This window comes from Loxodonta africana, chromosome 3, assembly GCF_030014295.1.
Source record: "Loxodonta africana isolate mLoxAfr1 chromosome 3, mLoxAfr1.hap2, whole genome shotgun sequence".
In the NCBI taxonomy this organism is placed as follows: Eukaryota; Metazoa; Chordata; class Mammalia; order Proboscidea; family Elephantidae; genus Loxodonta; species Loxodonta africana.
The window spans coordinates 12,582,869-12,865,406 of record NC_087344.1 but is presented as its reverse complement, the minus strand read 5'-3'; the positions used below and the strand labels follow the sequence as shown (position 1 = coordinate 12,865,406).

The following is a 282,538-nucleotide window of genomic DNA, read 5'->3' as shown; positions in this document are numbered from 1 at the left end:
ATCACATAACCTTGTGAAGATACTAAAAACCGTTGACTTTTATGCTTTCAAAACCCAAAAAGCCCACTGCTGTCGAGTCGATTCTGACTCATAGTGACCCTATAGGACAGAGTAAAACTGCCTGTAGAGTTTCCAAGGAGCGCCTGGCAAATTTGAACTGCTGACCTTTTGGTTAACAGCTGTAGCACTTAACCACTACTCCACCAGGGTTTCCTTTATGCTTCAGAGGGGATATTTTATGGTATGTGAACTGCAATACAATACAGTACAAAGTACTGCATTAAAGTATACTTTGCCTTAATTGCTGAGTTTGTGTGTGTGTGTGGGTATGTGTGTTCGTGCCCTTAAATTTTGTGCCCAGGGGGAGTGCCTCACCCTCCTCACCCTAATTCTAGCCCTGTGGACACAGACACCAGGTGAGCCTTCTTGAAGGACTTCCAGCAGGTGGGGGGTGGTGAGAAGCTGAGCCTGTCAGGAGCTTGCGTGCGACTGGCCCAGGAAGGAGAGACCGGAAGGGCAGGCTTCCCCGAGACCACGGCCAAGGGGCTTGTGAAGAGGCAAAGCCACAGAGCCTGCTTCCCACGGAAACCAGGAAATCACTCTCCAACGCCACCCTCACCCACAAGTGGGGGCACCTGCAGCTCCCAGGTCTACCCAGGCCACTGCTCCCAAGGGCGGAAAGCAGGGGTGTTAGCAGCTCAGTGGCAGAATTCTCGCCTTCCGTGCAGGAGACCCGGGTTCGATTCCCAGCCAATGCATCTCGTGTGCAGCCACCACCCGTCTGTCAGTGGAGGTTTGAATGTTGCTAGGATGCTGAACAGGTTTCAGGAGAGCTTCCAGTCTAAGAGGGACTACGAAGAAAGGCCTGGCAATCAACGTCCAAAAATCAGTCCATGTAAACCCTGTGGGTCATAATGGTCCAGCCTGCAACTGATCATGGGGACGGTGCAAGAATGAGCAGTGCTTCATTATGTTGTGCGTGGGGTCACCATGAGTCGGGGCTGACTTGACGGCAGCTGACAACAAAATAAACCAAACCCATTGCCGTCCAGTCGATTCCGACTGACAGTGACCTTATAGGAGAGGGTAGAACTTCCCAGTAGGGTTTCCAAGGCTGTAAAGCTTCATAGAAGCAGACTGCCACATCTTTCTCTCAGGGAGCAGCTAGTGTGTTTGAACCACCGACCTTCCAGTTAGTAGCCAAGCATTTTAACCAATGCACCACCAGGGCTCCTAGATAACAACAACAAGGAGAAAAAGTTTAATCCCGACAGGGAATTCTGATTTTAGCAGGCATCATTCAAGTGTGACACACACACACACACACACACACCTGAACCCACACACCTGAACATTTACCACCCTGGCCCCCAGCCCGCAACCCACAGCTGTGCACCTGCCTTCCTGGAACTTGCAGGGTCTGATGTGGTGAAGGAGAGGTAGGGAGGGCTAGCCTGGGTGACAAAGTTCAGGATCTGGGGATAACTGATTTCCCCAGAGCCCCACTGATGACTGACCAGGCCCCTGGTGAGGTCCGGCCAGACAGGCAGTGGGTTGAAGCCGGACCCTGTCCGCCTGGTTGGCAGTTGACCCTCAGGGATTTGGTTTTATCTCCTGCACCTCCACCCTCTTCTCCCCAGCCCCACACCTCCCCCAGCCCAGGCTGCCACCCCCTCTCCGCCAGAGGGACCCACATCAGCCCCTTCTGCCCCCTCCAGTCTGCCTTCCACTAGGAACCCCTGAAGCTTTTCCACAAGAAGCAAACTGACCATGTCCCTCTCCTGCTCAATGCCTTTCGATGTCTCCCCATGGCCCTAAGGACAAGGACTCAGCTCTTACAGTGACCTCAAAGCGCTGCTGAGCCACCTGTGCAGTCTCGCTCCCCCCTCCAAGCTCCCTGTTGCCCTTTGCACACCAGCTGCCCACACCTCCTCCATTCCCTCAAGCTCAACACTTCCCCTCCTACCTCAGGGCTCTCACACAAGCTATTTGCTCCGCCCGAAATACTCTTTCCTTCCCTGCCACAGATCTTATTTCAGGGAAGCCCACTGTGACTGCCCGGCCAGGTCAGGCCCACCTGGCACCAGGTATGAGTCCAGCCTAGCGTGTCTCAGGATCATGTTTTGTATACGTGTGTTTGATCTGATTAATATTGGCCTCCCTTAGCTGACTGTGGCTTCCAGGAGGGCAGGGACTGTGGGTGCCTTGTTCACCACTATATCCAACAACTGGCACATAGTAGGGCTTCAACCAACGCTTGTTGATCACAGAGCTTTCTGCTCAGTGGAAGTAAACAGACAATAAGAAATAAATGGAAAGAAATAAGAATTTCGGGTGACAATAAGTGCCCTAAAGAAAATAGTTAGGAGAATGAAACAAGCCACAGCCTGGGAGAAAATATTTGCAAATCACATATGTAATAAAGGACTTTTAAAGACTTGTCTCCAAAATATAAAGAGCCCTGCTGGCGCAGTGGTTAAGAGCTTGGCTGCCAACCAAAAGGTCAGCAGTTTGAATCTACCAGCTGCTCCTTGGAAACCCTATGGGCAATTCTACTCTGTCCTATAGGGTCATTATGAGTTGGAATTGACTCGATGGCAACAGGTTTGGGGTTTTTTTTGGGTGGTGCAATGGTTAAGTGCTTGGCTGCTAACCAAAAGATCGGCAGTTCAAACCTATCCAGAGATTCTGTGGGAGAAAGTCTTGGTGATCTTCTCCCACCAAGATTGTAGCCTGGAAAACGCTATGGGGCCTTTCTGCTCTGTCCTATAGGGTCACTATGAGTAGGAATCGACTCAACGACACGCAACGACAACAACATCCAAAATATACAAAAAACTCTTAAAACTCAATACTAAGAAAACAACCAACTTAAAAAAAAAAAAAAAAAACAGGCAAAACATCTGAACAGATACCTCACCAAAGAAGAATGAAAAAACACTCAACATCATTTGTCATTAGGGACTTGAAAGTTAAGACAATGAGATACCACTACACACCTCTTAAAAAAAAAAAAAAAAGCATAGCTAAAATCCGAAACACCGACAACACCAAACGATGGTGAGGATGTGGAGCAACAGGAACGCCATTCACTGCTGGTGGGAATGCAAAATGGTACAGCTAGTTTGGAAGGCAGTTTGGCAGTTTCTTACAAAGCCAAATAGAGTCTTACCATGTTATTGTTGTTGCTAAATGCCGTTCAGTTGGTCCCAACTCATAGCAACCCTATGTACAACAGAATGAAACACTGCTCGGTCCTGTGCCACCCTCAAAATTATTGTTATGCTTGAGGCCGTTGTTGCAGCCACCGTGTCAATCCATCTCATTGAGAGTCTTCCTCTTTTTTACTGACCCTCTACTTTACCAAACATGATGTCCTTCTCTAGGGACTGATCCTTCCTGATAACATGTCAAAAGTATGTGAGACTTAGTCTTGCCATCCTTGCTTCTAAGGAGCATTCTGGCTGTACTTCTTCTAAGTTGGATTTGTTCGTTCTTTTGGTAGTCCGTGGTATCTTCAATATTCTTTGCCAACACCACAATACAAAGATGTCAATTCTTCTTCAGTCTTCCTTATTCATTGTCCAGCTTTATCGTGCATATGAGGTGATTGAAAACACCATGGCTTGGTTCAGGCGCACCTTAGTCTTCAAAGTGACATCTTTGCTTTTTAACACTTTTAAGAGGTCTTTTGAAGCAGATTTGCCCAATGCAATGCGTCTTTTGATTTCTTGACTGCTGCTTCCATGGCTGTTGATTGTAGAGCCATACAATTCAGCAGTGCACTCTTAGGTATTTACTCAAATGAGTTCAAAACTTACGTACACACAAGCACCCACACACAAACGTTTATAGCAGTCTTATTCGTAATTGCCAAAACTTGGAAGCAACCAAAATATCCTTCAATAATTGAATGGATAAACACATTGTGGTCCATTCATACTCAGCACCAAAAAGAAATGAGATATTAAGCTACAAAAAGATGGGAAGGAACCTTTAAATACAGGTTGCAAAGTGAAAGAAGCCAGTCCGAGAAGGCTACATACAGTATGATTCCAACCATGTATGACATCCTGAAGAAGGCAAAACTATAGAGGTAGTAAAAAGATCAGCGGTTGCCAGGGACTGGAGAAGGGAGGCATGAGCAGGTGGAGCACTTGGCATTTTTAGAGCAGTGAAAGTATTTTGCATGATACTGTCATGGTAGACACATGAAGTTACACATTTGTCAAAAGCCATAGAACTGTATGGCACAAAGAGTGAACCCAAACGTGAACTCTGGACTTCAGTTAATAATGGAGTCCCTGGGTGATGCAAACAGTGAAGCACTTGGCTACTGTTATGGATTGAATTGTGTCCCCCCAAAATATGTGTCAACTTGGCTAAGCCGTGATTCCCAGTATTGAGTGATCGCCCACCATTTTGTCATCTGATGTGATTTTCCTATATGTTGTGAATCCTACCACTATGATGTTAATGAGGCAGTATTTAAGGCAGTTATGTTAATGAGGCAGGACTCAATCTACAAGATTAGGTTGTGTCTTAAGCCAATCTCTTTTGAGATATAAAAGAGAGAAGGGAGCAGAGAGACATGGTAGACCTCATATCATCAGAAAACAAACGCCAGGATAATAGTGCATCCTTTGGGCCCAGGGTCCCTGTGCTGAGAAGCTCCTAGACTGGGGGAAGACTGATGACAAGGATCATCCCCCAGAGCGACAGAAAGAGAAAACTTTCCCCTGGAGCTGGCACCCTGAATTCGGACTTCTAACATACTGGACTCTGAGACAATAAACTTCTGTTAAAGCCATCCACTTGTGGTATTTCTGCTATTGCAGCACTGAATAATCAAGACAGCTACTAACTGAAAAGTTGGCTGTTCGAATCCACCCAGAGGCACCTCAGAAGAAAGGCCTGGCAACCTACTTCCAAAAAAAAGTCAGCCACTGAAAACTCTTTGGAGCACAGTTCTACTGTGACACACATGAGGTCACCAGGAGTTTGAATAAGTTCTACAACAAGTGGTTTGATTTGGTTTGCGTTAATAATAATGTACCACTATTGGCACGACAATTTGAATAAATGCACCACGTCAATGCAAGATGTCGGTGACGGAGGAAACTGTGGGGTGGGGGAGAGGGAGTACCTGGGAACTCTCTGTACTTTCTGCACAATTTTTCTGCCAACCTAAAACTGCCCTAAAAAAAAAGTCTATTAATTGTGGTGTTGGTGAAGAATATTGAATATACCATGAACTGCCAAAAGAATGAACAACTCTATCTTGGAAGAAGCACAGCTGGACGCTCTTTGGAATCAAGGGTGGTGAGACTGCATCTCACATACTTTGGACAAGTTATCAGGAGGGACCAGTCCCTGGAGGAAGACATCATGCTTGATAAGGTACAGAGTCAGCGAAAAAGAAGATCTTCAACGAGATGGACTGACACAGTGGTTACAACAATGGGCTCAAACATAACACGGATTATGAAGATGGCGCAAGACTGGGCAGTGTTTCCTTCTGTTATATATAGGGTCACTATGAGTCAGAACCGACTTGATGGCACTCAACAACAACAACACTAATTAATTAAAAATAAATAAATAAACAGTGTGATGTAACAGGTGACCAGAGAGGACCTGAGAAAATGAGGAGCAAAAGCATTCCAGATGGAGGAAACAGCCAGTGTAAAGGCCCTGAGGCAAGCCCAGCTTGGCCTGTTGGAGGCACAGGAAAGGGGCTGATGTGACTGGAGCAGAGTGTGCCCAGTGTGGAAGTGTGGAGGTGGTAGGGGGCTGGGGGTAGTAGGTTGTGCAGGGCCTTATGGGCCGCAGATGGGACTTTGGTTTTTTTTTTTTCTAAGAGTAACAGGGAGCCATGCAAGGGTTTCGAGCAAGAAAGTAGCATGGCACAGGGCGACCAAGTAGGTTTGGGGAAACCATGAGGAGGCGAGACATGGCGGCAGAGCTGGGAAGCCCGCAGATTCAAGCTGCATTTTGAAGGGGAGTGTGCAGAGGACGTGGGAGTTCAAGGCAGCTCTCCGGAGGTTCCTAAACCTCCCACTGAAAAAACCCACTGCTGTCGATTCAGACTCATAGCAACCCTATTAGACAGGGTAGAACTGCCCCATAGGATTTCCAAAGCTGTCAATCTTTATGGAAGCAGACTGCCACATCTTTCTTCCAGGAAGCGAACCTTTTGGTTAGCAGCCAAGAGCTTTAACCTCTGCGCCATCAAGGCCCTTTTCCGAAACCTGAGGCCAATAAATCCCAAGAGTTTGGGGGTTTCTTGCAAGAACAGCTACAGTCTAGGAAGGTGGCTCGGCCTCAGGTGGGGCAGAGCTTGTGGGGTGAGAGATCAGACCCCAGCTGGGGAAACTGAGGCACAGAGTGAGGCAGTAACTGACCATGGTCAGGCAGCTCAGTAGTGGCTGAGCTGGGATTCAAACCCAGGCTTCTTGCCTCCCAGATCTGACTCATCCCACTGTGCTCCCCCGGGAATTGAGATGATTCCTGAGTTTGAACCCGCAGAAAAAGCTGCAGGCATCCTGGGTGGCAGAACAGAGGGGATAAAGGTACAGAGGTTGGAGTGGAGGAGGGTGAGCTGCAGGAAGCGAATGATAAGTACCTGCCAGAGGCTGCTTTAAACACCACAGCTGTTACTACGGTTACACTTCCCGCAGGCCCTGAGGTGAGAGCAATCATTATCCCCATTCTACAAATGAAGAAACTGAGGCCCAAAGAGAGGAAGTGAAGGCCTCAGCAGCAGGGAGGGGCCCGATCCCCTCTGTCTAGGGACCTGGTTTGGGAGACAGGCTCTCTCCTTCTCCTGGCCCCCCAAGGCCCCAGGAAAGACAGGAAGGCAGTGGCCAGGGCAGCGGTGCTGGAGGCGGGAGGGCGGGGAGGGGCCAGGCTCAACCACCAGCGGAATTTCTCAGAATTTACAGTAGGAGTGGGGGTGGGGAGGCCTGGGCTGCCCCTGGGTCTTTTGCCAAGGGGAGGAAATCGGGGGACCCTGCTCAGGCCTCGGCCCCACACTCGGACCTTGTAGTGGGGAGGGCTCTGCTCTCTGCCTCTCCACACCTGGAGCCGTTAGCTCCCACAACAGGGCAGACGGCCACATGTGGGATACTGGAGGGGGCCCTGCACTCCAGGGCTCAAGTGTACACGGGGGTCCTGTCTCCACTCAAGCACCTGTCATGCCCACACCTGTGCGCCCTGATCTGAGCACACAGGTGTACATGTGTGTCATGCCCACACCTGCATACCCTGATGTGAGCACATGTGTGTACATACATGTAATGCCCAGATGAGAACACATGTATGTATATGCATGTCATGTCCATACCTGATGCCCAGGTCAGAGCACATGGACATGCATGTGTCATGTCACATGTGCACAGACAGGCCAGCATGTGTGCATGTGTGTACATGCATCGTGTCCCTATACAGGCAGATCCAGACACTGCTGACTACGTGGGCACATTTTACCCTGGTCACCCATCCACAACCACAAAGCTGGGGTGGCAGAGTTCCCTGCCGCCCTCCCCTGAGGGCCATGCGTCCAGGCTGGGACCACCACGGTGCTCTCTCCTTCCACACATCCTTCCCTCTCTGATCCCTGTTCCCCAAGGCTTCTAGAAGTTCCCTTTGCCTCTCAGATGCCCATCCCTGCTCTGTGCACAGTGGGCTCAATTGTGGTTTTTTGTTAACTGAGGAAAATTCACGTAATGTAAATGAACCATGTTTAAGTCTACAATTCAATGGCATTTAATACATTCACACCTCTACCTAGTTTCAAGATGTTGTCATCACCCCAAAAGGAAACCCCATATTGACAAGAAGTGGCTCCCCATCCTCCCCTCCTTCCAGCCCAGTGGCTTTCTGTCTCCGTAGATTTCCTTATTCTGGGTATTTAATGTCAAAGGAGTTGTTGTGAATTGCATCGTGTTCCCCAAAAAGATATCCTGACGTCTGGGGTCTTAAATGCTAACAAGCCGCCATCTAAGATGCATCAATTGGTCTCAACCCACCTGGAGCAAAGGAGAATGAAGAACGCCAAGGTCACACGACAACTAAGAGCCCAAGAGACAGAAAGGGCCACATGAACCAGAGACCTACATCATCCTGAGACCAGAAGAACTAGTTTGTGCCCGGCCACAATCGATGACTGCCCTGACAGAGAGCACAACAGAGAACCCCTGAGGGAGCAGGAGATCAGTGGAATGAAGACCCCAAATTCTCATAAAAAGACCAGACTTAATGGTCTGACTGAGACTAGAGGAATCCCGGCGGTCATGGTCCCCAAACCTTCTGTTGGCCCAGGACAGGAACCATCCCCGAAGACAACTCATCAGCCATGAAAGGGACTGGACAGTGGGTGGGAGAGAGATACTGATGAAGAGCGAGCTAATTATATCAGGTGGACACTCGAGATTGTGTTGGCATCTCCAGTCTGGAGGGGGGATGGGAGGATAGAGAGAGTTGGAAACTGGCAAAATTGTCACGAAAGGAGAGACTGGAAGGGCTGACTCATTAGGGGCAGAGCAAGTGGGAGTATGGAGTAAGATGTATGTAAACTTATGTGTGACAGACTGACTTGATTTGTAAACGTTCACTTGAAGCTCAATAAAAGTTAATAAAAAAAAAAAAAAGATATCCTGATACCTGTGAACATGACCTTGCTTGGAAATAGGTTTTTGAAGATGCTAACAGTTAACAAACAGGTCCATGAGTGGCACTAACATTTTGTGCTCAGCTGATAACTGAAAGATTGGTGGTTCAAACCTACCCAGTGGCACCACGAAAGAAAGGCCTGGTGATCTGCTTCCATAAAGATTATAACAAGAAAACCCTATGGAGAACTTGTACTCTATAATAAATGGGGCCACCATGAGTAGGAATTGACCCCAAGAGTCATAATCAGTAAGAAAACAAGACAACAGTTAACATGAGGTCATACTGGAGTAGGGTGAGTCCTAACCCAAGTTAAGTGGTATCCTTATAAAAAGAGGAGAAGAGACACAGACACACAGGAAGATGGCCAGGTGAAAACAGAGACAGAAACTGGAATGACGTGTCTACAAGCCAAGAAATGACAAAGTTCACCAGGAACCACCAGAAGCTGGAAAAGGCAAGAAAAAATTCTCCCCAAGAGTCTTTTGAGAGGGCACAGCCCTGCTAATACTCTGAATTTACTTCTAGCCTCCAAAACAGTGGAACAATACATTTCTGGGTTTTGGAGGGTTGTTTCATTTTGTTTTGTTGTGGTAAAAAAAAAATATATACACTGTCTTAGGCTGGGTTCTGTAGAGAAGCAAAACCAGTCAAGTGTATAAAAATATGTAGAGAGAGATTTATACCACGGAAATGGTTCACGCAGTTGTAGAGGCTGGAACATCCCAAGTCCGTGGGGCAGGATAGGGGCTTCTCATAATTCACGTAGCTGCAGGGACTGGTGAACCCAAGACTGGCAGGTCAGAGAGCAGAGCTCTTGCTCACAGCCCTGGAAGATCAACAAATCCCAAGATCGGCAGGCAAGACCGCAGGTAAGCTGCTAGCTCAAGTCCTAAGAACCTGAGGTCAGATAAACAGGAGCCAGCTGCCAGATCCAGAGCAAGCAAAAGCCCACGAGCCTTGCCGGAATGTCCACTTATAGTCAATGCAGGCCACACACCCAAGGAAACTCCCTTTCAACTGATTGGCTACTCACAGCAGATCCCATCATGAAGGTGATCACATTATACCAAACCTCATCATGGAAGTGATCACAACTGTCAAACCACTGAGAACCATGGCCCCACCAAGTTGACACACAACCTTAACCATCTCAGTCCACCCCTTGTCAACTTGGCGCCTGTAACACAACATCTTAAACCATACATAATCTCTGAATAAAGGCAACCGTAAAGTCATACTTGCACCTAACATGATATAACGAACACACACACAACCGAAAATGCACTAGCCCTGTTTATATCTTATATTTTATAAGTGAAGAAAACAAAAATATTTGATGCACACATACAAAGCAGAAATACTCATAACAATTACAGTCCTCGCTTCTCCAAGTCGTCATAACTGGTATTTAGAACTACCTTCTTCCACCACCCATTTAGCATTCCATTTGCCCTCAGCAAGCACCTAAGCTGGCCATGGTTCTTTACCTGGTGGAGTGACCCAAATCTTCATTTCCGAAGGGTCTGGGCCTTTAGTAGCCATGTCGAAATTGAGTTGCTATAGTTGTCCATTGACTTTAATCATTAGACATAGTAGTACTAAGAGATGCACTGAGGGGTATTTTGCATTCCAGACATACTCTTCTTTACCTCCATATGTAATGTCAGTTCGATTTTTCTCTTGGTAATCAGGATCAACCACACCAGCCAGTATGGTAACTCCCTTCAGAAGCCAGAGAGAGTGGCCAACACCCTGTCAGGAGGGCAGAGCCATCGCCTAAATGGTCTCAGAGAACAGAGGATTATTTTCACACCTTGAGAGTTAATGTAATGTGTTCTGTTGACTTACTTGGTGCCTGTTATCCCTTCTTTCCCTCCAGTTTCTCCCATTTGTAATGAAATTGTCTAGCTTCTGCCTGCCTGTTCCACCATTCTACTTTGAAAGCACGTAACTTGTATTCTAGATTTCACAGATGAGGAATTTTTGGATTTTGGACTTGGAGCTGATTTAAGACTTTTGCTACTATATGACGGGGTGAATGTGTTTTACATATGGCAAGGACATGAATTTGGGGGGGTCAAAGGATGAAATGTTATGGATTGAATTAAATTGTGTCTCCCAAAAATGTGTGTCAACTTGGCTAGGCCATGATTTCCAGTATCGTAATTGTCCATTATTTTGTCATCTGATGCGATTTCCATATGTGTTGTAAATCCCACCTCTATGATGTTAACGAAGCAGGATTAGAGGCAGTTGTGTTAATGAGGCAGGACTCAATCTACAAGATTAGGTTGCATCTTAAATTAATCTCTTCTGAGATATAAAGGAGAGAAGTGAGCAGAGAGACATGGGACTTATACCACCAAGAAAGTAGTATCAGGAGCACAGTGTGTCCTTTGGACCCAGGGTGCCTGCACTGAGAAGCTCCTAGGCCAGGGGAAGACTGATGATAAGGACCTCCCTCCAGAGAGAGAAAGCCTTCCCCCGGAGCTGGTGTGCTGAGTTCGGACTTCTAGCCTACCAGACTGTGAGAGAATAAACTTTTGTTATAGCAGCACTAGGTAACTAAGACACACACCGAGACTTTTCCCAGCACAACTTCCACATTTACAATTCAGCAACACTGATTACATTTTTCATGTGTGCCACCATTTTTACTACCCTTTTCCAAAATATGCCACCACCTTTAACATAAACTCAATGCCCCCAAGCAAATACTCTCTCTTTCCTCCTCCTTCCCACCCCTAGTAATCGCTAATAACCTTTGGTTTCTATATATTTGCTTATTTATTATAAGGGAGATCATGCAGTATCTGTTCTTCTGTGACTGACTTATTTTACCCAGCACGATGTTCCCAAGGTTCATGCATGTTTTGGCACGCATCAAAACTTCCTTTCTCTTTACGGCTAATATTCCATTGTGTGTATAGACCACACTGTGTTTATCCATTCATCTGCTGATGGCCATTTTAGTTGTTTCCACCTTTTGTTTACTGTGAAAAGTACATCAATGAATCATTCTGTTGTGTCCCTCAGATTGTGGGATTTTGTTACGGCGCCTCTTAGGAAAGAGGAGTCATATATTATATGACCTTTTGTGTCTGGCTTCCTTCACCTACTCGTGTTTTCCAGGTCTCAGTTCAAATGTCACCAACCCAGAGGGAACTTCCATGATGTACCCAGCCCCTACACACCCCAGCCTTCTGCTCCCTGACTCACAGCCCCTCAGCAGCATCTGACATAATCCTGAGTGTCTACTTGTCCACTCAAATGCTGTCCATCTCCTGCTCAAAACCACAGACTCCGCTTAAAAGCATGTGAGCAGCCATCCAAGATACAACAATTGGTCTGTAATCACGTGGAGCAACAGAGGAAGAAAGAGATCCAGGTATCAGAGAAGGAACTGGACTGCAGGTCTAATTTCCTCCATGAATAACTGCCTCCTTTTTTTTTTTTTTTTTGCCATGAAACCAGAAGAACTGGATGGTGCCTGACTACCATTACTGAACTTTCTGGTCAAGCACTCGATAGATGAACCTCAATCAAAAGGAGGAAAATTGAGAAATGGAACTTGAAATTCTTACTGGGAATCCAACTTACTGGACACAATTAGACTGGAAGGACCTCTAATCAACTGCCTGGAAACAACTTTTGAAACTTGAGCCGAAACTAACCCCATAAAGTCATCTTAAAACAAAGCAGTAAGTTAGCTCAATGAATAAAGAATGTCTTAAGCATTGCAGCCTATTGAAGAATTACCCACGTGAAATTGAAATGACAACAGTAACTCTAAAGCACAGATGAGAACTTTAAGAAGAGAGTCTAAGGTAACAGTGCTGAAACAATAGTGGCAGAGAGAGGGAGAAGGGTGACACAATGTGAACTGAACATGTAAAAATTGTTGAACTGGGGTGGGTTTTGTTGTGCATATTTTCACACACAAAAAAAGAAAGACAGAAACCACAGGCCCCAAAGAGCAAGGAATCGCCTTTTGCTTCCCCTGGAAAGTTGCTGATGAACGAGTGAATGAGTGGGGAATGAATGAAGGACCTGTTTCACATCCCTTCTTCTCCCTCATCTCCCTCTGTCTCACACGTGGCTCCTGCTTCCTTTAATTCACTTCTACAATATTTGCTGTGTGCCTGCTGTGCAACAGGTCCTGCCCCAAATACTGGGTCTCCTGCAAAAAGCATGGCAGACAGGCTCCTCATCTCCACAGCACCTTCATCCTCAAGGTGAGGATGGTAAAATCTAGTGAAACAGGATTTGACTACATTTGAGGTTGTTGCAGGAGTCTCTGAGTTGCACAGTTAAGTATTCCACTATTAACTGAAAGGTTGGTGGTTCAAACCCACCCAGAGGAGCCTTGGAAAAAAGACCCAGCAATTTGCTTCTAAAAAATCAGCCATTGAAAACACTATGGAGCAGTTTTACTCTGACCCACATGGAGTTGCCATAAGTCAGAATTGACCACACGGTAACGGGTTTGGTTGTTTTATTTTTGTTTGTTTGTTTTAGTTTTTGAGATTGTTGCTAAGAGGTAATCTTTTCCTAGTCGATGCATTTATATGTTCAACAAATATTTAAGCACCTACCATCTGTAACTTGTTCTTGAAGGTAGAGTAGCTAAAGTGAAAGGAAGAAATGATGAAGCGAAAGATGAACAGAAGATTTCAAAGGTAGGCTCAAGTAGGAAAGTAAAGTATTAATGTGTAAAGACCTCGAGTTAGACAACCAGAAGAACACATTCTGCATTTCTCAAACTGAAAGAACTGAAGAAAAAATTCAAGCCACAAGTGGCAATATCAAAGGATTCTACGGGCAAAATATTGAACGACACAGGAAGCATCAAAAGAAGATGGAAGGAATACACAGAGTCACTGTACCAAAAACAGTTGGTTGACGTTCAACCATTTCAGGAGGTAGCATATGATCAAGAACCGATGGTACTAAAGGAAGAAGTCTAAGCTGCACTGAAAACATTGGCAAAAAGCAAGGCTCCTCTCATAAAAAGACCAAACTTAATGGTCTGACTGAGACTAGAGGAATCCCGGTGGCCATGCTCCCCAGACCTTCTGTTGGCACAGGACAGGAACCATCCCCGAAGACAACTCATCAGACATGAAAGGGACTGGTCAGCGGGTGGGAGAGTGACGCTGATGAAGAGTGAGCTAATTATATCAGGTGGACACTTGAGATTGTGTTGGCAACTCTTGTCTGGAGGGGGGATGGGAGGATAGAGAGAGAGGGAAGCCGGCAAAATTGTCAAGAAAGGAGAGACTGAAAGGGCTGACTCAAGAGGAGGAGAGCAAGTGGGAGTAGGGAGTGAGATGTATGTAAACTTATATGTGACAGACTGATTGGATTTGTAAACGTTCACTTGAAGCTTAATAAAAGTTATTAAAAAAAAAAAAAAGCAAGGCTCCAGGAATTGATGGAATACCAGTTGAGACATTTCAACAAATGATTGCAGCACTGGAAGCACTCACTTATTTGTGCCAAGAAATTTGGAAGACAGCAAACTGACCAACAGACTGGACGAGGTCCATATTTGTACCCATTCCAAAGATGGGAGACAGAATGAAATGAAGAAATTATCCAACAATATCATTAATATGGCACACAAGTAAAATTTTGCTGAAGATCATTCAAAAGAGGCTGCAGCAGTACGTTATTAGGGAACTGCCAGAAATTCAAGCCAGATTCAGAAGAGGACATGGAACAAGGGATATCATTGTTGATATTAGGTGGATCTTGGCTGAAAGCAAAGAATACTAGAAAGATGTTTACCTGTGTTTTATTAACTACGCAAAGACATTCGACTGTGTGGATCATAACAAATTATAGATAACATTTCGAAGGATGGAAATTCCAGAACTCTTAATTGTGTTCATGAGGAGCCTGTACGTAGACCAAAAGGCAGTCATTCGAAAAGACAAAGAGATACTGTGTGGTTTAAAGTCAGGAAATGTATTCATCAGGGTTATATCCTTTCACTATACTTATTCGACCTGTATGCTGAGGAAATAATCCAAGAAACTGGACTATATGAAGAACATGGAATCAGGATCGGAATGCAGATAACACAACCTTGCTTGCTGAAAGTGAAGACTTGAAGCAGTTACTGATGAAGATCAAAGACTATAGCCTTCAGTATGGATCGCATCTCAAAACAAAAATCCTCACAAATGGATGAATAAGCAGCATGACGATAAATAGAAAAGATTGAAGTGGTCAAGAATTTCATTTTACTTGGATTCACAATCAACACCCATGGAAGCAGCACTCAAGAAGTCAGGTGATGCGTTGCATTGGGTAAATCTACTGCAAAAGATCCTTTAAAGTGTTAAAAAAACAAAGATGTCACTTTGAGGACTGAAGTGCTCCTGACCCAAGCCATGATATTTTCAATTACCTCATACGCATGCGAAAGCTGGACAATGAATAAGGAAGACTGAAGAATTGATGGCTTTTGATCATGGTGTTGGCAAACTCTAAACTCAGTGCCGTCAAGTCAATTCCGGCTCATAGTGACCCTATAGGACAGAGTAGAAGTGCCCCACAGAGTTTCCAAGGAGCGCCTGGCGGATTTGAGCTGCCGACCCTTTGGTTAGCAGCTGTAGCACTTAACCACTACACCACCAGGGTGTTGGCAAAGAACATTGAATATCCCATGGACTGCCAGAAGGAGGAACAAATCTGTCTTAGAAGAAGTACAGCCAGAATGCTCCTTAGAAGTGAGGATAGCAAGACTTCACATGTATTTCGGACATGGTATCAGGAGGGACCAGTCCCTGGAGAAAGACATCATGATTGGTGTCATGGATTGAATTATGCCCCCCAAAAAATGTGTATATCAAATTGGTTGGGTCATAATTTCCAATATTGTATGGTTGTCCTCCATTTTGTGATTACAATTTTATGTTGAAAGGATTAGGGTGGGATTGTAACACTACCCTCACTCAGGTCACCTCCCTGATCCAAGGTAAAGGGAGTTTCCCTGGGGTGTGGCCTGCACCACCTTTTATCTCTCAAGACATAAAAGGAAAGGCAAGCAAGCAGAGAGTTGGGGACCTCATACCACCAAGAAAGAAGTGGAGGGGTCCCTGAACCTGAGAAACTCCTCAACCATGGGCAGATTGAGGACAAAGACCTTCCTTCAGCGCAGACAAAGAAAGCCTCCCCCTGGAGTCAACACCATGAATTTGGACTTGTAACCTATTAGACTGTGATAAAATAAATTTCTCTTTGTTAAAGCTATCCACTTATGGTATTTCTGTTATAAAAAAAAAAAAAAAATTCTGTTATAGCAGCACTAAATGACGAAGACACTTGGTAAAGTAGAGAGTCCTCGAAATAGAGAAAGACCCTCAATGAGATGGATTGACACAGTGGTTACAATGACGGGCTCAAGCATAACAGTGATTGTGAGGATGGCGCAGGACCTGGCAGTGCTTCATCGTGTTGTACATAGGGTCGCTACGAGTCAGAACCAACTGGACGGCACATAACAACAACAACAATGGGTAGGGTACCAACACCCATTTGTCAGTTTGTCTTTCTGTGGCTGCTTGTATGTTGCTGTGGTGCTGGAAGCTATCCACCAGTATTTCAAGTACAAGCAAAGTCACCCATGGTGGACAGGTTTCAGCAGAGCTTCCAGACTAAGACAGACTAGGAAGAAAAGCCTAGCAATCTACTTCCAAAAATGAGGCAGTGAAAACCCTATGAGTTACCACAGACCATTGTCCGATGTAGTGCTGGAAAATTAGCCCCCTAGGTTGAAAGGCACTCCGTCTTAGTTATCTAGTGCTGCTATAACGGGAACATCACCAGTGGATGGCTTTAACAAACAGAAGTTTACTCTCTCACAGTCTAGGAGGCTAGAAGTCCGAATTTAGGGTGCCAGCTCCAGGGGAAAGCTTTTTGTCTCTGTCAGCTCTGGGGGAAGGTCCTTGTCATCAATCTTCCCCTGGTTGAAGAGCTTCTCAGTGCAGGAACCCTGAGTCCAAAGGATACTCTGTTCTCCTGGCTCTTGTTTCTTGGTGGTAGGAGGTCTCCATGTCTCTCTGCTCACTTCTCTCTTTTATATCTCAAAACAGATTGGTTTAAGAGACAATCTAATCTTGTAGATTGAGTCCTATCTCATCAACGTAACTGCTGCTAATCCCACCTCATTAACATCATAGAGATAGGGTTTACAGCATACATAGGAAATTCACATCTGATGACAAAATGGTGGACAATCACACAATACTGGGAATCAAGGACTAGTCAAGTTTTGGGGGGAACTCAATCCAATCCATGACACATTCAAAATACACAGTGGCCTCAACCGTGTTTTTGGGTGCTGTTGAGTCGTTTTCAACTCGAAACCACCCCATGTGACAGAGTAGAACTGCCCCATAGGGTTTTCTAAACTGTAATCTTTACAGAAACAGATCACTAGGTCTTTCTCCCATGGAGCTGCTGGGTGGGTTTAAACTGTCAGCCTTTCAGTTAGCAGCTGAGCACTTCTCAAGCATACCAATGACGGTGAGGTGATGCAGGACCAGGCAACGTTTCATTCTGTTGCACGTGGGATTGCTATGAGTCGGAGACAGCTCGACAGCAACTGACAACAACTTACTGCAGGGTCACTGTAAATAACTGGGGCTACTTGAGAGTGGGGGGCATTAATGGTTCAGTAGTAGAATTCACACCTTCAATGCGAAAGACCAGGGTTCGATTCCCAGCCAATACGCTTCATGGGCAGCTACTACCCATCTGTCAGTGGAGGCTTTCATGTTGCTATGATGCTGAACAGGCTTCAGCACAGTTTCCAGACTAAGATGATCTAGAAAGCGAGGCCTGGCGAACTACTTCCGAAAATTAGCCAGTGAAAACCCTCTGGATTACAACGGTCCAATCTACAACCTATCATGGGGATAGTGAAGGACCAGGCATAAATTCATAAGCTCCATAGTCATGAATATTGTCTAGGAGTTCAGTGTGGCCAATGCAACAAATAATCGAAAGCAGTAGAGGAGTAGGGAGTGCCATGGAAGGGACAGCTGGTGTCGAAATTGGTGAAAAGGTTGGAGAGAGAAGGTACGTCTGACCTTCGCTTCATAGGAATCAGCTTTGGGCTGATGCTGATGGTGATTCTTTCTCTCCTTGTGAAGTCAGACGAAGAGATCAGACAATGAAGCTGCCACCACACCATTTTTTCACAGACCTTTCGGCCTTCCATGGGAGATGAGTCACGGTGATATTGTGGTCAGTCAAACCCCCCTCTTCCTTTCTCAGGCAAACCAGCTCTACCCCACTGATGCAGTGGGTTTATTTATTTTCATCTGGCCTTACACACCACAGGATGGGGGTGGGGGAACAGTTACAGCAGAAACACTCAGAAACTCCCTCCCGCAGCCCCCCCAACTCACTCAGAGAGAACGCTAAAGTCCTCACCACAGCCCCCAAGGCCCTGCATGACCTGTCCTGCCCCCTCCCTGCCTCCCCTCTTCCTCTCACCCCTTACTCACTCTGTTCCAGCCACACGGGCCTCCTCACTGTTCTTCTGACACACCAGGCATGGTCCTGCCTCAGGGCCTTTGCACTGGCAGTTTCCATCGCGTAGAATGCTCTTCCCCCATATATGTGCATGCCTTTTTCCTTCCCCCCTCAGGTCTCTGCTCAAATGTCTCCTTATTTCAATTATTATAAGCCACCCACCCCTACCTCTCCCACGCTCGCCTTCCTACTTCTTTTTTCGCTGTAGCCCTTGTCACCATTGGATCTATTATATGTTTTTCTTTCTTACGTTGCTATGAGTCGGAATTGACTCAACGGCAACAGGTATGGATTTTTTGGTATGTTTTTATCACACTATGAACACTGTGGAGGCAGAAACCACGTCTGTTTGGGTCACTGCTCTTTTCCCAGTGCTTGGAGCATGGTATGTGCAAATAAATATTTGCTGAGTGAGTGAATGAATAAAAAACTGAACGAATGAATATACAGTTACTATGAACGAGCCTTAAGTTTAGCCCTGAGGTCCATGGTGGCCAAAGCAAAAAGAGAAACACGATTAGTTACATTCTTGTTAAGGAGAAAACCATCCCCAGGGAAGGCCTTGTGCCAAACAACCTATGTGCATCTTCTCAGATATTGGATATCCTGGAAATAAAGTTTGTTTTTTTTTAATTGTACTATAGATAAAGGTTTACAGAGCAAACTACTTTCTCATTAAACAATTAATATCTATATATATATTGTTTTGTGACATTGGTTGCCAAACCACAACACATCAACACTGTCCCTTTCTCAACCTTGGGTTCCCCATTACCAGCTTTCCTGTTCCCTCCTACTTTCTCGTCCTTATCCCTGGGATGGTATGCCCATTTCGTCTAGTTTTGTTTCATGGGCCTGTCTAATCTTTGGCTGAAGGGTGAACCTCAGGAGTGACTTCATTACTGTGCTATAAGAATGTCCAGGGTCCATACTCTCTGGATTTCTCTAGTCTCTTTGTCAGACCAGTAAGTCTGGTCTTTTTTGTGTGTGTGTGAGTTAGAATTTTGTTCTACATTTTCCTCCAGCTCTGTCCGAGACCCTCTATTGTGAACACTGTCAAAGCAGTCAGGGGTGGTAACTGGGCACCATCTAGTTGTACTGCACTCAGTCTGGTGGAGGCTGTGCTGGTTGTGGTCCATTAGTCCTTTGGACTAATCTTTCCCTCATGTCTTTGGTTTTCCTCATTCTCCCTTGCTCCAGATGGAGTGAGACCAGTGGAGTATCTTAGATGGCTGCTCACAAGCTTTTAAGACCCCAGACACTACTCACCAAAATAGAATGTAGAACATTTTCTTTACAAACTATGTTATGCCAGTTGAGCTAGTTGTTCCCTGAAACCATGGTTCCCCACAGTCCTCAGCCCAGTAATTTGGTCCCTCGAGGTTGGAAATAAAGTTTTATCAGAACACAGTCACATCCACTGGTTTACCTACGATCTCTATACGTAGGCTCTGGGGGATGATCACATTTATAATCCTGATTTATAGATCAGGAAAGGCGGATCAGAGAGGCTCAGTAACATGAGGAAGCTCACCCAGCTGGGACGGGATGCTGAGCCCATCAACTCCCGGACCTAACTGCTGAAAACTAAGCCAGCTTTCCCAAACTGGTCTCATCACAAGGATCACCTGGATACTAGTGAAAATTACCGACTTCCATAAAAGTCTGATTTTGTAGGCCCGTAACTTAATAAGGTAGTCCCTGCGTGGTACAAATAGTTAATGCGCTCAGCTGATAACCGAAAGGTTGACAGTTCAAACAAAGCACCTCAGAAGAAGGGCCTGGCAATCTACTTCTGAAAAAATCAGCCTTTGATGACCCTATAGATCACAACAGTCCAACTGACTACTAGTCACAGGAATGGTGCAGGCACAGGTAGCGTTTCATTCCATTGTGCATGGGATCGTCATGAGGTGGAGGCTGGCTCCATGGCATCTAACGACAACAATAACAGAGACTTCTTTCATGCTATAATGACAGAGTTGCACAGTTGTGGCAAACACCATCTGGCCCTTCCTGCTGAAAATATTTACAAGCTGTCCCTGTACAGGAAAAGTTTGCCAACAACCTGCTCTAACTGAATGCTTCTCAAACTTGAATGTGTATGTGGGTCATCTGGCATCTTGTTAAAATGCAGATTCTGATTCAGCAGTTCTGGCAGAGGTCTGAGGCACTGCATTTTTAGCAAGCTTCCAGGTAATGCTGATGCTGTCGGACGACGCAGATGCAGATATCTACAGAGTTCAGCCTGGACGTGTCTGTGAATCCTTGTCAACAAAACAGAGAAATGTGGTCGTACCAGCATCTTCACCTCATTTCATCAGAGCTCCTGGCAATCCCACCAACCAAAGGCAGATTCTTTCATTGAGCATCTATTGGCCTTCTACGTGAGCCAAGCACCCCCAAAGTAGGAGGGGAATTTCACATGTTCTTACCCAAAAACATCTCACCAGCCTTGAAAAATGGGTGGAAGAATTACTACACATTTTGATCAAAGAGTCTATAGGCAAATCCTGATCAAAAGTGGGAAAAACACGGAACAGAATTTCAAATTTTCATGAAATCCAGACTTTCTGGAGCCATAGAGGCTGGATGAACCCCTGAAACTATTTCCCTGAGATAATCTTTAAACCCGAAACCAAAAATATCCCCTGCAATAGTTTAGCCTAATTAGTAAAGAATGTCTGCCTTGAGCATTGTGTTCTTTTAAAATCTATCTGTACGCGATCGAATTGACAGCAGCAACTCGAAAGTTTAGACAGGAAACGTGGGGCAGTGAGTTTATGTTAATTGGGGAGGAACAACTTGGAAAAGGTGGGTGGGAATGGTTGCGCAACTTGAAGAACGGAATCGACGTCATTGAATTGTACATGTAGAAACCGTTGAATTGGTGTGTGTTCTATTGTGTATATCCTCACCACCAATGACAAAAAACGTTTAAAAAACTTTATTAAATACAAAAAAATGGACAGAAAAAAAGGCTTACATGAAGTTGCATAATGTCCTAAAATCCAGTCCCCAAGCATCATGACATAACCAGAGAGACACACGGACTCCCAGGTGAGAAGTGGCATCAGGCAGCCATGTGGAAGGTTGCCAACTGCTGGAAGGAGAGTAATCAACATGTGAGTCTTCTATGCATTTGTGCAAACTTCCTCTTTCTGCAAACCCCTCAGTCTGGAACATGTTTTCTCTCATCCAGTTGCTTCTTGACACATAGTAGGAGCTCAGAAAAAGTTTGTCGAGTGAATAAATGATTCCTATTCTGTTCCAGGAGCCATCTATATAAATAACATTGGGAAAAAAAAAAAACAAGCCAGTGATAAGGGAAGAATTTTGAAGAATGAGGGGGTATTTCTCCTAAAGAGAGCACTAGTCTGGGGTTAGGGACATGAAAGCTCTCTAAAAGGAAAGGAAGAGAGGGGAGTTAACATTTATTGAGTGCTTACTATGTGCCGGGCTCTGTGTGAAGTGCTACAGGCAGACTGATGAAATTTAATATCCTCAGACCCTCTGAGTTAGGTGTGATGGTCTCCACTTTAAAGAGGGGAACCTGAGGCTCCTCCCACCACACCAGCTACCTCCAAGTAGAGAGAGAAGAGGGAGGCAGAGGTCTGAGTGGTCCCCTGTGGCAAGAACAGGGCCAGAGGATTAAGTTTGCAAGAAGCAGGTTTTGGCTCAAGAGAAGGAATAGTAGGGTGGTTGTGGAGGAAGTGAGTTCCCCATCATTAGGGGTTTTCAAGCAGAGTCTGCAGGGCTACTTGTCAATGGAATCTGGGGGCCCTTCTGATGTGGAAATGCTATGATTGCTTAAGACAGATCCTCCTCTGGGCTTTCCCAACTGAAGCAGGAAGGAATTGAGCTGGAAGGTGGAAAGGGTCTGAGGGACAAGCCCGAGGAGAGAAGGGTCCTTCATGAGCTCTGGGGCTCCAGGGTCCCTGGGAGACCCTCCCCTGCAGAATGGTCCTTTCTCCTGTCCAGCTGGGAGTGTGTGTACCTAAGTCTAGAAGGCCCTCAGAAGCAGGGATCATGGGGAGAGAGAGAAGACACAGAGCCCCTCCCAGATACTGCTGACCCTTTTAGTGAATCAAGGGTCCAACTCAAGACACAGAGGGAGCCATCTGGACTGGGGAAGTCTGAGCCTCAAAATGAGTGGTAAACAAACCCTCAAGGGAATCCCAAGAGATGAGGATTCAAACACCTGGAGAAATCACCTCCTCCTTCAGCATGGCCCTCAGTATGTCTACCTCTAAGCCCCTGCTCCCCACAGAACAGGAACCTCTCTATATTTGGTACAAAGCTGGGCACAGAGGGAGGGTCCAAAGATCATGGGTGAGTGAATTGTAAATAAATGAATAAGTGGGAGAATGAATGAATGAATGATGAACAAATGAGTTCGTGAATGTGTGATTAAATAAATAAGCAAATGAAAGAACAGATGGTTGGACGGATGGATGGAGGTATGGATGCATGGATGGATGGATGGGTGGGTGGGTGGGTGAATGGATAGGTGGTTAGGCGGGTTGATGGGTAGATGCATGTGTGGATGAATTGGTGGGTGGGTGGATGAATGCAGGGAGGGAAGGAGAGAAGAAATAAAAAGAAACTCCCCGAAGCACAGACTTCAGCGCTGTCTGGGAGCCCTGGTAGGGTCCAAGGTAGAATCCCACCCCACAGAAGCCTGGGCAGGAACTGGGAAGTAGACTTTTCTAGCCAGGGTACCCCTTGATCCCTACAGGCCTGGTTCTGCTCAGGGGGAGTCCTCAGAGGGGGCCCCGGCCACCTTCCCAGCCTCGAGGTGCCCTGGCTGAGGCTCGGGACTTGATGCGCAGTTTATGGGGCAAAGAGGGCTGTCCCAGACCCTCAGGACTAGGGCAGGTCACCCGGGGGGACAGCCCCATGGGATCAGCAGCAGGGGTCAGCAGCACATTTGAGGACTCTGAACCCCGGCATACAGTGGGCACGGGTGCCCACAACCCCCAGAAGGGCCTGAGGTCTGGCCTGGACCCCACATGCTCACCCAGAAGGCGATAGCTGAGGAGAGCAGCTGGAAGGGCAGCCTGCAGGGCCAGGTCAATTCCATTGGGGGGATGGGGTACAGGTTCCTGGGGAGGCCTGGGGGGAGTGGCTAGGCCCATCCACCTGTGAGCTACCAGGCAGCCCCGGCACCCTGGAGCCCCAGCGTCCAGGGAACACGGCCTCAAAAGGCAGCCGTGTGACCCAGGCAGGGGTGGGAGCTGCTCAGCCCCAGGATGGGGGTCCCCAGTCCAGGGGGACTCCCACAGCAGGGCCGGCAGGGGCAGAGTCTGGGGGCCCCTAATGGGGGGCAGGAGACCGAAATGAAGTTTGAGCGCCCGCAGCTCGGCCCTGAGCAGTGTGTTCTCCTCCAGCAGGGCTGCCAGCCTGCCCTCGATGGCCGCGTCGTTGAGACGGCGCTTCTCCCGGGATCGCTTGGCCGCCTCATTGTTCTTCCGCCTCTTCTCCCAGTAAATGGTGTCCTTCTTCTCTTCTGGCATGAACTCTCGCTGCCGACGCACGGTGGGGCCCCTGCCCCGAGCCCCCCGTAATGTCTTGCTGCGGCCCTGCAGGATGTCCGCCAGGTCCAAGGGACCCATGTCCATGGCTGCCGTTCTGGAACTGAAGGAAAGGAAGGAGGTCTTGGAATGGAGGCAGGAGGCTGACCCAGGGGGTGCCTTCCTCTAATTCATCCTGTGTCTCTGCCATCACTAAAAATAGTGGGGCTGTTGGGATTGAGGGCAGGGATAGTGGGAGTGAAGCTGGAGAGGATGGTGGAGACAGAGAGTAAGGTAGGCAGCTCCAGGGGACTGGGACAGATTGATGCCCGCTGAAGTGGGCAAGTCCACCAGAGGCCATATGGTGGGAGAAGCTTAAGAGTGGCCCATCTCCACCTGGAGAGCTGGTCGAAGGCTATATCCTCAGGTGGACACGGGCTCTTTCCAGGGGAGGTCTCCTTACCGCTGAGAAGGTCGGCAGGCACGTCAGGAGTCAGTTCAACTTGAGCTCCAAGGTGAGAGTCTTGGGTGATCCAGAAGGAGATAGAAGGAAGGGAAGCTGAACCTAGATAGAGAGAATGCATGCATAGAGTTAAACTGGGCCATGCTGGTGTCAGAAAGTGAGCTGCTACTCATTCAAATGATGCCCAGGTAGTACCCCTAAATCTCCTCAGTTGGGGGCCAGAGTTTTGTCCTTTCGCATCCATCCACCCACCTACCCATACATTTATCAGGCCCTTCATTCACCCATCCATTCGCTCAACTGTCCATCTGTCCATGCATTTATCTACCCACTCACTCGTCCTGCCACCCCCTCTACCTACCCACCCAATCAACTCCCTATCCACCCATTTATCCATTCATCTCCCCACCCAGCCTTTTATTTATCCATCTGTCCACTCAAACATCCATCCACTCACTCATCTGATTCTACAATCACGCATCCAACACCCACTCACCCACCCATCCATCCAACAGCCCGCTCATCCACTGATGTTGTCATTGGTAGCCACCGTTGTGTCAGCCCCTGACTCAGGCTGACCCTGTGTACAACAGGATGAAATGCTGGCCACCTCAGTCCCCAGCATACCACCTGGATCTGGCAGAGAGGACAGGGCTGGCAGACAATTCCAGAGATGATTGGCCCAGATACCTGCTGGGCTGGACAGGGAGGGAAACACAGCCCCAGGGCTCCTTGAAGCCCCGGCCCGAATTAGCAGAGGCCCAAGGAAGAGGGCCATGCATGGACTGGTGGTCAGATGGAGGAGGAACTGGTAGAACAGCTCTCACACCAAGCCCGTGATGGAGAGGAGAGCGCTGCGGGCTCTAGCACTCCCTGCCTGAGTCTCTCCTCACTGTGGTTTGCCCTGAGGCCCCCCAGCCACCACCCCCACACCTCCACAGGAACCCGAGGGAGATGGGGCAGCAGATAGCTGTCCTGCCTGAGTTTATTTAGAGAAGACACAGTGAGGGCTGGGCTGGGCCTTCCTGTGGTCACAGAGGAAGCGCTAATGGAGGGTGGAGAAGCAGCGGCACTCCTTGTGAGGTGGTGGCCGGAGGTGAGGACACAAGAAAAGAGTCTCCCTCAGAGATGGCCCAGGCCAACTCCACCCCTGCCCCATCAGTCTCCATAGTCTCCCAACGGTGGGAATCAAGTCTCTGCTTGGACCCCTTGAGTGAAGGGGAGCTCATTCTCTCCCAAGTAGCCCCTGTCAGGCTGGATGATCTCATATGGTCACGAAAGTTTCCTTCCAAAGGATTTAAATCCACCTTCCTGGACCTTCTCTGTTAGAATTCAATCTCTCTCTGCATCCATGGAAAACCTCCCCTCCCTCTGGTCCATGAAATCCTCTGGGGATTTGAGTTATTGGCACTCACACTCCCTGACCCAGTCTGCTTTCCCCCAAGGAAGGAAGAGGAGTTTATTGAGCACCTACTATAGGGGCAGTAGTGGTGGTTCAGTGTTAGAATTCTCATCCTCCATGCGGGAGACCCAGGTTCAATTCCTGGCCAACGCACTTCATGCCCCTCACTTATTTGTCAGCAAAGCCTTGCATGTTATTATGCTGAACAGGTTTCAGTGGAGCTTCCAGACTAAGACAGACTAGGAAGAAAGACCTGGTAATCTACCTCTAAAAACTAGACCATGAAAACCCTATGGATCACAACAGTCCAATCTGCAACTCATCATGGGGATGGCACAGGACCAGGCATTTTTTTGTTCCCTTGTACATGGGGTCACCACGAGTTAGGGCCAACTTGACAGCAGCTAACAACAACTATGTGCCAAGCACATGCAATTTCTTACTCGGCACTCACCATGACCTGGACAGTTAAATATACTTGGAGAGGTGAGTACACCTGGACAGGTGAGTACACCTGGACAGGTAAGTACACCTGGAGAAGTAAGAACACTGAGAGGCAAGTACACCTGGAGAGGTAAGTACACCTGGAGCAGTAAGTATGGTTATTATCACCCTTATTTAACAGATGAGAAAACTGAGGCTAAAGTGACCATCCTGAGGTCACACAGCCAGAACCCAGGCTGGACAAGGCCCTGAATTCACACCTTTTCCGGTACACCGACTTTCTTGACTTCTACTGAGGATGGAGTTTCAAGCTCGTTAGCACACCTGAAGGGTAGAGGTCCGTCTCCCCAGCCCACAGAGGACAACAGTGTCCAAAACTGCACAGCTAACAATACGGTGGGGCCAAGATTAGCACCCAGGCCACCAGGATGCAGTGCAGGGCACCGGGTAAAGAGCAGCTGGGTCAGCCAGGTTCAAATTCTCCCTCCTAACTGAGTATGCTCGGGCAAGTCGGGTCACCTCTCTGAGCTTCCAATGCCTCAAGTACCAAATGAGGACAATAACTGCACCTAACTCCTTGGTTATGTACGGAATAAATGTGGTATTATGAATAACAACTAGGAGTCCCTGGATGGTGCAGATAGTTAAGTCCATGGCTATCAATCGGAAGGTTGCTGGTTCGAGTCTACTCAGGGCACTTTGGAAGAAAGGTCTGGTGATCTGCTTCTGAAAAATCAAAGCCTTGAAAGCTCTGTGGAGTGCAGTTCTACTCTGACACACACGTGGTCGCCATGAGTCAGAATCGACTTGATGGCAACTGATTTATTTGGTTTGGATAACAATAGAATATTATCCAATATAAACGCTAGAAGATGAGCCCCCTAGGCTGAAAGGCACTCAAAATATAAAGAGGCCACAACAGTGGACTCGAGCATACCAACGATCATGACGTGATGCAGGACTGGACAATGTTTAGTTCTGTTATACATGAGGTCTCCAGGTGTCAAAGCCATCTCGGTGGCAGCTAACAACAACATAATAATAATTGTAAATGATTAACAATGGCGATTTTTTATTTCCACCACCTGCCAGTCAGTTTATCATACTGTGGTGGCTTACATGCTGCTATGATGATGGAAATCATGCCACCAATATTTCGAATACCAGCAGGTGGACAGGTTTCGGTGGAGTTTCCAGACCAAGATAGACTAGGAAGAAAGGCCTGACAATCTACGTCCAAACTAGCCAATGAAAACCCTACAGAACATTGCCGATACAGTGCATTCTAGGTTGGGGGCACTCAAAATACACAGTGGCCACAACAATGGACTCAAGCACACCAAAGATTGTGAAGATGACACAGGACTGGGCAATATTTCATTCTATTGTACATGGAATCGCCATGAGCTGGAGCCAACTGACAGCAACTAACAATAACAATATTTTTTATTTGTTATTATTATTGTTATAGCAAGAAGCCCCTCCAATCAAGCTCCATCTGGTGCCAGACCCCTATGGTTACCTTTGTTGAAAATATCTGTGAGGTCCCTTGGAGATCATCACCCAACACAACTGCATCAGTTTACAGATGATGAAATTGGACTTCCATTGAAGATGGCAGACCAAGTACACACAGAAACCTTCCCATTCCTCTCCAAGTGCTTAGAAATGATAGAAAAATGCTAACTTGAACCAGAGACCAGAGCAAAGGTGCCCAGTGACAAAGCTGGGACACAGCTGGGACCAGTTCAGGGCCCCCTAATATATGGGGGTCAGATGAGGGTGCCCATCACAGAAATAATCCTGAAGAAATGATGAATTCACAGCCACCTCAGGAAGTTCCCAGAAACTGCCTGACTGGAAGAATTTACATCTGAGGAAATAGAGAATAACAGTGCAATCTTAAAAGACCTTTGCAATGAATGTGTTAAACGACTCAAAAAAGATAAAGGAGGGAATAAGCCAAAAAAAAAAAAAAAAATACCCCATTGCTGTCAAGTTGATTCTGACTCATGGTGATCCCACGTTTACAGAGTAGAGCGTGCTCCATAGGGTTTTCTTGGCTATAGCCTTTACGGAGGGAGCCCTGATGGTGCAGTGATTAAGCACTCAGCTGCTAACCAATAGGTCAGCGGTTTGAACAGACCAGCCACTTCACGGGAGAAAGATGTAGCAGTCTGCTTCCATAAAGATTCCAGCCTTGGAAGCCCTATGGGGCAGTCTACTTTATCCAGTAGTGTCACTATGAGTTGGAATCAACTCAATGCCAATGGGTTTTGTTTGTTTGTTTTTGTTGTTTTTAATCTTTATAGAAGCAGATCACCAGAACTTTCTCTGAGGTACCACTGGCGGGGGGGGGGGGGCGTGGTTTCAAACCACCAATCTTTAGGTTAGTAGTCATAATCTTTTTGTGCCACCCAGGCACCATAAAGGAGGGAATATTGTTGTTGTTAGGTGCCATTGAGTTGATTCCAACTCATAGAGAGCCCATATGACAGAGCAGAACTGCCCCACAGGCTTTTCTATGCTGTAATCTTTATGGGAGCAAATCGCCAGTCTTTACCCCGAGGAGCCACTGCGTGAGTTTGAAACACCAACCTCTAGGTTAGCAGCTGAATGCTTAACTGTCATGCCACCAAGGCTCCTTAAAGGAGAGTGTAACAACCATGAAACAAGAACAGGAGATTATGAAGCAAAAACAGGCAGATATAAAAGGAACTCAGAGCTCAGGTATGAAAAATATGGTTGTTAGAATAAAAACTCAAGAGATGGACCTACTAGTAGAAGGGGAAACTGAGATCTAGAACTGAAAGGGGACTTACCAAAGTCACATGGGATTTTAATTGCAGGGATGGAGTGAAAACCAGTAGCCCAGATATTAGCAATCCAGAACCAAGGCCCAACTCAAGAGCTGGGCCTTGAGGCCAGTTATGGCTCTCCAAAGATGTTCTGTGGTTCCCACTCCCTCTTTCCTGTTTTTCTTTCCTTTCCCTGCATTGTAAGGTTGGTGTTGAGCTGGACTCCACCATCCCTACTCAATTAGAATGGGGCTTCTATTTTCTAACTGGGCAGGTGAGACAATAGGTATGGAGAACCAGCAAGACCTCTTCTCCCAAATTAAAATTAAATTAAACAGCACCTTAATGTCAGAAGAGAAGTTGGTTGAGTGAAGCCAAGAGGAACAGCCAATACTGGCCACGGGATGCTGGGTTTGTGACTTAACTTCTCTGAGCCTTAGATTTCTCATCTATAAAATGAGCTCAAGGGTTTCCGTCATATGCAGATGTTTCAAAAAATTAAATGGCAAGTTGTGTGTGTAAGACTTCTGCATATCAGGTTGGTCTCATACAGAAAGCCTTCCATGGGAGCTTGGCAACCCTCTTCGACACCAAAGACACCGCAGATGAGGACAAAGCTACAGTCACTTAGGGACGCATCCTCCGACAGATAAGAAATTTAAAAACTGTAAGAGGACAAAAAAAAAAGGAGAGAAAAAAAGATGAATCAAAGGAAAAAGACTGCCTCACAAATTCCCCACCCACATGGCCAGAGGGTAGCCCACAAGTTTTCCTTTCCTCCATGCAAAGGAGGGGGCTAGAGATGACCGAAAACTCTCCAGTGGGTGTGAGACCTAGTAACACTCACAGGCAAAAGGCGGCATTTGTGTGGCCAATACACATCTGAAAAAATAGTTCAAGCTCCGCCTTTACAAGAGAGATGCTAATTTGCTTTAACTTACACAATAGATACATTTTTTTTTCTTGTTCTAAAATTGCCAAAGATTTAAAAAACGATAAAACTCCGAACTGTCAAGGATACGGTGAGATGGGCATTTGTGTACTTAGAAGGTAGAGGTGTAAATTGCTTCCTGGTAAAGCAATTAGGAAATACGAAACAAAGTTAGACTCATAACTTGCTTGAGGAATGAGAGGGTCATTTCCCTTCCCCTGGGGTCATTCGCTATGCGAAGCTTCTCCTTATCCCTTTTCTGGCCTCAGCAGCCCCCATATGCCTCCTCCAGCACACCGTTCCAGCCACTTAAAACCTCTTTCTTTTCCTGAGAGAAAGTTCTCTCACCCCAACATGCTGTTCCTTCTGCTTGGAACACACTTCCCTCGCCTCCTCCCCAGCTAAATCTTACTCATCCTACGTGGCTCAGCTTAGGTGTCATCTCCTACAGGAAGCCTGCCGGACTGACCTCTCTCAGCTTGGTCAGGGGCCTCTTCTGGGCTCCCAGGGCCCTGTGGGCTTCCACCATCACCACGGTCATCATCTGGGCCTGGGCACCCCATGACACGCATCTTCAGAATAGGCATACAATAAGTATAAAATAAAATCTAAAAAAAGACAGTTGCAATCGATTCCAACTCATGGAGACCCCATGTATGTCAGTGTAAAACTGTGTCCATAAAAGAATGAAGAAAACCAAAAACAAAAGGGAAAGATTAGTCCAAAGGACTAATAGACCACAACCAGAACAGCCTCCACCAGACTGAGTCCAGTACAACTAAATGGTACCTGGCTACCACCACTGACTGCTCTGACAGGGATCACAACAGAGGGTTCCGGACAGAGCTGAAGAAAAATTTAAAACAAAATTCTAACTCACAAAAAAAAAGTCACCAGACTTACGGGCCTGACGGTATGGCTCCGGGCCCCTTTATAGCACAGTAATGAAGTCACTCCTGAGGTTCACCCTTCAGGCAAAGATTAGAGAGGCCCATAAAACAAAACTAGACTAAATGGGCACACCAGCCCAGGGGCAAGGACAAGAAGGCAGGAGGGGACAGGCAAGCTGATAATGGGGAACCCAAGGTCAAGAAGGAGAGAGTGTTGACATGTTATGGGGTTGGCAACCAATGTCACAAAACAGTTATGTGTACTAACTGTTTAATGAGAAGCTAGTTTGTTCTGTAAACCTTCATCTAAAGTACAATTTAAAAAAAAAAAAGGATTTCCTTTTTTTTTAACCCAGCAGGGGCTGCCTTAAGAAGTAATGAGCTGCCTGTCAGGGGAGGTATGCAAACAAAGCCCAAAACAACTCTTGACCTCTCTCGGATGTCTCCACCACATCTCCCTGCCCCAACTCAGGGGCCGTGCCCTCCTCCCCAACCTGTTCCACAAGCTCTGATCCTCTCCTCTGACTCAGAAGGCTGCCCAGGCAAGATGCAGGACCCCAGCGGTTGCTCCCACAGCCCTGGGCAGCCCAGCTTCTTCCTCAGAAGGGCCCCAGCACCCTGCACTCTCACTCTGAGCAGGCCCCCAGCTCATGAAAGCCCCGGCAAAACCAATCTTTAAAATCGAGAACCCTCTGCGGGAGCACAGATTTCAAGGGGAAAACGCAAAGCCCTCTGGGGCTGCGGCCGGCCCTTCCCCTCCCAACCCCACCCCCTGCCCCCTCTGGGGCCCAGCGGAGAGGCCGGAAGCCGTTGGCCCCTCCTGTGCCCAGCCCACAGGCCCAGCTGGAGTCCCGGGCCCTAGGAGCGGGCAGGAAGCAGGGGAGTGGGGTTGTCTGGAGCCACGAAGCCCGGGTCCCATCCCTGCTCTACCAATGACATGCTGTGTGACCCTGGGCAAGTGGCCACTCATCTCTGAGCCTCAGTTTTCTCAACTGTCAAGTGGGCACAGCGCCCGTGAGGCCCAGAGCATAGTGGGTGTTCCGTTATTGAATTGCAGGAGCTCCAGGGAGGCGCCGAGGGCTCACGGGATCTGATCAGGATAGGGCCATACGTGAGCACCAGCTCCATGGAAATTCTGCCCCCCTTGAAACTCACACCAAACAAAATTCATCTCCAGGCCTTAAGCACCTGGTGCCCGGGCCGGATGTGTCCCTGGGGCTCCACCTCCCCCTCTCTCCAGCCAAATCTGGAACAAACCCCTAAAACAAGAGAAGTCTCAGACCACCCCCACCTCCCTGTGGAGCAGGCTGAAACACTCAGAAGGATCTTTGCTAAACTCCAGCCAAGGTCCAGAGGCACCTGGCGAGCCCTGAGAGCTGTCACCAGGGAGAAACAAGGGCAATTGTCTACAGTCACCACACGACCCCAAAGGGAAGAAGCTCAGAGGTATCCCGTGTCCAGCCAAGGACCAGGAGGGACCCAGCCAGCCTCTGCTCCCACTCATGCCATGGCTGGTGGGTTTCCTCCAGCTGGCAGGGAGCCAGGCCCACAGACCCCACACACACACACACACACACACACACCCTCATTAATCCTACACCGAGGCTAGGCCTCTCCCCAGAACCTGCTCAGCCCTAGCAATCACCTGTGCCCCCTTGACAGTTGAGAAAACTGAGGCTTAGAGATGAGCAGACACTTATCCAAGGCCACACTCAGGTCTCGCTGGACATTTGTCTCCTCCATGTCCCCACCTGAGGTCTTATGGGAGTGCCACACTCCACACAGGAAAAACCCAGTGTCTCGTCTTCCCTCCAACCAGCTCAGCCATCCTTCCAGCAGTTCAGTCCAAAACCCTCAAGCTAGCCCTGGTGCTTCTCTTGGGCCCACATCAGGAAACTGTCGGCTTTGCCTTCAAAATCCAGCTGAAGTCCATCCACCTCCTACTCTTCCTCGGTCCCAGCCCAGTCCAGCCCCACCCCCCACCCCTGGACCAGTGCAGTTGCTGCCTCCCTGGTCTCCCTGTTCCTGCCCTTGCTCACTCTGTTCCAGCCACATGGGCCTCCTCGCTGTTCCCCCAACATGCTAGGCATAGTCCTGCCTCAGGGCCTTTGCACCGGCTATTCCCTCTGCCTGGAATGCTTCCCCCAGAGACAATATGGCTCCTCCCTCACCTCCTTGAGGTCTTTGCTGATATGTTACCTCCTCAGCAAGGACTCCTCTGGCCCGGAGGGCTAAATAGTGTCACCACCATCTCCACAAACATTCATTCTGTCTCCTTACTCTGCCACCTGCTTATTCGGGGCATTTATCACTACCTTGGAGTCAGTGGGTGTTGCAAACAGTGAACAAGCTTGGCGGCTAACCAAAAGGTGATCGTTCAAAGCCACCCAGAGGTGCCTTGGAAGAAAGGCCTGGCAATCTGCTTCTGAAAAATCAGCCATTGAAAGCTCTACGGTTTTCTGACATACGTGGGGTCTCCATGAGTCAGAGCTGACTTGACGGCAGCTGGTTTTATTACTATGCCTTTTTTTTTTCTTTCATAGTTTATTTTTATTGTTGTTGAAAGTATACCCAGCAAAACATATGCCAATTCAGCCATTTCTACATGTAAGATTCAGACATTGATTACATTCTTCGAATTGTGCAGCCACTCTCACCCTCCTTTTCTCAGTTGTTCCTCCCCCATTAACATAAACTCACTGCCCCCTAAGTTTTCTGTCTAATCTTTTGAGTTGCTATTGTCAATTTGATCCCGTATAGGTAAACTGTAAAAGACCACAATGCTCAAGGCAGGCACTCTTTACTAATTAAGCTAAACTATTGTTTGGTTTGAAAAAGACTTCAGGGGATATTTTTTGGTTTAAGGTTTAAAGGTTATTTCTGGGCAATAGTTTCAGGTGTTCATCCAGCCTCGATGGCTCCAGGAAGTCTGGATTTCATGAGAATTTGAAATTCTGTTCTTTGCTTTCCCCCCTTTGATTAGGATTCCTGTATAGAATCTTTGATCAAAACATTCAGTAATGCCACTCTCTCACTTCCTTTTACTTACACATTGATCTTGGTAATGTTTACGTCTTGGTCATTATAACGCACCCCTTGAGGGCAAGGATATCTCCCCACAGTGTCGCCAGTGCCTAGAACAGCACCCAGCACACAACAGGTGCTTAATAAATATTTGTCAAATGAATGAATGCAAGCAATGTTGTTTAATCCTCACAACACCTTGGGAGGCAGGTTCTCCCTTTTCTCCGAGGAGGAAACAGAGGTTCAGAGAGGTGCAGCGCCTTGCCCAGGGTCACACACCTGGTCATGGGTGGGTTTGGAACCTGGCCAGCTGGACCCCAGGGCCTACCCTCTTGAGCCTTGAGACAGAGTCCAGAGCTGTGAGCCAGTCCCCAAGGTACCTTTGAAGCCAGGACACAGCTCCTCTGGTACCCCCCATGGCAGAGCATGTGGCCAGCAGTGTGGCACAGGACCAAATGTCCGTGGCGCTCCCCAGGGCTTCAGTCTCTTCTGGCTTCTGGCTCTCGGAGCCCTGCCCCAGTCCAGGAGTGGCTTCCCTTCCCCATCTCTGAAGCTGAGCTCAAAGCAGGGACAACCCACTCCGAACCCCCACCCCAAGCCTGGAAGCCTCCAATTCCTGGAGCCAGGCCAGAGTTGCAGTCCCAGCACCTCAGGGGACAGGGACCGGACCCAGTGACCTCCTGGGTCCTCAGAACACCCACTGGCATCATCCGAGCCCTTTGGGAGTGCCCAGCACTGCCTAAGCTAAGTGCTCCACAGGCACTATCTGCCCCAGGGATCTTTTCACCATGCAAATCAGATCATGCCACTTTCCTGCTTAAAACCCTGCGTAGATCAAAATCTCACTCCCTCGCCCCACCCACAAGGCCTGCAAGTCCAGCCTGAGCTCATCCCTCCAGCCTCCACTCAAGCTCCAACCATGCTGACCTTCCTATTGCTCAGATTTGCCACAGGGCCTTTGCACATGCAAGCCCTGCTACCTGGAATGCTCTTCTTCTCCTCCCCTAAAAAAAAAAAAAAAAAAAACTTCTTTTAAGAACTACCTATATGGGATCAAAGTGACAATAGCAACTCGATTATATAGGAAATCTAGAGGGCAGTGAGTTTATGTTAGCGGGGGAGGAACAACTCAGAAAAGGAGGGTGAAAATGGTTGCACAACTCAAAGAATGTAATCAATGTCACTGAATTCCACAGGTAGAAATTGTTGAATTGGCGTGTGTTCTGCTGTGTATATCCTCCACCACAAAAATAAAACAAAATAAATTTAAATAAAAAACCAACGCAAGTCAATTCTGACTCATGGGAACCCCATGCGTTAGAGTAGAATTGCTCCATAGTGTTTTCTTGGCTGCAATCTTTACAGAAGCTGGTCACCAGGCCCTTCTTCTGCAGTGCTGCAGGGTGAGCTCGAACTGCCAAACTTTCGGTTAGCAGCCCAGCATTTAACTCTTGTGCCACCAGGGACTTTCCCCTCACCTAGATTCCTCGTTTTCCTCCTTCAATCCCAGCTCAAGCACCACTTCCTCTGAGAGGCCATCTGTCATAGATTGAACAGTGTCCCCCCAAAATATGTGCCAACTCGGTTAGGCCATGATTCCCAGTGTGCAGTTGTCCTCCATTTTGTGATTGATAGAATTTTCCTATACATTGTAAATCCTAATCTCTGCCTGTGGTTAATGAGAGTTATGTTGACGAGGATTAAGGTGGGATATAACACCCTTGCTCAGGTCACAACCCTGATCCAACATAAAGGGAGTTTCCATGGGGTGTGGCCTGCACTACCTTTTATCTTACAAGAGATGAAAGGAAAGGGAAGGTAGCAGACAGTCGGGGATCTCACACCACCAAGAAAGAAGTACCAGGAGCAGAGCACGTCCTCTGGACCCACAGCTCCTGCTCAGAGAAGCTCCTAGTCCAGGGCAAGATTGATGAGAGGGACCTTTCTCCAGAGCCGACAGAGAGAGAAAGCCTTCCCCTAGACCTGAAGCCCTGAATTTGGACTTCTAGCCTATTAGACTGTGAGAGAACAAATTTTTCTTTGTTAAAGCCATCCACCTGTGGTATTTCTGTTATAGCAGCACTAGACGAGCAAGACACCATCCCTGACCTCCCAGGACAGGCCAGGTGGTCCTGCTCCTCAATGACACAGCACCACGTGTTTCTGCTGCTTAGCATTGGTGATTATCATCATCTTACATGTATCTGTGTAATTCTTTGATGAACATCTTCCCTCTTCAATGAGGCCAGGGCTTGTGTCTCTTCTTCCCAGTACGCCCTACTCACTGTGCCTGGCACATAGTAGGTGCTTGATAAAAACTTGTAGAGCGGATGAGTGACCGCACTGAACACTCACATTGCCCCCAGTTTCCCATTCTACAGGTGAGAAGACTGAGGCTTGCTCGCCTGAGATGGTACCAAGGTTCCTGACTCCTCTCCCTGCAGACCCTGCCACCTAGGCAGCCTCCCCCGCAACCCAACCCTCGAGGTTTAGGTCAGTGGTTCGCAACTGGGGGCATCTTTGCCCCCCCCAAGGGATATTTGACATAATCTGCATTTTTGATTGTCAAGATCGGGGCAGGGGATGTGGTTAGCATCAAGTGGGTGGAGGCCAGGGATGCTGCCCAGCAACCTACAGTGCACAGGATCCCCCCGACCCCTCACGACAAAAAGATTTATCGTTGTTGTGTACCGTCGATTCCAACAAGTTGCAATCCCATGTGACTGAGTAAAACTGCTCCATAGGGTTTTCTCTGCTGTAATCTTTACATGCAGATGACACAACCTTGCTTGCTGAAAGTGAAGAGGACTTGAAGCACTTACTAATGAAGATCAAAGACTACAGCCTTCAGTATGGATTACACCTCAGCATAAAGAAAACACAAATCCTCATAACTGGACCAATGAGCAACATCATGATAAACAAAGAAAAGATTAATGTTGTGAAGGATTTCATTTTACTTGGATCCACAATCAACGCCCATGGAAGCAGCAGCCAAGAAATCAAAGGACACACTGCATTGGGCAAATCTGCTGCAAACGATCTCTTTAAAGTGTTAAAAAGCAAAGATATCACTTTGAGGACTAAGGTGCACCTGACCCAAACCATGGTATTTTCATCACCTCATGTACATGTGAAAGCTGGACAACAACTAAGGAAAACCAAAGAAAAACTGACATCTTTGAATTATGGTGTTGGCGAAGAATATTGAATATACCATGGACTGCCAAAAGAACAAACTAATCTGTCTTGGAAGAAGTACAACCAGGATGCTCCTTAGAAGCAAGGATGGCAGGACTTCCTCTCATGTTTTTGGACATGTAAGCAGGAGAGACGAGACCCTGGAGAAAGACAACATGCTTGCTAAAGTAGAGGGTCAGCAAAAAAGAGTAAGACCCTTCCAAGATGGACTGACACAGTGGCTGCGACGATGGGCTCAAGCATAGCAACAATTGTGAGGATGGCGCAGGACTGGGCAGTGTTTCATTCTGTTGTACATACGGTTGCTACGAGTTGGAACCTAAAAACAACAAAAATCTTTACAGGAGCAGATTGCCAGGCCTTTCTCCCACAGAGCTACTGGTGGGTTTGAACCACTGACTTTTCAGTTAGCAGCCACGTGTTTAACCATTGTTCCATTAGAGCAATGACGACGGATTATCTGGCCCCAAATGTCAATAGTAGGTGGTGGAGAAATCCTGCTTTGCCGGAAGTGCCCACATTCGACCCCAAGTTACAAAGATGTGCACCCCAGGTAGGCTTGAGCCCAGCAGCAGCTTCCCAGAAATGGTGGCGGCTTTTTTTATAACATTGGACCCCCATTATGTACCCCACTGGGCCCAGCTGCCACCATGTTAGCCAAAAAATGGGGCACCACACAAGTGGTATGTTCAGGGCAGGGGCTAGGGTGCCCACGGGGCCCCACACATGTCCACCTCACTTGGGGTAAAAGCCCAGGCCCTCCCCAGCCCACGAGACCGTACTCACCTACCCTGTCCCTCCCTGCCCTTCCCTCCTCTTCTGTCCCCCTAGCTCACTCAGCTCCAGCCACACAGGCCTCCTTGCTGTTCCACCAACTCACCAGGCATGGTCCTGTCCCAGGGCCTTTGCATGGGCTGTTTGCTTTGTCTGAAATGTCCCTCCCCCCAGATATCTGTATGGCTGGTCCCTTCTCTTTATGTCCACAACCCTCTTGGTCCCCCAGAGGAGAGTCCCAGTGCCCCTCCCCCAAGACCTATGACTGAGGTTTCCCAAACCTTCCAAGACCCTCAGCCTCAGCTCTGAAGTTGAGGGACAAAGTCTGGCCAGGGAGATGGCCCCTGAGACACAAACATCCAACTCTCTTGCTCCAGGCAAACCAGCGATTTCCACCCCTAGTGCCAGCCACCAGGTCGGGGGACACCTCTTTTCCCATCCTAACAAGGCCCAGAGCCCTCCAGGCACCGGCTGCAACCAGAGCTGGACACACAGTAATTGCTCAACGATGTTGGAATGGACGTGTGGTACGGAGGGAAAGAAAAAGAGGGGCAGATGAGAGACAGACAGAGAGAGAAGCCAAGAGACAGATGGACAGACAGCAAGATACAGAGAAGGCATGAAGGCAGGGAGGAAAAAAGAGGAGGAGGCAACAGAGATGGAGAGAGAGATATAGACAGAGAAAGAGACAATGAGAGAGAGAGCTGATTTCCACCAGCCCACGAACCATGACCTCGCACACACACAACAACCAGGCTCCAGCATGCAACAACCAGAGGTCTGTAACCCCAAATTGCCTAGCACAAATGCTCCCTCCCATCCTCCAGGGCCACTGGAACCTCACAGCTGTCACCCAAGATCCCCACCATCCACGCTGGGACACCAGGAACCCCATAACTGCCAGGCACCCCAACAGCCACCTGCAGACGAGAGTTATCACCAGAGCCGGGAGCAACAAACTGCCCCACCCACCTCCATCAGTGTTTAAAAACCAGTTGCCATCAACTCCCACTCCTGGTGACACCACATGTGTCAGAGTAGAACCATGCTCCGTAAGGCTTTCAATGGCTGGTTTCTTCAGAAGCAGGTTGCCAGGCCTTTCTTCCAAGGCTCCTCCAGGTGGACTTTGGGTTAGCAGCCAAGCATGTTCACCATGTGCACCACCCAGGAACTTCTCCCAGTAGCTAGATCCCCACAAATCACTCCAGAGAGGCACAGCCACCAGACCATTGCAACAGCTGGGCACGCACAATAACAACCACCAAGACTTTAGTCAGACCCCCACAGCAGACAGACCCTGAGAGCAAACACCCCCGAGATCTGCACAACAGCTGGACTCACCAAACCACCAGACCCTCAGAACAAAACCACCTCCCCTACAGCCAGACCCCAAGAATAACAACCCCTAGGACCACCACCCATCTGTCATTTTGTCATTCTGTGGTTGGTTTGCATGTTGCTGTGATGCTGGAAGCTATGCCACCAGCATTTCAAATACCAGCAGGGTCATCCATGGTGAACAGATTTCAGCAAAGCTCCCAGGCTAAGACAGACTAGGAAGAAAGGCCTGCTAATCTACCTCCAAAAATCAGCTGATGACAACCCTGTGGATCACAACAGGCTGAAAGGCACTCAAAATGCACACCAACGATCAGGAAGATGGCACAGGACAAGCACTTTTGTTCTGTTGTGCATGGGGTCGCCATGGGTCAGAGCCATCTTGACCAAAACTAGCAACAACAAAGAGCCACCCACTAGCCAGACCCTCCCTGGTCTCTAGAGCGCTCTCTTCCGAGACCGCAAGAGCGCCCTACCTGCCCCCCACCACAAATTGTTGTAGTCAGCCATAAAGACAACAATATAGGTTCCTTTTGGAGCTGCAAGTAGCCTATGCTCGTTCATGCAGTTAGCGTTAAGAAGGTGTCAGCAGGTGCACCACATGGGGAACAGGGGTGTGAGGAGGACACCCACAGAAGATGCAGAGAGACAGGAGAGGAGGTTGGAGCCTGGTGATGAGAAAGGGTGGTGGGGAGAAGTTGAGCTTGGGGCAGAAGGTGGCTGTGAAGAGAAGTTGGGCTGTGTGGGAGAAAGCAGGCTGTGAGGAGAAGGTGGGCTAGGAGAGAGAAGGTGGGCTAGGAGGAAAAGGTGGGCTATGAGAGAGAAGGTGGGCTCCAGGGGAGAAGGCAGGCTAGAGGAGAGAAGGTGGGCTGTGAGGTGAAGGGGGGCTGCAGGGGAGAGAAGGTGGGCTGCAGGGGAGAGAAGGTGGGCTGCAGGGAGAAAGCAGGCTTTGGGGAGAAGGCAGGATGCAGGAGAGAAGGTGGGCTGTGAGGCAAAGGTGAGCTATGGGGAGGTGAGCCTCAGGGACAAGGTGGGCTGAGAGGAGAAGGTGGGCTGTGGGGAGAAGGTGGGCTGTGAGGAGAACACGGGCTTCAGAGAGACGGTGGCTATGAAGAGAAGGTGGGCTGCGGGGGAGAAAGCAGGCTGCAGGAGACAAGATGGGCTTCGAGGAGCTGAGCTGCAGGGAGAAGGTGGGCTGTGGAAGGGTCCTCTCAAAATGGAGGTCAGCATTGGGCCTGATGCCTGCTCCCCCCACCTCCCAGCTCCATGGGGAGGCCATGCTCAGCTCTCCCACCCTGGCCAGCCCCCTCCCCAGGGCAGCACCTTCATCCTTCCTCCCAGTGCCCCAGGGTCAGAGGACAAGAGAACCCAAGAGAGGAAGGGAGAGCAGGGGGCCCTCCATGGGGGTGAGAAGCCTGGAGGGGACCACAGAGACAGCAGCACAGGAGCGAGAAGGGGGCAGGGAAAGAGCAAGAGAGACACAAAGAAAAGCCCAGAGAAAGACAGAGACCCAGAAAAAGATAGAGACAGAGGGGAGAAAGCTGTGAGAGAGTGAAAAAGACCCTGACAGCCAAGAGACAGAGCCAGGAGAGAAACAGAGAGAGGCAGGGGGAGGCAGTGCTGGGTGCAGGGACCCCCTAGAGCCCCCCAGCCCCCTCAATGTTAGCCAGCCCAGCTGGACCTGTACCTAGAGGAGAGCTTCCCTCCTGGCCACTGTTCCCCAGTGCCTCCTGTGTGAGCCACATCAGCCGCCCAGGGCCTCCATACTCCTCCGCAGTGGAGGGAGTCACCAGCGCTTCCGTGAAGGTGACACCCGGGCCCCAGCCTGCAGCTTCCCCTCCACAACTGTTCCCCCACCGGGTGTCTGCCCAGGGTCCAGGTGCTGTGGGTTGACCCCAGCTCAGGAAGATCACTGGGGAGCAAACAGCCCCACCAGGAGGGTACACAGGCTGGGGTCCTCTCTGGGCACCCCCCTAAAGAGGGAGTCTGGTGTGGTCAAAGCTACAGCCTCCCTTTACTACCCTCTTAATGCCCTTATAGAAAGAGGAAGGGGCCACTTTTCTTATATCCCAGAACACTCCCCTGCTCGAACACCCTCTATGGCTCCCCACTGCCTTCAAGATTTTCCAATTCGTTGGAATTACCCTGGACACACCCTCTCTTTCCAGCCTACCCATCAGAGGAAACTGAGGCACACAGCGATTAAGTAGCTTGCTCCCAGGGGTTAAGTGTTTAAATACGATAAGAGATTTCCCTAATGGACACCAGTAAGCTGGGATAGATGGCGTTCCGGGCAGAGTGAACACCATATGCAAAGGCCCAGCGATCAGAGTCAGCAAGAACACATTTGGGGTACCTTGGGAACCGGTTGGAAACCCTAGTGGCGTAGTGATTAAGAGCTATGGCTGCTAACCAAAAAGCTTGGCAGTTCAAATCCACCAGGTGCTCCTTGGAAACTCTGTGGGGCAGTTCTACTTTGTCCTACGGGGTTGCTATGAGTAGGACTAGACCGCAAAAGCGTTTTTTTTGGCGGCGGGGGGGCGAGAGAGCAGGCTGGAGGGACGTGGTCAGAACTTCTTGCAAGAAAGATCCCGCAAGTGACCCCGGGGTGAACGATTGCAGAGGACAGAGCTGGGGTCCGGGAGATGAGGAAGGAACCTGGACCGCGCTCCTTACAGAAAAGGAAACGTCTTGAAGGGAGACCGGATTTGAAGATTTAACCCGCGGCTGGTCTTGACTTGGGAACAGCGGCGCCTGGTGGTCACTGTTTGGAACTGCACCCTCCTACTTTGGTTCCTTCAACATTTATTGGGCTTTGATGCTGCTGGTGTATTTGACAACCAGCTGGGATCATTTTTCAATATTCCTCTTGAAGGTTCGATTCCACTCTGGGCACTGCAGAAGAAAGACCTGGCGGTCCACGTCAGTAAGATTACAGCCATTGAAAACCCTATGGAGTGCAGTTCCACTCTGACACACATGGTGTTACCATGAGTCAGAATCGACCCCATCGCTACGGGTTCGGGTTTTTTTGGTTCTATATAAAATAAAATTATTTTTCGGCAAAAGCCATGAAAGGAAACAGATACTAATAATGACCATAAAAAAAAATTCAGGCAGTGAAATTATGGTTACTGTCTGAGGTAATATTTTATGCAAATAATTGTCAGGTAACTAATAAGTGAATTTTAATAAAACTGAAAGGAGCCCCTGAGTGGCGCAAATGGTTAAGCGCTCAACTACTAGCCGAAAGTTTGACGGTTTGAACCTATCCAGAAGCACCTTGAAAGAAAAGACCGGGGGATTTGCTTCCAAACGGTCACAACCTTGAAAACGCCGCAGAGCACTTCTACTCTGCACACATGAGGTCCGCAAGAGTAGGAATCAAGTCGACGGCAGCCAAAAACAATAAAGGTGAAATATCTCCAAACGGCATAATTTGGGTAACCACTAAATAGGACCACTGATACATTCTTCAGTGTTAAAACAATGAACAGTTTACAAAGAATAAGTTTTCATTTTAAGATATTCAAATTCAGTACTAGAGTTCATATATGAACTAAACTTTACACTTGCCAACAAAAATTATTATATCTCATGGTTTGCAATGTTTCACTGTTTTAACACAACTAAAACTCCCAGTGGTCACAGCAAAGGACAGAATGAAGAAATTCTAGTTCTGTGTCTTCGCTTTACATCCTTGTATCTTTTTTTTTTCACTTTTTCTTTTTTGTCACCTTTTTTTATCGTCGTGAAACATACACAACCAAAAAAAAAAAAACAAAACACTAAAACCCCTTGCTGTCGAGTGGATTCTGACTCATACAAAACGCGCACCATTTCAACAATGTTCACATGTACAGTTCAGTGACATTGATTACGTTCTTCAAGTACTTCCCCTTCCCCCCTCCCATCCCTGGTAATCACTAGTAATCTTTGGTTTCTATATATTTGCTTATCTCATATAAGTGAGATCATACAATGTTTGTCCCTTTGCGACAGACTTATTTCACTTAACATAATTTTTTCAAGGTTTATCCACATTGTGACATGCATCAGGACTTCATTTCCCTTTATGGCTGAGCAGTATTCCATTGTGTGTAGAGACCACGTTTTGTTTATCCAGTCATGTGTTGAGGGGCACTTCAGTTGTTTCCACCTGTTGGCTATTGTGAAAAGTCCTGCAATGAACTTCGGTGTTCACGTTTCTGTTTGGATTCTTACCTTCACTTCTTCTGTGTATACACCTAGGATTAGGATTGCTGGGTCATAGGGTAATTCTACATTCAACTTTTAAAGGAACCGCCAAACTGCTTTCCATAGCAGCTGTGCCATTTTACATTCCCACCAACATTGGATGAGGGTTCCTGTTTCTCTACCACCTTGCCAACACCTATTGTTTTCCTTTTTTTGTTTTGTTTGGTTTGGTTTGGTCATTGCCATTCTACCGGAGGTGAGATGGTATCTTTCTCATTGTGGTTTTGATTTGTATATCCCTATTGGTCGACACTCCGAACCCACCAGTAGCTCCAAGGGAGAAAAGACCTTGTGATCTATTCTGGAAAAGATTTACAACCTAGGAAACCCAGTATGGCCATTCTACCCTGTCCTATAGGGTTGTTATGAGTAGGAATCAACTCAAGCACACAACAACAAATGGCTAATGATGTTGAGCACATCTTTATATCTTTGCAATCTTCATAATCACCGTGCTCTCATTATTTATTTCTAATCTAAATGCAGAAGACGTAGTATGCAGACACTCAAATAATCCCAAATCATAGAACTGTGTGGGTTAGTCCATGTGTGTCAGGGGCTATCCGTATAACCGGGGGTTTTCTGAATTAATTTCCAAGCAGAATGCAAAGTTCATTACAGGATAAATAATTAAAATGAGCTACTTTGAAGTTAAGGTCCCTGGGTGGCGCAGTTTTCACTCAGCTGCTAACCTAAAGGTTGGCAGTTTGAACCTACCTCGCAGTACCTTGGAAGAAAGTCCTGGCAATCTGCATTCATTAAAACTACAGCCAAGGAAACCCCATGGAGCAATTCTACTCTGTAACACCTGGGGTCTCCATGAGTCAGAATCTACTTCAACAGCAACTAACAACAACAATTTGAAGTTGATATAAAATATCAAAACTCAACAGTAACTGGGGAAATCCAAATAGGGTCTGTCCCTGGGTTAACGGCATTGTACCAACATGAGTGTCCTGGTTTTGACAATGGAATAGGGTTAGATAAGACATCGTCCTTGGGGAAAGCTGGGTGAACGGTGCACGGAAACTCTGTGCTACTTTTGCAATTTCTTGTGAGTCTTAAACTATTTCAAAACAAAAAGTTATCAAAACAAACACACAGCAACAAAAACTCAAGAGTAACCACGCCATTTTTTAGAACTAAGACCGATAAAGGTTTTTTTCTGGATAAGCGTTTGTCTTAGGTTGGGTTTTCTAGAGATGCAAAACCAGTAAAAGCATACAAATGTATATATATATAACTGGGACTGCTTTTATATATATATTATAGATAGATAGATTTATATTAAGGAAATGGCTCAAATGGTTGTAGAAGCTGGAACTTGGATCAGGCTGGTGGCTTCTCCTGATTCATGAAGCTGCAGGGTCTGGCAAGCCCAAGGTCAGCAAGTCAGACAGCAGGGCTCTGGCTCACAGGCTTCAAAGACCGATGAATCGTAAGATTGGCAGGCAAGATGGCAGGTAAGCTGCTAGCTCAAGTCCCAAGAACCAGAGGTCAAATGAACAAGTGCCAGCTACGGGATCCAGTACCAGCAAAAGCCCTGGAGCCTTGCCAGAAAGCCCTCTTATATTTGATACAGGCCACACCTCCCTTTCAACTGATTGGCTAATCACAGCAGATCCCATCATGGAGGTGATTACATTATATCAAATCTCATCATGGAAGTGATCACATCATCATACGACTGCCAAACTACATCATAACTGCCAAACCACTGAGAATCATGGCCCAGTCAAGTTAACCAAAAAAAAAAAAAACCAAACCCACTGCTGTCAAGTCGATTCCAACTCATAGCAACCCTACAGGACAGAGTACAACTGCCCCATAGAGCTTCCAAGGAGCGCCCGGCAGGTTCTGACTGCTGACCTCTTGGTTAGCAGCCATAGCACTTAACCACTATGCCACCAGGGTTTCCTAGCCAAGTTGACACACATCCTTAATGATCACAGTATTTTATCACGCCACCACCCGTCTATCAGTTTGTCTTACTGTGGTAGCTTACCTGTTGCTGAGATGCTGGAAGCTATGCCACCAGGATTTCAAGCACCAGGAGCTTCCAGACTAACACCAGGAAGAAAGGCCTGGCAATATGCTTCTGAAAATCAGCCCGTGAAATCTTCTGGATCACAACAGAACATTGTTGAATTCTTTTGCTTTGGACATCATCAAGAGGGCTCAATAGCTGGAGGAGAACATCATGTTTGGTGAAGTAAGGGTCAGTGAGGATGAGAGAGATCCTCAGTGAGCTGGATTGGCACAACAGCTCCAACGATGAACCCAAACATGCCGGCGATGATGAAGATGGTGGAGGACTGGGCAGTGTTTCATTCTGTTGTACATAAGGTCACGGTGAGTCGGAGTCAACCCAACAGCAGCGATCTATTTTATCACTAACGTTGTTTAGAATTATCAGCACATGTGGATAATAAAAAGCAGACTGACTTCTGGCTGATTTCACTACTGTTTTTAAATTCTCTGCAGACAATGTAGCTGGGTGGACTGTTCCTCTCTCCCTGCCCTTGGCACGCCACCATGATCCCTCCTGTGTTTCAGGCACTGGGCTGGGAGCCAAAGAGACAAAAGTGAATAAAACTGATCCAGGCCCTGTCCCTGGTGAGCACACAACCAAGTGGCCACAATGGATGCTCACCAAAAATCACACCTAAAAAATGCTTAGTTACAGGGGGAAGTGAGGGCCCTAAAGGAAAAGACAAAGATTCCCTGAAAACGTGATGACGATGATGATGATGGCTCAATGCTGCCTGAGTGTCTGGTACTGTTCTAAACACTTGACACGTGGTGTTGTTGTTGTCGTTAGTTGCCACAGAGTCACCTCCGACTCATGGTGACCTTATGTACAACAGAGCGGAACACTACCTGGCGCACCATCTTCATGATCGTTGATATGTTTGAGTCCATTTTTGTGGCTACTATACCAATTCATCTCACCGAGGGTCCCCCTCACCCTTGCTGGCCTTCTAACTCACCAGATATGATGTCCTTCTCCAGCAGTTGATCCCTCGTAATGACTTGTCCAAAGCAAGAGAGTCAGCAGAGAATGTTCCGTTGTGATCCATAAGGTTTTTGTTCATTAATTTTTGAAAGTAGGTCACCAGGCCTTTCTTCCTAGTCTGTCTTAGTTTAAGCTCTGATGAAACCTGAGCACCAATTGTGACCCTGCTGTTATTTGAAATACTGGTGGCAGGCCACCACAGTACAACAAACTACAAACTGATGGACAGGTAGCAGTCTATATTTCCGTCTATCTATCTTCTTGGGTCTATTTCTTCAGAGGACCCTGACTAAGGCAAGGGTGATAGCTTGTTTGGGTGTGAGTATGTTGCTGTATCTTGCCTGTTGTCTGATGGGAAGTTGGGATGTTGATGGTATTGAGTTGGGATGTTCATATGTTGTGTTTCTACTAGCCAGAGGCCAGGGTTCTGAACGTAATGTATGTCTGGGGGATTCAGCATTGACCTCTTTGGGTAGTTAGGAAATTGGATGTTGGCGTTGGCTGATGAGGAATAGAGGCTTTAGATATTGAACCATTATCCTATTCCCTGAGCGTTGGCATCCTAGGCTGGGCAATGGGGTACTTATTTGAGCATGTGTTGCATGTTTGCTGGTAAGTGTGTAGGATGTGGGTGGTAGAGGACTGAAGTCTTAGATGCTGGAGCACAGAGGCATTGAGGGTGTCCACAGGTAGGGTGTTGGGTACTGATCTTTTTTAATATCACAGGGTCAATACTCTGGGTGTTGGCAGGTAGGAGACTGAGGTCTTAGATGCTGGAGCACAGAGGCATTGAGGGTGTCCACAGGTAGGGTGTTAGGTACTGACCTTTTTTAATATCACAGGGTCAATACTCTGGGTGTTGGCAGGTAGGAGACTGAGGTCTTAGAAGCTGGAGCACAGAGGCATTGAGGGTGTCCACAGGTAGGGTGTTGGGTACCGACCTTTTTGAATATCACAGGGTCAGTGTGTTGGGTGTTGGCTGGTGGGAGACTGAGGTCTTACATGCTAGAGAACCAAGGCGTTGGGGGTGTCCACAGGTAAGTGTGGGGATGTTGGCCTACTGGATCATTGCAGAGTCAATGTGTTAGGGAGTGGACTATGGATGTAAGAGAGCAGAAGGTGCTGAGTGCTGGGAAGGTCATCAAGTGCGTGAGGGCCTTGGGGTGGGACTGCATGGGGCAGAGTGATTTTGGGTACCAGCTGATAGGACACCAGGAGTTGGGGGCATCGGGCGTGGGCCTACCACCCCAAACCCAGGGGCAGACCCTCTTTCCCCAACACAGGGGCTACCAGAAGCTGAGAGATTCAAGGAAGGATCCTCCCCTAGAGCCTTCAAAGAGAACATAGCCCTGCCGACACACAGAATTCAGACCTCAGCCTCCAGAACTGTGAGACGATAAATTTCTGTTCTTATAAGCTACCCAGTTTGTGGTATTTTTCTTAACCACAGCTCTAGGAAACAAATGCACACACACACATACACATCTACCCACACACACAAGCCTGGACTATACACAAACAGACCAACTTAGACTCGGACACCTACACCCTCACCCCCACAGCAAAACTACTTGACATCTGCCACAAAATAGCTGTGTTTTGAGTCATTGGTGTAAGGGTCAAGTCTAGGGTTACGTGTAGATTTCCAGTGGAGGAAGGAGGACAGCTCATTTGGGGGCCTTGAGGCTATGGAAGTTGTGGGTGGCTGACCACTAATCACCATGGGATTGTGCTCCAAATTACAAAAGGACCTGCTCATGGATGGCAACAGGAAATGGCCATTGAGCTGGTCCATGAGTGGGCAGCCTTAGAAGTATAAACCCTCAGACAGGGCTTGGGCCCTGCTTGTAGACATTTGCTCATTAGACAATGTCCTAAGGGTAGGGGATACAGTGGTGGACAAAGCAGTTGGGAGCCTACCTTGTGAGTGGGCCCCTTAAGTCAAAAAACAGAGAAACAGTCCCTCAATCACCGTGGCAGGGTCTGGGTGGTGGGCAAAGTAGGGGGCCTGAGCAGACCATCCATTCTTGGATCGCATGTTCCACTGAGAACAGCACAGAGAAAGACCATGTACTGCCCAGGCTAGCCTACAATAGTCTATTTAACCCCTAAGATGTTTGAAACACAGAGAGGTAGGAAACAGAGATGTGGTGGGGGGGTGATGAGGGACTGCAGAAGGGGAAGGAAGGCAGCCCCACAACAAAGTAAGAAATGCAAATGTCTCAAATAGATGAAGTCGCTCTCCTTAACTAGACCGGTGGGCTAGCCTGGAGGTTAGATGGATGGGTGGGTGGGTGGATGGGTGGATGGATGCATGGGTGGGTGTGTGTGTGTGTGGGTGGATGGGTGGATGGGTGGATGGGTGGATGGGTGGATGGATGGATGGATGGATGGATGGATGGATGGATGGATGGGTGGGTGGGTGGGTGGGTGGGTGGGTGGACGGACGGACGGACGGACGGACGGACGGACGGACGGACGGACGGATGGATGGATGGATTGATGCTGTCAAGTTGACTCCAGTTCACGGCAACCTTATGTACAACAAAACTAAACTTTGTTCCCTCCTTTGTCACCCTCACCATTGCCAGCATGTTTAAGTCCATTATTGTGGCCATTGTGTCAGTCCGACTCACTGAGGATCTCCCACACTCTCGTTGGCCCTCTGTTTCGCCAAATATGATGTCTTCCTCCAGCAAGTAGGGCAGTATTCTATTGTGATCCATAGGTTTTCATTGGCTGATTTTCAGAAGTAGATCTCCAGGCACTTCTTCCTAGTCTGTCTTTGTCTGGAAGCACCTCTGAAACCTGGCCACCATGGATGACCCTGCTGGTATTTGAAATACTGGTGACCTAGCTCCCAGCATCACAGCAATATGAAAGCCACCACAGTAAGACACAGTGACAGATGGGTGGGCCTGGAGGCTGTGGTCTCTAATTACAAGTTCTCTTCTTTTGAGAAGTGAAAACACCTCTTAAGAGCCAAAGCCCCTTAGTTTATATTGACAACAGAAACTCAAGGCCCAGCCCTTCACCAGCAAACACGTGTGCGATAGATTGTGCCGGGATGGGGGAGCGGGGGAAATGGCCACAATATGTGACAGCTCTTCTCATCAAGAAATGGATTCAAGCTCCCTGCCTCCTGAATCTGGATTCAACCACTTGACTTGTTTTGGCCAATGAGACATTAGCAAAGTCAACACAAGTGGAGGCTTGAGAAGAGCCTGCACAATGGGGTTTACCCTCTCTGGTTTTCCTGGAAAATCTGCAACCACCATGGAAGTGAGCTTGAGTTAGTCTGTGGACAGGCCACAAGGACGATGTTATAGATAGATTCGTGTCCCCCAAAAAATACGTGTTGTAAATCCTAACCTCTATGCCTGTGGTTATAATCTCATTTGGGGATGAGTTTTCTGTTGTGTTAATGAGGCAGGATTAGTGTTGGGTGTGTCTTGAGTCAACCTCTTACAAAATATAAAAGGGGCAAACAGAGATAGGGGCAGAGAGACGCCAAGCCGCATGAAGACCGCCCGGGAGCAGAAGCTCAGAAGAGACAAGGACTTTCCTCCAGAGGCGACAGAAAGAGAAGGGCTTTCCCTAGAGTCAGCACCCTGAATTCTGACTTTTAGCCTCCTAAACTGTGAAAAAAGGAGCCCTGGTGGTGCAGTGGTTAAGCTCTCAGCTGCTAGCCAAAAGGTCAGCAGTTTAAATTCACCAGCTGCTCCTGGGAAACCCTATGGGGCAGCTCTACTCTGTCCTATAGGGTTGCTATGAGTCGGGATTCGACTCAACGGCAATGTGTTTGGTTTTGGGGGGTTTTTATGTTTCAGTGCCACAAATTCTACTTTATTCATCAAAGAACCACTAGGTGGCAAAAGTTTCTCATCCAGTTCAAACTTCCATTTAAACTAGTACAGGTTGAAGGATCAAATTGTGTCTCCACTAAAAAAAAAAATCACTCAATGATGGTGATAAAAATAAGAACTAATGGAAAGATTGGCAGTTCAAATCCACCCACCGGTTCTGTAGAAGAAAACCTGGCAATCTGCTTCCATAAAGATTACAGCCAAGAAAACCCTATGGGGCAGGTCTACTCTGTCACATGGGGTCACTATGAATCAAAATCGTCTTGACGGCACTCAAGAACAATGACCGTTTATTTAGGCATTAGTTCTAAATGCTTCACATTATGTCCTTTAATCCTCACAGCATCCTCACAAAGTAGGTATTATTATTATTATTCCCATTTTGCAGATGAGAACACTGAGGCACAAGGAGGTTACATCTCTTGCCCAAATTGCGTCGCTGGTAAGGCATGGAGCCAGGATTCAAATATACCTCTGACTCTACAGTTAATCACTACATTGGGCTGACACCCAGCTCTGTCACTGATTATCTGTGTAACCCTGAGCAAGGTGCTCGCTGTGGTTCGATGATAAAATTCTCTCCTTCCATGCTGGAGACCCAGGTTAGATTCCCAGTCAGTGTTCCTCGTGCACAGCTGCCACCCATCTGTCGGTGGAGGTTTGCATGTTGCTGTGAGGCTGACCAAGTTTCGGCAGGGCTTCCAGACTAAGACAGACTAAGAAGAAAGATCTCGTGATCTACTTCCAAAGAACTAGCCAATGAAAACCCTATAGATCACAATAGTCTGATTCACATCTGATCATGGGAATGGCACGGCCGAGCAGCATTTTGTTCCGTGGCACATGGGGTGGCCATGTTTGGGGGCCGGCTCAGTGGCAGCTAATAGCAACAGCAAAAATGAGAGAACTGGGGTAAATTGAAGGTTCTTAACCTAGAGTGGATTCCATGGATGTGGTTCAGGAGCAACCATAATCCCATATAACTGGGCACAAAATCTTTGGGGTAAATATGTTTCTCAGAGATGCAGAGGGCTGGGGGTTGTCTCTACCTTCAGTTGAATTCCCAAATGGGTCTGTGATCCAGAGACAGTTAAGGAACACCGGACAGTATGCTCTCAGAGCCCATTCCAGGGGTCAAGTTTTTTTAAGTTGACACCAAGTGCTCCGATTACAATAATGCAGAAACCAAGCGAGCTTTACAGAAACTGGTCTTAGATACAATTCAGTCCACACCACAGTGGTGCTGAACTGCGGTCAGTGTTAAGCGTAGGTCTGGTCTTCACTCCAGGCTTGAGTGGAAGGCGTCTTTCTAACACACCCTGCATCCTGGTCTCTGAACTAGACCAGTTCTGGGCTTGTCCCACACGTTGTGATCTGCCAAGGGTATTCCTCTCACCCTGCCCCACGCGAGGTTCTGTTGATACAGCTTAAACCATCGGTTCCCGACTGACCACATCCTGAGAAAGCAATTACTGGTTACAAGAACTGCAAGAAGAATCTACAACAGGCTCTGTATGAAGCAACCCTTGCCAGTTTTCTAGAAACCTGGTTCATAGTAGCTGCTTCTGGTCTCTTGAAGTTTCCCTAGCCAGAGTGGCTGTCCCTTGTAAAACCAATGCCCCTACTGCTCTGGATTTCACTTCTAACTGGGTCTCTATACTCTGCCTGGGTCCTATCTCCCCCAGCCTCGACTTCCCACAGCCAATGCCAGTCCTACCTGTCTCTGAGTTTTCAAGCCAGCCTGTTGTGAATTAAATTGTGTCCCCCCAAAATATGTGTTGGAATTCTAAGCTGTGCAATTATGTGCTTGACTACTAGCCAAAAGGTTGGCAGTCCGAACCCACCCAGAGGTGCCTGGAAAGAAAAGCCTGGGGACCTACTTCTGAAAAACCAGCCATTGAAAACCCTGCGGAGCACGGTCAGAGTCTACTTGACTGCAACAAACAACAACATACCTGTAGATATAATCCCGTTTGGGAATAGCATTTTCCTTGTTACATTAATGAGACCATAACAGTATAGGGTGTGTCTTAAATCTAATTAATGACTTTTGAGATATCAAAAGAACAGATTAGACACAGAGAAGCAAACACGAAGATAGATGCCACGTGGAGATCTCCAAGGAAAGCCGGGAAGAACACTAGAGAAGCTGAGACAAAGATTTCCTTTCGGAGCAGACAGAGAGAGCCTTGCCCAAAGCCCATGCTCTGAATTCGGACTTTCAGCCTGCTCAGCTGTGAGAAAATACATTTCTGTTCGTTAAAGCCACCCGTTTGTGGTATTTTGGTTCCAGCAGCGCTAAGAAACTGAGACACGGCCTTCTATTCAAACACCCTCAGCTGCTCACCGCCACTGGCCCTGGGTTTCCTGGGTGAGATTCCTCTTTGCACAACAGTCTGTCATAAATTTTGCTGAGTGATCCAAAAAGCGTGCGGACTTCTGCTTTTGGCAGTGGAATTTTTTGTCAAGCAATGTCTTACTCAGGAGTTCAAACTATGAAGCAGGGTTTTCTTAGTTACCTAACCATTGCTGCCTAGATTTTTCAGAAGGAGATCACCAGGCCTTTCTTCTGAGGTGCCTTTATGTGGATTCGAGCCTCCGACCTTTAGGCGAACAGCCTAGCACGCTAACCATTTGCACCACCCAGGGATTCCCTCGGTTACCTAGAGCTGCTGTAACACAAATATCACAAGTGGGTGACTTTAAGGATCAGAAATTTATTTTCTCACAGTTTTGGAGGCTAAACGTCCAAATTAGGGTCTCGGCTGTGTCAGTTCTTTATTTACAAGCAGTCCCAGGCATTCCTTACTTCCTTAGCTTGTAGATGACCCTCACGTGTCTGTTCAACCTGTTCTTTTAGTAACTCAGAAGTGATTAGAAATAGAACCCACTCTACTTGGGTAAGATCTAATGTAACAAGGAAAACCCTATTCCCAAACAGGCTTCCATCCACAGGTATGAGGGTTAGGATTTCAAACATATTTTCAGGGACATAATTCAAACTATAACAGGTCAAAGCTGAGATGGCGCTCTGGTTGAGGCTGAAATAGGAACTCAGAACCCCACTGCTCAGCCTTCCACTCACGTCCCCAACCCTGGAGAGTCTTTTGATATTTTCAGGGTGTCCTGTGGAATGTGATCAGCACCTATCTGTCCATTTGTCATACTGTGGCAGCTTGTGTGTCACTGTGAGGCTGGAAGCTATGTCATTGGTATTTCAAATACCAGTGGGGTCACCCATGGTTGACAGGTTTCAGCAGAGCTTCCAGACTCAGACTAGGAAGAAAGACCTGGCAATCAACTTCTGAAAATCTCTGGATTAAAACAGAACATGGTCCAACTAGCTTGCTTTGGACTTGTCATCAGGAGGGGTCATCACTGAAGGAGAACATCATGTGTGGCAAAGTAGAGGGCCACCAAGAGCAAGGGAGACCCTCAGTAAGATGGACTGGCACAGTAGCCCCAATGATGGACTCAAATATGAGGATGACACAAGACCAGGCAACATTTTGTTTTGTTGTACGTAAGGTGGTCATGTTTGCATCCACTCAACAACAGCTATCTATCTATCTTTGGAATCTGGGAATGGCAGAGGGTTAGGGAGGGTGCTGTATCTTGTGGGGGGTCTGCAGGCATTGGGTGCATATGCAAAGGTCTTACATGGGTGGTCTAGAGGAATCCGTAAGTGGCCTGGTTCCCCAGTGGGCTGCCCTGGGCGAGTGAGCGAGAGAGGGTTCAGAAGACAGGAGCTCAGGTCAAGAAGCAGCCATGAGAACGGAGCACTGGGAATTCCCAGGCTTCTCGGGAAGGGCGCTGGGCTCCCCACAGGTCATGGGAGAGAGGCAGGCGCCAAATCTCCGAGGCCGGGATGACCCTAGCTGACATCTGGATAACATCTGTTATCCCAAAGAGCTGGCAACCCAGCCAGAAAGCACAACCTCGGCGGGGCTTCCAAACACCCAGCAGGGCTTTCCAATTAGCTTTTAGAGAGATTCTTTCCCAACAACAAGCCCGCTAACAGCTAACCGGCTCGGCCGAGGCTCAGACACACCCCAAGACACACATGTCCACCCACACGTAAAAATACCTAACATTTCATGCATGTTTAGGGTGTGCCACACGCTGACAATCGCTTTAACCAGTGACCAGTTGCTGTTGAGTTGACGCCAAGTCAGGGCGACCCCATGTGTGTCAGAGTAGAAGCTGTGCTCTGTAGGATTTGCAATGGCTGATTTTGTGGAAGCGGGTCGCCAGGCCTTTCTTCCGAGGCATCTCTGGGTGGACTCAAACCGCCAACCTTTCGTTAGCAACCGAGCTCATTAACCTTTTGTACCACCAGGGACTCCTACTGTCACTTTCCGTATATTGATTCCTATAATCCTTCTGACAGCTCCTTGGGGTAGATACTGTTATTGCCCCCAAGGCAGCCAAAGGGAGCTGCTGCAACATCCCCCAGGGCTCCCACCTTCCTCAGGTAAAAGCCCAAGGCCCTCAAGGCCCTGCACAACCTGCCCCGTTCTCTCCTTGCCCTCCCCTCCTCCTCTCTCTCCCTTGCTCACTCTGCCCCAGCGACACACGCCTCCTTGCTCTTTCTGGAACATACCAGGTAAATTCCTGCCTCCCTCTGCCTGGAACACTATTCCACCAAGAGCCGCATGGCTCACTCCTCGCTTCCTTCCATTCTTTAGTCCAATGTCACCTTCTGAGGCAGGACATCCAAACCATAATTGTAACCCCCTCCCCAAGTACACACACATAGCTCTTACCACCATCTGGCCTACTGTATACTTTATTTATTCATCTTCTTTATTGTTTGCCTGGCCCACCAGGGCAGGGGCCGTTGTTGTTAGTTGCCATGAAGTCAACTCCGACTCAGGACGACCTTACTTATAACAAAATGGAACGTTGTCTGTATCATCTTCACAGTCACCAACATGGTCAAGTCCACTGTTGCAGCTACTGTGTCCATCCATCTGATCGAGGGTCTCCCTCGCCCTCACTGACCCTCTACTTCACCAAACACGATGTCCTCCTCCAGCGATTGATCCCTCCTGATGACACGTCCAAAGCAAGTGAGTTGGAAAATATTCTGTTGTGATCCACAGAGTCTTCATTGGGTGATTTTTCAGAGGTAGATATCCAGGCCTTTCTTCCTGGTCTCAGCCTGGAGTTGGAAAATATTCTGTTGTGATCCACAGAGTTTTCATTGGGTGATTTTCAGAGGTAGATATCCAGGCCTTTCTTCCTAGTCTCAGCCTGGAAGCTCCACTGAAACTCGTCCATCATGGGTGACTCTAATGGTACTTGAAATACCAGTGACATAGCTTCCACCAGGGCAAGGATTAGACCTCAGGACCTGGAAAAATACCCAGCACACAGTAGGGGCTTAGTAAGTATTTGTTGAATGAATGAATTCATATTGAAAGAGAAAATGGAGGCAGGGAAAAGCTTGGCAACTTGCCCGAGGCCCATAGCCCTTAAGTAGCAGTCAGGCGTTCCTACTCCACAGGTTTTCTTAACCACTGAACTACTTTTCTCTATACACATTCCATTCCCACCCAAAAATGCACGCAACAGCTAACACAAATACACGCTCGTAAATGCACACAGCCACTTGCTCCTTGTTGTTGTTAGCTGCTGTCCAATGGGCTCCGATTCATGGCAGCCTGCCCCATAGGGTGTCCAAACAGCGGCTGGTGGATTAGAACTGCTGACCTTTTGGTTAGCAGCCAAGCTCTTAACCACTTCGCCACCAGGCTCCTTTGTATAGCAGAACAAAACACTGTCCAGTTCTGTGCCATCACATTGAGTGGGAAAAACAGCTGGACCCAAAAGGCTACACACTGTACGATTCCATTTATATAATATCCTGGAATTGTACGCTGTTGTTAGCTGCCATCAAGTCAGTTCTGACTCATGGTGACCCCATGCACAACGAAAGGAAACGCTGCCCAGTCCTGCCCCATCCCATGACTGGCTGCAGATTGGACCATTGTGATCCATAGGGTTTTCACTGACTGGTTTTCAGGAGTAGATCTCCAGGCCTTTCTTCCTAGTCTATCTTAGTCTGTGAACTCTGCTGAAACCTGTTCAGCATCCTGGAAACACGAAAGCCTTCACAGACAGGCGGGTAGTGGTTGTGCATGAGATGCACTGGCTGGGAATCAAACCCAGGTCTCCTGCATGGAAGGTCAGACTTCTGTCACTGAACAACCACTGCCCTGAATTGTACATTAAAAGGGGAAAATTTTACTGTATGCAAATTATACCTTAATTATTTTAATAAAGGAAGAAAAAAAGCCAGGGGCGGGAGGGACGAGTCCCAGTTAAGCACTCAACTATTAGCTGAAAGGCTGGAGGTTCAAACCTGCCCAGAGGCACCTCAGAAGAAAGGCCTGGCAACCTGCTCTCGAAAGGTCACAGCCTTGAAAACCCTATGGAGTACAGTTCTACTCCGCACACATGGGGTCTCCGTGAGTCAGAGTCCACTCGTGAGCAATTTGCAACAAGGCACTGAAAATAATAACTGAGATAGGAAAGGCAGGGCTGTCTACATGGCCCAGACTCATTTCCTCATCTCCCACCCTCTCATCCAGCCAGCCTGATGTCCCCAGGCAGCAAGCGGCTCACCAGCTGGTGTGAAGCCCTGATATTTCAGATGTCACATGGTAAATGCCAGGCAAGAGGTTAGTGCCCCCCTGCTCCCATCACCCCCTTGCCCTCATCCTCCTCCTCCTCTCCAAGCCCCTACTCTTAACCAAGGCTTTCTCTCACTGTTGACATTTGGGTCGGAATCATTCCCTGAGGTGGGGCTGTCCTGTGCATTTTAGAATGTTGAGCAACATCCCTGGTCTCCACCCACCAGATGCCAGTAACACCTCCACCCAGTCGTGAGAACAAAAAATGTCTCCAGACATCAGCCGATGACCCCTGGCAAAATTTCCCCAGTTAAGGACCACTGTCTTAACCCTATGCTTTGGGTTGGGGCTGCTTGCTGCCCGAGAGTTGAGCTAGTAATAATGATTGGTATTATGGCAATTGTTATGGATTGAATTGTGTCCCCCCAAAAATGTGTGTCAATTTAGCTAGGTCATGATTCCCAGGACTGTGTGATCAATTATTCACCATTTTGTCATCTGATGTGATTTTCCTCTGTGTTGTAAATCCTACCTCCATGATGTTAATTAGGTGGGATTAGTGGCAGTTGTGTTGATGAGGCAGGATTCAATCTACAAGATTAGGTTGTGTTTTAAGTCAATCCCTTTTGAAATCTAAAAGAGAGAAGGGAGCAGAGAGACATGGGGACCTCCTACCACCGTGAATGCAGAACCAGGAGGGGAGAGCATCCTTTGGACCCAAGGTCCCTGCACTGAGAAGCTCCTAGGACAGGGAAAGATTAATGACAAGGACCTTCCCCCAGAGCCGACAGAGGAAGCCTTGCCCTGGAGTTAGCACCCTGAATTCGGACTCCTAGACTCCTAAACTGTGAAAGAACAAAGTTTTGTTTGTTAAAGCCATCCACATGTGGTATTTCTGTTATAGCAGCACTAGACAGTTACAGCAATAAAGGAGCCCTGGCGGCACAACGGTTAAGTGTTTGGCTGCTAACCGAAAGGTTGGCAGTTGGAACCCACCGGCAGCTCCTTGGGAGAAAGGACCTGGTGATCTGCTCCCGTAAAGATTACAGCCTAGGAAACTCTATAGGGCGGTTCTATTCTGTCCTGTGGGGTCACTGTGAGTCAGAATCAACTCAATGGCAGACAACAACAAAAACATTCTGGCAATATGAATATATAGCACCTTTCAGACACTCGTTTAATGCTCTCGAGGACCCTGTGACAGAAGGAGTATACTTCAACAATTCGCAAATGTAGTCCCTGAAGCACAGAGGGGTACAGAGACTTGCACAAAGTCACAAAGCTGGTAAGTGGCAGAGTCAGGATTTGAACCCAGGCTGCCCAGCTCCAGAGACTACACTCAAATACCCCATCCTTTCCACCCTCCTGCCCCCTCTTGATGCGAAGTCCCCTGAGCAGTTGACAGTGGTGAATCCTCTCTCCTTCTTGAGGCTCCCAGCTCCCTAGGATCCTCACACAGCTTGCCTCCTCCCTCTGACCAGCACTGCCCCATCCCCTTCCCCAACTCCTCAGCCCCTTACCTGAGCCATCCTGTCTGTGGCTGCACATGCTGCAGCATGCCAACCACACCCACCCACCCCCGGCACAGATCTCTCTCTAAAAGATGATTTGTGCTGGCATCACCTCCTTTGATCTCCACAAATTGCTTCTGATAATATGACCTGAGATCCAGAACTGACTCACACCACACCTGGGGTTGGCTGAACACCTCACCTGTCTCCCACATGAGCTGGGCTCTGAGGTCTCAAGATCTGCCTTGGCCATTCTTCTCCAACCCTCCCTTGCTCAAGAACCTACGTTGGCTCCTTTCTACTTACCTCATTGAGACTAAACGCCTCGGTCCTCTGCTCCAGTAGGCCTGGGCTACTCACTTTCCTTCTGCCATCTTCCATGCTTTTCTCCCTGTTGTGCCCTCCACAGGGAGCACTCCCCCCTGTCCTCTTTGTCCTCCCACACCCCACCAGCCTTGTCTCATGATCTCATATAGCTGCTGCCCCATACAGTATCAGGGCACAAGGCAGCAAGGTGGGGGTTTACAGGCCAGCCCTGTATCTGTCCCCACCTCCCTGCACCTTTCTGGACTGTCCCCATCAGTAAAACACAGGAGCAAGACCAGGGGTGACCAAGTCGCTGGGTACGCACATCCAGAGACGCAGGCAGGGTGGCCACAGGAGGCCAGGGCACGAAGCTGAAGCATCGCAGAGGGGGCTGGGCATAGGCCTGGGAGCTGGACAGAGGGCAGCTGGGCCAACATCGCATGTTTACTTTCAGAAGAGCCGGGCTGATCCGCAGCCTCCCACAGTGACCCTGGACTCAGGCCCAAAAGGGATCAGATATTTTGGTCCTGAGATCATCCCTGGGCCAGGTCCCAGGGGACTCCACAGGCTTTCCAGAAGACATGCCTGCCCCGAGACCCCCCAGAGATCCAGGGGCTTTACCCAAGGGCAGGGGCAGGGCTCCGGTTTAGGGACCCTGCCTCTCAGTCCCCCATTACCCTGTCGTCTATACTTGCCCAGCCCCCAGCCCTGCCTCAGCTGACCCCATCTAGCCTCCTCCTGAGTGTACAGTTTTGAGCTCCTAATTTGGCCTTCCCAGAGTTTGCAATCCCACTGGGCCATCCCAGAGAGAGCCATGGGATGCCAGCCTTGTTCTCAGAGCCCAGGTCCTAGGAGGAGGAAGAGGAAACCTTTGATGCTTGGCCAGAAGTATCTGCCTGAGATTCCACCATTCAAGCTCCCTCTTTGGGTAAAAGCAGTTTCCTTTTTCTTTTCCAAAAACCCCTTAATACCCTAGAAGTGCTTCAAAGGAAAAAATCCTCAAGGTGTCAAATGAGCTTTGGAAAGTCATGCAGAGTACATTAGCATATTAAAGGCTCTGAGAAGTCCTGCATGGAAAGACCCTATTTAGTTTTGCTTCACCTTTTTTTTTTTTTTCACCTCCACACTCATTTAGCAGGGCAGTGGAACATAATCTGAGCATCAAAAGCCCCAGTTAAAGGATCCCTGGGTGGCGCAAACAGTTTAGTGCCCAGCTGCTACCTGAAAGATTGGAGGTTCATGTCTACAGAGAGATGCCTCAGAAGAAAGGCCTGGCAATCTAACTCCAAAAAATCAGCCATTGAAAACCCTGTGGAGTTTAGCCCTACTCTGACACAGGTGGTGTCACCATGAGTCCGACTCAACTTGGTTGCAACTGGTTTGGTGTTTTGTTTTTATTGTTTTAGGGGGTTTTCTGGTGACGGCAGTGAGTTGTGAGTTTTTTTGAGTTTTTCTGGTGAGAGTCCAGAGGGGAGACCAAGGCAGTTAAGTCACAGCAGGAACGCACGCACCTGACTAGACCTGGTGGGAAGGGTCGAGGGGGGCACAAGCCAGGCCTGGAGATTCTGCATGCCATGTTTAGTCAGGGACTTCAAACATCCCTGCCCACGATTCTGGAAGAGGGGCTCAGCCCCTCTCTGCCACCACCTTGGCCGCCGCTCCAGCTCCTGGCTCTCTGATGGAACCCCCAGTTTTCTGCCTATGACCTCAAGTCCCCCAAAGCCATGTTTACTATTCCCGGGGGTCCCCACGTGTCTGCCAAAAGAGCAATAATCAAGGCACTGCAGGCATCGGCCAGCAGACAAAATGCCATGGTATTACATTATAAACACCAACAACAGTGGTGAACATGTACTGAACAAGACGCTACGGGGACGTGATGACACTGTCATATGTTATTCCTGATGCAGCAGGACAGACAGGTATAGATTTGAATCATGGGTCTACCACTTAGTAGCTGTGTGATCCTGGAGTAGCGAGTTAAACTCACCAGAGCTTATCTGGGAAACGAGGCCAGGGAAAGCATCCAAGCCTGGGTGATTGTGGGGACTTGGTGAGATGTTGAGCCCAGGGCCTGGCCCACTCTTGTGCTAATGACCTCCTCTGGGATCTCTCACGCCTCCTCTGGGATCTCTCATGCCTCCTCTGCTCACAGCCCTCCAGGGCTCCCACCCACCTTGGGTAAAAGCCCAAGTCCACCCTCCCCCTCACCCACAGAGCCCTGCACAACCTATCCCATTCCCTCCTTGCCCTCCCCTCCTCCTCTCTCTTGTTTGCTCATTCCACTCCAGCCACACAAGCCTCCTTGCTGTTCCTCCACATTGCCCGGCATAGTCCTGCCTCAGGACCTTTGAACGGGCTGTTCCCTCTGCCTGGAATGCTTTTCCCCCACATGTCTCTGTTCACATGGCACCTCTTCCAAGAAGGCTTCCATGACCATCCTCTCTAAGATACTCCCCTTTCTTCTCTATCCTCAACCTGCTTTTTTTTTTTCTTCACAGCATTCATCACAACCGGAAATATTACGTATGCATTCGTTTATCGACTCTGTTTTTTCCCCTACTAAAACGTAAGTGATGTGAGAAAGGAGGCTTTGTCCTGTTCTGCCTATGCTAGCAAGGTACATAGCTGTTGTTGTTAGGTGCCATCGAGTCAACTTAGACTCGTGATCACCCCATGTGACAGGGTAGAATTGCCCCATAGGGTTTTCTAGGCTGTAATCAAACGACATATTGCATTGGGCAAATCTGCTGCAAAAGACCTCTTTCAAGTGTCCAAAAGCAAAGATGTCACTTTGAGGACTAAGGTGCACCTGGCCCAGGCCATGGTATTTTCAGTTTTTTTTTTTTTTTTTCATATGCATAGGACAGCTGAACAATGAATAAAGAAGACCAAAAAATTGATGCCTTTACGTTACAGTGTTGGTGAAGAATATAGAATATACCATGGACTGCCGGAAGAACAAACAAATCTGTTTTGGGAGAACTACAGCCAGAATGCGCCTTAAAAACAAGGATGATGAGACTTCGTCTCACTTCCTCTGGACATGTTCTCAGGAGGGACCAGTCCCTGGAGAAGGACATCATGCTTGGTAAAGTCAAGGATCATTGAAGAAGAAAAATCCCTCAACAAGATAGATTGACACAGTGGCTGCTACAATGGGCTCAAGCATAGCAACAATTGTGAGGATGGCACAGGACCGGGCAGTGTTTCATTCTGTTGTGCATGGGGTCGCTATGAGTCAGAACTGACTTGATGGTACCTAACAATAACAATCTTTACGGGAGCAGATTGCCAGATCTTTTCTCCCTCAGAGCTGCTGGTGGGTTCAAACTGCCAACCTTTCGCTTAGCAGCCAAGCACAAAACCATTGCATTACCAGAGCTCCTCGAGGCACATTGCTGCTGTTAGGTGCCATCAAGTTGGTTCCACTTCATAGCAAGCCTATGTACAAAAGAACAAAACACTGCCCGGTCCTGCGCCAGCCTCACCATTGTTGCTAAGCTTGAACCCATCGTTGCAGCCACTATGTCAATCCATCTCATTGAAGGTCTTCTTTTTCGATGGTCCTCTCTCTACCAAACATGCTGTCCTTCTCCAGAGACTGGTTTCTCCTGACTTGTCCAAAGTAAGTGAGACAAAGACTCACCATCCTTGCTTCTAAGGAGCATTCTGGCTGCACTCCTCCCAAGACAGGTTTGTGTGTTCTTCCGGCAGTCCACAGTATATTCAATATTCTTTGCCAACACCATAATTCAAGGCATCAATTCTTCTTCGGCCTTCCTTATTCATTGTCCAGTTTTCCCGTGCATATGAAGTGATTGAAAATACCAGGGTTTGGGTCAGGTGCGCCTTAGTCCTCAGAGTGACTTCTTTGCTTTTGAATACTTGAAAGAGGTCTTGTGCAGCAGATTTACCCAATGCAAGACATCGTTTGATTTCTTAACTGCTGCTGCTTCCACGAATGTTGATTTTGGGTCCAAGTAAAGTGAAAACCTTTACAACTTCAGTGTTTTCTCCGTTTATCATGATGTTGCTCATCGGTTCAGTAGTGAGGATTTTTGTTTTCTTTATGTTAAGGTGTAATCCATACTGAAGGCTGTAGTCTTTGATCTTCACCGGTTAGTGCTTCAAGTCCTCTTCCTTTGGCAAGCAAGGTTGTGTCATCCGCATATCACAAGTTGTTAATGAGTTTCTCTCCAAACCTGTTGCCCCGTTCTTCTTCATATAGTCCAGCTTCTCAGATTATCTGCTCAGCATACAGGCTGAATAAGTAAGGTAAAAGGATACAACCCTGATGCACACATTTCCTGGTTTTAAACCATGCAGTATCCCTTGTTCTGTTCGGACAACAACCTCTTCTACTATGCAGAGGTTCTGCACGAGCATAATTAATTGTTCTAGAATTCACATTCTTCACAATATTATCCATTTGTTACGAGCCACACAGTCGAAAGAGCCCTGGTGGTACAGTGGTTAAGAGCTCAGCTGCTAACCAAAAGGCCAACAGTTCAAACCTACCAGCTGCTCCATGGGAGAAAGACGTGGCAATCTGCTTCTGTAAAGATTGCAGCCTTGAAAACCCTATGGGGCAGTTCTACTCTGTCCTATAGGGTCGTTATGAGTCAGAATCAACTTGACGGCAATGGGTTTTTTGGAGGGGTTTTAGTTAGAAAAGAAATGTCTGCATTAAACATTATATTCTTTTAAAAGTTATCTATATGTGATCAAACAGACAACAGTAATCGAAAGGATAGATGAGAAGCTAAGCGGGCAGTGAGTTTGTGTTAATGATGGTGAAATAATTTGGAAAAGGTTGGCTGAATTGTACATGTAGAAATTGTCAAAGTTGTATATGTTTTGTTGCATATATTTTCACCAAAAAAGTAAATAATTTTTTTTCTCTAAAGTAAGAAGAGAGACTTGAAGGATGAGATGAAGCCAGCCATGTGAATATCAGAGGGCAGGGCATTCTAGGCACAGGGAACAGCAAGTGCAAAGGCCCTGAGGCAAAATGATGATCTCCACGTGGCTGGGACTGTGTTGTTCCTGGCTGTGTCCACAGTACCTGGAACAGCACCTGGCACATAATATTGTTATTGCGTGCCACTCAATTGATGGCAACCCCAAGTGTGCCAAGTAGAACTGCTCCATAGGGTTTTCTAGGCTGTGGCTTTTCTGAAGCAGATTGCCAGGCCTGTCTTCTGAGGTGCCTCTGAGTAGATCTGAATAGCCAACATCTCAGTGGCACATAATAATGCAAAATAAACATTGCATGGATGGATGAAAAGCCTAGCTATGGGCTTCAGGAACAGCTTGCTCAGGGCTCAAATGATGGCCCTGGGACCATTACCCTCCTTCACCTGGTAGCTTGGTTCTCAGAAAGGGCCTCCCTCTCCCTATAGTCTAAGACAGGGACTCAGCTTCAAAGCCCACTCAGGGCACATGAGTCTCTCAGGATTCCCTTAGTAAGCCCCAACGCAGTTTTTGCCTCTGAGCAGATCCCATGCTCATTCCCCAACCAATTCCTGAGGCCAGGAGGAGGGATATGGGCGTGGCTTATGGCCAAGTCAAGGGCCGCATACAAACCACGCCCAGAGAGGGGCGGGAGACTCCGTGGAACATCTGGAGCTGTGACCAGTGGTTGCCGTCCAGTCTCTTCTGACTCATGGCAGCCCAGTGTATGCGGAGTAGAACTGCTCCATAAGATTTTCTAGGCTGTGACCTTTCAGAAGTAGATCGCCAGGCCTTTCTTCTAAGGCACCTCTGGGTGGGTTCAAACCACCGACCTTTCAGCTGGTAATTGAGTACTTAACCATTTTTGCCACCCAGGGACTAGAGGGGGGCGGTATGTGTGGAAGGATGCTGGGAAGGCAAAGAGCCAAAGTTTCACCAAATAATCATAAAAGCTGAGAGTATTTATTCATCTGTGGGATGAGCAACCATGGTATGTCTGGATCCAGTCAAGCGATAACTCCCATTGTACAGATGTGGCAACTGAGGCCAAACGGATGCATGTGACCTGCTCGCATCTCACAGCTAGTGTGCGGTGGAGCCTGAGCACTCCTGGCTCAAAGCAGCCGTGAAGTCCCCAACAGTGTCTGATGGCCACCAGGCTAAGGGCAGCTGGCTATACCAGCCACTGGACAGATGCTAGAGCCTCTAGTGTGAGTGCAAACAGACAATGCAAAGGTAGCTGCCTCTTTAATGGAGGAAGAGAGAAATAGGAGAGGACAGCCCAGGACAGGCTCCCAGGAGGCCTGCAGGTCCTGGACGGACAGCTGGCAGGGGCCAGAGGTGGATCACTTGGGCTTGTTCCTCAAATGGTGGCTTGGGAGGCCTGAGGTGGCCCTGGTATCCCAAGGGGTCAGGATGAAGATGGGTTATGGGTGGGGCTGCAACCTAGTGGGAGCTCCAGGAGAAGGATTTGGTATTTATGGAGCGCCTGCTGTATGCCTGAACCTTAACAAGTCCTTCCAAGTTCAGGAGGAAGTTTAGGATCTCAGCTGTGCCCCAGAAACAGCACACAACACGCGCTCAACAAATGTTTGCCACTTTACAGCGGCCCTGTAAAGGCAGCTATTCCCCACATCGTGTTCTTTTTGTTCGTTACCATAGAGTCAGTTCCAACTCATGGTGACACTATGTGTCACAGAGCAGAACTGCTCCATGGGGTTTTCTTGGCTGTGATTTTAATGGGAGCAGATCGCCAGGCTTTTCTTCTGCAGTATCACTGGATGAGTTCGAACTGCCAACCTTTAGGTTAGTAGTCAAGCATAAACCGTTCGCTCCACAAGGATAAGGAAAGAGAGCCTCAAAGAAGCCCAGGGACAGGCCAGGCTGGGGGCCATGCCTGGAAAACCCTGTCCCCTCCTGGAGCACCTGCCCCTGGCCAAGCACCCAGAGGCCAGTGGGGCAGCTGGCCACCTGGGGTTCAATCCCAGCCCTGCACCAGCCACCCACATCACCGCACTCATGTATTAGCTCCACATTTATTGAACATGACCCACGGGTGAACAAGACCCTCAGGGTCCCTGCTCTCACCCAGCGTCCACTCTTCCCCTCTCTGGCCTCAGTTTCCTCATCTGTGAAATGGGACCGCCCAGGCCCACCCCACAACGAAGGGGTTAAAGCACAGAGGCCAACGGCAGGCCCAGGGCAGGGCAGACCCCCCAGTGGAGAGCTCCGGAGGGCGGGCCCAGGCGGGATTTTTACCCCCGCCCCGCCCGGGCACTGTGCCTGGCACACGGGAGGCGCCCAATAAGTGCTTGTTTGAGCACGGACCAGCCCTCAATAAATAACAGCTGTTGTTGATGCTGCTGATGCTGGAAAGGGAGTGGGCGCTCCCCTCCCCCACCCCTCCACCCCATCCGCCCCTACCCCTCCCGCCCCAGTCCTTCCCCCAAATTTCGCCCCCTCCTGCATGCCCCCACCTCCTCCCATTCAAATCTCCCCTCCTCCCACCACCCAATTCCCCTCTTCCTCCCTCTCCCGTCACCCCACCTAGTTCTCCCTCCCTCCCTCCTCCCGCCCCATCCCCCCACTGGAGTCTCTCTCCCCTCCCCCACCCTCCCACCTTATTCTTTCCCCTCCCCCCGCCGCCCGTTCCTCCCCAGCGCCCCCCCGCGGAGCGCCGTCCCGGGCGGGGCTGCCGGAGCGCCCGGGTCCCTGGCCCGGGTCCAGCCCGCGGCGCAGGCCGGGCGGCGGCGGGCGGGGCTCTGGCCGGGCGGTTTGGGGGTTTTTTATAACCCTGGCAGGCGGCTCAGGAAGCGCCGGCCCGCGCCCCCTCCCCCGGCCACGCCGCCGCGCTCGCTCCCTCCCTTCCTGCGCGCGGGCCGGCGAGACGGCGGCGGGGACGGCGGGCGGCGGGCGGCGGGCGGCAGGTAAGGCGGGCCCGGGCGTCCGCCCGCGGGGTGCCTCGGGGTGTCCGCGCCGGGCGGCGATGACTGGGGGTCCTGAGTTGGTGGGGGATGCCTGCAAGCCTGTGCCACCCCAAAGGCGCCTGGGTTGGTTGGAGCGCCTGTCTGGGTGGGTGTACTGTGTGTGTGAGTGGGTGTGGGTGTGTGAGAGAGAGTGCATCCACGTCTGCGTAACTAGTTGTGTGTCTGTGATGTCTGGGTGTGTGTGGCGTGTTTGAGTGTCTTTGTGTGTCTGGGGATGTGTGTGTGTGCGCATCAGGAGTGTTGTGTCTGTGTGAATGTAAACCAGAGTGTGTACCTGGTTAAATTTTGCACACTGTGTGTGTAAGTGCCAGGTGAGTGTGTGTCTGGGTTTGTGTTCTCGTGTGTCTTCAAACATCTGGGTGTGCCTGAGTGTGTAAATGCCTGTGTGTCTGGTGTGTGAGGGTCTGGGCTTGTGGGACTTTGTGTGTTTGTCCCTAGTCTGTGTGTGTAGATCCATGTATGTGTAGTTGTGTGTCTGTGTTGTCTGTGAGTGTATCTGGGTTGTGTAGTTGTGTGTTTGTCTCTGTTGACTGTGACTGTGTATGTGTCAGTGTAGATCTGGGTTGTGTAGTGTTTGTGTTATCTTGTGTAGGTGTGTGAGTGTGGAAGGGTCGGTGTGTAGGTCTGAGGAGTGTAGAGTTGTGTGTCTCCGAGTGTGAGTGTGTCAGAGTGTGTGTGTGTGTGTATCTTGTGGGGGGGCCCTTTGTGGGTCTGCCGACTTCCGAGCATTGGTCCCCGGTGGCTGCGCAGGTGTGGGTCGCCCTCGGGCGTGTTTGTGTCACTGCTAGTGTGTGCGTGAGTGTGTGTGTGTGTGTCTGGGTGTGGGAGCAGCGCCGCCCACTTCCCCACTATCGGTCACTGAGGCCACAGTGTCTGTCTCGGGATGTCTCCAGGCCGGCGGGCTCAGGGCCTCTAATTAGTGGCTGGAAGGGGGGAACCAGCCGAGGCACCCGGAGGTCCCCTCCTCCCGCGGCCAGGCCTTTGTCTGCTCTCAGCCCGTCCGCCGCCGCTGCCCAGCCAGATGTGGCCAGATGTGAGGCGCCCGGAGAAGGCCGCGGGCTGGTGGGGCCTGGGCAGCCGGGCCTTGGCCCCCACAGGGCAACCGGTGCCCCAACCCCAGCCGGGAGGTCTGGCTGGAGCCCGGGTCCCTCCAGGATCCCCGGGATGGGATGGAGCCGCTGTTTCCGGGCCGTTTCCGCCGGCATTTCCTCCCGGCTCGGCACCCTCCAGTGCTCCGCCTCCGCCTCCACCTCCCTTCTGCCTCTGGAGGAGGAGCTGGAGACGCTGGGCTGGGCACACACTCACACTAGCTCGCACAGTTACGCACACTCACATTCTCACGTACATCACTGCAAAGCCCCCTGTTGCCCACCAAGTCCCAGCTCCCAGCCCCCAGGCCCTTCCTGGTTGGAATCCCCTGACCCTCACCTGCCCTGGGGGAGCCACATCTGCCCCAGATCCACCAACATGTTTGTCTTCCCTGCAGAGGCCTGGGCTGTATCCCACCTCCAAGCTGCCCCTTGGGCTGGGCCACCATCCCAAATGCTCTTCCCACCTTGCCCCTGACAGATACCTGTGTGCCCTCCCCAGCCCCCTCCTCCCCACTCTGCCCCACCCACCTGGGCTGGGTCCCTCACACTGCCCCCCATGCCCAACCTGGGCAGGAAACACAAAAGAGGTCTGTGAGCTTGTAGGGATCGAGAGGTCTGGCTTCAGAAGACAGTGGTGATGACGGGGGTTGGAGGGCCAGAACTAGAGAGAGACAGAGGCCAGAAGATTCTGCACAGGGCTGGCAGTACAGGAAGGAGAAGGGGGGGAACAGGTTCAGTGCAGGGGTTGCAAGCTGACTGCTGCCACCTTGGCATGGGGGTGGGGGAGTCTAAGGCTGGAGGGGGACAGGGAAGCCTGATGAGAAAGGGCCCGGAGCCAGCGTGGGTGAGGCCCCTGGGGAAGTAATAAGGAAGAGGATGTTATGGGGGTGATATAAAAGGAACATGAGAAGTGGGGAAGGATCAGGTCCGAGAGCAGGTTCACTGGGGTACAGAGAGGGACAATGTTTCCTCAGGGACCCCTGAATTCCCAGACCCAGCTCAGCCTGAAGACCAGCCCGTCTCCTCTTTGCCACCTCCCCGTCTCTGCTCTGTTGAAGAGTCAACCAACGCCTCAAGAGGACCCCGCTCAGAGGGCAGCTGAGGGACAGACACGCACGGGGGTCTGCACTGCGCCACTGCCACTGACTGAAACCCCCAAAAGGTAAAAACAAGGGGGCAGATTCCAGCACAGCCAAAGGGAACAGAAGAGTGGGAAATGTCCAGGAGTGAGCTCCCTGTCGCTGGAGGGGTGCAAGCAGAAACGGGCAATGTCACTTCTAGGTCAGCCTCTTGGAGAAAAGCTGGCTCCCTTTGTCAGGGGCTGAACTGCCCTGTTTGGAGATCAGCTCTCAGACTTGGCCAGGCTGCAAAGAAAACAAGACAGTGTGTGATTAAGGGGGAAATTGCAGGGAGAAGAAGGAGGAGGGCGGAGACGGAGGAGGGTTTGGCACAGGGCGGTGGCCCAAAGTGGTGTCTGCGGCAGGCTGGCCCCGGGCAAATACCAGAGAAACTGAGACCTGCAGGCTGGCCTGGAGCCTCAAGGAGGATACCAGAACTGGAGATCCGGCTGGAAGGACAGAGTAGAAAGGAGGCTGCCGGGTCAGGTACCACACTGTAGGGGTTTCCAGCCCTACTGGTGGGGTGAACCCCATGGCAGGGGGTCCAAAGGCAGGGCACAGGATCTGGGTATAATTAAACTTGAGTTTAAACTGGGGTGAATGCGCCACCTGCCAGCCTCTCCTTGCTGCCCCCTCTCCCCATCCCCCGTCCCTTCCTCTTGCTTACTCAGCGCCAGCCATGCTCTCTCATGATCCTGAGCCTGCCCCAAGCTCCTCCCTGCCCCAGGGCCTTTGCACAGGCTTTTCCCGCCACCTGGTGCACCTTTTTCCTGCTTCTTCACACATCTTGGCTCTCCTTCGCACTTTGGCTTCAGAGTTGATTTCTCCTAAAGAACGTGTCACCGTCTGAACTCATCTCATTGTTTGCCATCTGTCATTCCCAGGACGCTGAGCTCCATGGGGGCTGGCAGGAACTGCGTCCATATTGGGCATCACTGAACCCCCAAATGCTAGCATATTAATTACCCAACAAATGATTGGGCTCTGCTGCTTTCTAGCCATGAGATCTCGGGTGAATCCTAGACCCCCTGAGCTGTTTCCTCATCTATAGAATCAGCAGAATGAACGTGTACTTCTCAGGGCTATTATGCAATTAAAATGGTGTAAAGCTCTCAGGAGATCCCTGAGTGGTGTAAAAGGTTTGCATTCAACTGCTAGCCTAAAGGTTGGCAGTTCAAACCCACCCAGCAGCACTGAGGAACCAAAGGCCTGACAATCTGCTTCCATTAAGGTTGTTGTGTGCTGTCGAATTGATTGCAACTCATAGCGACTCTACAGGACAGAGTAGAACTGTAAAAATGGCTTGGCACAGGCATCTGACCTCCTCTAACTTCACAGGAAGGAAGGAGATCAAGATTAACAGCCCGAGGCTGATTCCCAGGAGGCGGAGTTCAGACGTGCTTCCTCTCCCTGCCATCTATACTAATTCTGATACCAGCCATCCCCCCCATGGCATTCTCTGTTTCTCTGCTGGGTGCAATAATTCATCACAATGGCCACACAGAACTCGCAACACTCACGATTATAGAGTTTATTAGGGAAGTAACAGGTTATAATTCAGGATCAGGAACATTCAGGATACAGTTCACCCATCCGGACAGCCTCTTTCAGCTGTGCTTGCAGGCATGCCTCTCCCTAGACCCTTGGCCTCTGCCTTGCTCAGGCAAGTTTTACAAAGCTATTTTAGTTCTGCAAATAAGTGCCTCGAGACACCCCACTTCGCCAGTAAGCCTTGGCCAGAAGGCGCTCAGGTCTAGCTCCCTGGCTTGGCAAACCTAGCTCCACCAAGTGCCCGAAGGTGCTCAGCATTCTCATTCTGTGGGCCAGGAAGCCCACCACACCACCTCCTCCTGGTCTCTCATGCCAGTCTCCCCTGCCACTGTTTCTCTGCCATTGCTTCTCGCTGTCTTCAGTGTTACAGCTCTCTTTCTTCCTGGTCTCCTGGTTCCAGGAGCTTCTCAGCATAGAGATACTGTATCCAAAGGACGTGCTCAGCTCTTGGCTCTTCTTGGTAGTAGTGAGATCCTCTTCTTGGTAGTAATGAGATTCTCTCTCTAGCCTCTGGGATGGCTCATTTTAAGCCAAACTGACCAATCCCCTTGTTAGGGTTCCATATACCTGATTAGCATGGTCCCACCCAATTGTTTGGTGGGAGTTACAAGGCCATGGCAAAAAAAACCACACAAGAGCAATCCATCACACCGCGTGCCCCATAGTGTTTTCTAGGCTGTAATCTTTACAGGAGCAGGTCGCTAGTCTTTTCTCATATGGAGTCACTTGTGGGTTCGAACTGCTGACTGTTTTTGGTTAGCAGCTGAGTGCTTAACCATAGCACTCGGAGGGCTCAGTTAAGGTTACAACCAAGAAAACCCTATGGAGCATGGTTCTACTTTGCACACATGGGGTTGCCATGAGTTGGAATCAACTTGACAACAACAAACAAAAACATGGTGTCAAGGTCCTGCCTGTCCTTTGAGAGTGTAGGGAGGATGGGAGGGCAGTGACAGGGGGACTAATAAATGAGGAAGGGACCTTCAGAATCCTCAAACTGTGGGGAGTACCTTCTGGAATCTTCAGGGCTAGAAGCGAGGCACTGTGGGTCCCACTGTCACCCTGGCAAGGGGCCTTGGCATTGGCTGTGCCATTGGCTGTGCTGGGCAGCAAGGCCAGGCCCACCTCTGACCCCAGCTCCCCACCTCCAGGAGCCCAGGGATGCTGCCCAGGCTGTGAACAGGGAAGCGGCGCTGTGGGGGCTGCCGGCAGCCGGGGCTGGAGAGAGACATGTGGACACGTGGCCACCATGGCTCCCGCCTGCCAGATCCTCCGCTGGGCCCTTGCCCTGGGGCTGGGCCTCACGTTCCAGGCCACACCACGGCATGCCTTCCGGTCTCAAGGTAGGGGTAGTCCGGGGTGGTGGGGAGGGAGCAAGGAGTTAGGAAGCCAGCTAGCATAGAGAGGGGTCAGTGGGGCCGGGAGAAGGGTCATGGGAGAAGGCCTTGGTTTCACTTAGGCCGGAGTCTTGCACCCAGTAACCTGGATGCAGGGGCCAGTGAGGCCAGCATCACCTGCATCAGCAGCTGGTGCTGTGGGTCAGCCCCAGGGGTCATCCCAGGCCTCTGCCCCTGCCCCTCGCCCATAGATGAATTCCTGTCCAGTCTGGAGAGCTATGAGATCGCCTTCCCCACCCGCGTGGACCACAACGGGGCGCTGCTGGCCTTCTCACCCCCTGCTCCCCGGAGGCAGCGCCGGGGCACGGGGGCCACCACCGAGTCCCGCCTCTTCTACAAGGTGGTCGCACCCAGCACCCAGTTCCTGCTGAACCTGACCCGCAGTCCCCGCCTGCTGGCAGGGCACGTCTCCGTGGAGTACTGGACACGGGAGGGCCTGGCTTGGCAGAAGGCTGCCCGGCCCCACTGCCTCTACGCTGGCCACCTGCAGGGCCAGGCTGGCAGCTCCCATGTGGCCATCAGCACCTGTGGGGGCCTGGTGAGCTGAGGGTTTCTGGGGAGGCCAGGGAACGTTCCATACATTTAGAAGAAACACATACCCATTATACCTGTTGCTGTTGAGTCAATTCTGACTCATAGCAACCCTATAGGACAGAGTAGAACCACTCCATAGGGTTTCCAAGGTGCAGCTGGTAGATTTGAACTACTGAACTTTTAGTTAGCAGCCAAATGCTTAACCACTGCGCTGTGCCACCAGGGCTCCTATATATGTATGGTATAATATCAGGAGCCCCTTGGTGGTCCAAACGGTTATGCATTCAACTACTAGCCCAAAGATTGGCAGTTTAAACACCCAGAGGTGCCTCAAGACAGACCTGGCAACCTGCTTCCAAAAGGTCATTACCTTGAAAACCATATGGAGCAGTTGTGTTCTGCATACATGGGGTTGCCATGAATCAGAATCAACTTGACTACGACAACAATCTTGATACATATGATATGATATAAGAAATATACTTATAAATATCTCACGGTTCAGGAAAGGACATAATGGAAACTTTGAAAGTATTTTGAGCTAATCTCTACTTTTTAGGGTGCAGCTAAAGCAGTACTTTAAGGAAAATGTATAACCTTTGGCAAAGCTGAAAAAGTAATGAGCTGAATATCCATTTTGAGAAATTAGAAGCGGCAAAATAAACCCAATAAGAGTGGAAGGAATGGCGTCATAGAGACAGACCCAGGGGTCCTGGGAACCAAAACTGATCTGAACCCTCTGTCCTACTCCCCAACCTCCAGCATGGCCTGATTGTGGCAGACGAGGAAGAGTACCTGATTGAGCCCCTGCAAGGTGGGGCCAAGGGACCTCGGGGCCCAGAGGAAAGTGGTCCCCATGTGGTGTACAAGCGCTCCTCCCTGCGCCACCCGCACCTGGACACAGCCTGTGGAGTGAGAGGTACACCCGCCCTTCTAGGGATGGACAGAGCAGGTGCACAACAGCCTTACCTTGAGGCAGAGGTAGGCAGCCGGGTGTTCTAAATATACCTGGGGTTTGCTTTATCAGGTATGTTAAGGCAAATAGACATGGAGGTTAATGTCATGGAAAGAAGTTATTATACTCATAATTTCTTCGGGGAGAACACAGCACTCCACAAGACCACACAGGGTTGTACCTGGTTTCAAGGTAACAATAAGCTGGAATTGTAGGAGACATTTATATATGGCAAGCAGAGCAATGTTAGCTAGGGTTTGTGGACTTCCTGAGGATTGGACACTTTGAATAATCCTTCAGGCTCAGGGTATAGGGGCTGTCTGGTGTTGGGTACTTGGTCTTGGAATGATTAGGAGGGGCATATAGTGGTCCAGGGGTATGAGAACCTGATAAGGGGAGTGGTTGGAGAGTAGATTTAATCAGCTGCTCAAGAAGGGGAATGGGCAGCCTCCAGTCAGGGCCTCAAAAAACTCTTTCAAGACAACATTCTAAGAAAATGCTACTACACAGGATAACGCCAACCAGAAGTCAGTAGGCAGCTATATGACAGGAGGAACAGAACTGCTGAGGAGACAAGGATATGATCAGGAGTTCCATCTGTCTGCTGGGCAGTGGAGCAGTAGGGAGTTATGCAGTCTGACAGCTGGAAAGTTGCGCAATTGAAAGCCCTAGCATGAAACCCTTATTGCCATCAGATGGCACAGCAGCGAGACAGACAAGCTGTACAGACAGACAGATGTCCAGCTGTAAAACCATTCAACCTCCACAATTACCGTATAGTCAGGCAGTAAAGCAGTGGGATGGTTGCGTCAGATACTTGAGTAGTTTTAGAATAAAAAATGCCAGGCAGAAGAAGAGTTCACCTCCTGTCCAAAAGGTCAGAATTACAACCAGACTGGTAGGAAGACAGTTGTACAATCAGACATTCAAGGAATGGGAAAGTAGGAATGCTATATGGCCAGAACAATCATACAGCTAAAAAACTAGATAGATGTTTGATGGAAAAGCAGAGAAGTAGGACGTTAAATCAGTCGTTGTCTTAGGGTTCTCAGATGGAACCAGTGAAATGTGTGTGTATGTGTGTTTACTAACCTAAAGGCGAAGAGCCGTGGTGGTTCAGTGGTTAAGTGTTTGGCTGCTAACCAAAAGCTCAGTAGTTAGAATCCACCAGCAGCTCCACAGGAAAAAAGACCTGGTGATCTGTTCTCGTAAAGACTTCAGCCTAGAAAACCCTGTGGGGCAGTTCTACTCTGTCATATAGGGTCACTATGAGTTAGAATCCACTTGATGGCATATAATAACAACTTAAGGTTGGTGGTTCAAACCCACCCAGTGGCACTGCAGAAGATAGGCCTGGTAATGTACTTCCATTAAGATTACAGCCAAGAAAATCCTATGAAGCAATTCTACTCCTTACAACATGGGGTCACCATAAGTCAGAATTGACTCAACGGCAACTAACTACGGAGATTTACTTTGAGGGAATGGCTCATGCAGTTTGGGGCTGGCAAGTCCCAAATCCATAGGTCAGGTGACAGGCTGGAGACTCCTGCTGACTTGAGTCCCAAAATCCATAGGTCAGGCAACAGAAAGAGTAAAGAGTGTTTTGGCAAAATGTCTATTTATAGTCTGGAGGCAGAACACACCCAGGAAAATTCTTAAGGTCTTCGACTGCTTGGTTAAGGCCCACCCATATTATGGAGGGTGATGTAATTTAATCACATAGAACTACTTCCTAACAGCAACTAGACTAGCATTTGCCCAAACAACCAGGCACCATCACAGTTGATAGTCACAATTCTGATAGTGTGTGAGTAGGATGTTGTGGCAGACATACAACCACAGTCAGTTGTACAAAGTTGGACGGTATACTACTTGAGTGGTTGTGCAACCAGCTGGGCAGTGGGACAGCCAAGCTGTAGTACAGTCAGATAGTAAGACCATCAGGCACTGGGAAAGGGGGAAGTTGGGGTTGTACAGTGCGTTGGCTTGAAATTGCATAACTGGAAATGTCCTAATTTCACCATCATATTTGAGCAAGAGTTTTGCAGGATATATTATTCTTGGTTGGCAGTTTTTTTCTTTCAAGGTTTTATATATGTCATCCCATTGCCTTCTTGCCTGCATGGTTTCTTTCAAGTAATCAGAGCATAGTTTTATCGTTTTCCTTGGCATGTGACTTTTCATTTTACTCCAGCTACTCTCAGGATTCTTTCTTTGGTTTTAGCAAGTGACAGTTCGAATCCGCCAGGTACTCCTTGGAAACTCTATGAGGCAGTTCTACTCTGTCCTATAGGGTTGCCATGAGTCGGAATCAACTCAATGGCAATGGGTTTTTTATGATATGTCTTGGTGTTTTTCTTTTGGGGCCTATCCTATACGTGGTTCATTGAGTTTCTTGGGTAGTCAACTTTTCATCTTTCATGATCTTAGGGAAGTTTTCTATCAGCAAATCTTCAATGATCCTCTTTGTGTTTTCTGTCTTCTCCCCCAGTTCTGGAACTCCGATCATATGCAAATTTTTGCTTTTTATTATATCCCACGTTGCTCTCAGGGTTTCTTCATTCTTCTTTGTTCTTTTCTCTGATTTTTCCTCAAAGTGGTATCCAAAGATTTGTCTTCAATTTTACTGAACCTGTCTTCCATTGTTTCAGATTTGCTCCTAAAACCTTCTATTGCACTGTCCATTTCTAAGATCTTGTTTATCTTTGGGATTTCCAATTGCTGTTTTTGTATGATTTCTAGTTTATTTTCCTGATTTCTTCTGTTGTTTTGTCTGTCTTTTCCATGATTTTGTCTTTTTTCTTTTTTTTTTTTTTGTCTGTGTTTTCCTTCATCAGTTGGAAAACCCTGAGTATTTGAGTTCTGAATTCCTTATCAGGTAGTTCCAGTGCCTTTTTCTACCAGAAGATCATCTGTATTATTTTGGTTGCTTTCTGGAGCCATCCTCTCCTGTTTTTTCTATGTTTTGAAGTTGTCAGCTGTCTCCAGGATATGCAGGAATATTTTCATCATTTATTGATTGTAGATTTGATTGTTTCATCCTGCCTTTTTTTGTTTTATTTCGTTATGTCTGGGCAGGCAGGCTGGATGTGTTTTGTTGCTTGCTTGCCTCCAGGCATGATACTTCTCACCGCCTTGTCCAGGTGGGCAGGGCCGGTCACTCAGTTATGGTGCAGCAGGGTGGGTCCAGTGGGGGTGGAGGGGTGGGGATGGGTAGTTGCTGCATGAACTGGGGATGATGGGGTGGGGTTGGGGAGCAGTGCAGGGTGGGGTCCGGGGAACTGAGTTGGTACCACTTGGGGGCATGGCACTTGGCACATGGTGCAGATAGGCAGAGGGAAAAGAGAATTTAATGTACAGAGCTAAGTTGGTGGGTGAAAGAAGAGAGAGAAACAAAAACTAACCTAAAAGCATAAAATAGAGTAAAAAAAAAGAAAAGAAAAAAGTAAATAAAATGGCAGTGCAGTAGGATTCAGCAGGTGGGGGCAGGGCAGACCTGGCGAGGCCATATGCTGGTGGCTCTCTAGCCAAGTGGTGTGGCTCAGCCTGTCAAGAAGCAGCATGGGTGGTGCAAAGGGCTAGGTTGGTGGGAGAAAGGAAAGGAAAGAGGGGAAAGAGGGAGAAGAAACCAACAATCAAACAAGCAAAATATAAATAAATAATTTTAAAAATTCAACAACAACAAAAAAATATGGTGGTGAGGAAAAAGCAACAAAAAAGCTAAAAAACAACATCAGAAAACAAAGAAATAAATAAACACACACACACAAAGGAGCAAAGCAAACAAACCAAAAAAATCGGCCCATCAAGGAGGGGAGGGGATGGCACACGGGGCTTGCTGGGTGGGAGAAAGGAAAGGAAGGAAGGGAGAGAGAGAGAGAGAGAAACAACAAAAAACAAAAAAATCAAAATACAAACCAAAACAAAAAAATGGGGCTGGTGGGGGTGGGGCAGGCCCCGGTGGTAGTGAGCTAGTATTTCTCCTGCTGAGCAACCGTCGTCCGTTGGCAAGCAGCAGAGGCCGCGTAGAGGCAAGAAGGAAGGGGGGTGGGAAAGCGTGTATCCTTGGTTACCAGGTGCTCTGTCTCCTGCTGGGAGCTTTCTTGGAGTTGCCTTCCCGTGCTCCCTGTTCGCAGTCTTTGGTGGCTGAGGTCCAAGATGGTGAATCTGGGCAGTAGTGAGATGATATCTCTCCGGTCGAGCAACTGTGACCCATTGGCAAGCAGTGGAGGCCTTGTACAGGGAAGAAGAGTGTGGGGTGGGAAAGCATGTATCCCTGGTTACCGGGTGCTCTGTCTCCTGCTGGGAGCTCTGTGAAATTGCCTTCCCATACTCCCTGCCTGAGTACTTTTATGGCCGAGGTCCAAGACGGCAGATCCGGCCATGTTAGCTGGTATGGGACTTCCACTCCATTGCTCTCCTCTTTCTCTGTTCTCTGTCAGTTTCTTATCCATTCAGTACTTGATCGAGTTCTTTATTCCTCATTTGATACTTAGGGTCCCAGGATTGACATTTATATCTTAGTTTTTTGAGTCTTTGCTGCAGGTGGATGGCATGATGCTTCTGTCTATAACATCATGTTGGCTGCGCCTCCCTGAAAGTTATATACTTGGAAGGCCAGGAAGTTGTATAACCACACAGATCAAGAAGTGAGACAGACTTACACACTAGTCCATTCGGGCAGTGGAATTGTCAGGGAGTTGTACAAACATGCTGACATCGTGGGACACTGGGCTCTTGTTGAAACAACCAGTTTGGCAGTGGGACAATCATGTAATTGTTCAGTCAGACATTTGAGCATACTGGGCATTCAGGCAATGGGAAAACGGGCTATTGTACAACGGACAGTGGGGAAATCAGGCTGTTATTTCAGCCAAAGTGTATTGCATAACAGCCCAACTTCCCCCTTTCGCAGTGCCTGATGGTCTTACCATCTGACTGTACTATAGCCTGACTGTCCCGTTGCCCAGCTGGTTGTACAAGCACCCAAGTAGTACACCGTCCAACTTTGTGCAACTGACTGTGGTTGTATGTCTGCCACAAGCGTAGCAGCAGGACAGTCACACCATTGTAGAGCTAGACTTACGGATAGTGGGGCCATAGTTGGGTACTTGTACAATCAGATCGTGAGGTGGTTGATAGCCAGTTAGGCAGATGTACCATCAGACAGGTAGTGGACAATAATAACAGGAGCAAGATGACTAGAAACTGTCCATCCCAACTGTTGGTGAGAGGGACAACCAATTAAGCAGGGGGTTGTAAAAGGATGGTGACTCACTTGCTATACTGGGTCCCACAGACGAGAAACCGTGGAAGGGGCGGCCGTGGTGGCTGCGCACCCTGAAGCCATCACCCGCTAGGCCTCTGGGGAACGAGACGGAACGAGGCCAGCCAGGCCTGAAGCGCTCGGTCAACCGAGAGCGCTACGTGGAGACACTGGTGGTGGCTGACAAGATGATGGTGGCCTACCATGGGCGCCGAGATGTGGAACAGTACGTGCTGGCCGTCATGAACATTGTAAGTGCCTCCCCCTCCCTGGGTGGGGTCAGGAGGAGGGGGTATTGCCACTCACCCCCAGTCCCTGACCTGGGCCAGACCAATAGAATGGAGAGGGGACGGGGTAAGTGCAAAGGGCTGCACTTGGCACTGAATGAGGGGATATAGCAGAGTGCAGTGGATAGGAGCTTAGAGGCCAGAGCCAGACTGCCTGGGTTCAAATCTCAGCTCTGCCAACTTTTTAGCTGTGTGACCTTGGGTAATTTATTTTATCCTTCTTCCTTGGTTTACAAAAAAAAAAGACCAGTTGCCATCAAGTTGATTCCAACTCATGGCAACTCATGTGAGTCAGAGTAGAGCTGTGCTCCATAGGGTTTTCAATGGCTGAGTTTTCAGAAGTAGATCGCCAAGCCTTCTTCCAAGGCACTTCTGGGTGGATTTGAACATCCAGCCTTTCAGTTAGCAGCCAAATGCTTAACCCCTTGCATCACCCAGGGACTCTGTTCCTTGGTTTACCCATCTATAAAATGGGGAGAATAATGCTACCTACACAGAGTCACTGTACCAAAACAATTGGTTGGCGTTCAGCCATTTCAGGAGGTAGCATATGATCAAGAACTGATGGTACTGAAGGAAGAAGTCCAAGCTGCACTGACTGCATCGGTGAAAAACAAGGCCCCAGGAATGGAAAGAATACCAATTGGGATGTTTCAAGGAATGGATGCAGCACTGAAGGTGTTCATTCTTCTATGCCGATAAATTTGAAGGATAGCTACCTGGCCAACTGACTGGAAGAGATCCGCGTTTGTGCCCATTCCAAAGAAAGGTGATCCAACAGAATGTGGAAATGATTGAACAATATCATTAATATCACATACAAGTAAAATTTTGCTGAAAATCATGCAAAAGCAGTTGTAGCAGTACATCAACAGGGAGCTGGCAGAAATTCAAACTGGATTCAGAAGAGGGCATGGAACCAGGGATATAAAATAACAGAAAGATGTTCACCTGAGTTTTATTGACTATGCAAAGACATTCAACAGTGTGGATCATAACAAATTATGGATAACTTTCTGAAGAACGAGAATTCTAGAACACTTAATTGTGCCCTTGTGGAACCTGTACACAGACTAAGAGGCAGTTGTTTGAACAGAACAAGGAGATACTGCATGGTTTAAAATCAGGAAAGGCGTATGGCAGGGTAGTATCCTTTCACCATACTTATTCAATCTGTATGCTGAGGAACTAATACAATAAGCTGGACTATACGAAGAGGAACATGGCATCAGGATTGGAGGAGACTCATTAACAACCTACGATACGCAGATGACACAACCTTGCTTACGGAGAGCAAAGAAGACTTGAAGCACTTACTGATGAAGATCAAAGACTTCAGTATCGATTACATCGCAACATAAAGAAAACAAAAACCCTCACGACTGGATAAGCAACATCATGATAAGTGGAAAAAAGATTGAAGTTGTCAAGGATTTCATTTTACTTTGATCCACAGTCGACGCCCCTGGAAGCAACAGTCGAGATATCAAACAACATATTGCATCGGGCAAATTGGCTGCAAAAGACCTCTTCAAGGTGTTAAAAAGCAAAGATGTCACTTTGAGGTTTAAGGTGCGCTGACTCAAGCCATGGTATTTTCAGTCGCCTTATATGCATGCAAAAGCTGGACAATGAATAAGGTAGACCAAAGAAGATGCCTTTGAATTACGGTGTTAACGAAGAATATCAAAAATACCATGGACTGCCAGAAGGACAAACAAATCTGTCTTAGAAGATGTACAACCAGAATGCTCCTTAGAAGCAAGGATGTCAAGACTTGGTCTCACGTACTTTGGACATGTTATCAGGAGGGACCAGTCTTTGGAGAAGGACATCATTCTTGGTAAAGTAGAGGGTCAGTTAGAGAGAGGAAGACTCGAGAATATGGACAGTGGCTGCAACAATGGGCTCAAGCATAGCAACAATTGTGAGGATGACACAGGACCGGGAAGTGTTTCATTCTGTTGTACATAGGGTCGCTATGAGTCGGAACCGATTCAAAGGCACCTAACAATAACAACATATAAAAATAAGCACAGCTGTCGGGCACTCTTTAAGATTAGCAACACACACATGAGCACATATCTGTCTACATGCTGAGTTCTCCTACAAGCCAAAAAACCCAAACCCATTGCTGTCAAGTCGATTCCAACTCATTGCAACCCTATAGGACAGAGTAAAACTGCCCGGTAGGGCTTCCAAGGTTGTAATCTTTACCAAGGAGGCCTGGTGGTGCAGTGGTTAAAATGCTCAGCTGCTCACCTAAAGGTTGGCGATTCAAACCCAGCAGTCGCTTCATAGGAGAAAGGTGTGGCAATCTGCTTCTCTACAGGTTACAGCCTCAGAAACTCTGTGGGGCGGTTATACACTGTCCTATGGTTGCTATGAGTCAAATTGACTCAACTGCAATATGTTTGGTTTGATTTTGGTTAATCTTTATGAGTAGCTGATGGGTTCGAACCTCCAACCTTTTGGCTAACAGCTAAGCGCTTAACCGTTGCACCACCAGGGCTGCTTTACTCACACAAGCACTGTCTTAGTCATCCAGTGCTGCTATAACAGAAATACCACAAGTGGGTGGCTTTAACAAAGAGGAGTTTATTCCCTCACAGTAAAGTAGGCTAAAAGTCCAAATTCAGGGCATCAGCTCCATGGGAAGTCTTTCTCTCTCTGTCAGCTCTGGAGGAAGGTCCTTGTCCTCAATCTTCCCCTGATCAAGGAGCTTCTCAGGCACAGGGACCCCATGTCCAAAGGACACGCCCTGCTCCTGGTGCTGCTTCCTTGGTGGTATGAGGTCCCCAACTCTCTGCTTACTTTTCTTTCCTTTTATCTCTTAAGAGATAAAAGGTGGTGCAGGCCAAACCCCAGGGAAACTCCCTGTACTTTGGATCAGGGAGGTGAGTAAGGGTAGTGTTACAATCCCACCCTAATCCTCTCAACATAAAATTATAGTCACAAAATGGAAGACAACCACACAATACTGGGAATCATGGCCTAGCCAAGCTGATACACACATTTTGCGGGGGTTGGGGGGAGACATAATTCAATCCATGACAAGCACCTACCTATAAATTCATGCAGGCTTACCTTCCCAGCCCATGCGTAGACATACTCAGTTCCCATACTAGACTCTGATCAAGACTCTTGACCTCTTCCCCCGGACACCCCTCTAACCTAGAATTGAAGCCACTCCCGAAGTTCACCTTTCAGCCAAAGATTAGACAAGCCTATAAAATAAACAGTGACACTTGAGGAATGCTTCTTAGATCAGTCAAGTATACGAGATCAGATGGGCTACACCTGCCCAAAAACAAAGACAAGAAGTCAGGAAGGGAAAGGAATACTGGACCAATGGACATGGAGAACCTGGGGTGGAAAGGGAAAGGCAGAGAGTGTCAACACAGTGTGGGATTGCAACTAAGGCCCTGAAACAATTTGGGTATAAATTTTCTAATGAGAAACTAATTTGCCCTGTAAACTTTCACCTAAAGCACAATAAGAAAAGAAAGAGGCAGAAACAGCCATAAGGAAAATAAATATTGTTTGGAATGGAAAAAAAAAAAGACCTCTTTGAGCCTCAGTTTCCCCCTCTGTAAAATCAGTTATAATGGTATCTACCCCATAGGGTGAAGAATATTGAATATACCATGGACTGCCAAAAGAACGAACAAATCTGTCTTGGAAGAAGTACAACCAGAGTGTTCCTTAGAAGCAAGGATGGTGAGACTATGTCTTATATACTTTGGACTTGTTATCAGGAGGTATCAGTCCCTGGAGAAGGACATCATGCTTGGTAAAGTACAAGGTCAGCGGAAAAGAGGAAGACCCTAAATGAGATGGATTGACACAGTGGCAGCAACAATGGGCTCAAGCGTAACGATTGTGAGGATGGCACAGGACCGGGCAGTGTTTCATTCTGTTGTCCACAGGGTCGCTAGGAGTCGGAACCGATGCAACGGCACCTAACAACATAACAACACCTCATAGGGTGGAGTCCCCGGGTGGTACAAACAGTTAAGCCCTCAACTGCTAACTGAAATGTTGGAGGTTCAGGTCCACCCAGAGGCACCTCAGAAGAAAGGCCTGGTGAGCTACTTCCAAAAAATCAGCCACTGAAAACTCTAAGGAGCACAGTTCTACTCTGACACACATGGGGTTGCTATGAGTCTGTATCCACTCAACAGCAATTGATACCTCATAGGGTAAGGGTTGGCGTGTGGGAAGCTAGGTAGAAAGCACTTGGCATGTAATGATAAATGGTGTTCTTGTTTCACTGCAGCAAAATGAGAAGACAAAGCATTGGTAGACAGACAGTCCAGTGTGTCAACATAAAATCTCTGATACAACTGTATTCTGCCTCCTGGGGTTTCAGAGTTTCCTAAAACCTCCCACCAGGGTTTCCAGGGGCATTCCATATAGGGCAGAATGGCCCAGGGCTCCTGCACAGCCTGACCTCCTGGCCCCCCATCATCTGTGTCCCACTCACCTCCTGGGCCACTTTCTCTTTCCCTCTGACCGCTCTCTCCAGAGCCTCCTGCCTCCCTGTAGTTCCTGGGGCAGTGCTCAAGTTGGTACCTTTAGAAAGCTGTAGAAGGAGGCCATATCTGCATATCCCTCGGGCCACCTCTGGGGAAGACAGTCAAGGTAGCCAGTTGAGGGTGGGCAGACAGGTGGAGGCCAGGTGGACAGACAAACTGAGTGGGACTGAGTTGAAAAGAAATGTGCTGGTAAGTAACCAGGGCCTTGCAAACAGGTGTACCAGGACTCGAATCCCACTTTCGACACCTACCAGCTGTGTGGCCTAACCTCTCTGCATCAGTTTCCTCATCTGTAAAATGAGGATAATGATAGCACCTACATATGTGAAGATACATGTAGTGGGCTTAGCCTGAGCCCAACCACACAGTGGGCACTTGATTAAAGCAAGCTGTTGTTGAGTTTTTTGGTTCATTTATGTTTTTACTCTGGGCTCCTCTTAAGACTCGGTCTCTCTTGTTTCTTGGAGGTCAGGTTGCCAAACTTTTTCAGGACTCAAGTCTGGGAAACAACGTTAACATCCTTGTAACGCGCCTCATCCTGCTCACAGAGGACCAGGTGCGGGTGCCCTACCCCTTCCCCTCCACAGCAGCATTGCCTGCCCTCAGGGTGACTGGCACCCACGTGCCTCACTCTGTCCACTCCCAGCCCACACTGGAGATCACCCACCATGCTGGGAAGTCCCTGGACAGCTTCTGTAAGTGGCAGAAATCCATTGTGAACCGCAGTGGCCACGGCAACGCCATCCCGGAGAACGGCGTGGCCAACCATGACACGGCAGTACTCATCACGCGGTGAGGGCCAGAGGGCTCCATGACTTGGGTTAGGGGACCGACCAAGGTCCAAACTGGGGGTGGGAGGAGCTGTGAAGCTTCAGCCACCCCTAGGGGAGCCAAGGACAGGGAGGGGCTGCTGGGAGCATACAGATGTGTGGAGGGGATATTGGACCATTTGAGCACTGATGCACTTACTCACTCTGCCATTCATTCATTCATTTGGTCACACACGTGACCAAGGTCACATCCCCAAGGTCATCTGGGGGCAGTGTATGAGACTACAAGTCCAGGCAGAGCTCAGCCCCCAGAGATGGGCGTGGGGGATCCAAGGGCATTAGGAAGGCAACCCACTCCCCTCACTGCCCCCGTCTCCTTCCACAGCTATGACATCTGCATCTACAAGAACAAACCCTGTGGCACGCTAGGTACCCGAGCCCCATAGGTTTCAGGCCCCTGTGAAGGCAGTGGGCTGGGGGACCCTGGCCCTGGGGGGAGACCTGGCAGGGTGGATAGGGCTGGCCAGCCCAGCCCTGAGCCCCCAGCCCCACCCCACGTGCCCGTTTCCCAGGCCTGGCACCCGTGGGTGGGATGTGTGAGCGGGAGAGGAGCTGCAGCATCAATGAGGACATTGGCCTGGCCACAGCGTTCACCATTGCCCACGAGATTGGACACACGTGAGGCCTGGGGACACAGGAGTGGAGGGTGGAGAGGCTGGGTGGGTTCCCTAGCGCCCAGCAGAGCCAGCACCCCTCTCTGCAGGTTCGGCATGAACCACGATGGCGTGGGGAACAGCTGTGGTGCCCGTGGCCAGGACCCAGCCAAGCTCATGGCTGCCCACATCACAATGAAGACCAACCCCTTCGTGTGGTCATCCTGCAGCCGCGACTACATCACCAGCTTTCTGGAGTGAGGACATACTCCCCTGGCCTGCCGAGGGGGTTGCACTCATGTTGGGGGGCTAGGCTCTGGAAATCAGGGCTGCATCTGGGAAGGGTTCTCTCACCTAGGGAGATAAAGGGCACTCCCTGGGACCCCCTGCAGCCTCCCAAATGTGACAGGTGCCTTTCTTTTGCCACAGTTCGGGCCTGGGGCTGTGCCTCAACAACCGGCCCCCCAGACAGGACTTTGTGTACCCAACAGTGGCGCCTGGCCAGGCCTACGATGCAGATGAACAGTGCCGTTTCCAGCATGGAGTCAAATCGCGTCAGTGTAAATACGGGGTAGAGAGAGCCTTCCTGCTTTCCTTCCTGGGAGGGGAGAGGGCACAACCAACAGGGTGGGAGTGAGCCCTTGGCGGAGGGAGGACTGGGAGGACAGAGGTGCCTGGGGTGTACAGATGTCACAGACAATCTTCGGGAATAAGACAGGCTTCCTAGAATGGGACTCCTGGTTCTCCAGACACTTCCAGATTTGGGGGCTGGGCTGGGGAGAGCCCTGAGAAAGCCACTCTCTGTCCAGGACCTCAGCTTGCAGAGGACCAAAGTCTCAAGACCCATAGGTAGGCAGTTTTTAACTAAATGGCCAGACATGGTGGAGACAGTTTCCCTGGGGACAGGCTGCCTTCCCTGCTTGGCAGAGCACTGGACCGACCCTTCCAGGGACGCCCTGTCTTCACTCCCCATGGCCCCAAGGGCGCTTCTGGCACCAGTCCTTGGCCAGATGGGCTCTGAGCCTCTTGACCACTCCCCCTCTCTCGAAAGGTTTAGACCCAGTTCCCGAAGCCCCATCCACGCATAGAGAGGGAGCCAGGATCCCACAGCACCACCAGCTGGATCCAGGAAGTTCAAGGCCTGCTGGCTTCCTGCCTCAGCCACTGGGGGCTACTGCTCAGCCAGGGTCTGCCCTTTAGCTCCCTAAAAACATGCCCCGACTCCTAGAGCCCTGGGCCCAGCCTCAACCCTCTAGGCCTCCAGATTCAAAGGATCAGAGCAAAAGCTTGTATAGCCATGTTTAAGCTGATGCTATGGCAACTCAAAGCAGGCACTGGGTGGCTGTTAAGATGCCCTCACTTCATTTTCTTGGTTCACAAATACTGAACAGCTACCAGTGCAAGACAAACAAACCCTGGAACAATTTCTATTAAACATTCCACTCTTGCGCCCCTGCCCCCGGCCCTAATTTGGCCGGTAACTTCAAGGCCCTCCAAGGAATTACTAAAGAATCCAAAATCTACTGAGGATGTGCTGTGTCCTGGGCATCCTAACAACATTTACTGTGCACTCACTATGTGCTAAGCATGTTATATGGATCATCTCATTTGAACCCTGGACAATCCTATGATCCCTATTTTACAAATGAAGAGACTGAGGCCTAGGGAGGTTGGTTTGTCCAAGATCACAATTCGAGGTCATGGCAGAGCTGGAATTTGAACCCAGGTCTCTCTCTGACTGCAAGTTTTAGAAGGCAGGGGAGGGGGAACCTGTCAGAACATCAAGCTTGGGTTGATACTGGCTGTATGTCAAATTGGGGGAATTATTTACTACAGGTAAATGGCTTAACAGATATAAAGAGCTGGGCCTAGTCCCTGATCCAAGTATAGCTGTGGTCATTTTTACCTGGTAACGGGGCGTTTATTCAATCCCTTTCATATCTGCCCTGTCACATGGATCTCACAGCCTTGTAATGTAGGAAAGCAGGTATTAGCCTACTCATCCTGTAGATTAGGAAAGTGAGGCCCAGAGAGGGGAATTTTGTTGCAAGTCAGTGGCCTGAGATTCATTCAGATATACCACAGTGCCTCCTTATGGAGAAGAGGCCTAAAGCAGAGCTGGAATAGACAGGTCTCTGGAAGAGGTGTCAGAAGTGGGATTGGGGCCTAACATATTTTTAGAAATGGCCAGGGGGACATGGGCTTAGTGAAGCAAGAAAAACAGGCCAAGTTTTTAGCCAAGAAGTAGTCTCTGAGAGGGCAAAAGGCAGGGACACTCTGGAGCAGATGTGAAGGAGCAGACAACCCTCCAGACTTCTTATGTGCAAGCATAGCCCTTCCTACAGCCATTGGTGGGTCCAATTCCAAATTCTCAAAGCTTGGGAGGATTAGGTTCAAAGACAGGAGTGCACATTTTTATCAAAGAGACAGATGGCTCTCCCCTTCTCAGAGGAAGACCCTTTGAGGTGAGCAATATATAAGCTAGAGGGCCTGACCAGGGATAGGGTTTGCTGCCAGGCTTGGGGAAGCTCAGGCAGGATTCAAACAGGAAAACAGTAGGCTGCTTTTTCACTGGAGAACGTAGAACATCTCACACAAACCCAGCCTGGCCTTGTCCCCTCCTCAGTCCCCCATAGCCTAAAAACTTGGGGGGGCTTCCCCAGTTTAGGGAGAGGAACCAGGAGAACCACCTAGCTGGGAAAACCAGAGATGGGGCCCTTGACTTGGGGCACCTTCTGGGCCTGATTTTTCAGAACCACTGCTATCCCCAAAAATAGGGTCTCTGTGAGTTGGAATCCCCTCAACCCCAACAGATAACAGCTAGCCCAAGAGGAAGCCAGATCCCTTCCTATTCGGCCCTTAGCAGGTCCCAAGGTTCCTCCAGAAACTCAGGAGGCACCAGGGGCCGAACTGAAAAGTGGTTACTGGTAAGGTAGCTGTGACCTTACCTGTCTGAGCCTTGGTTTTCTCATGGTAAAATGGGGACCAAAAAATGCCTAAAGGAATCTGTGACACCCGTAGGTGTTTCTTAAGGACAGATTACTGGTGGAGGAGGGGTTCCAAGCCATGCCCCAAAAGGGGACCCAAGAAGACCCGCTGAGACCCAGGAAAGGAGCGCTGGGGCCCTGCCCCAGGCTGGCAGCCAGGACGCCTGGGTCCTCCCAAGCCGGGCGGGCTACCCAAGGGAGGGGGAAGGGAGGGCGAGCCTGAGAGGGCGCCTCGGCCCGCAGGAGGTCTGCAGCGAGCTGTGGTGCCTGAGCAAGAGCAACCGGTGCATCACCAACAGCATCCCGGCCGCCGAGGGCACACTGTGCCAGACGCACACCATCGACAAGGGGGTGAGAGCCCGCCACGCCCCCAGGGGAACCGTGCCCCTCCCGCTTGCCTAAGGATTGGGCCCGCCCCAGGTCCTGACCTTATCTGAGGCCATGCCCCCGTACCCCAGCCACTCCTACCTGCCTGCTCCGGCCTGGTCCCTGTCCTTCCTCCCCGTCCCAGAGTGGCTTGGGACAGGGGTAGGGCGCCGAACCACCATGTGCCCGCGGAGCCTAACTCACCCTGTGTCCGCTCCCCATCCTCGTAGTGGTGCTACAAGCGCGTGTGCGTCCCCTTCGGGTCAAGGCCAGAGGGCGTGGACGGGGCCTGGGGCCCGTGGACCCCGTGGGGCGATTGCAGCCGGACGTGTGGCGGAGGCGTGTCCTCCTCCAGCAGGCACTGCGACAGCCCCAGGTCAGTCCTCAGGAGCACTCCCCCCTCCCCGGGGAGATGGGCTGTCCCCTCGCTGTCACCCCATTTCTTTCCTCCCCTCCCTCCTCCAGGCCAACCATAGGGGGCAAGTACTGCCTGGGCGAGAGACGGCGACACCGCTCCTGCAACACAGACGTGAGTACCCCCAGGACCCCAAGCCGTGTACCCCTGTTCCTGTGGCGCCCATATCTGCTCCACCCCTACCTGTCCCTGGACCCCACCTCGTTGCACCACCCCAGGGACCTGATCCCTCTGATTCTCCCTCTTCTTTTTTCCTTTTAATATTTATTTTTGTGGCAATATATACTTTTTTAATATTTTATTTTTGTGGCAGTATACACAACCAAACAAACATCCATTCACAATTTCTCCATGGAGAGTTAGTTAACATTTGTTCCATACTTCACATTGGGTCACCATTCTCATTGTCTACCCAGATTGCTTCATCATCATTAATTTAGACTCCACCCCTTCAAGTTCTCATTTGTGCTTTAGATGAACTGTACCAGTTTACGCTCAGATAGATAATTCTGTATAGGAGCATTACGCTCGAGGCAAACATTTTTATTAACTGGGCTAAACTGTTGCTTAACAGTGGCTTCACGAGGTAGTTTTGGCTTAAGGTTTACAGATTATTTGCAGGCACTAGATTCAGGGGTTTCCCCAGTCTCAATGAATCCAGTAAGTCTGGTTCCTATTTGAGTTTGAAATTCACTTCCACGCTTTCCCTCCTTTTGATCCAGATCCATCTTTTGGGTCCTTGACCAAAATGTTCAGTAATGGTAGCTGGGCACCATCCATTTCTTCTGCTCTCATGGTAACATCCCTTTTCTTTATATGTTCAAACTCAGCAGGTCGCTCTTCCCCCCTTGAAATAGTTGCTTGACCCTACAACCCTCTGCAGTTCCAGCCCAGTCTGCCCCCTCCTCCCACGGCCCAACTTCCCTAAAGAGCTCCCTCTCACTAAGCCCAGTGGCCATGTTTGCATTCTCCTCCACTTGCCCTCTAACCCAGGGACCAACACCTCATTCTGAAGCCCCTTTTCTTCCCTGCGCTTCCAGTCACCCCCTCACTCTCTTGGCTTGCACCCTGTCTTTTAAGCTAAACCAGTTGCCTTCAAGCTGATTCCAACTCATGACGACACTATGTGTGTCAGAGTAGAACTGTGCTCCCTGTAGGGTTTTCAATAGCTGATTTTTCAGAAGTAGATCGCCAGGCCTTTCTTCCAAGGGCTTTTTCTTGACTGTCTCTTGAATGCTGGGTTTCCCCATGGCTGGGTATGGATGCAGATGAGTCTTATATATACCCATTTGCCCACCACTTGTCACCAGGGTAACTCATGTCTCCAAGGATGCCATAGGTCCCTGATATGCATAAAGTTCAAAACAACTCAGCAACCTTCCCCAAAGTCTGCTCGTATCTAGGCCCCTCTCTCAACAAAGGCCCCACTGTCGTCTGCAACCCAGGTGTCATCCCTAATTCACCCCAACCTCTAATGAGTCACCTGCTGTTGTCATTAGCTGCTATAAGATTGGCCTCCCAACTCATGGCGACCCCATGCACAGTGGAACCAAACACTGCCCGGTCCTGCACCATTCCCCATGATTGATTATGGATTGGACTGTTGGGATCCATAGGGTTTCACTGGATTTTCAGAAGTAGATCACCAAACCTTTCTTCCTAGCCTGTCTTAATCTGGAAACTCCACTGAAGCCTGTTCAGCATCATAGCAACATGCAAGCCTCCAATTGACAGACGGTGGTGGCTGTACTTAAGGTGCATTGGCCAAGAACCAAACCTGGGTCTCCCGCATAGAAGGCGGGAATCTTACCATTGGACCACCACTGTCTCCATATGAGTCACCTAGTCCTGCCTCAAATGCATTCTAGCCCAGGCCACCATCCATCTCCCCTGGGCCAGCACAGCCTCCTCCCAAGCCTCCCTCCCCCTAGCCTTGGCCCTTCTCTGCAAGGGCCTCCGCCCCAACTCCAGCCCCCACACCTGGCCTCCCTCCCTCCCATGCCCCCAGGACTGTCCGCCAGGCTCCCAGGACTTCAGGGAGATGCAGTGCTCTGAGTTTGACAGTGTCCCCTTCCGTGGAAAGTTCTACACATGGAAGACATACAGAGGAGGTGAGGGGGGAGGGGCTCCAAGGCTGGCATGGGAGTGTCCAGCAGCAGGTGGGTGCAGCATCATGGGGTCTACCCTAAGCCCTCTTCACCAGCACAGCCAGAGTGCCTGGAGTTGGGCTCCATAGTGCTGCAACTGGATGCTGGGAGCCACCCCCCAACCCCCACCACCCAGCCCTCCCATCCACATTGGGCCTAGGCTCTGCCCCTCTTGCCCTCATGTCCCCAGGGGAGAGGGCAGGGGTCCCAGGACCCAAGGTGTGACGGGGCCGTGCCCCCCAGGGGGCGTGAAGGCCTGCTCACTCACGTGCCTAGCAGAGGGCTTCAACTTCTACACGGAGCGGGCGGCGGCCGTGGTGGACGGGACACCCTGCCGCCCCGACACAGTGGACATCTGCGTCAGCGGCGAGTGCAAGGTGGAGGGGATCCCCAGGAGAGGGGCATGGGGGGCCGGGTAGGCACCTCACTGAACCCTCACCCCGACCCTTCACAGCACGTGGGCTGTGACCGGGTCCTAGGCTCTGACCTGCGTGAAGACAAGTGCCGTGTGTGTGGTGGCGACGGGAGTGCCTGTGAGACCATCGAGGGAGTCTTTAACCCAGCCTTGCTGGGGGCCGGTGAGATACTCCAGCTTTCCTCCCACACTCCCATTTGGGCCAGGTGGAGCTATCCCCCCTTAATACTTGAGACAAGGAACTCCTCAGACCCTGGGGCCCAGTGGGCTGTCCAAACCAAAAACCAAACCTGTTGCCATCAAGTCGATTCCAATTTACAGCCACCCTATAGGGCAGAGTAGAACTGTCCCATAGGGTTTCCAAGGAGCGCCTGGTAGGTTCAAACTGCTGACCTCTTGGTTAGCAGCCGTAGCTCTTAATCACCATGCCACCAGCATTTCCAGTGGGATGTCAGGGACCCTGAAAAAGCCTGGGTACACAGTGACATCCCCAGACCTGGGTCAAGAAGGGCATCAGTGACTGCCTAGGGTGGGCCCTGGTGCTAAACGTTGGTAACTGGGAAGTCTGAGGTGCTGAGAGGGAGTCCATCAGTGGTGTGAATGGTTAATGTGCTCGCTACCAACCAAAAGGTTGGGGGGTTCAAGTCCACCCAGAGGGACCTTGGAAAAAAGGCCTAGCAACGTCCTTCCAAAAACTCAGCCATTAAAAACCCCACGGAGCCTTGCACAACTCTGACACAGTTGGGCTTACCATAAGTCAAAATAGACTTGACAGCAACTGTTTTTTTTGTTTTGTTTTTTAAAGGGGTTAACTGAAGTCTCTCCCCTCCCCCACCCTGGGGGCCTCATGCTGGGCCACAAGGGGTCACTCTGAGCCACAAGGGACTGAGGGGCTCACTGTCTATGCGAGCAGGAAAAGGCTCACCAGAAGGGATATTCAGAGGGTGTGGAGAGCTTAAGCAGCCTTCCCAGCCTCTCCTAAAGGAGAAAGAGCCTCAAGTGGGAGGAAGGTCCATGGGAGGAAGGTTCCAGAAGCTCTGAGGAAGCTGGAGCATATACTACCAGAGGAAGGGAGTGTGGCAAGGTGAGGTGGGAGGGCTGCCAGAAGCCAGCTCACAGGCCAACCAGGAGAGGGTTGCAGAGTTGGGATTTCATTCCCCCAAAAGGATTAGGTTGGGGTTTTACAAGGGCCAGCCTGGCAGCTGGCGTCCCAAGTGGGATAACGTGGTGATCGGAAGTCAGGAGGGGCAGTGAAGATAAATTCAGGGCCTAGGACAGCAGACCTTGAGGACTGACTGGATATAGGAAGGAGGGAGAGAGGGGTCCACACCCACATCCAAGTGAACACTGGTGGACACTGGGCTGTTTCTAAAATGGTGGCTGGCAGGAGGAACAGGAAAGATGCTGAGTTAGGACACAGGGAGGTTGAGAGGGGCCAGAAGAACACCACAGTGAGGTCTGGTGGGTCCAGGAGAAAGAGCTGAGAAGGTGATGGAAATAGGGGGTCCTCAGCCCTGGGAGACACCGATCTGACCCCTGGGGTTCAGTATTGTTGATTGACCCCTGCCCGAGGGGTGGGAGATTGTAACCTGGCTGCAGGGAAATGTGGGTCCAGACACACAGTAAGACTTGCGTTCAGGGTTCAGGGAACAATGATAGGGCCCAGGCTGACAAACTAGGACTCACGGAGGGCACAGGTGGGCCAGGTTGGAGGATTCACAGGTGCCCAAGATCATCCAGTAGCAAGAGGTAGAGCCAGTTGCAAACCCAACTTTGGCTACTACTATATACACTCCATCATGTCATACTGTGTGAGTCAGGGTCTCTGCCATGCCCCCTTCCTTCCACCCAGGCCTGCTTATTGGGGTGCCGGGTGGAGGGGTCATACCATTTTGGTAGTTAGAGAGGCAGGAAGGTTTGGGTTCAAATCCCAGCCCAGCCACTTCCTAGCTGTAAAACCTGGGCAATTTGCTTAGCTTCTCTGGGCCTTAGTTTTTCCATCTGTAAAACAGGATTGATGACACATCGAATTCACGGAGCTGGAGTGGGGTGCAGTGGGGTGTACCTGTGAGCACTTAGTGCCTGGTACACAGGGAGCCCTATGTGGTTAGCTGTGATCATCAGGGGCCAGAGGTGGGGGAGAAGGCAGATATCTGGGAACGAGCCACCTGGGCAATATCTGCGCTCCACTGTCCAGGGTACGAGGAAGTCGTCTGGATCCCCAAAGGCTCTGTCCACATTTTCATCCAGGACCTGAACCTCTCTCTCAGTCACCTGGGTGAGCTGGAGGTGGGGGATGGGGAATTGGGGGCCAGCGGGGGGTCAGCGCAGCTGGAGTTCTGAGCCCTGCACTGTCCCCCAGCCCTGAAGGGGGACCAGGAATCCCTGCTGCTGGAGGGGCTGCCTGGGACCCCCCAGCCCCACCGCCTGCCCCTGGCTGGGACTACCTTCCAGCTGCGACAGGGGCCAGACCAGACCCAGAGCCTAGAAGCCCTGGGACCTATCAACGCATCTCTCGTTGTCATGGTAACAACAGGCACCAGAGACATTTGGAGGGAGGCTCAAGCTGGCTTGGAGCCACTGTGTGACCCCCTGATGTCCCTTTCCAGGTGCTGGCGCGGACAGAGCTCTCCACCCTGCGTTACCGCTTCAATGCGCCCATTGCCCGCTACGCACTGCCTCCCTACTCCTGGCACTACGCACCGTGGACCAAGTGCTCCGCCCAGTGTGCAGGCGGTGAGGCCAGGCAGGGCTGGGGCGTGGGCACTAGGCACATGGGCAGAGGTCTGGGCCACAGGGCTGAGCTGGCCTCTCACCCCGCCCCAGGCAGCCAGGTGCAGGCCGTGGAGTGCCGCAGCCAGCTGGACAGCACAACTGTGGCCCCGCACCACTGCAGTGCCCACAGCAAGCTGCCCAAGAGGCAGCGTGCCTGCAATACAGAGCCCTGCCCACCAGAGTGAGTGCCTGCCCTGTTGGTAGGTGGGGTCACCCTGGGTGGGGGGAGAGTGCTCCCTGGGCCAGAGAGAGTGCCCCTGGGGGTGGGCAGCAGGCCTTAGCTGAATCAGGGTGACAGTGCACCTAGAGTTGGGGCAATACTGCTCCTGAGTGCTCCCAAGGAGGGGGAGCCCACTTTTCTGGGGGATCAGGGTACAGCACTTCCATAATTGGGACAGGAGTGCTCCCCAAGGTGGTCAGAATTAGAACGATGGAGCTCCCTAGGCAAGCTAACCATCCTGGTGATCATCTCCCCTTAGGGTAATGCGCCTCCCCACCCTCAATCTAGGTGAGGGTGCAGGGTAAGGATGCTCCAAATGGAGGCAGCTCTCTTAGGGTTAGTAGTTATGCTCCCTCCTGGGGCAACAGTGCTCCCTTCTGGGGCAATAGTGCATCCGTAAGGATGCTGGGGGTATGAGTATCATGGTGCCCCAGTGTCAGGGTGCAGCAGATCCAGAGTCGGAGCCCCAGCATACCCCCTGTGACCCCATAACCCATCCCACCCCTCACAGCTGGGTTGTAGGGAATTGGTCACGCTGCAGCCGAAGCTGTGACGCCGGCGTGCGCAGCCGCTCTGTTGTGTGCCAGCGCCGCGTCTCAGCCGCAGAGGAGAAGGCACTGGACGACAGCGCATGCCCGCAGCCCCGCCCACCCGTGCTCGAGGCCTGCCAGGGCCCCACATGCCCGCCCGAGTGGGCCGCCCTGGACTGGTCTGAGGTCCGCCACCCCTTCCCCCGGTGCCCTGCCCACACCCTGTGCATAGAGGGCAGGGGCTGGGGTGCCCTTGGCTCCATAGTCGCGAGCCCCTCCCGCCAGCCCCAGTGTTGACCTTCGACTATTCCAAGTTAGCCACCCCCACTCCTCCAGTCCCCTGTGCACTTGGGGCGACTGCGGTGCCCGCTGGGGTGCCCACGTGTCCACACCCTGCCCACCCCCTGCACACGTGGGGATAGGAGTGCCCTCTGAGGCATGAAACACCCCTCCAACCGCAGTGCACCCCCAGCTGTGGGCCCGGCCTCCGCCACCGTGTGGTCCTTTGCAAAAGCGCTGATCACCGTGCCACGCTGCCCCCTGCACACTGCCCACCCGCAGCCAAGCCGCCGGTCACCATGCGCTGCAATTTGCGCCGCTGTCCCCCGGCCCGCTGGGTGGCGGGCGAGTGGGGCGAGGTAGGCGGGCACACCCGGAGTGGGTGGGGGGGTGGCAGGGGGCGGGGCGGCAGCTCAGTGGCGACTCCCGGCAGTGCTCTGCGCACTGCGGCTTTGGGCAGCAACAGCGCACCGTGCGCTGCACCAGCCACATGGGCCAGCCATCGCGAGAGTGCACCGAGGCGCTGAGGCCGCCTGCCACACAGCAGTGTGAGACCAAGTGTGAGAGCGTGCCTGCTGGGGATGCCCCCGAAGGTACAGGGACAGAGGATGGGGGTGGGGGTACCAGGATGGGCCCTGTCCAGAAGCAAGGAAACCACAGGAGGGCCTGGGGGGATTGACTAGTGACCCTATAACTTCTCAAGTTATCAAAATGTTTTTTCCTGTCTCTGCCAAGCCATTTGTCCCCCCAATCCCCTCCCCATAAACATTTATTAAGTGCTACTGTGTGCCATATGAAGGAACCCTGGTGGTGCAGTAGTTAAGCGCTCAGCTGCTAACAGAAAGGTCAGTAGTTCAAACCCACCAGCGGCTCCACGAGGGAAAAGTGTGGCAGTCTGCTTCCATAAAGATGTGCAGCCTTGGAAACCCTATGGGCAGTTCTACTCTGTCATGTAGGGTTGCTTGCTGTGAGCTGTAATGGATTTGATGGCAGCGAGAGAATGTGCCATACAAGGTCCCTGGGTGACGCAGAAGATCACAGCCATGAAAACTCTACAGAGCAGTTCTACTCTGCACACATGGTGTCGCCATGAGTCGGAATCGACTTGATGGCAACAGGTTTTTGTTTTTTTATTTTATTTATTTATTTATTTATTTTTTGGTACATGTTATGCCAAAACCCAACTCTTTCCGGATGATATAAGTACTATTATAAGCTCCCTTCGACAATTTAAGGAATCCCTGGGCGGTGCAAATGGTTAACGCACTTGGCTGCTAATCAAAAGGTTGGAGGTTTGAGTCCACCCAGAGGTGCCTCAGAAGAAAGGCCTGGCGCTCTTCTAAACAGTCAGCCATTGAAAACCCTGTGGAATACAGTTCTACTGTGACAACACATTGGGGTCACCATGAGTCAGAATCAATTTGAAGGCAACCGATTTTGATTTGACAGTCGAGGAAACCATGGCACAGAGGGGCAAATCGTGCACTAGGAAGCACTGTGCAGGCACGGAGGAGGGGCGCAAAGATCTGATTCCCCCCTTCTTCCACAACCAGAGTGCAAGGATGTGAACAAGGTCGCCTACTGCCCCCTGGTGCTGAAATTCCAGTTCTGCAGCCGAGCCTACTTTCGCCAGATGTGTTGCAAAACCTGCCAGGGCCGCTAGGGGGCGGGCGGCACCCAGAACCACAGCTGGGCGCCAGCTTGAGGGGGAGGGTGCCCAGGCCTGCCCTTGGCCGGCTGAGGGGGCAGAGCAGGCAGAAGCTGGGAGTGAAGGGTGGGGTGGAGCCTGAAGTTATTTATTGGGAACCCCTGCAGGGCCCTTGACTGGGGGATGGGGAGGGGCTGGCCACTTCCAGGGCCCCTCCTCAAACCCTCTCCCATTTCACATGGTAAGACCCCCTCCAAGGTGGGATGGGGGAACAACTGTTCTCCCCAAGACTCTTTTACCCACCCAACGCTTTCCCCTTTTGATGGGAATATGTACTGTGAAGAGTCGGGTGGGGAAGGGGTCTACCGGTGCCCTGCCCCCCCAGCACTGCCCCTTCCCTTCTACTCTGAGCTGGGGTGAGGGGGCTTAGCACCACCTCCCTGACACCTTCCCCCTGACCAGACCAGCTGTAGGGGTGGCGAAGAGCTGGGAAGACCCATCCCAACGTCAGCCCTGCCTGTCCCTGGGGGACACAGACAACCAGCTGCCCCCCCATCATGGTGCTACAGGCCCTGCCCTGGGGCCCACAAACCCTCACCAGGAAGCCCCCCATCAATAAAGTTCTGTCTTGTGTAGATTTCTGCGTGGGGCTGAGTGTGTCCACGTGTCTGGGTCACATCCAGCAACATCCCCCAGCCCCTCACAGGGGGACCCCATACCAGAAGGGGGTATTTACTAACATACAAGAAAAAGGACAGCTTCTCACAGAGGCTCTCAAAGCCATCCAGTCAGGCTCTGGCCATCCTGGCCCACCACACTCCAGGACATTCGCAGCTCCAGTCACTCCAGGCTCGGTGAAGTTCCTCAATCTCACCCCTCTTCCCACCTCTGGGTCTTTGCTCCAGCCGCTTCCTCCGCCAGGAACACCCTTCCCTGCCCCTCCTCACCTGGTAACTCCAACTCACCCTGGAGGCTCAACGCCAATGTCACCTCGTACCAGAAGCCTGCCATGACCCCCAGCAAGGTGGAGTCCACCTTAGCCCCAAGCGGCATCGCTGAAGTTCCCTGCCAGAACCTTGGTCAGCTCAGCAACAGCCCGGAGATTCAGGGCGGGACAAGCTCCCATATGTGGCCACTAGGGGGCGCCTCGTCTCGACATCTTCTAGGCCGAACGCTGGTGCGCGGCCCCCAAGCCTGAACGTACCGCCTGTCCCTGCCAGGCTCTCCCAGGGCAGGGTTCTGCCTCAGCCACTCCTGGAACATGGCCTGGGGAGAGGACAACCTCCTGGGTGCCGGTCTCTTGAGGATCAGGATAGGGACCAACACTTAATAGAGCCCACCGTGGGCCATACCCGCTGTGCAATGAGAAATAGAGGTTCCGAGAGACCAGGACACCCAGGAAGTAGCAGAGCTGCGACTACCCCGCCTCCCCACCCCCCCGCCCCCCACCGCCCGCTGGACTACCCAATGAGCAGAGTGGGCACTGGCCTAATTGTGCCTTCCCACCAACCTGCAGTGCACAATTTCACGTGTCCCCCACCACGTCAAAGACGTGTTGAAACCTATGTGAAATTGCACACCATAGATTGGCAAGTAAATACAATTAAGCGTAATTTGCTCAATGCAGGCTGGTGCTTACTGGTTAATCTGCCCCTGTCTGCCCCCCACCCTAGACACACACACCTGCAAGGAAGCTCTGGAAGATGGAGTTTGCCAGGGATGTCCAGAGCAGGGAGTCCCTGGGTGGTACAAACCCTTAAGCACTCGAAAGGTTGGTGGTTCAAGTTCACCCAGAGGCATCTTGGAAGAAAGGCCTGGTGATCTGCTTCCAAAAGGTCACTTTGAAAACCTATGGAGTGCAGTTCTGCTCTGACATACAAGGGGTCGCTGTGAGTTGGGGTCAACTCCAAGGCGACTGGTTTGGTTTTCCCCCAGAACAAACTCATATCTGAAGTGATGCTCCCCCGACCCCCCCCCCCCAGTTTTGAGGGTCCTGAGCAACCCAAGTGCTTCCCAGAACTGCCCTGAAAAGAGTTTCTGGTCCTGCAGCAAGCTGACCTGAGTGCTTCTTGCTGCAGCCCTGTCCACTGGCAATTGAAGAAGGGGCCTTCTGGGATCTGGCAGTGACTGTTATCAGTCTTCAGCCTCTCCCTTCAGGCCCAGAGCCCTAAACAGCCAGTTCCCCCAAGCCCCACCACCACTGCACCCCAGCTCTGTCCCCGCCTCCAGCTTCCCTCTTCCGCAGCCACAGCCCCTCCCGCCAAAGGAAGTGAGAGGGGGGCTGTTGTAAGAGGAACTAGGGCCCGGAGTTGGGTGAAGGAGCTGGAGTAGGGCCATGCCCCAGCCGCCCCCTACAGCCCCCTGAGCCTGCACCCCAGCCAGGACCTACTTGGGAGTCCTCCAGGGGCCCAGAAGCCAACCTCACCATGGTGAGTCCTTCAGGGGTGGGCCTTAGGAGTGCAGGGGTGGGGGGCACCGGGCCTAGAGACACCAACAGAAAGTGAGGCAGTGGGAGGGGCACAGCTGACCCTTGAGGGTCCCTTCACCCGTCAGTGCAGCTCAGGTGTCTCTGGCATCCCTCATGGAGCTCCCATCCAATGGTGGCTAGGATGCCAGAGCAGTGACAGGGACCAGGGACAGAGTAGTACCTGAAAGGGAGAAGAGTCCATGGTCCTGAAGTATCACAGCATCTGCAGGGATGAGGATATACCCCCTTCCGAGGCTCTAGGGGACCCAGTTACCAGCCTGATGTGGCCCCTCATCCTCTCCTGTGGCCATAGGCAAATCACTTCCCCTGTTGGGACCTTGGTTCCTGTGTCTGTCATATTTGGAAGTTGGTCAAGGGGTAGAAGATGCTCTCTGAGGCCTCTCAGTTGGAGCGTTCGGAGGGTCTGTGGGTTTGGCCACAGCGGGGAAGGGAAACTGCCAGATGGCGTGTGGGGTGGCGATGTCGTGACAGGATGGTGTGGCTGGAGCAGTCACAGAGGCAGGAGACAGGGAGACACAGCGTGTATGCACCGCCGCAGATCACTGTCCCCAGGAGGATGGCAGCGGTGACAACTGTAGCCAGGAGCGTCACTGCCTGGAGAGGTTGAGGTCTGATGGTGATGGTGATGGTGACAGTGTTGGGGAGACTGTCACAGTCATGGGTCCAGACCCAGCAGCATCTGTAATGCACACAGTGACAAAGAGTTTGGGCTGGCTGTAAGTCTGTCCCACAAGGCTCGGCAGGTCACTTCAGCTTTCATTTTGTGTCACCTTGTCAATGAGGACCAGAGCATGTGGCTGGGATAGTGACAGAGCTGGTGGTGACAACCAGGGCTGCCGGTGGTTACAGCAGGCAGCTGACTGGGGTGGAGATAGGGAGGTGGAGCAAGAGGTGGGGCGGTTGTGTTAGAAAAAACCGTTGCCAGGTTGATTCCAACTCATGGTGACCCTATGTGATACACAGTAAAACTGATCCATAGGGTTTTCTTGGCTATAATCTTTATGGAAGCAGACCAGCAGGTCTTTCTTCCAGGGCACTGCTAGGGAGGTTTGAACCTCCAACCTTCAGGAAGCCAATGATAAATTGAGCACCACTGGCCAAGGAGTCCTTGGGGTCCCTCAGGACCAAACCATCAGCTCTCTGGGCTCCAAGTTGGAGCCCAGCCAGAGAGGATCCAGAGATGAGATGGGCAGATTTGGATTAAAAGGACACAAGAAACGCTTTGCTGCTTGAGACAAGAGCGGCACCTCTTAAGGAAGCTCAGCGAAACGCTGAGTCAACAGTTTGCTTGGCAGATAGGGTCTGGAAGGGGAGGAACTCGTGAAAGCTGATGGTGAGCAGAATGCAGGGTGTCTGGGAGGCCACTACCCCTGTCTGGGGGTGCTGAAACCTTCCTCGGGGGTGGGGACTGTCAGAGAGAATGTTGGGGTAGCCAACAAAATGTTCATGAAGTCCTTCATGGAGCGTATAATATGCACTCAATACACAATACTCAATAGCACTTTGGATGGGAGTGGTGAAAAGTCCTTGGGTGGTGCAAATAGTTTTCCTTTGACTACTAACTAAAGCTTGGCAGTTCAAACCCACCCAGTGGGGCACCGCAGAAGAAAGGCCTGGCAATCTGCTTCCATCAAGATTACAGCCAGTTCCCTGCCAAAGACTGGAGAAACCCTGAGAGTATAGACCCTGAACACCCTCTCAGCTGAGTAATGAGGTCACTCCTAAGGTTCACCCTTCAGCCAAAGGCCGAACCGTCCCATGGAACAAAACAAGACTAAAGGGGCACACCAGCCCTGGGGCAGGGACTGGAAGGCAGAAGGGAACAGGAAAGCTGGTAATAAGGAACCCAGGGTTGAGAACGGAGAGTGTTGACATGTCGTGGGGTTGTTAACCAATGTCATAGAACAATGTGTGTACTAACTGTTGGATGAGAAACTAGTTTGTTCTGTAAACCTTCATCTAAAGTTCAATAACAAAAAAGTTCCTCAAAAAAAAAAAAAAAGATTACAGCCAGTTCTATTCTGTAACACATGGGGCTGCCATGAGTCAAAATTGACTCAATGGCAGTGGGTTTGGTTATTTTGGTTATTGGTGGCTCAGTGGGAGAATTCTCACCTTCCACATGGGTGGCCCAGGTTCAATTCCCAGCCAAGGCAGCTCACGTGAAGCCACCACCCATCTGTCAGTGGAGGCTTGCCTGTTGCTAGGATGCTGAACAGGTTTCATTGGAGCTTCCAGACTAAGACGGACTAGGAAGAAAGGCCTGGCCATCGACTTCCAAAACTTGCCAATGAAAATCCTGTGGAACACAACAGTCTGATCAAATCATGGGCATGATGCAGGACCCGGCATCATTTCGTTCCGTTGCGCATGGGGTCACCATGAGTTGGGGCCTGACTCCATGGCAGCTAACGTTGTTGGTGGTGGTTACTGTCGATGGTTGTTGGTTATTACGCGTTGCTGCTGGTGGTCGTGATGGGTGATGATGGTGGTGGTGATGGTAGGGAAGACACCGGTAGTTGTTTCAGTTTGATGGTGGCTGGTGGGCTTCTCTGCAGCTTCTGTTTGACCTTGGTGGGAAGAAGTGGTGGAGACAGCAGTTGGCTGTCGGTGGTGGTGGTGCCGTGATGGTGATGGTGGCTGTTTTTCAGGCTCAGACATAAAGCAGGAAGGCTGTGGGGTGGCCGCATGGTCCGGGGTGGACAGAAGAGGCTGGGAATCAAGAGAGATTTTAGAGGAAGAATTAATAAGATCTGCAATTGATTGGAAGTGGAGGGCGAGGGAGGGCACAGAGTGGGGGGCAGGCAGGTTTCTGAGTTGAGGGCTGGGGCCTCTTCCCAGAGGTTCTTCCTCATTGACCAGGGAGAGGCGAGGCCGCAGGATCCGGCCTAGGTTCCACCTCCATATGGGTATGTTTGGGGACCAAGTGATCAACCCCCAGCAGCCCCCAGCAGTTACACCAAGGGCCCAGCTCCACAAAGACAAGGGTCCCCACATGTTGGGTCATGGGTTTCTGCTAGGCAGAAAGGAAATGGAGGCCCATGCCCCCTCCCCCACCGTGGGGGAAGACCCTGGGAGTCTTTGGAGGTGAGGATGTGGTTTGTACAGTACAGGGATATGGGGCACAGCCCCAGAGCCCCACTGCACTGGGGCAGGGCAGAACCACAGCCCTAGGGTGCCTCCAGGGGGTGAGGGCGGGGCCGGGTCAGGAGCTGGGCAGCATCTGTAGCCCCAGCATCACCACACCTCCTCCTCCTCCAACCACAGCATACCACAGCACACGGGGCCCGCGGGAAGGAAGTGGCCGTTCTGCTGCTCTCTCCCGTCTCCCCAGCAGGAATGGGGAGGCCAGAGCAGTTGGGGCAAATTGCAAAAGCACCCCTTCCTCCAGCCTCTGGGCGCTGTGCCCGCAGGACCGGTGAGCTTACTTACGGCTGCTGCTGCTGCTGCTGCTGGCAGTGATGGGGAGGAGAGCTGACATTGACACTTGGCATTACCACGCTGAGTCTTCACAGCAGCCCCACGAGGTCCCTGGCCCTCCAAAAAAAAAAAAAAAAAAATTGCCGTCAAGTTGATCTGACTCATGGCAACCCCGTGTATGCAGAGCAGAATTGCTCCATAGGGTTTTCAAAGCTGTGACCTTTCAGAGGCAGATTGCCAGGCCTTTCTTCTGAGGTGTTGCTGGGTAGATTCGAACTGCCAGGCTTTCAGTTAGCAGCTAAGCACCTTAGCCATTTGTAGTACCCAGGGACTCCTCCCTAGCCTTCTGTATTCCCATTTTTCAGATGAGGAAACTGAAGCAGGGCAGTTTGGGGCATTGCCACACAGCCTGAAAGTGGCAGAGGGTTTGGACTCAGTGACTGCAGAGGTCACAATGCTAACTGCCACCCTGACCACTACCTCCCCCTCTTCCTACAAGGTTAGAGGCTGACCCCTAAACGTCCCAGGTTGCCCAACCCTGCTGCTGCCGTCAAGGCCTTAAGTGACCCCTAACCACCCCTCCAGCCACATTTGGACTCTCCATTCCAAGGAACCCAGAATCCTGGCTCCCCACACCCACCCGAGGCCTTCCTGGCCTAGGACTCCTGCCTGGGAACTTCAAGTTCCAAGGCCCACCTCCTGCAGGAAGCCCTCTGTGATTCCCTTACCTCTTCTTAGCGCCCTCTGGCATGGACCCAGCTCTCAAGGTGCACTGAACTCCCCAAGAGCAGGGTCTAGACCTGGTCCACGTCTTTACCTCTCCCCACCCGCCCCCATGCAGTCAGGGCTTAGGAAGTGCCCTTGGTGCCAGGGAAGCCCCTGCCCCTGCCCTCCACCTTGGGATGGGGGAACTCTCTGAAGAGCTGAAGGAAGAAGCTACCTCCTTCCTCCTACCCCAGCCACCTCGAGCCCCTGACTATCTTTCACAAGAGCCCCAGCAGGTTGAGTCACACTCAGCTTGTGGTCAACTGTGGCCACAGCCTCTTCATTGCACTCCCAACCCCAAGAAACAGACTTAGGAACAAATGGTTTCAATTTGACCCATGTAGACTTGGGGCCACAGAGGGATGCCTGTGAGACAGGGCGGGGGGTGTCTCATCCCAATGTACTTCATTCATTCACTCAACAAGTATACATAGATCCGAACCCTGTATCACACTCTGATCACTTCATTTAAACTCCCTCAGGGTCATCAGCTACCATTTCCTGAGTTACCTTGGTTCCCCCTTTCCCTGATCAGCTCATTTAATATTCTCAATGACCCACGTTGTTGTTGTTGTTAGTTGCCATCGAGTCAGCCCCCAACTCTTAGCAACCCCTTGCACGATGGGGCAAAACACTGCCTGGTCCTGCACCATCCCCATGACCGGCTATGGATCAGATCTCTGTGATGCATAGGTTTTTCTCTGGCTGATTTTCGGAAGTCACCCACCAGGCCTTTCTTCCTAGTCTCTCTTAGTCTGGAAGCTCCACTAACACCAGAACCACACGCGAGCCTCCACTGACAGACGGGTGATGGCGGCGTTTGAACAGCATCAGCTGGGAATCGAACCTAGGCCTTCTGCATGAAAGCGGAGAGTTCTACCACTGAGCCACCACTGCCTCGTGGAGTAGGTCCATTAATGAATACATTTTACGGGTGGAGATACTGAGGCTTGGAGAGGAAAAGTGGCTTCCCCACAGACACACAGTTGGTCAGCTGTCATACTCAAAATTCTTGACTGTCTGTCTTAGTCATCTAGTGCTGCTATAACAGAAGTACCACAAGCAGATGGCTTTAACAAAGAGAAATTTATTTTCTCACAGTCTAGTAAGCTACAAGTCCAAATTCAGTGCATTAACGCCAGGTGAAGGCTTTCTTCCTCTGTCAGCTCTGGAGGAAGGTCCTTCTTGTCAATCTTCCCCTGGACTAGGAGCTGCTCTGCGCAGGAACCCCAGGTCCAAGGGATGTGCTCCGCTCCCGGTGCTTCTTTCTTGATGGTACGAGGTCCCCAATTCTCTGCTTGCTTCCCTTTCCTTTTATCTCTTGTAAAATAAAAGGTGGGGCAGGCCACACCCCAGGGAAACTCCCTTTACATTGGATCAGGGATGTGACCTTAGTAAGGGTGTTATAATCCCACCCTAACCCTCTTTAACATAAAATTACAACCACAAAATGGAGGACAACCACACAATACTGGGAATCATGGCCCAGCCAAATTGATACACACATTCTTGGGGGGACGTAATTCAGTCTATGACACTGTCCTCCCACACACAGCACCCACTTGAGCGAAACTGTCTGTCCCTCCACAGCAAACGCTTCAGACCAATTTGACCAGATGGAGCTAGGAGTGGATCTGGGGGGCCCAGGGACCTGGGGCAGGATTGATAGGGAGGGAAGGAACAGGAGGAGGGACTGAGCCCTCAGGGCCAGGAGAGCCAGGTGGTGGGGACTCTGACCCCAGGGAAGGGAAGTGGCCTTGGGCTCCCCCTTGGACTAAGGCAAGCAGGAACATGAGACAGGGCTGACCCCAAAGGAGAATCTCTAAATGGGACCAGTCCTGCTCTCGCCCAGTTGTGGAATGACCTGATGCCCCAACCCCAGCCACCTCTGGCCCAGATCAGGCTGGTCCTCCCTTCCTGCATGGCCATGCTCCCACTGTGTGACCTTGGGGAGGACACCTAACCACTCTGTGCCATAGTTTCTGTAGTTTTTCCCTCTGTAAAATGGACCTACTAGTAACAACCTCGAAGTACAAATGGTTTGTGCTCTACTATTAAGGTTGGTGGTTGAGCCCATCCAACGATGCCACAGAAGAAAGGCCTGGCGATCTGCTTCTGTAGAGATTATAGCCAAGAAGTCTCTATGGAGCAGTTCTACTCTGTAACACATGGGGTCGCAGGAGCTGCAGTTGACTTGAAGGCAACAGCTTTGGTTGCCTTCAGTTTGTATTGAGATTAAATGAGGTGATTCACGTAAAATGCTTAGATGAGCACCTGGCACAGAATAAGTGTTAGTGAAGTGTTAGCTCCACCACCCATCTGTCTGTCTGTCATACTGTGGTGGCTTGCATGTTGCTGCGATGCTGGAAGCTATGCCACCAGTATTTCAAATACCAGCAGAGTCACCCACGGTAGACAGGTTTCAGCAGAGCTTCCAAACTAAGACAGACTAGGAAGAAAGGCCTGGCAATTGACTTCTGAAAATCAGCCAATGAAAATCCTATAGATCACAACAAATTGTCCAATATAATGCTGGAAGATGAGCCCCTAAGTTGGAAGGCTCTCAAAATACACAATGGCCACAACAATGGACTCAAGCATTCCAACAATTGTGAAGATGGTGCAGGTCCAGGCAACATTTTGTTCTATTGTATATGGGGATACCATGAATCGGAGCCAACTCGATGGCAACTAACAACAGGTGTTAGCTATAACTGTTGTTGTTATTAGTTACCATAGTTACGATCCAAGGCCATACCCCTCTAGCCTTTCAGAGAGAGAATCCACTTCCTGACACCTCACCCACCTACACAGCTGTGCCACCTCCTCCTCACAGGCCAGGCTCGGGGCAGACCCTGTCCTGCCCCACCCGGCCCCTAAATGACACCCCTTCTCTCTTGAATCTCACTGTGTCTTTGACGCTCTCTGGTCTCCTCATTGTGAAAAGAGGAAACATACCCTCCCCTGCCCCATCCTCCCCCAGCTGCTTTCCCTCTTCCCCTTTGCAGACAGGTTCTCCCAGAGTCGTCCTCACTCCTGTATGAGCCTCCTGGGGCTGCCGGAACAAAGTGCCACAAAGTAGGTGAATTCTAAGAACAGATATGTATCGTCTCACAGCCCCAGAGGCTGGGCATCCAAGACCGGGGTGTCGGCCGTGTTGATTCTTCCTGAGGGCTCCGGGAGAATGTTCCATGCCCCTCTTCTCCCTTCTGGTGACAGCTGGTCATCCTTGGTTTGTAGGTGCATCCTCACAGGGCTGTCCTCCCTCCATGTCTCTCTATGTCTTCTCTTTTATAAGGACACCCACTACACAGACTCAACTCACTCCAGTATGACTTCATGTTAACTGACAGCATCTTCAAAGACCCTATTTCCAAACACGGTCACATTCACAGGTACCAGGAGTTGTGATCAGTGGCGTCACTAAGGCTGGTGCCACCCAACGCACTAACTAATGGTGTCACCGTCTCCCCCATGGACCTCCTCCCATGCCAGACCATACAGAATCCTTAGAAATGTTTATTATCAATTTTAATCATAGAAAAATATGTGAAGTAGTGGTAGATTGCTTAAATGTAATACTTCTTAGATGATATGAATACCAACAACAAAATTCTTCTCTAAAATCTTTCTACATTGAATGACAACTTTATTAATTACATCATTAGTAACTGAGCAGAAGCCTTTTTTTGATTTCTCTCCTTTTCATCTAATTATTACTTCATTCTCAAAAAGTTATTGATATAGAGTCACAAATACTAACTACCACAGTGTTGTAGCTAAGACACGAGGAAATCTGACAAAATCAGGTGCCGTAAAAACACCAGCTGCGATGAAAACAACAGCATGTGCTTGTAACGTGTGCGGAGGAAACCACATGACCCAAAGCGTCATTGTAATTGGGCAATAATCACGGCTCTGACCGAAGCGCATTAGAAGGTTCAAAAAGTAAATTAGCATAGAGTTTTAGCCTTGTAGGTATATTGATACACTTAAACTGGGCTTATGAAAACTGCTTTTGTTGTTATAACTAACTACAGGGACATTTTTATAATAAATTTCTCCTGAAACACTGCACAAAAATTTTATAGACAGTCATTTGGTGTTACCTCCTTTGACAGCATCACCCGGTGCAATCCACACCCTGTCCCCCGTCCCCCATCCCCCTAGTGACGTCACTGGCTATGACTTGAACATATCTTTTGAGGGGACACAATTCAATCTGGTATACCCCCTACCTACCGTATGTATGTATGTATGTATTATTATGTATCTACCGTATGTATCTACTGCTACGTATCTATCTATAAGTATGTATCCACCATTACACTTCCTGCCTCCTATCTGATTGCTGACCCCAAGGTCACCAGCACCCTCCCTGGGTCCCGCTTGGTCCCCAGTGAGCTCAGGCTCTCTTCAGCAGGTGGAAGGTGGCTCCTTGTTTTTCCACATCTGGGCCTCCCCTTGTCCTGGTTGTCTCCATCCTCCCAGGCCATGCACACCATCTCCACTCTCCAAGCCCTGCACACTAAGTGCCCCCACGACCTCATGTTTGCCCCTGACCATCTCACCCTATCCCGGGGTTCATGGTACCTTGATCCCAGCACCTGCTTCCTGTCACAAACATCTCGTAAGACCCCCCTTCATGATCCTGAAATGAAATTCACTAATATTGGAAGACAATGATTCCCACCACTTCACAAAGAATGCGACATCCTTTAACGCACAGGAAAACATCACTTATAATAACACGTGTGCAAATATGAACGTGCTCAGGCCACTGGCCGAAAAACACCCAGGCAGCACTTTAGCACCCAGGTGTTCACATCTGCCTACAGGTGTGTCAGTGCTGAGTGTGGTGTTGGCCACTGTCATACCACAAGCACTTCCAAAATGTGGAGCAAGTCTTAGTGACATCTGAACAAAATCGAAATCTCCCTCCATACATGGGAGCTGTATACCTGGAAAAATCAGTGGGTATCAATCATGTTTGATGACTAAGGGGCTCCTGACTGACCCAAGCCATGGTCTTTGATCACCTCATATGCATGCGAAAGCTGGACAGTGAAAAAGGAAAACAGAATTGATGCATTCAAATTGTGGTGTTAGCGAAGAATATGGAATATATGGTGGACTGCCAGAAAAACAAATGAATCAGTCTTGGAAGAAATACAACCAGAATGTTCCTTAGAAGCGAAGAAGGCAAGACTTGGACTCACTTACTTTGGACATGTCATCAGGAAAGACCAATAGAAAAGGATGCTATGTTTGGTAAAGTGGAAGGTCACCAAAAATGAAGGAAACCCTCCATGAGATGGGTTGACAACAATGGGCTCAAACATACCAATGATCATGAAGATGGCACAAGACTGGTCAACATTTCATTGTTTTATACATAAAGTTGCCATGAGTTGGAACCAACTGGAAGACAACTAACAACAATCAGCTGTGCAAAAAATTTTATTTTCTGCTTATATGTAAAATGGAAAAAGGTCCCAATGATTATAAATGGGTTTGTAACCTACATGAACATCTGATGTGTTGCACTGGGGGACTGCCAGACAGGATAATTTGTGTGTGAATTTGACACCCCTGGTCCGCCACCTACTACATGCCGTTCATGACCCCATCACTATGACAACCAAAAATGCTCCCACAATTCTGTCCCTGGGGGAGCAGTACCCCCTACTGAGAACCACTGGGTTATGTCACCTCACCTTCTCCCGCTCCAAGCTCTGATCCCCACACCTCTGCTCCAGCCCAGCCCTCTCTGGCCTCCTGAGGGCCTCCCCAGAATGTTCCCCAGGACCACAGATGCAAAGTGTCCCCAACGGAGCTCATCACCTACCCCTCAACCTACTCCTCCTGCCAGTCACCATCTTGTGACCCCAGTCACCACCACCCTCCTCCCCCTCACCCGACCTTTGAACCCAAACCATGTCCTGATCTCTTTACCTCCTCCTTCCCCCTCCCACCCACTCCTCTCTTTACCTGTCTTCCAAACAACTACAGCTGCCTCCCCTTCAGCTTCCCAGCCTCCCTCTCTACCACCAAGATGTCCAGAAGGATCGTTGGAGAGAACAGGAGTCAGCCATATTCCCCTGCTCTAGGCTCATGTTGCCGTTAGTTGCCACGGAGTTGGTTCCAACTCCGTGGCAACCTTATATTGTTGTGTTCTGACTCACATGACTCTATGTACAACAGAACAAAACACTGCCTGGTCCTGTGCCATCCTCACAATCATTGTTATGCTTGAGCCCATTGTTGCAGCCACTGCGTCAATCCATCTCATTGAGGGTCTTCCTCTTTTTTTGCTGGCCCTCTACTTTACCAAGCCTGAAGTCCTGCTCCAGGGACTGATCCCTCCTGATAACATGTCCAAAGTACATGAGACAAAGTCTCACCATCCTTGCTTCTCAGGAGCATTCTAGTTGTACTTCTTCCAAGACATATTTATTCGTTCTTTTGGCAATCCATGGCATATTCAATATTCCTCGCCAACATCACAATTCAAAGGTGTCAGTCAATTCTTCTCCAGTCTTCCTTACTCACTGTCCAGCTTATGTACAACAGAACAAAACACTGCCCGGTCCTGTGCCACCTTCGTGATCATCGGTGTTATGGATTGAGCTGTGTCCCCCAGATACATGTGTTAGAATCCTAACCCCTGTACCTGTAGAAAGCAGCCGTGGTGGTTCAATGGTTAAGCGCTCAGCTGCTGACTGAAAGGCTGGCATTTCGAACTCATCCAGCGGCTCTGCTGGAGGAAAGACCCAGTGATCCGCTCCCGTAAAGATGCCAGAAACCAAACCCGTTGCCACTGAGTCGATTCCGACTCTTAGCGACCCCGTAGGGCAGAGTAGAATGCCCATAGGGTTTCCAAGGCTGCCATCTTTACAGAAGTAGACTGCCACATCTTTCTCCCACAGAACATCTGGTGGGTTTGAACCTCAGACCTTTCGGTTAGCAGCCAAGCGCTTAACCACTGTGCAACCAGGGCTCCTTGTGTAAAGACTACAGCTAGAAAACACTATGGGGCAGTTCCACTCTGTCACAAGGGGTCGCTATGAGTAGAAATTGACTCCAACGCACCGAACAACAAAGCTGTAGATATAATCCCATTTGGGAATAGAGTTTTCTTTGTTACATTATGAGGCCATAGCAGTAGAGGGTGTGTCTTAAACCTAATGACTTTGGAGACATAAAAAGAGTAGATCAGACACAGAGAGAAGAGAGCACACGTGGGAGAAAGATAGGTGCCATGTGGAGATCGCCAGGGAACCAAAGAACACCAGGGCTGCAGAAGTTGAGACAAGGACCTTCCTCCAGAGCTGACAGAGTCTTCCCCTAGATTGGTGCCCTGAATTCAGACTCCTAGACTCTTGAACTGTGAGAAAATTAATTTCCAGTCTTTAAAACCACACGTGTGTGGTTTTTCTATTACAGCAGCGCTAGATAACTAAGACAGTTGGCATGCTTGAGTCCATTGTTTTGGCTATGGCGTCAATCCACCTCATGGAGGGCCTCCCTCGCTTTCATTGACCCTCCACCTTACCAAACACAATGTCCTTTTCTAACGATTGGTCTTTCCTGATGACGTGTCCAAAGTAAGCAAGCTGAGGTCTTGTCATCCTCACTTAGTTCTTCTAAGACTGACTTGTTCGTTCTTTTGGCAGTCTAAGCTCATAGGCTGTATGATCAAGTCCAGATTCCTTTGCTTTGCATTCAAAGCTCTTCAGGACCTGGCCCTGGCTGACCTCATCTTCATTCGTTTGTTCACTCCCTCATCCATTCAACAAATGATCCCTGACACCTTCTTCACCAGACCCTACCTGAGCCTCTGGCCTAAGGAGCTCAAGACCAGAAATGAGGCTGATGAGAACCTACTGTAGGAGTCCTCGGGCAGCTGTAACAAAGCACCACAAAATAACTTTCTCATCATTAAAGCCACCCCCTTGTGCTATTTCTGCCACAGTAGCACAAGAAAACTAAGACTGGCTGCTTCTTCCATTCGACAGATGAGGCCATTGAGGCTCAAGGAAGTGTTAGGGTAACAGCTCCAGGGTGTCCAGGCAGGATTTGAACCCAGGTCTGTCCCACGACAAAGGCTGAGCTCATTTAATGTCTGCGGGCATTCTTCAGAGAACTTCTTTCTGGCTGTGAGCATGCTCTTTCTAAATCCAGAATCTGACCTTGTACCACCCCTGCTGAAGAACTTGCCATGGCTCCCCTGTGGCCCCAGGAGAACTGGCTCCTCAGCCAGTCCCCCAGGCTCTCTGTGACTGGCCCCAGCCATCTGGGCCCCGCCTGTGTCACCTCTGCCCAGAGCACCCACCTTCCTGCCCTTGGGTAATCCTGGCAAATACCAATCATCTTTGAAGGCTTGACTTCAGTTCCCAGCATCCTTTGCTCTTGGGGTTTTCCTCTGATGCTGGGTTTCCTTCTTTGCCCTTATCCCTTGTCCACTGGACAGACCCTTCTCCTGGGGCTCAGAAAAGACTCAGCCCAGTCCCTGCCTCCCAGGAAGGAGTTCCTGGTCTGGGAGTAGATGGGTGTCTTAGTCAGGGTTCTCTAGAGAAACAGAACCAGTTTTAAAATACATATGTTTAGAAAGAGAGAAAGAAGGTCCCTGAGTTGTGCAACTGGTTTACACTTGAATACCAACCTAAAGGTTGGCAGTTTGAACCCACCCAGCAGCACCACAGAAGAAAGACCTGGCAATCTGCTCTTGTAAAGACTGAAGACAAGAAAACCCTATGGAGCAGTTCTCCTCTGTAACATGTGGGGTCTCTATGAGTTGAAATTGACTTGACAACAACAGGAGAGAGAGAGAGATTTTAAAGAATTAGCTCACGCAATTGTTGGGGGCTGACACAGCCAAAATCTATAAATAGCTCAGGCTCGCTTCCCAAAATCCACAGATTAGGCAGCAGAAATTGTGAAGATTGGGAAAGTTCTGGCAAAATGTCTATTTATAGTCTGGAGGCAGAACACACCCAGTTTCTGGGAAAACTCCCTTTTTGCTCTTAAGGCCTTCAGCTGATTGGTTGAGGCCCGCCCACATTATGAAGTGTGATCTGCTTTCCTTGAGGCCAACTGACTTAATCATGTGTAACTACTTCATAGGAGTCCCTGGGTGGCACAAACCTTTAAGTGCTCAGCTACTAACTGGGGGTTAGAATTCACCCAGAAACTCCTCTGAAGAAAGACCTGGTGATCTGCTTCGAAAAAGCAAGCCATTGAAACTCCTGCAAAGCACAGTTCTACTCTGACGTACACAGAGTCGTCATGAGTTGGAATTGACTGGACGGCAACTGGTTTGGTTTGATTTTTGAAACTACTTCGTAATAGCAACTAGACTAGAGTTTGAGCAAACAACTGGACACCATGACCTAGCCAAGCTCACACACAAAATTAACCATCACAGGGGGCTTCCTGGAGGCGGAACATGTTATCGAGAGTGAGTTCATCAGGCTGCCATCGCTCCCTCTTGTCTGCCTAACTCCTCCCTGGCAGGATGTGTCAAATGAGGGCAGAGTGGGCCTAAGAGAGCCAGTGTACTTAGGAACTGGACAGGTTCAACCGGGCTGAAGGAGGGAACAATCCAGGCAGGCTTCCTGGAAGAGTGGGTGGGGAAGTCGGTGCCAGAGCCTCCTCTGTGGAGACTAAGGAAGGTGCTATCATCTCATACAAAAAAAAAAAAAAACTAGGGAAGAAGAGACCAAAACGTATTAGTGGTTACCAAGGGCGGTACCAGTTGTTGCTGAGTCTATTCCGACTCATGGCCACCACGTGTGTGTCAGAGTAGAGCTGTGCTCTGTAGGGTTTTCAGTGGCTGAGTTTTTGGAAGTAGATCTCCAGGACTTTCTTCCAAAACACCTCTGGGTGGCCTCGAACCACCAACCTTTCGGTTTGCAGCCGAGTGTGTTAACTGTACTACTCAGACCCAGGGGTGGCAGGAAGGTGAAAAGAGGAGTCATTGCTTGGGGGGGGGCACTGAGTTTCTGTGAGCAGTGGTGGAATAATCTGGAAACGGTTGGGGTGATAGTTGCACAACATGATGAATGGAACCAATGTGACTGAATCGTACACGTAAAAAATGGTGAATTGGCAAATGTTTTGTCGTATATGTATTTACTACAATAAAAGGAGTCTCCAGGTGGTGAAAACAGTGAAGTGCTCAACTGCTAACTGAATGGTTGGCAGTTCAAACCCACCCAGAGGTGCCTCCAAAGAAAGGCCTGGCAATCTGCTTCTGGAAGTTCACAGCCTTGAAAACCGCATGAAGCACAGTTCTACTGTGCACCTACGGGGTCACCATGAGTCAGAGTAGAGTAGACAGCAGCTAACAACATCAGCAACAATAAAATAAAAACCTAGGAAAGGAAATGAGATGGGAAAGAGGGAGCCTGGGAGGGTGCTGGAGCTGGTGAGGAGCAGGGTGAGTGCGGGAAGATTGGGCTGGGAGTTAAGGTCAAGCTGAGGAGCAGAGTCATGCCATGTGATGGCCAGGAGGACTCAGGCAGATGGGGTAGGTTGCATGGCCATGAGACAGGAGGAGGGGACCTGGAGGAAGGAGGCTGCCTGGAGGAGGAAGAGGTGGGCAGTGCATCGAATGCCATGGACAGATCAGGGGGAGGGAAGTTGGGGAAGTGAGAGGCATGTAGTCTGGACGGAAGTGAGAACCAGGGAGGGATGGCTCCTCTATAGAGCCCTCTCTGCCCCCGCCTTCCCTCCCTTAAGAAAAAAACAAACTCATGCCGTTGAGTAGGTTCCGACTCATAGCGACCCCAAGTGACATAGTAGAACTGCTCCACAGGGTTGCCAAGGCTGTAATCCTTATGGAAACAGATTGCCACATCTTTCTCCTTTGGAGCAGCTGATGAGTTTGAACTGCCAAACTTTTGGTTTGCAGCTGAGCACTTAGCCACTGCGCTACCAATGCTCCTCTCCCTTCCCTTAGCCTATCCAAAATCCACCCAGCTCACCCTGGCCTGGCCTGGCCTCACTGTCTCTTCCATGGCAGGGTTACTGAGTGGAGGGGTGAGGCAACAGGAAGACAAAAGAGGAGACGCAGGGATGGCTCAGAGTGAGGGTCTCCTTCTCTGGCCTCCTCCGTGAGGGCAGGGAGCCAGGACTCCACCTCACCCACCTCTCCTGGTGCCTTGGTGGGGAGTCCCTGGGAGTGCAAACAGTGAATGTGCTCAGCTGCTAAGCGAACAGTTGGTGGTTCGAGTTCAGAGGTGCCTCAGAAGAAAGGCCTGGCAATCACTAGTGGAAAACAATTCTACTCTGACACACATGAGGTTGCCATGAGTCAGAACTGACTCAGTGGCAACTGGTTTTTAACTGGTTAGTTTCCTGTGCCTGCCATAACAAAATACCACGTCTGGGTGGCTTAACATAGGGAGAATTTATTGTCTACAGTTCTGGAGGCTAGAAGTCCAAAATCAAATGTCAGCAGGGCCATGCTCCCTCTGAAGGCTCTAGGGGAGGATCCCTCCTTGCCTCTTCCAGCTTCTGGTGATCTCAGACATTTCTTGGCTTGTGGCCACATCATTCCAATCTCTGCCTCCATCTTCACGTGGTCGTCTGCCCTCTGTGTCCCTGTCTCTCCTTCTCTTGTTATAAGGACACCAATCATATAGGATATAGGGTTTGCCCTACATCAGTAGGAGTCCTTGGTGGGTGCAAACAGTTAAGCATTCGACTACTAAACAAAAGGTTGGTGGTTTGAACCCAGCCAGAGGTGCCTCGGAAGAAAGGCCTGGCAACTGACTTCTGAAAAATCAGCCATTGAAAACTCTCTGGAGCACAGTTCTGACACATGTGAGGTCACCATGAGTCATATTTGACTTGATGGCAACTGATTTGGTTTTGGTCTTTTCTACTCCAGTACAACCTCATGTGAACTTAACTCATTACATCTTCAAAGACCCTCTTTCCAAATAGAAGTCCCTGGGTGACACAGTTAAGCACCCCACTCGGGTGCTAACCCAAAGGTTAGCAGTTAGAATCCACCCAGAGGCACCTTGCAAGAAAGGTCACCCAAACAAAAAAACCAAGCCCGTTGCCATGAAGTCAATTCTGACTCATAGCAGCCCTGTAGGACAAAGTAGAACTGCCCGATAGGGTTTCCAAGGCCGTAAATCTTTACGGAAGTCAACTGTCACGTCTGTCTCCTAAAGAGCAGCTGGTGGGTTCAAACCGCCAGCCTTTCAGTTAACACTTGAGTGCTTAACTACTGCACCAGCATTGAAAACCCTACGGAGCACGGTTCTACTCTGACACACATGGGGTCGCCATGAGTCTGAATCTACTCTACCACAACAGAAAAGTCCACGGACACGGGAAATTCAGGGTGGAAAGCAGGAGTGTGCTGTCACATTATAGGGAGAGCAACTAGGGTCACATAACAATGTGTGTATAAATTTTTGTATGAGAAACTAACTTGAGCTGTAAATTTTCACCTAAAGTACAATTAAAAAAAAAAGTTCCAAATAAGGCCACTTTCACAGGGACTGAAGGTTAACGGTTGCACGTGTCTTTTGGGGGAACTCAATCCAACCCTTAACGCCTGGTATCCCTGAGATGGGGAAGGTGGCAGCGGTAGGTGGTGATATGGTTGAGTGGGCGGGGGGTAGAATCAGAAGCAGGTGGTGGAGGCAAGTTGGATGAAGGCTCCTGAGGCCCCAGCCTGCCCTGTCCCCTGCAGGGGCTCACCCCTACCCATCGGCCCCCACCCGCAGGGCAGCAAGGAGCGGTTCCACTGGCAGAGCCACAATGTGAAGCAAAGCGGCGTGGATGACATGGTGCTGCTGCCCCAGATCACTGAGGACGCCATTGTGGGCAACCTGCGCAAGCGCTTCATGGACGACTACATCTTTGCACCCTTGGCTGTGGGCAGGCGCGGGGGAGGGATGGGCAGTTGAAGGGCAGAGGGGTGGAAGGATGACTGACCAGGGAATGGAGGCACAACCTGTGAATGGATAGAGGGATGATGTGTGGATGGAGAAAGGGATGACATGTAGATGGATGGGGGATGATGTGTGGATGGATTGAGGGATGATGTGGATGGATGGAGGGATGACACATAAATGGATGGAGGGAAGACGTGTGGATGGATGGAGGATGGCATGTGGACGGATGGAGGGATGACATGTGGACGAATGGAGGGATGACTTGTGGATGGATGGACGGATGACATGTGGGTGGATGGAGGGATGACGTGTGGATGGATGGAGGGATGATATGTAGATGGTGGAGGGGTGACATGTGGGTGGATGGAGGGATGACGTGTGGATGGATGGAGGTATGACCTGTGGGTGGATGGAGGGATGACGTGTGAATGGATGAGGGACATCTTTCTTCCTGAGAGACCCAGGACACATCTGAGTATGTTCATTTCTTTCTGTGAGCAATGGGGCTCTGGGAGGCTCAGGAGGAGCAGGATGAGGGGGCCAGGATCCCAGGGGACAAATTATGCCCAGACACCACCTGGCCCTTAACTGCCCCCAGACCTACATTGGCTCTGTACTCATCTCCGTGAATCCCTTCAAGCAAATGCCCTACTTCACTGACCGTGAGATCGACCTCTACCAGGGAGCGGTGAGGCCCAGGCCGGGTGGGGGGTACAGTACCAGAGCCCCCACCCCCAGCCCTGGGCTGAGCCCTGACCTCCCCCACTAGGCCCAGTACGAGAATCCACCACACATCTACGCCCTCACGGACAACATGTATCGGAACATGCTAATCGACTGTGAGAACCAGTGTGTCATCATCAGGTACTGGGGACCCTTCTGCCCAGGTCCTGCTCAAACATCATCACCTTCCCAGGAAAGTCTGCTCGGAACTCCACATCCCCTACCTCAGTTTTCTCCATCCTCAGGAAGCTTTCAGCCCATTCTTCTCCAGAACCTTCCCAGGCTCCCTCTTTCCCATCTTGTTTCCTTCTCTAATTCCTGATTTGAACAAAGCCTTGCAGTCCCTCTCTGCCCTGTCCCTGTTTGTCCTTCCTTGTCCTGCTGCTACTGGTAGTAGCAGTAATAGCATCAGGACCTGTCTAACTTCATGGAGGCTAATGAGAATCACCATCAGCACAAAGCTGATTCACATGAGGTGGAGGTCAGCCATACCTCCACTCTCCACCCTTTTTACCAATTCTGACACCAGCCGTCCCTCCTACGGCACTCTCTTCTGGGTTCGATAATCTGTTGTAATGACCACACATACTTACAGTTAAGTGGTTTATTAAGGAAGAAACAGAGTACAACTCAGGATCAGGGTCAACATGCTACAACTCAGGAATCAGGATCAGGAAGCATGTAGGCAGAGTCTCCCTTCTTTAGTATAGGACAGCCCTCTCAGCCCCCTGAGGACAGGCTCCTCTTGGTCCTGTTGTCTGTCGCCGCCAGATCCACTGCTAGGCCCCTTCTGGGTCTGTTGCCACTGGCTCTGCCACTGGGTCCCTTCTAGGCCTCTCGCTGTCTTCGGTGTTACAGCCTTTGACCAGTATTACAACTCTTTGAGGAGGTTCCTTGCCTCCTCTCTCTCTCTCTGCTTCTTTCTACTTCTTTCTGCCTGCCAAACCTCTGTGGGGCCAGGTGCTTAGATAGACAAACTCCTTGTCAATTTCAAGGCATGGCATTCCCATCAGGGCCAGGAACTGACCAAGGAAATGCCAACCAACCTGGCAAAAGTAACAAACACTCTGGGGTACAAAACTAGGGCAAAGGTAACTCCTCAGGGCTTAGAGGGAACGTCTTTCAAGCTGTTTTTCCAAAGAACCAAGGCAAAGAGCCACATACAGGAACTCATTTCACTACACCATCTGACCCATGATATATCTCACTTATTCTTTCTCTCCGGTGGGGTCCCTGGTTGGTGCAAACGGTTAAGCATTTGGCTGCTAACCAAAAGGTTGGCAGTTCAAGTCTGCCCTGAGGCAGCTCGGAAAAAGGGCCTAATGATCTACTTCTGAGAAATCAGCCACTGAAAACCCTGTGGAGCCCAGTTCTACTCTGACACACATGGGGTCACCATGACTGGGAATCGACTTGACGGCAACTGATTTTTTTTCTCCATCTGTCCTCCTAAATGTCAGCTCCCTAAAGGCAGGGATTTTTTTCTTTTTTTCTAAACATATGTGTGTGTGTGTGTGTGTGTGTGTGTGTGCTTTAACGGAAAGTTTACAGTTCAGGTTAGTTTCTCATACCAAAATTTATACACACATTATTATGAGACCCTAGTTGCTCTTCCTATAATGTGACACCACACTCCTTTCCATGTCTTACTTCCCTTCTCCATTCACCCAGCTCGAGGGCAGGGATTTTTATCTGTCTTGTTCATGATTGTATCTCCAGTACCTGGGATCATGAATGAATGAATAACAGGACAGGAATGTGGCCCTGTCCCTCCCTCCTCCCACTCTCTGATCACTCGTTTCCCCCACCCACCCTCAGCGGAGAGAGTGGAGCTGGGAAGACGGTGGCAGCCAAATACATCATGGGTTACATCTCCAAGGTGTCTGGCGGGGGCGAGAAAGTCCAGGTGAGTCAGAAAGGACAGAAGGACAGGCTGGGTCTCCCCTCTCCAGGGCAGTTCACCTCCCGGCCACCTACCCCAGCCTGACCTCTGCCCACCCTCACCTGTCCCTACCCCCAGCATGTCAAGGATATCATCCTGCAGTCCAACCCGCTGCTCGAGGCCTTCGGCAATGCCAAGACTGTGCGTAACAACAACTCCAGTCGCTTTGTGAGTCTCCTGGAGCATCCTTTCCCTCCACGCTGACCTTCACTCCCTTCCGTAACACACACACAAATGCCCCTACATTCCCAGGACAAGAGCCCCATTGGAAATCCAGCAGGAAACACCTGCTCCTGCTGGGGACTCACTTCCTGCCTATGTTCCACCTGAAAAGGGGTCCCCTATTGGCAGAAATGTGGAGGCCATGACACGTCTGTATAACACCCTTAAACACTCCTCTTAAACACTCCCATGCCACATCTGTTCCTAGTCATACATTTCAGGCCCCACTTTTGATCACCAGGCTTTCTTCCTAGTCTGTCTTAGTCTAGCAGCTCTGCTGAAACCTCTTCAGCATCACAGCAACACCAAGGCCTCCACTGACAGATGGGTGGTGGCTGTCCATGAGGTGCATCGGCCAGGAACTGAACTCATGTCTCCCACATGGAAGGCAAGAATTCTACCACCAAATCACCATTGCCTTCTGGTGAATCGGTGGCAGACAGGGATTTAGAAATGAATTGAGGTCACATAGGGGAGAGGTGAGGAGAGGCCAGCCTCATCAGACTGAGTCTACACTCCCACTCCTTCCCCACCTGCACCCCCTGGGACCCTCAGGGGCTGACATGGCTCTTCTGGGCTCAGGGCAAGTACTTTGAGATTCAGTTCAGTCGCGGAGGAGAGCCCGATGGGGGCAAGATCTCCAACTTCTTGCTGGAGAAGTCTCGCGTGGTCTCACAGAATGAAAATGAGAGGAACTTCCACATCTACTACCAGGTACAGGGAAGGGGGCCATGGGGCCAGGGTAGAAGGACCCCCATCTGGAGCCCGGGGGGGAAGCAACGGGAGGGTTAGTGTCTGGGAGGTCTGTGACCATCACAACCCTCCAGCTGCTGGAAGGCGCCTCCCAGGAGCAGCGGCAGAACCTGGGGCTCATGACCCCCGACTACTATTACTACCTCAACCAATCGGACACCTACAAGGTGGACGGCACCGATGACAGGAGCGACTTCAGTGAGACATTGGTAAGAACCGGCCACCACTCCAGCCCCCAGCCCAAGGAGTCCCCTTGTGTTACAAATCAGGAAACCAAGACCCAGAAAGGGGCAGGGGCTGGCCCAAGGTCACACAGCACTTGGGTGAAAGAGGCTGGACAGGGGCCCAGGTGTCTGCACTGGGGCCCAGAGGCCAGACCCGGGGCCAAGGGAGGTCGGGACTCAAGGCTCAGGCTCTGCGCCATTGTGCCCACAGAGCGCCATGCAGGTCATTGGGATCCCGCCCAGCATCCAGCAGCTGGTCCTGCAGCTTGTCGCTGGGATCCTGCACCTGGGGAACATTAGCTTCTGCGAAGATGGGAACTACGCCCGCGTGGAGAGTGTGGACCGTGAGTGCGGGAGCTGGGAGGGCAGCTGGAAGGAAGGAGGTGCAGGGGTGGTTACTGGGGGGGAGTGGGTGAGGACTGGGGAGACCGTGTGAGAACTAGGGGACATGTGTGAGCATTGGGGGCAGCCTATGAGAAGTGGGGGTTCTGGGGAGGGTCTGCCGGGGCTTGTGCATGGAAACGCTGGTGGCTGCATGTGTCAGGATGGAGGGCTCATTTGTGAGGATGTTTGTGTGTCTCTGTGTGCATTGTGTGGATGCGTACAAGTGTGTGTGAGTGTGTGCGTGTGCATGAGTCTGTGTATTTGTGTGTATGTGTATATGCGTGTGAACGTGTAAGTGTGTAAGTATATGTGTATGTGTGAGAACTGGTCCCTCCTAGCCTGACATCAGGAGGACAAGGACCCACAAGGGCAATGTCAGAGTCACTGGACAAGATGGGGGGGAGGGGAGAGGGTGGACTCTGCAAAAAGCACTGGCGACTAACTGGCTGCACGCCCTGCGGGCAGTCCTGGCCTTTCCTGCCTACCTACTGGGCATCGACAGCGGGCGCCTGCAGGAGAAGCTGACCAGCCGCAAGATGGACAGCCGCTGGGGGGGGCGCAGCGAGTCCATCGACGTGACCCTCAACGTGGAGCAGGCCGCCTACACCCGCGACGCCTTGGCCAAGGGGCTGTATGCGCGCCTCTTCGACTTTCTAGTGGAGGCGAGTGGGTGGGGCAGGGGCGTGGGCGGGGCGTGGGCGGGGCAGGGGCAGGGCTTAGAGGTCTGTGTGGGGTTATGGGCGGGGCGGGGTACCAGAGTGAGTGTGGCTTTAAAGGACAGAATTTATTGTCTCACAGCCCTGGAAGCTAGAAGTCCACATCCGGGCATCGGCTCTAGGGAAGGGTCCTTCCTTGTTGGTAGCCTCAGGCGTTCCTTGGCTCCTTGGGGTCTCTCGGCGTTCCTTGGCTTGCATTTCACATGGTCTCTTCCTCTGCTGTGCCTGCGTCTCTTCTTTTCTAAGACACCCCTCAGAAGGGATTAGGTTTAGGACCCACCGTACTCCCGTATGACTTCATTAAAACGTAACAAAAGAAAACGCCTATTCCCAAACTGGGTCACTTTCACAGGTACAGACATTAGGACTTCAACATAACTTTTTAGGGAACGTAATTATATCCATGTTCCCTAAAAAGTTATTATATCCATGACACTAACATTTATGGAGTGTGCCTAGTGTGTGCCAGGCTATGGGCTGGGACTGAAACACAGCCACGTGGGGGAGCAGGCTTGACTGTCATATTTTCAATAATTCCTAGGCATGGGGGCTTTGCGCAGGTGTGGGAGGTGATCAGATGGAAGTGTTAGAGGCTCCCTCAGGCTGGGACGTGGAGCCTAGGAAGGGGAGGGGAAGCTGGAGCATCCTGGGGCTGCGGGGATGGACAAGAGTAGATGCATTTGAGAGCACCGAGGAGGGTCATCAAGGGGCCAAGGTGATGGACTGGATGGGGGTGGATGGGAACAGGAGACATCTAGGCCCTAAACAATAGTAACTGTAGCAAACATTTACATAGCAGTTGGTGTGTGCCAGGCATTGTTCTAAATGTTTTGTGAGCCTCAATTTATTTAACCCTCCAAAAATCCCTGAGGTAGTTGCTAGTATTAGCCCATTTTAAAGATGAGAAATGGGAGACATAGAGGTGAAGTGGCTTGCTTGAGGTCACACAGCCAGCAAGTGGCAGAACCAGCTTCCAGATATTCTGACACTGGGGTTTCTGGTGTGGATGACTGATGGGGTAGGGGGTGTATGAGTTTCCCACAGCTACCGTAACAAACTACCACAAACTAGGTGGCTTACAACAATGGAAATGTGTCGTCTCACACTTCTGGAGCTGGAAGTCTGAATTCAGGGTATCAGCAGGGCTAAGGTCTCTCCAAAGGCTCTAGGGGAGACTCATTCCTTGTGTCTTTCAGTTTCTGGTGGCCCCAGGCAGTCCTGGGCTTGCAGGTGCAGCATCACTCCATCTCTGCCTCTGTCTTCACATATTCATCTTCCCTCTGTGTCTCCCTGTCTCTGTGTCTCTTTTCTTTTATAAGGACACCACTCATATTGAATTAGGTCACATTAATGTAACTGATAACATCTTCAAAGACCCTATTTCCACACAAGGTCACAGTCACAGGTATAGGGTTAGAACTCCAACATATCTTTTAGGGGACACAATGCAACCCATAACGGGGGGTGTATGCACAGAGCAAAATGCCCTCATGGCGCAAGTTAACCACTTGACTGCTAACCGAAAGGCAGAGAGTTCAAACGCACTCGGCAGCTCCACAGGAGAAAGACCTGGCAATCTGCTCCTGTAAAGATTACGACCAAGTAAATCATATGGGGAAGTTCCACTCTGTCACATGGGGTGGCTATGAGCCGAAATTGACCGGACAGGACCTAACAACAACATCCATGTATGTACATAACATGTATGTACATATATATATAGGTCCCTGGGTGGCACGAATGGGTTGGATTGGCTACTACCTGAAAGGTGGATGGCTCAAATCCACCCAGCAGCACCACGGAAAAAAGGCCTGGCAATCTACTTCTGTAAGATTATAGCCATTGAAAGCCCTATGGGGCAGCTCTACAATGAGTCAGAATCGACTCATGGCACACAACAACAACGTGCACAGAGCTGGGGAAGGCAGGAGAGAAACTGGTGTGAGGGAACATAGCTCTTGAGGTGGGCTGAGAGCCTACAGGGAGAAAGGCAGGCTAGGCGTGGGCCTGACCGGGCGCCCACTGTCCCCACCCGTGTCACAGGCCATCAACCGCGCCATGCAGAAGCCGCAGGAGGAGTACAGCATTGGCGTGCTTGACATCTACGGCTTCGAGATCTTTCAGGTATGGCCCCTGCCCCCGCCCATTTTCCATCCTCCCTGCCCTCCCCTCACACCCGGAGGAGGCCCAGTAGCCACCGGCCTCTGTCGTCAGTTCACTGAGGGAACCACCCTCCCCTTACCTCGCAGAAAAATGGCTTCGAGCAGTTCTGCATCAACTTCGTCAACGAGAAGCTGCAGCAGATTTTCATCGAGCTCACCCTGAAGGCTGAGCAGGTGGGCGTGGCCACCTGGGTAGGGCGGGGCCACGAGGGTGGCTACACAGCTTGAGGGTACCCAGTCAGCGATTCCCACCCCTCTCTGTCTTACCTGTCCAGGCTTCATCATAAGACTGTCTTCAAAAGAGGCTTTCTGCCTCTAAAGCGCTGACAAGCCCTGGGAAATGCCCCCTTTGTTCATTCAGTCAACAATTATATGCTAAGTATTACTTAGTAAAGGAGCCCTGGTAGTGCAACGGTTAAGCGCTAGGCTGCTAACAGAAGGTCGGAGGTTCCAACCCACCAGTGGCTCCCTGGGAGAAAAGACCTGGTGATCTGCTCCTATAAAGATTACAGTCTGGGATACTCTATGGGGCAGTTCTACTTTGGCACAGAGTTGCTATGAGTCAGAATTGACTCAATGGCACCTAACAATATTATTTAGTGAACAGAATCCCTAGGTGAGAGTTCTTGAGTGGCACAAATGGCTAAGCACTTGGCTACTAACCGAAAAAAAAAAAAAAAAAAAAAGCAGTTCAAAATCAGCCAGGGGTCGCTGGGAAGAAAGACCTGGCAATCTACTTCTGAAAGGTCACATTCATGAAAACCCTATGGAGTTCAATTATACTCTAAAACACACTGGGTCGCCATGAATCAGAATCAAGTCGACAACAACTAGTTTTTTGTTTTTTTTTTTAAGGGTTCCTGGGTGGTGCAAATGGTTTGCACTCAACTACTTAGCTAAAGGTTGGCGGTTCAAACCCACCCAGTAACTCCTTGGAAGAAAGGCCTGGCAATCTGCTTCCGAAAGGTCACAGCCTTGAAAACCCTATGGAGCAGTTCTACTCTGTAACACATGGGGTCTCCATGAGTCGGAATCAACTTGACAGCAATGGGCTTGGCTTTTTAATTTATTGAGTGCTCTGTGCCAGGCACTGTTTTGGGTGCTGAAAACACAGCTGTAAACGAGGTGGACTAAATTTCCTGCTGTTTTAATTTTGGGCTCCCCCAGGAGCAGAGCCTGAGGCAAGGATTCAGGGCCAAGTGGCTTAAGTGAGTGGTGACCTCAGGAAGCACCAGGAGGGGAGAAAGGAATTAAGTCAGAGACAAGAAGGAGCCCAAACAGGCTGCGTTGATGAGCAGGTTACATTGTGGGCAACTGAGGCTCGATTCTGTGGGGACCCCTGGGAGACTGCATAGAGCATGTCTCAAAGTTGTCCCAGCAGAGAAGCCAGGGAGCTGGGGTATTGATCCACCCACTCTTGCCTGCCACTGGGTGAGGGCTTCTAGAGGTGGGGGCTTGTGCTTCCCTGATACTTCTGGCCTGAGCCAGAAAAGGGCAAATCAGCTTTGCTGCCAGAGACAGATGAGGGGAGGATAGGTAGCGCAGCCACCTTTGTAGAGCTTGCATTCTAGAAACACACCTTTGCTGGGACACCCACCCTCACCTCTACCCCCTCTCCTGCCCCCCAGGAGGAGTATGTACAAGAGGGCATCCGCTGGACCCCCATCCAGTACTTCAACAACAAGGTCGTCTGCGACCTCATCGAAAACAAGGTGATGAGGGCCAGGCCAATTCTGGGGATCTCACAGGGTCCTGGAGCTGGGCCTAGGAAACCTGGGCAGGGCAGGCTGGGCCGTGTGCCCTAGGCCAGACAGAAGGGGATAACAGCTCCCGCGGGCCCTTCTCTACCTCACGCTTCCCTCTTGGGCATACAGCCACCATGGAAATATCCCTCCACCGACTCTCAGCCATTCACTCTGCCAACCCGCTCACCACTCACTCAGTCATTCAGCAAACATTCCTCCTGCAGCAATCAAGGCCAGAGGGGTTAGCACTGGCAGGCCTCCCAGACTGAGAGAGGAAAGAGGCTTGGACCCCTTATGGAGTGCCCCCACTCAGTCCTACGCTCCAGCGTGCTCCCACAGCACCCCCCCACACCCCCTGGCCCCCACCACCACTTTTTGCCCTTATATTCGGAAGCCCCAGAACAGGAGGACCTAAGTCCACCCAGCTTGGGCCCTCGCCCCTCCTCCAGCCACACCCCGGGAGCTCTCCCTGCCAGAAAGCTGGGTCGGGGACAGGGCAGGGCCTGGCTGACCCCGTTCCCTCTCACTCTACCACACCCCTACTTCCTCCCATCCCTCTCCCCACCCCTCCGTCATCCCCCACGCCCCGCCCTGCCCCTATCCCCGCCCCATTTCTCCCTCCCCGGCCCGTCCCCCTCCCTCGTCCACGCCCCCCTCTCCCCGGCCCCCCCTCTTTCCCCGGGCCCGCCCCTCCTCCGTTTCCCCGCCCCACCTCTCTCCTCCCCTCCTCCTTTCCCCACCCCGCCCCATCCCCGCCGGGTCCCCTCTTTCGTCCCCGCCCCTCGCCCTGGTCACTCCCCTCTCCCGCCCCGCCCCTGTAGAGCCCGCCGGGCATCATGAGCGTACTGGACGACGTGTGCGCCACCATGCACGCCACGGGCGGCGGCGCAGACCAGACGCTGCTGCAGAAGCTGCAGGCGGCGGTGGGCACCCACGAGCACTTCAACAGCTGGAGCGCCGGGTTTGTCATCCACCACTACGCTGGCAAGGTGCCCGCGCCCCGCACCTCCGGGTGGCCCCCTTTGGCGCCTCCTCACAGCCCTCCGGGGACCCTGGCCCAGGCTGCCGCCGCCCTACCCCCAAACTGTACGGGGCCCGCCCTAACTCCCAACCAGGGCTGCGGAACGCCACCGACCCCGGGGCCCCGGCCATCGCCATCCCCAAACCTAGCAGAACCCCAGACCCATCACCACTGACCCTCAGCCGGCAGAGCCCCAGGAATTCTCCAACCCCCAAACTCCCAGGGAACGCCCACGTTCCCTCAGCCAGGACTTCTGAACCCCGTTGGCCCCTGATCAAGGCCACAGCTCCCCGTACTAACAAGACAGCCTTCCCTAGCTGCTCAGAAACCCCACATGGACCCCAACGTGGGCAACAGACCACCAGGGCGGTGCCTATGCTGCAAAACCTGAGCCCCCGTTTGAGCTGTAACCCCACTCACCCCCTGACCCAGGACCAGCTCCCACCTCTGACCCCAGCTTGGACACCAAATCCCCAGAAAGCCCAGGCCCAGGAGGACACCTCTAAAATGGGCTAGGCCCCGCCCCCCCAGGCCCTACCCAAGGCTAAAGAAATCCACCAGCCTCAGACTCTGGACACAGACACAGGTCCATGACAGGACTGTAGACTCTCTGTTGATCTCAACGTGGGCATCATGCACCCCCAGGGCCTCCTGCCACTGCGGCAGGCCCCCAGCCCCTAAAGTGCCCTGGAGCACCCATGTTCCCTCAGCCAGGCTGCAAAAGCCCTAGCCAGGTCCACAGAGAGCCCCCACTTGGATAGCAGATCCAGCCCACAGCCCAAACTGAAGCTCCCATGGACCCCTGTCCAATCCTGTAACCAACCCCCCCGACACTACCCCCAACTCCCAGCTAACCAGGACACAGACACCCAAACTAACCTTCTGAATCCAAGTTGGGCAGTAGACCCCCAAGGACCCTTTGCCCAGGCTGCAGCCCTCACAACCACACACCCCCCCGCCAAGTCTGGGGTGTAACTCCCACTGAGCCTCTGATCCAGGCACCAGCCCCTGCCCCTCAATCTGGGCTGTAACTCCTCACCTGTAACCCAGGCTCTAGCCCCCCACCCTCCAACTTCAACTTGGGTTTCAGCCCTCCAGGGACCCCAGGCTGCAGCCCTCTTCCCCCAATTATGAACCATAAGCCTCCACAGACCCCCCAACCAGAGGTATAGATACCCCCTGATCATCTCAACCCAGAGCAGGCCCCACAGGACCTCAGCCCCTCACTTCCCCCAATGCCCCATCCCCCCAGGTCTCCTACAACGTCAGCGGCTTCTGCGAGAGGAACCGGGATGTTCTCTTCTCCGACCTTATAGAGCTGATGCAGACCAGTGAGCAGTGAGTGGTCCCAGGCGTGAGGCTTCCTGGCAGAGCCCCCCCTTCCGCCCCACTTCATGGGAATGGGGAAGAAGTAGGGGCACCCCATCTTCCCCAGAGCTCCCATCATGCCCCGGGCTGTGTGGCCTGGGCTGTGTTTTATTGACTGGTTTTATTGAAGGTCAGGAGCCCTGGTGGCGAAGTGGTTAAAAGCTATGGCTGCTGACCAAAAGGTCTGCAGTTGGAATCCATCAGCCTCTCCTTGGAAACCCTATGGGGGCGGTTCTACTCTGTCCCCGCTATGAGTTGGAATTGACTCCACAGCAATAGGTTTGGTTGGTTTTTTGTTGTTGTTGTTGTTATTGAAGGTCCCTCAGTGGTGCAAACGGTTTGTGCTTGACTAACCCATTGCCATCGGGTCAATTCCAACACACAGCGACCCTACTAATCTAAAAAGGAGACCTGGTGGTACAGTGGTTAAGCCCTTGGCTGCTAACTGAAAGGTCTTCGGTTCAAAGCTGCTCTGTGGAACAAAGACATGGCAGTCTACTTCCGCAAAGATTACAGCCTTTCTGTCCTACAGGGTCACAATAAGTTGCTATCCACTCGATGGGGGGTTGGTTGTTTGGTCTTACCAATCTAAAGTTTGGTGGTTTGACCGAAAATCAGCCACTGAAAACCCCATGGAGCACAGTTCTACTTTGACATACATGGGGTTACTATGAGTCAGAATTGACTCCATGGCAGCTGGTTTTAACAGTGAAATTAATTTTAAGACGTCTTCTTTCACACACTACACAGCTCACTGCCCATTCGTCTGCTACTACTGCAAATATTATCATTTCAATGTGGAATCGATATTAAAAAATTTGGATGAAATATTTTACATCTTTTTTTTCACACTTAGTCTGGAATCGGGTGTGTATTTTAACACCTGTAGCACACCTCGATTTGAGGCAGCCACGCTTCAAGGGCTCCACAGCCACACGCGGAGCCAGTGGCCGCCATGTTGGAAAGCACAGAGCTAGAACAGTGGTTCTCAAAGTGGGGTCCCTGGACCAACAGCACCAGCATCACTTGGGAACTTGGTAGAGATGACAGGACCCTTGCCTAGACCTGTGAATCAGACGGTCTGGGTGTGGGGCCCAGCTATTTGTGTTTTAACAAGCTCTCCCGGTGATTCTGATGCCTGCTGAAGTCAGAGAGTGAGGCAAGAAAAGTCAAAAACCCAAACCCATTGCCTTCAAGTTGATTTCCACTGATGGCGAACCCATGTGTTACAGAGTAGAACTGTGCTCTGTAGGGTTTTCTTAGCTACCTGTAATCTTTACTGAAGCAGATAACCCAGACTTTCTTCTGCAGTACTGCTGGGCAGGTTCAAACCGACTTTTAGCTTAGTCGTTGTGAGCCATTAAGTCACTTCCTATACATGGCAACCCCACATGTTACGGACGAGAACTGCCCCATACAATCCCTCGGCTATAATCCTCACAGGAGCAGATCACCAGGTCTTTCTCCTGCAGACCCACTGGCTGGGCTCAAACTGCGCACCCTTTGGTTAGCAGCCGAGCCTTTAACTATCGCACCACCAGGGCTCCTTTTTAGGTTAGTAGTCGAGCACAAACCATTTGTACCCCTCAGGGACCTTACTGATACGAGCTAGGAAGAAAAATTAAGATAAAGGGCTGGAGAGTGGGGAGGGCACTCTGTTTTAAGCAGAGTGATCAGGAAAGGCCTCATTGAGGAAGTGAGGAGGGAGCCGTGAATGTAGCAAAAATTTATTTAATCAGTCCTGTCTTTGTTTCCTGGTGCTCCTGAAACAGAAATACCACAAGTGGGTGGCTTTAAGGAACAAAAACTTGTTTTCTCACAGTTTAGGGTTAACCCGTTGCCCAGAGTCGATTCTGACTCATAGTGACCCTCTAGGACAGAATAGAACTGCCCCATAGGGTTTCCAAGGAGCAGCTGGTGGATTCGAACTGCCAACCTTTTGGCTAGCAGCCAAGCTCTTAACCACTGTTCCACCAGGGATCCACGATCTGAATTCAGGGCAGCAGGCTCTAGGGGAAGGCTCTCTGTTGGCTCTGGGGGAAGATCCTTGCCTCTTTCAGCTTCTGTAGCCTCCGTGTTCCTTGGTTCCTTGGTGATCCTTATGTGGCGTCTGTCTTCCCCACTTGTTTCCTTGTGCCTAATCCAGAAACCCTGGTGGTGTAGTGATTAAGAGTTCGGCTGCTGGGCAAAAAGGGACAGGAGCTGGTTGAATGGACATGGGAAATCTGGGGTAGAAAGGAGGAGTGTGCTGTCATATTATAGAGAGAGCAACTAGGGTCACATAACAATGTCTGTATAAATTTTTGTATGAGGAAAAAAAAAAAGTTTGGCTGCTAACCAAAAGGCCAGCAGTTCGAATCCACCAGGCATTCCTTGGAAACCCTAGGGGCAGTTCTACTCTGTCCTATAGGGTTGCTATAAATCGGAATCGACTAGATAGCAATGGTTTTTTTTTTTTTTTTGGTTTTGTGCCTAATCTGCTTTTTATAACTCAAAAGTGGTTGGTTTAAGACACATCCTATACTGATATGGGCTCATTAATGACAAAGAAACCCCTATTCCCAAATGGAATTACATCCACAGGTATAGGAGTTAGGTTTCTAACCCACATTTTGAGGGGACACAAGTCAATCCATAACAGATCCCCTCAGGTTGTTTCCCTCTTTGGCTATCATCAACAGTGCCACAGGGAGCATCCTTGTACATATTTCTTCACACATGTGTGCACGATATACCTGTATACGCCTGTAGGATGCCCCCTATTGTTGTCAGGTGCCATTCAGTTGCCTCCTACTCACAGCGACCCTATGTACAACAAAACGAAACACTGCCGGATCCTGTGCCGTCCTCACAATCGTTGCTATGTTTGAGCCCATCGTTGCAGCCACTGTGTCAGTCAACCTCACTGAGGGTCTTTCTCTTTTTCACTGACCCTCTACTTTACCAAGTATGATGTCCTTCTCCAGGGACTAGTCCCTCCTGGCAACATGTCCAAAGTATGTAAGACGAGGTTTCATTATCCTTGCTTCTAAGCAGCATTCCGGCTGAACTTCTTCCAAGACAGATTTATTCGTTCTTCTGGCAATCCATGGTATATTCAATATTCTTCACCAAACCATAATTCAAAAGCATCAATTCTTCTTCTGTCTTCCTTATTCATTGCCCGGCTTTCACCTGTATATGAGGCAATTGAAAATACCATGGCTTGGGTCAGGGGCACCTTAGTCCTTAAAGTGACATCTTTACTTTTCAACACTTTAAAGAGGTCTTCTGCAACAGATTTGTCCAATGCAATGCATTGTTTGATTTTTTGACTGCCGCTTCCATGGGCGTTGATGTGGATCCAAGTAAAATGAAATCTCGACAACTTCAGTCTTTTCTCCATTTATCGTGATGTTGCTTATTGATCCAGTTGTGAGGATTTTTGTTTTATGTTGAGGTGTAATCCACACTGAAAACTACGGTCTTTGATCTTCATCAGTAAGTGCTTCAAGTCCTCTCCGCTATCAGCAAGCAAGGCTGTGTCATCTGCATATTGCAGGTTGTTAATGAGTCTTCCACCAGTCTTGATGCCCCGTTCTTCTTCATGTAGTCCCACTCCTCAGGTTATTTGCTCAGCATACAGATTGAATAAATTTGGTGAAAGGATACAACCCTGACACACACCTTTCCTTTCCTGGTTTTAAACCACGAAGTATCCTCTTGTTCTGTCCAAATGACTGCCCCTTGGACTATGTCCTCATGAGCACAATGAAGTGTTCTGAAATTCCCATTCTTCACAATGTTATCCTAATCTGTTATGACCCACACAGTCAAATGTCTTTGCACAGTCAATAAAACACAGGTAAACATATTTCCGGTATTCTCTGCTTTCAGCCAGGATCCATCTGCTATCAGCAGTGATATCCCTCCTAAAAAAAAAAAAAAAAATTTTTTTTTTTTTTTTTTAGAAGGGTATTATTAGTTTCCTGGTGGCTCCAGGCATTCCTTGGCTTGTGGCTACATCACTCCAATCCCTGCCTGCATGGTCACACTGCCTCCTTCTCTTCTGTGTCTTCTCTTCTGTCTGTCTCAACTCTCCCTCTGCCTTTCTTGTATAAGAACACTTGTCATTGGATTTATGGCCAACCCAGAATATCCAGGATCAAGATTCTTAATTTAATTACATCTGCAAAGACCCCTTTTCCAAGGTTCCAGGGATTTGATCTAAATGTCTTTTGGAGACAGTGAGGCAGTGGTGCTTCAGTAGTAGGATTCTCGCCTCCCATGTAGGAGACCCGGGCTCGATTCCCAGCCAATGTCCCTCATGTGCAGCCACCACCCGCCTGGCAGTGGAGGCTTTTGTGTTGCTGTGATGCTGAACAGGTTTCGGCAGAGCTTCCAGACTAAGATAGACTAGGAAGAAAGGCCTGGAGATCTAATTCCAAAAATCAGACAGTGAAAACCGTATGGATCACAACAGTCTGATTTGCAACCGATCATGGGGGTGGCGAAGGACTGGGCAATGTTTTGTTCTGTTGTGCATGGGGCCATCAGGAGTTGGGGCTGACTCAATGGCAGCTAACAACATCTTTTGGGGGGCCATTTTTTGGCCTACCACAGAGGTGGACTGCTGCTGTTGCCCAACATGCTGTACCGATTGATGCATTTTATTACTTAATTTATCTCCACTCTATCGTACTTGCTACTCAAGGCATGTATACTCCCAGAGGAAGAGGTGAAAAATGCACACAAATCAAGGCCCAGAAAGAATGAAACCAAACCCCTGCCCATGGCACCCCCGTATTCAGGGCAAACCATATTTTTCAGGGTGCCCTCTGGGTACTAGACACTGAGGCAGCCCCACCTCTGAAGGAGGGTGCCCCAGGGCCCAGCTGCACCTCCAAATACCTTTCTTCCCCCTCCCCACCAGGGCCTTCCTTCGGATGCTCTTTCCTGAGAAGCTGGATGGAGACAAGAAAGGCCGCCCCAGCACGGCTGGCTCCAAGATCAAGGTGGGCCTGGGGCAGCGAGGGCACATGGGACACGGCGAGGGCCGGGTCCCAGCCTGGCCAGTCTCCAATGTCTGTCTCCCCCCATCGTGGGGCTCCTGCCTCCTCTCTCCAGTACCCTCTGTCCAGAAGGTTCTTCCTCCAGTTCCAGGTTTGGGGGGCTTCGATCAGCTTCTTTGATGACCCCCCAACTCCCTAAATCCAGAAGCGAGCCATTGTCATCGTAATATGTATAGATATATTTTTAATCATGTTGAAAATATGCACACCAAAACATTTGCCAGCACCATGTCCACATTTACGGTTCAATGACATTGATTCCGTGTTTCATGTTGAGCCACCATTATTGCTATCCTTTTCCAGATTGTTCCACCACCATTAACATACACTCAATGCCCCTCAAACAGTAACTCCCTCTGCACCGCCCCCCCCACCCCGTTGTTGTTGTTAGGTGCTGTGAGTTAATTCTGACTCATAGCAACCCTATAGGACAGAGTACAACTGCGCCATAGGGTTTCCAAGGAGCAGCTGGTGGATTTGAACTGCTGACCTTTTTTGGTCAGCAGCTGAGCTCTTAACCACTGTGCCACCAGGGCTCCTCCCACCCCTGGTAACCACTAATGAACTCCACAACCTCGCCAGCACCTGTTGTCTATAATAATGTTTCCATAACCAGGTACCGAGCACCCAGTGCTGGCAACCCAGTAGGATACTTTATACACATGGTTGCCTTTGGCAAGGTTGCGGAGAAACTGGAACTCTCATCCCTTGCTGATAGGATTGTAAAATGGTACAGCTGCTGTGGAAAACAGTTTGGCAGTTCCTCAAAAAGTCAAACATAGAACGACCATATGACCCAGCAATCCCGATCCTAGGTATATACCCAAAAGACTGGAAATGAGGGACTCAAACCGAGACTTGGACATCAATGCTCATTGCAGCACTATTCACAATAGCCAAAAGGTGGAAACAACCTAAATGTCCACCAATGGATGAATAGACATGTGGGTACCATTTTAGTCCCATTTGGCAGATGAGGAGACAAAGCTCAGAGAGGGGTAGTCACTGGCCCAGGTCACACAGCAGAACCAGGATCACTGCCTGAGCCTCTCCTGCCATTACCCCCAGCCCATTCGCCTAGATCAATTTTACTTTCAGGTCCCCCAAGGGCCTGAGATGCACAATGCACAGCCTCTGGCTTCTACTCTGGCCTCTCAGGCGCACACACGCACACACATGCACGCGCGCACACACACACACACACACACACACACACACAGGACCCCCTACTTCCAATGTAGCTCCAGCAGCCAGAACTCATCCACAAATGGGCTACTCCTGGGCGAAATGTTCTCCCAGGGCTCAGTTACTCAGTCAACAAGTGTTTACTGGGTGGGCACTTACCACATGCCTGAAGTCCCTGGGTGGTGCCAACTGTTAACGTGCTCGGCTGCTAACCAGTAGGTTGGCAGTTCAAGTCCACCCAGGCACCTTGGAAGAAAGACCTGGCGATCTACTTTTGAAAAATCAGCGATTGAAAACCTTATGGAGCAGAGTTCTACTCTGACACACATGGAGTCCCCATGAATTGGGGTCAACTCCAAGGCAGCTGGTTGCCATGTGACGGGCCCTTGCTAAGTGGTGAGTGTGGCAGACGTGACAACCTTCAGTCTCGGGTGCGAGGGCCAGATCAGTAAAAACCGGCTGCCGCAGAGTCGACCCCAAGTCATGACGACCCCGTAGGGTTTTCAGTGACTGAGGTTTCGGAAGTAGATTAGGGCTTTCTTCCAAGGTGCCTCTGGGTGCACCAGAACATCCGACCATTTGGTTAGCAGCCGAGCGCATTAACCGTTTGCACCACCCAGGGACTCCAAGGGTCAGGTAGACGGAGAATATTGATCCTGCATGGTGTGGGCTAACAGAGGTGTGCACAGGCCAAAGCCACCTGAGCTCTGGGGGTCACCCAGTGAAAGCCTCCACCCACAGTGTGTCTCTGTCTCTTGGGTCTGCGTTCAGGTTGGGGAGAAGGGTGGCCTGAGGGTCCCTACTGCATGACCCCCTACTGCACCTTCCTCCCACCCCAGAAACAAGCCAACGACCTGGTATCCACGCTGAAAAGGTGTACGCCCCACTACATCCGGTGCATCAAACCCAACGAGACCAAGAGACCCCGTGACTGGGAGGAGAGCAGGTGACTCCCACCCCAGGACTAGCATGGACCCACCCAGGACCCCAGGACCCATTGCAGAACTGTCTTCGGCTGGTCCCTAAAACCACACAGAACCCCTCAGGGCCCTGGGGTGATGCCTAGGACTGACCAAGACCCCCAGCCCCAGGGATGACCCCAGACTGACTGAAGGATGGCCAGGGACTAGCACAGACCCCCAACTCCCCAGGGCCCAAAACTGACTGACAGGACAGACTCCTCCCCCTGAGCCCAGGCCCCTCCCCCAGCACCTGACTCCCAGGCTGACTCCTGGTGCAGGCACTGACCCTCCCCAGCCCCCCAGACCTCAGAACTCAGCCCCACACAAATGCAGACCCCCCCAGGCCAGGGTCTGTCCTTCCCAGCACCCACCCCAGGATGGTGAGGCCCCATCAGGGGACTCAGGCTGCCCTCCCCCAGGGTCAAGCACCAGGTGGAGTACCTGGGCCTGAAGGAGAACATCCGGGTGCGCAGGGCTGGCTTCGCCTACCGCCGCCAGTTCTCCAAGTTCCTGCAGAGGTGAGTGAGGCACCCCTCCACCCATCCTCCACTGCCCCCCATTGTGCCCACCATCAACCCCCCACCCAACATCGGCCCTCTGCCTCCAGGTACTCCATTCTGACTCCCGAGACGTGGCCGCGGTGGCGTGGGGATGAGCGCCAGGGGGTCCAGCACCTGCTCCGGGCCGTCAACATGGACCCCGACCAGTACCAGATGGGCAGCACCAAGGTCTTCATCAAGAACCCTGAGTCGGTAAGAGTGGGTGTGTATGAGACAGACAGACACCTTCATGGGTTCCAGTGCTGCTCTTCAGGCCACTGTGAGACCCTGGCCAGCTTCACTCCTCTGAGCCTCAGTTTCCCTGGTAGGAAGATGGAAAGAATAATAGCCACTCTTCGGGACCTGCGTGAGGATTAAACAAAATGGGAAACCCACTGCACACAGTAGGTGCCTGGCACATAGCTGTTGTCATGTGCCTTTGATTTCGACTCATAGCGACCCCATGTGACAGAGCAGAACTGCCCCCATAGGGTTTTCTAGATTATAATCTTTATGGGAGAAGATTGCCAGACCTTTCTCCCGAGGAGCTGCTGGGTGGTAGGGTGGCAGGGTGGTAGGTGCTCAGAAAAACCCAAATGAGCTGGACACTTCTTGGTGGCCAGGAAGGCACTGGAGCACTGCATGGAGGACCTGGAAAGAATGAGGACACAGGACTTCTCCAGAGCATCTTTTCCCTTCTTTCTTTCTTTCCTCCTTCCCTTCAATCTTCTCTTTCTCCTCTTCTAGCTTCTCTTTCCTCTTTTCTTCCTCCCAGAACTTATTGAGGGCCTGGGACAAAAGTACAAGTGGTGATTTTATTTCAAGATCCGCCTCACACCCTTCTACATCAAAGACAAACCTCAGCACAAGTCCCCCAATGAGTGTCAGAGTAGAACTGTGCTCCATAGGGTTTTCAACGGCTGTGATCGTTCAAAAGTAGATCATCAGGCCTTTCTTATGTAGTGCCTCTGGGTGGGTTCAAACCTCCAACCTTTCCATTGCTCAGCCATTTGTGCCACCCAGGGACTCCATCACAGCTCTCGGCCTTTATCAAAAGAGTGAAAGCATCCCCAACTTTGTGCAGCCTCTACTTTCAGGGAAAAAGCAAACAAGAAGAACAGAAAACTAGGGCAAGGAATCCCCTAGGGTGACCTGGCCACCTGCTTCTAGTGGGGTAATTGAGAGCAAACAGGAAGACCATGCCCAGGGGACCGTCTCAATGAACTTCACTGCCTCAACAGGCTGCCTGGTGAATCCTAAGTCCCCAAAGCCTGGGACAAGCTGAAACACGTGGGAAAGGTGTGCAGGGATGGGGCGCAGGCCCAGCCAGGTGCCATATCACCTGCATAATCACACTCCACCTGGCACCAGCTCTAGCAGCACCTTTATAAGGACAACCAGGAGTCTGTCGAGAGGATTCTGTTTACATTAACCAGTTGCCACCAAGTCAGCGCCGACTCATGGTGACCCCACGTGTATCAGAGTAGAACTATGCTTCAGAGTGTTCTCAATGGCTTTTTGGAAGCAGATCGCCAGGCCTTTCTTCCAAGGTGCCTCTGGGTGGACTCAGACTTCTATTATTTCAGCTGATTGGTCTAATCTTTGACCAGCGCCCCACTCCTTTCATTACCATAAAAAAAAAAAAAAAAAAACCATAGATTTCTAATATTTCAATATCCAGTGGGTTCCGCTCCTTGCTAGATTTACCTGCTGATGATTCCAGATGAACTTTAGAATCATTCTACTTCCAGTTCCATAAAACAATTCTGTCGAGACTTCGATTGGATTTCCTTCCAACCTGTAAATTAATCTAACATCCTAACTTCCAGCCAAACAATATAGTGGGTCTCCATTTTATTCTCCATCTTTCCACACAGCTTTACTGTTCTGTTCCGCGTATTTCAGGTTACATTCAGTATTTGAGTTCTTTCTCCCTTCCTTCCTTCCTCCTCTCCCTCCCTCCCTGCCATGTTATTGTTAATTTGGGTCTTTTGTTCCATTGTATTTTCTAACTACTTGTAACTAGTTAGTTGATTCCAACTCATGGTGACCCCACGTGTTTCAGAGTAGAACTGATCCATAAGGTTTTCAAGGCTGTGACCTTTCAGAAGTAGATCACCAAGCCTTTCTTCCAAGGTGCCTCTGGGTGGTTTTGAACTGCCAACCTCTTGCTTAGTAGCGGAGCACTTAATCATTTGCGCCGCTCAGAGTCTGCAACCAATTGCCATCGAGGCAATTTCGACTCATGGTGACCCCACGTGTTGCAGAGTAGAACTGTTCTCCACAGGGTTTTTATGGCTGTGAACTTTCGGAACGAGATCACCAGGCCTTTCTTTCAATGGTGTCTGGGTGGGTTGAAACTGAGAACCTATTAGTTAGTAGCCAAGCGCACAACTGTGTTGTTGTTGTTAGCTGCCATCAAGTCGGTTCCAACTCATAGCAACCCTACAGGACAGAGTAGAACTGCCCCATGAGGTTTCCAAGGAGCGGCTGATGGATTTGAACTGCCAACCTTTTGGTTAGCAGCTGAACTCTTAACCATTACACCACAACTAGCTGTAGTGGGTTTGAAATCCCTGGCCACAAACTCAGGAAGCTCTGTGGGGCTACCCAAGACAGAACCTAGACACTCCTCACAGCCTTTTCCACTCTGACTTGTTCTAAATCTTCAAATCGCCTCTGGGCCTGAACTCTTGAAACTCAAAAGCCTTTTTTCCACTTTCTGCAAAGACTGTCTTTCCAGGGCTGGCATGTTATGATCGTGCAGGTTGTACACTGAACAACCACAGGGTTGTCCATCATATCTACTGGGTTTCACTGTGTTTTGTTTTTAATATTTTACTGTGTTTAAGATTAAAATACACAGCAAACTGTTGCTGTTCTTAGGTGCTGTTGAGTCCATTCTAACTCAGATTAACCCTATGTACAACAGAACAAAACACTGTCCAGTCCTGCACCATCCTGATAATCGTTGTTATGCTTGAGCCCCTCCTCCCACGTGCCTATCAGTTTGTCGTACTGTGGGGGTTTGTATGTTGCTGTGATGCTGGAAGCTATGCCACTGGTATTCAGATACCAGCAGGGTCATCCATGGAGGACAGGTTTCAGCTGAGCTTCCAGACTAACACAGACTAGGAAGAAGGACCCGGCACTCTACTTCTGAAAAGCATTAGCCAATGAAAACCTTATGAATAGCAGCGGAACATTGTCTGATATAGTGCTGGAAGATGAGCCCCCAGGTTGGAAGGCACTCAAAACACGACTGCGGAAGAGCTGCCTCCTCAAAGTAGAGTCGACCTTAATGATGTGGATGGAGTAAAGCTTTCGGGACCTTCATTTGCTGATGTGGCACGTCTCAAAATGAGAAGAAACAGCTGCAAACATCCATTAATAATTGGAACCTGGAATGTACGAAGTATGAATCTAGGAAAATTGGAAATCATCAGAAATGAAATGGAATGCATAAACATCAATATCCTAGGCATTAGTGAGCTGAAATGGACTGGTATTGGCCATTTTGAATTGGACAATCATATAGTCTACTATGCTGGGAATGACAACTCGAAGAGGAATGGTGTTGCATTCATCTTCAAAAACAACGTTTCAAGATCTATCCTGAAGTACAACGCTATCAGTGATAGGATAATATCCATACGCCTACAAAGAAGACCCGTTAATACCACTCTTATTCAAATTTACACACCAACCACTAGGGCCAAAGATGAAGAAATAGAAGATTTTTATCAGCTGCTGCAGTCTGAAATTGATCGAACGTGCAATCAAGATGCATTGATAATTACTGACGATTGGAATGCGAAAGTTGGAAACAAAGAAGAAGGATCAGTAGTTGGAAAATATGGCCTTGGTGATAGAAACAATGCCGGAGATCGAATGATAGCATTTTGCAAGACTGATGACTTCTTCATTGCAAGTACCTTCTTTCACCAACATAAACGGCAACTATACATACGCATATGGACCTCACCAGATGGAACACACAGAAATCAAATTGACTACATCTGTGGAAAGAGACGATGGAAAAGCTCAATATTATCAGTCAGAACAAGGCCAGGGGCCGACTGTGGAACAGACCATCAATTGCTCATATGCAAGTTCAAGCTGAAACTGAAGAAAATCAGAGCAAGTCCATGAGAGCCAAAATATGACCTTGAGTATATCCCACCTGAATTTAGAGACCATCTGAAGAACAGATTTAACGCATCAAACACTGGTGACCGAAGACCAGACGAGTTGTGGAATGACATCAAGGACATCATCCATGAAGAAAGCAAGAGGTCACTGAAAAGACAGGAAAGAAAGAAAAGACCAAGATAGATGTCAGAGGAGACTCTGAAACTTGCTCTTGAGCGTTGAGCAGCTAAAGCAAAAGGAAGAAATGATGAAGTAAAAGAACTGAACAGAAGATTTCAAAGGGCCTCTCAAGAAGACGAAGTAAAGTATTACAATGACATGTGCAAAGAGCTGGAGATGGAAAACCTAAAGGAAAGAACACGCTCGGAGTTTCTCAAGCTGAAAGAACTGAAGGAAAATTTCAAGCCTCGAGTTGCAATAGTGAAGGATTTCATTGGGAAAATATTAAGCGACGCAGGAAGCATCAAAAGAAGATGGAAGGAATACACAGAGTCATTATACCAAAAAGAATTAGTCGATATTCAACCATTTCAAGAGGTGGCATATGATCAGGAACCAATGATACTGAAGGAAGAAGTCCAAGCCGCTCTGAAGGCATTGGCGAAAAACAAGGCTCCAGGAATTGATGGAATATCAATTGAGAAGTTTAAACAAACAGATGCAGTGCTGGAGGTGCTCACTCATCTAAGCCAAGAAATATGGAAGACAGCTTCCTGGCCAACTGACTAGAAGAGATCCATATTTATGTGTATTTCAAAAAAAGGTGATCCAACCAAATGTGGAAATTATAGAACAATATCATTAATATCACATACAAGGAAAATTTTGCTGAAGATCATTCAAAAATGGCTGCAGCAGTATATCGACGGGGAACTGCCAGAAATTCAGGTCGGTTTCAGAAGAGGACATGGAACCAGGGATATCATTGCTGATGTCAGATGGATCCTGGCTGAAAGCAGAGAATACCAGAAGGATGTTTACCTGTGTTTTGTTGACTATGCAAAGGCATTTGACTGTGTGGATCATAAGAAACTATGGACAACACTGCGAAGAATGGGAATTCCAGAACACTTAGTTGTGCTCATGAGGAACCTTTACATAGATCAAGAGGCAGTTGTTCAGACAGAACAAGGGGATACTGATTGGTTTAAAGTCAGGAAAGGTGTGCATCAGGGTGGTATTCTTTTACCATACCTATTTAATCTGTATGCTGAACAAATAATCTGAAAAGCTGGACCATATGAAGAACAGGGGCATCAGGATTGGAGGAAGACTCATGAACAACCTGCATGATGCAGATAACACAACCTTGCTTGCTAAAAGTGAAGAGGACTTGAAGCACTTACTAATGAAGATCAAAGACCACAGCCTTCAGTATGGATTGCACCTCAACATAAAGAAAACAAAAATCCTCACAACTGTACTAATGAGCAACTTCATGATAAACGGAGAAAAGATTGAAGTTGTCCAGGATTTCATTTTACTTGTATCCACAAACAACAGCCATGGAAGCAGCAGTCAAGAAATCAAAAGATGCATTGCATTGGGTAAATCTGCTGCAAAGAACCTCTTTAAAGTGTTGAAGAGCAAAGGTGTCACCTTGAAGACTAAGGTGTGCCTGACCCAAGCCATGGTATTTTCAATCGCATCATATGCATGTGAAAGCTGGACAGTGAATAAGAAAGACCAAAGAAGAATTGACACCTTTGAATTGCGGTGTTGGCGAAGAATACTGAATATACCATGGACTGCCAGAAGGACGAACAAATCTGTCTTAGAAGAAGTACAACCAGAATGCTCTTTAGAAGGATGGCGAGTCTGCATCTTACATACTTTGGACATGTTGTCAGGAGCCATCAGTCTCTGGAGAATGATATCATGGTCGACAAAGTACTGGGTCAGCGGAAAAGAGGAAGACCCTCAACGAGGTGGACTGACCCAGTGGCTGCAACAATGAGCTCAAGCATAACGATTGTAAGGATGGCGCAGGACCAGACAGTGTTTCGTTCTGTCATGCATAGGGTCGCTATGAGTCGGAACCGACTCGACAGCACCTAACAACAACAACATGCTTGAGCCCATTGTTGCAGCCACTGGGTCAATCCATATCGTTGAGGGTCTTCATCTTTTTTGCTGACCCTCTACTTTACCAAGCATGATGTCCTTCTCCAGGAACTGATCCCTCCTGATAACTTGTCCTATGTATATAAGACATAGTCTTGCCATTCTTGCTTCTAAGGAGCATTCTGGTTGTACTTCTTCTAGTGGTTACATTTTTCACAATGTGTCATTATTCTCATTCATTCCATTCTGGTTATGCCATTTCCAGTAGTCTAGTTTCCCTGCCCCCTTACCTTCTCATCTTTGCTTTAATTTTTGACCATTTGATCTCATATAGATGATTTTTTAAAGGAGCTCATTACTTACCAGTGATATTCTTTATTTTATCAGCCAGTCTGTTATTCAGCTAAAAGGTGACCTCAAGGGATAATGTCGGTTTAAGGTCTAAAGACGATCTCAGGGCAATAATCTCGGGGAGTCCTCTGGTCTCAACCAGTCCAGTAAGTCTGGACTTTTGAAGAATTTGAGTTCTGTTCCACATTTTTCTCCCATTCTATCAGGATCCATCTTTTGTGGCCCTGATCAGAATGGTCCTTAGTGGTAGCCAGGCACCATCTAGTTCTTCTGGTCTCAAGTTATATGAGGCCTTGGGTCATGTAGGCTATTAGCCCTGAAGACTACTTTCTTCTCTGAGCCTTTGGTTTCCTTCTTTGTCTTTTGTTCCACACAAGTAGAGAGACCAGTAGATGTATCTTCAATGACCACTCACAAGCTTTTAAGATCCTAGACTCTACTCACCCCACTGCAGTGTGGAACATTTTATGAACTATGTTATGCCAGTTAACCGAGTTGTCCCATGAGACTATGGTCCTAAGCCTTCAAGTGCAAAAAACATCTCGTGAGGTATTTGGTTATGTCTAAGAAGTATCCATAACTGTGTCCTATGTAATTTACTTTATATATATGGATATACATACATGCACCTGTACATATACATACGTGCACACATACCTGTATGTACATATGTTTATTGATACATTTCTGTGCACACATATGTACCCACATATTCATTCCCATACACGTATATACCTATATACCTATTTGTATAAGCACTCACATATTTTGTGGTGGTGGTTGTTGCAAAATTGTGTCATAACCTTTACCAAAAGTAACCTTTTCTCTTGTGCACTTCTTAGTCACATACTTTACCTTGGGATTGTGACATTACCTTGGTCAAGCTGTGTGCACTTGACCAACACTCGATGCTACCTCTCCTATCACCAAAAATAACAAGTGTCTACTATCTCAAGAGTGCTTTCCCCTCTCCCTCACACCCATCCCTGGTAACCACCAATGAGCGTTGGTCGCTGTACATACATCTACTCTCATCGTCTTATAAAAGTGAAATCCTTTTGTGATTGATTTGTTCCATACAGCGTAATGCCCTCTGGATTCATTCATGTTGTTTCAAGGACGGACTCAGCACTATTCTTTACGGCAGCATAGTATTCCACTGTATGTAGGTACCACATTTTGTTTATCCGTTCATCCACTGATGGGCACTTAGGTTGTTTCCATCTTTTTCGCTATTGTGAATAATGCTGCACTGAACATAGGTGTGCATATGTCTGTCCGTGTGTCTTTTATTAGATCTCTAGGGTATATATGGAAACCCTGGTGGCGTAGTGGTTAAGCGCTACGGCTGCTAACCAAAGGGTTGGCAGTTCAAATCCACCAGGCGCTCCTTGGAAACTCTATGGGGCAGTTCTACTCTGTCCTATAGGGTCTCTATGAGTCGGAATCCCCTCGACGGCACTGGGTTTGGTTTTATTTTTTTGGTTTAGGATATATATGGAAACCCTGGTGGTGTAGTGGTTAAGTGCTACAGCAGCTAACCAAAAGGTTGGCAGTTCAAATCCACCAGGCACTCCTTGGAAACTTTATGGGGCAGTTCTACTTTGTCTTATGGGGTTGCTATGAGTCAGAACTGATTTGACAGCAACAGGTTTGGTTTTTTTGGTTTTAGAGTATAAACCTAGGAGTGGGATTGCTGGATTATAAGCTATTTCTATTTCTAGCTTTTTGAGGAAGCACCATAGTATTTTCTTTTCATTTTGCCTTTTTTTTTTTTTTTTAACAATATAACCTGTAAATCACACCATATTCATTCATAGAGGTCTTACTTTTTTGTCATGGAATTTTATTTTTAATTGTATTTGAGAAGGTTTACAGAACTAGCTTCTCATTAAACAATTAGTACACATATTGTTTTGTGACACCGATTGCCAACTCCATGACATGTCAACACTCTCCCCTTCTTGACCTTGGATTCACTATTACCAGGTTTCCTGCCCCCTCTGCCTTCTCATCCTTGCCCCAGGACTGGTGTGCCCCTTTAGCCTCGTTTTGTTTTATGGGCCTGTCTAATCTTTGGCTGAGGGGTGAACTTCAGGAATGACTTCATTACTGAGCTAAAAGGGTGACCCAGGGCCAAGAGGCACCATACTATTTTCCATAGTGGTTGTACCATTTTACAGTTTCACCAGCAGTGGGTAAGGGTTCCAATCTTCCCACATCCTCACCAGCATTTGTTGTTTTTTTTTTAATCAGTGCCATTTTTGCAGGGCTGTGTTTTATTGGTTTCTAAGACACACACTGGTTTCCATTTATAACACTTCTTGAAATTGGGGTGCACCTCACATGGAGTTAATTAGCAGTTCGAGAAGCCATGAGGTTGGCCGGTTTGGAACAGATAGCACTGAAGTTTCTTATTCTAACAGTCACTCAATTATAAGTCTTCCAACAAGTGGAAATAAAACGTCTCTGAGAGAAGATTACAAACAGAACCTGCAAGATTGAACCTCCCAAATCAGGGAAAGTTAAGGTAACAAGAAATAATAGAAGAAAAGCACTCAATAGCATTTCAAACTATCATCCTGGCACATGGTTACTGTAGAAGAGAAAAGCTCCAGGTCTGGCCATTCTACTGAATGTCTTACTTGTTCTAAGGGTTTTCCCACTGGATCTCTGGGTTTTCTCAGCAGTAGTAACAAATTCATGAGGTGCTTTTTAGGAGTTCCTCGGTGACACACAGTTAAGCACTTGACTACTAACTAAAAGGTTGGCGGCTCCAACCTCCCCAGAGATGCCTCAAAAGACAGGCCTAGCAATCTGCTTCTGAAAGGTCACAGTCATGAAAACCCTATGGTGCACAGCTCTACTCTGAAACACACAGTGGTCACCATGAATTGGAATTGACTCAATGGCAACTGTTTTTTTGTTTGTTTGTTTGTTTATGTTGCTTTTTAAAAGTATTAACCCTAAGAGATGTGTTTGTTGTTGGGTGCCATCGAGTTGATTTTAATTCACAGCAACCCCACGTGACGGAGCAGAACTCCCCAATAGGATTTTCTTGGCTGTAATCTTAATGGAAGCAAATTGCCAGGTCTTTCTCCCACGGAGCCACTAGGTGGGTTCAAACTGCCAACCTTTAGGTTAGCAGCCAAGTACTTAACCATTTGCACCACCAGGGCTCCTTCCCTATGAGGTAGGTGCTGTTATTTTAGATGTAGGGAAACCGAGGCACAGAGCAGTCAAGACTTGACAGTGAGTAAGTGGCAGGGCTAGGATCAGAACCCAGCCAGACAAAGCCACGGTTATAGCTGAATGCAGAAGTTCATGCCCTGGAATGGGAGGCATCCCTGGGTCCAGTCACTTAGTAGAAGACAAAAAAGTTCAGATACAGCACATGAGTGTATATGCAACTGTGTGTGAACAAGAGTGTGTGGGCAGGGCGGCCCAGAGGAAAACGGAGACTTCGGAACCCTAGGAGACACCAGCCCACATCGCCTCTCTCTTGCCCAGCTTTTCCTTCTGGAGGAGATGCGTGAACGCAAGTTCGACGGCTTTGCTCGTACCATCCAGAAGGCCTGGCGGCGCCACGTGGCAGTCCGGAAGTATGAGGAGATGCGGGAGGAAGGTGAGAGGCCGCGGGTGGGAGGCTCAGGGTGGGAATGGGACGGACTAGCTACTTGGTCTGCACGCCCTCACCTGAACCATACTCCTTCACAAGAGCTGGCTACAGTCATATGACCTCACCCTGTGTCCCTTCAGCCTCCAACATCCTGCTCAACAAGAAGGAACGGAGGCGGAACAGCATCAACCGGAACTTTGTTGGCGACTACCTGGGGCTGGAGGAGCGGCCAGAGCTGCGTCAGTTCCTGGGCAAGCGGGAGCGTGTGGACTTCGCTGACTCGGTCACAAAGTACGACCGCCGCTTCAAGGTGAGGTACTAGCGGGTGGGCAGGTCCAGGACCCTGGTCTTAGCCTGCCAACCCCACCCACACCCTCATGTGGCCCAGACACACCTGCCCACAGGTATACACTCAATGAACCTAGATAAAACTGTCCATCAAATATGCCTCCCTGTAACCCAGATATACCTGTCCGTCTGATACACTGGATACAGATACCTGGCCCAGAAATATCGTTCCACAAGTACACATTCATCTTGCCCAGAAACCCTGACCACAGAGCCACCCTCACCTATCCTGGACATACCTATCCATCAGGTACATCCTCACCTAACCTAGATACACTTGTCAATCACATATGCCTCCTCTCCTTGGCCCAGGTACACCTATCCATAGGTACACTCGTCTGGTCCAGGCAGCCTCATTCACAGGTACATGCCCAAGTGGCCCAGCCAGGCCTGGTCAGAGGTACCCTCAACTTGGCCCAGAAGATTCTGTCCACAGGTATACCCCTCCCTGATCTGTATATAATCACTTGGCCTAAACAGCTGGACACCCCCATCACAGATACATCCTCACCTGGCCCAGACGGCCTGATCACAGGTGTGCTCTGATCACCTGGCCTAGAGACTCCTGTCCACAGGTACACTCATACCTGAGCTGTATCCCCTCAACTGGACTAGACGTCTGGACATCTCCTCCAAAGTTCTATCCTCACCTGGCTCAGACACTCCTATCCACCAGGCACACCTTCATTTGACCTCTACCACCTTTCAGGTCCTAGACAAGTCACCTAGTGCCAATAAACCCCTCTGTCCTAGAGAGCCCTATATGGTGGGTATACTCTGAGACAACCTACAGATCTTTCCCTGGATGGACACTCACATTGTCCACCTGCTTTTGACAAGTTTATGTGGAAGGTACGCTCTCACTTGATCTATACTTTCTCACCTGGGGTAAACAAACCCTCATCTGACTTATACACCCTCACTTATCCCAGAAATCCTTACGAGGCGTGGGTATCTTCACCTGGCCCATACACCTTTACCAGCTTTGGACAGGTCTCTGTGGCAGGTACACCCCTCAACTGACCTGAATTTCATCACCTGGTAGACATTTTCACCTAGGCAGATATCCCCATTGGACCCATACAGCCCTGACCACAGCTACACCCTCAGCAAGCTTGCATATATTTCACTGAGCCCAGACACACTCTTCCACTGGGTATACCCTCACCTGCCTATCTGTACAAAGTCACATGGTTTGGACACACACCTGGTCCTTACTCCTCATGACCAACACACCCTTATCTAGCTACCTAGTCTCTTCACCTTCACCTGAATCATTCTCCACAAAAGCTGGCTACAGTCACATGACCCAGAACTTCCATCTGATCCAAGCACTCTAATCTGGCCCAGGCACCCATGTCCAGCAAGTACACCTTCACCTAACTTGCACCTGTTCACTGTCCCAGACACCCTTTTCTAGTCAATATACCTTCACTTAACCACCTCCTCCTTTCTATTTAACTTAACCAGCCACATACCTTCATCTAGAGGGACACCCTTACTTGGCCCACCCACCCCATCCAGCCTGTACACACTCATGTGACCTGCACACCTTCACCTGATCTACCTAGCACCAACCCTCTGCCTGGTGTTGATCCACTGGGGCCAGGCTGCCCATGCCCAGGGCTCCAGCCACCAGCCTCTGGTCCTGCCTCCCACAGCCAATCAAGCGGGATTTGATCCTGACCCCCAAGTATGTGTATGTGATCGGGCGGGAGAAGGTGAAGAAGGGGCCCGAGAAGGGCCAGGTGCGGGAGGTCCTGAAGAAGAAGTTGGAGCTCCAGGCCCTGCAGGGGGTCTCCCTCAGGTGATGCTAGGTCCCCAGCGGCCCCACAGTCACCCTTGCCTGCTCCCTGTCATCTTCAGCTATACCTGTTACCCTCTCTTGGTGCTACCTGTCATTTCACCTGCCATCACACTTGTGACTGTTATTTGCAAACAACTTCTGTTCCCCCCACCTTACCCTCTTACTAGACTTTACCTGGTCTTTCTCTTTTACCACCTTTCCTAGCCACTTGCCACCTCTCCCTCTTTCCCTGGCCTGTGTCACTTGTCCCTTACCCGACCTTCCTCTGTTGCATCTCACCTGTCCTTCAGCCACCCTCACCTGTCACTCTCACCTGTGTCTCATCTGTCTCACCTGTCACCCTCACCTGCCTTTCCTCCCGCCCCTCTCCCAGCACACGGCAGGACGACTTCTTCATCCTTCAAGAGAACACAGCCGACAGCTTCCTGGAGAGCATCTTCAAGACCGAGTTCGTCAGCCTCCTATGCAAGCGCTTTGAGGAGGCTGCACGGCGGCCCCTGCCCCTCACCTTCAGTGACACGTACGGTCCCCACCACCACCACCCCCGGGGTCGGGGCCCAGGGCTGGTCTGAGCACAGTGCCCCCCACTCCCACCCCACAGACCCGGCCCAACTACGCCTTTGCCCGTCCCCTCCTCATCCCCCGCCCCCACGTCCGGACGCAGCAGTAGTGGAGTGGGGAAGGGACCTGGGCCTGCGCCCCTACAGCTTCCTCCCCTCCCCACAGACTACAGTTCCGAGTGAAGAAGGAGGGTTGGGGCGGAGGCGGTACCCGCAGTGTCACCTTCTCCCGTGGCTCGGGAGACGTAGCCATACTCAAGGCTGGTGGCCGAGCCCTCACGGTCAGCGTGGGCGACGGGCTACCCAAAAGTTCCAGTGAGTCTGCGCAAAACTGGGGGGCGGAGCAAAAACGGTGGTCAGGAAGAGGCGGGCCCTGGAGAAGAGGAGGGGAAGTCAGTGAGGGAGCCAATCAGGGTTGTGGGCGGGGCCAATGAGGCTGGCTGAGAGTGGGCGAAAGCTACGGAGCATCAGTAAATTGACCAATGAGTGGGTGAGAAATGTGGAGGGGCGTGGCCAAAGAGAATCAGTGAGGATGGCCAATGGTCACGAATGGTGGTTCCTGTGGGGGCGGAGCCAGCTCCTTGGCGGAGCCAGGGTTCCTGTAACTGAGGTGCGAATGGGAGGGCCTGAGGGGGCGGAGTCTGAAGGGGCGAAGCCGCAGGGAGGACAGGACCGTGAGTAGGGCCAGGAGCAGGAGGCGGCGTGGCCACCACTCAGATACCTACACTGCTTTCCCTTTCAGAGCCTACGCGGAAGGGAATTGCCCAGGGAAAACCCCGAAGGTTTGCCCAAGAGCCTGCCAGGGCAGCCCCCAGAGCCCCCAGAGGTGAGGAGATGGTCCCCATGTGGGCCCCATGGCCTAAGCCAGACCTTCAGCTGACGAATCTAACAAGCAGAGTTGACCACTGTCTTCTCCGTCCAGAACTTTACATAGCTGTTCATCGTCTGCGGAATAAGGCTAAGCTTAGTTCGGCGTTCAAAACTTCTCAAGATATGACTCACCCCATCTAACCAATGACCTCTTCTCTCCTCCCACCCTACACTCCTGTTGTGCAAGCTACATATTATTTTGCCAGCTGGCCAAATTTGTTCTTATCCTCAGTCCTTTGCTTGGGCTGTTTTCTGCCTACCTCACAATTCCCACTCCACTTGTTGAGCTCCTATTCATCCTCCAAGACCCAGCCACAAAAACTCTCGTACAGAGAGTGGGGGAAGGGAGCCTCCTTCTGTGAAGTCTTTTTCTAGCCCTCCTATCCCCCGGTCCCTCCCTCTGGCCCAGTCCTTACCATACTGGGTTGAGATTATGTCTGACTCCTCTCAGACTGGGAACTAGGAGCTGGATCCTCCCCAAATCCTCCTAGCATCACCCTGATAAATGCTCCCATCCTTACTCCCACCACAGGCCTGGACCGCAACGGGGTGCCCCCCACTGCCAGAGGGGGCCCCCTTCCCCTGGAGTTTACATCTGGAAGGAACTGCCAGCGGCCTCCCCAGGGCCCTCCAGCCTCGGCACCGGGAGCCAGCAGACGCCACCGGACACGGCCCCCTTCGGAGCACAACACAGAATTCCTCAATGTGCCTGACCAGGGTGTGGCTGGGTAGGTGCGGGGAGGGCAGCCCCGGAGGTGGGCAGGGGCTGGGGGAGCCTCTGGGGCTGTGACAAGCGCCCCCTTTCCCCCTAGCATGCAGAGGAAGCTCAGCGTGGGGCAGCGACCGGTGCCTGGCGTGGGCCGGCCCAAGCCCCAACCTCGGATACATGGCCCACGATGCCGCGCGCTGTACCAGTATGTAGGCCAAGACGTGGATGAGCTGAGTTTCAATGTGAATGAAGTCATCGAAATCCTCATGGAAGGTGTGTGCAAGGGCCAGGGCTGGGGGTAGCCAGACCCTGACACAGCTGGCAGCCCCCCGTTAATGCATACTCTTCCCATGTGAGAACAGAGGTGACCAGCTCAGGGCCCCCACCATTTGGCTGCACATGCTAGAAGTCTCTGGGTTTGGAGGTCACCTCCTAAGCCACACTGGGGAGGCGTGACTTCCCTGCATCACATCCAGTCCCTGAGCTTCAGTTTCCTTACCTGCCAAACACTGGCCTAACACCAGAGCCTACCTTACAGACCCCTTGTAAAGAGGATGACCCAGGCCACCTTCTACCTTAGCCCCTTTGGCTGCCCCCTAGAGGGGCCTGAGACTCAATAGCACCCTCTGCAAGTGGATGGAGTCAAGGGTGGTGCAAACGGTTAAGCGCTGTACTACTAACCAGAAGGTTGGTGGCTTGAATCCATCCAGAGGCGCCTCAGAAGAAAGGCCTGGTGATCTTGTCAAAGGTCACAGCCATTGAAAACCCTATGGAGCAGTTCTACTCTGACACACCTGGGGTCACCGTGAGTCTGTATTGACTTGATGGCACCTGGTTGATTGGTTGGCAGGTAGATGGGGGAGCTTACCTGGGGACCAGAGAGTCCTGGTCATTGCTGGGTCCATCCTGGGGTTGGTGGGGCGGGGGAGAAGACAGATGAGGGAAGAACGCGAGGGAATGTTCTAGAGAATGGCAGTGTGTGAGACAGTGGCTAGGGAAGAACAGGCATGCGTCAGTCCTTTTTTTCCCTTCTTCTGTCGTCAGTTCATCCATTAGTTGACAACTTTTCAGTGCTTGCCTTGTGTCAGGCCAGGGTCATGGAGGTGAATAAGACAGACACAGAGCTGGCCTCCCACAGCTACAAGCCCCTTCTCAAGGTGGGCTGGGATCTGCCTCACTCCTCCTCTCTCCTGCAGATTCCTCAGGCTGGTGGAAGGGCCGGCTGCACGGCCAGGAGGGCCTCTTCCCAGGAAACTACGTTGAGAAGATCTGAGCTGGGGCCCATGATTCTGCCACCCCACCCCACCTGCCTGCCGGGAGCCTGGCCTTGTGGCGGGAGCCCCATTTGTGGTGTCTATGTTGGCTAGAGGGCCAGTCCTGCAGCCCCCAGCCCAGCCTTGAGTCTAGGGGCAGCTCTGCAGTCACCCACTCCACCCTGGGAACTGGCCTCCCCCATGTCGTACGTGCTGCCCAAGCCTCTGCTTCCTCATGTGTCCAACGGGGCTAAGAGCAGAGCCTACCTCCCAGATACCTAGTGAGCTCAAAATGAGTCGTGTCCTGACGGCAAAGTGCCGGGCACAGTCAGGGATCCTGACAAGTTGACTTCCCTCCTCCTCCCACCATGGAGGCAATAAATATTTGTGGAATGAAAGCAAGAATTAACTTACTAAGTGCCATCAACAAGGACAGTGTTCTCACAACCCTCACAATAGGGTAGTGATGCCCCATATTTACAGGTGGGAAAACAGAGGCTCGGAAAGGTTCAGTCCCTTGCCCAAGGCTCCAACTTGTATCTAAGGCCCCTCCCACTGAAAAACTTCAGTTTGCCCCATTTTCCCTTCCAGAAACTGCATCCCAGCCTTCTTGCAGAAAATGGTCTGGAGAGTCCCTTCAGTCTTGAATCTGTAGTCCTCAAACTCACCTGGGACATGGCTGCAACCACATGTTGGTGGTGGTGTTAGGTGCCATTGAGTTGGTTCCAACTCAGAGACCCCATGTACAACAGAACAAAACACTGCCTGGTCCTGCATCATCCTCACAATCGTTACGCTTGAGCCCATTGTTGCAGCCACTGTGTCAGTCCATCTTGTTGAGGGTCTTCCTATTTTCACTGGTCCTCTACTTTACAAAGCATCATGTCCTTCTCCAGGGACTGGTCCCTCCTGATAACGCCTCCAGAGTATGTGAGTCTCACCATCCTTGCTTCTAAGGAGCATTCTGGTTGTACTTCTTCCAAGACAAATTTGTTCGTTCTTTTGGCAGTCTGTAGTATATTCAGTATTCTTTGCCAACACCATAATTCAAAGAACCACGTGGTCCCCAAAATATCCACCTTGGGTCACCCCCTGGTCCCTGCCCCCATCCCATGTCTCTGCCCTCTTGGTCCGTGCCTACCTGAGGTCAGGGCTGGTTCTGACATTCCAGGGCACTGATTTTCTGCATTTTTGTCACCGGTGAAGAGATTGGCCAGGTTATTGGTCTCCCTCACCCATCTCCAAACCAGTTTTGGGAGCTGAGCTATACAGGCTCCCTGCAGGGTCAGCTGGAACTTAAGAGTCCTGCCGTGGTCTAAACCAGTCGACCCCAGTTTTCTGACATTGGGCCTCTGTGCTCAGCCCCTTGGGGAGAGATGGAGCCAGACACAGACTGAGCTCAGTGGGGTCAAGACTGGGCTGGAAGAGGGACAGGCTGGGGGCAGGGCACAGAGGGGAGTGGGCACTGCTGGAGGAGCCAGGAAGGCTGGGGGGCAGTCAATCTGAGTCGATCTTAATGGCAAACACAACATCAGAAAAAACAAACCAAACCCATTGCCATCAATTCCAACTCACGGTGACCCCATGTGTTACAGGGTAGGACTGTTCCATAGCATTTTCTTGGCTGTAATCTTTATGGAAAGGAGAGCTGGTGGTGCATTGGTTAAAGTGCTGAGCTGCTAACTGAAATGCTGACGGTTCGAATCCACCCAGAGGATCCTTAGGAGATAGACCAGGTGATCTGCTGCCATAAAGATTGTTGTTGTTGTTGTTGTCAGGTGTTGTCGAGTTAGTTCCAACTCATAGCAACCCTATGTACAGTAAAACCCGTGAAAGCTGGAACCTGTATAAGGTGGAAACCTTTCATAGAAGGAAAACTCAAATATTTTCCATGAATACTGAGCAATAGAAAAGCGGTAAGACTGCACCGTGTCAAAGGTGGAAGACTTGGGAGATCCAGAAAAACAAGGCAGTCCCATCAAGTGGTGGCTCTCACAGGTTTCGATGTATAACAAAACAAAACATTGCTCGGTCCTGTGTCATTCTCACAATTGTAAGCTCATAAAGATCACAGCCTAGAAAACCCTATGGGGCAGTTCTACTCTGTCACATGGAGTCACTATGAGTCGAAATCAACCCGATGGCACCTAACAACAATCTTTATGGATTGGTTCAAACTGCCAACCTTTAGGTTAGTAAATCTTGCCATCAAGTCAATTCCAATTCATAGGGCCCCTATAGGACAGAGTAGGACTGCCCCATAAGGTTTCCAAGGAGCAGCTGGTAGAGTCAAGCTGCCAGCCTTTTGGTTAGCAGCCAAATTGTTAACCACTGTACCACCAGTACTCCTTTAGGTTAGTAGTCAAGCACAAACTATTTGCTCCACCCTAACCAAAAAAACACAAACCCATTACCATCGAGTCAGTTCTGACTCACAGCGACCCTATACCAGGGACCTCTAAACACAGCACAGTGATCTAAGCTTTGTTGGGGGACTCCCAGGTAGAGGACACCTCCCCAGCTGGAGGGTGGGGAAGGAAGTATCAAAAAAAGACCGCCCACCAGAACTTCCTGCAGGATTGGCACCTCCTCCCTTCTGCACCTGCCTGGGGATGCTGCGTATGGCTGGGGGGAAAAAAAAACAGGGCTGCAAACTGGGTCACAGCAGCCCTTTGACTGGTCAGTCATTACAGGAAAGTACTGAATTTCCCTGGTCCTTTCCATCTCTGATTTTTTCCACTCCACTGCCCAACCTCCAAGGTCCCTGGGTGGCGCAAACGGTTTGGGCTAGTCTACTAACCAAAAGATTGGCAGGTTCGAACCTACTCATTGGAGCCGTGGAAGAAAGACTTGGCAATCTGCTTCTGTAAAGATTTCAGCAAACACACACACACACACACACACACGGAGCAGTTCTACTCCGTAACACATGGGGTTGCCATGAGTCAGAATCGACTTGATGGCAACAGGTTTCATTTTTGTTTTTTTGGCCAGCCACCACTATGTGCTTCCCTTTTTGCAAGACACTGATGTGGGGACAGGCTGGGGGGGATGTGAACCTCCAATCTCATCAGCTGGTCATTTCCTAGGTGCTGAAGAAGAATTGTTGTAGTTGTGTGCCGTTTAGTCGATTCTGACTCACAGCCACCCTATAGGACAGAGTAGAACTGATCCATAGGGTTTTCTAGGCTATAATCTTTGTAGGAGCAGATTGCCAAGTCTTTGTCCCAAGAGGATCAGCTGGTGGGTTCAAACCGCCAACCTCTCGGTTAGCAGCTGAGTGCTTAACCGTTGCACCACCAGGGTCCCTTACAAGGAATTAAGGGCTTTCCATCTCCTTTCTCGGCACTTGAACTCATTCACCATGATGACTGCCCCCCAGTCAGGCATTTTGGGGTAGAGTTGCACTACCCTGGCCAGCACCCCATTTGCAGGAAGTAAGAGCTTCCGGGCAGGATGAGAGATGAGGCTTGGGCAGTGGGTTTGACAGCTATTCTAACGGGCAGCACCTCACATCTAGGTTACAGACACCATAGGCTGTAAACCTCAGTCACCTTGACCCTGCCTGCTTCCCAGCCCCACATCCTGTTGACTGTTTTGCACTATTTCTCAAATCCGGCCCCTCCTCTCCCTTCCTTGGTCCCTGTCCCTGCTGAGACCTTACCCCACCCACCCCACCCTCCTCAGAGTGATTGCACCAGCCTCCCCTCCACACACGCACCTCTTGGCCCTGCATCGAAATGATCTTCGTTTTTCCAATCAATAATGAGTTTGGTTTTTTTGGGGGGGGGGGAGTGGGGGGGTGGGAGGTGATGGTTTAGTATTGATTTTTTAAACTTTTATTGTGGTAAAAAAAATACATAAAACATTTGCCCACTCAACATTTTTCGAATGTACAATTCAGCAACATCGATTACATTCATCGTTTTGTGAATTACACGTTTCTAACTGAAGAAATGATTGTGGTAGTGTCATTAGCTGGTGGTGTTGTCATTAGTTGCACCGTGAGTCAAGTTGCTAATTCGACTCATGGTGACTCCAGGTGTCAGAGTAGAACTGCATTCCATAGGGTTTCCAAGGCTGTGACCTTTTGGAAGCAGATCGCCAGGCCTTTCTTCTGAGGCAACTCTGGGAGGGTTTGAACTACCAGCGTTTCAGTTAGCGGTCCGGTGCTTTATCGTTTCTGCCACCCAGGGACGCAAATAAATGGGTGATAGAAAAAAAATATTATTTCAGGTAGCACAAAAGTGCAAAAAGTCAGTCTTTTCCGCACTTGAAAATTCCTGTGCTCCTCCCCAGTTTGTGTCTCCTTCTATAATGATGTTCTCTGCATACAAACACGTGCAAACACACACATACGTACGTCCATCTTGTTTTAAACAGGTGGAAATACAGTACCCACGAAGTCTATGCTTGCCTACCCGTTGCTGTCTAGTCGATTCCGACTCATGGCGACCCCATGTGTATCAGAGTAGAACTGTGCTCCATAGGACTTCCTTGGTTGTAAAATTTACGGAAGCCAATCGCAGGCCCTTCTTCCTCAGTGCCACCAGGTGGGTTCAAACTGCCAACCTTTAGGTTAGTAGTCCAATGCAAACTGTTTGTATGATCCAGGGACCTTGTGCTTGCCTAGATCTCAGCAAACACCCCTTGAATGGTTGAACAGTGTATTACAGAGATCCGAGATCCAAAAACTATTTACTGTCACCAGTCCTCCAAACGACAGCCAGTCTGCATGATCAGGTGGGTGTACCTCCCCCTGCTAAAAACTTATCAAGGGTTAAAATAGGAACCACACTCCACTCTCCATGGCCCATAGGCCCAGCACGACCAGCCCTTCCTCCCAGTCCCTTTCTGACCCCCACCCCTCCACCCTGGTCCAGCAGTGCACTGGCCTCCTCGCCGGTCCTTGAAACAGACAAACTTGTGCCTCTGCACCCCAGGACCTTTGCACCAGCTATCTGCTCTTCCTGGAAAGCTTTGCCATCCTGACCTTTCCATTGGTTCACACCAGACCATCAGGGACAGCTCAGCTATCGCCTTCTAGAGAGGTGTCCCTGAACATCACTATTGTGTCCTGATTTTTTCTTCATAGCACTTAATACAACCTAAAATCGTTTGTATTTGTTTATTTTCTTCACTGCGTCTTTATTATCTTTTTCCCACTTTTAAATGTGAGCGTCCCTCAGGGCAAGTAATGTCTGATCGTGTTCACTGCTGGGTCCCCAACGCCTAGAACAGTGTCTAGCACATGGTAGGCGCTCAAGAAAGAGAATTCGGAGGAGTGATTCATTCTACACCTGTACACACAGGGGCTCAGCATCCCTCACCCTCAAAAGCACATCTCTCCGCCCTGAGGTTACATCCGTTTATTAAGCGAAGCATGGACGTTTAGCTTGTTTCCCGCCCTCGACTATTTCAACGGACCCATTCCAGCTTCAGAATTAGGTGCATTTAAAATTTTGACGACGGTTGCCAATTTCCCTCCAAAGAGGCGGCCCCAACTAACATGACCGCTACAGGAAGAAAGCCACTGTTTATCGCCTTTCCAGGGCTGGTGACGGAAAGGGATGAAGGTGCCCATTTTGCAGACAGGACCCTAAGGTCTGGCTCTCTGCACACGGACTCTGGACGATGCTCCCGGTAACTGCAGGTCTACAGCAGCTTCTACGGTGAGCTACAGCACCACCCAAGCCTCAGGCCCCGCCTCCTCACGGAGTGCCTAACAGCGGCCCCGCCACCACTCTCGCGAGAGCTGGGAGGTGAAAGATGGCGCCGACGTGAGCGCGCGCCCGCGCAGCCGACGGAGTCGCTGCAGCCTCAGCCGGAGCCGCCTTCGCCACGGGAGCAAGAGGTCGAGCCGGATCAGTGATGGTGAGCGCGGCGTCAGGGACGCGGGCGCGGCGGAGACTGCCGGGGAGCGGCCCCGTCGTGCGGGCACACGCAGCTTCTTGACGGCCCCGCCCCCACATCCGGGCACCCTGCCTCCGCTGGGTGTCACTCGGCGAACGTTCTACGTCTACTTCCGGGCCTGACTTCGACTGGGCCCCACCCCTAAGGCTCGGGCCCCGCCCCTAACCTTGACACATTTGGCCCCCTAGCACCTGCACGTTAGTCTGCACAGCTCGAGTCGAACCGGTGTTGCTCCTTCCTAGGTCTTTTTGATCACTCTGGCCCCACCAGCATCATCCTAACCGTGCCCAGCCCAGAGCCCCACCTTTGTAGCCTTTGTCCCGCCTACTACCTAGAGGCCACGCCCCTGCAGAGTATGGGGCCGCCCACCTGTCCGTATTGGGATTGGGAGGTATGCGTCTCTCCTATGGGTAATACCCCTTCTGCATATGGGACACTTCTCAGCTCACTGCCGGGGGTGGGGATTTAGGAGGCTCCATCCACCCTAACCCCCTGCCCTCTCTTGGTGGTGACTCCTTAGGATGGGGGCCCAGTGGATGATAGGGGCACTAGCTGCTTCTGGAACGTTGAGCACAGAGGTCCTGGCAAGGTGAGAAAGTCCCCTGGCTGGTACAGGCTGACCCAGAGGGGTTCTGGTCACCTTTTTCCTTCCACCAGGAGCAGGAACACGTGGGGCTCATCCCGGACATTCCCACTTCTGCAGAGCCTTGCTCCAGCGAGACGGACAAGGAGGTGTTGTCCCCAGTTATGGCCACCGCGGCCACCTCCTCCATGGGGGAGGAGCCAGGCCCTGACCGGTCAGCCACACCCCCCGTGTGGGGACTTGGAGGTCCTGGGGGAGCCCAGCAGGGTGGCCCTTCGGCCTCAGATAGCAGCCAGTCCATCGCTGGACCCAGCCCTGGCACCATCTCTGGGACCAGTGAGGACCTGCGGCCTCCCAGACGACGCCTGCCACCAGGTGACCTGTGACAGGACCTTGGGGGAGGAGGTCACAGAGCCTGGAACAGTAGGGAGTGAGGAGTGTAGGGCATCTCCCAACCCATAGCCGTCTAGAGGGATGGTAGCCACCATTTACGGAGCACCAGCTAGCTGTATGCGGGCTGGGACTGCAGTCATGAGCCAGGCTACCTCAGTCTCTGCCCTCTGGCAGCTCAGTCTGGTGGTGGAGGCAGAGGGTAATTCCAGCCTCGTCTGTACTTCCCTGGGGGCAGAATTCCGGGGAGGGGGGGCGGGCTGCATCGGTGGTGAAGGGACCAACGACCCCGACTCCGTTTGTCCTGCAGGGAAGCAGGTCCCCTGCTCCAGTCCTGGCTGCTTCCTCAGTTTCCCCAGCGTGCGGGATCTGGCACAGCATCTTCGTACCCAGTGCCCACCTACACAGTCCTTGGGAGGTAGGACCGGGGCAGGGGATGGGGAGGTAGATGAGGGTGGGAGGCAGCAGCGCCCCCCTCCACCGGCCCTGGACACCCCACCCACTCCTCTGCCTCCACCGGCCCTGGACACCCCACCCACTCCTCTGCCTCCACCGGTCCTGGACACCCCACCCACTCCTCTGCCCGCCATCCAGGCAAGCTGTTTCGCTGCTCGGCCCTGAGCTGCACTGAGACCTTCCCCAGCATGCAGGAGTTGATGGCGCACAGCAAGCTGCATTACAAGCCCAACCGCTATTTCAAGTGAGACCTCGACCCCCATGTCTCACCCTGTGTGTGGGGACCAGGCCCCAGGCAGCTCCACCCACTCCTGATGCAACAGCCACTACCTGGGGTCTCAGCCTCTCTCTGCAGGGGCCGGGTGGGTATGGAGGTGGGCGTGGCCTCGTCAAGCCCCGCCCTTACCTGCCCCAGTGATCCGGCCGGAGGACCCAGAAGGGGCGGGGCCATACGTGGGCATGGCTCCACCCAGCCGCATCTTGACCTCCCAGACGGAAACCTGGCCACCTGAAGCCAGGACTGAGACTTCTTCCTCGTTTTCCCGGAGTTCCTACCCGGAGGGTTCTGGAAGGGTCGCGGCCACAGTAGGGGGGGGCGCTTAGGGCAAGTTCCTACGGCCCCCCGCCGCAGGTGGGGGATCTGCCGCCTCGGAATGGGGCCCGGTCTCCCTCCCCACGCTCCCGGGACGGGACCCCACGCGGCGTGGGAGAGACCACGCCCCGTCACCCAAAGACACTACCCCGCCCTGTGTCCCGCCCCCCAGGTGTGAGAACTGCCTCCTGCGCTTCCGCACGCACCGCTCGCTCTTCAAGCATCTGCATGTTTGCGCCGAGCATGCGCAGAGCCCAGCCCCGCCGCCGCCCCCTGCCCTCGACAAGGAGCCGCCGGTGCCCGAGCGCCCCCCGGAGGCCGACTCTGCGTTCGCGCCGGGAGTGCAATTCCCCTTGCTCGAACCCTTCACGACCCCCGCCCCGACCCCCACCGGGCCCTTCCTGCCCTACTTGAATCCCGCGCCCTTTGGCCTGAGTCCCCCACGCCTGCGCCCCTTCCTGGCCGCCGCCCCCGGGCCGCCAGCGTCTAGCGCTGCGGTCTGGAAAAAGAGCCAAGGTGAGTGGTGGAGTCCGGGGGAGGGCGGTAACGGAGCCACCTGAAGGGGCGGGGCGGGCTCACCTTACCTCTGGCCTTGACCCGCCCTTCCATCGCAGGTGCTGGCGGCAGTCCCCGGAGACCCCAGGGCGGCGCCGACGCGCCCTCAGGTGCGTGCAGGTGACCACCAGGGAGGGGTGGAGGGGCTTTCCTGCCCCCGGCCGGGCCGGGTGGATGCTGGGGGCAGCGGTGCGCGCCCCCTTCCCCGGTAGCTACCAACACCCTCAAAATACAGGCTTTTGCCCTTAAAATTCCTGGCACCTGCGCCTTTATCCGCGCCGGCGGTTCCGCGTAAATCTCGCGCCCTCTTCGCTCCGGGAATGGGAATGGGGACGTGAACAAGCCATGCTGAGAGTCCCTAGTCCCAGGGAAATGGGCCGGGCGGTCGGATCCAGCCCGGTCTGACTCCCGTAGCCCGGCCCCTCTCCAGCTCGCTCACCACCGCTGGGGGCGGACGGGGCTCGGGGCTGGGGCCCCGGACTGACGCCCCCGCCTGCCCGCAGGGCACGCGGCCCCGAGCCGCATCGTGTGGGAGCACACGCGCGGCCGCTACTCATGCATGCAGTGCGCCTTCTCCACGGCCTCGCGGCCCGCCATGACGCTGCACCTGGAGGACCACCGCCCCGCCGGCCCCGTGGCCTCCGCGCCCGGGCCGCCCCGCCCCGACGGCCCGGCGGGTAAGGCCGGGGACCGCACGCGTGGGCCGGAGGCACGGACCGAGGCTCAGGCTCCCCCTACTCTGCCCACCCCAGACCCGGCCCTACTAGCACCCAAGGTGTCGCCGCCGCCGCCATCTGAGGGAGAATGCCAGGTTTTCTTGCCGCTCTGAACCCGACCGCATTGGGGGAGGGGAGCCATGGGTAGTTTTGTAATGGGAGGACAATAAAGGAACCGCCATGAGCCGGCACGTGTCTAGGCCCCTTACCCCTCTGGTCCCAGTAAGCCAGTCTAGCCGTCCTGGGCGTTCATATTCTTGGGACAGAGCACCTCAAGGGGGTGTGGTGAGCACAGGATGGCACAGCCCACTCAGGTCCCATCGCCCAGTCACCTCAACCCTGCGACCCAGGCCTTCATCCACTGCCACCTCCACCAGTGTACTCAGGGAGGCCGGTGCCTTCTGTCCTGTCCCAACACTTCCAGAAAGCAGACGGGATGGAAATTTCCAGTTTTAATGAAAAAGTCCCAGTAGTCAGGGGACAAGCTGGGAGGCTGCTCCTGAGAAACAACCAGGTGGCCTATCAGGCCCTAGATCCGGAGGCCAGTGCTGACTCAAAGAGGGAGAATCCTTTGGTGGTGACAGGGTGGGTGCTGTCCTGGCAGGGCTGGGGCCCAGGACTGGGGGCTTCAGGCCTTCTCTTTCTCACTGTCCTCCCAGCCTTCTTCCTTGGCTGCCCCGCTTCTGCCTCTCTCCCTGCCCCAGCTCTGGGGAGGGGGTGGGGACAGGGCCAGCCCTGGGAGACTGGCTGCCCCCTCTCCTCTGTCTCCCCGCCATGGGGACCTTTTCTCCTTTGTGGGAGGCCAGGCTGGGGTGCAGGGTGCCCTGCTTTCTCCAGGACCCAGCTAGCCAAGCCTCCTGGTCAGGACAGCCTGCCACGTTCACAACCACCTCTTGGGGGCTGGTTTCTCCTGCGTCTTGCTCGCTCCCACCCCCTTCTCTCCCTCCCCTGGCACCCACAGCATGCCTCATTCCCCCATTCTGAAGGCCACTGGAAACAGCTTTCTTCTGCAAAAAAAAAAATTCAGCAGTGCCCCTCCCTGGCCAGCCCCCTTCAATGGTGTCCCAGCCCTCCAAATGAAGAACCTGCTCTCAGAGTAGCCCACAAGGCTGTGTCTTGGACATTCCCCCACCCATCCCGGAACCACACTCACCATCTCCCTACTTATCCTCCTGGGTACGTAGACACCTGTGAGAGAGAACCTAGGGGCCTCCTTGGCCCTCCCTCATCCCACTCCTTACCGCCTCTTCCCCCAGGCCTTCCTCCTCTTCCTGCCCATCTTCCTTGTCGGAGTTGTCCTCGATCACCTCTTCGTCCGTGGTGTCTGCAGCCAGCAATGTACCAGTCACCCCTGGGCCAGGTCCCCAGCCTCCTCACTGCCTTGGCACCTGATCCTTTTCCTCCCTCACCATCCTCCCCCTCATCCTCTTCCTCCCCCAGCATTTCAACCTCGGGCTCAAGAGTCCGGCGCCTTGCAGTCACCAACTTCAGAGCCACCCAAGTAGACCAGCTGGGGCAGTAGCTCAAACACCTGCTTGTCGTAGCGCAGCTGCTGCATCACCACATAGTTGAACAGGTCCAGCCCCCACAGCCCCTTCAACTTCTCCTGCCAGGGATGGAATGGGGATCCCGGCGCCCTTAGGCCCTGCCTTCATGGACACAGGGCCCCTCCCATCAGCCCCTGCCTCACCAGGGGCTTCAGGGTTGCCACATCCTAGATGTGGTAGCCGCTAGGTTCAGGTGGGTCAAGCTGGGGGTCCACTCTGCCAGCACGTCCAGGCCTCAGCTGAGGCAATTGTTGCTCAGCTCCAACTGCGGGACAGCGGGCCATTAGGGGACTCGGGGGGCTCTAAGGCTCCCTGAGCTCCCAGCTGTGACCTGGGGGAAGACTCCACCTCCCTGAACCCCACTTTCCTAGTCCTTGGAATGAATAGATGTCATGATGCTCCACCCTTGGGGTCCTTGTGAGGATTAAAAGGGGGACTGGGGGAGAGAGGGAGCTTGGGAGAAGACTGCTGAGTGATTCTCATCCCTCGAGTCTGGGACCCTCTCAAGAACTTGAGGGCAGGGCCAAGGGACGTTATTTTACAGAGCTGAAAGCTAAAGCTAGGAGGGCTAAGCTGACTTTCTTGGTCAGTGTGACTCAGATCCCGCACCAAGCCCAGGGGCTGGCCAAGTTATCACTGCCCTTCCACAGAAGTAAGCCCAGCCAGAGAGGCCTGCAGGGCGCTCCCCACTCCCATGGCCCGGGGATGCCCTCCCAAATATGGCTCTAGCCCTGAATTCTCCCTCACTTCAGGGACAGGGTGTTCCAGACCCCCAGCTCCTCTCCGGGTATCAGGGTCCCCTGGCTCATTGCCATCGAGTTGATTCTAACTCATGGAGACCGTGTGGGTGACAGAGTAGAACTGTGCTCTGTAGGGTTTTCTTGGCTGTAATCTTCATGGAGGCAGATTGCCAGCCTTTCTTCTGGGGCACCACTGGGTGAGTTTGAAGTGCCAACCTTTAGGCTAGTGGTGGTGGTGGTGTTAGGTGCCATTGAGTAGGTTCCGACTCAGCGACCCCATACACCACAGAATGAAACACTGCCCAATCCTGCGCCATCCTCATCATCGTCGTTACGCTTGAGCTCATTGTTGTGGCCACTGTGTCAGTCCGTCTCCTTCAGAGTCTTCCTCTTTTCCGCTAACCCTGTACTTCACCAAGCATGAAGTCTTCCAGGGACTGATTCTTCCTAACAACATGTCCAAAGTATGTAAGGTGCAGTTTTCACCACCCTTGCTTCTGAGGAGCATTCTGGTTGTACTTCTTTCCAGACAGATTTGTTCATTCTTTTGGCAGTCCATGGTATATTCAATATTCTTCGCCAACACCACGATTCAAAGGCGTCAATTCTTCGGTTAATTCTTCTTCGTAGGTTGGTAGTTGAGAGCAAACCATTTGCACCACTCAGCCCAGGGACCTGGTTCATAATGATGTTAGGTGCTGTAGAATCGCTTGTGACTCATAGTGACCCCAGGCAATAGAGTAGAACTGCACATAGGACTTTACTGGCTGTAATCTTTACGGAAGCAGATCACCAGGTCTTTTCTCCCCTGAGGAGCCAGCTAGTGAGTTTGACCTGCTGACCTTTCAGTTAGCAGCCAAGTTCTTAACCGTCATGTCACCAGGGCTCCTTTGGAACATAATGTTGTGTGCTGTCAATTCCCATCCTATAGGACAGAGTAGAACTGCCCCATAGGGTTTTCTTGGCTGTAATCTTTACAGAAGAAGACGGCCAACTCCTTTCTACAATAGAGAGGCTGGTGGGTTTGAACCGCCAAACTTGCGGCTAGCAGCTGAGTGATTAACCTTTTCGACACCAGTGCTCTTGTGGTATGTAATAGGTGATCAAGAATTAATTGCCGAATGATCATCACGTAATTACTGTTTTCCATCACCCTACACCCAACCCTCCAGCGTCCCCCACCCTCCCCCAAATCCAGGCAACACCACTTCCCAATCTGGCGGCACCTTTCCAGAGACCCAAAGCCAGCGCCTTTATCCAGGGCCCTCCCCCCAGCCCATCGTTTCTGTGGAGGGAACCGCTCCCAGCTGCCCTCTGGAACAAGTTGGAACTGTGCCGAAGGCCCCAGGAGCTGGATCAGGATCTGGCCTCCACCAACCACTGTGTTCACTCCAGCAACTACCTCCTATCCTCAAGCCTCCCCCACTCAAGGTCAACATTTGTCTGGTTTCCTGGGGAGCCTTCTGATCTGGCTCCCTTTCCTCTAGCTAAGCCATGACCCACAGAGGTACCCCCTCCAACTCCAGGATGCCTTGGAGATGAGTCCTGTGAGGGCCGCAGCAGGGCCCAGCAAAGAACGCCCGGGAGTCTGTCCCTAGAGGGAATGAATGAGATGAGCTAGGGCATCCTGACACCGGCAGGCGTCCAGCTTTCGCAGCTGGCCCAGCAAGGACACGTTCGCCAGCGACTGCAGGTTCACGTAGCTCAGGCTGAGCCGCTCCAGGCGGCTCAAGTCCGCTGTGAGATCAGTCAGGTGCCGGCCCTCCGCCCGGCAGTTGTCCAGCACCAGCTCGGTCACCTGCGGGTGCCGGCTCGGTTACCCGCACGCCAGGCTGGGCGCCGGGAGGTGGAGGCTCCTTCCTGGGCGCGTCCCCGGACCCTGGGTGGAGCACCCGCAGTCCCTGCCAGCCCTGATCCCGGGCTCCGGACTCTGCGCCCCCCCCCAGGCGCCCCCCCCACGCGCCCCCCGGATTGGCCGCCCACGTGCTCAGACTACCCCCGGCCTCGGACTGTTCGGACCACGTGCAGCTGAGCCTGGCCCTCGGTTGCCCGGGTGTCGCCACCCCTGACCCGGGCAGCCAGCCACATGGCCCCGGGCTCCTGCGCAGGGACCGGGCGTGCCAGCTTCAGCTCTCTGCGCACTTCAGGCCCCTCGCCCCCCGCGCTAGGACACCCGAGCGTCTAAGTTCCCAGGCCTGGTCCCCTCCCCAGTCCACAGTGTTCCAGGCTGCGCCCCAGCGAAACCCCGCTCCCCAAGGCGGATCCTGCCCCCTGATAACTTCTGCTGGGTTCCGATTCCGCAGCTGCAAGTGGAGCCGCTTGTCCATGTCTGGCCTCGCGGACCCAGGCCCCAGCTCCACAGGGAAGGCGCCAAACACACAAAGCGGGGGGGGGGGGGGGATATGCCCCCTGGTGGCCGTGCCGGGACCGCGCCCCCACACCTGCTTTCCCCGGCCTGCCACACGCACCGCCCGCTGGCTCCCCTGCCCACGAGTCACCAGCTGTCAGTCCTTTCGCTGACCTTGACTGAGCATCTACTTTATGCTCTTGGCCAATAATCATTTGTTCTTTTATTCATGCATTCCCTTACCAAACATTCCGTGCGGTGCTTTTCCAACCAGCCTTTGCTGGCTGAGGCTGGAGACCCAGAGGACCCTGGCTGGGCCCTGTTTGGAAGGGGCCCTACACCTGCAAAGTGGCCTGGAGGCTCCGGAATCCCGAAGCTGTGCTCTTTCTTAATGCAGACACAGAAATGAAGGTGCTGCCAGTTCCCTTCTGAAGGGCAGAGGATGAAGGCAGAAGGCACCGTCCTCAAGACAGGCCGGCTTGCCTTCCCTGTCTCCCCCTTCTTCAAATAAGCTCATTCCCACCTCACTACTCAAAGTGTGGTCTTTGAACCAGCAGTCCCGGCATCACTGGGGGGCCTGGGGAATCAGGCCCATCGTGGAGCTGAGTCAGAATCTGCATCTTAGCAAGGTTTCTGGTGCTGCTCAATGTAGCTGCAGATTAGAATCAGCTCTGCAGGCCTAAAACATCCTCGTACCCAGGCCACAGGTGGCTGGCTGGTGCAAACAGTCAAGTGCCTATTAGCCCAAAGGTTGGCGGTTCAAACCCACCCAGAGGTGCCATGGAAGTCAGGCCCGGCCATCTGCTTCCAAAAGGTCACAGCCTTGAAACCCTATGGAATACAGTTCTACTCTGCACATATGAAGCTGCTGTGAGTCGGAATCAAATCGACAGGAACTAACAACTTAAGGCAGTATTGTGGAAGAAAGTTCTGGCAATCTGCTTTTGTAAAGCTTACAGCCAAGAAAAGCCTACAGAGCAGTTCTGCTCTGTACATGTGGGGTCGCCAAGACGTGGGATCCACTGGAAGGTAACTAACAACAGCCCAAGCCACACTCAGACCAGTTAAGTCAGAATCCATGCAGGGTTTTGTCTTGTCAACTCCTCAGGGAATTCCAATGTTCTGAACTGGAGGCTTTCCCCGTGAGGTTGCAGACCTCCAAGGACAGGCCCCTGTCAGTACCTGCCTTTATCTGGCTGGACTGGTCCTTCCCATTGCCTCCAGCTCCTCTCTGCCACCTTGTTGCCCTCTGTCACCTCTGGTTCCTCCCCTTCACACTTTCAAGAAGGGAAGTGATGGGCTGGGGTGTCCTCAGGCCCCCTCTTCCCCCCTCTCCCCCCCCGTGGGCAGGGCATTTGACCACTTCCATCACCACAACCAAATCCGCCACCCTGGCCAGGTCCTGTGCCAGCTTGTCTGCCCTAGCCCTCTAGCCTCGCAGTGTGACAGGGAAGTCTGGGTCCGAGCTGGGAAGCAGCTGGTGGGGAAGCGTTGAAATGCGGAAGGTGAGTGAGGCAAGAGGGCAGGCAATAGGCCTCAGACAGCACACCCCTCCCCTCTCCCAGCTCTTGGGGGCTCCCCAGGTCTGATCATGCCTTTCTCCCACCCAGGATGCCCCATCGGAGGCTCCAGCCAGGGCTGGATTCCCCTGGGGCCTTTCTCTCTGGAGGCAGAAGGCCCCCAAGGCCTGGCACTGAGTACCCCCGGGGGAGAGGGCAACAGAGAGTTAACAAGCTAGGGCCCCTGTTGGGCATGGATACTGCCCAGCACCTGAAGCTCAGGGACAGCAGCAGCAGGTGGGACAGAAACTCAAGGGGGACAGAGGTACCTGCAGGATCTAAGGACAGGCTGGGGTAGTCCCCGCCTCCTTTCCTTCCTCCTCTGCCTTCCACCAGCAGCCCCCACCCCTGAGAGCTGGCCAGAGCAGAAGCCACAGTCATTTCCTGAAGGCAGCAGCCCGGCGCGGGTCCCACGCGCCCCAGCCCGTCACCTGCCTGCAGCCATGGTGAGTCCCCAACCCCGGGAGAGCCCCATACCTGAGGTAGCGAAGGAGGAGCAATGGGGAGTAGTGGGCACATTGTAGGAGTGGAGAGCCTAGGAGTGGGGCTGAGACCCGGAAAGGGCCCTAAGGTAGGAAGCAGCTGGGCGCAGCTCCAGGGCAGCTCGGGCTCTGAGGGCAGGCCAGGCTGGGCTGTGACTGCAAGGGGGACAGGTGGGACAGCCCAGGACCACTCCCCACCTCCCAGGTCAGCATGAGCAGCAACCTGGTCACGGGAGGCCGGGATGAGAGTAGGGACTTCCTGTGGCGTGACAAAGTGGGTCATACATCATCACCTCCCATGCCCATCTCCCTTTCACCTGAATCATGACCTGCTGATCCTGATTTATCAGGCCTTGTGGTCACTTGGGAACCCTGGACTCAGCCAGCCCAGCTGGGGGCTTGACCAGAGACGGTTCAGGCCCCTGGCGGGGGTCCTCGTCTTTCCAAGGGGTGATCCGGACCCCCTGGCTCTCCCGACAGGGAGAGTGAGGCAAAGGTCAGGCCAGTCCTTCCCTCTTCCCGCTTGTTGCCTCCTCCTCCCCCAACCTTATTGACCCCCAGAAAGCCAGGCTCAGGGGTCTGATGCAGGGCCACCTGGGGGGAATTTATAGGTCAGAAAGGGCCTGCCCTACTTGGGCGCCTGCCCGTGCCTGTCGCCAGGAGCCTTCCGCAGCATTGTGGGCTCGTGCAGCGCCAGGGAAGGTGCCTGAGGTGGACTGTTTGCCGCTGCTGCCTGGTGTCTGTGACGTGTGCCTGTGCTTAGCCCAGGTCCGTGTGTCCCTCCACACATGTCCACGTGGGTCTGTAACAGACTGTACATGGTTGAGACGATACCTTTGTGCTTCTCTGTGTATTTTCATTTAACAGACATTTACTGAGCACCTACTTCGTGACAGGCACTGCGAAGATGACAGCCCTGGCGGCACTTACATTCTTCCAGGGGCGGAGGGTGGGGGTAGAGGCAAAAAAACAAACAAAACAAAAACTGTCAGGACACATAAAAAATGTGTGCGTGTGTGTCCGTGTATGTATAAAAGGCATGACACACGGTGGCAGCTGCTAAGGGAAAAATCACGTAGGTAGTACAGAAACAAAAAGAACAGCTGCTGGCACGTCAGCTCCAACTCACAGCGACCCCATGTGTGTCAGAGTAGAACACTGCTCCATAGGCCCTTTCCACAAGTAGATTGTCAGGTCTTTCTTCTGAGGTGCCTCTGGGAGGACGTGAACCACCCACCTTTTGGTTAGCAGACAAGCAGGTTAACTGTTTACACCACCCAGAAACGGCTGCCTTCGAGTGAACTCCGACTCATGGCGACCCCGTGTCAGAGCAGAACTGTGCGCCCTGGGGTTTCCAGTGGCTGATCTTCCGGAAGCAGGTCAACGAGCCTTTCTTCTGGGGTGCCTCTGGGTGGATGTGAACCACCAACCTTTCGGTTGGTAGCTGAGAATTGAACTGTTTGCGCCATTCAGGGAACTCAGTACTGGGGAAGGGGAACCAATTTACAATATGGCGCTCCGGGAAAACCTCTCTAATAAGCAAATACTGGAGGAGGAAGAGGAAAGAGCCACGTGGTGGAGAAGAGTGTCCCAGGAGAGGGGAAGGGCAAGTTCGAAGGCCCCAAGATGGGAGGGAAGGTAGTTCAAGGAGCAACAAGGGGAGTGGAAGGAGGCAGTGGGGAAGGAGGTGGCCCTGGGACTCGACGAGGGGCTTCAAGGGCACTTGGGACAGAGCCAGGGCCTTGCCGAGGCCTCTGGCGTTTAGTGGGCACTCGAGGAACCGCAGCAGGATTGGAGCAGCGGGAGCTGGGGCCTAACGGGCGTCCTGTGGCTGCTGTGCAGGGTGGGGAGGGGAACTGACGGAGGTGGTGAGGGAAGGGTGGGGGCCTGGAGGAGCCTGTTATAATCCAGAAATGGAGGCAGGGTCCTTGGGCCTGGTGACAGTGGTGAGGCTGTGAGATGTGTTTGGATTCCGGATGGTATTTGGAAGTTGGAACAGAAGGAACTGGAGAAACGGGGTATGAGAGGAGGAGGGCGTCAGGGATACCGGGAAGACACCATCACTGAGAGAGGACTGTGGGGGCAGCAGGCTGGGGAAACCAGGCAATCGGGCGCTCAGGTCCTCCTGGTGAGTGGGGGTGAGGGAGGGCATAGTTACAGGAGCCTGGAGCTCAGAGAGTCATCCTTGGGTGCTGCAAATGGTTAAGCAGCTGCTAGCTGAAAGGTTGGCAGTTCGAACCCACTCAAGGTGTCTCAGAAGAAAGGCCTGGCAATCTGCTTCCAAAAGGTCACCCTTGAAAACCCTTTGGAGCAGCTCTACTCTGCACACATGGGATTGCCATGAGTTGGAATGACTCGACGACAGCTGGTTGGGTTTTATTTTGTTTTGGGCTCAGGGGGAGGCTGAAGAAAAAAATATGGGGGATCCTTGAAAGAGAAAGGCATGAGGGCTGAGGCCAGGGAAGAGAAGCCTGGGGGTGGTGATGGTGGTGCGTGTCTATGACATTGTCTATGTGTGTCCCCACGACCCTCTGTATCAGAGTCACCGCCTGACTGGCTCCGTGTCCCATAGGAGGGCCATCAGGACTTCCGGAGCCTCCAAGCAAAGTTCCAGGCCTCTCAGCCCGAGCCCAGTGAACTCCCCAAGAAACCTCCGAAGCTTGAGTTCAACAAACTGCCCAAGTTTCCACAGCCTGTGCCAGGCGAGCACCCCAAGAAGGCCTCACAGCCCGAATTCACTGATCACCCCAGGAAGCCCTCGCAGCCTGAGTTCAGTGCGGGCCCTAAGAAGGCCTCGCAGCCTGAGTTCCCTGATCACCCCAAGAAGCCCTCGCAGCCCGAGTTCAGTGCAGGCCCCAAGAAGGCCTCACAGCCTGAGTTCACCGATTACCCCAGGAAGCCCTTGAAGCCCGAGTTCATTGCGGGCCCTAAAAAGGCCTCGCAGGCCGAGTTCACTGATCACCCCAGGAAGCCCTTGCAGCCAGAGTTCAGTGCAGGCCCTAAGAAGGCCTCGCAACCTGAGTTCACTGATCACCCCAAGATGCCCTCACAGCCTGAGTTCAATGCAGGCCCTAAGAAGGCCTCTCAGCCCGAGTTCACCGACCACCCCAGGAAGCCCTCACAGCCGGAGTTCAGCGCAGGCCCTAAAAAGTTGCCCCCACTTGAGGCCTGTCCATTTCCCAAGAAGCCCGAGTTCAGCGAGGCCTCTCGGAAGCCCCTGCAGCTGGAGCCCAGCAAGCCATCCTCAGAGCCCAAGTCCACTGCATTCCCCAGGAAGCCCTGGCCGCCGGAGTCCAGCGAGGCTGCCCCAAAGCCCCCACAGCCCGAGTTCGGGACCTTTCCCAAGAAGCCTGAGTCTGGGGTGTACCCCCGGAAGCCCCCGCAGCCTCAACTCAGTGGCCTCCCTAAGAAGCCCCTGCTGCAGCCTGAGTTCACTGAGGTCCCGCAGACACTGCCCTCGAGGCTGGAGCCCGGGGAGCCACACCCCCATCCCTCAAAGCCCGCGTTAGGTGCCTCTCCCAAAAAGGGTCCGCAGCCTCAGCTGGGTGAGTGCGCCAGGATGTCCCCAGAGCCTGAGTTCGGTGATCTTACGAGGACGGCCTCGGAGCCCGAGTTTGGTGTGTTTCCCAAGAAGCCGCAGCAGCCGGAGTTCCAGGCACTGATCAAGAAGGCCCCACAGGCTGAGCTGGGCACCCTGCCCAGGACGGCCTCGGAGCCTGAGTTCGGCTTGCTGCCCAAGAAGTTTCCGCAGCCCGAAGGCCATGGGCTGACCCGCAAGTTCTCGCAGGCCGAGGCTGGTAGCCTGCCTCGGAAGCGCACACAGGCTGGGTTCTTCAGTGACCTCTCTCGAAAGCCTCTGCTCCCCAGCTCAGTCTCGGAGAGCTCGCTGCCCACCGCTGTGGGGGGCACCAGCCCCAGGTTCCCACTCGGCCCTGGGTTTGGACCCCGTCCAGCAGGGCAGGGCCGGCCAGGGGGCCTTGCTTACAGTGGAGGCGTGAGGTTAGGCCTTGGGCCCGGCCACCCACCCCGGCGCAGGCCTCTGCCCCCTGCCAGCAGCCTGGGACCCCCTCCTCCCAAGCCCCCACTGCCCCCAGGGCCCCCGGATATCCAGAGTTTTCGGAGACCCTCAATGGCAGCAGCCACAGGTGGGTCAGGGCAGCCTGGGCAGGAGGAGGGCTGAGGCTCCAGGGGGGCGGGCAGGTAGACCGCCTCCATCTGCTCTCTTTCCACAGCCCTGCACAAGAGCCACTCCTTCACTGGGATCAACTTCCAGGCCCGGCAGCCCAAAGCCATCTCACAGTGAGTGTGGGGGCCAGGGGCAGGCGCAGGTGGTGGGTGGACTTGGCCCTCAGCTCAGGTGTCCCTGCAGGGAGCCAGAAGGGATCTATGAGCTCTATGACGACGTGGAGCAAGAGGACTCCAGCCCCAGCCCAGGGAGCAGAGGTTCGTGCGGGCCTGGGGGGCTCCTCCCTCTGCCCTTGGCCAGCCCCAGGCGGCCCAGACACCTTGGAAACCTCAGTTGCAAGGGCATTTCCTACCCTGCTCCTGGTGCATGGTCCAACAACAACCCACGGTCTTGACTGAAATAGGGAGAAAGCAGCAGGGGGCCTCTTAAAAAGGTCTGGGAGGTGGAAACCCTGGTGGTATAGTGATTAAGTGCTACGCCTGCTAACCAAAAGGTCAGCAGTTCGAATCCTCCAGGCGCTCCTTGGAAACTCTGTCCTATAAGGTCGCTATGAGTCGGAATCGACTCGACAGCACTGGGTGGGTTTTGGGGGGAGGCAAGCCCAGAAGGCAACAGCCAAGAGAAGCTGTGGCAGCAGAGCGTGGCCCAGGGCAGTGGCTTGGGGAGCAATAGAAGCATCCAGAGGTAGGAAGCAGCCAGGGCTTGACGGTGGCCCCAAGGTTCGAGGCTCACACCTGGGGGCATAGCGAAGCTTTCCCCGAGTTGGGGACCCAGGAGAGCTCGAGGTTTAGAGAAGATGCAGGTTCTACTTTAAACCTTGTGTGTCCAAGGGGCCTGAGGGGTGGCCAGGCAGGACCTCGACCTGGAACTCAGACGCTGAAAACCCCGCTGTGGCTGTGGCAGGAGAGGGGCCCCTCTGTTCTGCCCTTGTCTGCAGTCCCAGGCCCCAAGGCACTGGGATGCTCCTCTACTCCCTGCCCAGGCCCCTGGGCAGGCCCCTTATTCCTAGGACACAAGTCTGCTCTGGGCTCCAAAGGGCCCTTCTTTCTCTGCTTCTCGCGAGCCGGACAATGGCTCATGCTCCCAGCCCATCTCTGCCGGTTTATGTCTTCATCAGCCTGACACGGTAACAGAGAGCTTCCACAAGAACACGTTCCCAAGGCAATTTGTTGTCGTCGTTAGGTGAGGGAGCCCTGGTTGCGCGGGAGTTAAGTGCTTGTCTACTAACTGGAAGGTTGGTGGACTGAACCCATTCTGCAGGAGAAAGACCTGGCAGCCTGCTTCCATAAATATCACAACCTAGGAAACCCTATGGGGCAGTTCTGCAGTTCTATTCTGTCATACAGGGTCACTATGAATTGAGATCAACTTGAGGGTAACGAGTTTTTTCAGGTTGTTAGGTGTCAACAAGTCGATTCCAATTCATAGCAACCCCGTGAAAGGACAGAACTGCCCCATAGGGTTTCCTAGGCTGTAACCTTTACAGGAGCAGATCGCTAGGTCTTTCTCCCACGGAGCCGCTAGGGGGGTTCAAACCACTGACCTTTTGGTTAGCAGCCAAGCACTCAACCACTGCGCCACTAGGGCTCCTTCCCAAGACAGTATCATCCCCATTTTATAGATGGGGACCTTGAGGATCTGAGAAGTAACTTGGCCAGGAGGCAGAGCAGCCTCTGCTCCCAGACCGCCCCGCCTTGGGAAGGGCCTCCTGTGAGGGAACCTGGGCTCCTCCTCGCGCCTTTCCTCTGGGTCTCCCCACAGCCCTTGGGGTGCTGCTGCTCTCCCCCCACCAGTCCACAGCCCTGGCTGCTCGACTCCATGGTGGCTGCACCCTCCTGGGCCCCTTCTGCTTCTCCCAGGTTCCCCCAGGAGCTGCTTGCAACACCCTGTTAGCACACAGCTTCCTGGCAGGGCCCCTCCTGCTTCTGCAGCTGTGGAGGCTGTGGCTTGGGTCTGGGCGCCCACGCCTGGGGACGCGGCCACAACCAACACCACATGCCCGCGGACACATCCCTGGCTCTCTCCCCTGCCATGTGGGCCTCTGTTTGCAGATGGTCCTTTTCCAGTCTGTCCTCCCAATGCAAGGGGCGTCAGGACGTGTATCCCCTCTCCTCCCACTCTGCTTCACCCAGAGCAGTGACAGCTGGGGGCTCCTCTGGAGGTCAGGCAGGGCCCAGCTCTTTCACAGACCGAGCAGGCCACACATGGAAGGCAGGATGTGAGGGTGGCCTGCTCGGGGTCACAGGCCAGAAGTGGCCAGGCCACAGCTCAGCCCAGTCTGCCCTGCCCCGTGGTCCCCAGGGGTGCGCGTTGCTGTGGGGACTGTGTAGTCGCTGACGTGTTGGAGCCAGCCTGCTCCTGCGAGAGGCGGGAGGCTCCGGAGGGGCAATGTCACGTGGGCAGGCACAGACACCGCACCTCTGTTGGGTCTGTCTGCCCATGGGAGGCACGCACAGGAGGGGCATGACAGCCTAGCACTGAACAGAACCTTCCAGAACAAGATGATCTGGATCTGTAGTATGTGCTCATAGATCTAGGCCAGTGAGTCAGACCTCTGCCCATTAGGTCATCTCAGGACTGGCCCCGGGGACCCAGAAGGACCTGCTGTCCTGGCTTTCCCTCACTTGTTGGGAGTGAGGTCCCTGCTGCCTACAGGGAGCACACCTCCCCAGGAGTGTGACTTAGGAAGTGGGTCCCAGCAACCAAGACGCTGCTTTGAGACATAAGGGCTAGAAAGGAGAGGGACCCGACACCTTGGCCTCTCTTACTGAGAGGCCAGGCCCCTCAGAGACACCCCTCATGGCTGCTGGCCTGAAATGTCGAGAGCAGTGCTCAAGTCGTTCTCAGGGACAGCGGAAAGCTGGGACTACAGCTCTGGGTCCTTCCCTTGACAGTGTTGGGGAGCCTTGCTGGTGGCCAGCCCCCTGGCCAGCAGGGCTCCTGTCCGAAGGCTGGTCGTGGACTCACCGGGGCACCCTCGCAGGCCAGTCTTAACTGCCATGCCAGCCCAAGTCCCACCCGTCAGCCCCTCTCTGAGGCTTTTCTTTGCCTTACTTTTGACCCAGATCTTATTACAATTCCCAGACTATAACCTGCTCTAGGAAGCACAAGTGAAATGTCCTCAGAAGCCTGTGAATAAATCCTGCCCCTAACAACACTTGGCTGCTGTGTGCCCTTGGACAGGTTGCTTTGCCTCCCTGAGCCTTTAGCGCCTCATCAAGGAGGTGGGAATGACAGTATGGGCTGCTGTCATAGTAAGGCTTCTGTGAGGACTGACGTGAGTTCTCCTGGGAAAGCGCGCGAATGTGGCAGGAGCTAGAAAGACGAAAGGCAGCCCACCAGAACTGACAACCCCCGAGAAAGGCCTCGGAGAGGGGTGGAGGGTGGGCTGGGGGGCTGGCAGCTAGAGGCTCTGGGCCCTGGGGGGCCCTGCCCTGACCTGGCACCTGCCTGTCTCCAGATGAAGTGGCGGCTCCACAGCAGGCCCGCAAGAGGCCTCCACAGGACCCAGAGCCCAGGTAACAGTCCTGGGGCGGCACAGGGTGGGGCCACAGCCCGGAGGGGCGGGAGACCCCGGAGAGGAGCACGTCTTGCTCATGAGCACCCCTACTCCTTGGGGGGGGATCAGGAAGGAGAAAGCCCCCCAGCCACAGCAGTTGCCACCCGTGGACCAGAAGACCCTGAAGCAGATGAGGAAAGCGGAGAAGGCGGAGAGGGAATTCCGGAAGAAGTTCAAGGTTTGGACCCCAAGCCCCGCAAGAGTCCTGGGTGGGCCAGGTGGGGCTCCAGCCAACCAGAGCCCCGGGAACCCCATCCTCAGGACGACAGGTCCCCAGGGCGGCAGCCTAAGCAGAAGCCCTAACACCTGACCCCCCAGTTTGAGGGGGAGATCGTGATTCAGACAAAGATGATGATCGACCCCAACGCCAAGACCCGCCGTGGGGGTGGCAAGCACCTGGGAATCCGGCGCGGGGAGATCCTGGAGGTGATCGAGTTCACCAACAAGGATGAGATGCTGTGTCGAGACACCAAGGGCAAATGTGAGTGAGCCGGGCACGCTGGGGCAGGACGCCATGGGCCACGGGTACTCACCTCTGCCTGCTCTCTCTACAGATGGTTACGTGCCCAGGATAGCTCTGCTCCCCCTGTGAGTGCTGGCCCTGCCGGGCGGTGGGTGCTGGGGGTGCCGTGGGTGGGGATGGCCTTGCTGACCCAACTGTGCTCTCTGCCAGGGAAACGGAGGTATATGACGACGTCGGCTTCTGGGGTACGTAGATGCTCAGAGCAGGTCGGAACAGAGCGCAGTGCCGTGGGATGGGTCCAGCCCCGACCCCACTGCCCATGGGGGAGGCGGTCGCTGGAAGCCATCCTTCCTCTGCAGACCCTCTGGCGAGTCAGCTACCACCCCGAGGACAGTAAGGCTCGCAGGTATGGGTTCCCAGGACCAACCCACCATAACAGCCACCCAGACTGCAGGACCCCAGAGCTCAGCAGTGGATGCTGCCAAGGCTTGTCTGGCCACTTGGACGGACACGGACAACATAAAGCCCCTCTGAAAGCAAAACCTGCTTTGTGTCTTTCCTTTACCTGCCTGATCGCACAAGGGGTGGAGCAGAGGTACAGGAAACCAACTGGCCAGACTGCCTGGTGTCCTGCAAGGTTATGGACACAGCTACTCCCCATATCTCATTCCTCAGGGATCACGGTGAGGGGAAGATGTCCCCTCCAGACTTCGGCGGGGGCGGGGGGGCTTGTGACTGGATTCCTCTACCAAAGCAACAACCAACAGCTGGGGAACAATGGGAGCAAACGTGTCAGATGCCAGGCAGTGTGGAGGTGCACACAGGTAGAAGGATGTAGCCCACACTCTGAGCTGCCGCCCACCCAGGAACAGCAGGCTGTAGACACCTGTGCAGAGTAGGCCTGGGTGATCGCATGCTGGTGTGTGGGTGTAACTCCCAAGTCCACCAGCGCCTGTGCATATAGCTCAGCCCAGGCCTCTGAAGGGAAAGAACACGCTCCAAGCCCTCACCCTACTTGCGGTGTCTTAAGAAAAGCCAGGCTGGAAGTGACCATGGTGACAGCCCTTGGGTCCCCAGAGCGAGGGTACAAGAAGGGGATGGGGTGGCTCCAGACGGCCAAGTATTCTCACAGTGGGGACTTACAACCACTGGGATGCAGCGTCCACAGCAGGGTCTTTTCCCAAAGGGGCCGTAGACAGGAGGTGTGGGAACAAGGTCACAGCCCAGCTCCAAGGGGAGAAAGGAAACCGGGGCTCAAGGGTGGTGGCCCCACAACACACATACACAAGCGAGCAGCTTTCAGGAACTGGTATTTATTATCAAAGTCATATTTGATGTCAACAAGATGCCACAACTACAAAAAAAATTGTGCACGTTGCAATCTCAATGCAAACAGTCAAATGGAACCCCAGTCATTAAAAAAGTAATTCAAATTACCCCAAAAAGCAACTGAATTTTTTAAACATCTTTATACATCCAGCCAACAAATTAAAATGGTTAACAAGAAAAAATACAAATTCAGAGGTCTGGTCTCGATGTTTAAAAAAGGCAAATGCTTAAGCATTTCTATCGATTCGAACATCAATCTCTCGGCCACTCAGCTTCATCCCATTCATCATCCGGCAGGCCCGCTCAGCCACCTCGGGTGACTCAAACTTGACCACACCGCACCCCTTGGACTTCCCATTCTCCATCTTGATGTCGGCGTACAGCACATGGCCTGGACACAGGGAGGGAAGACGAGACTATAACTCATGAGGCAAACCTGAGCACAGACCCAAGCGGGCTGCGCTCAGTCTAGGTTACCTGGTGGACTTTGGGTGACAGAGTCAAAAAGGAAAGGGACCCTCATGCCTGGTGCGTGACTGCTCAGCCCAGCTGCTCTGGGCTCCTCAGCCGTGTTGCCATTCTTCTGCCCACAGGAGAACAATCTGACGGTGCCCCATGATAAGCCTTTCTGGTGGCTTCAGGATCATTCGCACCCTGGAAACGGCTTGGTTTGCAATATACACCACCCCCCGATCTACAAAGCAACGCCAATTAATACCTGACCCTTCTGAACTGTCCAAATCTAAGGCACACAGTCATGAGCCAGTGGGTTACCCATGTCCACTCAAGCACCTATGGAGCGCCCAAGTCTGTCAGGCACTGCGGGCGCACAGGCTACTGCGAAGACCTGCAGAAGCAGAGGGCTCCACTAGGAGTGCAAGAACCGTGGAGACGGTGTTAGGCGCCTCCGATTCTAGAACTCTGAATTCTGCCTGGGGGAGGGGGAAGTTATGAAATAACCGAAGCAGAAATGTCTAGCCAACTCTTGCTGATGACAGTGTGCACAACTGCACAGTGTGTGTGGGAGCAGCACTTGTAGCTCACGGAGCTGGGACAGCAAGAGATGAAAGAGGAAGAAGGGCTTTGGAGCTTGGACTTGCTCTTGAAGGCAGAGGGGCACCTCCAGGCTTCTGAGACAGGGAGAACGGCAAGGTTCAATGTAACTTTCTGGAATATCTGGCTACAGCGTGGACAAGGAGGAGTTGGGCGGGGGGCCGGGAAGTGGGGAGGGCAGGAAAGGCGATGACTCAAGAGCTTACCCCAAGAGAACCAGGGAGAAGCAGCAATAGTGGTGAAACCTGAGCCACTGCTGAAACGGGAAATGAAACAACATCGAGGAAGCCTGGATCCAGCCAGCCGCCCGTACCCCTGGCTCAGGGCGAGGCAGGCATGGGCGTTCACCTGGGTGGTTGCCTGGTGTCCCTGACAACACAGGCAGACAGCAGCAGGCCTAGAGCCGGCAGACCTCATCTCTGGGACCTGCAGGGCATGTAAGCACTCTTGGGGGCACTGAACCACCGGGCTTTTGTCTTAGAAGTGTTTGGTCTTGCCACTTAGAAGCCATGGGACCATGGGAACATGATTCTGACTCCTCTGTACAACGGAGCTATACCGCCTCCTTCTAAAAACAGCAGAAGCAGCAAGAGAGCCAAGAAAGGGAAGGATCAGGTAACGGCACAGGAAAAAGTGTCCGATGCGTAACAAGAAACTCGACCACCTGCTTAAATAGCTATGGAAGCAGAAAAATGGCAAGGCTCGTCCACCCTCATCACGACGAGAAGTGGCTGTGCCAACTAGGACAGGGTCCATTGCTCAGCTTGGCACAACAGCATCACCAACAAGCCCAGGCTGACAAAGGCACACACAAGGCATCCAGAATGCCTTCCTCAACACTTACCACATTCGTTGAATTTGTCTTTCAGCATTTTCCATGTAAAATCAAATGGGAGCTGAGGGGAAAAAGAAGAGACTGATGTGAGATTCCACCAAATCTAAGGGTAACATTACCACCGCCTCCGTCTGGGGTAACTTTCAGGGTTTCTGTTACACGGCATCTGTATGGCCGACCCTCAAGCTAAGACAATCAGCAGAGAACAAGGCAAGTCTATCCGTAGTGAGATTCTCAGCTAGTTGGCCAAGCCCACAGCCTGTGGCTTTATCTGTCTGTGGGAACACGATGCTGACAGCGAGCGGAAAATGAAGATGTCTGAGGGAGCTCCCCCAGAACCACTGCACCGTGGCTAAAGGTGGCCCAATCGGTCCACATAATTCGGTTACAGCCATTTTTTTCTCTGAAACATCATGCCACAATGCCGTGGCTCTTCAAAGGGACCAAGGAACTAGGGTTCTCGGTTCCCTCCAGCACCTCACGGAAGCCCACGCGCTAACAGAACCCACTGCTCTTGGTGTGCAAGTGTCCTACACAGGTGGTCCCTCCTCCTCCCACCAGCACCAGACGTTGCCACTCAGCTCCCGTTGTGAGGGACCCACCTCCCTCCTCCCTCCTCTCCTTGTACTTAACACCACTGAGATGTTCCTGAAGAGAAGAGCCACTTACGTTTCTAACAAATATCTGGCAAGCCTTCCTGGCCACTCCAGGGGCATGGCCTCCGGCTCCACCAAAGGAACCTGCAAAGCTTCCTCCAAAGTTGCCACGTTCCATCTCGATGGCACGGTCAAAGCTGGTGCCACCACCGCCACCCATGGCCAGGCCCATGCGCTCGATGCCGGCGCCCAGGGCCGGGCCCATGGCAGGGCCCATGCGCTCCAGACTGTTGGCGCCCATGCGCTCCAGGCCCATGCGCTCCAGACTGTTGGCGCCCATGCGCTCCAGGCCCATGCGCTCCAGGTTGTTGGCGCCCATGCGCTCCAGGCCAGTGGCCATGCGATCCATCACAGGGCCCATTCGCTCCAGGCCAGCCCCTATGCCTGCGGGCACCATGCGCTCCATGCTCAGGCCCATGCGCTCGATGGCAGGGCCCATGCGCTCCACACCAGAGCCCATACGCTCAATGGTCTGGCCCACACGGTCAATGGGTGCGGCCATGCGCTCAAGGCCAAAGCCCATGCCGGCACCCATTCGCTCCACACCAGAGCCAATGCGCTCCATGGTCTGGCCCATGCGCTCAATGCTGGAGGCCATGTGGTCGAGGCCCAGTGGGCCCATGCGCTCTATGCCGGAGCCCATGCGCTCCACAGAGCCCATGCGGTCCATGACCAGGCCCATGCGCTCGATCTCGGAGCCCACGCGATCCATGCCATGGCCCAGGCCTGCGCCCATGCGCTCCATGCCGGCACCCCCGATGCGGTCGATGCCGGGGCCCATCCTCTCGATCCCAGGGACGCTGCCTCCACCTCCACCTGGAACAGGACCACAAAACACAGGCAGGTGTCAGGCCACAGCACGCTAGGATGGGACCAGGCCGCAGATGCCTGCGCACTCATCCACACACTCAACCTTGGCCGGGAGTTATGTCCCACAGTCATTCCCCATTCAGAGAGCCCTCAAAGTCTGGCAACTGCTAAGTTGGGCATTGAGTACATAGGGGTCCTGACATGATTCTTCTTACTTCTATGCCACAGATGCAATTTCCGTGACAAAATTAAATCAGAAAAAACCCCTTGGAGAACTTGTGCTGACGGTGTTGTCCAAGTTGCTTGTCCAGTGCTGGCACTGGTGACAGGCTTTATGAGTGAGCCACCGAATTCCTGAGACCTCTGCAGTTTCCCATCACCAGCCATCAAGAAATGCTCTCAAGAGGTGAGGCCTGCAAACCCCACCCTCAGATGGCCACCAGTGTGACGGAGAGGATAATTCAGTTACTTCCAGATGTTATCCTGCTCCCAACCTGTCTCTCTAAGATGCCCTGCTGGTGGCCAGTCGGGATGCATGTCCTCAGCACTTCCAGGGCACAGAGAAGCTATTACACAGCCACATAAGAAGAAAAAATGACAACAAATACAAACACCAGTGTAGGTACTGTGGATAGATGAACAGAGCCAACCCCTTCTAGGGACGCTTCCTGTCAGGGAAAGCTGCTGGCTCAGAGAAGAAGATATGGAGGGTCCTGCAGAGGGCTCTGGGAGAGGTCTGGACTCAGTTGCTCCGTCCCACAGCTCAGGCAGGACACATGCTGGCAGGCAGGTCAACAGTACAGTGACCCCTGATGCCTGCAACCTGGGCCACGGCAGGGGGGCCCCCTTCACCAAGGCCATGGTCCTGCCGCTTTTCTCGCTCCAGCTACAGCACTGTTGCTGCTGGAATTGCAGTGCCGACCCCACAGCTGGCCTGGGCCAAGATGCTGATTCAAGAAGAGGAGGTGCAGCAGCGGCATCTCTGCCTGACTCACTGACTAATGTGGGGACCCAGTAGGGCCGCTCTGCTTCTCTGTGCCCATGTCTTTAGCTGAGTAACAGCACACCAAGTGGCATAAAAGAAACCCGACTTTAAAGATCTTAGGCTTTCAGGGCAGAAATTTCTTAGCGACCATTGGAAATGAAACTGAAACCTAGATGCCAACAGCACCAGAGGACTAGGAAGAAACGGTGACCCAGTGGAGCTCTAAAACCAGCCCAGCTCAGTCATAACCTCAGAGCCAGGAGGGAAAATTGGGCTGAAAGTATGTTCAGTTCTGAGCAGCCTATTAAACTGTGCATTAACGGAAGGGGATACCAAAACGCTTACAGCATTCGTCGCTGGGCAGTGAGATTTCAGGTATTTTTTTTCTTCTTAATTTTCTAAATTTTATAGTAAGTATACATGCATATTTTAGTAAGCACTTGTTACGCACTTTTATAATTGGGTAAAAAAATATTTACTCTTTTAGGGGAGAATATGGAAAACAAGGAAGCCCCTCAAATCATACAGGTACGAAAAGAACAACGATAGCTAACACATAGCACTTACGTAGACGCTTTTTTATATGCGTTAACTTATTTGCTCTCCATAACAGCCCTATGAGGTACGTACTGTTATACCTCCGTTTTACAAATGAGGAATATGAAAAACAGAGGTTGGGTAACTTGCCAAACGTCACACAGCTCGGCAGAGTCAGAGCTGGCTTCCGACTGGACAGTCTGCCTCAGAGCCCGTATGTTTCACCACTACACTCCACAGTCTACTGTGATATCAACAGCCTGTTCTAAAGAATAAAGAATTGAAACATCAGATGAAATGTTTCCTACCTCCTCCCTGCTTTGCCATGATCGCTCCTCTCTTCAGTGCATTACTTAGGATTTCTATGGAAATCAGGAAGGAAAAAAAATTAGCTAAATTCTTCTGTGGTAACAGAACTTTGCTTATTACAGATTCCAAAGAAGGAAGACTACTATTAAGACAAGGGGGGGAAAAAAAAAGGAAGGGGAGGGGGAAGGGGTTTGAGAAATACACACACAGACAAGCTCATTCTATTGGAAAACTATGAGAGTTCTAGGTGCTGGATCCCGAGGCTGGTGTACAGTGTGGCTCCGGAGTCTGAGGCCCAGTTTTCAGGGTGATCTGGGCACGTGTGCCCATCAGAGCTGGGAGCCTGTGAGCATCCATGAACAGAACTGAGGTCAGAGCAAGAGTGGCACAGGGGAGGCCAGCCGCCCCTGCTCGGTGGCAGAGTGCAGAAGCTGGCCTAACTCTCCACCTGAGGAGGAAGCTAAGGCCTCTCTCTGGGATCTGCTGCTCAGGAGACAGAAGCCTGCACTCGTCTGCCCACCCACAACCCACCAACACTGACAGTTACCATTTAGAAAATGCCTAAATCCTGAAAGCCAGCAGTCGTTCTGGGCGGAGCTGGGAATGTTACCTAATTAACGAGCCATGCGTGGGACGTGCTCATCAAGCGGAGCACCCTAGCCCCACCTGAAATGAACTGGGTGTGATGGTGACCAAATGACAGTCAAAGCCTCAGAAAAATAAATGCCCCCAACACACACTCAACAGGTCCAGAACCAAACACATTGCTGCGTGCTTGCCAATGGCTTGTCCAAATATCTTTCAAATGTATCTAACACGATCTGTAGTGCTAACTTTTAAAAGCTTCTCTTCAGCCTTTCATTATGTAGAAAAAACTTGCATCCACCCCCTCTGGTTCTGAAGCACACTAGGCAACTTGGCCAACAGCCGCTGAACACGTCCATAGTGTGAGCATGACCACAAAGAAAACGGAAACAAAGGAGACTTTCAGCCGGAAGGAAGACAAGTCCAGGGCCAAGTCCTCTGTCAGGCCTGCCAGCCTGCTCACCATGCTGGCCTAGATCCTAGCAGCACTTAGTTCAAACCATTCCCTGCAAAGCCTTCAGCTGGCACCCCCATGATGTGAAGAGAAAGTCTTATCACGGGCATCCACAGGCCTCCCTTCAACTACTCCCCACTCTGTTCTTCCCTTACTGCACCCCTCCCAGGAGTGCTCTCACCCTCAAGCCTCTGCCCCTGGCACACCCTCTACCTATTGCCAACCTCGCAAACACCCAGCCCTTCCAGTCTAAGCTGCGCCTCCTGTATGCCGTCCTTCTGAGCCCCTGCTCAGATCCTCTGCTCACCAGTCAGCACATGTCCCATTAGACATCTGCAATAGGGCTTTCTCAAGCCTTAGAGAAAATGAAAGCATCCGGGTGACTGCCCTGGGGCCAGGGGACCCCAGGTCTCCACACAGCCCCCCACCCCTGGACAACTTACTGCCCTCTCACATACTGCCCTCTGGTACCATCACTGTCCTGAGCTGCTCTCGACATCACATCTCCTAAGCTGCATGGCGTCCTTCAAGGTCAAAGACACGTAACTACCAGTGTCCTTAGAGCATGAGAACAGCTGTTTGCACAAAGAAAGTGCACAGATGTACTGACTTGCAGGAAAGACACGGAGACTGAGTAGGTAGGTGCTGTCCAAAGTAGCACCGAAACAACTCCAGTGTTATGTGAGGCTACACAGGAAAAAAGGTGGCAAGAACTGAATCTGGAAAACCAATTCAGATGACTACTCTTCAAACGTAGGCTAAGTGTTGTACAGTAAAAATGGTGAAAGCTGGAACACATGTGAAGGCAGAAACCTGTCAGAAGGAAAACTCAAATATTTTCCACTAAAATGAGTTACAGAAAAGTGGCAAGACCACACCCGGTCAAAGGCGGAAAACTTGCAAGATTGGAAAAACAAGGAAGCCCGTCGTAAAGTTCTAGCTCTCACAGGTTTCACCGTATTTGGCACAAAGATCATTTCACTAATTTAGATCTGATCACAAGAAGTGGCAGAGGACGCCTTGGTTTTTGGGGTTGGTCACTCTGAGGGTCCTCAGGAGAAACAGATCGCATGGCCCCAATCACAGAGCAGGGGCTCCAGGCAGCAGGGACAACCAAGCCCTGCACGTTTCCTTTCAGATCGTGACAGGAGCAGCATTTCCTGGCGCCCAACAAAGGAACCTCAGAGGCAAGAACTCCACGCCCATCTCTGTGCCACTGCAGGAGGAGGGCGCCACCAGGTGGCAGAGGGCTGAAGGCCCAGCCCAAGAAAAAGATCGTACAGGAGGGAACAAAGCCAAGTGTCCTTTTGCTCTTCTCGCCATAGGTATCCACATATTGGTATTTGTGACCAAATACTACTAAAGTTAAAAATATTTCTAAAAGTATTCTACCATTTCAAAATACAAAAATGAAACCAGGCACGTAAACGCGCCTCCAAGATTCTAAAGCATTAGAAAAGGCCAGAATAAAGCTACAGGTAGATATACCAAGCCAAGTCCAGAGGCGGGGTACATCTTTACCAGCAAGAAAATCACTGAAGTTACCTACTCAAGGTCACAGAGAGAGAGAACAAGGTCTCCAGCAAATAACAGATTCTACTCTGTGAGGAAAAGTCTCCAGTAGTTCCTGACCTTCATGAAAGAGATGACGGGAGAACGAAGGGTAATTTCAAGAACTGAGAATCCCATTCCACTGATGAACTGAGAGAACTTGAAGAAAAGGGCCCTTTATAAATTCTAAGTATATCTCTAATATATACCCCATATGATGTGAATGAATTTTCAATTGCCTCATACACCACATGAAAGCTGGACAATGAATAAGGAAGACTGAAGAAGAATGGATGCCTTTGAATTGTGGTGTTGGCGAAGAATATTGAACACATCCTGCCAAAAGAATGAACAAATTTGTCTTGGAAGAAGTACAACCAGGATGCTCCTTAGAAGCAAGAATGGTGAGACTGCATCTTACATACTTTGGACATGTTGTCAGGAGGGATCAGTCCCTGGAGAAGAGTCAGCGGAAAAGAGGAAGACCCTCAACGAGATGTATCGACACAGTGGCTGCAAGAGCGGGCTCATGCAGAATGACTGTAGGAATAGCAAAAGACAGGCAGTGTTTCATTCTGTTGTGCACAGGGTCGCTATGAGTCAAAACTGACTCAACGGCACCTAACATACCCCACCCCCAGGCGACCCATGAAGACAGAGGCTAAGCGCTCTTTCAGGAGGTCACCTGGCAAGCTGAGAAGCAGGTGAAAGTGAAGGTGGGGCCCTAGGTCTCCACGCTCTGATCCAGCCCACCCCTGAGAAAAATAACTTCACACTCTCTCCTTGCTCCACACTAAAGAAACATGCTGACAGACTCTCACAAACGTCTACCTCAAAACCAAGAAAGACAACATCCACAGTAAAAAAGACGCTAATGTGCTCTGCAAACTAACCAAGACAAAAGTCTGCATTTAGTTAAGGCCCAAATACTCCAGTTTTCCAGTGTCAGAAAACCTCCCTAGACAGTACAGATCTTTTCTAAAGGCACGTTTACACACAACAGCTATTACAAACATCAGTAAGCACACAACTCCATCCCTGCTACACCTTACACACCACAACACCCTGGAGTGAGGAGAGACTCACGCCCCCACCTACCAGAGCCTTTAATGACTCTCCTACTGGCTGGAGAGCCGATGGTGCTATGTGCACACAGCAGTCTGAATTCCGACAGCACGCAATACTAGCCTCATGCCAGCAGTAAAAAAGAAGCCAAACAGTGCTACTATAATCAATTAACAAAAAATTAATGGACCAAACGTTATATCTACACCTAGAACACATACAATTTTTTAAAAGCCTGAGAAAGAACCCTAACATCCAGAGTGAGTCTGCACTCCTCCCACGTGGGGCCCAAGGGGCTGTCTTACCCATTCCTCTGCCAAGGGGCTCTCCAAAGCTTTGAGACATTCCCATTTCCTTTCTGGCAAAATCTCTCTCAAATCCTCCACCCATGCCACGCTCCATCTCTGTGGAAAAACACATTACCCTCGGCCTTTCCGGGAATACTATCTCGTTGGGGACGTTAAAACCAAACTACAGAGACACACAGCAGCCACCACCAAGTCAGCGCGTGCAGTTTTTCTACAGGAAACCATTACTCATCTTTTACACCTTCAAAAAAAAAAAAAACGGAAAGCAGTCACCTCATGCGAATCCCTGAAAACAACCTATCTTCAGTCCAGTTCCAGTAAGAGAGGCCTAGTTCATGGCTTAGATTACAGGCCCACAGTGGGATATGTCAAGCACCCACAACTGCAGCCACTGGCACACGGTGGCTGCCATGCACACCCAATCAAGGGAGGCTGAGGGCGAGCCTGCTCACAGACCAGCAGTAGGCAGTACATCTGGTGGGCACTGAGCACAAGCCTGGTGCCCTGCCAGGTGGCTCCACGTGCATCCTTACCTCACCGACTCCACAACCTGCCCACACGCCTACCCAGTCCTCTACTGCCACCACCTCCCTGATACAGCAACTCAGGTGCAAACACTTTACTAACGTGACCAAGGCCACACACCTGCGAAGAGGTGAGGCAAAGGCTGAGACCTAAAATGGACTCAAAACATGCCCAAAGAGAATCTAAAAATATGCCTGCATTTAAAAAGGTTTCTCTACCGACAACTGGAGTGCTTTCATCTACATAATGGGCTTCTGGTAACGTTTTTTTCCTCCTTATACTGTCCTATACTGACAGTGGGACTATTCACTGTGTTCTTAAAAGGCCCCTTAAAGAAACCTCTTAGCTTTTGTGGGAAAAGCCCTGCCACAGCAGTCACCAGCCTGCGAAAGGCTTTTGTGACTCCTGCCCTATCGCTGGCTACTTCCTATATGTCCACCTAATGCAAAGCTGACAAAGTGTGTTATACTTTGCCTCCCAATACTGAGAGGTCGGTCTTTAAACAACCTAGTTTTATTAATCTCGGCCCCTAGAAATACCAGGCCCACAGGTGCTAAATAATGAGTACCTTTTATTTTACGAAAACAAAATATTTTCTGTAGTCTTAGTCCCCTACCCCTTCGATGAAGCAAATCAATATATCAGAAAAGGGGAGTGGGCTAGCGTTAACTAACAAATAAGCTCAGCAGACTTCAGCAAGAGCGGAGTGCAGATTCATAGTGTGAACCAATGGAAGGTGAAGCCCAGAGGCTGACAGCGTGCAATCCGCGGGAGCCCACTGGCCCGGGTGCACCTGGCGAGTGGCAGCAGGCAGGGCTCACTCAGCTCAGACAGCAGGCCTAATGGAAACCCTGTGTGGCACCTCAGTGGAGCTCAGCTTCTCTCTCTAAATACTTTTGTAAAGCCTCGAGGAAAGGAGCACCCCCACTCTTCACGTAAGGAAATAATCTGCAGGCACTGGCACAGGCCTCAGAGCTCATCTTCCCAACTGTCACAATAGGTCCCAGAGTGGAGGGATCCCAATCTTCTCTGGGGGAAAAACGTACAATCTCATTGTCAAATACTGCATCCAATCAGTCTTTGCTGGATTTACCAGTCTTTTCATTAAACACTTTTCCAGCCACTTCGTCAAGACTTGACCTACACATTGACAGCCCAGAGAATCTGAGAGATGTACAATCCAGCTGATGCTGTCAGCACCTGTGACCATCACGGATGCATTATGGTCGTGAACTAAACATACCATTAAACCCAGGATTTCTTTACCAGTTCTTTTTCCAATGTGATTGTAACTTCCCTTGGACCTGGAGCGTAGGGCTCTAGAGTTTACATCTCTACCCTGGAGCCCTGATCAAGTGTGAGAAGTCTCTGTTCTCTACCGCAGCTACAAGGGTGGCGAGGGTGCCCGAGTTCTTATATCTAAGAACTTCAAGTAAGAACACACACTCCATTTGATTCTCCACAGAGCACCGGCACTTTGAACCTTCTACCACCAGACGCGGAACTGGACCGACTGGCAATTTATCGAGGACTTTGTCCCCACAGCTCAGCACAGCTCCCTGCCCACCCCACGCCCTTGTTTCCAGTGACTTCTAAACTGCATCATTCCACCCCACACAGCAACAACCGGAGTTTCCCTTCCAACGACTAATCTGTTCTGAGTTAACATTTTGTCAAGCCAGACTTCTGAGTCTTACTTTTTATTAAAAACTTGTACACACATGAACCACAGGCAAGCACACTGGAAACTCAGGTCTCTGTCCCTTCATTGTCAATTAACGGTGATGACCTTCTTACCAAAAGGTACCCCACGTGATGAGGCAATAAACACACTCCTTCCTACCTCCCCCTGCTCTCTGGCCGTTTCTTCATCAGGAATCTCCTCTCAGATTGGACAGTTAACGCTGATCCTGCCAAGATACTTGCTTGCTCTATACTATGTCCACTTTACATGTTGTTGCAGACCAGCAAAGAAACATTTAAGCCCCAATCTTTAATGACTTCCCCTGCTGGGATGATTTTATGTATAAGGTAAGCAACATTCTCTCTCTCTCTCTCGTGTGTGCGCGCGCGCGTGTGTAGGGGCCGGGGGGAGGGTTTAATGAGTCAAACGACCTACAGAGGATTTCAAAAACAAATACTTCAGATTTCTCACTGCACACTCTATAGCGCTGCTGGGTGAGATGGGCCAATGCTTGTGTTGGAGGCAGTTATAAAAGGTAGGACTGCCACATGATGAAAATCCAGGCTCTGGAGTTGGACAGCCTGGGTTCAAATCCTGGCACCACCATTTGCTAGCCCTGGGACCTTAGGCAAGTCATTCTCTGTGCCTCTGTTTCCAATGAAATGGGGATAACAGTACCTACAGGTCATGTGGTTCCTGCAAAGACTAACATATTGCTGTTATTATAATTAATGTCACCCTCATTACCTTCAAGTGAAGAGGTTGGGAGGGCTATAAGACGTGCATCATGTAAACCCTAAACAAAAGGATTCTGCTCTGATTTTTATTGATGTCTCTGCCCACACTTTGAGCCATCAGGCCGATGACCAAGAATTCAGCCCTTACAGCACTATTCCTGGGGAGACATGAACACCAATGCCTCCAAAGAAACCTGAATCCCTTCCACTTAGAGCCCATACCCAGGGTGCACAAGGTAAACAAAAATGCTTCCCAGTGCTGGAGTCAATAAGCAAGCTTTAAATTTTCAATGGACAGTTACTAGAGAGATTTGGAACCCATGACATCTCAAGAGTTGAGTGACTACGAACGAACACTTACCAACTCAGTATAGTTAGGTCTAGCTTTTGAAATACATACTAAGGTTGTACTAATATTTAAGACAACTCGAAGACATCTGAATCAGCAGAGAAGTGGCAGTGGAAAATCATTTCTTAAAAGTGGGCCCACACACATGAACCAGAGACCAGAAGCACTAGATGGTGCCCGGCCACAACCGATGACTGCCCTGACAGGGAACACAACAGAGAACCCCTGAGGGAGCAGGAGAGCCGTGGGATGCAGACCCCAAATTCTCATAAAACGACCAGACGTGATGGTCTGACTGAGACTGGAAGGACCCCGGAGGTCATGGTCCCAGACCTTCTGTTGGCCCAGGACAGGAACCATTCCCGAAGCCAACTCTGCAGACATGGATTGGACTGGACAATGGGTTGGAGAGGGATGCTGGTGAGGAATGAGCTTCATGGATCAGGTGGACACTTGAGACTATGTTGGCATCTCCTGCCTGGAGGGGAGATGTGAGGGTAGAGGGGGTTAGAGGCTGGCGAAATGGATACGAAAAGAGAAAGTGGAGGGAGAGAGTAGGCTGTCTCATTGTGGGAAGAATAATTGTGAGTGTGTAGCAAGGTGTATGTGGGTTTCTGTGTGAGAGACTGACTTGATTTGTAAACTTTCACTTAAAGCACAATAAAAATTATAAAAAAAAAAAATGGGCCCACAGCCTAAAAGGTACTCTGCAAGCTAAGAGCCAGCAAAGGGGATGTCTAAGTAGGAAGGAGCTACGATTCTTACCATTTATTCTGCCCATGTTCATCCCAGATCCAAATCGGCCCATGTTTTCCATGCCACCACCAAAGGGTCCCTCCATGCCTGAAACAGAAGCTAGCATTTTAGTATCATCTCAACAAGACCAGCTCAGGTGAATCAGGGAAAGAAAAATGTTTGCACATGTTTCACCTTGGGCATTTTTTTGCCAGGAGCTTACCAAGTTTCAGGGCTTTTGAAAAACAAAAATAAAAACACTGCTGCCCTTGTTTAAAAAAAAAAAAAAAACTTTAAAAAAGCTAATCTGATCCAACTCCTAAATTAACAGACAACCAAAGAGCTGTCCAGAGAGACGAGTGATTTGCCCAAGGTCACAGAGCTAGTTAGTGAGAAAGCCAGAATCAAAAGCCAAGACGCCCACTGCAAGGATTAACAAGTACGAAACATAATTTCTAGACTAAAACTTTTTGGAAATCAAAGTCAGAATTTCATGCAGGGCTAAGAGATAAGGGGGGGAACCTAAAACGGGGGGTGGGGGGGAGAAAACCATACCTAAAAGCAATTACATTTGGACTTCATTTTAAATTTCTTACCTCCCATTTTATTTATTCCAAATCCTATGCCTTCCATTCCCATTCCTTAAAAAGAAAAAGTCAATGCAAACTAAAATTATGTCAAAGCAGTAAATGTCTGAACTTAAAAGCACAAGAAATTCCAAACCAACAAATGAGCAAAAAATTCCTGATGATGAATTATCAGAAAAAAAAAACCTCTAGCATTTCAACTGTCAAAAGACCACACATTCCAAGTAAAAAATTTTAAGGCTTTAACAAAACAGTCATCATATGACTCAAAGTGGGGTCCACATAACATATTAAATGACCAAGTAAGACGGTATTAAACGACCAAGTAAGACGGTATTAAACATACATGAAATAGAATTATCAGGCATAGACTAGGAAACATTCCCTTTTGGAAGCTTATTTTAGGGAACAGAAGTGAAATAAAAAAAAAATCCTTTTTAAAGGTAAAGTCCTCAAAAATAAAAAGCAGTCCCTAAGAACACTGAGGATTCCTTCTCCCAGCCCCAGTCTTAGGTCACGGAGCATGCATTTGGGGGGTGTTGGTCAGATCGGTCGAGCCATTCAAGGTGGGAGCCCGAAGGGCAAGGACCTGAGTCAGCCCCCGAGTTCAGAGATGAACGGCGGAATACGGCCAGGCAGTGGGGATCCATCTTGCAATTCGCTGAATGCTAAGAGAGAAAGCCCTAACCCTGAGATTAGAAAATGCAAACTTCCTTTGTAGTACAGAAATACCTACTTGTGCAGACACAAAAATGGTCAATAGCAAAGTTTAAGGTTTATCTTACACTTCAAAACTCTTCCCTAATTAGCCGTTCTTTGTCTTCGTGAACATGACAACACTGCACGGCATTCCTCCTTGTGGCTGTGAAAGTATGCTGCCATGCAGTGAGGCCCTCCTTACTTGTTCGCGTCTATCAAAGCCCCCACCTGAACACTGGGTGAAAGCCCAAAGGGGTGTGGATAAAAGAAATACCAGGGCACCATGGTCATGTTCTGGCCCTTGACCTGCAGTCTCTGTCACTAACTGATAGTGTGACCTTGAGCAAGACCAACTCTCTGGTTTGCCTTCTTTTATCAAATGGCATAACTATCTCAGCTCAGGGCATTGTGAGGATAAAATGCAAGCGTGTAAAGGCTTTGGAAAAAAGGGTTCAACCCAATAAGAATTAAAAATATTGCCTTTATCAAAAGGAAGCTGAGATGAATTAAGAAAGGGAATTTTGTCCCGATTAAATCTTTCTGCCACTGAAGCAACCCAATGTCTAGTTTACCCCAATAATTAACTTTAATAACTCTAACTCCCAACAAAATTCCCAATTAAGATACAGTATAATTCTAACCTGCAGGTCCTATGTTTCCCATTGCGATGCCTTTGTTCAGGTGATTGGCATCGATAGGCTGCCCTCCTGGTCCTAACCCCATGCCAATACCACCAAGTCCATCTGGAAAGAAGAAAGTCAAAAGTGTGAATTCCCCTTCCTCTAACCCCTTGAACGCCAAAGACAAAAGCGACCTTGCTTATTGGCTTGCAGCCCTCACACTCCATCCCACCCACCTCCACCAAGGCCTCCTCTAAGGCATAGCCTTTCACATGCAATCGCAACTGGAAATCTGTGACACATATTTTAAAATAAGGCATTTAAAAATCTGTTCACCTGAAAGTTACACAGGAGAACCCATGAACAACCCGCATCACAGGCTGATACTGGGCCTGTATTTGCTCCCCTAAATCATGGACCAAGGAATGCTTGATCCAAAAAGGTGACTCAAGACTGAAGTGGAAAGCAACACAAATATGCCCAACTCCCACCTCTCAACCTGGTAGCAAAGGATTTTTCTCCTGTGGGAAAAAAAAAAGCGCCCTAAACCAGTCAATTAACACGCCAGGGATACACATTCTCTCAATCTGCTGTGGAGGGTTTTAATGTCAATGAGGTTAGAGTATTCAAAGGATGACTGTCCCTGCCCAGAAAGCTCCCTAACCCATGAATCCATTCTCAGCCCACCCTCACCTCACCTCCATGCCCCACAAACATGAACAGGGACTCAAGAATACACACTGGTCTCTGGAGGCCTTGGCACTTGCAGTGCTCTGGGTAACCATGGTCTGAGGCTTAAACCAAGACCAGGTAAGATAAAAGTGGGAACAAAGTTAAAGAAGTTCATAAAAAAATAAAAACCCTCATGCCAGGTCCCAGGGACTTAATCTGATTCACAGCCCACTGCTTTTAACTGCAAACACAGCAGCAAGAAATCACCACGGTTACTTACTCCCCCAAGCACTGAAGGCTTTGAAGTCAACCATCTGAAATTTGCCAGGAGACCAAGAGCCATAGCTAATGGGTTCCCTGGGACCTAATGTGTGCCAAGCAAGGCTGCCAGGCAGCCTCCTCCTCCTCTTGGCACAAAAGTCAACAAGAGCCACTACCCTGCTCCTGGGTGACCACTGTAAGTGATCACGTTGACAATTTACTTAGGAACAGCAGGGTGATATGACAAGGAAATGTGGCCCTTCTCTAAATAATGGTAACTTTCAACACATAGGAAACCCTGGTGGCATAGTGGTTAAGTGCCATGGTTGGTAACCAAAGGGTCAGCAGTTTGAATCTGCCAGGCGCTCCCTGGAAACTCTAGGGGGCAGTGCTACTCTGTCCTATAGGGTTGCTATGAGTCAGAATCGACTCGACAGCACTGGGTTTGGTTTTTATTTTTGGTTTTCAACAGATAAGCTGTCTCCTACTATTCTGGAGGCCATCCACCTCCCCTCAAAAGCTGCCTCTAGTATGCTTTTACAACCCTGAACTGCAAAGGCACTGAAGACTTCAGTTTTGAGTCTAGGCTGTCATTCAATTTCATTTCCAAGAGACAGGGCCTAGGCCTGAGTCCGCTCCAGACCAGAAGCCCTGGTCCGCTGGCCTTTTCCCTGGGACTGTCTTCCCTGGTGGGAGGACTCCTGAGCATAGTACAACCAGATCTTGCCCCCCCGCCCCTCAAGTGCACCCTTCCTTCTACAGGCTGCCTCACTTGCACCACCACCCACTTCCTGAGCCCTCCTGCTGCTCACAGCCCATCCTACCACTCTCACTGCTACCCTCCCTCCCTCCCAATGGAGTGCCTAGGATGCTGCTAATACACACCACTTGCACCTATACGGAGACCATCAACCACCAGCCTCCCCTGTCACAAGACAGATCTTCACCTAGATGCTGCAAATAACTAATCTTTTTCTCTCGTAAAATTTTTTTCTGGTTCATCTATCGTAAAATTCACCCTTTTAAAGTGTACGATTCAGTGGTTTTTATTTTAGAGGTGTGCAATCATCATCACTACCTTATTCCAGAACATTTTCGTCATCCCCAAAAGAAACCCCATACTGGTTAGCAGTCACTCCCCACTCCCCTCGGCCCTAGGCAGCCCCTGAGCTACTTCCTATCTCTATGGATTCTCCTATTCTCTCTTGCCTCAGTTCTGGACATTTCACAGAGATGGAATCATACACTGTGGTCTTTTGTGTCTTCTGTGTTTCACTTAGCATAATGCTTTCAAGGCTTACTCATGTTGTAACAGGCATTAATACTTAATTCCTTTTTACGGTTGAAAAATATTCCAGTGTATGGGTAGTTCACGTTTTATTTATCCACTCATCAACTCACTGACAATTGGGTCATAAATACTTTTTAGCTGTCGCCAATCATGCTGTTATAAATACTTGTGTACAAGCTTTTGTGTGAACATGTTTTCAATTCTCCTGGGTATACACACACCCAGGGGAGGAACTGCTGGGCTGTATGTAAAAATCAATCTCTTTCGAACCTCAGTGCGGCCTAGCTTTATCTCCCTTTGCTGTTTCTAGTTTGTCCTTCCCCAGGACACCTTCAAAATGCCCAACTACATCCTCATCATTTGGGCAGCCTGCCTCACCATGAAGTCATCCTCACACAATTCTTTCTGAGCTAGTAACTCTCTCTGCTCACTTCTCACCCCAAATACCTAGAGGAGAAAGTACTTTGAACCTTTTCCTGGAGAACTTTATTGCTCAAGAGAACAAACTACAAAATACCATGGCACAAATTCAAGCACACAAATCAAACAACTGAGACACTTACGGGGCAGCTGCTGAGGACGCTCAGGAGGAAAAAAGTCTCCCTTTGGTAAGGCCCTCTCATCCTGAAAGGGAAAGAAAATGAATAAATCTTAGTAGTGACTGCAGTCCTGTTTGTGACAGCAAAAGACGGAAACCACCCTCATCAACAGAAGTTGTTGTTGTTGGGTGCCAGCGAGTCAATTTTGACTCACAGCAACCCCAGAGGGTTTTCTAGGATGTAATCTTTACAGGAGCAGAACTCCAGGTCTTTTTCCTGCAGAGCCACTGAGTGAGTTCAAACTGCCAACCTTTTGGTTAGCAGCCAGCACTCAACTGCTGCGCCACCAGGGCTCATTCATCAACAGAAGACTGGTTCAACAAATTAAGGCTTATCTGTACAATGGAATCACACGCAAGGGTAAAAAGGAACATGGGAGAGTGTACTGGCTATCTTCGGTGAAAAGTGGAAGAGTAAGAGTGTACATTCACTTTACTGGGGGGAAAGATGGGCTCTAGGCAAGGGAAGAGAAGCTCACGCACTTCTTATGCATCTGTTCACCTTTGATTTCCGAGCCATGTGAAGCCATCACCTAAACTGAGTGTTAAAGTTACTAAAACAACGCTTTATAGAGTTCTTTGTCTTCTTCCTGAATTGGGGTCCCAGGTGGATCACCCACAGCCTGTTCTAGCCACACTATTAACTATTTCCTCCGACAGAGCCTAGCATGCCTAACGTTTATACTGAAGCACTTTAGCAGACCTTTAAAAACTGTGTGAATCCAAGACTTCATTACACTCACAACAGATATGATGTTAACGTAACTATACGGTGATACTTTCAAAATTGGAAACCCACAGATATAGCCATTCTGTGAAACCAAGCACTTGCTCAGACACAGCATGCCAGCGACGGCCTGATCATGGCAGAAGCACCAACTGTGCGACAGAAAACTTCTGAGGAAGCAAGAACTGTGGGGCAAAAGGTCCTTCAGTCACACATTTGTTCAACAGACTGCACCCAACTTAAGTTCAACTGGTCCATACATATACTACGGGGCCATGTGTTCACCCTTCACAATCCTGTTTTTTACTAAATTCACTTCAATGTAATACGTAGGAAGAAATCCTTTAACTTACCATTTTCACGTGCATTGGTCTATCAAACAGCAGCTGGCCATTAAACATAGCTGATATTATAATTAAGGCTATTTCTTGCAATGCTGAAAACACACAATAGCAGGAGAGAAAAATACACGAAAGAGTAAAATACTTCAACTGCTACCAATCCCTCTAAATGGTAAATTTATGAGTAATTCTGACTCCTCATTATAATGCAAGTATTCCTGTTTCTATAATAAGCACAGAAGCAACAATAAATAAGGCTTCAGGTAAGAAAAAACAGTAAACTTCGGATTACTCCTTAGGTGTGAAGCTTCATTCACATAATTTTAACCTTTCACTAGACCATCTCCTCAAGTAGTGGCATCATGGTTTCTGCATGTGCCCAATGGGCCAGGCGGCCCACCAGTTTCTAAAGCACCATGTTTGCTGGTTAAGATACTCAGCTACTCAGTCTTTCCTGAATTCAGTGACTGTTCACGTGTGGTAGTCGCCACCGTGATGAGAAGTGGTAACTCCAGGGGAAGCAGCCCAGGCGAAGGAAGGAGGCCTGTCTGGGAGAAGTGCTTCTCCCACGATGACGTCCATCCACCGGAGAGACACAGGGTCCTCTACGAAACAACACTCAAATCTCTCTCCAGTGTTTGCAACTCCCCTCCCCCAGGTCAAATCCAGATTCCTCTAAAGAAGAGACACTGGAAAAGACCACTGATGGGCATAAGCCTGTTTTCTACCTGTCCCTTCTATCCACACAGCATTGAACCAATCTCCCCCTAGAGAACTTACAAAATCCACAGTAATGTACTCTCTTCCTCTAGTCACAGAAAACATTCATACATGAAAGTTGTCTCTTCCTCACAGGAGATAAATTCTTGACTAAAACATTCACAATGAGCTGTATTACCGTAAAAGGATACATATAGCTTGCACAGCCTCAATGGACTGTTCAAAAGTAACAGTGCCTATTCCACGACTTTTTCCATCTTTATCCTCAAGAATGTCTGCTCGGACCACCACACCAGCCATACTAAATACTTCCTTCAGCTTCTTCCAGCCAACTTTATAATCCAGCTAATCAAGAGAAAAAGGGAAAAACCTTCAGGAAAACTTATAACACTTTTGATACATGCATGAAACACGCCTCAGTTAGTAACAAGCATCAGAAAAATAACGTCACAAAAACTAATCAACTGCAATAGCACTTTCCAAATATGATTATGAAGCCTGGCCTTAATGGACAGTCTTTTTAACTGTGTTATTTATTGTCTCTTTTCTCAGAAGACCAGCTTAAGTCACCTCGTATCTTTAAAATTAATATGTATTTTCTGAACATTAAAAAAAGACGTTCCCCAGCTGAGGCTTATTCTTACCTGCCCTGACCGATTTTCTTTTTAAACACCCCAGGCCTAACAGGAGGTGGAAGGCATCTATGTACACACCACCTCTGCGCATACACTGTCGCCCAGCACCTAAACAGCACACAGCAAACCCACAGATATCCAGCTGCTGTTTTCCTAACACCTGCAAAACGCAGCAAGCACGGCCCCAACGGGACCACGGTCAAGTGGGTGACTTACGACTGCAGTAATAACTAGGAAAAAAGACAAAGCCTAACACGAAGGCTGGATTTTAAATAGTTCAAAGTTTTCCTTTTCAAATGTCAAAGCTACTTCTGTAATACTGGTTTTCTAGAGTTTTAGACAGTGTTTCTATTTACTTACATTTGCTACAAATACTGTGCTTCCGAGTCTTCCGGCCTGTAATGCATGGATAATCTCATTTGGGATGTTAGGATTATTTAGGATACTGGGTGGGATATTAATCATTCCTGGGCCACCTGGTCCCATACCCATCCCACCAGTCGTAGCCATCACCTTTTGCATTGCTCTCCTGGCATGTTCACCGTCAGGATCCTAAAACAAGCATAAAAACATGGCATTTAACAGACCCAGGAACAATAAAACACCACATTCGCACAGTAACTGATATTCTCAAAACTCCAGAAATTGAGAGATTGTTTGGAAAACATGTGTCGACTCTAAAACAAAAATCCAAATGAAGTAATCCAATAGCCTAGGAAGAGTTCCAGCTTGAGGGATGGGGAAGAATAAAGTATAAAATTTAGTGTCGGAAACACAGCTCTTCAAATATTAAATAATTAAGTAAAAACGGGGGGGGGGAGGGATGACTACAATGACATGATTAAGTGACAAAAATGTAGAACTTCCAGCTTGAAATAAGACCTTCATGGGCTTCGTATGGCTGAATCTTAGCAATTTAATAGGGTTTTGTGATCTCCGCCAGTCATTTTTCCAAATTTTTGAAAACACAGTTCTACATCGCCAAGAGCCCACATCCTTCAAGTTATTTAGGGGTTTGATTCAAGTATGTAAAGTCTGAACAGGTTTGTGAGGCCCTGGTATTGACACAATTCTTAAACTCTGTCCTGCCATTCACCAAGACCATCAACACCTCTCTGAGCTCTGAATATTCTCATCTTCCTCCCAGGTAGAAAGGAGGTAAAAACAAGCTGAGGGGGGATCTTATCAACAACAACAACAACAAAATCCTATTTTTTCCATCAAACAAAATCCTTCTTTTCCATCAAGGGAAAGAAGATACTTGATTTGGATTAGATATTACAGGGGAAGTGAGTAACTACAAACTCATTTTAAAAAAGAAAAATGGTGGGCCAAGGATAGGATTCAGACTGGGTAAAACTGCAGATGCTGAGTCCTCGGGAGGTACAAACAGTGCGCTCAACTGCTAACCAAAAGGCTGGAGGTCCGTGTCCATCCAGAAGTGCCGCAGAAGAAAACCCTGGAAACTTATCCAAAAAAATCAAGTCACTGAAAACCCTATGGAGCACAGTTCTACTCTGACACACATGGGGTTGCCATGAGTCCAAACCGACTCCACAGCATCAGGCACTGGTAGAGTCCCTTATTTGCATAAACCAATTAAAAAATGGGCTCCCTTTGAGCTGCCCTGAGAAAACAGGGCAGGCTGGTCTACGACAAATCACGGATGTTAGGAAGGTGGTCAGCAGCCGTTCAGGATCTACGCTCAGCCACTATTCAAGAGCTCTCACAGGAGTGACTGGTGCCTCTTTACTAAAAACAGCAGACTGGTGTGCTCTGTCACATGAAGCCAAGGACTATTACTGTCTTTACCTAACTCTGAACAGGGATAACACAACGATTATAAATGGTGTCCACCAAGTGTTAATCAAAAGCTTACTTCTTTGACTTTCAGTGGTCTTCCACTCAGACTATGCTTGTTTAGAACTTCGGCAGCTTTTTTCATGCTCTCTTCCATCTTGAATTCAACGACACTATGAAAAGATGAAAGCAAATGAGTGAAAACAGTCCTACTATTTAGAAGACTCAATTGCTGATAAGTAACTAGACGATACTTACGCACATCCCTTTAGAAGAAGCCACAGACCAGTCAGAAGAGCAAGAAAAGGGGGAAAAAAAGAGAAAAGAAACAGTAATTAACAATGACAGTTACATGGCTTATGTAACAAGGTTAGTTTGTTTTTGTCTTTGAATTAACCTTTCTAAGGGGAAGCTCGCAACAGCGTCTTGCCTAGCCTTCCGTATTAAAAGCTGGGCTCCTTAGTATCTCATTTCCTACACATTACCAGCATTACACTATAATTTCTGAAGGTGTAATAAGCAGACCTGAATTCAGGCTCTCCAAGAAATCACACAAACTTTAAATCTGCTTCCCTCTGTACTCAGTTTCTTATCATACTCCTTCTTGAACTTCTTCCCTTCCATAAATTAAGCTCATCCTATTAACTATTCTAAGCCATTCTACTACACGACAGAAAATTGTTTTCTCTTTGAACTATGCCAATTTTAAATGTTCAGGTTTTAAATATTTGATTTACAATTTACTGGCTCAAAGGCAACTTTTCGGAATCTTTGGGTCACACAACTTTCAAATTCAGCAAACAACCAAGAGTGACATTTTCTAGACAAGAACACACGTTTTACATTAATATACCACCGCTAAAATTCCATGCATAATTCACACACAGCCAATTCCTCTGTTAACAAAGAAACAATGCTGCTGTTGGTCCCCAGTTATCCAAATTGGGCATCCAAACAGAATACCAAAAAGCTCTTTGGCCAGCCATTTGGAAAAGCCGGACTCCCATTGCAAACCCCCTCCCACCCCACTCAGATGTTTGGCAAAATCAAACATATCTGCCATAACATGAGCACTCACTGCCTTCCTGATTTCATTCGATTCCACGCCACCATACAGTTACATTTGTCATGTAGTAAATCCACAGAAGAAATTCTCTCAAAGACTTACCCTTGACTTTCCTTCAGCGTCCATTAAGAGCTCCACGTATGTTACCTCACCAACTACAAATCAGTTTCCAGACGACACATAAACCAAGGGAGAAAAGCCAAGAAAACAATGGGAATTTAGAACAATCATCAGCAACCTTGTATGGAGCCTCTGCCTTATAAGAAAGCCCAGAAACACTCCATATTCTCTAAACCACCAAACTAGGCATTACAGGTGTGCAGTAAAAGGAGGTGCGAACTCCTGAACAATATGTCCTTGATTTTCCTCCCACCACAAACGAGCTACTTCCACAGATTTCCATATCCGTTTCCCTGTCTGGAATACTCATTCATGACGAGAGGCAATCCAAATCTACAGGAAAGAAGTCTGCATGGTTCACTTTTTGGGGGAAGGGAGGAAAACAGTTTTACGCACACACACTTACTGGTGAAAGCAGGTCAACGGTACACAGGCGGCAATGCCGCTGAACTGAGTCCAAATGCAGAAATACAAGACTGTGTACGTATATGCGCAAAAGCACGTTCACACGCACTTACGCAGACACACGCACAGAGCCAGGGCTGTGTAATTACACAGGGTCCCATGCTTGGGAGGACACCCCACGCTCTCCTATTGCTGCCATCTTGAAATTCTTAATGATTTCTCCACAGAAGGCCTGGCACTTTCATTCAGCACTGAGCCCCCCAGACTCTGAAGCTGGCCCTGCACACACCACCAGGCTCCCTAACTGCTGGAAAATGTGTATTTGATTACAGGATCACAAAACCAGAGCAGCATCTGGATTCTCTTCCGTGAAGTAAGCTAGGCTTCACTCTTGCTGCTTCCTAAACCTCCCCATAAACGGACACAAATACATTCAAATTTAGGGCTGAATCTGCATCTAAGATAGTTAAACAAACTCACATGATTATAATCTATACAGAGAGGAAACAAACAAAAAAATTAACTCGCAGATTTTCCTCAAGGTTTGGATTGCCAGTTCACGACCACTGTAACCAGATTTAAGAATCCATCACGAACACAACCACCAAAATGGCTGCTGAATTTGAAGATGGCACACAGAAAACAGAACCTTAAACAGTTAACTTGGAAAAAACAATCTAAGCAGGTGCTCCAAAGTCAAGGAAGGGCTTTGGTTCTCAATTTTTTTTCAAGGATTATTTTTATGTTAAACCTCTCCAATTGAGTTTTCAAGTCTGGCTTAGTAGTATAAGGGTAAAAAGAACCCACTTAACAGGACTCAACAAGTCCTGCCTATTCCAACTCCTTTGTTCAAAAGATACTAAAATTATTATCAGAGTTTTAAAATTAATATAATGAGGAATTTAAGTTAAAAATAAGAAAAATTATTTTATTAACGAATCTAACAATCTAAGGGCATATTTATCCATATATTTGCTGGAAGGCAAGAAGGCAAGAAGGCCAGGCCTTCAAGTTTAAGTCTACAGCCTCACCTTCTTGTCCTCTCCTGCAATGTTACAGAACCAAACCAGCACTTTGCACAAAACAGGAAGGGAAAATAATTAGTGCAAAGGAAGGAAGAAAGGAAACTGAAGGGTCCAGGAAAGCTTAACTTTTGGAGTATGCATTCCCATGGGGCAAACTGAGAAATGATTTAAACATGATCACAGCCAAGGGACAGTCATACAAATTGGCTTTATTTTATCCTTACAGAAAGTAAAACAAATCCCACAAAGCCATGGCCATTCCAGAGGTCATGTTAAAAGCCGTGTATTTCCATAATGGCAGCCAACTGAGAAGTAACGCCCCGCTCTACTTCTATGAAAGCTGCAGAGCAGTGCCGGTGAAGATACGCCCCAAGTCCACCCTGGTGGTGAAGTGGTTAAGAGCTCAGGCTGCTAACCAAAAGGTCAGCAGTTCGAATCCACCAGCCGCTCCTTAGAAACCCTATGGGGCAGTTCTACTCTCTCCTATAGGGTCACTATGAGTCAGAATCGACTCCAAGGCACATAACAACAATGGCCACCTTAAAATAAATAAAGGAATCACAGTAACTCAAGATGGCTGTTAACCATTTTATTGCCAGAATCAAATACTGGTGCATTTGAAGTTTCTGGCCTGCATCCATAAAGACAGTTTATCAAGCAACTGTTATTGCAACCTAGAAACCAAGCCAAGTCCAAACTTTTTTCTATGGTCCTAACTATTTTAAACAAAAAGCCAGGTTTAAAAATGAGGTCTTTTTCCACCTAACAATTTAGTGATGGTAAGCACCCAACTTTAATCTTTTTACCAAAAATTTGCTTGAAAGGTTCTCTCCTTTATTCTCCAATGGTAGAGCCATTAAATGAAAACAAAAAATTGCAGTTAAAAAAACACACTCCATTTCCTATCAATTTAGCACAGAGAAGCAGCAGCCAGAGGTCAGGCAGTCACGGCTGTAGCATGGAGAGTGCTGTTCTCGTTCCTGTGCGAGGTCCTACTCTTCCCATCTTTACCCAGAGACCTCCGCAACGCAGACACGTCAGCAAGCCAGCTTTACAGGATCTGCAGTCGCTGCTCATTCATACTTCCCTGGAGGAAAGTAATCATGAAGCTTTTGGAAGCCCACCTCTTGTAGCGCTATAATATTAAAGCCTTTTATTGCAGTATGGCTATCACGAATTTGGAGAAAAAACTTTCCAAGTATAAATAATCTACTCAAATTCAATGAAATGAACTTTAAAATAGAGCAGGCTGTGAAGACAAGTTCTATTGCACATTACTATATCTAAAAACAAAAACTTTGAAACTCTAACACCAAATGTCATCACCTATCTTTATTTCAAAATGCTGAGAAATCATTTTTAACTAACATTCAAGCAGATTATTAAAAATTTTGCTTCAAGACCTCTGCTGTCTGTAACTCCTTCTCCTTTCTTCATTCTCCTCCCAGAACTCGTCTGTCTTCTATGTTATGCATAAATAAAGCTGCTACTGTTCCTTTAAACTTTTTTTTTTTTTTTGCTTCAAGAATAAAACATAACATGAGAATAAGCAGATGAGCAACCCCAAAAGGATTCAGATAGCCTCCTGGAATTTAATCCTCTTGCACACACTTTTTTTGTAGAGGGTCAGCACAAAAAAAAAGAAGACCCTCAATGACATGAGCTGTTACAGTGTCTGCAACAATGGACTCAAACATAGCAACCACTGTGAGGATGGCACAGGACCGGGCAGTGTTTCGTTTTGTTGCACACAGGGTCCCTATGAGTCGGAACTGACTTGAAGGCAACTAACAACAACAAGAAGCATGTACTTTTATCACAGACAGTATTTGTTTTTACTTTCCCATTTACTGCTCAAGTCTGAAATGGGCCGAAAAAAAGGAGTACAAAGGCCAGAGCTTCACTGAAGAGAATTCATGTGATAAAGCCTAAAAAACCATGGGGGTAGGGAGGTGGAACAAGCTAGAGCTGGGCACATTGTCAAACATTTTTCACATAACGTTAGAGTCAACTCTTTGGTATCCACTCTAATGGAGGGATGCAAACAATAAACATACATTTTAATTTGGAAAGCTTTTTTCTTTGATATAATATTAAGACAACTTGAAAAAGGGCAAAATAATTACTCTACACAATGAATACTTGATTTATGAGCAAGTAAGAATACGAATGCACCCATGCTGGCTCCTGATCCCATGGCAGGAGAGCACCACCTCTACAGCAGAGCAAAGGCCACCAAGTAAGCCAGGCAGGCTGCCCTGCTGGGGCTTGACCTTGGCATTCACACACGTAACACCTGAGCGGAACTGGCCTTTCTAAAATGCAGGCAGGATTTTCAACAAGAGAAAATATAAAGGACCCAAGGAGACTGGGTAGCGACTGTAAATCGAAAAGAAAGTTCTGCCCACAAAACCAACAGTGCAGATCACCTCTAGAGTCCACGGAGGCCTTCTGTTGGACTACACCTGCCCTCCGGCCTTGGTTTTCAGTCAGCTGAGATTTGAAACTCACTTAAAGCGATGCATTAAATAACAACAGGATTAAGTGCTTTAAAGAAATCTTTGCTTACACAAGTTAGACTGACTGCTGCTAAACCTGGAACTGACAGAGTAAACTTCATCACTGACCAGTCTTCCTTGCTCTGTGTTCTCTGCTCACTATTTACTCACTGCTGCTGCGGCCCAGGCCTGCCTCTGTGGCCCAGGCCTGCCTCTGCACCCCGGCCCTCCTCTGGTTAAGCCAGGGGGACCGGCAGGCGCCGTGACATTTCTTCATCCAGATATGACTCCCCGGTCTCAAACTAATGTAGCACAACAGTAGCTCAATTTAGAACTCCCCAGATCACCTTTTGCTCAAAGAAATCTGTATTTGTCTCCAGTCCTTAAATCAGGCACCTGTAGGTGTGTATCTATCTCATCATCTGTCGAATGGAACCAATTAGGGAGTCGTGGGATTTAAGTTGTCACTCTGAAACCAAGTTTGGCGATTTCCAATTCAAATTTTATACAACACCGTAACTCTTTTTTTTTTTTTTTTTTTAAATCTAGCAACTCTTTGGTGCTCTAGCGGCCATTGTTCCATTTCGCACCTCCACTAAAATAGGCAGGATCAAAAGGAAGGACAATAGAAACTTTTCCTTTGTTTCATGGGCCAGTTAGGACAGCATGGGGCAAGCATGGCTGTGAAAACGGTGTTTCACCCACGTCCCTCATGGGCGTGACGGAAGGAGTTTGGAGTTTGGGTAAAAACAGAAGCGTGGTTCACAACAAATTTCCTCTTTAAAATCAGCCATGCTGACTTCATGATAGCGCCAACACACAGCTGGCATCTTACAAGTCTTGTGATTCTACCTAGGGGGGATGGCCTAAGGGACTAGTTCACAGAATAGATTAGTAATAGGGTCTCCTAGAATCCTACTAAGTGCCAAAATCAAAGACCGAGAACCCACACGTGGTGTCAAAGAAGGGGAAGACTGGGAATTAGGGAGAGGTACGTGGCACAACCTCAGGCGTGATTATCCTTAGAAAAGGTGCTGTCTTTCCATCTCAAAGCTAGCTACTTTAGTTTCGACCATGCTGGTAGATTTCAAACGTTCAGATCAGTTGAAGACAACAAATTCTAGCTCTTATTCCAGCAGAATAAGGGTTAATTCATCAGGGACAGACTCTACCAGTGGCTGGATTATGACAGGCCAAATCTCTGGTTTGTCCACTTGAGGGATTCTCTTGAGACTAATGCTCCCAGGGCCTAAGCGCCTCAATCTGCAGTTCTCTCCAGCGCAACAGCAAGTCTTCAAACCAGTTAAAACTTACTCCCAGCCTATACCAAGTAAATACTTCCCAACTCAAACCATTTAAACATCTTTTGGCACTCTGAGACATGAACAAAAACATTTTTTAAGGCTCATAGTAAAAACAGCAAGAATACTTCTTAAGGAGTCTGTCTGTAAACACAGTTAATTTCTTTAGACCTCACATACTGAATATAAGCTTTATCAAAAAAAAAAAAAAGGTATCTTCCTCTCATGATTCTCTTTACCCACAATCCAATAATGCTAATAATTTAATTAAACAGCAAAGTAATTAATTTAACCAGTACAGGGGAGCTCTAAACAAGAACATTTTAAGGTTCATTAAAAAGAAGTGATTTACTGCACACCTGTAATTCTAAATTACACCACCAAAGATACACTGAAAGGGCTGAGCCGGGGCATTCGTAGCAGTATGCCCGGGGAATATGAGAACCAGTTTGGAAGTATCCAAATAAACCACCAAGCTGGTTCCACACTGAATACAGTGCAAAACAGGAAAGTGAGGTGAACTGCTTCTACATCCAGAAACGCCATGGCTGCTGCTGCCAACTTCAAGGCTTCCCGAGCGGAATGACTGAATGGTAAGGCAGTAAAAATGGCACCTACTTTATCCAGCATGTCCCAAAACTGGTTCACACACTCCTAAAAAAGAAGAATTAATTTGGCCTGCCATCTCGTACAAAATGCTAACGATTGCATTTTCAAAGCCACATTCCTGGTTCTTGGAACTTCTATGCCTTATCATCGGCAGAAGTATCAATTCAGCGGTTCAACCAAATCACAAGAGCACAGATTTAGGGGTTATTCCAAGAACTAATTCGAATGAGACCCAACTGTACTGTGCAGAAATTCTACGCTTGTATTGAAGCAGCAGTCCCAAAAACCAAGAACACTGCATCTGGGATGCCACATGACACGCCCCTCAGACAAAAAGAAGAAACTTCGCTCTTGCCCTAGGAGCATTTGCAGGAATGATTTGGCTGATCAAGGCAGGGAAACCAATCTGACACCAAAACGTTTTCCATCCATGTTATCTGGAGAAATACCACATGGAAGCAGCACATGGCACTTAGACTGTCCGGAGAGGTTCCTGTTGCCTAGTGTCATGATAGAATTAAGTAATGGGACAATGATGGCAGGAGGTCGTTCAGAATTTCAAAACCCAATGCCGGGAGCACCAGCACACATACCAAAATGGCCTATCCAAGTGGCATCTCTCTCTGTCACTGAAATGGTAATCATTAGACAAATCAAGCTCACATCTATTTTCATTATGAATGCTCCAGAAAACCAATACCTTTCAGTCCTTCAAAAGGCTCCATTAAGGGTAATGTGATTCTAGGCTTCTCTTAGTGGGAGGCAAGGGGACCTCAAGGCCATATACAAATTGTTCTCTGTCAATAGCTCTGTCTAAACAAGGGCTGAGCAATCTCTTAGTCCTGAGTGCCACCAGCAGGGCCAAGAATCAGGAAGGAAGAAAGGAAGAAAGACAAAAGCAGAACAGGAGTGTGGAAGGAGAGAGAGGACACACACCGTGTGCAAAGGCAGGGGCCTCCTCAGACCTCCTGGTGGCAGCACAGCCTGGGTCACGTCCCCTGGACCAGAATTTGGACAACTGGGCTGCGACTGATACATATCATAAGGCACCGCATTACAAAGCTGATACCTTATTCTGAGCTCGCCAATTGTCACTCTGCTGTGTCTGTTCCCCAGGAAAAAGGGATGGGGAAAAAAAGCCTAACAGCTTAAATACAAACTGATGTTTTGTAATTTAGAACCTAAACAGCACAAGTTCCAACTACCGTATTTTGATCCCAGGAAGACATCCACAAAATTTAAACAAAATACCTTCCTGCGAGAATTTGAAAGCTTAAAAAAAAAAAAAAAAACCTCTCCCACCTAATGTAAAGAATTCAAAAAATGTCCTTAACACAAAAGGTTCCCCTCAAGTTTAATTGAAGCCATAACTAGCCATATTACACCGTAAAATCACTGGTAGGTCAAGGGACCATACAAATCACCCTGTTGACACATAGGTGCATGACCACAAAAAAAGGTACAGTGGGAAGGGTTAGCTCTCAAGCCTGGATAGAATACATGCTCTCCTCAGAACAGCTTCCACTGACAAAATAACCAAGGAACCGGCCACAGAGAAGATGACACACCAACCTTTTTTACCCTACTCAGCCACCAGTACCATTACCTTTTTCTTTAACCAGGTCTTTAAGGGACTGCCATTTCACATCAAACGGTATGTTTGTAATGAAGGCTCTGTATCTTTTAGTTGGGTTGGAATATGGCTCAAAGCGATTGCCTCCTCTTTTCATGCTTTTCTCCTTCCTCTTCTCATTCTGTGTAGGCCGCTCTCCTTCACTGAATGCAAAAGAGGAAAAAACAAAAAACAAAGGGTTCACATGTCAGCACAATGTGAAAAATATTTGATTTATGGGGTTTATAATTCCAGAAAGTTGCACGTAACAATGATTAATGCTGGTTTTGACTTGGGACATTCAAACTAAAATGCTCCATAAGGCACAGAGTTGCAGTAGTTATATTCCTTGAAAGCTATCTTATCAGAAAATACGCTCTCCACGGCACCCCCCAGTAACAGAGTAAGTTAAGTAAGGTAGCAGACCCCTGCCTGAGGTGTTTTAATTCCATGACCAGAACAGAGAAGGGAAGATTTACAAGCACGAACAGCAATAGATGGTACATACAGGCCCTACCAATTTTAACCTCATAAATAAAAGTGTCTTTTGTTGTGTAGTTAAGAAAGAAATCATTCTCTATACAACCCTACTACCTTGAACCTAGGAAAATCCCAGTTTGAGGAAGTCCGTAGGTAAGAGAGGCTTAGAGTGCAAACAATCCCACCTTCGGTAAAGAAGGGCGGAAGCCTTTCAGGTGTGCCCTTTCCTGTAAGTTAACACTCTTTTCCCTTTGTGTGCTAGGTGCCTCCATCCTGTTAACATTCCATTTCTAAGCTCTACATTCAAACTCAGTTCCGTATGGAACAAAAAAACAAACTTTCAGAAGAAATGCAGATTTCCGAAGCACAGAGAAATTTATGAGTGGAGGTCCAAGCAGTGGCTTGGGGAGCACAGGCTGGCGTGGGAGCACCCAGGGCAGGGCCCACGCACTGCCTGTGCAAGGTCAGTCCCTCTGACTGCTGGGAGGCATTGACAAGAGACAACCAGAACAAGTACAGAGCCAGGTGAAGCTGAGCCCTTGACCTTTCCACTTTACCAGCCCTATGCTTTCCGCCAGTGAGAACCCAGGGACTCCCAAACCATAGGTTCAAGAACAGATTTTGTGATCTATAAGAAAAATGGGAAAAACAAACTGATGATGATACAATCAAAGGACTGGTCTTTTTTCTGGGATATGTTTCCCCTGGGAGGAGGGAGCTGTTTCCACATCAGATAGCTGGAGAAGTTCTCTTTTAATGTATTTAACCCGGAAAAATCAGAAAGTTAGCAACTCTTTGTAACCACCCCCCCATTATTCCATTTCAAACTGTCCCCCATATCCAAAACACTAGTGTTAAAAGCCCAGCCAACGAGAGTGTTAAGAGCCCAACCAACGGCCTTAGTCTAGGGCAGGTGCAGGTATCATCCTAGTGGGAGTTACACTCTATCGGACACCAGGCAAAACCAAGAAGGTGGTAAGAGGTTCCTGTCTCTCAGCTTGTTTCTTTCTCTTTTCATCTCTGGTAAGATAAAAGGTGATGCAGGCCACACCCCAGGGAAACTCTCCTTACATAAGATCAGGGATGTGACCTGAGTAAGGGTGTCGCATCCCACCCTGATCCTGCCTCATTAACATAACAAACATAACCTAATCCTGCCTCATTAACTCATGTTGCTGTGGTTAGGTTCCATTGGCATGATGAACAGGAGCAAACACTGCCTGGTACTTAGCCATCTTTTTGAGCCCGTCGTCACAGACACTTGTCAATCCATGCCGTTGAGGGTCTTCCTCTCTTTCATTGACCCTCTAACTTTACCAAGCGTGATGTCCTTCTCCAGGGACTGTTCCCTCCTGATAACATGTCCTAAGTACATGAAATGAGGTCTCACTATCCTCACTTCTAAGGAGTATTCTGTCCGTATTTCTTCCAAGACATATTTGTTGGTTCTTCTGGCAGCCCATGGTATATTCAAAACACTCTGCCAACACCATAATTGAAAACCATCAATTCTTCTTTAGTCTTCCTTATTCATTGTCCAGCTTTCACATGCATATGAACCAAAAAACGAAACCAAACCCACTGCCATCGAGTCGATTCGGACTCATAGTGACCCTACAGGACAGAGTAGAACTGCCCTGTAGGGTTCCAAGGAGCGCCTGGCAGATGACGCAACTGAAAATACCATGGTTTGGGTCAGGCAGACCTTAGTCCTCAAAGTGACATCTTTCCTTTTGATCACTTTAAAGTAAGTCTTTTGCAGCAGGTTTTCCCAATGTAATACATTGTCTGATTTCCTGACTGCTGCGCTTCCATGAGTGTTGACTGTGGATCCAAGTAACCCTAACCCAATTTCAAACCTAACCCAATAACTTGACTTGTACCTCCTACATAAAGTATCAAATTTCTAAACTTTTAAAGAAACTGAAGCCACAACAGCTAATCTACCTGCGCCAGCTAAATGTCTTAACAGTATTCTCCCAGCTAACTGGCTCTCAAGTGCCACTGAAAACTGGATCTGACTCTGGCATCCAACCACCCACCCAAAGTTCTAAAGAGACCCAACGTAATGAAAACCTCTTCTAACATTCTATCAACCTCCTATTTCATAATACATTCATAAAGACCAGAAAAATATCTTTAAGTACCTTCTCAACCATTAAAATAATGTTTAAAATATGGCTTTAGAATTATGTATTACTTTTTGAAAACTGATAACTTATCATGTCACTGCCCTACCAAACTAGAATAATCCTGTACATAAAGATCTCAACTAACAAAAAAGATCAAGAGTGGCTACTCCACAAAGGACTGTTATATTCACTCTGTAAACCAGTCATCCCAACCTCTCTCTGGCTCCACTGCATTCCCATGCACACCACTCTCCTTACGTCCAGGGTTTCTCAACGCACGGAAGGGCGTAGTTTAAAATGGCGCCCTCAACACCCTGAAATTCCGATCACATCTCCTGAGGGACAAGTCTCCCCCAGGTCCCCTGAGAACCACCCTTTATGCAAACTGCTTCTTCACAGAAATCCTGTAACTCCTGAGATCCTCTAATGCACTGAAGATGTGGAGCACACTATTCACAGCGCTACCGTATTCCAGCTCCAGGCCTACCACCTAAACTATGCACTCGATTCAAGTTCTAGCTCTCTGGCTTTTCACCAGAAACACCAGGAGAACACGTATCCATGGTAGTTCGCACAGGTGCTGTAAGAATCGACAAAGACTAACACAGGCAAAAAGCAACTTCGTAAATTTTAAATGCAAAAAAAGAAAGCAGTGATAAAGAAAAGCTCAGTCTTTAGGGTCACATGTCTGGGTTTGAACCCCATGTCACCATCTCTTTCCTAGGTTTCAGTTCCCTCATTCGGAAATGGAGATCAGTATCTACACTTACAGGTTTAAGGCTCTTGACTGACAAATGATATATTTTTGTACCAGTAATTTTCTTGAAGGGGATGGGGAAAGGGACTGATTCACTCCTAGCCTTCTAACACTGCACGTCCTGATTAAGCTTTAAAACAAGCCAACAAGGGCAGTGGCTGAGGAAACCTTGGCACCTATACTCATTACAGACTACTGAAGAGACATTCAGCTTTTAACTCGATGAAAACAAAACAAGGTAACGGAAGAGCCCATCTGAGAACTCAAACAAAAAAAAAACACAAGCAACCTAATCTTCGCAGACTAGTATCTCTTTCCCTAGCCATGAATAATATCAAAGAGCCAAGTGAAAGTTAAGGACTGGTAGCACATACTCAAATAATCCAGAGCCCCCCATTCTAATCCTGAGCTCACCATCTAATGTGCCTCAAAAAACCTTTCTATCATGTATGCAGTCACTTTGAAAAGTACAGCAAACACGACAATCCTTGTAAAGCACAGAAAATCTGGTTTAAATAAAGCCATTCAAATGACTGCTCAGTGAGTGGTCACTGTGGAAGCAGCAAGGATCTTGGAATCAAGATGGCCTCCCCTAGAGTATTGAGTCAAGCTCCTTAACCTGAGTTTTCTCAATTGCTTAAAAAATTTTTTTTTCTGGATTATAAAACAGAGTTAAGACTAATATTGCTCCCCAAGAATCTATATCGAATATATTTATTTTTAAAATAACCAATCCATCTGTTTTCTGATTCAGCCACAAAAATAACTGGGGGGGGGGGGTAGCTTAAGTGGCAGATTTCTAACACATGGCGCAACCTTTATAAAAATCAAACATTTCTATTTCTCCAAAATGAGTGATTTTCCGCTACTACATTACACCCTAACTCTGAATCTTGGCTGCCTTTAGATGGAAGAGATTTCCCACCCAAGTAGAATAATCCCTCTTCTCACACCCAGTAACTGCAAAACAAACTGTCCAACCTAGGGTCTGGTCAAGCTCGCTGGCATCACTGCCTTATGGGTCAACTGCACACTCCTGGTAGAGAGAGGTCAGCAGGCCCAAGTTTCTGCCTTCTGACTTATCTCTCAAACACTTTTGAAATAAAAACTCAAATTCCTTAGCCTGAATTCACTGCTCACAAGCTGGCCCCAGCCTTCAACACTACAACAGCTTCAGTTCTTTATAAACATACAAAGCATATACCAAAACCCCAGGTCCTTTGGACACTGTCCTCTCTGCCTCTCCCCAACCATCTTCTCTCCCCTTCCTGTTCCTGGTGGAACACTCCCACCACATCAGGTTAGGTCGGGAAGGGGGGCAGCCTGCTGTGCTCCCGACACTCCACTCACTTCCATCACTGCATATAATTACCTCACTGCAAAAACCTGAGTCCCCTCTCCGTGGGCTACTGAAGAGCTTCAAGAGCTTCACAATGCAAAAAAAGTTTTTCACAGGCTCTAGGAAAAAGATCTAAGTGTTGCTAGCTTCCTAAAGTACCCTCTATTAAGCCTGTTCTAGACTCTAAGGATCTTTCCAACAAGGGCTTGTCTTATCTCTGCCTTCAGGTTTTTAACACTCCACTTATCACATCTGTCAAGTGAAAATGTCACATAATGTCTATCCACTTGAAAATGGGAAACCCTGGTGGCGTAGTGGTTAGCTGCTATGACTGCTAACCTAAAGGTCGGCAGTTCAAATCGACGAGGCGCTCCTTGGAAAGTCTAAGGGGCAGTTGTTCTACTGTCCTACAGGGTCGCTATGAGTCCAGATCAACTCGATGGCAACAGGTTTAGTTTTCGGTATATGAAAATGGATGGTGGAAAGTGGAAAGCTTTAAAAATGTACTTCATGTGCTATAATCTCTAATTCAACCTTTCACCTGCATGGTTCTAGCAGCCCTCCATCTTGTAGTAACTGCTTTGAAGAAGAAAAAAAAAAAAAAGCAATACAGGACACCTAGATGTATCTCAGAAGTCCTTCTAGGCTCCCCTAGACAGTTGGTGAAAAAAGACAAAATGACGTCCCTTTCCAGCGTTTCCAGTTTGGGGAATAATTAGAAGATAACTTTTTCTTGATTTCCGAGGACCACAACCTTTCTATTGGCTCAAAACACACTTTTACATTTATGTTGTCCCTCCCCACCTAAGTAGAGACAGGGCCTGAAATATTTTCCCATCCAACAACAACATAGCTGGCATTTACTACGTACTCATTAACATAAATGCTTTAACAACAGTCACTCAACTCCCAAACATCTTGTACTTGCTGAAAACTCAACTCTACGTTACTCACTTTAAAATATTTGTGGGAAATCAAAGGTGCGCCCAGCCTTTTCTTCCCCTCCCCCCGCGGCCGCTGGTTGGAGCCAAAACACTTCACATCTTCTTTTCCAGTGCCTGTAATCCGAAAGACCGGGTTTCACCGAGCCACAAGAGGAGGCCGCCTCCTTTAACTCAATTTTCAAATTCCAAAGACCCGAGACAAGGACCCGAGACAGGGACCCGAGCAGGCCTCGAAAACATGACGGGGTCTGGAAGTGGATGAGCCAGACTAACGATGGAAAAATTTTCCCTGCAACACGGACGGGGATTGCATTTTTTTTTTTTAATCCCTTACTTTTTGTTTGTGTTTGTTTGTTTCTAAGGGTGACAATCGACCAGCAGGTCCGATCACTCTACGAATACCTACTGCGCACCTGGGGAGGCGGCGCGGAAGCCGAGAGGGACTTCAGGCCGGGCCAGAGCGTGGGGCGGTTCCAAGAGAGGCACTTACAGAGGGGAGGGGGAGTGGGCGACGAGGTGGGGGGAGGGGAGAGGAGAAGGAAGGGGAGAGGAGGGAGGGAGGAAAGAGCGAGCCAGCTGGGGGGGGGCAGCCTGATCCGCCCTCGCGGCCTTTCCCGACACCCCCCCACGCTACCGTTTACCGGGGCCGACACTGCGCGGGGCCCTGCGCGCGCACTCTCCCCCCTCCCCCACTTTACGAATCAGGAAACGGAGACCCAGGGAGAGGAGCAGGGGTTACGCCACGCGCCCAAGGTCACCGGACCGCCGAGCCCGTCTCGGACCCGGGGCTCACCGGTTCCAGGGCCCGCGCCATTATCCTCGGGGGCAGAGACGGGGCCTGAGGCCTCGACGTCAGGGTCGGTCCCGACCTGATGGGGGTTGAGGCCTGAGGAGTGGGAGACAAGCCGTGAGGCGCTCCCGAGGCCGCCTGGCTCCTCGGCCGGCCCTGCGGGAAAGGCCAAGGCCGAGGCCGCGCCGGGGGAAGACCGCCAACAGACTAACGGAGTCGCAGCCGCGAGTAGGCTGACGGCCGCCGCGAGAGAGCCCAGGCCAAGGAATAGTGGAATACTCACCCCTTGGGGCCCGGAGCCCCGTTGCCGCTCGGCACGCCGGTCGCGCCGCTCTCCTCCTCCATTTTGGGCTCCGTCGCCGCCACCTCGGCCGCCGCTTCGACCCCTGCCGCCATTTTCTTCGCGTCTGGGCTTTGTGTGAGCGAGGCAGCTGCGCGGCGCTGCGCCTGCGCGCTCACGTGACCCGGCACGACCAGTAGCGCCTGCACGCGCCGCGGCCGGCTCCCGCCTTGTCCCCTCCCGCCCCGGCCACGCCCCTGCCCGGGCCACGCCCCCGCCCCGCGCAGGCGCACACTGGCAGCTGTTATTCATTCCCGCGACAAGCCTGCATTAGGCACCGACGGGATCGCTCAACCGTTTTCAAAGTCTGTTGAGGAAACATCGCCCATCCGGACCTAGTCCCTCCCAGCTTTCTGTAGCCAGAGCTGGGGCAAAGGGACAGCGACAGCTGTCTAGGGGTTTCTAGAAGCGTCAACCAACCAACCAATTAGTTGCCTTCAAGTCGCTCCAACTCATGGCGACCCCATGTGTGTCAGACTAGAACTGTGCTCCATAGGGTTTTCCAGGGCTAGTTTTTCAGAAGTAGATCGCCAGGCCTTTCTTCCGAGGATTCTCTGGGTGGACTCCAACCTCCAATCTTTTGGTTAGCAGCCAAGCGTGCTTAACCATTTGCAGTACCCAGGGACTTCCTGGAAAGTGTACAAAAACATAAAGGAGTTAGCCAGACACTGTGAGCAGAACGTGGGTGATCCAGGTAATAGGACTGGTGTGAAAAGCACCATCTCTCTAAGCACCTTGAATATCTGAGCTGGGTCCAACCTGTCCACCTACCATGCTGGAAAGTTCTGGGTGCAGAGACCCTGGCCTACATCTCCCTCCCTGAACCCATCTGTCAATCAGCAGCCAAACACATAGCTGGGGACTGAGTAAGTGCTCATGGATGTTTTCATTAACCTGAACTGGGGTTCCTGCCTGGTACTGGGCTGTGCCCTGACCTGACCCTTCTCCCTTGTGGGGTCCCAACCAAGTGTCAGCTCTATCCTCAACCCTGTGTGTCCAGGGCTGTTATGGGGCTGTGTCCTGGGGCAGCCACATTGGGACTGCAGCCCAGGTGAGTATCCAGAGGCCTCAGGCTCTCTTCCCCATCCAAGTTTACCTATGGTGTCTTTGGATCTGTGAAATGCCTCACGGGGTCTGCAGAAGTTCCCATTCAACCACCATATTCTTTCTAGGCTTGCCAAGGGAAAGACTGGCTTTCTCTCTCTCATGGAATGACTACATTTCGTCAGGTTCTGGCTGAACAGCTCAACCACCACACCCTCCCAGCTGCTTAATTTAGCCTGGTCATTCTGACCCCAGTTTGGGAACTCCTAAACTAAGCCAAACTGTTGACATTGAGTAGATGCCACAGCGTCACTCCACAGGGCTTTCAAGGCTTTTTGGAGCAAATGGTTAAGTACTCGGCTGCTAACTAAAATGTTGCTAGGTTAAACCCACCCAGAAGGGCCTTGGAAGAAAGGCCTGGCAATCTGCTTCCAAAAGGTCACAGGCTGGAAAACCCTATGGAGCACAGTTCTACTCTGACACACATGTGGTCGCCATGAGTCAGAGCTGACTTGACAGCCAGCTGGTTGTTTTTACCTTTAGAAAGCAGATCACCAGGCTTTTCTTCCATGGTGCGTCTGGGTGGGTTTGATGGCTGGGTTCAGACTGTCAACACTACTAACCAAACTGTTGGCAGGGAGGGGCTTTCTTCCTCTGGGGGTGAGCTACGTATGCTGGGATTCATGCACAAAACAACAGAACAGCACTCAAAATAGTCAGTGGCCACAACTCAAGGATACCCATGATCATGAAGATGGCGTAGGACCAGGCAACGTTTCGTTCTTTTGTACATGGGGTCACCATGAGTCGGAGCTGACTTGGTAGCAACTAACAACATGTTAGAACAAGTATAAGAAATCTTCGCAAGGATAAACACCAAGTGGTGGGCCCCTCTGGGGAGAGTGAGGTAGTTTGATTGGGTAGCTGGGGGCCACAACTGTATTAGTAATGTTTTGTCTTTCTTTTCTTAGACATAAGTTGATTTATTTATTAAAAATAATGGTGAAATATCATTAAAGTGAAACAGGAAATAATAATAAAATTAAAAATAAAACAGAACGGGCCACAGGACAAATCACTGTGCTGGGACCCTCAGCGCTGTGTGACCTTGGGCAAGTGACCCAAACTCTCTGAGCCTCAGTTTGCTTATTTGCAAATGTGGTTAACATCAGAAGCCACCTTTCAGGGCTGCTGTGAGCGTTCAATGCCACCCCATGCAAAGAGCCCTTGGTGTAAAAAACAGCATACGGAGGGCACAGAAAGCTTTCAAGGAGGAGGTGATGTGTCATGGATTGAATTGTGTCCCCCAAAAATATGTATTGTAATTCCTAACCTCTATAGGGTTGCTGGAAACCCTGGTGGTGTAGTGGTTAAGCGCTAAAGCTGCTAACCGAAAGGTCGGCAGTCGGAATCCACCAAGCGCTCCTTGCGCATAGAACTCTATGGCGCAGTTCTATTCTGTCCTTATAAGGTCACTATGAGTCGGAATCTGAGTCGGAATCGACTCAACAGCAACAGGTTTGATTCTGGGTTTTTATAGGGTCGCTGGAAGCGCTGGTGGCGTAGTGGTTAAGAGCTATGGCTGCTAATCAAAAGGCAGGTAGTTTGAATCCATCAGGCACTCCCTGGAAACCCTAAGGGACAATCAGTCCTACTCTGTCCTTACAGGGTCACTATGATTTGGAATCAACTGGAATGCAACAGGTTTGATTTTGGGTTTTGATGCCTGTGGCTATAATCCCATGGGTTGTCTTTGTTGTGTTAATGAGGTAGGATTAGCATAGGGTATGTCTTGAGTCAATCTCTTTTGAGATATAAAAGGGATTAAACAAGCAAGCAGAGATGGAGTAAGATAGATGCCAAAACGTATGGAGATCTCCAAGGAACCAGGAAGCAGAAGCTGAAGAGACAAAGGCTTTCCTCTAGAGCTGTCAGAAAGAGAAAGCCTCCCCCTAAAGCCAGTGCTCTGAATTCGAACTTCCAGCTTCCTAAATTGTGAGAAAATAAATTTGTTACAGCTATCCCGTTGTGGTATTTATGTTACAGCAGCACTAAATAACTAAGACAGGCTGTTATTAACATGACCACGTTCTGCTTCCCCTAGCGCAGCACCAGAGCGGCACAGACCTGGGGTCAAACTCCGTGTCCATGTCCTACAGCTGTGGGACTTGAGACAAAAGCTTCCCTGCTTGGGTCGCAGTCTTCTCATCTACAAAATGGGAGTAATACCTTCTTCCTCCCCTGCCCCAGGGTAGTTGTGAGTTAGAGGGATGCTGCCTGGCGATAAAGGTGGATGTGATCTTCATTAATGAGTGCAATAGGCCCAGCATGGTATCTGGCCCATAAAAAGAAAAAAAAAAACAAACCCACTGCCGTTGAGTCGATTCTGACTTATAGTGAACCTATAAAACAGAGTAGAACTGCCCCATAGAGTTTCCACGGAGTGCCTGGTGGATTTGAAATGCCGACGTTTTGGTTAGCAGCCATAGCACTTAACCACTATGGCACCAGGGTTTCCGTCTGGCCCATGGTAGATGCAAAAGAAGTGGAAGTACGTATTATATAACACTGTTACCTGCTTGTCAAGGAATTCTGGTGGCACAACAGTTAAGCGCTCAGCTGCTAACCAAAAGATTGGTGGTTTGAACCCACCTAGCAGCTCCATGGGAGAAGGACCTGGTGATCTGCATCCGTAAAGATTTCAGGCGAGAAAACCCTACAGAGCAATTCTACTCTGTCACATGGGGGCTCCGTAAGTTGAAATCGACTCGACCGCACCTAACGACAACAACAACCTGCTTGTCACTTGAAAATTCAGCCTTCACCGCTGCTTCCTATGTTCTGTGATCCCTCAAACCTGCCAAGTGTATTTTTTACCTCCACATGGCTCCTGACTCCCCTTGGGCCCCGGGGCCCCTCGCTTTGAGGCCTAGTTCAGAAATATCACTGACAAAGCTGAGCAAGGGCTCCCTTTATTCACTTAGGGTGGGCTTGGGAGAAACAGTGCAACTTTATAAAGTCGAAGATGCCAGGGAAGCAAGTCTGCCGGGGCAGAAAAGCGCAAGAAGCTTGCCGGAGCTTTCCGGCCCCCTTGACACACCAGCCATGGCTGCCAGCGGGGAAAGGTGCTGAGTGGACCTCAGGATGCGATCAGGGTGCCCGCTCTGTGTGAAGCTTGGGGCCGCATCCATCTGTCCTTGTCATATATGACAGTGTGCAAAAAACTTGGAAATCTAGTCACATGTGATCCCAGAAGAAGCTCCGCTTGGCATCACTTGGCCTGTGAAGCATTCTGGCCGTGTGGGATTGGATGAGTTTGTCCGCCCTTCTGAACACAAGGGCATCCCCAGCTGCCTCTGCCCTTTCTGCTGCAGGACCCCACCAGCCGGGCTGTCACACGGGCGTCTCCTCGGCCACCTTCTTCAGGAGTCCAGCTGCGAGTGGGGAGTGCTGGTTGCTCTCGAAGCCCTCTGCATCCCGGAGCTTCAGGCGGACTTTCTGGTTGGTCCTTCTCCATTCGGAGTACAGCTGGCAATGGTAGCGGAAGGAGACCTGCAGGACAGTGAGGAAGTGGGTGATGAAGGCCGGGCTGGCTTCCACCCCCAGGTGAGTAAAATGGGGACCGTGGAGTACTGCCTTGACCCAAACCAGGCTGAGATCACACTTCCAAAAGCAGAGGCAGCATCAGGCTCTGCAAACAGCCCTCTGCCTCTCCCCGGGCAACTCCCCACTGGCACCCAGAGTCCTGCCAAGGCGAGGTGGGGTCTGCGGCAGGGGAGCAAGGGGACCCCCTTCTCGGCTTCTCTTTTCATCCTCATCATTGCCCCACTGCGTTGGTGGGAGGGAAGGGAAACAGCCTCTAGGGAGGGATTCAAGGTCATGGGCCATAACCAAGCCAGCTCCCAAGAAACATTTGCACAGGTGCCCAAAGCACTGTTCCTAACGGCAAAAAAAAAAAAGGAAAGAATCCCAGTGTCCGTCAAAAGGGATTGGTTACGTAAATACTGTGCACCCAGACGAGGAAAGACATGGGGAGACCGATTCTTTTTTAAAGGACATCGGCTAAGTGAAAACAAACAGACTGCAAAACAATATGATTTGATACTCCGTTAAATACGTATATATAACACATATGTAAAAAAAGAATCCGAAGTGGGGGGAAATACATACACACACACACTGTATAGGTGCTGGTGGATGTATTAACAAACAATTCATGAGGAGGGGACCCCCACATAACAGTGGTTAGACTTTGGGGGGCATTGATTCTCTGAGCCAGAGTTCTAAGGCCTGCTGCAGCCAGGACAGCACCCCCCATTCGCTCTCTCTCTCGATCTCTCTCATTCCTCTGCTCTTTCTCTTTCAGTCTTTTGGGCTCTGTTTCTCTGTCTCTCTCAATCTTTCTCAATTTCTTAACATCAATCTCTCTGTCTGTTTCTCTCCTCCTCTCTCTCTCCGTGTGGGGTAAAGAATCTAGTTTTACCTTGAGGAGGGCGGCCTTTGTCCAGAGAAATAACCCTTGGAGGAACTGGAGTGCCTCACTTGGGGACTTTCAAGATTTGTGCTGACAAGTGGGGGCGGGCTAGATCAGCGAAGACTCACCTGGGAGCCTGTATCAACTAGCCTCAGGAGGCATGATTTAGCCTCTCGTGCAGGACTGGCCAATAAAAGCCCTGAACAGAGAGGCTCAGGGATCTTCCTGTTTGACTGAGAACATCTGCTCTCTGGAGGATAACATGCCCCTGGGGACACAGAAGCTCCACAGTGGCAACGCTCCCAAACCTCGCCTTAGGTGTCCCTTTGTTTGCAACCTTTTTGGCTATAATAAATCTGTCCTCTTAAGTATGGCTTAACCCGTTGCCTTCCAGGCGATTGCAACTCACAGCGCCCCTACAGGACAGAGTAGAACTGCCCCATAGGGTTTCCAAGGAGTGGCTGATGTATTTGAACTACCGAACTTTTGGTTAGCAGCCGAGCTTTTAACCACTGTGACACCAGGGCTCCAAGTATGGCATACTCTCCATAAATTCCGTGAGTTGTTCCAGCAAATTATGAAACCAAAAGGGGCATGCGAGCCAGCAGGTCAGAAGGGGCTGTCGTGTGGACTCTCCAAGCTTGCAGCTGGTCTCTCCCTATTTGGCAATCTGAAGAATGGTGTCCTTTTGACTCGGGGGTTCTGACCCAGCTCTGGGTGGCTAGGGTCAGAGAGAAAGTGTGCCAGGGGGCGACTGGTGACGAGGACAGAAAAGTGGGAATGTGAGGGCTGGATCAATCTTCACATTTTGGGGGCTAGATTCATGCTGATCCTTACTTTGCATGCCCTCTTTCTTTCTTTCCCCTCTGCTCCCTCTCTTGCCCCCCAACCTTGATGGACTCATGGATGGTGAATCCCACACTCAGGCCTGCTGGTTGGCGCCCTCTTATCCCTGGACCAGAAGGCTCACAGCTGGCTCAGGGCTGTCCTGAGTCACCCAGAGGCCTGGGTCTTTGTCGGGCTTGGACTCTGAGCCCCGTGAAAACACGGGGTGAGCTCAGGGGATGGCCCTCATGCACCTGCCCCAGCTCCCACCCACAGCCGTAAGCAGAGGCTGGCAGGGACTCGGACCCCACTTGTCCCCCAGTCCCTGGCCAGGCTGCTCTGGAGACCCCAGCATCCTGACCTGCAGCCAATGGCCACTCACCAGCGTCCAGAGGATGTAGATGGTGAAGAGGGCGATGGTGAGGGCAATGAGCCCCACAGCCTCCAGCCGGCTGTGCAGCCGGAGGTGGTCCTGGGCCCCACGCAGGCACAGCCAGCCTGAGATGGCAGCCAGTGGCGTGATGAACAGGAAGCACACCATGTCGCAGCACAGCGTCCTCTTCTCCGTCCTCGGTCCCGGGTCCTTTAGCCACTGGGGGAGGGAACGGGGGGGGGGCAAAGGAGACAGGGAGAAGCGCGGCTAAGTGGGCTACGTGCAGCCTCCAGGCCCTGGGCTCTCTCTGCTGACACCCAGGTAGGTCACTGTGCCCAGTTTGGGCGCTCCAGAAACCACTGTTCCTTCCACAGAGATCTGAAGGACCAGCCCCCTGCCTGGGCACCTCTCTCCCTTCTCCTTCCCTCATTCCCTCTCTGTCTTCCTCCCTCCCTCCTTTCTTTCCAACACTTACTGAGCCTACAACGAGCCAGGCCCTGCTAGGTGATGGGCATACAGTTGTAAACAGGACAGAAACAGTCCCCGGCCTCCTGGAGCTCCCATGCTGGTCAGAAGAAGTACGAAATGGGGCAAGTTGCCAGAAAGAGGACAGCCTTGATGAGGAGGTGACACTTGAGGAGAATGGAATGACCAAAAGGAGCCTTGCGAAGGAGGGGGGAGGTGGTGTCCCAGGCTGCAGGAACAGTAAGTGCAAAGGCCCTGAGATGGGAGTGTACCCAGCCTAGAGCATGGGGACCCAGTGGGAGGGCACGGGGACAGGGGCTAGCTCTTCCTCTGACTGCTCTGCCAAGAGCCTGGCTCCCAGGGTGGGCTCCCTGTCTCAGCGCTGACCACTCTGGTCTCAGCCCTGACCACAGCTCTCAGCCACCCCGTGCTAGGCTGGAGCTCAGTGGGCATCTAGGCAGCTGGTGGTATTCTGGGGGAGCAGCCAGGTGGCTGCCACACCTGGGAACCAGGGCTGTCTTAATGCTGACCCATCATACTCAGGCTCAAGTCTGACCCCCTTGGCAAGGCCACAATGCCCAGGGTGGCCTCTGTTGACTCATTTCTCCACTCTGGCCCTTGGGCTTCCTCAAGAGCACCAAGCTCTTCCCAGCCTCAGGCTCTTTGCACGTGCTGTGCCCACAGGCAGGGCTGCCCCTCCCCCGGGTTCTTGGCAAGGCTGGCTCCTTCTCACCCCTCAGGTCTCAGCTTGGCCTTGGCTGAGCCCCCAAGTTAAGTCACCCCTGTACTGGCCCCCCACTGACCCACAACATGTTTCCTTCATAGCACTATTGCTCCAGGCCACCAGCTGCCTTGTTTCTTTGACCGGGCTGTGAACTCCATGAGCACCAGCTCCATCTGTCTGGTGGGCGGCTGAGTCTCCATGTCTAGCACAGGGACAGCTAGCCACCCCCAAGAGCAGGATCCACTGTGAGGGGCTAAGGGGGTGGACTCCACCCTTTAGAGAAGCTGCTTCCCCACCCACCAGGAGCCTCCAGGGCCCCCAAAGCCTACCTTCCTCCCCGTGCCCAACCCAACCTCAAGCTCCCAAGGGTACCTCTGTGAGGGGTCGAGGCTGCTTCTCCACTGCAAACTCCGTGTGGCACAGCTCACAGTAGCTGGTGTTGGACGAGGACAGCCACCTCTCCAGACAGCTCTTGTGCACGGCACCCAGCGTGCCAGTGCAGCCACACGGAGACAACAAGCTCTCCCCATTGGCTCCCTCGTGACAGATCCGGCAGAAGGGACCATCACTACACACAGAGATAGGACATACGAGCAATGACTAGGCTTCTCATCCACACCTGCTTCACTACTTGCTAGGTGACAAACTCTGTTTCCCCACATGTCGCCACTTGGGAAACTCCTACTCATCCTTCAAAGCCCAACTCCAAATGTCCTCTCCCTTGGGAAGCCTTTCCAAGACTCCCATAGGTGGAGTGATGTGCTCCCTCTCCAGGACTCCTGTGTCACTTTTTTAGGTCCATGGTGAGCATATGTTATGCCTGCCTGCCCAGCGTCCACTACCCCTTTTTGTGGCTTATACCACCCTGATTATCCTGGGCAACCATCCCACCCCCAATTCTTGGTCCTTAAAGCTGGTGATACCCCTGATGACCTCAGGCCTGGCCAATCAGAACACCACATGCTGTGGTCAAGGAGCCAGACTCAGGGAAGGACATACATGATACAATCAGAGCCGCTGGGAATCAATTCCTGAAATTCTTTTTCTTTTTTTTTTTCCCCATAAATGTCAGCACTGCTTGATGTAAGCCCAGAGCTGCTGGCAGCCACGTGGTCTCCACGTGGAGTCTGTGAATGATGCCAACTCAGAGGAAAACAGAGCCAAGAGAGGGGAGAGATGGATTCTCAAGGACATCATCAAAGGCCCTGGATCTAGCCACACCTGAAGGCAGTAATGCCTGAGAAACCACTGTGTTCAGGGAGAAGGGCCCACTTGCCCCACTCCCCTGGCCAGGCGGAAATAAACACAAAAGGCCTTCTGCAGAAAGCCTCCTTAGGAGCGTCTCTAGGCCCAGCCCAGTCTTGAGGTCCCTCCTTGGGCAGCTCAGAAGGCAGGGGTGTGACCTTGGGGGCCCAGAGGCCACACAGCACATGAGTCATTGTTTTCCAGACCTTTCAACCTAGAAACCAGACTTGAGGAAGACACAAAGGAGACTGAGCAGGACAGCTGTTCTCCAGATAACACCAGCTTCCCCTTGGCACCATAGAGCAGCTGTTTTCTCTCCATTTTTCCTTCCCAGCTGCTTTAAAATCAAACAGCCCCCCAAGCAGCTCCCTCATACATGCCTTCCCCTCAGCGCTGGGCTGCTGTTTGCTCCCACACTGTCACATGGCCTGCCCTGGGGCTCCATTCCAACCCTGTGGAGTCAGCCCACACCCTGCCTCCCAAAAAAAAAATTTAACAGGAAAAGAGTCCCTGCACCGGAGACCAACTCAGGGAAGTGGACGTGAGGAGAACCCTGAGGAAGGGCCCCCTGAGCTTGAAGTTTTTCCTGGGGAACCCTGGAAAACTTTGGAAGAGCAAGTTCAGAGAGGAGGAAGAAATACAGCTTAACACTTTATCGCGTGCTTAGTATGTAAACCAAAAACCAAACCAGCTGCCATGCAGTTGACTCCGACTCTTGGCAACCCCACGTGTGTTAGGAGTAAAGCTGTGCTCCACAGGGTTTCCATGGTTGCAACCTTTCTGAAGCAGACCGCCAGGTCTTTCTTCCAAGGTGACTCTGGGCATGTTAACCATTTGCATCACGCAAGAGCTCCACTGAATGCTTAAATCATTGCTGTCAAGTCGATTCTAACTCACAGCAACCCTACAGGACAGGACAGAACTGTGCCATAGGGTTTCGGAGGCTGTAATCTTTATGGCAGCAGATTGTTATATCTTTCTTCTGTTGTGTGGCTAGTGGGTTTGAACTGCCAGCGTCTCAGTTCACACCCAAACGCTTAACCACTGTACAACCAGGGGTCTTTATTAAATGCTTGCTAGGCAGCAAACCCTATTCCAGGTACCGTATGGATCCCATGGTTTCATATTCTCGGAACTACCCGATGAGGAAGGTGTCCCCGTTTCGGAGACACAGGTGGTGAAGTAATTTGTCCCAGGTCACTCCAGAGGAGAGGCGTCCACTGGGGATTTGAGTCCAGGCAGGGTGAGTCCACATTTCTGGGTGGTGCAGACAGTGAAGCACTCAGCTAGTAACCAAAAGGTTGGCTGTCTGAATCCACCCAGAGGCACTTCGGAAGAAAGGCCTGGTGACTTCTGAAAACTCAACCACTGGAAACCCTACGGAGCACGGTTCTACTCTGACACATGTGGGGTCACCACGAGTTGGCATCGACTCCATGCCAACTGGTGTCATTTTTTTGATTTTTAGCGTAAGTCCACAGCCTGCTCTCTTCCCCATCTGTTGCCCCAAACCGAGAATTACTTGCCAATATTTGCCCTTCGGTTCTCACGTATAGCCTGAAACTTTGGCTTTTCCTGAAGAATGAGAGCCTGGGTCTCTGTTTCCACATGGTGATTACCATGTGCATCTGAGAAGCGGCCAGCCCACCCACTCTCCAAGAGCCCTGCCCGGGCCCCTTCCCCTGATTTATTTACCCACCTGGCCCTTCTAGATGGTTTCCGACCCCAGACTGGGAGAAAATCACTCTGCCCCACTCACCTCGGTGTGTCCAAGGCCCGGATGACAGTCGAGAGGAGCCGGCCATCCCTTGAAGTCACCTGCGCCACGTACTGGGGTGGCCCCAGGCCCGTGGCCTCCAGGACCTTGGAGAAGGCGGGGCTGCCGGAGCAGTCACACAGGGAGCCAGGGAGGTGGCAGCAGTCACCTGTCGTCATTGCCACAGGGAGGCTCACGTCCTTAGGGCTTGAAGCCCATGGTCCCAGGGGCCTGGGGAGAGGCCGGCAGAGAAGTTAAGGGCACACAGGCAGACCAGGGTTCAAGTCCAGCTCTCGGGACCACGGACAAGTCCAGCTCTCGGGACCATGGACAAGGACTTGCCTCTCTGAGCCTCAGTTGCCCTCTCTGTAAAATGGGGCTCCTGGGGGTCTGTGAGGATTCAGTGAGATGACACATGCGCTGGCCAGGTGCACAGTAGCACTCAGTTACCAGTACTATAACTCTCCTAAGAAAAGCCAGCCAGGGTCCCGCCTCAAAGCAGCTCCTCCCCAGCCCACAGGCCACCTTCCAACCTCAACTTTCCAGACATGGTAAGGGCACCTAACTGTTACTGAGTAGCAACTGTGTGCCAGGCCCTGTGCTTGGTGCTTCTTGGGGTCAGAGCTGCCTGGATCTCCCACCACGTGGACACTTTGCAGATTGGATTCTGCTGCTGTCCTGAGGTCTGGCTCAGAGCGTCTGGGCCTGCCTCTGAGTGGAGAAGAACTGAGCTAGGAACTTAGCCCAATGACCTGAACAGTCAGTCACCTTGACCCTTGACCTTCCCAGAGGGTTCTGAACTCCCTGACTTAGACATCCCGGCCACCAAACAAGTGGCACAGGCTGGAGACGACCGTGGTGGCCTCTGTCCCCCAGTCCTGCTGCTTGCAGCCATGCCTCGTCCCTGAGCGGAGGGCATGGGAGACAGCTGGTGTCTCCAGCAGAAATTCTGAAGACTGCTCTGGATGAGGGATTCTGGGATTCTGTCCCCTACCCCAGGGTCAGACCTGCAAAAAGAAACCTCAGGGAACCTTCTCCTCCATCCCGAGCCAGCCAAGGAGACTTGAAGTAGGGCTTCCCGTTCCCAGTGTGTGTCACGAAAGTGACACAGATCTCTTCAGATACCCCTTGACGTAAATACAGGTGCCTGGGAGCTGAGGCAGGTCCCTGGGTACTGCAAACGGATTGTGGTGGAATACCAATTGCAAGGTCGGTGCTTTGAACCCACTCCGTGGTGCCATGGAAGAAAGGCCTGGCAATCTGCTCTTGAAAAGCTTACAGCCAAGAAAACCCCATTTGGCAGTTCCACTCTGTCACATGGGGTTGCTAGGAGTCGGAGTTGACTGGAGTTCTACGGGTTTGGTTTGGAGCTAAGGCTCTCTATCCCCAACTTGGCTAACCTCTGGGCTTCTCTCCCCAGCAGCCCCCGGAGTGTTTAGAAACCAAAAGTGAGGGGGCCAGTGAGGCACCCACTGATGTATATCCACTCCGCAATCGGCATTTACCGACCCCTGCCGGTCACAACCCGAGACCCACAGAGAGTGGGGGACCAAGCAGCAGTAGCTATCGACTAATTCTTTGCACCAGGACATTCTGCAACGGATCAATTGCCTCTGAGCAGCTCGACCAGAGCACTCCTGGCCCAACAAGGCCCTCTGAGGCATCGCAGTTGGCCAACAAAGACCAGATAAGTAAGGGCGCAAAGGCAGGAGGAGCCCAGAAGTGAGGCTGCAGGCTTGAGATAACAGCCGCAGGGCCCCGGCTGGGCCTGCCACGGCATGTACGCTGCTGTCCCTCCTGAGCGCCCGCAGCCACAACTTCTAGTTCAGAGGTCAGCGGGGAAGCCACCCCAGGGAATGCTTGTAGAGTGGGGTCCATCCTCTCATCCCTCCAAGGATCAGCTAACACTTCTGCAAATGTTTGGAAGTCACCCAAATATATGGGAGGATCTACCATATCTTTTTAAAAACTACCAAACCCATTGCTGTCCAGTCGATTCTGACTCATGGCGACCCCGTGTGTTACAGAGAATTGCTCCACAGGGTTTTCTTGGCTGTGATCTTTATGGAAGGAGTCCTGGTGGTGCAATGGTTAAGTGCTTGGCTGTTAATCGAAAAGCTGGCAGTTCAAACCCACCCAGCAGCTCCGCAGAAGAAAGACCTGGTCATTTGCTCCTGGAAAGATTCCAAAACCAAACCCATTGCCATTGGGTCGCTGTTGACTTATAGCGACCCTATAGGACAGAGTAGAACTGCCCCATAGGGTTTCCAAGGCTCAAATCTTTACGGAAGCAGACTGCCACATCTTTCTCCCATGGAGCAACTGGTGGGTTCGAATCCCTGACCTTTTAGTTAGTGGCCAAGCACTTAACCACTGCCCACCAGGGCTCTTTCCATAAAGATTACAGCCTAGAAAACCCTGTGGGGCACAATCTTTATGGAAGCAGATTGTCAGGGCTTTCTTCTGTGGTACTGCCACTGGCTGGGCTCAAACCACCAATCTTTAGGTTAGTAGTTGGGCAAAAATGATTTGCACGACCCAGGGACCTAGCCATCCCTTTTACTATCACAGGAAAGAAAACACTGGGAAATCTGCTAAAGCAAGACCCTACAAATCACCAAAATAAGAATAGCGGCTATTGTTTATTAAAGAGTCTTGAAGGAAGTACAGCCAGAATGCTTCTTAGAAGTGAGAACGGCAAGACTTTGTCTTGCTTACTTTGGATCCGTCATCAGGAAATACCAATTGCTAAAAAAAGGACATCATGTTTGGCAAAGTAGAGAGATGGTCAGTGAAAATGAGTGAAACCCTCAATGAAATGGATTGACACAGTGGCTGCGATGATGGGCTCAAACTTAGCAACGATTGTGAGGATGGTGCAGGACGAGGCAATGTTTCATTCTGTTACACATAAGGCCACCATGAGTCCGAGCCAACTAGACAGTGAATAAGAGCAACAACAACAACCTTGTTTATTAAGTACCCACTGTATGCCACGCAGGAATCCTTGGGAGGCATAATCAGTTAAGTGCCTGACTACTAGCCAAAAAGCTGATGGTTCGAATCCACTCAGTGGTACCTCGGAAGACAAGCCTGGTAATACACTTCTGGAAAGTCACAGCCTTGAAAACCCTATGGAGTACAGATTTATTCCGCACATGTGGAGTCACCACGAATTGGAATCAACTCGATGGCAACCAGTTTGGTTCAGCTTTTGGCATGCCAGGTGCTGCGCTAAGCAAACTGCTTATATATTAATCATCTCACTAAAAACTCTACACGGTTATTATAAGTGTCCCCTTCAAAAGTCACTGCCCTGGAGGGTCCTCCCCCAACCACCCTGGCTAAAGTGTCACCAGAGTTCAGATTACTCCCTTCAGAGGACAGGCCACCCTCTGAAAGGCTCTTATTTGTCTCCTTGTCAACTATGTCTGTCTTCCCACTCTTCAGTGAGCTCTGTGAAGGGACTATGTTGGACTTGGTCCCTACTGTCCCCAGCACCTGACACCATCTGGCACAGAGTTGCTGTATTAATTTCTCAGGTCCTACTCTGGTGCAAACTGTCTGCACTCATCTACTAACCTAAAGGTGAGAGGTTCGAATCCACCCAGCAGTGCCACAGAAGAAAGACTTGGTAATCTGGTTCCATAGAGATCCATAAAGACCCAAGAAAACCCTGTGGAGCAGTTCTACTCTGTAACACATGGGGTCGCCATGTGTTGGAATCGACTTGACAGCAATGGGTATGGGTACTCTGTATAAGAACAGAGCGGGAGAAACAGATCCCTTGACCCTAGATCCTAGTGTGCCAGCCTCCATGGTGGGAATCGGAGAGGTTTAGAGGCTAGAGGTCCAAATGAGTTACAGAGGCTTGCACAAAGCCATACTCAAGGCTGGGTGTAAGGATAGGGGCGGCTGCAAGTTGGACTCAACTTTGGGTCTGCTAGGATGGGAGAATGAGCCAACACCTTGGGCAGACTTAGCCCAGTGCCCTGGAGATAGATTTCACTGAGTCTTCACAACAAACCTGCAAGTCCTATAATTGCCCCCACTTGACAGAGGAGGAGACTGAGGCCCAGAGAGGGGCAGTTACTTGCCCAAGGGCACACAGCCAGGAAGGGACAGTCCAGCGAGTGAGTCTGGGGCTCATGAGGCCTGGGTTTCTTGAGTCCTGGCTCTGCCACTGATGCTGTGTGAACTGGGACACTTCACTTAGCTTCTCTGGGCCTCATCTTCCTCCTTTGTAAAATAACCTGATGGAGTCGGTGGACTGTGAAGCTCACTCTCCCTCAGCTACATCTGAGGTAACACTGGGGTGCCACAACCTTTCCACTCCTCCCCAGCCTCCTGTTCCTGAGGGCAGGGAATTGGGGGAAGAGGACTCAGAGGGCCCTAACTCCCCACAGAGTGATTTCAGACAAACTGCTTCACCCTCTGAGCCTGTTTCCTCATCTGTAAAATGGGGTCATAATGTTACCTAGCTCATAAATCAGTAAACATTAAGTCAGTAAACATTAGCTCTTATTATAATTACATCATTACCTTCAGGAACTGTTGGGAAGGCTTGATGAGAAGCACAGTCAGTGCCTGGCACACAGTAAGTGCTCAATAAATGCTTTGTTGTGTACTGTCAAGTTGATTTCTGACTCCCGGCAACCCCATGTATTACAGAGTAGAAATGCCCCATAGGGTCTTCTAGGCTGAAATCTTTATGGGAGCAGGTCGCCAGGTCTTTCTCCTGGAGAGCTGCTGAGTGTGTTTGAACCACTGAATTTTCAATTATAGCCGAGCCCTTGTGCCACCAGGGCTTAATAAATGTTAACCGGTATAATTTTTTAGGGTAGCTCTGGAGCCAGCAAAATGCATTCATTCATCTTCACTCACTACCAAGGGGCTCCTGTGTGCCCTGTGGCCACAGAGAGGAAGACATCGATGCCTTCTTCACTACTTCTCTGGCCCTGCATCTGGGGCCAGGTTCTAATTCCAGCTCTCCTCCTTATTTGCTGTGTGGCCCTGTGCAAGAGTCTTAACCTCTCTGAGCCTCCATTTTCTCATCTGTAAAACAAAGAAGACTTCTAGTACTTCCCTCTCCTCTGGTTCCTGGAGGACATTGTTGTGTTAGGTGCTGTCCAGTAGATTCTGACTCATAGCAACTCTATAGGACAGGGTAGAACTACCCTATAGGATTTCCAAGCTTTACGGGAGCAGATTGCCAGGTCTTTCTCCCGCGGAGCCGCTGCGTAGGTTCAAACCACTAAGCACTGGGTTAGCAGCGGAGCGCTTAACTATTGCGCCACCAAGACTCCTTTAGAGGGCTGAGGGAGTGGATAATATAAATTCTGGCCACTCTGTCACGGTGCCGACACATTATATTTACTATTAGCCCCTGAGGGGCAAGATGGGGACGTCACTGACCACTTGGTGACCACCTACGGTGTGTCGGGCACTTTCCACATGCGCCCCTCCTGGGTCCTCCCGACCCCGTTTCACAGAAAAGGAAACTGAGGCTCTGCGAGGCGCCTACTTGTGTGTCGAGCTCCAGGAGCCTCTCGCCGCCCTCGCTACGAGAATGGCGGCCCCGGCGTCCAGTGGGAGGCCAAGGCCGAGGGTCCGAGCCCGGCTGTCGCGCGCAAGGGGCCTCGAATCCGAGCGGGCCCGCAGACGGGCGTCCCCCGTCCCCTCCCGCCGTCCCGGCCTACCTGCTCCGCGGCCGGGCCGGGCGACCGCGCAGGCCCCTCCGCTCACCCCGGGCCCTGTCCCGGCCCGGCCCGGCCCGTCCCGTCAGCGCCGCTCGCTCCGCTCTGGCCGGCACCTGCGTCCGGGCACCGCCCGCCGAGCTAACTGCGCCGCTGGCCAATAGCAACCGCCTCTCCCTCGCTCTCGCCAATCGCCGCACACGTCCCGCCCCGGGAGGCGGGGCCGGAGGGGACAGGGACATCCTGGGCCGCACAGGCCCGACTGCGCCGCAGCTGCTGGTTCCGCCCCTGCCGCGTCCCGGCACCGCCCCTTAACTCCGGCTCCGCCCCCATCCCTGGCCCCGCCCCATTCCTGCCACCGACAAGAGCGCGGCTGGCAACGCCACCTGCCGACACACAGTGCTTTAAACTCGTAATAAAACCGTTGCAGAACGCCGCGTGACACCCGGCAATAAGCTACTTATAAATGTTCATCACATCCCTTACGCTTCTTATCAACTCGGGGGAGGGAGAGACAGTATAATTGCATCTACAGAGGAGAAAATAGAGGTCTGGAAAGGTTAGAGGACTGTGGAGGGAACCTAGAGCTAAATCATTCATTCAGCAATCATTCATTGATTCATCCAGTATGTGTTTGTTAAAGGCCTATTATGAGCCAGGCACTGTGCTAAGTGATGGCGACACAATGTTGAGTAAGACAGACATATACTGCTGCCCTCATGATGGACCTCAATCTAGGAAGTGACACAGACATTAATCAACCAATTATAAAATTAATGAGTAACTACAAATGTGATAAATTGTGGCAAGTGACTTCACTTAGAGCACACACACAAGTGTGTAAGTGGTAAGTGAGGGGATATACCATCTTATGAGAACATGGAAAAATTGGGGGATGTCGGGAAGTATTTCCTTGCAGAAGAAGCAATTGAGCTGACACCTTACGGATGAGTAGACATTACCTAGGAGAAAAGGGAAAAAGAGTCCCAGACGCATGTTCAGCACATGCCAAAACCCAGAGGTAAGATGGAGAATTGTCTTAATACTTCCTTCCCCTTCTGCCCCACCTTGATCAATATATAGATCAGCTCCATTATCTCAGTTAGGTCCCTGGGTGGCACAGCAGTGCTGTGGAAGAAAGGTCTGGCAATCTGCTTCCATAAGGATTACAGCCAAGACAACCCTATTGAGCAGTTCTACTCTGTAACACATGGGGTTGCCATGAGCCAATATTAACTCCATGGCAACGAGTTTGGTTTTCATTATCTCAGTTAAATTCTGGTGTGCGATACTGTCTTCTAAATGTTTTTAATAGAAAGATAAACTGTAGTGTTTTTTAAATAGTAACCTATAGAGAGAAGGAATAGGATGGAGGGGACAAGGATAGAAGCTAGACTTTTTTTAGTTGAAAATATGCCTTGTTCTGTAGATTTGACTTCACAATCATGCAAGTATTTTATGTAACTATAAATCGAAATAAAAAAATTAAAGAAATCCCTATAAAACAAAATTGAAATAAAACAAATGAACCTGTATATCCAGTTGGTGCCAAAACAACACAGATGAACTAGTGATTTTAAAACACCACTATTCAACTGTATACACTACTCTATTATTGTTGGTGGTGTTAAAATTGTTTCTCTGAACTTGTGGATGTAGAGGGGGATAAAGAAAAGAAGCAATTATGTTAATGCCAAGAACTGGGACTTTCAGGGGGAGTGAAAGGAGATACAGATGTAAGATTGATTAAACACCCCGTGATACTGAATTTGAGTTGGGAATAATCATGATCTATTTTACCTTTTAATTTACCTCCATAACAAAACATTTTCTAGCTCTGTCCACTGAAAAGATCAGAAACAAAGACTGACCTAGTTGCAATGGGCACTCCTAATACTCAGACTGTGGTCTCTAAATACCATCCCAGGGAACCTTAGGGAAATGTCTGGTTCTGGGTCTGGGACGGGAAATGTACAAAATGAGCTGGGTCATCTTGTCATACCAGGGAACAAGAGTTATCAAGATAGTGGAGCCCTGGTGGCTCGGTGGTTAAGAGTTCAGCTGCTAATCAAAAGGTCAGCAGTTCAAATCCACCAGCCACTCCTTGGAAACTTTACAGGGCAGTTCTACTCTGTCCTATAGGGTTGATTGAAGTGGGAATCAACTTAATGGCAATGGTCAGTGGGATCAAGATAGTGCCAGTAGAGGCAATCTAGAAGAGGCTTTCGTGGGGACAGGGTTGGTTCAGTGGTAGAATTCTCACCTCCCATGCAGGAGACCTAGGTTCCGTTCCTGGCCAATGCTCCTCATCCACAGCCACCACCCACTCCTCTAGGAGTCTTGCGTATTGCTATGAAAATGAGCAGGCTTCAGAGGAGCTTCCAGACTAAGATGGACTAGGAAGAAAGGCCTGGCAATATATTTCTTAAAATCGATTCATGAAAACCCTGTGGATCACAATGGTCCGATACGCAACAGATCATGGGGATGCCACAAGACTGGGCAGCATTTCATTTTGTTGTACTTGGGGACGTCATGAGTCGGGGACTAACTGGACATCAGCAAACAACAACAGAGTACATACACGGCACTACCTGAACCTCATCAGGCCACTAGATCTAACTATTAATTTGCAGGAAATGCAGAGGACAAAGGGACATGTTAAATGGCATCCTAGGTCCATAGAGACAGAAAGTAGGTTAGTGGTTTCCAGGTACTTGCCAAAGAATGGAGGAAGCAAGACGAGGAATGATAGTTTAATGGATATGGGATTTCTTTTTGGTAGTGAACACGTTCTAGACTTAGTGGGGATGGTGCACAACATTGTAAATATACTAAAACACACTGATTGTATACTTTAAAACGGTTAAAACGGTAAATTTTTATGTTACGTGAAATTTCTCAATTTTTTCTAGAAAAAGAAAACACACACACATCATAGGGAGGTTATTGGCAACATTCAGACTGAGAAACTACAGGACAAATGACTAATTTCTTTAAAAAAAAAAAAAAATCAAGGCCAGAAAAATAAGAGCTACAAGGGGAATTTGTAGGTTATAAAAACTGAAGTCTTAAATCAATTAGAATGTGTAGGCTATGTTTCGACATTGATTCAAACAAATCATTCAAAAAATTATAAGACAGTCAGACAAATGTGAACACTGGCTCGACATTTGATAATATTAAGGAACTATTTTATTCTTCATTTCCTTAGGTATGATAATATTGAGGTTACTTTACAAAAAGTTCTTAAATTTTACAGCCATGTACTGAAAGCTTTCTAGCAGGACTGTGTCTGGGATTTGCAAATGGGAGGGGAATAGGGAGTACAGATGAAACAAGATTGGTATGTTGAAGCTCAACATATAAGGGGTTTATTAGACTCTTACTGTCTCTGGGGGACCCCTGGGGGTGCAGTGGTTAAGAGCTCGGCTTCTAACTGAAAGGTCCAGCAGTTCAAATCCACCAGGTATTCCTTGGAAGCCCTATGGGGCAGTTCTACTCTGTCCTATAGGGTCACTATGAGTTGGAATCCACTCGACAGCAACGGGTTTTTTTTTTTTAAACGCCTCTGGGTGAACTCAAATCACCACCCTCTCATTTAACAGCGAGTGCTTAACAATTCGCACCACCCAGGGCACAATTTTTTATATGTTTAAAATTTTCCATCATAAAAGTTTTTAAAGTTTTGGTGTACTTCTTTCCAGCCTTTTATCTGGTCATTTTCCCCATTTGTGAGAACCTTCTGGCCCATAGTTGTTGCCATCTGGTCGGCTCTGACTCATGATGACCTTATGTACAACAGCACAAAACCTTGCCTGGTTCTGTACCATCTCCAAGATCGTTGGTACGTTTGAGTCCATTTTCTGGTTCCGTACCATCGACATGATTGTTGGTACGTTTCAGTCCATTGTTCTGATTCTGTACCATCTTCATGATCGTTGGTATGTTTGAGTCCGTCGTTGTGGCTATTGTGCCAATTTATCTCATTGAGGGTTTCCGTTATTTTTGATGACCCTCAACTTTGCCAAAAGTGATATCTTTTCCTATAGATCAGTCTTTTCCTGATGATGTATCCAAAGTAAGCAAGCTGCAGTCTTACCAACCTCGCTTCTAAGCAGCATTCTGGTTGCATTTCTTCTGACTTGTTCTCTTGGCAGTCCGTGATATATACATATATATATATACGCATATATATATATCAACGGCAAATATATCTATATATATACCCATTGCTGTCGAGTTGATTTCGACAGAGTAGAACTGCCCCAGGAGGTTTCCTAGGCTGTAATCTTCACAGAAGCAGACTGCCACCTTTCTCCTGCAGAGCGGCTGGTGAGTTCTAACCATCGACCTTCCAGTTAGCAGCTGAGCACCACCAGGACTCCTTAGTCCATGATATAACCAAAAACCCATTGCTGTCAAGTCAATTCCGATACATAGTGACCCTATAGGACAGAATAGAACTGCCCCAAAGAGTTTCCAAGGAGCGCCTCGTGGATTAGGCACTCAATAAACGTTGGGAAAGGCACCATAGCTTAGCAATCGCACACAGCTCTGGGTTTGATACCTGCTTGGTTCTTACTGACTGTGAGACCTTGGCCAAGTCAATTAACTTCCCTGCCCCCCATCTGCGAAACAGGACGAGTAAATTATGCCCATTTCCTTGGGTGGTTATGAATAGTAAACAATTATATCTAGCAGACTTGAGCCTCTACCAGTTTGTCAATTTGTCATACTATAGTGACTTGCCAGGAGCCGTGATGGCACAATTGTTAAATGACCGAAATATCAGCAGTTTGAACCCACCAGCTGCTCTGTGGAAGAAAAGACCTGGCAATCTGCTCCCGTACAGATTACAGCCTAGAAAAGCCCATGGGGCACTTACACTCCATCACTTGGTTTGCTGAGTTGGAATCAACTGGAGGGCACCCGACAACACGGTGGTTTGTGTGTTGCCGAGATAATGGAAGCTATGCCACTGGTACTTCAAATACCAGCAGGAAAACTTCAAATACCATCCATGGTAAACAGGTTCCAGCAGAGCTTCCAGACTAAGACAGACTAGGAAGAAAGGCCTGGTAAGCTATTTCTTAAAATTAGTCAATGAAAACCCTACGGATCACAATATTGTTCAATACAGTACTGAAAGATCAGCCCCCTAAGTTGGAAGGCACTCAAAAGACGCAGTGGCTGCAACCATGGACACGAGCACAGCAACAATCATGAAGATGGTGCAGGACTGGGCAATGTTTTGAACTCCTCTACATGGGGAGTCACCATCAGAGCCAACTCGATGACAACTAACAACGGACAGACTCAATAACATTGCCTGACATAGGGTGAGCATGGTGTGCTATAAACCACTGAAACCAGAGTAACTGACATGGTATTGCTGGATGGTGGATTCCAAGAGGGCAGGTACCATGGCCAACTTGTTCCCGGGTATGTGCCCAGGGCCTGGCAGATGACTGAGGCTCAAGAAATATGGATCTTTTGACTGTTGTGACCCTTCGAAGTGTCTTGTTTCATTTGGCTCTCCTGAGGCCTCCTATCCACTGTCCCTCTCTGCCCTCTCCACGCTCCACCTGCCCACACCTGGGGAATCAGTACCCACCAGTCTGTGCAAACTGGCTCCTGAGTTGTGCGGTGCTACCTGCCATCTCCCCACATCAGTCAACCCACTCTGCCGTCACCAGGGTTGAATTGTGTTCCCCCAAAAGATGTGTCGAAGTCCTAACCCCCAGAACCTCAAAATGTGACCTTATTTGGAAATACGGCCTTTGCAGATGTAATTAAGTCAATGTGAAGTCAGACTGGAGGAGGGAAAAAACTTAACCAAACCAGTTGCCAAGTGACTGACTCTGACTCACGATGACCCCCTGTATGTCAGAGTAAAACTGTGACCCATGGGGTTTTCAATGGCAGATTTTGTGAAGGCACATCGCCAGACCTTTCTTCTGAGGTGCCTCTGGGTGGACTCAAATTGCCAAGCTTTCGTTTAACAGCCGAGGGCTTAACTGTTTGTGCCAGCCATGGACTCCATACAGGAGTAGGGAGGACCCCAATCTCTTTTAGACTGGTGTCCCTATAAGAAAACAGAGACACAGAGAGACAGACACAGGGAAGACAGCCATGTGGAGAAAGACACAGAGATGTGGCCAAAAGCCAAGGAATGCCTGGGGCTCCAAGAAGATGAAAGAGACAAAGATCTTCCCCTAGATTCTTTGGAGAGAGTGTAACCCTGATGACACCCTGATTTTAGACTTCTAGCCTCCAGAACGGAGAGAATAAATTTCTGTTGTCTTAAGCCACCCAGTCTGTGGCATTTAGTTATGGCAGCCCTTGGAGACTAATATGTTCCTTGTCCAAGATGGCTGTGGACCATGTGAACAGCCCCCACCAGCCAGATGGGCTCCTGTGGCTCCTGGACCTTCTTCTTTAGGGTCCGTCTCATATATCAGCCAACAGAGCCCGTTCTCAGGGCTGTGTCTGGGTTTGCCTAATGCTCTAGGCAGGGTGGCTGGAGCCTAGAACTGGGACAGAGTGAACTCCCCCTCTGGTAGGCCTCCAAGGTGTCAAGGCACAAATGGCTGCTTCAGCCAGAGGCTGAAGCTGCCAGACAGCTGCCAGTGCAGTGGTGGGAAAGGGCACAAGCTGGGTCCCAGTGGTCACCGCAGGGGTGGTGAGGAGGGCTGACCCTCCACTGGAGTGGAGCCAACTGCAGCCAGTCTTGCCCACATGAACGAGGGGAGAAGCTGGGTGCCAGAAGAGGCAGCGGAACCCCAGGTGGCCCACCTCCCGTCACCAGCGTTCTCCCTTTTGGGCCTTCCTCAAATGACAGCCTAGGGTAGAGAGGGCTCAGAGACTGGCATTGCCAACATCCCCTGGGCAAGCATGCCTTGCCACACCTTCCAGGCCCCCAGGTCGGGAGGCATGGGCAGCATTGGGCTGGGAGGGTGGCAGTGGGTACAGCCCTGCACCTGTCTCATCCCGGGGATGTGCCAAGTCACAGCTGCAGAGGTGAAAGGCCAGGGACGTAGAGCCAAGGGGTTTAATGCCAAGGACTACCCGCCCGCCGCCGGGATCAAATTGGCAACAGCAACTTGAAAGGTCAGATAGGAAGCTTAGGGGGCGGTGAGTTAATGTCAACGGGGGAGGAGCAATTTGGAAAAGGAGGGTGAGAACAGTTGCACAACGTGAAGAATGTAATCAATGTCACTGAATTATACATGCAGAAATTGGTGAATTGATGTATGTTCTGTGTAGTTTCAACATCAAAAAAAAAAAATTTTAAAAAAAGAGAGGAAAATTGGCTTTTTGATGTCACTGTTTGTGCTACTGGATGTCTTTCCTGCCACTGGAGTTTGACTTATGTGGATTTAAAATTAGTCCTCTTATTAAAAAAAAAAAAAACACAGCCCCCTCAGGCCATGCTTCCCCAATCCCTGTCTCCTGGCCACAGGGGCACCCCACCCTCACCCAGCCCCAAGACCCCACATGGCCACAAAGCTGGACTCAACATGGCCATCGCCAGGCTGGGGTCTGATCCTGCTGTGCCCTCTGAAGCAGGCTGGGCCTGCAGCCAGGGGTTGGGGGCAAGGGGCAGGAGTGAGGGGCCTCAGGCCAGGAGGGCCGCCTGGCGGAGGGAAAGAAGACAAAGGCGCAGGTTTCTGTCCAGGAAGTCGGATTATACATTTTAGTCATGGGCGCGAGGCATCGGGGGACAGTGCAGGGCCACAGGGCGAATAAGAGGTCGAGAGCTAGGGTTTGGCGTCAATCTTACAAAGTGTATAAAGAATCTGTGTTTCTCTACAATAACAAAAACCAAAGGCTACAAGAGCGGTTGTATATACAAAACACGGAGATATTGCTTCACTTGCAAACAGGTTCCGAACCAGATGGGGAGACAAGACAGGGGCAGGGGGTAACGGAGAGCGTGCTGCGTGCAAAAAAGGGGGTTGACGGGGGAAGAAGGGTCTTCTCCCAGCGGAAATCTACAGGCAGGAGCTGGAGGCACACACGCAGAGGGTGGTGAGGGCGTGTCGGCCTGTACGTGGGGAGCAGGCAGGACGCTGAGTGCCAAGAATGTCCGCCTGCCCTGGTCCCCCTCGGTGCCTGGCTCTGCAGGAGTCAACCTGGAAGGGTCTCTGGGTGAGTGCAAGGGGCTGGCTGGGCCAAGTGGCCAGAGAGGGAGGGAGGCAGCCGCTCCTGGGAATCTTCCATGGAAAATGCAAGAAGCGTGCTCGGCCAAGCCGTCCTCCTGCCCCCTGACCAGCCCCGTGCACCCTGCCACTCTCCCCACCCACCAAGGTGCCCCCTGGGACCCACGAGGAACAGGAGCAGCAAGCGGGGCTTCTAGCTTTCCTCAGGTGGGCTAGGCCGGGCTGGGAGGCACCATTCAACTCTGGCTCCTCGGGGAGCTCGCTGGGAGGGCAGGAGCGAGCCCGTCACAGAGGGACAGAGGGTGGGGAGGACAGTGTGGTGGGGGGCCGGGAGGACGAGGACGAGCACGCACGCTCGGGGCCAGGCGCGGGGGTCACAGGTTCTGGCAGCACTGCAGCTTGTTGGGCTTCTGTCCGTCGGTAGTGGGCGGCACGCTTATGTCCACCACATTGTTGCCAGGGGACTCATCATGGGCTGCGCGGTCAGCGATCTGCTTCTGTGACACGATGCGGTAGATCTCTGCGGGCATGGAGGGTGTGGGGGGGGGGGCGGAAAGGCGTAAGGAGGGTCACAGTGCCCCACTGCACAGAAAGCCTCCACTCAAGACTCAGTTTTCCCCTCTCAAAGGCTCCCAAGGCGCCCTGCACGCCCCCGATCATGTCAAGGTGACAAGGACGGGATGCCAAGCATCTGTCCTGACTACTCATGTGCCCACCTCCTGATCCCAGGCTTCTATCTTCTAGGGTCCCAGTGTGTGTGCCTGCACCCTCATCCTCAAAGCAGCTTCCCAAGACTGAACTTCTAGAAGTGTCTGCCTTCGGCTGCCTGCCTCCCCACCTGGCTGTTCCCTGGAGGAGCCTCTAGCAGGCCTCCCTGTGGGAGCTGGCTGAAAGGTCTCTGCGTCCCCTACACCAAAAGCGGCAAAATCTAGCCTGACCCCGTGGAGAGTGCCATGTTTGCCCTGGTGCCCATACTGACCAGCAGGTGAACAGATAAAGGGTCAGGGGATGACTTCTGGAGAGCACAGCCTGTGAAATGTGTGCCCCCACGCACCCTCAGGTGGGCCCACCAGTATTTCTCTGCCCCCGCCCAGGCCCTGGGCCCACCTGTGAGGATGTTCTTGAAGGCTTCCTCTACGTTGGTGGAATCCAAGGCTGAGGTCTCAATGAAGGACAGGTTGTTCTTTTCTGGAACAGAGAGAACATTCCCCGGGTGAGCCAGGTCAGGGGCTAAGTCCAGCTGGGGGTCCTGCTTGCCCAGTTGCCTGGCAAACCTGGCCCAGGAAACAAAGGGCTGGTGCCAAGGGTCAGGACCCGACAGCCCACTCTTCAGAGAGGGGAGGCTGGTGCTGCGGCCATGGGAGCAAGCCAAGGAGATGCCAGGGCCTAGGCCCCAACACCAGCCTTCCAGAAGCTTCTCCGATGCTTTGGGAGTGTGGGGCCGGAGGTGACCACATGAACTCACAGGGACCGGAATACAGGAAGCCCTTCCAGGCTTGCTCAGCCCTGTCTGCTCACCTTCAGAAGGTGTGAGCCTTGCCTGAGCTGCTCACCTTCAGAAGGTGTGGGCCTCACCTGGGCCCGCCTGCTCACCTTCAGAAGGTGTGGGCCTTGCCTGGGCCCTGCCTGCTCACCTGCGAAGGCACGGGCCTCGTCCGTGGGCACAGCCCGCAGATGGCGCAGGTCACTCTTGTTGCCCACCAGCATGATGACAATGTTACTGTCTGCGTGGTCCCGCAGCTCCTTCAGCCAGCGCTCCACGTTCTCATATGTCAGGTGCTTGGCGATGTCATACACAAGCAGAGCGCCTACTGCGCCACGGTAGTACCTGCAGGAGTGGGGTTCCAGGCGTGAGCCTCTGCAGGCCTCTCCCGACCAGAACCCTGAGGCTTTTGGGGCAGCAGCTACCAAACAGGAACTTGGGGAGCCAGGGGCTCCTTGGCTCACAGACAGGGCCCAGCTGAGGATGGCCATCGTGGTGGTCTCAAGGGACATGTGCATGTCCCGAGGCCCTGACTCTGCTCCCCAGATTCAGCTCAGGAACGTGGGGCTTGTGGGGGCAGTATGGTGCGTGGAGTTAGAAGACAGCCCCAAGGGCAGGGGCAGAAGGGAGGACACAGCATCTGGGTAGGGAGAGGCTGCTGCTGCCGCTGAGGCCTGGCCTGGCCTGGACTCCCCAGAAGGCCAATGAGCACCTCCATCCTGAGGTGACAGGATCTAGACGGAAGCGAGTAGCTCTGCTGGGGAGGGGGAATGGCCCGGGGATAGAAGGACTCAGGGAGGCAGGGACCACCTGGTGGGAGCACAGGATGGATGTGGGAGAGCCGTGAGCCACAGCACAGAGGTGACACTGAGGGGAGCTGAGAGAAACGCCAGGCTGGGGACACAGCCAGACAGGGCTGGCCTGACTGGGCAGCGGGCCAAGTGGAGTGGCCCAGGCAGGCCAGGGATGACAGCCCTGGGTAGCAGAGAACGTAGCTGGAATCAGCACATGAAAAGATGCTCAACACCTTTAGTCATTGGGGAGATGCAAGTGAAAACCATAATGAGATGCCATTTCACACCCACTAGAAGGGACATGATTTAAAACAATAGAAAACAACAGGTGTTGGTGAGGTGGTAGAGAAACTGGAACCCTCATTCACTGCTGGTAGGAATGCAATATGGTGCAGCCACTTTGGAAACAGTTTGGCAGTTCCTCAAAAATTCAGAACACAGAACTACCATACGACCAAGCAATGCCACTGCTAGGTACCTGCCCAAAAGAAGGAAAAGCAGGAATGCAAGCAGACACATGTACACCACCGTTCACTGCAGCGCTATTCACAACAGTCAAGAGACAGAAACTGCCTAAATGCCCCATCAACAGACAAATAAACAAACTACAGTATTTATGTACAATGGGATATTACTTAGCCATAAAAAGAAATGAAGTCCTGATCCAGGCTACAACACGGATGACCTTGAAAACACGCTGAGTGAAATAAGTCAGTGGCAAAAGGACAAATATTGTATGATTCCACATACATGGAATATCTAGAACAGGCAAGTGCATAGAAATAAAAATTTACTAGTGTTTACTAGGAGTACGGGGGAGGGAGAAAGAGGGAGTCCTTGCTTCGGGACACTCAGTTTCTGTTAATGGTTGTGGAAACATTTGGAAGCCACAGTGTTGGTGGCTGTACAAGATGAAATGTAATTAATGTCATTGAATTGTACACATAAAAAAATGTTGATAACAGAGAACCCCTGAGGAAGCAGGAGAGCAGTGGGATGCAAACCTCAAAGTCTCGTAAAAAGACCAGACTTAATGGTCTGACTGAGACTAGAAGGGACAGAGGTCACGGTCCCCAGACCTTCTGTTAGCCCAAGACAGGAACTGTTCCCAAAGCCAACTCTTCAGACAGGGATTGGACTGGACTACGGGATAGAAAATGATACTGGTGAAGAAGAAGCTTCTTGGATCAAGTAGACACATGAGACTATGTGGGCAACTCCTGTCTGTAGAAGAGATGAGAGGGCAGAGGGGGTCAGAAGCTGGCCGAATGGACACGAAAAGAGAGAGTGGAGAGAAGGAGTGTGTTGTCTCATTAGAGGGAAAGCAACTAGGAATATATAAACCAAAAAACCAAACCCATTGCCATTGAGTCGATTCTGACTCATAGAGACCCTAAAGGACAGAGTAGAACTGCCCCATACAGTTTCCAAGGAGCGCCTGGCGGATTCAAACTGCCGACCTTTTGGTTAGCAGCCATAGCACTTAACTGCTGCGCCACCAGGGTTTCCAGGGATACATAGCAAGGTGTATATAAGTTTTTGTATGAGAGACTGACTTGGTTTGTAAACTTTCACTTAAAGCACAATAAAAATTAAAAACATGTTGATAGAAGAATCCTCATCAAAAGGGGGAAAAAACAGAATAGAATTTCAAATTCTAATGGAACCCAGGCTTTCTGGAGCCACAGAAGCTGGATAAACCCCCAAAACTATTGCCCTCAGGTAATCTTTAAACCTTAAACCAAAAATATCCCCTGAAGTCTTCTTAAAACTAAACAATAGTTTAACTTAACTAGTAAAGAGTTTCTGCCTTGAGTATTGTGCTCTTTTAAGAACTATCTGTATGGGATCAAACTGACAACATCTCGCGAGATTAGATAGGAACCTTAGCGGGCAGTAAGTTTATGTTAATGGAGGAGGAACAACTCAGAAAAGGTGAAAATGGTCACACAACTTGAAAACGTGATGAATGTCACTGAATTGTACATGTAAAAATTGCTGAATGGTGAATGTTCTGCTGTGTATGTTCTCCATAACAATAACAAATAAAACTTAAAAAAAAAGAAAGGAGGAATGTTGAATTGGCAATGTTTGGGTACATATATATTTACCATAGTTAAAGAAAAAAAAGGGAATCAGCCTGGCCTGCGACCCCAGTTCCTGAGAGGTAGTTTCTAACCCCCTTGGGATTCCCTGAGTGACCGGAGTGTCTCTGCTACTCATGGTGGGTCCCCCACGGTTTATGCTATGAGATGGCTCATCACCACCATGCAATGAGAGGGCTGGAGCTTTGAGCCGTGTGATGTCAGCCCAACCTCCAGGGAGGGGAGGGCGCTGGCAACTGAGTTTGATCACATAGCAAATGATTCAATCAACCACACCTATGTAATGATACCCCAGTGAAAACTCTGGACACGGACGCTCCGGTGAGCTTCCCTGGTTGGCAACACCCTGCATGTTGTCATGCATCAATGTGCCGGGAGGGTGACTCATCCTGACTTCATGGGAGGGGACATGGAAACTCCAAGTCTGGGGTCCTTCCAGACCTCGCCCCGAGTTTCCCCCTTTGGTTGGCTCTGATGTATGTCCTTCTGCTGTGATAAAACTATATTAGTAAGTATAGTGCTTTCCTGAGTTCTGGGAGGCATTCTAGTCAATTATCCAACGTGAGGGTATGGTGCAACCCCCTCAAATTTGGAGCCAGCTGGTCACAAGTGAGGGTGGTCTGGGGACCTGAGCCTGAGGCTGGTGTCTGAAGTAAGGGCACCTTGTGGAGAGCTGTGCCCTTAACCTGGCAAGTTTTCCTCACCTCCAGGTAGTAGGTGTTGGAACTCACCGTAATCCTCACTGTGTACCCGGCACCCAGTGTTACTGGCAGTGCCTCAGAGGAGAACCCCGGGGCTCAAAGGGGCTGTGGGATCACCCACCTGTGGTCATAACGTGGCTAAGGGTTCCTAGCTCCTGGGGGTCTCTGCAGCCCTATGCTACAGGGTGGTGTCCAGGGCATTTCTCCGCCCGACTGGATGGCCCCTCCGTCCCTGCTCTCCCCCTCCTCCTGCCCATCTCCTACCTCACCCACACACCCTGTGCCCCCTGGGACCTCTGCCACCTGCCTGCTGTACTCACGCAGAAGTGATGGCGCGGTAGCGTTCCTGGCCAGCTGTGTCCCAGATCTGTGCCTTGATGGTCTTGCCGTCCACTTGGATGCTGCGGGTGGCGAACTCCACACCGATGGTGCTCTTGCTCTCCAGGTTGAACTCGTTGCGGGTGAAGCGTGACAGCAGGTTGCTCTTCCCCACGCCCGAGTCCCCAATAAGCACCACTGTGGGGGAGGGCAGAGGGTAGACACGTGTGTGAGCTGGAGCTGGGTGCTCCCCACATTCACCCACGGAACCTCACAGCTGCTCCCTGGGCACTAAGCAAACCTGGCATCCCAACACAGCAGAGAAGTCTGAGTTTTCCTGGAGCCTCTCACCCACAGGCACCAGGTTTCCTGGTACAGGTGCAAATGGAGGCTCAGGTCTTCTGGAAACACAGCCTCTGGACGGCAGAATACTCCTGCCTGTCCTTGGTCCTTCATGGGCCTCCCCTGCAGCCTGGTGGCCCGGGCATCCCAGTCAAGCCTCAGAGAGCTCTGGAGCTGTGCAGCCTTGGGGAAGTCACTTAACCTCTCTGGGCTGCATGTGTGGAAAGGGAGATAGTAACAGAAGCTGTCTCAGGGAAGAGGAAGTGGCAGCGGGCATGCACAGAGCTCAGCGCCAGGGCAGGGGCAGGTCTGTGCGGTGGTACATGTCCACACATGGTTCACAAGAGTGTGTCCACTCCGTGTCACCCAGCTCCCCCTGCCCGCCTGAAGGCAGGCCTCGCCAGCCCCAAGGGTCTTGTGCATGCCTGCCCACAGGCCCTACCTGTGCCCAGAAAGGGTGCCAGGGCATCACGGCTGGGAGGGAGCCAAGAGATTGCAGGCAGAATCCTCCTGGGACCTGGTGTCTGACTCTGGTATACACAGGCTAGGCAGCAACTGCCCAGAGCCCAGATGAGGGGCAGGAGCTAGCCCCTTAGCCTCCAGGCCACATGGGTCTCCATGGAAGTCACAGTGCAGGAGCTGGGATTCTGAGAACATTCTGAAGACCCACGGGGCAAAATGCTAAGGGAATACCTAGGGCTTCCCAGTTCTGTGAGCAGCTCAGGGTATTCATGGATTCTCCATGCCGGATGGTGACTCTGCTGATTTCTCAGAAGTAGATTACCAGGCCTTTCTTCCAAGGCACCTCTGGGTAGACTTGAACCTCCAACCGTTCAATTAGAGGCCAAGCGTGGTAAACGGTTCCAACATCACAGCCTATTCTCCTCGCAGCCGCCAGAGGGCGCCTGTGAGCCCACTTCTCTCGGGTAAAAACTTGAGCCCACAGGGCCTACACCACCTGTCCCATCCGCTCCCTGCCCGCTCCTCCTCTTCTCTCCCCCTTGCTCACTTCCAGCCCCACGGGCCTCCTTGCTGGGACTCCGCACCACCTGGTTCCCTCCTGACATCTCCTTCAAGCGGTCCCTCAAATGCCACTTGATTTCTTATTTAAAATCCTAACCCCTCCTACTCCCCATCCCGCTTCCCTGAGTGTTCTCCGGTGTTGCGGCCTGCCATCTCCCACTAGGCATGTCTCACTCATTTGTTTTCTGCCCCTCCTTCAGTCCTCCCCACCCCTTGGGGGAGGGACCCTGAGTGAATGCTCTTGCTCCCTGGTCGCCCCAGGACCTGGCAGAGGGGGCGCTCACAGAAAGCACTTGATTAATGTCTGTCGAACCAACAAATGCCCAAGCGGCTGGCGGAGCCTCCCAGGCCGATGCCCACCACTGCTTGGGAACCTGTCCTTGGAGGCCACCCAGGTCATCCCAGAGCCATAGGTGAGGAGGGGGCAGATGACCCCACACCATGGGCCCACACCCTCTCCGAGTTGGCTGCTTACAAGCTGAGAATAAGAAGAACGTCTTCTGAGTCTGTGCTCAGAAAGCGCTTGACAGGCGTCACCTCGTGCAAATGTCATACAACCCATTTTACAGATTAGGAAACTGAGTCTCAGGCAAGGGAATAAGGAGCTTGAGGCAGGGGTGGACTCTAACCCTGTGCTTATCTGCAGGCTCAGCTCCACCAAGCAGGTGGTACAGGCAGGACTAGAACCCAGGTTCACTAGGGTCTCAAGTGTGAGTGCCTTCACTCCTAACTCACCACCTTGTTCACTGCTTGCCCTCCACAGATCAGCACCTGGCTCAGGGGTCTTGGTCCAAATCCCTAGTGGTGCCCTGAGGCCCCTGCCCTTCAGCCTGTGCCTCCCTCACCCAGCAGCCCAGCTCCCAGGGTAGCCGCAAACTCCTGCTTATCCATCAGGACCCCTCAGTTCAGGCCTCTCCTCTCCTTCATACCACTGCCTGGCCTATGTCAGGGCCTGTGGGGCCTGTGTCTTTTCCTGCCACCTTGGGTGCCCAACACAAGTCGGCCCTGTTGACTTGAAAGACAAAGAGAAAGGTAGGAAGAGGTGGGGATGGCCATGGGCCTGAGGCCCAGTGCCAAGGACTCCCATCTACGCCGGAGGGGCCACAATTACTCTGACGCCATCCGGGCTGACTGATGGTGCCACTGTCCCAGTCACGACCCTTCACCTCTTTCCCACGGCACCTTGGGAACCTGGCCAAGGCTGGGAGGTTTGCTTTGCCTCTCAGCCTCAGGAAGGCAGGGAACTGAGGACGACCCTCGGGCCTCGCCCTGTAGCCCCTGGACAGCCCACCCCTCACAAGACCTCCCCCAGCTATACAGCCTCAGGGTTGCCTCAGCCCCACCCGTTCCCCAGCCACAACTACGTTGGCTCAGCTCACCCGGGGCCTGAGTGTCTTGCAGCCCCAGCTTCTCAGGTTCAGCCTGGGAACAATGTTAGTATCATAACCCCCACTGCACAGTTGGGGACGCTCAGCCCGGAGGGACCAAATCCCAGGGCCACCCATAGCGGACAGTGGAGGCCAGGGCAGGACAAGGACAAGGGGCATTGGCAACTGACGGTGGGAAGACCAGGCCTCCTGGTGCCCCTGGCACATGCTGCCCATGGCCAAGGGGTGGCTGGTGGGGCTGCAGGCTGGCCAGTAATGAACATGGCATTGTTGATGACACAAACAATCTGTTGTCCTGGGGGAATAAAAGGACCTTGAGGACACAGCCCCCAGCATTTCCAAAGAAGTCAGGGCACCACCGGCCAGGAGCCAGGCCCCTAGGACACACCACTTGGCTGGCAGAGCAGGCAAGCCCTGCTGGCAAAAACAAGGACCCGAGTCCTCTCGGAAGCCCTGGGGCTGTGGCCAGGCCCATGCAGGGCCCAAGGTACAGGGGACAGTGTGGCACCCCTGGGGTGCAGACCCTGCACTTGGGAGGAGCAGGTGGCCATGCTAGCAGGCCAGGAAGCCAGACCTGCCTCCAGAAAGCCAGCCCCGCCCACCCTAGGGCCCCTGGACCAGCACTGAGGGCATCCTGTCCACAGTGATTGTCCGGGAATTGGAGGGTACAGGAGAGGTGCTCAAAGGCCAGGGCCAGGAAGGCCTCCATTTGCAATGGGGGAAGATTATGCGCTCAGGTCCCAGCCCGGCAATGGGAACAGTAGGCCTGGTGGAGCCTGGCCCAGGCTGGAGGGCAGAGGTGGGCTCGGGAACACTCAGGAGCGAAGGAAGAGCCCCAGAGTGGCTTGGTTCCCTCGTGAACTAGCTACCACCCTCTCTCCACCTCCTTTCCCCTCTAAAAAAAAACCAGTTGCCACCAAGTTGACCCCAACTAATAACAGCCCCATGTATGTCAGAGTACAACTATGCTCCACAGGGTTTTCAGTGGCTGATTTTTCAGAAGTAGATTGCCAGGACTTTCTTCTGAGGCACCCCTGGGTGGACTCAAATTATCAGCCTTTCAGTTAGCAGCTGAGTGTGTTAACTGTTTGCACTACCCAGGGACTCCCCCTTTCCCAAAAGGATCCCTAAATGGAGTAGGAAGGAAATATACAAAGGAAGGGGCCCGGGGTCAGCATGACCAGCTCCCCATGTGACCCATGTCCTCCTGAGCCAGGAGAGCCACTGTCCCCGACTCACTTTCCAGAGGCACTGCCTCAGGCCCAGCCTGGGCAGGGGGGTCTAGGAAGGCCTTGGTGGGGACACAGCTGCTCTACCTACAGACCCCACGCCCCAAACATCAGAGGAGAGGTCAGGGTGCCTCCAGGGCTCAATAGGCAGGCTGGGAAAATGGTTGGAGCTGACGGGCTAAAATGGTAAGAGGATAAATGTGAAGATCTATAATTAGGTAGAAATAAACAACCTCGCTCCTAGGGGATGGGGAGAAAACAGAGGAAAACAACTTGTGGGAGAACACCTGGGGGGCTGTGGGGGCCTCCAAGGTCAGGGGAATGAAGACCATGTGATGTGGCCGCCAAAACATAAACAACTAGGTAGCGGGTGGGGTTGGTGGGGTTGCCAGGGTCCTAAGCCAAGGGGTGTGGCCCCTCTGTGCCAGAGGAATGGAGAGGAGGAGCAGGGTGGGCCTGGCATGGGCAGAGCCAGGAGGGGGCCAGAGGCTCTGTAGGCACAGGTCCTGTAGGGCCCCACCCTTCTGACCCTGCAACTTGGACAAGGAATCTTGGCCCCCTCCTCGGTGCCTGCGATCGCCCCAGAAAGATGCAGGGTTTTGTTCCTGCCCACCTGCCATATGTATGGCAAGTGATGGCGGTGGCTTCTCTCTTCCCGTCTCTCCTTTTTGATCGGGCAGAGTCACTTGTTGCTACTGTTGTTAGTTGCTGTCGAGTGTATTCCAACTCAAGGTGATCCCACGTGGGATGCCTGGGTGAAGCAAATGGCTAAGCGCTCAGCTACTAGCCAAAATGTTGCCGGTTTGAACCCACCTAGAGGTGCCTCAGAAGAAAGCCCTGGCAATCTGCTTCCACAAGATCACAGCCTTGAAAACTCTATGGAGCAGTTCTACTCTGACACACAGGGGATCGCTATGAGCTGGAATCAACTCAACAGCAGCTAACAAAAACAAAGTTACTAACTGAAAGGTGGACAGTTCAAAACCACCCAGAGGAGCTTCAGAAGACAGGCCTGGCGGTCTGCTTCTGAAAAGTCACAACCTGGAAAACTCTATGGAGCAGTTCTACTTTGCACACATGGCGTCACCACGGTCCAAGGTCACAGAGAGCTTCCTTTCCCAAAAAATTTACCTGAGTGACAACATGAGGGAACTTAAAGAAAAATATTCAACGACAGTAGATGGTCCTAGGATGGAGGCACATAGTAAGGTTAAGGTGACACCTCCTACGTCCATAGTCTGGGAAATGCTGATCTTGTGGGCTGGACATCCACTACCAAACCACCTCAAGAAGGTCAGCAGGGCACCTGCTCATGAAAGGAGGCCAGTGGAGGGGCAGGCAGCAAGGCAGGCAGGAGGGCCCCCCCGACCCCCCACCCCCCCCCGCCCCTCCACCCCCCGCGCCAGCTGCTGCCGAAGTCACACTGGCGTTTCCAGGAAGCGGACTCTGGGGATTCATCCTGGGAACTGCATGGCCGCTTTGTTGCCCCTGACCCAGTAACTACTTCTGGGAACACACTTCAAGGAAAGAGCCCAAAGGGCAAAAGACGATGGCTTGCACAAATCCTCAGTACCGGGTTATTTATAACAATGAAAGGTCGAGAATAATCAGTACCCAATACACCGCAAGCTGACACAGGGACCTGGAAAAGTCCCGCTGCTCTGGCAGGGCCACAGAGGGCGGGTGCCCAGCAGGGATCTACAGAGTAGCTGCCTCTGTGTAGGCTGAGTGCAGATAGGACCAGTGTGACAGGACTGGAGGCTGGTCACTCGTCCCCAGAGGGTCCCTCCAAAGCACCCCCCAGCTTTAGGGTAAGGTCCCAACATTCAGGCCTCACTGAACAGACAGCTGTGTCTGCCAGCAATGCATCAGCCTGCTGGCAGGTCCCAAGCCCATGGGGCTGTGATGCTGCTGGGCCTTTGCACAGGGGCTCTCTCTGCCTGGAAGCTTTTTGCTGCATGGATACCCCAGGCAAGGAGACCTGCACCCCACTCTTCTCATCTCAAGGACCCCAGGCCTGGCCTCAAGATGACAGATGATACCACAGACACAAGAGGTGGCAAGGCCTGCTCTGGACACGGACCCCATTGGGAGCAAGATGCCCTCAGCTGACATGGGAGGCAAATCCTCACACAGCAGGCAGCAGGCAGTCAGCAGCTCCCTAGGGTGATCACTGTCAGCCAGGGAGCCCAGGAGAGCACCTGGTCACTGCTCAGCTTCGCATGCAAACCGCTGCAAAACCAAAAGCCAAAAACCAAACCAGTGCCTGTGGAGTCAATTCAGACTCATGGCAAACCCATGTGTGTCAGAGTGGAATCAGAGTAGAACTGTGCTCCAAGGCTGTGACCTTTTGGAAGCCGATCGCCAGGCCTTTCTTCCAAGGTGTCTCCGAGTGGGTTCAAATCACCAACGCTTTGCTTAACAGTCAAGCACTTAATGGTTTGTACCACCAGGGACTCCTGCAAAGCCAATGACCCCTAAAACAGCACAGAGTCTCCAGTGACAGGGAGGGAGTCTCCTCAGCTCCAGGGGCAGGATGAAGGAGCTCCTCAGCTTGTCCCAGCAAGCAATGGCTGGCTAGAACCGCGTAGGCCATACTTGGTGCTCCTTGGGCAGGGAAGATCCCCAGAAGGTTGGCCAATGCTGGTGCCATCAGCCTGCATGTGTTGGGAGGTGGTCTAACAGCCCTGAGTCCCAGTCCTGGTGCCAAGGCCCTTCAAACACACTCCCTAGGTTAGGGTTCAAAACTGCCTCTAATACTTACTAGCTGTCCTTGTCTCTCTGGGTCTCAGTTTCCTAATCTGTGAAAAAAGAGCTGGAGTCATAACGACCTTATAGGATTGTGGAGAGGATTTGAATAAATTTCTGTGTGTAAACTGCTTAGAAAAGACAAGATACTTGGTGAGTGCTATCAAGCATCTAGTATCATTAGTTCTGTTCTTCACCAGGTCCAGGTGCAGACACAGGCGCTCCTCCGCCCCATTCAGGATGTGCACCCCAGTCCAGGGTCGCCCCACTACGTACCTCACCTCGGACCCCCACGACGGCACACCCCTTATTATCCGCCCCACCCCTCGCGAGCCCCGCCCCCAACAGGCCTGGCCCAGCCCACCCCAGAGTCCCGCCCCCGAGCTCAGAACCAGTCCACATCTCAGACACGCCCACCATGTATTGGCCCCGCCCCGAAGGCCCACCCTCTGTCATCCATCCAGCCCAGCCCGGCCCGCCAAATCCCGGGCGGCCCCGCCCCCTCCGAAGGCCCCACCCCAACGGCCTCTCCCACCGCTCCGGGCCCCACCCCCTCTGGGCCCCGACCCCGCCCCGGCGCATCCCGGGTCCCCAGGCCTCCCAGGGCCGCCGGTTGCTCGCAGCCGCGCACTCCGGCCTGGAGCTAACGGAACCCAGTCTGCCCGGCCTTCCTCGCTGCTGGACCTGACGGGTCCCAGGTCCCGAGCTCCGGCCTGGGCCCAACGGCCCGGCGCGCAGCCTCGACTCGTCTGCCCGCCGCCTCGTTGCCGCGCCCTCGCCTGTCGGTGTCCCACCGACCGCACCTTTGAATAGGTAGTCGTACTCGTCGTCCCGGGTCCCCATTGTCCTGGCGCTTCCGGCGGGATCGGCGACTCCGCAGCCCCACCACAAACACCCAGCGGGGGCGGAGCCGGAGTGGCACAGAGCGGCGGTCGAGTGGCCAATCAGCGACGGGCGACCGAGCAACTGGCACCCGACAAAGCCAATCAGAGGCGGAAGCAGAGCCTCCGGGGTGGGCGCCGTCTGGAGCCCGCCCCCTTAGCCTTCTGTCTCCTGGAGAAAGGCGGAAGGAATGCGGACCTTTCTGAAGTGATGGCCGCACTAGCCTATCAGAGGCGAGCTCAGGAAGGCGGAGCGGAAGACTGGAGGAGTGAAACGGATTGACGGAGCGAATTACCAATGAGAGCCTTGCTCCAGATCCTGCCCTACTACCGGAGGACCCGCTCGAGAAGGGAAATAGGGCTACGTCCAGGTGTAGGAGGTGTCAGCGTCCCAGTGACGTCATAGGTCAGTGCACTCAGCTCTGGCCTCCCTACGTAAATGACCATTTTCGAGGGGCTCTGAGCGAGGTGATTTCCATTGCAGTTTCCATCTCTATATTGGTGACTCATATGTCAGTTCTCTGTGCCTCATTTTCCTCCTGTGGATACCTCATGGGTTCTTTTGAGGATAGCTAGATTATTTCCCTGAACACATAAAAAATTAATTCACCACTTTTTATGTCATTAAGTTTTTGTTTAACAAATATATTATGAATCCTCACTGGTTACCAGGCACTCTCCAACATGTCTTCCTGCCTCTCTCTGTCCCCTTACCCTGTTTTCCCCCCATAAGATTTATCACAGTTGTTAGTGCCATCGAGTCAGTCGACTCATAGTGACCCTGTATCACAAAAGTAAAGCTGCCCCAATAGGGTTTCCGAAGCTGTAATCTTTATAGAGGAGCCCTGATGGCGCAGTGGTTAGGCACTCAGCTGCTAACTGAAAGGTGAGCAGTTGGAACATACCAGCTTCTCCAAGGGAGAAAGATGTGGCAGTCGGCTTCTGTAAACTCTAGGGGGACAGTTTTACTCTGTCCTGTGGGTCTCTATGAGTCAGTATCAACTTGACAGCAATGGGTTTGTTTTGGAGTTTGGTTAAAAAAAAAATTGAAGACATTAGTCTGCTTCACTTCTAAACATTGGTGTATTTAACTAGAGTTCGTAATTTGTTTATAGCTCATTTTGTGTTTTGTTTTTGTTATTTTTAGGTAAAATTTATAATCAATGAAATGCACAAATCTTAAGGGACATTTGCTGAGCTTTGATAAAGGCATATAACTGAGTAACCCACTTCTATAAAGGTAACCGAACATCACCCTCAGGCAGAAAGCTCCCTTATACCCTGTCAGTCCCCACTCTGCTCTTCCCATTGTTGTTGTTGGTTGCCCCCAAGCTGGCTTAGACTCAGGGCATCCTGATATGTAACAACAAAACGTTGCCCAGTCCTGCATCATTTTCATGATCATCGGTATTTTGAGCCCATTATTGTTGCTATTGTGTCTATCCATCTCATTGAGAGTTTCCTTCATTTTCACTGACCCTCTGTTTTACCAAACATGATACAAACAGAAGAAATGAAGTAAAAGAGCTGAACAAAGGATTTCACCCCTCCTGAGGCTACCACTATTCTGTATTTCACCATAGATCAGTTTTTGAGCTAGAATTTTACATTGTTTTATCTTCATTGACCTTAACTTTACTAACCTATTTAAGACAGGTGATTTTGTTTTTTTCTTTTTAACATTACTAACCTATTTAAGGCAGGTGATAGTGGTTTTCCATTTGTGGTAGAGATATAAGTTTACGTTTTATAAAACTGGGTTGATAAGTCCCAATATGCCGAGAATGAACTTTACACCTTTCATCAGGCTCAATTATTAATAGCACACTTTCCACTCTCAAAAGTGTTCCAGTTTGGACTGTCAATTATAGGTCACAGAATCTCTAATGGGTGGGGCATTGAAGATCAGCTGTGTAACGACAAGGAGCTTTTTTTTTTTGTATTGTGCTTTAGATGAAGGTTTTCTGAGCAAATTAGTTTCTCATTAAACAATACAAATATTGCTTTGTGACACTGGTTGCCAACCCTGTGACCTCGGGTTTCCCATTTCCATTTGTCCAGCTTCCCTGTACTCTCCTGCCTTCTCCTCCTTGCCCCCGGGCTGGTGTGTCCATTTGGTTTCATATACATGGTGGAGCTATGTGTATTATTGTTTGTTTTATGGGCCTGTCTAATCTTTGGCTGAAGGGTGAACCTCAGGAGTGATCTCAGTTCTGAGTTAAAAGGATGTCTAGGGCCCATACTCTCGGAGTCTCTCCAGTCTGTCAGACCAGTAAGTCTGATCTTTTTATGTGAGTTTGAGTTTTGTTCTACATTTTTCTTCAGCTCTGTCCAGGACTCCCTGTCGTAAGCCTTGTCAGAGCAGTCAGTGGTGGTAGCCAGGCACCACCTAGTTGTGATAGACTATGTCTAGTGGAGGCTGGAATGGTTGTGGTCCATTAGTCCTTTCTTAGTTTTCTAGCGCTGCTGTAACAGAAATACAAGTGGATGGCTTTAACAAAGAGAAATTTATTCTCTCACAGCCTAGTAGGCTCGAAGTCCAAATTCAGGGCGCCAGCTCCAGGGGAAGGCTCCCTCCCTCTGTTGGTTCTGGGGAAGGTCCTTGTCATCAGTCTTCCCTGGTCAAGGAACTTCTCAGCGCAGGCACCCCAGGTCCAAAGGACAGCTATTCTCCTGGTGTTGCTTTCTTGGTGGTATGAGATCCCTGTGTCTCTCTGCTAGCTGCTCTTTTTTATATTTCAAAAGAGATTGATTTAATATACAACCTCATCTTGTAGATTGAGTTCTGCCTCATTAACACAGCTGCCTCTAATCTTGCCTCGTTAAAGTCATAGAGGTAGGATTTACAAAACAGGAAAATTGCATCAGAAGACAAAATGGTAGACAATCACACAATACTGGGAATCATAGACTAGCCAAGTTGTCACATTTTGGGGGGACACAATTCCCTTGTGGCTTGGTTTTCTTCATTTTTCCTTGCTCCAGATGGGGTGGGTTTTTTTTTTAATGATAAATATATATATGTAACAAAACATTTGCCATTTTGACCTTTATTACATGTACAATTCAGTGACATTAATTACCTTCATCATGTTGTGCACCCATCACCACTATCCATTTCCAAATGTTTTCATCACCCTTAACTTAGTATCTCCCTAAGCAATCAATCCTCCTTCCCCACCCCCTGTCTTAGGCTATGTTCTCTAGAGAAGCAAAACCAGTAAAGCATATAAATAGATATATATTCCCCCACCCCCATAGCTGTTGAGTTCATTCTGACTCATGGCGACCCTACAGGACATAGCAGAACTGCCCCATAGAGTTTCCAAAGAGCGCCTGATGGATTCAAACTGCTGACCTTTAGGTTAGCAAACTATAGCATTTAGCTACTACACCACCAGGGTTTCCAAATATATATAAGGAGAGATTTATATCAAGGAAACAGCTCCTGCGATTGTAGGGAACATCCCAAGTCTATGGATCAGGATAGAAGCTTCTATTGATTCACGTAGCTGCAGGGGCTGCAAACCTGAGACTGGCAGGTCAGAGAGCAGGGCTCCCACTCACAGGCTGTGAAGATGGACAAATACCAATATCTGCAGATAAGCTGATAGCTCAAGTCCCAAGAGCTGGAGGTCAAATGAACAGGAGGCACCCACAGGATCCAGAGCTAGCAAAGAAGTCAGAACCGTCTGCTTATATTCAGATGCAGGCCACACTCTCAAGGAAACTCCTTTCAACTGATTGATTACTCACAGCAGATTCCATCATGGGAGTAAACACATATAAACACTGAGAATCATGGCCCAGCCAAGATGACACACAATCTTAACCATCACACCTCCTTCCCCCACCTTTCCCTGGTAAGTACTAACAAACTTTGGTCTCTAAACAGTAGCCTGTTCTAGATATTTCATATATGTGAGATCACACAGTATTTATCCTTTTGCAACTGACTCATTTCACTCAGCATAGCGTTTTCAGGGTTCATCCATGTTGCAGCATGTATCAGAACTTCATTCCTCTTTATGGCTGAGTAACACTCCATTCCACTCCATTTCTTCCCATTGCATGTTTTGTTTATCCATTCATCTGTTGATAGGCGCTTGCATTACTTCCACCTTTTGGCTATTGTTAATTGTGCTGCAGTGAACAGTGGTGTGTAAGTACCTGTTTGTGTTCCTGCTTTCAGTTCTTCTGGGTAGATACCTAGGAGTGGAATTGCTGGATCATACGGTAATCTTATGTTTAACTTTTTGAGGAACCTCCAAAGTGTTGTCCACAGCAGCTGCATCATTTTACAGTTCCACCAACAGTGAATGAGTATTCCAGCTTCTCCACATCAACATCAAAACCTGTTGTTTTCCATTTTTTAAAGACAGCCATCTTCGTGGGAGTGAAGTGATATCTCATTGTGGTTTTGATTTGCATTTTGAGGACAGGGATCTTTTTGTTCACTAGAGTATCCCAAGCATTTGGACGAAGGTTTAGCATGTACTGTGGTGGTTTGCATGTTGTCGTGATGCTGGAATCTATGCTACTGGTATTTTAAATACCAGCAGGGTCACCATGGTGGTCAGGTTTTGGCAGAGCTTCCAGACTAAGACAGGCTAGGAAGAAGGACCTGATGGTCTGAAATTTCTGAAAAAATTGGCCAGTGAAAAACTTATGAATGGCAGCAGAGCATTGTCTGATATAGTGCTGGAAAATGACGATTATTCAAATTTATGCACCAACCGCTAAGGCCAAAGATGAAGAAATTGAAGAATTTACCAACTTCTGCAGTCTGAAATTGATCGAACATTGTAATCAAGATGCATCGATAATTACTGGGGATTAGAATGTGAAAGTTTTAAACAAAGAAGAAAGATCCGTAGTTAGAAAATACGGCCTTGGTGATAGAAAAAATGCTGGGAATCACATGATAGAATTTTGCAAGACACATGACTTCTTCATTGCAAGTACCTTTTTTCAACATAATAAACGTTGACTATGCACGTGGACCTCAATGGATGGAATACACAGGAGTCAAGTCAAGTATATCTGTGGAAAGAAACAATGGAAAAGCTCAATATCTCAGTCAGAGTAAGGTGTGGGCTGACTGCAGAACAGACCGTCAATTGCTTATATGCAGGTTCAATTTGAATCTGAAGAATATTAAAACAAGTTCACAAGAGTCAAAGCACAACCTTGAGTATATCTCACCTGAATTTAGAGACCATCTCAGGAATAGATTTGACACATCAAACATTAATGACTGAATACTAGGTGAACTGTGGGATGACATCAAGGACATTATACATGAAGAAAGCAAAAGATCATTAGAAAGAAAGAAAAGACCAAAATTTATGTCAGAAGGACCCTAAATTTGAATGTACACCAGCCAAAGCAAATGGAAGATATAATGAAATAAAAGAGCTGAACAGAAGATTTCAAAGGCGAGCTCGAGAAGACAAAATATTATAACGACATGTGCAAAAACATGGAGTTAGAAAACCAAAAGGGACACTCGGCATTTCTCAAGCTGAAAGAACTGAAGAAAAAAATTCAAGCCTCCAGTTGTAATATTAAAGGATTCTATGGCAAAATATTGAACGATACAGGAAACATCCAAAGAAGATGAAAGAAATACACAGAATCACTGTACCAAAAAGAATTGGTGGATGTTCAACCATTTCAGAAGGTAGCATATGATCAGGAACTTACGTACTGAAGGAAGAAATTCAAGTTACACTAAAGACATTGACAAAAAACAAGGCTCCAGGAATTGACAGAATACCAATTGAGATGTTTCAACAAATGGATGCAGCATTGGAGGTACTCACTCCTCTATGCCAAGAAATTTGGAAGACAGCTGCCTGGCCAACTGACTGGACGAGATCCATATCTGTGCCCATTCCAAAGAAAGGTGATCCAACGGAATGTGGAAATTATTCAACAATGTCATTAATATCACATGCAAATAAAATTTTACTGAAGATCATTCAAAAGCAGTTGCAGCAGTACATCGACAGGGAACTGCCAGAAATTCAGGGCGATTTCAGAAGAGGACGTGGAAGGAGGGTTATCATTGCTGATGTCAGATCTCTGCTGAAAACAGAATACCGGAAACATGTTTACCTGTGTAACAATATTGGCTAAATTGATATTAAAAAAAAAAAAAAAAACACTTAAAGGTGTTAACTTTGTATTTTATTCTCCAGACTTGCTGGGGTTAAAAAGGCTCTTTTAAAGAGTTAAAGAGGCTTGGACGCTTCCTCCTCAGTCGGGGGTCCCCTGTTTGAAATTTCTCTTCTTGGACGCTATTGGTAGGCACAAACATTTCTGCTGCACTTTGTTTGCCTGCTTGCTCAGAAGTTTTAGCTCAGACATAAAACAAACCCTTTTTTAATAGATAAATTTAAAGTTTGGACATTCTGTAGTCCTGCTTTTATATGACCTGACCAAAAAAACCCAAACCCGTTTCAGTCGAGTCATTGCAACTCATAGCGACCCTACAGGACAGAGTAGAGCTGCCCCATACGGTTTCCAAGGAGAGGCTGGTGGATTTGAACTGCCAACCTTTTGGTTAAGAGTCATAGCTCTTAATCATTGGGCCACCAGGGCCCCTATATGACCTGTTGATATGTCAAAATATATGAAAAATGCTTTGCTTTGTTTTGTTTGTTTTTCTCTCTCTCTCTGCCTTTTGTCTGTTTTAAAAACTCCCGGTTTCTCTCGGTAGGGCAGGTCAAGTCCCATTGAAACTATGTCACTGGTTCACGAACCTTTTCCCAAATCAAAATAAACTCTGTAAAATTAACTTTGTCAGATTTTTTTTTTAACAAAGAAAACTTGGAGTAAACTCCAGCATAGGTAATACGCAGACATGGTAAAAACTGTGAAGGATTTAAAGTACTACGTTACCATGTACGTTAGAGCTTTGCTGTCCAATACGGTGGTAAGATCTAGCATCAGAGCCTGTCTGTGTTCAGGAGGAGGGATGACAATCACCAGCAGCACGAAGCTGATTCTCATGAGGTGGAGGTCAGACATACCTCCACTCTCCAACCTTTTTACCAATTCTGACACCAGCCGTCCTCCCCAAGGCACTCTCTACTTCTCTGCCAGGTTTGATAATTCATTGCAATGGCCACACAGAACTCAGGGACTATACTCACAGTTATGAGGCTTATTAGTGAAGGAACAGACTACAGTGAGCCCTGGTGGTACAATGGTTAAGCACTTGGCTGCTCACCAAAATGTGGGCAGTTTGAACCTACCAGCTGCTCTGCGGGAGAAAGATGTGGCAATCTGCTTCCATAAAAGATAACAGCCTCGGAATCCCTACAGGACAATTCTCCTCTGTCCTACGGGGTTGCTATGAGTTGGAATTGGCTCTACGGCAACAAGTTTGGTTTTTTGGAAGAGGCTACGACTGAGGATCAGGATTAACTTGGAAGTAACAGGGTACACTCAAGAGACAAGATGCAGTTTGTCAGCCAGGACAGCTCTTGGCTCCTTTTTGGCTGTCCCCACAGGCAGACCCTACTCTCAGCCACGCCAGCCTGCTGGCCTTCTCTAGGCTTCTGCCCTCCTTGGACAAGTGTTATGGCTGTTTGACAAGTGCCTGGAAGCATCTTGCTTCTCCAGCAAGCCTTCTGCCTGGAAATGCTCAGCTCTGTCTTACTCAGTGGGCCGGTAATGCCACCACAGCCATCTGCCAGTCCTGTGGTTCTTGCCTGTTCTATGGTTTTTGTCGCTCATGCTGATGCCTCCATTTCTCTGCCACTGGGCTCTACTGTGGCTGCTGCCATTCTCGCTGTCTCACACAATCTTCAGTGTTATAGCTCTCTCTCTTTTTTTTCTGTGTCTAGGAGGTTCTTAGCACAAAGCCCCTGGGTCCAAAGGCCAAACTCCACTCCAGGCTCTTCTTGATGGTAATGAGGTCTGGTCCTCCTCAACATCTGTGTGATTGGTCCCTATGTAAGCATACTCCTTGTCAATTTCAAGACATGGTCCTTCCACCAGAACCGTGAACTGGTCAATCCCCTCAGTAGACCAAAGTCACTCATTTGCTTAATCCCGGCCAATTTTTACATACCCTCTTTGCATAGCATACTAACCAAACTCTTTGCAATATTGTGACCTAGCCTATCATTTCGGCAGAATTATAAACCCAAGGACAAAAAGGCCATATATAAGGGAAAGCCATTGCACCTCAGGTGGCCACTGGCCACATGTGACTGTGAGCACTTGAATCATGGCCAATCAAGTGCTGTAAGCGTAAACCGAGGTGTGCTGTAAGCATAAACTAAACTGAGATGTGGTGTAAGAGTAAACTACATACTTCATCTCACATCCTTTGGACATGTTATCAGGACGGATCAGTCCCTGAAGACATCATGCTTGGGGAAGTAGAGGGTCATCCAAAAAAAGGAAGACCCTCAGTGAGGTAGATTAACACAGTGGCTGCAACGATGGGCTCAAACATAGCAATGATTGTGAGGGTGGTGGAGGACTGGGCAGTGTTTCATTCTGATGCACGTAGGGTGCTATGAGTCGGAACCGACTTGACATCACCTAACAACAACAGATCCCAAAGACTTACCCCAAAAATCAGAATGCAAAACCTTTCATTAATAATTTTTCTATTGATCACATATTGAAAGGGAATTGTTATGGATTGCATTGTACTTCCCCAAAAGATATGCTGACCTTATTTGGAAATATGGTCTTTGCAGATGTAATGAGGTCATACTGGAGTAGGGTAGGTCCTAATCCAATATGACTGGTGTCCGTGTAAAAGAGACAGAGACACAGAGGGACAGCCCTGTGAAGATGCACCTCCAAGCCAAGGATCACCAAGGATCACCAGCTGTCACCAGAAAGGAGGACAGGGCATGGAACATTCTCCCTCAGAGCCCTCAGAAGGTATCAACGTGGCCGACACCCTGATTTGCACTTCTGATCTCAAGAACTGTGAGACACTACATTTCTGTTCTTGTAAGCCACCCAGTTTATGGAATTTTGTCTCAACACCCCTAAGAAAATAATATAGTGATATATTAGGGGTAAATAAAATATATTCCTAACGTTCATTCATGTCACCTGTTTTTTTTTTTTTTTTTTTTTTTAACGTGGCTATTTTATTGTCGGTTGCCATCAAGCCAGCTCTGACTCATGGCAACCTTCTGTGTAACAGAACAAAACGTTGCTCCATCCGGTACAGTCTTCCTGGTTGTTGGCGTGTTTGAGTTCATTGTTGTGGCTCTCGTGTCAATCCATCTCATTGAGGGTTTCCATCATTTTCACTGCCTTTCCACTTTACCAAACATGATGTCCTTTTCCAGTGATTGATTTTTCCTGATAATGTCCTAAATAAGCGAGTCTCACCAGCCTCACTTCCAAAGAGCGTAGTAAAATTATATGTGTGATTTACGTTATATTTCTATCAGCCCAGCACTAAAAAGTTAACCGATATTCGTATGCAGAAATATGATTAGGAAGGGAATTCTCACTTTCTCTAGTACCTGTTTGGAACCCTGGTGGCGCAGTGGTTAAGAGCCTGGCTGCTCACCAAAAGATCCGCAGTTCAAATCCACCAGCCGCTCCTTGGAAACCCTGTGGGGCAGTTCTACTCTGTCCTACAGGGTCACTATGAATTGGAATCAATGGCAACGGGTTTTGGTTTGGTTGTAGTACCTGTTTACATCACGATTGAATTGTATGAGGGCTTTTCTCCCCCCATGATTTTGAAAATAAAAAAACCACAAAGCTACACATCATGAACTAATAAATGAAGGAAACTGAAATCGACTGTTGGCAGTGGGAAGAATCACCTACCACGTCCTAATAGTACCTGGGAGTATTTGCCCTCTGCCCCGGGGAATGTTTACATGGACTTTGAAACTGTCCGCTTTTTAAAACAAACCAAAGGACAAAGAAAAACAGAATGTTCTGAGGTTGCTTTTATTCCAAGAGTCCTGTGAGCGGCATCCAGACGCCACTGGCACCTGCTTGTCCCACAGCACACACAAACAGCAGCACTGTAAGGGCACCCAGGCCCACCAGAGACCAGGACCCTGAACAGTCAATGTGACTTTGTCTGCCATCGAAGGCTGGCCTGGCCACCCCCAAGTGGTCCCTCTGCGTCTCCCCACTCCTCAGGCAGGCGAGGAGCAGGACAGAATGCCCATCAGCTCCACACATCTGGGTTCTGTGTGTACCCTGCAGCCCTGCTGATCTCAAAAGGCGGGCGACACGTGCAGCCCCCACTCAAAGAAGGGGCTTCTCCAGTCATAGGCTTCTTCGTTTCTTCTCTGTCCACCAGGCTCCAGATGGCCCCTGCCTAGAGCCCCTGTCCAGGCAGGGAGTGGCCACATCCTGGGCCGGAGACAGGAGTCACTGTCCTCTATGAGCTTGGGACCAGGACCCAGCGGGGAGGCTAGGAGGCTGAGGTGGCCCCTGTGGGCTGGACCAGCATGGTGGTGGCCTGCAGTGGGTAGTAGCGGCCCCGCCAGGTCTTCCAGAAGATGCCCTTCTTTCTCTGCTGCCGCTGCCGTGGGATAGAGTGGAAATACTGGCCGTTGAGGTTGGAGTGGCTGCAGGTGCCGAACCACCAGCCGCCTGTGGGTCAGGCAGGAGGGAGCAGAGTTAGGCTCGGGTCCTTGAGCCTCTGTTGGGGCTGAGTTAGTGGTGGGGTTGGAGTCAGGGATGGGGATGGGGTTAGTGTCGCAGGTGGGGATGGGATGGAGTTGGGGATGGGACTGGGGATAGGGTTGAGACTGCAAGTGGAAGTGGAGGTGGGGTTAGGTTTAAGATGGGGCTGGGGTGGGAGATGGGCTTGGGGTTTCAGCTGGGGATAAGGCTGGGATGGAGTTGGGGTTGCGATGAGGATGGGGTGGGCTTTAGACTTCAACTACACATTGTAGGTGGGGCTTTGGCAGTGCAGGCCCTTAACCAAAGCAAATCTGCTTTCAAGTCTGTGACCTTAGCAAGTCACTCCTCTGCACCCAGCTAACATTTATTATACACTTTATGTCATCAGCTTCATCAATTTATACTCAATTAAACCATATGAAATTACTAAGAATCCCACCGAAAAGGCTGTTTCGCATGTTTTACTTCATAGAACCAGGACTCTGCCTCCAATTTCATTAGAACAAGATGGGGTTGATTTTGGTGGCTTTACCATGTACTAGCCACCATCCCACGTATGTCGTCTCATTGAATTTCCAAAGTAATCCTAAGAGGAGAGCACCGTCCTTATACCCATCTTAAAGCTGGGAAAACTGAGGCTGGGAGAGATTAAATCAGTTGCCCAAAGCATTCAGCAAGAGAAGACGGGGGCAGGGAAAAGATAGAATCTGAGGGGAGGGCAAGGAAACGGCAGGGGGGGTGGGGACCAGGCCCTGTGGGGCAGAGCGGGATAGGATAGGGCAGGAGGGAGTGGGATGGGGCTTGCTCACCAGAGAGTATCTTGGCGCAGTTCTTGTCCCTGCGGAGGTCATGGTCCTGGTCCCAAGTGGAGAACGGCAGGGAAAGGCCACTGGGCGCGACAGCGGTGGCGCCAAGTTTGCTGGCCACAGGCGCTGTGACCTGCAGGCTGTAGGCTGTGTCCTCGCCCCCCAGGTGGATGGGGAACTTCAGAGACTCAGCATTGCCCTCCCAGTCCTGCAGCTGCACGGCCAGGCGCCCACCGTGGCCCCCTGTGATGCGGTGCACCTTCTCCAGGCCCAACCAGAACTCTCCTGCAGCGGGGAGAGGCCGCTCGGTCGGGGGGCCCACCTCCACAGCCACCCCTGCCTCCTCCCCTGTTCCCCTGGGTGCTGCAGAAATACCCACCTTGAGGGTCCCCAAAGCCTGCCTTATAGGCTTCCCAGGGCTGATCAAAGTCCACGGAGCCATCCTGGCGCCTCTGGATCACTGTCCAGCCTCCGTCTATCCAGGGGCAGGGGCAAGGTCACCAGAAGGACCTTCCTCATGGAGACCCTGACTCACTCATGTGGTTCCCAATCCCCAAAGCCCCTCCAAACCCAGGGAGGGCTAGGCTCCCCTCAAACATCCCAGGGAACTGGAGAAGACTCTTTGGGGTGACCACCAGACAGAGGGTCAAGACCTGAGGCCCAAGCACCCAGCAAGCAAGGAGGAAGGAGGCAGGGTGGGACAGCGGAAGTCTGCAGAGTCTCCCAGGATGGGCTGCACCCAGTCCTCCTGCAAGTCTCAGCCCAGGCTCACCATGGGAACCTGCCTCTGAGCTTATAATGGGAGTCGCTGGGGGGAGGGCCCGTGTCAGGCAGAGCGTGTGCCCAGAGGGCGTCCTGTTGGCCTGCCTCCCACCTGAGGTCATCTCGCAATTGACCAGGAACGGCGGGGACCCCTGTGGCTGGATCTGGAACAGTCCACTCTGCCGCTCACCCTCTTCAAACAGCTCCTGGCAGTCCCGGGGCAGCCCTGCGGACAGTCGGGCTGGAATGAGGCAGGAGCGCAGCTCCCCGGGTCTTAGGAGTATCTGAGGTTGGGGCAGTCGGTGAAAGGGAGGGGAAAGGGAGGGGAGGGGCAGTTCTGACCTCACTCTTCTCCCACCTAGAATCTTCCACGGCTTTCCTCAGCACCCCTCAAGCCACACAAGCCTCCTTCCCCACCTCCCGGTGTCTTCCCAGTACCATGAACCCTCCCTGCAATGGAGGCTTTGCACGTGCTGGTCCCTCTGCAGGGGAGAGAAGCCCTCTTCCCTCACGCCTCTCCCTGCCTCATCCTGCCTCACCAGCCAAAACCAGTTGCCACTGAGTCAGTTCTGACTCATGGTGACCCCGTTGTGTGTCAGAGTAGAACTGTGTTCCATAGTGTTTTCAAGGCTGTGACCATTCAGCAGCAGACTACCAGGCCCTTGGTGCCTTTGGGTGGATTTGAATTGCCAACCTTTCAGTTAAAAGTCCAGCACTTAACCATTTATGGCCCCCAGACCAGGCCAGACCTCCCAAAATGAGTACAGTAGGCTTCCCACGCCCCAGCACTGGGATCCTCTGATGGTTCCCCCTCCCACTGGATGGGGGCTCTGTGAGGCTAAGGACGAGGAGTGGCTCTTGCCCCACACCCTGGCACAAGCACCCACTGACCTTGGTCCATAGTAACCAGTGAAAACCCAAACTAGTGGCCACTGAGTCAATTCTGACTCACACATGGCAACCCCATGTGTGCAGAGTAGAACTATGATCCACAGGGTTTTCAAGGCTGTGACCTTTCAGAACTAGGTCACCAGGCCTTTCTTCTTGAGGTGCCTCTGAGTGGGTTCGAACCACTAACTTAACCGTTTGTACCATCCAGGGACTCCATTAGCCCGTGATAGGTGTTCAGTAAAGACCTGATGGATGAATGGTTATGACTGATGAATGCATGGTTGAGGGAGTTGGACCACAGGCAGGGAGGGCTGGTTTCCTTTGAGTGGGGAATGCAGACGGAGCCTAGAGAGAGCTGGGGGACAGGACAGAGGCCCCTTCCTGGGGTCCCAGCTACTGGAGGAAGGGGGTGAGGGCTAAAGAGAGAAGCAGGGAGAAGGGAAGGGGAACGAGGATGTCAGGCACCAAAGGAAGATGGGCAAGTCCCCACCCCCAGCCCAGCCAGGGAAAGTAGGGGAAAGGTCATGGGAGGGGGGAGGGAGAGGAGGAACAAGGACACTAACCAGTTTGTCTGGGCTGCGGGGGTGGTGGGCGGGCCCCAAGCGCCTGGGAGGACACTTTCCGGCCCCTCAGGCAGCTCCCCTTTCCCCTAATTCCCTCTCTTCCAATCAGGACAGGCAAGACAGGCCCACGGCCAAACCGCCAGTGTGGCCTTCATTACCGCCAGCTGTTTGTCTCCCAAGCGCTGAACTTTTCCCTACTTGACGGGGCAGAGCCTGGAGTCCTGAACCCCTGCGTTCCCCAACGCCCCCCACCAGCACACTCCCCAACCCAGACCGGCGTCTGCTCTCCCTGAAGCCCCTCTCACCATCCTGGGCAGCTGGTCTTGGGGAGCATTGTGGGAGGGGGATAGCCTTGGGTGGGACAGCCCTGGAGGCTAGAGGGCTGGAAGCCATCATCTAGCCCAAGGGTGGAAAGGGGGAATTTGAACTTTCACCCAGTTGGCTGCAGAGAGGTGCAGATGCCCCGCTGGGTGACTGCTGTGGGATGGGTGGAGGACTACAGCACAGCTGGGTCTGGGGCTGTGAATTCAGGGTAGGAGGAGCTGGGGAACTGCGTCAGACACATACAGACACAACCGGTTAACCCGTTGCCATAGAGTCAATTCTGACCCATAGCAACCCTATAGCACAGAGTAGAACTGCCCCATAGGGTTTCCAAGGAGCATGTGGTTAGCAGCTGTAGCTCTTAACCACTACACCACCAGGGTTTCCACATAGACCAAAGGACTCACAATTTGAGATTTGGGGCGATTTTGGGAATACATGATAAAGGACCTAGGGCTTGGCATGGTGACAAAGGCCTCTCTCCTGGGACCCGACTCTCTGCAGATGGGTGGGGGTGGGATCTGGAGGGGGGGCTTTGGGGTCTGTGAGGGACCAGTGTGTGGGTCAGGGACCCTGGATTTGTAGGAGATGCAAGAATGAGTGTGTCTGGCTGGGAAGATGGGTTCCCTGCCCTGTCTCCCCCTACATCCACACCCCACGGAGATCTTGGGGAGCCCAAACCTCAGAACACCCCTCTCAGATAGCCATTCTTTCTTCATCCAGTGAGGGCTCCATGCTCCCTACTGGGGACCCTCTTGTCCGCCACTACACCCTTCCAGAAGGTTCTATTCTCCAGTAGATTGATTCCTTAAGCTGAACCCCTACCCCACTCCTGCAGCTCAAGTCCCCCATGGTCCCTCTTTCCCACCCCCTGCTCCAGTTAGTGGTCAGCAAGGCTTGGGAAAACCCCTTGGCTTGCTGGGAAGAAGGGTGTGGTGTCCCAGCTGGGCAGGTTCAGGGCTGAGAAGTGGGAGATGCCTTTTCAACCCTTCCCTGGAGACAGCCCTTCCACAAGGACCCAGGTCCAGTGCCTTTTCTGTAAGTGAACCTGACAAGAAGGGAGACAGGGATGGCAAATGGAGGTAGGGGTGCCAAAGGTTAGCAAAGGGCCAGGCACTCACTGTGCAGGCGGCTGGCATTGTGAGCAGGGTCCACATGCTGGGCCATCTTGGGTAGCCTCTTTCTCCTGGCAGGCTTGGCCACCTCTTGGTTCAGGTGTGTAGTGGTCAGGAGGCCCACCTGGGGCAGGGCAGGAAGAGGGTGTCAGGTCCAGCTGGCTCAGGCTGCCAGACCTGCCCAGTTCCACATCTGCACCTACAGGTCCGGCCTGGATCTCACTCCCCACGTGGGACAGGCTCAGGCACCTGGCTCTGCAGATTTTGTATCCTCAGGTGTTGCTTCTCCAAGTGCCGTTGCTGTTGGGCCACCTTTTGGAAAAGTTGCTCGATCCTGCTATTCTGAGCTTTGAGCTGCATCTGGGGAAGGCAGGGTAAACCCTGGTGAGAAGCGAGGCCCCTGCCTCCAGCCTCGCCATTCATCCACCCGTCGGTTCTTCCATCTCTCCATCCTTTGGGGGCGGTGTCGGGGGCGCCCAGGGAGCCCAGGATGGACACCCCCCTCCCTTCCATACCCTTCCAGGCTGTCGAAACACAGGTACCTGCAGGCTGCGCAGGGTCTCGGGCGCGGCCTCGTCGCCGGGGACTGGGCTCACTGGAGCCTGCGAGGGCGCCTTGGTCCCCGCGGCCTGCCCGCAGGTGGCTCCGCACGAGCCCAGGCGCCGCTCGAGCGCACCCAGCTGTCCACGGGTGCGCTCCACGTGCTCGCGCAGCCCGTGGCCGAGCTGCAGCAGCCCATGCGCTAGCACGTTCACCTCGTCCCAGGACGCGAAGCGCGGCGGCTCAGAAGGCGCGGGACGGCCCTGCGCGCTCAGCAGCCCGGCCGTGGCGGCGCACAGCACCAGGGCTGCGCCGGCCGAGGGCGCGCTGCGCATCTTCCGGGGCGGCCTGGGCGCCGGGCGCGAGTACGCGAGGGTGTGGAGCGCAAGGCCGGCGCGGGGCTCGAGAAGGAGAGCAGGAGCCACGGGGGAACTAGCGAAGCCGCGCTCGGGTGTAGAGGCCACTCGGAGAGCCCAGATCGTAACTGGAGTCCACGCCGCTCCAAATGTCCCCGAAGCACCCCTCCCACCCCAGTGCCCCCTTTTATAAGCCTCGTGCAGGGGTGGGGCGGGGAGCCTCGAAGGCGGGGCGCTGGGAGTGCCGGGGGCGGGGCCTATGGCAGGGGAGGGGTCCTTGTGCGCTGGAGGCGGGTGGTTATGGGAAGGGGGCTCCCAGGGCAGTAAAATTCTGGCTCCCCTCTCCTGGCCCGCCCCTGCGGACGTGACAGATGTGACTCTCCCTCCCCCAACCTCCCCTCCTCCCGGCGCCGGAATCCGAGCCCCCACCCCGCCCCTGTTGCGCCCAGTGGGAGAAAGGGCGCTCCTGTAAGGACGCCCCGATGGGAAGAGCAGGGCATTCCTGACCCCTCCCCAAGTCAGAAGCTGGGGTCGGGGGTGGAGAGAGCAACCAAGAAGAAAGTTTCTTGGTGCGCTGAGTTAGGCGGGAACACCCTGGCTGGACAGGGAGGGGAGCCAGGGATCTCTCGAACATCCCCGCCTCTGGGGTGGCTTCCTGGAACTGCCAGGCTGGACCCAGGAAAGATGCCTCAGGAGTCCCACACTCCTTCATTGCAGATGTTTGTGAGGTTCTTAATCAGCTTCCTACTCCCTAGCCCCCCAGCTGTGAGTGTCCTAGCCAGGGCCTCACCCCACTAGTCACCCCTGTCCCCAGGCCTTCAGTGTTTGTGTCTTCGCCTGTGTGACAGCAGGAACAGAAAGAGGAGATCTATGAAACGCAGGCCTCTGTCCTCAATCATTCATTCATTCAGCAAATAGGACTGCTGCCCTCTCGGCCCAGGCCCTGTCCAGGAGTTCCAAACCAAAAAACCAAATCTGTTGCCATCTAGTCTTTCCGACTCATGACAACTACATATGTTACAGAGAAGAACTGCACTCCATAGTTTTCTTGGTTGCAATCTTTACAGGAAGCAGATAGGCCTTTCTTCTGCAGCACTGCCGGGTGGGTTTGAACCACAAACCTTTAGGTTAATAGCTGAGGGCAAACAGTTTGTGCCACCCAGGGACCTTGCCAGAGTTCCAACCTGGTGGAGAGACCCCAACATGCTGAGCCTGGGATAGGGGCAGGGTTGGGGCAAAGGAAGACCTGACTGAGGGGCTGGGCCACATTCATTTCACAAGGCCATGCATATTTTTTTTTTTATGCATATATTCAACATTTCTCTGAACCACCTCCCCCTCCTCCAACTCTGATACCATGCCAGGAGGGGAAGATTGGTACAAAAACTCTGCCAGCCAGGAAGGACCAGGGGCAGGTTGGTCCAGAGGAGAAGAATAGGGTTGACTCAGCAGGGCTTCAAGCCAGCTTGGCTCTGGAATCTGAAACTGCAAGACCCAGGGCTGACTTGTGGGCGGTCACTCATACACAGGGCCTGGCAGGGCTGCCTGCCAAAAGGGCTGATCCTGGCAGCAGTGACAGGCAGACAGGAAAGGCAGAGAGGAAAGCCCCGGCAAGGAGTAGGTCCAGACGGCCACCACCTGGCCTGGCAGCTGGCCCGTACCTCCCCCAGCTCCTGGCCTTCCTCTGAATGGGAAAATAGCTATTCTGAGCTACAGTGCACTCTCCTCTTCCCCTACCCTGCCTGCAAACTTTGGCTTCTTGCACTAAGAGAAATGATCAATTTAGGGCCCATTTCACGGCGTTTACTTGTCCCAAGCTAGGGGACAGTGGTAATTCAGTGGGAGACTTCTCGCCTTCTATACAGGAGACCCAGATTCGATTCCTGGCCAATGCAATTCACATGTCAGTAGAGTCTTGCATGTTGCCAGCAGAGCTGACAGACTAAGACTGGGAAGAAAGGCCTGGCAATTGACTTCCAAAAATTAACCAAGGAAAACCCTATGGGCCACAAGGGTCTGATCTGAAACCGACCATGGTGATGACGCACAACTAGGCAGCCTTTTGTTCCATTGTGGATGGGCTTGCCGTGAGTCAGAGCCCACTAGACAGCAAGTAACCACAACAACTTTTTCCAACATGATGGTCTTTTCATCATCTGATTTTCGGGGGCTTCCTCCATGCCAAGTTTCAGAGAACGTAATTTTTTTTTTTAAGAATTGCCAAAGGCCCTTGAAGGCACCCACCCAACTATGAGCCAGCTACAAAAGAATTCATTCCAGGGCCAGGAACTGGCTCTGGATTTCATCCCCAGAACAGTTAATTCTGTGCCATATTCCCTCTCACCCAGTAATGACATAGACACTCTGACAACTTGTTCACAGGGCACCTACTGAGTGCCTGGCCCTGGGCTGGAGCCATAATGATGGGCAAGACTCAGTCCCCTCAAAGTAGCATTAGAAAGGTGACATGTGGGCTGGACTGTGGGTTGACTGTTGTTTTCAGTGTGCTCATGGTCAGAGTCTTTCCATCTGTCTCTCCAGGACCTGGGTTACTGGAGGGCCCTCAGTCCCCTCTTCTAACCTGTTAATATAACCCTGCTTGTAGATAGGGCTTTTCTTGTGTGATGTGAATGAGGTCATACTAGGGTAGGGTGGGTTCTAAACCTTATGAGCGATCACTATATATGCCCATACAGAAAGACATATATGTTTGTATGTATATATAATACACACATGTGTATATACATACACACACACATATATATTGTTCTTGTTGTTAGGTGTCGTAGAGTGAGCTCTGACTCTTAGTGACCCTATGTACAACAGAACCAAACCTTGTCCAGTCCTGTGTCATCCTCACAATCATTGCTGTGTTTGAGTGTGTTGTTGCAGCCACTGTGTCTATCCATCTCGTTGAGGGTCTTCCTTCTTGCGGACCATCTTCTTTACCAAGCATGGTGTCTTTCTCGAGGGATTAATCCCTCCTGATGATGTGTCCAAAGCAAGTGAGTTGGGCAATGTTCTATTCTGATTCTTAAGGTTTTTGTTGACTAATTTTCAGGAGTTGATGATAGGCCTTTCTTCCTAGTCTGTTTTAGTCTGGAAGCTCCACCGAAACCTGTCCACCATGGGTGACCCTACTGATGTTTGAAATACTGGTGGCATAGCAACACATAAGCCACTACAGTAAGACAAACTAACAGATGAATGAGGGGGATATGTACATATATACGTGTGTGTGTGTGTGCAATAGATACGTATATATAGATATATACTATCTGGAACGTGCTCTTGAACACAGAGCAGCTAACGAGAATGGAAGAAACAATGAAGAGCTGAGCAAATTTCGAAAGGAGGCTTGAGAAGACAAAGTAAGCTATTATAATGAAATGTGCAAAGACTTAGAGTTAGAAAACCAAAAGCGAAGAACATGCTTGGCATTCCTAAAACACAAAAAAACTAAAGAAAAAATTCAAGCCTCGAGTTACAATATTGAAGGATTCTATGGTCAAAATATTGAATGATACAGGAAACATCAAAAGAAGGTGGAAGGAAAACACAGAGTCATTGTATCAAAAAGAACTGGTCAACATTGAACCATTTCAGGAGGTAGCATATGATCAAGAACCAGTGGTACTTATCTTAGTCATCTAGTGTTGAGATAACAGAAATACCACAAGTGGATGGCTTTAACAAACAGAAGTGTATTTCCTCACAGGCTAGGAGGCTACAAGTCCAAATTCAGGATGCCAGCTCCAGGGGAAGGCTTCTCTCTGTGGGCCCTGGGGGAAGCTCCTTGTCATCAATCCTCCCTTAGGAAGCTTCCCTAGGAGCTTCTCTGCACAGGAACCCCAGGTCCATAATACTACTGAAGGGAGAAGTAGGAGCTGCACTGAAGGCATTAGCAAAAAACAAGGCTTCAGGAATTGATGGATTACCAACTGAGATGTTTCAACGAACAGAGGCAGTGGTGGGAGGTGTTCGCTTATCTATACCAGGAAAATTGGAACATAGCTACCTGGTTGGCCGACTGGAAGAGATCCATATTTGTGCCCATTTCAAAGAAAGACGATCCAACAGAATATGGAAATTATCTAACAGAATTATTAATATCACATGCAAGTAAAATTTTGCTGAAGATCATTCAAAAGCAATTGTAGCAGTACATCGACAGGGAACTGCCACAAATTCAAGGCAGATTCAGAGGAGAACATGGAACAAGGGACATCATGGCTGATGTCATATGGATCCTGGCTGAAAGCAGAGAATACCAGAAAGATGTTTACCAGTGTTTTATTGACTATGGAAAGGCTTTCGACTGTGTGGATCATAACAAATTGTGGATAACATTGCAAAGAATGGGAATTCCAGAACACTTAATTGTGCTCATGAAGAACCTGTGCATAGACCAAGATACAGTCATTCGAAGAGAGCAAGGGTTTTACTGCATGGTTTAAAATCATGAAAGATGTACGTCCGGGTTGTATCCTTTCGCCTTACCTATTCAATCTGTATGCTGAACAAATATCCGAGAAGCCGGACTCTGTGAAAAAGACCGTGGCGTCAGGATTAGAGGAAGACTCAACAACTTGAGATATGCTGATGACACAACCTTACTTGCTGAGGACTTGAAACACTTACTGATGAGGATGAAAGACTTAGCTTTCAGTACGGATTACACCGCAACATAAAGAAAACAAAAATCTTCGCAACTGGGCCAATAAACAACATCATGATAAATGGAGGAAATGTTGAAGTTGTCAAGGATTTCATTTTACTTGTATCCACAGTCAACGCCTATGGAAATAGCAGTCAAGAAGTCAAGTGATGTGTTGTGCTGGGTGAATCTGCTGCAAAAGACCTCTTTACAGTGTTGAAAAGCAGAGATGTCACTTTGAGAGCTAAGGTGTGCCTGACCCAAGTCATGGTGTTTTCAATTGCCTCGTTTGCTTGTGAAAGCTGGATAATGAATAAGGAAGACCGAAGAAGAATTGATGCCTTTGAATTGTGGTGTTGGCAAAGAATATTGAATATACCACAGACTGACAGAAAAACGGACAAATCTGTCTTGGAAGAAGTACAGCCAGAATGCTTTTAGAAGTAAGGATGGCAAGACTTCGTCTCACGTACTTTGGGCATATTATCAGAAGGGACCAGTCCCTGGAGAAGGACATCATGCTTGGTAAAGTAGAGGGTCAGCAAAAATGAGGAAGACCCTCAATGAGATGGATTGACACAATGGCTGCAACAATGGGCTCAAGCATAGCAACGATTGTGAGCATAGCGAAGGACCGGGCGGCGTTTCGTTCTGTTGTACATAAGGTCGCTATGAGATAGAACTGACTTGACAGCGCCCAACAACAACAGTATACACACACATATATTACACACATATATAGAGATGTGTAATACACATTCACACACTTATGAGAAAAAAAAAAAAAACCATTGCCATTGAGTGGATTCCAACTCCTAGCGACCCTATAGGACAGAGTAGAACTGCCCCATAGAGTTTCCAAGGAGCGCCTGGCGCCTCACACACACATAGAGACACATAAACGTATTATATGATATGTCTTTGCCCTTTTACTGAAAACAAGGATACTGTCTTACATAATCACGGTACAGGTTAGCAACTTCAAGAAATTTGACCCTGACATAGTACTGTTATCTAATCTACAGTCCATATTCCAATTTTGTCAATTGTGCCAATAACGTCCTTTATAGCTATGGTGTGTCCAGGCACGATCCAATCCAAGATTGCACGTTGCTGCGGCTGTTTCATCTGAACGATCCTTCTCCTTTCTTTGCCCTCCACAACATTGACTTTTTGTGTGTGTGTGTTTTAGATGGTTTACAGAGACAATTAGTTTCTCATTAAACAATTAATACACATGTTGTTTCATGACATTGGTTGCCAACCCCAATGTCAACATTCTCTCTTCTCGACCTTGGGTTGCCTATTACTGGGTTTCCTGTGCATTTTCCTGCCTTCTTGTCCTTGCCCCTGGGCTGCTATGCTCGTTGTGTCTCTCTCTCTCTTTTTTTTTTTTTAATAATTTTTACTGTGCTTTAAGTGAAAGTTTACAAATCAAGTCAGTCTGTCACATATACACTTATATACACCTTACTACATACTCCCATTTACTCTCCCCCTTATGAGTCAGCTCACTCCCTCCTTCCAGTCTCTCCTTTCGTGACTGTTTCGCCAGTTTCTAACGCCTTCTACCCTCCCATCCCCCCTCCAGACGGGAGATGCCAACACAGTCTCAAGTGTCCACCTGATACAAGTAGCTCACTCTTCATCAGCATCTCTCTTGTCTCATTTGTTTTATGGGCCTGTTTAATTGTTGGCTGAAGGGTGAACCTCAGTAGTGACTTCAGTACTGAGTTAAAAGTGTGCCTGGGGCAAAAACTAACTCCAAGTGGATTAAAGACCTAAACATAAAGACTAAAACGATAAAGATCATGAAAGAAAAAATAGGGACAACCTTAGGAGCCCTAATACAGGGCATAAACAGAATACAAAACATTACCAAAAATGACGAAGAGAAACCCGATAACTGGGAGCTCCTAAAAATCAAACACCTATGCTCATCTAAAGACTTCACCAAAAGAGTAAAAAGACCGTCTACAGACTGGGAAAGAACTTTCAGCTATGACATCTCTGACCAGCACCTGATCTCTAAAATCTACAAGATTCTGTCAAAACTCAACCACAAAAAGACAAATAACCCAATCAAGAAGTGGGCAAAGGATATGAACACGCACTTCACTAAAGAAGATATTCAGGCAGCTAACAGATACATGAGAAAATGCTCTGGATCATTAGCCATTAAAGAAATGCAAATTAAAACTATGAGGAGATTTCATCTCACTCCAACAAGGCTGGCATTAATCCAAAAAACACAAAATAATAAATGTTGGAGAGGCTGCGGAGAGATTGGAACTTTTATACACTGCTGGTGGGAATGTAAAATGGTACAACCACTTTGGAAATCTATCTGGCGTTTTCTTAAAAGTTAGAAATAGAACTACCATACAACCCAGAAATCCCACTCCTCGGAATATACCCTAGAGAAATAAGAGCCTTAACATGAACAGATATATGCACACTCATGTTTATTGCAGCACTGTTTACAATAGCAAAAAGCTGGAAGCCACCTAGGTGTCCATCAACGGATGAATGGTTAAATAAATTATGGTATATTCACACAATGGAATACTACTCATTGATAAAGAACAGTGACGAATCTGTGAAACATTTCATAACATGGAGGAAGCTGGAAGGCATTATGCTGAGTGAAATTAGTCAGATGCAAAAGGACAAATATTGTATAAGGCCACTATTATAAGATCTTGAGAAATAGTATAAACTGAGAAGAACACATACTTTTGTGGTTACGGGGGGGGGAGGGAGGGAGGGCGGGAGAGGGTTATTTACGGATTAGTTAGTAGATAAGAACTGCTTTAGGTGAAGGGAAGGACAATACTCAATACGCAGAAGGTCAGCTCAACTGGACTGGACCAAAAGCAAAGAAGTTTCCGGGATAAAATGAATGCTTCAAAGGTCAGCGGAGCAAGGACGGGGGTTTGGGGACTATGGCTTCAGGGGACTTCTAAGTCAATTGGCATAGTAATTATATTATGAAAACATTCTGCATCCCACTTTGAAGTGTGTCATCTGGGGTCTTAAATGCTAACATGTGGCCATCTAAGATGCATCAATCGGTCTCAACCCAACTGGATCAAAGGAGAATGAAGAACACCAAGGTCACACGATAACTATGAGCCCAAGAGACAGAAAGGGTCACATGAACTAGAGACTTACATCATCCTGAGACCAGAACTAGATGGTGCTCGGCCACAACCGATGACTGCCCTGACAGGGAGCACAACAGAGAACCCCTGAGGGAGCAGGAGAACAGTGGGATGCAGACCCCAAATTCTCATAAAAAGACCAGACTTAATGGGTCTGACTGAGACTAGAAGAATCTCGGCGGTCATGGTCCCCAAACCTTCTGTTGGCCCAGGACAGGAACCATTCCCGAAGACAACTCATCAGACATGGAAGGGACTGGACAATGGGTTGGAGAGAGATGCTGATGAAGAGTGAGCTACTTGTATCAGGTGGACACTTGAGACTGTGTTGGCATCTCCTGTCTGGAGGGGAGATGGGAGGGTAGAGAGGGTTAGAAACTGGGAAAATGGTCACAAAAGGAGAGACTGGAAGGAGGGAGCAGGCTGACTCACAAGGGGGAGAGTAAGTGGGAGTATGGAGTAAGGTGTATATAAGCTTATATGTGACAGACTGACTTGATTTGTAAACTTTCACTTAAAGCATAATAAAAATTATTAAAAAAAAAATAAAAAGTGTGTCTGGGGGCCATATTCTCAGGGTTTCTCCAGTCTTTGTCAGATCAGCAAGTCTGGCTTTTTTTATGTGTGTGTGAGTTAGAATTTTGTTCTACATTTTTCTCCAGCTCTGTCCAGGACCCTCTATAGTGATCTTTGTCAGAACAGTCAGTGGTAGTAGCTGGGAACCATCCAGCTCTACTGGACCCAGTCTGGTGGAGGCTGTGGTAGTTGTGGTCCAGTAGTCCTCTGGACTAATCTTTCCCCTGTGTCTTTGGTTTTCTTCATTCTCCCTTGCTCCAGTCACAGTGAAACCAGTGGCATATCTTAGGTGGTTGCTCACAAGCTTTTAAAACCCCAGATGCTACTCACCAAGGTAGGAAGTAGAGAATTGTCTTTATAAACTATGTTATGCCAATTGATTAGATGTTCTCCAAGACCATGGTCTCCAGCCCTCAGCCCAGTAATTCGGTCCATCAGGGAGTTTGGATGTGTCTATGAAGCTTCCATGACCTTGCCTTTGTCAAGTTGTGCTGACTTCCCCAGTATTGTGTACTGTCTTACCCTTCACCAAAGTCCCCACTTATCTATTGTCTGTTTGGTATTTTTCCATCCCCGTCCTGCCCCTCCCTTGTAACCATCAAAGATTGTTTCTTTTTGTATGTAAACCTTTTCATGAGTTTTTACAGCAGTGGTCTCTTACAATATTTGTTCTTTTGTGATTGACTTATTTCACTCAGCATAATGTCCCCCACTTTGGATTTGCTGATATCTCATCCTGATTAGGTTTCGGCTCTGCATTTTTTACTTTTGCCATGTGCCAATTTAAAAAATTTTTTTATTGTGGTGAAAATACATGCCATCTCAAAGTATACACCATCTCAGCACTTTCTACATGTACAATTCAACGACATTGAATGCATTCTTCATGGTGTACAGCCATTCTTGCTATCCTTTTCCAAATCACTTCTCCACCATTAACATAAACTCAGTGGCCCCTGTGATGGTTAAGGTTATGTGTGAACTTGGTTAGGCCATGGTTCTCAGTGGCTTGGCAGATATTATGTAACCATCCTCCGTTTTGTGATCTGATGTGAGTAGCCAATCAGTTGAAAGGGGATTTTACTTGGGGGCGTGGCCTGCATCCAATATATATGGATGTTCTGGCAAAGCTCATTCTCTAGATCCTGCATGGAGCTTGTCATCCTCTGACCTCTGGTTCTTGGTCCATGAGCCAGCAGGCTACCACATGACCTGCCAATTCTGGGTTCATCAGCCTCTGGAAGCACGTGAGTCAGGAGAAACCTCCAGCCTGACACCTGATTTGGAATTTGCCAGCCCGCACAACCGTGTGAGGTATTTCCTTGGTATAAATCTCTCTTTATGTACTTGTATATACTCTTCACTGGTTTTGCTCCTCTATAGAACCCAGTTGAAGACATTTGATATGGAGAGTGGTTCTAGAGGAACCAAATCATGAGGATGAGTTTTCTCAAGTCTCAATTCGTTCTCAAGTCTGGCTTGTCTTAAAGGCACTGATGAGTCTGCCTCCAGTAGTAAAGAGGGCACTGCTAATCCATGGCATGAGATGGCAATAGAAATATGCAAAATATGCAAAATATCACCACCAAGGGATCGAATATTTGTGAGAGATAAGGAACTGAGGATTGACTATTTGATACTTTTCCACAATTTTGTCAGAATGAGCAGTATAAGGAAGCTGATCGGTTGGTCTTACTTTAGCTAGGCAAAGTGGTGAAAGAAAAGGGTGAGCTCAGAGTTTCAGAGCCACAGCTCAAGCATAGCATACATGACCTGGAAATTGCCCCTTGTGCCCTGAAAGAAGCCTTATTTCTGGTAGCAACAGAGCTGATATTGCCAAAGGGCAAACTCAGAGTATTATCATAAGAGTGGATGAATCACAATGCCAATTGAATTACATTGCAACCTCAAATGGTGTCTGAAGTTAAAGTGAGGGCACTGATGGGAAGCAATGGGATCCTGAAACTTGGGGTGGGGATATATGGACAGATAGCCAGGAAGCTGGGGACACTGAGCCCCTAAATTCCGTTGAATCACTCCTACCAACAGAACCAGCTCTCTCACTCCCATCTGAAGAGATTACTCCATCTTTGTCAGCTAAGCCAACCTTCCTAGTAAAACCATTATCCCTTCCACTCCCATCTGATGAGATTAACCCAGCTGTGTCTGAGGAGTGTTTGTCTGAGATATCACCTGGGGTGGTGCCTGGGGCGTTGCTTCGGACATCGCCTAAGGCAGGTGCTTTACAAGACATTTCTCAATATCCCCAGGACCCACCCCTACTACCCGTTTTTACTTTTAGATCCATAACTAGACTAAAGTCCCAGTGAGCCCCAAGAGGTGAAGTACAATGTGTGACCCATGAGAAGGAACGCTACACTCCAAAAGAACTACTAGATTTTTCTAATATATACAAAAAGAAACCTGGGGAATATGTGTGGGAATGGCTATTAAAGAAGTGGGATAATAGTGCCAAAAACATAAAGCTGGATAAGTCTGAGTTTACTGATATGGGCCCACTAAGCACAGATCCTTCATTCGATATTTCAGCTCGAGAGGTTAGAAAAGGATCTAATAGATTATTGGGTTGGTTCAACCGAAGCATGGATTAAGCAGTGGCCTACAATAAATCAAGTTGAAATGCCAGAACTGCATCGGTATACCGTAGAAGAAGGTCCAAAGGCTTAGGGAAATTGGCATGTTAGAGTGGATTTGTCGGGTTAGACTCACAAACCTACACGTGGAGTGCCCTCTACCTTTCATGACAACAGTGAGGAACAAATATGTGAAGGGAGCCCCAGCATCCTTGAAGACTGCTGTGATTGTTTTTTTATGGGAGCTGCCCTAACTGAATTAAGACAACTAATTACGATGGGGCTGATTGGTCTGTGGGGTAGCTGGGGCCAAGTGGTGGCGCTTAATCCTCAAAGATGAGGTGGACATGGTTACCATAATGGACTGCAAAGTCAAAGCAGTGATCAGAATGTCTGACTCATATGGAATTATGGCATTTGGTACTTAGTCATGGCGTCCTTAGGAATGAAATAGAAGGGAAATCTACTAAATAGTTACTTGATACTTACAAGCAGAAGAATTTTAGTTCAAGTGAACGTCAGTCTAACTTGAATCAAAAGAACAGAGAGTCATGGCCCCTCAATCAATTCCCAGACTTAAACCAGTTTACATACCCAAAATCCCTTGATTGAAGGGGATGCCAGGTCTTCCGAGGAAGGACCCCACTACACTGCCAAAAATCAATACAGTTAGTCTTTTTCCCAGCCTTCCCTAAAGGGATCTACAGCCTTTTGTGAGTGTGTCTGTTCATTGGAGAAGAGGAAATAATCAGGCTTTTAGAGGATTACTGGACACTGGCTCTGAACTGACACTAATTCCAGGAAACCCAAGATGTCACTGTGGCCAACCAGTCAGATTAGGAGTATATGAAGGTCAGGTTATTCATGGAGTCTTAGCTCAGGTCCATGTCACAGTGGGTCCGGTGGGTCCCCAAAGCCATGGTATAGTGATTTCCCCAGTTCCAGAATCATAATTGGAATAGAAACACACAGCAACTGGCGGAACTCTCACATTGGATCCCTGGCATGTGGCTCAAGGGCTATGACAGTAGGAAAAGCCAAGCCTGACCCAAGCCATGCTATTTTCAATCACCTCATATGCAAGAGAAAGCTAGACAATGAATAAGGAAGACCAAAGAAAGATTGATGTCTTTGAATTATGATGTTAGTGAAGAATATCGAATATACCATGGATTGACAGAACGAACAAATCTATCTTAGAAGTACAGCCAGAAATCTCCTTAGAAGTGAGAATTGTGAGACTTCATCTCATGTACTTTGGACATGTTATCAGGAGGGACAAGTCCCCTGGAGAAAGACACCATGCTTGGTAAAGTACAGGATCAGCAAAAGAGAGGAAGACCTTAGCAAGATGGATTGACACAGTGGCTGCAACAGTGAGCTCAAACATAGCAATGATTGTGAGGATGGCCAGGACCGGGGCAGTATTTTGTTCTGTTGCACATACAGTCGCTGTGAGGTGGAACTGACTAGACAGCACCTAACAAAAACAACAATATCTGGCCTGTGAAAAGACAGATGCATCTTGGAGAATGACAATGGATTATCGTAAACTTAACCAGGTGGTGATCCAATTGCAGCTGCTGTTTCAGATGTAGTTTTATTGCTTGAGCAAATTAGTACATATCCTGTTACCTGGTGTGCCGCTATTGATCTGGCCGATGTCTTTTTCTCAACTCCAGTTTTGAAGAATCACCAGAAGTGGTTTGTCTTCACCTGGCAAGGCCAGAGATATACCTTCACTGTCCTACCTCAGAGGTATATCAACTCTCCAGCCCTGTGTCATAATTTAGTCCACTGGGACCTTTATTGCCTTTCCCTTCCACAAGATGTCACACTGGTCCATTACATTGATGACATTATGCTGATTGGACCTAGTAAGGAAGAAGTATCAATGACTCTAGACTTATTGGTAAGACATTTGTGTGTTAGAGGGTGAGAACTTAATCTGTCAAAAATTCAGGTGCTTTCCACCTCAGTGAACTTTCTAGGGGTCCAGTGGTGTAGGGAATGTAGAGGTATTCTTTCTAAAGTGAAGGATAAGTTGCTACATCTGGGCCCTCCTATGACTAAAGGAGGCACAAGGCCTGGTGGTCCTCTTCGGATTTTGGAGACAACAAATCCTCTTTTCAGTGCGTTACTACAATCTATTTATCAAGTGACTTGAAAAGCTGCTAGTTTTGAGTGGGGACCAGAACAAGAGCAGGCTCTGCAACAGGTTCTGCCTGTCGTGCAATTGGCTCTGCCACTTGGGCCATATCATCTGTCTGATACAATGGTTCTTGAAGTGTCAGTGGCAGATAGAGATGCTGTTTGGAATCTTTGGCAGACCCCTATTGGTGAATCACAGAGAAGACCCTTAGGATTTTGGAGAAAAGCCCTGTCATCCTCTGCAGATAACTATTCTCCTTTTCAGAAACAGCTTTTGGCTTGTTACTAGGCCTTAGTAGGTACTGAACACTTAACCATGTGTCACCAATTCACCACGTGGCTTGATTTGCCAATAACAAACTGGGTGTTGTCTGACCTACAGAGTCATAAAGTCAAACATGCACAGCATCGTTCCGTTATTAAATGGAATTGGTGTATATGAGATTGGGTGCAAGCAATACCTGATGGCACAAGTAATCACATGGGGAAATGGCCCAAATATTCATGGTCCCCCTTCCTGTCTCATTACCTTCCTTCTTCCAGTCTGCACCTATGGCTTCATGGAGAGTTCCTTATGATCGGTTATCTGGGGAAGAAAAAACTCGTGCCTGGTTTACAGATGGCTCTGCACAATACACAAGTGCCACTGTACAGCAGCGGCACTGCAGCACTTTTCTGAGACCTCCCTGAAGGACAATAGTGGAGGGAAATCCTCCCGGGGGCAGTGCACCTGGTTGTTCATTTTGCTTGGAAGGAGTAATGGCTAGACGTGTGACTGTATACGGATTCAAGGGCTGTGACCAATGGCTTGGCTGGATGGTCAGAGACTCGGAAGGAACATGATTAGAAAATCGGTGACAAGGATGTATGGGGAAGGGGTATGTGGATACACCTCTCTGAATGGGCCAAGGAAGTGAAGATATTTATGTCTCATGTGAGTGCTCACCAAAGGGTGACCTCAGCAGAGGAGGATTTAAATAATCAAGTGAACAGGATGACGTATCGTGTGGCTATAAGTCAGCCTCTTTCCCTAGGCACCCCTGTCATTGCCCAATGGGCTCATGAACAAAGTAGCCGTGGTGAAAGAGATGGAGGTTATGCATCATATCAGCAACACAGACTTCCACTCACCAAGGCTGACTTGGCTACCACCACTACTGAGTGCCCATTATGGGTCCTCCATATGGCACCATTCCTACGGGTAATCAGCCACCAACCTCAGGACAGATTGATTACATTGGACCGCCTCCATCATGGAAAGGGCAACATTTTGTTCTTACTGAGATAGACACTTACCCTGGATACAGATACACCTTTCCTGCACACAATGCTTCGGCCAAAACTATCACCCATGGAAGTACAGAATGTCTTATCCACTGTCATGGTATCCCACACAGAATTGCCTCAGACCAAAGGATTCATTTCACAGGAAATGAAGTGCAGCAGTGAGCCCATGGTTATGGAATACACTGGTGTCTTAGTCATCTAGTGCTGCTATAAGAGAAATACCACAAACGGATGGCTTTAACAAAGAGAAATTTATTCTCTCACTGTTTAATAGGCTACAAGTACAAATTCAGGGCGTCAGCTCCAGGGGGAGGCTTTCTCTCTCCCTCAGCTCTGGAGGAAGGTCCTTGTCATCAGTCTTCCCTTGGTCTGGGAGCATCTCAGCACAGGAACCTCAGGTCCAAAGGACAAGTTTTACTTCCAGTGCTGCTTTCTTGGTAATATGAGTTTCCCACGTCTTTCTGCTTGTTTCTCTCTTTTGTATCTCAAAAGAGGTTGGCTTAAGACACTATCTGATCTTGTAGACCTCATCGGTATAACTGCCGTTAATCCATCTTATT

General features: G+C 50.3%; 9 protein-coding genes and 2 long non-coding RNA genes across 26 annotated transcripts; 5 read left to right on the top strand and 6 right to left on the bottom strand.

Annotated features, from left to right (window-relative positions):
- Positions 1-21,199: 21,199 nt before the first annotated feature.
- Positions 21,200-41,189, bottom strand: NFILZ (NFIL3 like basic leucine zipper). Of its 2 annotated transcripts, XM_023540512.2 has the most exons (4): positions 40,691-41,189; positions 24,202-24,303; positions 23,246-23,862; positions 21,200-21,506 (listed from the first exon to the last, which is right to left on the bottom strand). In XM_023540512.2, the coding sequence occupies exons 3-4, from the start codon at positions 23,844-23,846 to the stop codon at positions 21,208-21,210; spliced, it is 900 nt and encodes a 299-aa protein (XP_023396280.1). In that variant the 5' UTR covers positions 23,847-23,862; positions 24,202-24,303; positions 40,691-41,189; the 3' UTR covers positions 21,200-21,207. The 2 variants fall into 2 exon arrangements, with proteins under 2 accessions (XP_023396280.1, XP_064136598.1); XM_064280528.1 differs by lacking the exon at positions 21,200-21,506 and having other exon boundaries at positions 22,946-23,862.
- Positions 41,190-66,434: 25,245 nt separating this feature from the next.
- Positions 66,435-97,122, top strand: ADAMTS10 (ADAM metallopeptidase with thrombospondin type 1 motif 10). 5 transcript variants are annotated; one of them, XM_064280523.1, is made up of 26 exons: positions 66,435-66,480; positions 68,606-68,793; positions 71,452-71,643; positions 71,889-72,235; positions 72,994-73,150; positions 78,489-78,706; positions 83,753-83,836; positions 83,927-84,072; positions 84,436-84,479; positions 84,623-84,728; positions 84,814-84,960; positions 85,133-85,274; positions 87,934-88,041; positions 88,287-88,432; positions 88,522-88,585; positions 90,480-90,582; positions 90,862-90,995; positions 91,073-91,196; positions 93,231-93,311; positions 93,396-93,559; positions 93,643-93,769; positions 93,860-93,989; positions 94,540-94,744; positions 95,020-95,196; positions 95,271-95,430; positions 96,391-97,122. In XM_064280523.1, the coding sequence occupies exons 3-26, from the start codon at positions 71,550-71,552 to the stop codon at positions 96,498-96,500; spliced, it is 3,318 nt and encodes a 1,105-aa protein (XP_064136593.1). In that variant the 5' UTR covers positions 66,435-66,480; positions 68,606-68,793; positions 71,452-71,549; the 3' UTR covers positions 96,501-97,122. The 5 variants fall into 5 exon arrangements, 4 of the variants coding, with proteins under 4 accessions (XP_064136593.1, XP_064136596.1, XP_064136597.1 ...); XR_010321215.1 differs by lacking the exons at positions 66,435-66,480; positions 94,540-94,744 and having other exon boundaries at positions 67,622-68,793; positions 96,391-96,504; XM_064280525.1 differs by lacking the exons at positions 66,435-66,480; positions 68,606-68,793; positions 71,889-72,235 and having other exon boundaries at positions 71,471-71,643.
- Positions 97,123-98,469: 1,347 nt separating this feature from the next.
- On the bottom strand, positions 98,470-112,845 carry LOC135230607 (uncharacterized). The gene is made up of 4 exons (XR_010321214.1): positions 103,122-112,845; positions 102,406-102,510; positions 101,089-101,685; positions 98,470-99,652 (listed from the first exon to the last, which is right to left on the bottom strand). It is a non-coding gene; the product is annotated as an uncharacterized LOC135230607 (long non-coding RNA).
- MYO1F (myosin IF) lies at positions 98,768-151,209 on the top strand. Of its 2 annotated transcripts, XM_064280517.1 has the most exons (29): positions 98,768-98,914; positions 103,903-104,063; positions 115,908-116,045; positions 116,677-116,766; positions 116,848-116,942; positions 118,620-118,707; positions 118,822-118,911; positions 119,548-119,679; positions 119,793-119,927; positions 120,154-120,286; positions 120,792-120,988; positions 123,086-123,166; positions 123,292-123,378; positions 124,833-124,916; positions 125,771-125,938; positions 127,223-127,308; positions 132,251-132,332; positions 134,414-134,520; positions 134,956-135,054; positions 135,144-135,288; positions 145,153-145,267; positions 145,402-145,571; positions 147,271-147,416; positions 147,790-147,936; positions 148,143-148,291; positions 148,719-148,802; positions 149,379-149,574; positions 149,659-149,828; positions 150,752-151,209. In XM_064280517.1, exons 2-29 carry the CDS (start codon positions 104,019-104,021, stop codon positions 150,826-150,828), a joined length of 3,336 nt encoding a protein of 1,111 aa, XP_064136587.1. In that variant the 5' UTR covers positions 98,768-98,914; positions 103,903-104,018; the 3' UTR covers positions 150,829-151,209. The 2 variants fall into 2 exon arrangements, with proteins under 2 accessions (XP_064136587.1, XP_064136588.1); XM_064280518.1 differs by lacking the exon at positions 103,903-104,063.
- A 130-nt stretch (positions 151,210-151,339) lies between these two features.
- ZNF414 (zinc finger protein 414) lies at positions 151,340-163,424 on the top strand. 4 transcript variants are annotated; one of them, XM_064280522.1, is made up of 8 exons: positions 156,550-156,682; positions 156,964-157,112; positions 157,379-157,679; positions 158,005-158,112; positions 158,289-158,394; positions 158,915-159,258; positions 159,357-159,407; positions 159,801-163,424. In XM_064280522.1, the coding sequence occupies exons 2-8, from the start codon at positions 157,077-157,079 to the stop codon at positions 160,124-160,126; spliced, it is 1,272 nt and encodes a 423-aa protein (XP_064136592.1). In that variant the 5' UTR covers positions 156,550-156,682; positions 156,964-157,076; the 3' UTR covers positions 160,127-163,424. The 4 variants fall into 4 exon arrangements, with proteins under 4 accessions (XP_064136591.1, XP_064136589.1, XP_064136592.1 ...); XM_064280521.1 differs by lacking the exon at positions 156,964-157,112 and having other exon boundaries at positions 151,340-156,682; positions 157,425-157,679; XM_064280519.1 differs by lacking the exon at positions 156,964-157,112 and having other exon boundaries at positions 154,602-156,682.
- Positions 163,425-164,702: 1,278 nt separating this feature from the next.
- On the top strand, positions 164,703-176,426 carry PRAM1 (PML-RARA regulated adaptor molecule 1). The gene is made up of 13 exons (XM_064279828.1): positions 164,703-164,803; positions 165,998-166,137; positions 166,258-166,344; positions 166,543-166,652; positions 169,261-170,833; positions 170,921-170,987; positions 171,058-171,131; positions 174,335-174,392; positions 174,503-174,611; positions 174,752-174,914; positions 174,988-175,021; positions 175,107-175,141; positions 175,256-176,426. The coding sequence occupies exons 1-13, from the start codon at positions 164,703-164,705 to the stop codon at positions 175,291-175,293; spliced, it is 2,589 nt and encodes an 862-aa protein (XP_064135898.1). The 3' UTR covers positions 175,294-176,426.
- HNRNPM (heterogeneous nuclear ribonucleoprotein M) lies at positions 176,194-213,855 on the bottom strand. 6 transcript variants are annotated; one of them, XM_064280516.1, is made up of 17 exons: positions 213,716-213,854; positions 206,985-207,154; positions 199,523-199,575; positions 198,613-198,620; positions 198,434-198,527; positions 197,068-197,106; positions 196,915-196,950; positions 196,111-196,264; positions 195,212-195,261; positions 194,097-194,157; positions 191,331-191,432; positions 190,000-190,044; positions 189,434-189,511; positions 181,410-181,463; positions 178,783-179,585; positions 178,123-178,174; positions 176,194-176,616 (listed from the first exon to the last, which is right to left on the bottom strand). In XM_064280516.1, exons 1-17 carry the CDS (start codon positions 213,826-213,828, stop codon positions 176,453-176,455), a joined length of 2,076 nt encoding a protein of 691 aa, XP_064136586.1. In that variant the 5' UTR covers positions 213,829-213,854; the 3' UTR covers positions 176,194-176,452. The 6 variants fall into 6 exon arrangements, with proteins under 6 accessions (XP_064136586.1, XP_064136585.1, XP_064136582.1 ...); XM_064280515.1 differs by having other exon boundaries at positions 196,915-197,106; positions 213,716-213,855; XM_064280512.1 differs by lacking the exons at positions 181,410-181,463; positions 199,523-199,575; positions 206,985-207,154; positions 213,716-213,854 and having other exon boundaries at positions 198,613-199,368.
- Positions 213,856-215,811: 1,956 nt separating this feature from the next.
- MARCHF2 (membrane associated ring-CH-type finger 2) lies at positions 215,812-230,474 on the bottom strand. The gene is made up of 5 exons (XM_003421287.4): positions 230,378-230,474; positions 224,682-224,909; positions 222,050-222,245; positions 220,498-220,707; positions 215,812-218,368 (listed from the first exon to the last, which is right to left on the bottom strand). The coding sequence occupies exons 2-5, from the start codon at positions 224,855-224,857 to the stop codon at positions 218,210-218,212; spliced, it is 741 nt and encodes a 246-aa protein (XP_003421335.1). The 5' UTR covers positions 224,858-224,909; positions 230,378-230,474; the 3' UTR covers positions 215,812-218,209.
- Positions 230,475-238,059: 7,585 nt separating this feature from the next.
- On the bottom strand, positions 238,060-251,605 carry RAB11B (RAB11B, member RAS oncogene family). Of its 2 annotated transcripts, XM_003421286.4 has the most exons (5): positions 251,474-251,605; positions 243,943-244,138; positions 240,174-240,367; positions 239,647-239,727; positions 238,060-239,059 (listed from the first exon to the last, which is right to left on the bottom strand). In XM_003421286.4, the coding sequence occupies exons 1-5, from the start codon at positions 251,511-251,513 to the stop codon at positions 238,914-238,916; spliced, it is 657 nt and encodes a 218-aa protein (XP_003421334.1). In that variant the 5' UTR covers positions 251,514-251,605; the 3' UTR covers positions 238,060-238,913. The 2 variants fall into 2 exon arrangements, with proteins under 2 accessions (XP_003421334.1, XP_064136580.1); XM_064280510.1 differs by lacking the exons at positions 238,060-239,059; positions 239,647-239,727 and adding an exon at positions 239,748-240,066 and having other exon boundaries at positions 240,142-240,367.
- Positions 251,606-251,619: 14 nt separating this feature from the next.
- On the top strand, positions 251,620-260,631 carry LOC135230606 (uncharacterized). The gene is made up of 2 exons (XR_010321213.1): positions 251,620-252,791; positions 260,275-260,631. It is a non-coding gene; the product is annotated as an uncharacterized LOC135230606 (long non-coding RNA).
- A 109-nt stretch (positions 260,632-260,740) lies between these two features.
- ANGPTL4 (angiopoietin like 4) lies at positions 260,741-267,739 on the bottom strand. The gene is made up of 7 exons (XM_010600879.3): positions 267,196-267,739; positions 266,903-267,013; positions 266,660-266,777; positions 263,873-263,986; positions 263,378-263,473; positions 263,002-263,283; positions 260,741-262,159 (listed from the first exon to the last, which is right to left on the bottom strand). Exons 1-7 carry the CDS (start codon positions 267,526-267,528, stop codon positions 261,978-261,980), a joined length of 1,236 nt encoding a protein of 411 aa, XP_010599181.2. The 5' UTR covers positions 267,529-267,739; the 3' UTR covers positions 260,741-261,977.
- Positions 267,740-282,538: the final 14,799 nt, after the last annotated feature.

Excerpts from the sequence above, each read along its gene's own strand:
- NFILZ (XM_023540512.2), bottom strand. The coding sequence starts at position 23,846 with ATGGACATGGGTCCCTTGGACCTGGCGGACATCCTGCAGGGCCGCAGC. Across the intron at positions 21,507-23,245 it reads CCTCAGCTATCGCCTTCTGG|ATGGCTCCTGGAACAGAATA; the intron begins GTGAGCATGTGG and ends TTATTTATATAG.
- ADAMTS10 (XM_064280523.1), top strand. The coding sequence starts at position 71,550 with ATGGCTCCCGCCTGCCAGATCCTCCGCTGGGCCCTTGCCCTGGGGCTG. Across the intron at positions 78,707-83,752 it reads TGCTGGCCGTCATGAACATT|GTTGCCAAACTTTTTCAGGA; the intron begins GTAAGTGCCTCC and ends CTTGGAGGTCAG. Across the intron at positions 84,961-85,132 it reads TACATCACCAGCTTTCTGGA|TTCGGGCCTGGGGCTGTGCC; the intron begins GTGAGGACATAC and ends CTTTTGCCACAG.
- MYO1F (XM_064280517.1), top strand. The coding sequence starts at position 104,019 with ATGAAAGCGGAGAGTTCTACCACTGAGCCACCACTGCCTCGTGGA. Across the intron at positions 116,046-116,676 it reads TCATGGACGACTACATCTTT|ACCTACATTGGCTCTGTACT; the intron begins GCACCCTTGGCT and ends AACTGCCCCCAG. Across the intron at positions 119,680-119,792 it reads ACTTCCACATCTACTACCAG|CTGCTGGAAGGCGCCTCCCA; the intron begins GTACAGGGAAGG and ends ACAACCCTCCAG.
- ZNF414 (XM_064280522.1), top strand. The coding sequence starts at position 157,077 with ATGGGGCCGCCCACCTGTCCGTATTGGGATTGGGAG. Across the intron at positions 157,680-158,004 it reads CAGACGACGCCTGCCACCAG|GGAAGCAGGTCCCCTGCTCC; the intron begins GTGACCTGTGAC and ends TTTGTCCTGCAG. Across the intron at positions 159,408-159,800 it reads CGGCGCCGACGCGCCCTCAG|GGCACGCGGCCCCGAGCCGC; the intron begins GTGCGTGCAGGT and ends GCCTGCCCGCAG.
- PRAM1 (XM_064279828.1), top strand. The coding sequence starts at position 164,703 with ATGCCCCCTGGTGGCCGTGCCGGGACCGCGCCCCCACACCTGCTTTCC. Across the intron at positions 166,653-169,260 it reads GTCACCTGCCTGCAGCCATG|GAGGGCCATCAGGACTTCCG; the intron begins GTGAGTCCCCAA and ends CGTGTCCCATAG. Across the intron at positions 175,022-175,106 it reads AGGATAGCTCTGCTCCCCCT|GGAAACGGAGGTATATGACG; the intron begins GTGAGTGCTGGC and ends GCTCTCTGCCAG.
- HNRNPM (XM_064280515.1), bottom strand. The coding sequence starts at position 213,828 with ATGGCGGCAGGGGTCGAAGCGGCGGCCGAGGTGGCGGCGACGGAGCCC. Across the intron at positions 195,262-196,110 it reads TGAGGCTGTGCAAGCTATAT|CTATGTTTAATGGCCAGCTG; the intron begins GTATCCTTTTAC and ends TTATAATATCAG. Across the intron at positions 194,158-195,211 it reads GACCAATGCACGTGAAAATG|GATGAGAGGGCCTTACCAAA; the intron begins GTAAGTTAAAGG and ends TTTCCCTTTCAG.
- MARCHF2 (XM_003421287.4), bottom strand. The coding sequence starts at position 224,857 with ATGACGACAGGTGACTGCTGCCACCTCCCTGGCTCCCTGTGTGACTGC. Across the intron at positions 220,708-222,049 it reads AGCCTCGACCCCTCACAGAG|TGGCTAAAGGACCCGGGACC; the intron begins GTACCCTTGGGA and ends TCCCTCCCCCAG. Across the intron at positions 218,369-220,497 it reads TCTACATCCTCTGGACGCTG|GTCTCCTTCCGCTACCATTG; the intron begins GTGAGTGGCCAT and ends ACTGTCCTGCAG.
- RAB11B (XM_003421286.4), bottom strand. The coding sequence starts at position 251,513 with ATGGGGACCCGGGACGACGAGTACGACTACCTATTCAAAG. Across the intron at positions 244,139-251,473 it reads GTACGACTACCTATTCAAAG|TGGTGCTTATTGGGGACTCG; the intron begins GTGCGGTCGGTG and ends CCTCCCCCACAG. Across the intron at positions 240,368-243,942 it reads TACCGCGCCATCACTTCTGC|GTACTACCGTGGCGCAGTAG; the intron begins GTGAGTACAGCA and ends CCACTCCTGCAG.
- ANGPTL4 (XM_010600879.3), bottom strand. The coding sequence starts at position 267,528 with ATGCGCAGCGCGCCCTCGGCCGGCGCAGCCCTGGTGCTGTGCGCCGCC. Across the intron at positions 267,014-267,195 it reads AGACCCTGCGCAGCCTGCAG|ATGCAGCTCAAAGCTCAGAA; the intron begins GTACCTGTGTTT and ends TGCCTTCCCCAG. Across the intron at positions 263,284-263,377 it reads AGGCTTTGGGGACCCTCAAG|GAGAGTTCTGGTTGGGCCTG; the intron begins GTGGGTATTTCT and ends TCCCCGCTGCAG.